A 288358-nucleotide genomic window follows, 5' to 3' on the forward strand; every position below is an offset into this window, starting at 1 on the left:
GACTGCACCCCTCCCCTCTCTCCCATCGTGCACTTACACATCTGTTCCCATGCACTAGGTGGCCTCAAGCCATCATGAGCCATATTTTCATAATGCAGCCAGAGGCCAGAGCTCCATTATCTTCAGTGAAAAGCTGCTACAGGCACTTAAGCTCATGGTTCCATGGTAAGGTGAATGGAGAGTGTGTTGTTCCCAGAATAAATATAGCCAGCTGCAGAAGTCTCTATTCTAGCCCTTCTGCTCCTTGCAGTTTGTCTTGCTGTGTGTATCCTCCTCTTTCTTATTGCAATGCTGCACACTGAGAGGAACATCTGCTTTAGTATCCAAATGGGTATCGGAGACCTTGAAGTCAATGCATACTCTTTCACTATTCCTTGAAGCTTTAAACATGACCACCATCTGATTTGCATGAAGTGTAAATCTGTTGAATTTGCACGTCATGTAAATCACTCCTGTAAGTAGCATGGATGGAAGTTCCTACAGGTGCTAGCCATGTGTCCCTCCGTGGATAATGAATACAGCAGTGTTTGCTGTGTCAAAGCAACATGGTCTGCCTTATCTGGGGAATACTGCTGAGAGCAAGAGGTGCACACTCAAATATCCTGCCAGAAGGGTAGGCAGCAGTGTTCATATTGTATAAATTGTATGCTTAATAGTATATAAATCAGCTTCTGAAGGTGAGTTTTGAAGCCAACCAACGCACACAAAATGCTGGAAGAATTTAGCAGGCCAGCAGCATCTATGGAAAAAAGTACGGTTGATGTTTCGGGCTGAGACTCTTCAGCAGGACTGGCTCTGTCCATATAATGTTGCCACTACTTCCATGTTTCCAAAATCCAGTGTTTTTAGCTTGTTACTGGTTTATCAGGCAACGAAAGATCAGTAAGCAAGGAAGTGAAACCAGAAGTTTTGCCTATTACTTTCTTCTTGCTACTTTAGCAATAAATAGTCAAAAATATTAAGATGATATTGGTACACTGATATGACCAATGGCAATGGCCTTTGGTATTAATTTTCATTAACCAATACAATATGCAGTGAAGTACATTTGAATTCCAGCAACACACGCAGCAGGCCTGGCAGCATCTCTAGGAAGAGGTATAGTCAACGTTTCGGGCCGAGATCCTTCGTCAGGACTTGTCCTTCTCGGCCCGAAACGTCGACTGAACCTCTTCCTAGAGATGCTGCCTGGCCTGCTGCGTTCACCAGCAACTTTGATGTGTGTTGCTTGAATTTCCAGCATCTGCAGAATTCCTCGTGTTTACATTTGAATTCCCAATGGATTACATGGCTAGTCACTAATATTATTATTAACACCATTCTACATGGCTCTAACTAGTTCTAATACCACGAGCAAGTAGAGAAGCAAGAATTGGTATGTTTCAATACATATTTTCTCAATTATGAAATCAGTGTAGACCTGGCCTTTAACATGGGCCATCTTTTAAGTGGATTGATTAAATTCAGTTTGTGATTAAGAATAGTAACATTCATTTCTTTTCACTCAGAGAGGAATTGAGAGCTCTAAAGAATGTTCTGGCATTTTGGATGAGAAATTAGAGTTGATAATCATTACTGGTATGGCACCTGCTGATTTGTTCACTCAAAAGTTACATTAATGCCCCAGAATCACTGATTTAAGAGTGGAATCTGATCTGATTTGGAACGTAGCCACTGTGAAGTTAAGCTCAAAGTTGTGTATGTGTGCGTGCATAAGGGGGAATTAAAATTATCCCACAGCTATCCAGCATCAAAGCAGACTAATTACTTCAGAGTTATGCAGTATTTACAAGTAATTTGCTAAAGAGCAAAACATAAAGGCTTGACTTACAAAGGTAGCTTTTTGATTGAATGATTCGGCCATAGTGGAGGCCAATAGAATGGCTAATTCCATAGGCTGTCCACCTGAATTATGAGAGTTTTCATCTGGCTTGTTAATATGCACAAAAGATGTATGACATTTGTTTAAATGGGAAATGTAATATCATTGTAAGGTAAATGACCTTTTTTGTGGTTATGTTCTAAATAGGAATATGCAATGTGCTAGAATAATCTAAAATAAGTAATTCTGCCATTTCAGGAAGCAAGTAATTTTAGCTTTCACAATCATCATTCTGAGGATAAGATACTGTGTGCCTGCCTTTGAACTTTTGGCAAATTAAGATGATAACATTAAAAAATAGGTTCAAATGTTTAAAGTGAAATTCAGCCATCCACGCCCTTTATTATGTATATAGACACGGTGTGCAAGCCCAAACACAACTTTGTGTGTGATCCTAAACATGAGAAAATCTGCAGATGCTGAAAATACAAAGCAACACACGCAAAATGCTGCAGTAACTCAACAGGTCAGGCAGCAACTGTGGAAATGAATAAACAATCGACATTTCAAGCCGAGGCCCTTCTTCAGGACTGTGTGAGATCTATTTTTGTTTATTACATCGACATTTTAAGGTTATAGTGGCTGGAATCTGAACTGCAGGTATTATATTATCAGCTCACCAGAGCGCTCAACTTTTATCCCTTCGGTCACTTTCTAACTACACCAAGCAGTTTTCCATGCATAGATAAACTGAGCAATTCATTGGTGAGTCAGTCACCAAGGTAAACAGCTCCATTGGTTTCCCTGCAGAAAACCAAATTGACAGCATTGCCATTTTCCCACAGACATAAATTCTTGGAAATGTTGCAAGAGCTTTCAAAATTTGGGCTATTATGGTGCTTATGATATTCTGGTTCAAATGTAAATACCATGACGTTCATGAATGTGAAGGATAAATTTTTCAGAGTGAAGATGCTCAGCCACCGTGAACTTTCATAAGCAGCCGTCAGCTTTGCTTTACTGTAATCTGTAAATCTGTGTTTGGGTTATTTTAATTGGAAGGCAAAGTATAAGGTTCTTGAGGCCCAATCAATCTACTCTGTAATTGTCGAGGTAATAAAAGTTCCATTCTATAAGACCATAAGATAAAGGAGCATAAGTGGGCCATTTGGCTCACGGACTCTGCTCCGCCATTCCATCATGGGCTGATCCAATTCTTCCAGTTATCCCCACTCCCCTGCCTTCTCCCCATATCCTTTGATGCCCTGGCTAATCAAGAATCTATCTATCTCTGCCTTAAGTACACCCAATGACTTGGCCTCCACAGCCACTCTTGGCCACAAATTCTACAGATTTACCACCTCTGACTAAAGTAATTTCTCCACATCTCTGTACTAAATGGATGTCCTTCAATCTGGAAGTCATGCCCTAAAGAGGTATCAGGCAGCACTTACTCACCAAAATCATCCTCACCAACCACTTAAGCACCAACCTCCTCAAAACCTTGGTCCAAACACTTCTAGAGGTGAAGTGAGAATGATTTCTTTTGACATATCAAAGCAGCATTTGACTGAAAATGGCATCAAAGAGCAAAATATCAAGTGATTAGAGTGATTGTTCACAGAAAGGAAGGTGGCTGTCATTGTTGGAGGTTTAATCATTCCCGGCTGCAAGACATCACCACAGCAGTTCCTCAGGGAAGTGTCCAGGGCCCAGGCATTTTCGACCATACAGAAAGACACGCGGTCAGAAATAGGAATGTACACTGATGCTTGCACTCCAGTTCCAACCCCTGAACAAATAAAACAGCTCCTTCAGGAAGACCTGGACAAACGCTTAGGCAATGGCTGATAAGTTACCAGTAATACTTGTGCCAAAAAGTTCACAACCATCTCCAACAGGAAGTGTCAGATATCCTACCCTTGAATTCAACAACCTTCCTGATGCCAAATGCCCTACCGTCGACATACAGAGAGTCGCCACTGGATGAGCCACTTAAATACTGTTACTGCAGGAACAGATCAGGATCTGGGTATCCTACAATGAGTAACTCATCTCGTGATATTTCAGGGTCCTTTCACCACGTACAAGGAACAAGTCAGGTGCATAATGGCCACCTCTCCATTTGCTTGACAAGCTTAACATCACCCAGGACAGGTGGTCCACCATTCTTAACATTCATTGCCGCCACTATTGTCACAAAGTAACTTCTGTATCATTGGTATCATTCACAAACTCCACTGTAGTTACTTGCCTGAACTATTCTGACATAACCTCTCAAGCCTGTGACCTCTATCACCAAGAAGGACAATTACAGTAGGTGCATAGAAACACCACTCCTGCAGATTCCGCTCCAAGTTGCATATCATCCTGATCAGGGAGAATGCCACCAGTTCTTTGTTGCCACTGGATCAAGATCCTGGAACTCCCTTCCCAACAGCATTCTGGAAGTACATTCATCAGAAGTTTAGGTCTACTCAGAAACTCACCTTCTCAAGGACAATTAAGTATGGGCAAGAACTTTTGGCCTTGCCAGCTATCCCCAAGATCCTGAAAATCAGTGGAAATGAAGAAGGCACCACAGTGGGCAGTGCTGCCCTTCAAGAAAGTGACACATAATTGTATCAGATGAATACAAATACATGAGGCAAACATTTGCTCCCTACCTGTTACTTCTACACTTACGCAACTGTAATGGAAGTCCATCCATAAAATAGCATAACAGATTCAACCATAACTTCTCACATGTAAAGTTCAAACAAGTTTCTACAGTTAATTCCTAGGTATGGAGCAATTTTAACTTTTGATGACAGAGCTAAAGGTAATATTTGAGTTAATGGCCTTCATTAAAATGCCATTAGCCAACTTCTTGAGTGGAATAGACAGGAAGTAGTTGGGAAGCAGCTGCCAGGTGATCGAATGTTGCCCTACCGTTAAGCATCCGCCTTTGTAAAGGGAGGTGTGGTATGGAATAGTCACAGAAGTTTGAGGCGTGGAGATAAACTAATGGCCCAAGCAGCCCATGATTTTGTAAGAACTGCTGAACCACTCCTAATTCTCCTTGAACTCAGGAAAGAGGAGAGACTTAACTGTTTGGTCTCTTACACTTTCTGGAAAATTTACAGCCTGTTGTGAAACCTGAGTTTTAAAAAAAAGTGTTGGTGTGCAATTAAGTCATTAGACTTCATCTGTGCATTTAATAAAGGACCCAAAATGATACTGAGCAAATCGTTTGGCATCCCTTCTAGAACTTTGAGTGATGATTACAATTAGTTGGTTCATCTGACCATTAGGCCAGTAATTTGTGCATTTTCCCCAATCATTTACTCAGCTATGCTGGAGAAGTGCAGTTAAAATTGACTCCAAGTGCTAATGCATCATGTTATGGTCCATTTCCTATTTTACTGTATATGGTGCATGCCTTTTCAGATTTAATATATGGTTTCTAATTAATTTACAATCAAAGTCTGAAAAAAGTGGATGGCTTGTCAAAAGTTCTTGGAATTCTCTGTGATGTTGACTTTTTTTTTCTTGTGCTAGGTCAGTAAGTTACCCTGCAGCTAGTTATGTCACATCTAATATTCTGTTCACTAGATGATTCTGCCCTCACTGTGAAATATTTCTGTATAATTTGAATCTCAAGCCAATAGATGGCTTGCTTATGGCTTAAACACAACAACTCCTCAGCGGTCACATTTGTCTGTGGGGTTCACTTCCATTACTAATCTCCATGGGAATAGATTTCAGTGCTACAATAAATTTTGTGAAATCTCACTTGATCTTATTTCGTAATATATTAAAAGCAGACAAGAATGCTTATTGTAAATTGGAGACAAAGCCCCAACTGCATCGATGTGAGCATTTGTTCAGGAAACTCACTGTGTGAAAGATCTTTGACACTGCTGAGCAACACTACAACGTCCCAGGAGTTCCTCTGCACTTCATGGAAGACCCCAGATCTGGAGAATAATTGTTCACCACTGAATAAATACAGTTTTCTGACTATTCTATTATAACCGCTCAGATTTTGCAGGTTCATGCACAATCTCAAATGGCCATTCAGTTGCAAAGGAAAATGTAGCTTATTGTACAGCTGCAGGTTAAAAGATATGACATTGTGGCCATCACCGAGTCATGGCTAAATGATGGATGTGATTGGGAGCTGTATGTCCAAGGATACACAGTGTATAGGAAAGATAGGAAGGTAGGTAAAGGGGGTGGTGTGGCCCTGATGGTAAGCAACTATATCAAACCACTAGAATCAAGGGTCATAAGATCAGAAAAGGTAGAATCCTTATGGGTTGAGTTAAGAAATGACAAGGGTAAAAAGACACTAATAGCAGTTATATACGGGCCTCCAAACAGCAGCTGGGATGTGGACTACAAGTTACAGCTGGAAATAGAAAAAGCGTGTCAGAAGGAAAATGTCAAGATAATTATGGGGGATTTTAATATGAAAGTGGATTAGGAAAGTCAGGAAGGTACTGGATCTTAGGAGAGGGAGTTTGTAGAATGCCTACGAGATGGCTTTTTGGAGCAGCTTGTCCATAAACCCACCAGGGGATCTGCTGTTTTGGATTGGGTGCTGTGTAATGAACCTGAGGTGATTAGGGAGCTGGAGGTAATGGAACCCCTAGGAAGTAGTGATCATAATATGATTGAGTTCAGTTTCAAATTTGAAAAGGAGAAGCTGGTATCAGGTGTATCGATATTTCAGTGGAACAAAGGAAATTACAGTGGTGTGCGAGAGGAACTGGCCCAAGTAGATTGGAAAAGTAAGCTAAATGGAGGGACGGCAGAGCAGAATTGGATGAAATTCCTACAAGAAATAAGGAAAGTGCAGGAAAAATATATTCCAAGAGAAAAGAAAGTCATGAATGGAAAAATGGCACAAATGTGACTAATGAGAGAGGTTAAGGCTAAAATAAAAGCAAAAGAGATGACGTACAAGGAAGCAAAAATTAGTGGGAAAACTGAGGACTTCACAACTTTTAAAAACTTACAGAAGGAAGCTAAGAAAGCCATTGGGAAAGAAAAGATGAATTACAAAAGGAAGTTGGCAAAAAGGATACTAAGGGTTTTTTAAAATATATGAAGAGTAAAAGAGTGACACGGGTAGATATAGGACCGATTGAAAATGATGCTGGAGAAATCATAATAGGTAACAAAGAGATGGCAGAGGAACTAAATGAGTATTTTGCATCAGTCTTCACAGTGGAAGACATTAGCAACATACCTGATAGCCAGAGGTCTCAGGAAATAGAATTAGGTACAGTCAAGATTACTAGAGAGAAAATGCTTGGGAAGCTACATGGAATAAGAATAGATAAGTCTCCCGGACCGGATGAGGTGCACCCACGGGTTCTGAAGGAGATGGCTTTGGAGATTGTGGAGGCATTGGAAAGGATCTTCCAGGAATCAATAGACTCTGGCATGGTTCCAGAGGACTGGGAGGTCGCAAATGTAGTTCCGCTGTTTAAGAAAGGAGGGAGGCAGCAAAAAGAAAATTACACACCTATTAGTCTGACATCGGTAGTTGGAAAGTTATTGGAGTCGATCCTCAAGGACGAGGTTATGAAATACCTCGAGGTGCATGACAAAATAGGCCCAAGCCAGCATGGTTTCATGAAGGGAAGATCCTGCCTCACCAACCTATTGGAATTTTTTGAGGTAATCTCAAATAAGATTGATAAGGGAGAGACTGTAGATGTTGTGTATTTGGATTTTCAAAAAGCCTTCGACAAGGTGCCGCATGAGAAGCTACTTAATAAAATGGGAGCCCATGGAATTACAGGAAAGATATTGGAATGGGTGGAGCACTGACTGAGGCAGAAAGCAAAGGGTGGGAATAAATGGATCCTATTCTGATTGGTTGCCGGTTACTCTTGGTGTTCTGCAGGGATTAGTGTTGGGGCAGCTATATCTATGTCTATATCGATGATCTATAATCTGTATCGATGACTTGGATTATGGATTAAATTGTTTTGTGGCTAAGTTTGCAGATGACACCAAGATAGATAGAGGAGCAGGAAGTGTTGAAGAAACGGAAAGGTTGCAGAGAGACTTGGTCAGTTTAGGAGAGTGGGCAAAGAAAAATCGTAAGTGCAAGGGGACTTGGTCCTCGTGCAGGATAGCCTAAAGGTTAACCACCAGGTTGGATTGGCAGTAAGGAAAGCGAATGCTATGTTGGCATTCATTTCAAGAGGAGTAGTGTATAAGAGTAAGGAGGTGTTGATGAGGCTCTATGGGGCACTGGTGAGACCTCATTTGGAATACTGTGTGCAGTTTTGGGTCCCCTATCTTAGAAGGAATGTTCTGATGTTGGAGAGAGTTCAGAGAAGATTTACGGGGATGATTCCTGGAATGCAGGGGCTAACATATGAGGAGTGTTTGTCAGCTCTTGGACTGTATTCATTACAGTATAGAAGAATGAGAGGGGATCTCATAGAAACATTTTGAATGTTGATAGGGTTGGACAGAGTAGATGTGGAAAGGTTGTTTCCCTTGGTGGGTGAGTCCAGGACAAGCAGCCACAGTCTTAGAATTAGAGGGTACCCAGTTAAAACAGAGATGAGGAGAAATTTTTTGAGCCAGATGGTCGTGGATTTATGGAATTCATTGCCACGTACAGCTGTGGAGGCCCGATCATTGAGGGTGTTTAAGGAGGAGATTGATAGGTATCTAATTAGTCAGGGTATCAAGGGATATGGGAAAAAGCCGGAAATTGGAACTAGGTGGGAGAATAGTTTAGCTCATGGTGGAGTGGCGGAGCAGACTCAATGGGCCAAATGGCCTACTTCTGCTCCTTTGCCTTGTGATCTTGTGATCTAGTACCTATCAAAGGCAATCTGGAGCACACATCAATGACAATCATAACAATATATTGCCAATTATCAAAACATATACTGTAATCTCATCTATTCATGGGAACTTCAGCAAATTAAGAATATATTTAATCAGTAAGAGAGCTGACAAAACAATTAAATATCAACACCTTCCTGACAAATTCATGATCAAGCTATGTGTCTAAGTTCCATTCATGTAGTTGAAATGCTTGGGTTCCATAATTGAGAAACAAGGACAAGTGTGTTGTATTCTGGCTGCACAGCTATAGTGCTCCTATCATTCAATATATGAGACCTGGGTTCAGTCATGGCTTTGGGTTTTGCCTATAAGGAGTTTTCCTCTTCTCCCTGTAACTTCATGGGATTACTCTTGGTGTTCTGGCTTTCTCCCACATTCCAAAGACATGTTTTGGTAGGTTAATTGGTGACTAAATAATTCTCCCTTGTCTGTAAATGCGGTATGAAAGTAGTTGATCGGTATGTGAGAAGAGTAGAAAATAGGTATTAACATGTACACTAGGATTAGTGTCAATGGGTGGCTGATAGTCAGCGTGAAATCTGTGGCTGAGGGGCATTTTTCTGTCCTGTATGTTTCTATGAAGTAAGGGGAAATTTTACCTTTGGATATGTGTGTAAACTAGATGTTATGTGGTCACCTATGCATTGCACATTGTAAATTAAAACTTGGAAGATGAAAAATGAAAAACGGATTATTGATATGATATTGCCTATTTTAGACGAATGTTAGTCAAAATGATGCTTGAGGTTTTAGAATGCATTCATTAACTTGGTTTAAAGTTCTGGGGTACACAGTCTTCCACTGAAGTATGTTATTATGCTGAAACATCCTCTGCAAATTTCTGTTTGCCTATGATGTTCTTTAATGACATTATTTAGAAATCATAGGTTTTTGTCCATGCCAATGAGCCTGATTCATGTTTTGAGTTTGTATCCAAACACCCACAAGTATTATCAGAGCTCCTGCCCTACCCTTAGTTAATGCTGAAACATCTAATGAAGCTGTTATAGTGTCACGCATGCCTGCTGGCATTAAAGGCCATTAAGACTTTCACAATAATTATCCTACTATGAATTATGCTATTGCTTTAATATGGTCTATTTAAAATAAAAATAATATTTTTTGCAATATTCTTTCTCTTTGTGCAAATAAAACTTTAAGGGCTATCCAATATGAACCTGGTTTTGGTAATTAAGCTAGTAAATTCCACTAATCTCTGATATTTTATAGAAAGTTCCGGTGTTTTAAACTTACTCGTGAACCTTTTAAAGTTTTTACCATTGCTTCTCATAAGAAATGCATAATATAAAGGAGTAAATACTCTAAAGATTGATCGAAAGGCAAAACAAATATAGAATTGAAAACTCAGACAGAATAATGACAGAGGTAATCTGTACATCATACTGATTTTTCCTTCATAATTCTTTAGTATCTTTTACAATTTTTGCCTTGCATATTTGTGGATCTTGGATGAAAACCATGTTTGTGGAAGCCACCATGTTTATGAAAATTGTTGAAATTATGAAAGCTGATAATGAATGATTGGAGAGGGAAAAAGATCAAGAAATGATATTCTCTGAATATGTTATTAAAATACTGAATGTGTGAAAAGTATGATACATGCTCCTGGGAACATTGAGCAGACATCAGCACTGCAGTAAATTTTACTGCACAAGGCTAGGCCTGTTGAAACAGTGTTAACAAGACTTCAGGATCTAGAGAAGCTCTAATTGTTATATTTCTGTAAAACTTAGCCAGATCTATTTTCTCATGAATATTTCTTCCTATAAAGAGCACCCAAAAATATAGGCAAGACTGAAATGGAGAAAAGAATAATAGTTAAGAAAAATCTGTTTAGACCTCAGTTGTTCCACTGTTGGCAGGTCACTAAAATTCTCAGAGCAATGGGTACAAAATACGGGAGGAACTCAGCACAGCATGCAGCATCTCCAGATGAAAATGAACGATCAACGTTCTAGGCCAAGACTCTTCATCAGGACTGGAATGAAAGTGGGCACAAGCCAGAGTGCATGGGGGAGGATCACAAGCTGGTGGGTGATAGGAAAATCAAAATTATACCGAGAGGTTAGAGGTGAAGTATGAAAGGGCTGATCCAGATAGAACCTGAAAAGAGGACAGTAGACCATGGAATAAAAGGGAGGAAATGGGGAACAAGAGACAAGAGGAAAGAAGGTGTGGGTGATAGACTGGTCATGAAGGCAAGAGAGGGGAAGAAAAAGGATTGTAGGGGCCAGAGGAATAAGGGAAAGAAAGATGGGGGTGGGCAGAAACGGAGAAGAGAGGTGACTTGAAGTGAGAGGAATCCATGTTGATTACATCAGGTTGGTGACTATCGAAACAGAATATGAGGTGCTGTTTGTTATGTTTGTCCTTTAACAAAGACAAACTTGTGTGGATAAAACACTAGAACTGTTTTATTTGCATATTTACAGAATGGCTTCAGCTTGACCACATTTTATATGGGACACCCAGCCTACCAAGAACGTGTGTGTGAGACCCGTTCACCAACGTCCTTTCCACTTCTGAGTGAACTGCTTGCATTGCACACTGGGAACTGAAGAATTTATTATGTACACACTTAATGACACATCTTCAGCCTTTAAAGAAATCAAACACAATAGTATGTCCATATAAACCTGCAAGACACAATAATGCTCTTCAACAAATGTATTTATGTTAACTTCAATTGTAATAATACAGTCCCTATTCACTTAACTACTTCCAATCCATCTCTGTCGTGGTTTAATAATTCCTTACAGTCTGCTGTTGTTTCCGCAGATGTATAGCTTTCAGTTGCTGTGTTCAGTCTCTGATCTTGTTCTTGTTGTGTGGCCATTATTTGTTCCACATACCTCATAAGGAGCCCTGATCTACAGCCATGTGATCATTGAGTCTTTGCACAAGTTCCCACTAATTCCACCTTAATTCCGAGTTCCTTCTGTTGGTTGTGATTCATAGATATCAACTCCCCTTGCTGGTCTGTGCTGACTTATTGCTGTCCTTTTGACCTTAGGGACAGTGTGTCCTCCCCATCTTCCTTTTTAAGATTGGTGACGTCTTCATCATGATCACTGTATTTAATACTGGCACCCTGACTGTCATGCAGGTACAGATGTCTATGGAAGGTGGGGTTTTTGTGCTTCTCTGGCATAACCTCTCTGGCGCTCTCATGGATGCTGTTACGAGGAAAACATCCAAGCCTCTCAAAGATATCCGTGTACTCTTCCATGGTCGTCTTTGATCTGTGAAGCTACAACAAAAACTCTTTTCACCAGGTTTAGCGTTTCACATGCACTGGAATGGAACTACTGTCTCAATTACAAACACTGAAACATTCTACTCTGTCTTACCAGCACCAGCAGTCTATAGAGACTCTACAAAGACTTCCTCCATTTCCTCAGCACCTTTCTCTTGGTAGCCCCAGCTTTGCCGCACCTTGCAATCTGATTCTTCCTCTTTCCACAATTATTGCACGACTACTTTGGGATGTGCCTACTTCCACATTTGCTGTTTGAGCCCAACTCTTTGGTTTGCAGTTGCTTTGTGAAATGCTTGTGCTCTGCTCCTCTGTTTTCACAGCATGCCCTGTCGTTTCTGCCCTATGCAGCTCTTTAGCTTGATATTGGGTGGTCTCTGCTGCCCTACACATATTCACAGCCTGTTCTAGCCTGAGATCTTTTTTGTAGAGCAAGCTTTCTATGAGTCCATTATCTGGAATTCCACATACTATTTTGTCTCTGACTAGAGAGTCCCTCAAATCTCCAAACTCTCAGGATTTACTCAGTGTGCGAAGCTCAGCTAAGTATTGGTCAAAGACAACTTCTTGTTTCTGTACATAGAAGAAGAACTTATACCCTTTAAGTATGTCACTTTTACATGGGATAAAATACCCCTCAAATTTCATCATCAGAATGTCCAATGTCAAGGTTGTCTCATCAGTGTGAAAGCTGTTAAAGACGTCCAAAGCATCTTGGCCAATTATGTATAGAAAGGTAGATGCTTTCAATATTTCCTCCATCCCACTGGCCCTACTCACCGCTGAATATACATTGATTAGCTGTTTAAAGCGTTTCCAATTATCAGTTAGGTTGCCAGTAAACTGCAGAGGTGCGGGTGGACTGGGTTACCCATTACAGAACTTTTTCAGCTTCTCTCACCTCAATTTCTTGGTGAACTTTGAAACAGCGTGCTCTCTTGCTGGCAGCTCCTCTCCATTAGAACTAGTGTCTCTTTCTTAGTCACTCTGGTATTCAGTTACACTTAATATTTAGACCTCACACCATGTTATGTTTGTTCTTTTCATGGGTAAAAATGTTAGAACTATTTTATTTACAGATTTACAGAATGGCTTCAGCTTGACCACATTTTACTCACCAAGAGTGAGTGAGTGTGTTTGTGTGTGTGTGTGTGTGTGTGTGTGTGTGTGTGTGACCCATTTAGCAATGTTATGTCCAGCCTATTGCACACTGGGAACTGAAGTTCTTTATTGTGTACACTCACATAGTAATATATTGTTTCTTCAATATGCAGTAGAGGAGGCCATGGACTTGTGTGAATGGGAAGTAGGATTAAAACTGCTGGCACCGGGCAATCGATGGTGGATGGGGCAAAGGTGCTTGATACACTAGTGAAGCCAGATCTGCGTTGGCTTTCAGGGATGTAGAGATGTAGAGGGGGCTGCCCAGGAGCACTGGATGAAAAAAATGACACCAACAGATTCATATTTGAAGTGCTGCCTTGTCTGGAAGGATGGCTTAGGGCCCCAAATGGTGGTGTGAGAGGAGGTGTAGGGACAGGTGTAGTACTTAGCATGGTTGTAGGTCTAAACACCCGAAGGGGTATCAGTGGGGAGGGGTGAATGGATAAGGGAGTCATGGAGGGAGTGATACCCCCGAAAGTGAAGAGGAGATGGGAAGGGAGGGAAAACGTGCCTCGTGCCAGGGTCTTTTAGAAGACGTGGAGAATGACACATGTTGGATGTGAAAGCTCATGGGGTGTAGGTGAGTAAATTCCAATCTCTGTATTTATGTTTGATCCTAATAATTGACTGGCTATCCCCATACCCATGCTATCCTGCTCAATCATCCTCCCTGCTTTGCTTCAGTTGGCTCTATTTTAATATAAAACAACTCAGAAGGGACATGGTGGATGAAACAGAATATGAATAAATATGAATACAAGAGCAGAGATGAGTTTCTCCACAAATAATGACTCTCGGTGCGCTTGTATCTGCACTATTGTGTACATTTGTTTTCTTACCCAAAGGAGGATTGATTTGGCATACTGTAGAGGGATTGCAGTGAAGATTTACCAAATTGATTTGGGTACAGAATTGTTATACAAGGAGAAATTAAGTATACTGAGGTAGTATCTCACATTTGGAAGAATTAAATATGATCACACTGAAAAGTACACAATTTTTAAGGGGCTTGATAGGGTAGATGCAGAGTTGATGTTTTCTCCTGCTGGGTTGTCTAGAACCTAAGATCAGTCTCAAAATATAGATTCAACAAATCAGATGCAAAAATTTTCTTCAACCAATGTGTAATGAAGTATTCGCTGCCCAAAAAAATACAATGGAGGCTCAACCGTGAGTATTGTCACAAAGAATTCGACTGAATTTTAAACATTGAGGGAATGAAAAGATGCAGAGAAGTGAAACTAGAGTGTAGCCCCCCTGGCCAGCCTCAGGGTCGCTCGGCTCACTGTCGTCTAGGGAGACAGCCCTCGGCCCCGCCAAACTGGGTAATCAGTTTGTGTGGATGCTGTGTGATGTACCCCACCCCGCCCAAATAACAGACAATACACCAGATACCATTAAATGACTTACAGTTTATAGATATTACTGGAACTATATAATTAATAGAGAATAAAATATAAAAGGAAAATAAAAGGCGCCACACTTATCAAAGTTCAATCTCTTCGTGCACAAACAGTTGGAGCTCATGACCCTTCTTCTTCACCCTGCGACCCCTCGGACCACCTCGACTGGCCGCCTGGGACTAACAACGGTGGTCGACCAGACGCTCCACACGAGTCCTTCTCCGTCTCCAACTCCTCTCCTCGCTGACCAGCCCCGCTCGGGGTCCGACCCTGTTAGCGGACTCACAGCACCTGGTCCATCCTCTGTCTCTCTCTCCTGCCTTCTCCCCCAAAACCCCGCGCATACAATATCCTACAGATACACCAAAAACATAACAATTATCGCAATTGGTTCATAACATCTTCTTATCGGTAACATGATTCAAACGCTCTGCTAGCGGGAAGGACTTTCTCAGCAGTTAACATAACAAAGAAGCCATTTTAATTAGTCTATGCAGTGACATAAAAAAAAGAAACCCCTTACAAGAGTAAAAGAACAATCATAATGTTATTGAATATCAGAACAAATGCAAGGTCAAAGGTCCTGGTCTTACTCCTATTCTCAAGGTTTTACAGAAGAAGTCATTATTTCTTCCACCGTTGGGGTTGAGGATGACTTGCTTCCATCAGTGGCTGATGAGGCTAACATTGGACCAACAGTTTCTGCCACAGGTGCATTAGAAGGTGCTAAGTAGGGCAGGCAGATGAGTAGTTTTGCAGGTAGAGATCTCTTTCTGCTATTTGCATTGAGCTTTTTTGTGCTCCGAATGAAGGGACCCTGTCTTAAGCCACCCTGAATGCTGCTCCTCTAAAGCATTTAATACACTGTATAACATTAGCAAAATAAATTGCTGGAGGAACTTAACAGGCCAGACAACAGTTGTGGAGGGAGATGGATAGTTGATGCTTTAGACTGAGGCCTTTCATCTGAACATCATCCAGTATCTGGCTCCTGATGTACATGGCGACTCTTGTCTCATCAGAGTTCTTCATTGTCAGCAGGTAGAATTGCAGAGTTGGAGACAAGTTGCTGGAGGACCTTCATTTTACAGATATTTAATGTAAGACCCACACCCTCTTGTGCTTCATTAACTGAGTAAATGACATTGTAGGTTGTCCTCACAATAAGTGTAGTTACTAATGCTGACTGCATGCTGAAGCTTAATGAAAGCAGTGGAAGTAACATTGGAACTGGCGTGGAGTGACATCGGTCTGATAATTGCCTTTGTTTGAGAGGAAGGATTGTTGGAGATGACATTCAGTTTTATTCAAAATTATTGCAGCAAAGTTTGAAAAATATTTTGGAGAAATGAGGCAGCCTTGTCTGATACTAGTCTGGTTGAGATGTAGTCCAACAGTGAATACTATGATGAACAAGCCATCATGAAACCAATCATAGTAACCTCAGTGCCTGATATTGTGACAGTATAAGGCAAAATTGTGTTGGCGCGTGGCCAAGTGGTTAAGGCGTTCGTCTAGTGATTTGAAGGTTGCTAGTTCGAGCCTTGGCTGAGACAGCGTGTGTGTCCTTGAGCAAGGCACTTAACCATACATTGCTGTGCGACAACACCGGTGCCAAGCTGTATGGGTCCTAATGCCCTTCCCTTGCACAACATTTGTGGCATGGAGAGGGGAGACTTGCAGCGTGGGCAACTGCCGGTTTTCCATACAACCTTGCCCAGGCCTGCGCCCTGGAAAAACCTTCCAAGACACAAAGCCATGGTCTCATGAGACTAACGGATGTCTATTGTGATAAGGCAAAATTATGCAGACCCTGTTTGTGGGAGAACATTAACAAAAGTGCAGCAAAACATTCTCAATAAAGCATTTCTCCATCCAGGCTAATATGCTGATGGATCCCTATTTTCTCTCTTTCTTTCTTAGATTGTAGTAAAGTATTTGCAAGCCTTCCAACTGCAAGAGCTATTGAATAATCTGTATGATTATGTAAGATTATAGCCAGAACATTTTTTTTCTTCTTCAGTATTTCCGCAGGACTGAGGTTGACTTCCAATCTGGTTTAGTGGGATTCTTTTTATCTCAAAACACTGGGGAGTAGATCATAAAGTCCTTGGAATGTCTTTGAATAACTTATATAAATGTATTTATTTACGAATGTTATTTACTTGTTTGTACTGGAGTTGTTTTATGTCATCTCTTCAGAACCAAGCTACTTCATTGCCTTTAACTCCATTATAAATGTTCTATCTTTGTAAGGAACATGCACTTGTTCCTGTTAATCTTTTCCTTTCCACTAACTGTGGAAGTTCTTAGAACCTGCATTTTATGTGTCCTGCTAGTTTTCATACTGGATGAATTATTGACATCATCTTATGGCTGGTTTCTAGATAATGAATGTTTGGAGAAAAGGAGAAGCAGCTGTTTGATCATAACTTTGAGTTTTTTCTATTTCACTGTCAATCTTTTCACTTCTGCACTATACTATTTCCTCAGCATACATATTCTCTTCTTACCACGTGTAGGGTTCTCCTATTAAATGAATAAAATAAATAAAAACCAAATTTTCTTGCATATAATATCATGTATCAGTATGAAACCCAAAGAAGCTGTGCTCATATTTGCATGTGCCATATCGGTTCAGCAAACTAGAAGCACTGTCAAAGAGAAGATCAGTTGTGGAGTCAAAGGATGTAGTGGAAAAAAAATACGCTTCAAAATGCAACATACTTCCGCCACCCCAACGGGATCCCACCACTAAGCATATCTTTCCCTCCCCCCCTCTCTCTGCATTCCGCAGGGATCGCTCCCTACACAACTCCCTTGTCCATTCGTCCCCCCCATCCCTCCCCACTGATCTCCCTCCTGGCACTTATCCGTGTAAGCGGAACAAGTGCTACACATGCCCTTACACTTCCTCCCTTACCACCATTCAGGGCCCCAAACAGTCCTTCCAGGTGAGGCATCACTTTACCTGTGAGTCGACTGGGGTGATATACTGCGTCCGGTGCTCCCGATGTGGCCTTTTATATATTGGTGAGACTCGACGCAGACTGGGAGACCGCTTTGCTGAACATCTACGCTCTGTCCGCCAGAGAAAGCAGGATCTCCCAGTGGCCACACATTTTAATTCCACATCCCATTCCCATTCTGACATGTCTATCCACGGCCTCCTCTACTGTAAAGATGAAGCCACACTCAGGTTGGAGGAACAACACCTTATATTCCGTCTGGGTAGCCTCCAACCTGATGGCATGACCATCGACTTCTCTCACTTCCGCTAGGCCCCACCTCCCCCTCGTACCCCATCTGTTACTCTTTTTAATGCACACATTCTTTCTCTCACTCTCCTTTTTCTCCCTCTGTCCCTCTGAATATACCTCTTGCCCATCCTCTGGGTCACCCCCCCCCCCGTCTTTCTTCCCGGACCTCCTGTCCCATGATCCTCTCGTATCCCCTTCTGCCTATCACCTGTCCAGCTCTCGGCTCCATCCCTCCCCCTCCTGTCTTCTCCTATCATTTTGCATCTCCCCCTCCCCCTCCAGCTTTCAAATCCCTTACTCACTCTTCCTTCAGTTAGTCCTGACGAAGGGTCTCGGCCTGAAACGTCGACTGCGCTTCTTCCTATAGATGCTGCCTGGCCTGCTGCGTTCACCAGCAACTTTGATATATGTTGCTTGAATTTCCAGCATCTGCAGAATTCCTGTTGTTTGTATAAAGAACATAATTGGGAGGAGTCAAACTTCTGCGCAGCTAGGAATGAATGTTATTGTGTAAACCATTGAAGTAAATTAGGTTGAAATACCAAAGGAATTTGTGTCCCGCAGTCAAGATGATTTAAACTGTCATTGCTATTGTGAATCAGAATCAGGTTTAATTTCAAAGTTCAAAGTAAATTGATTTTCAAAGTGCATATATGTCACCATATATAACCGGGAGATTCCTTTTCTTGCAGGCAATCACAGTAAATGCAAGAAACACGCTAGAATCAATGGAAGAACACGCCCCACAGGGCAGACAATAACCAATGTGCAAAAAAAAACAACAAACTATACAAATACAATAAGAGAGGAAAAAAGGAAGTAATAATAACAAATAAATAAGCAATAAATATCAAGAACATGAGATGAAGAGTCCTTGAAAGAGTGCCCAGTTCCGTGGGAAAGGTTCAGGGATGGGGTGAGTGATTACTGGCATACGCCGTGAAATTTTTTGTTTTGTGCTAGCAGTACAGAGAAATATATTTAAAAAACTGTAAATAACAACAAGAAATGTAGTGTAAAATGAGAGGAAAAAGAAACAGGTGTGTTCTTGAGTTAGTTCATTGTCCGTTCAGAAATCTGGTGGTGGAGGGGAATCTGAAACATTGAATGAGTGTCTTCAGGTTCCTGTACCTCCTCCCTCATGGTAGCAAAGAGAAAAGGGCATATCCTGGGTGACCGAATCCTTAATAAAGTATCCCCCATCTCTTGCAATGTAGCCTCAGGACGCAATGTTCCAATGTTCATATGTGATATGCATTAGATTGCAAATGAATTAGTATTCAAGATGACATATCTGCATTGCAATCAGGGTGTTCTTTCTTTCTATGGCAGCATAAACATTCAGTCTGCTGTTTAACATAAAGTTATTCATAGAATAGTCAAATTTGCATTTCACATGGAGCTTGTACCCTTGCAGGGTCAGAATACAGAGAGTATTTTCCTGCTAATCAAATATTTTCTAACCCATGTTGCCACTCAGCTGTTTTATTTCAGTAATTAGAAATCCTGTGAGATTTTTACTATTTTTAGGAATGTAAAAAGGTTAGAGTTATATAGATCAATGTCAGTTAAAAGCAAATGTACAGAAGAATGACTACAACTATTAGCCTCATTAACCTTTGGAGTTAATTCATTTTGTATATAACTCAATGAAAGTGTGTCTCCTGTATTAATCCATAATAATGGGAACAGAGGCCAAGCTAGTAAATTTAAAATGATGGACAAATGGCAGGTGGAAGTATGAAATATATTAATGTATCAGTTAATCATTTTGCCAAATGATTTTCATGATAGAATACTGTTTGCTGATTGAAATCTTCAAAACTTTACCATACTGTCAAAGCTGTACCATTACAATTAGCCAATAGGCTTGAAAGATGTTCAAAAATCATTGTTAGGTTCTACAATTAGAAATGTATACCTCCTCCAAGGCCCCACTGATTGCAACATAGAGCATCCCACCATAAGGCAATGTCTATGTTAATTGCCCCCTGCAATTGCAACATGAAATTCGCAATTTCCCCCTCCAGCTCTCTCGCCATTTTTGAAAAGATGAATTTCGTTCTGATCTGTGCAATACCAACTCATGATTGATCAGATGTGGCAGAGGTTCTACCTGCCACTTGATGCGAGGTTGCTGCTTGTGGTCCCCTCCACTCATGGGACAACTGTAGAAGCCATATACAAAGGGTAGCTGGACTTGCAGAGCCACAAAAGCTGTTAGAATAGTATAGAAGGCAAATATAGGTGATGAACCAGGTCAAGCATGACTCAGCACAACATGACACTGGGTTCCATGGTTAAAGTGTGAATATTATACTGAGTCAAACCATAGCAGTAACTTGCTAACTTCCATTTGATCTTCGGGTGTGAGAATCATCAAACACGTTGGCTTGAAATTTGCGTCACCAATGTCGTCATTGGTGTTATGATCCTGATGAAGAGTCTCGGCCTGAGACTGTATACTTTTTTCCATTAATGCTGCCTGGTCTGCTGAGTGCCTCCAGCATTTTGCGTGTGTTGTCTTGCAGTTGTTGATCTATCAGATAGCACAGACACTCATGTGTACATTTATGGAGTGAATCATACTGGATGCCATATTGGCGAGACAATTAGTACCTATATATTATACATCTGGCATAACGTGCATACTTAGTAGATAATGAAGTTGGTCATTGTGGAATGTTGATTTTGCTCTAGCACTGCCATTTTTGAGTTGTGTCTTCCCTTAACCACAGCTAAATGCTGAACAGACACAATGCACCTTACTCCCTCCAAACAAACTTGTTATTTAAAGGATTGATTGAATTTACGTTCTGGTTTATGTCTTCTGTTCAATTATGTGGTTTGGTGATTTCTATAGCTTTTTCAGATGTAATTTTCAGGTTCCTGCACTAAAAGAACTGAAGTAAGAGTAAGTACAGAGAGAGAGAGAGAGAGAGCATGCAGTTCTAATCAGGAGGCTACATACACACAGGCTGATCAGAGAATGATCTCTGGGTGCAGTGTGGCAAAGTTGTGGGATGTCTACAATTCACTGAGGATGTACCACTACTAAGCTGAGTAGCTGAGTAGCCGTCACTTGAATATTTGGAGGAATAGGATAATGACAACAGTGGAGAGAATCCCAACTGGTATAGAAACACCAGGGCCCATGAATGGTAAAACCTACAAAAAGTGTGGATACAGCCCAATCCAACACAGGCAAAGTGCTACCCACCGTTCATCACATCTACAAGGACTAGTGCCAAAAGAAATCAGCCTCCATCATTGGGAATGCCCATCATGTAGGACCCACTCTCTCTTGCTGCTGCCATTGGGAAGGAGGTATAGACAGGAGCCTAAGGTCCCATACCAACAGGTTCAGAAACACTTATTACCCTTCAGCCATCAGGTTCCTAAACCAGCGTGGATAACTTCATTTACCTTAACACTGAACTGATCACCGAACACAACCTGTGGCCTCACTTTCATGGAGTCTCTAACTCATGTTCTCTGTATTATTTATTTATTTATTATTTTGGAGTACATCTACATTTATTATCAAAGTACGTATTCAGTATAAACCCTGAGATTCGTCTTCCCCACAGACAGCCACGAAACAAAAGAAACCATGGAACAAGTTTAAAAAAAAAACAACCTCCTCCCACACGCAAAAAAATGACAAATTGTGCAAATGGCAAATAAAACAGGTGAAAAACACAGAGTATAAAACGCAAAATCGAAGGAGTACAGGCATATTCAGTTCAGCTCAGTTAATTATTATTATTATTATTATTTGTCTTTTTGTGTTTACACAGATTGTCTTCTTTTACACATTAGTTGCTTGTCTGTCTTTGTGTATCGTTTTTGTTGATTATATTGCATTTCTCTGTTCGACAGTGAATGCCTGCAAGAAATATGACATATGTGTACTTTGATAATATATTTACATGGAACTTTGAAAGGAGGCAAGAAGCAACTAGAAAGCCACTTCCTATTCCAGCTACCTAGGAACTTACCCAGTGCTGTGCATTAATATGAACCCAAGTTCCTCATTTACAAATTACTCTGTATCTAACCTTCCTTCAGTCACTGTCCTTCACAGAATAATATTCTTAAACGAAAAGCATAAATGAAGGCCTGCCTTACAACATAATTAAACATTGCTTAGTTCCTGTATTCAGGGTGTCCCAATGCATTACACCTTTGACGGCAGAAGAGCTGGAAAAATCTAATGATTGCCACTAAAAGAGGCTTCCAATGGCTTTAAACAGTGGCTACAAACACGGTACACTCAGAAGCATCATTTTTTCGACTGCAGCAGCTTGATATGTGCCGAGGTGGTCAAGATGGCTGTCTGAGAATCTGCAGAGATCTGGCAGAGTGGCAGTGTCAGTTAAAAAACACTGGCAGCCTGAGAGAAGATATTGGCCTAGATTTTGCAGGACAATGCCAGCAGTATGATGTATAACTGCCAGATTTTAACTAGATTAGGATAGCAAGTTGGGGATTTCTTTGCATAGAATTGTATACACAGGAGATCCAATTTTTATGATGGATCACTAGTTTTGCTTCAAATGCCCTCTGAATGTACAACATAAGTGCTAAACATTGCAAAGAATCCCTTCCAAGTGGGGAATCTACTTGAGACACTGTACCTGGTTTATCCTGCTACAATGAGTTTTCTTCTACTGATTTCATTAAAGGAAGTAGCCATGAGAGGCTGTATGTTTCTAAATATCAGAAATATTTAGAAACATTCATAATTAGAACAGCTTTAACAGCTGGCTAAGCTAGGATGCATCAACGTATAGTTTTGTCAATGCTCAAACTTTATATTAGCATTTGCCATTCATTGCCTCATCCCTGAGGTCTGGTTAGCTTCTATCTACAAGTTTCTGCTACAGAACTGTGTGCGTTGCATTCAAAGCCTTTTCAGTGGTGACTAGCAATTATAAACAACACACCTTCATCTCTGTCTTCTGGGTCACTGAATTCATGCTTCATCTGTCAATAACCTGGCAGACAGCCGTAACCCCTTGTGTGCCCCTTGGCAATCCCTAATCTACAACAGCAGTTGTCTCAGTTGATGGCAACAGGTTAAACTTAATGTGACAGCAGTTTGAGCATCGACTTCAGTGCTCAGATGTGGCATGAGTGCTGTTTGTGCTCCAATGGAAATTGCAATATCATCATCCAATACTGTGACAAGGTTGATCCTACAAAAGTCCGATGGAGATGATCACCTCTTCCTGACTCAAAGGATAGATCTGTGTTCTACACAAGGCCCTATGCTAAGATGATGCACAATCTGTCCTTGATAATGAGCACAAACTTGCTGTGATTCCTGATGCAGCTAGCTTTCGGTAAACTGCCCCGTACATTTGGATGCTGTAGATAAATTAATAGATTAATCGGCTGCTGTAAATTGTCCAATAGGCATATCAATGAGTAGTGGAGTCTTTGGGAGTAGACATAGTTGAGAAAGTTGGATGAGGGTAAGTGTGAGGATAATGGTTGGTACAGACTCAGTTGACCAAAGGGATGCTTCTGTGCTCTATCTCTCTCCGACTATCAGTCTTGGACTCTGAAAGCAAACTATTCATAGATCTCATGTTTATGCTATTTCTTGAGTGCACATATCTAATCTAGTGACTATAAGTAAGACTGGGTCTTCATTGTCATCGTTTTCTTTCCATTTTTGCTATGCTTTTCTATGACCAGCTCCTCAGTGGAGATTAGGATATGACAGTTGGGCTGCTGGTCTGTCATCTTCCAGTTGAAGACCACCGTGTGTGTATGTCTGTGTGTGTGTGAGAGAGAGAGTGTGTTATTTTGTCTTGCAATCTTGATAATGTAGCTAGATGTATTGCCAGCAGTGAGTGAAATGTGGTGTGTGGTTTCAGTGAAGCTAGATCTGCGATAATGTGGTGGAGTGGAAGAGATTCAAGTCTTGATGATAGATTAATAGATTTGAGAATGAAGGAGGGTGGTAAAAGTGAAGTGTTTGTGGTTCCATAGGGATTTTCAGTTCTTCCTTTTGTCCCCATTAGCCTTAGAGATCCTGTAATTGTCGCTACCATTTTCAGAATCCAGAATATTCCTTGCTTTATGATTTTAGTATTTAGGGATTTTTCCTCTCTGACTTTCTGATTCACTCTTCCTTTTTCAGCTACGCCCACTCGCTTTCTCAGTTCACCTTTCATGCCACTTTTGGAGATGAAGAACCTGCACATTTATCTCTCCCTACTATCCAGATGCCCAAACATTCCTTTTATCTACTGCAGATATTTGCTCACTGGTTTGGTGTAGTGCATTCCATCTTTACAATATGGTTTCTCCATGTCAGAAAATCAAACAGATTTGATGACAACTTTGCAGAACTTAAGAACATAAGAAATAGAAGCAGGAGTCGGCCATCTGGCCTGTCGAGTCTGCTCCACTATTCATTAAAATCATGGCTGATCAAGCCATGGACTCATCGCCACCTACCTGCCTTTTCCCCATAACCCTTAATTCCCCTACAATGCAAAAATCTATCCAACCTTGGCTTAAATATATTTATTGAGGTAGCCACCACTGCATCATTGGGCAGAGAATTCCACAGATTCACTGCTCTCTGGGAAAAGCAGTTTCTCCTCATCTCTGTCCTAGATCTACTCCCCAGAATCCCTTAGTTCTAGTCTTACCTACCAGTGGAAACAACTTTCCTCCCTCTACGTTATCTATCTTTTCTATAATTTTATATGTTTCTATAAGATCTCCTCTCATTCTTCTGAATTCCAGCAGGTGCAGTTGCTGAGGAACTCCTCCATATATTCTTAAAGTGTGACCCTGAACTTCTGATTGCCTGTCACTATAATTCACCATCTCAACCCCTTTCTGCTTTTGTGTTTCCAACAAAGCTAAAAGTAAGCTTGAGAACAGTACCTTCATTTCTGACTGTGTAGATGACTTCACTCAAAGTCTCAAAATTGAATTCAACACTTTCAGATCACTAACCTTTTCAGTTTGTAGCAGAACTGGACAGCTTGGTGGCTAAGCATTTCTAGGATTTCTGTTTTTGTATCTCACCACTCCAGTTTGTTTGTATTTTTTCTTGATTTTCATTCGTCTCCTTCTGTTTCTATCTCAACAGACATATCAGCTGCTTTCACTATGCTCTCTCAGGTGATACCACAACCATTTGTCTCATTCAATCTGTCTTGGTCCTCAGTTTATCTCAATCATTCCATTTTTATCTCCACTTCATCAGTTTCTTTAAAATATGTTTGATTGAGCTGAAACTTTGGCTCTATTTCCTTTTTACAGATGCTGCCAGACTTTGGTCATTTCTAGCATCTATGGTGTTTTGGCTTTCAAATGGAGTCTTCCCATTGCAAAAAGAAGTATTCTATTGTGTCTCATTTATTGGAAAATACAATTATACTACTTCCTGTCATTCAGAAAATGGCAATGTCATACTAGGTCACACACTGGAAAATGGAAATATCTGCCTTTTGTTGAAATATGTAAAAAGATCAGCTTGGGTCTGAAATAGGGCCTAAAATTGTGAAAATCATAATGATAGGAAGTCTTCATACATATTTTCTTTTTAATCAGGCCATAGATTGTTCCTCAGTGGTATGACATTCAGGGGAGATGTACACAATTTTCAGCTGTAGCAATAGTGAATTAATTAGGTGAAGGCTACCAATTGTGGTGCCTGTATCAAATGAAGTGAAATTTGAGAGCTATGATTTGAAGAGGAAGGAATTTTATAAGGATTGGGTATACCAGGATATACTGCACTACAGAGCAGATTAATGAAACAGAGCACAAACCCCTCATAATCTGAACTACATTAATTCTGGCAGGTGAAGTATTTGGAAAGAAAAGATACTGCTGTCCTATTGTACCTTAACTTTGTGACTTGAATCTGTGCTCCTGGAGTCGAGCAGTTTCCTTCTGACTTGATGCTGTACAGTCTTCTGGTGTAATCTACTGAAAAAGTATTAGAATCAGAACCAGGTTTAATATCACCAGCATATGTTGTGATATTTGTTAACTTTATGGTATCAGTACAATGAAATACATGATAAATAAATCTAGAGGAAAAAAAACCTGAATACACACACACACACACACACACACACACACACACACAAACACAAACATTTGGTATTCATTTCCAATTCTCTGGCTGCTGTCTCCATTATCATTTGTCTTTGTCTTCCTCTTGCTTTCTTCCCTTCAATCTTTCCCATAATTACCGTGCATCCTAACTCCTCTTTCCTAATCACAGGTCCAATGAAGTTACGTTGCCTTTTCATGATCTCATACATTATTTCACTTTTTGTGTTTGCTCTGTTCATGGCATCCTCGTTAGATATTTGTTTCATCCATGATATTCTTTACATCCTCCTCAAAAACCACATCTCTGCTGCTACAATTCGTTTCCTCATGTTACTAGATATTGTCCAACATTCTGAGCCATATAACATAACTGCATAAACGTAACATTTCAGCACTCTGAGGCGGGTTGTCATGTCTAGTTTAGTATGGTCAGTATACTCTTCATTCTCGTAAAGGTGTCTTTTGCCATCCCTATTCTTCTTTTGATGTCTAAGTCACACTTGCCATCTGATGTCACCCAGCTTCCTAAGTAGCAAAAGTTCTGCACTTGTTTTATGTCTTCCCCATTTATTCTCAGTCTGCAGATAGGATTCTCCCTTCTTTTTGGATATCACCATGCATTCTGTCTTTTTGCAATTGATAGATAGACCCGTTTTTGCACTTTCTTCAACAATTATATCAATTAAGTTTTGTAGTTCTTCCTCCGTACTTGCAATTAACACAGTGTCATCTGCATATCTGAAATTATTGATGTTTTCACCGCCAATTTTGATACCCAAGATGTCTCTTATTTTTTGTAATATTATTTCACTGTACACATTAAACAAATCGGGGAGAAAACACACCCTTGTCTAACGCCTCTCTTGATTTTTGTAAACTGACTCACTTCTCCATCTATTCTTACAGCGGCAGTTTGTTCCCAGTGCAGATTTCTGATTAGGCGGAGGTCTTTCGAATCTAGATCTAGAGTTTCCTGTAATATTTCGAATAACTTATTGTGTTTCACTTTATCAAATGCTTTTGTGTAGTCAATAAAACAAGCAAACAAATCTTTTTGCACTTGAATAGCTCGTTCTGATAGTATCCTTAACATCAATATTTGTTTCTTGTACCTTTGTCTTTCACAAAACCACATTGTTCTTTGCCTATTTCAGCTTGTATCTTACTTTTAGCTCTTGCCATCAAAATTCTTAAAAGTATCTTGGTGATATGACTCATTAAACTCATTATCTATTAAATAGCTAAGTTAAAATAAGTCGGGCAAAAAACAAACAAAAAGTAGTGAGGGAATGTTCATTGGTTCATTTCAAAATCGGATGGCAGAGGGGAAGAAGCTGTTTCTGAATCACTGAATGTGTGCCATCAGGCGCTGTGCCTCCTTCCCAACGGTAACAATGTGAAGAGGGCATGTCCTGGGTGGGTGGGAGGCCCTAATGATGCACGCCATCTTCCGAAGACACAACTCCTTGAAGATGCCTTGGATACTCCAGAGTCTAGTACCCATGATGGAGCTGACTAATTTAACTATCTTCTGCAACTTACTTCAATCTTGTGCAGTAGCCCCCCACCCCCCCCATACAAGACAGTGATGCAGCCACTCAGAATGCTGTCCATGGTACATCCGTAGAAGTTTTTGAGTGCTTTTTTAGCTAACAAACCAATTCTCCTAAAACTCTTAATGAAGAACAGCCACTGCCGTCCCTTCTGTATAGCTGCATCCATATGTTGCGTCCAGGTTAGGTCCTCAGAGATTTTGACACCCAAGAACTTGAAATTGCTCACTCTCTCCACTTCTGATCCCTCGTCTTACCCTTCCTGAAGTCCACAATCAGCTCTTTGGTCTTGCTAACATCGAGTGCAAGGTTATTGGTGATACATCACTCAACTAACTGGTATATCTCGCTCCTGTATGCCCGTCCGTCATGATCTGAAATTCTGCCAATGATGATCATATCATCAGCAAATTTATAGATGATATTTGAGCTGTGTCTAGCCACACAGTCATGGGTATAGAGAGAGTAGAGCAGTGGGCTAAGCACACATCCCTGAGGTGCACCAGTGTTGATTGTCAGCAAGGTGGAGATGGTATTTCCAGTTCCCACAGATTGTGGTCTTTCCGGTTAGGAAGATGAGGATCCAGTTGCAGATCGAGGTACAGAGGCCTAGGTTCTGCAGCTTTATGATCAAGACTGTAGGAATGATGGTGGTAAAGGAACCTGATCTTTGCTATTTAATTTCTTATGTTTTAACAAAATTTTAAATAATAAGTCTTCCAGTGGTTATGCAACCATACTGAACAAAGATGCACCATTTTAGATAATTATCAAAGATTGTGAAACAACGAGGAATATTTTCAATTGAACGGACATAAAAGTATGGATAGGAAAGTGGTTCCTGAATTATTTCAGCTGAGCTCATAGATCTGAATTATATATCATGAATGGGATAATTCAGGAACGATGCGAGAATGTGCAACACAAACCTTCAGATGATTCCATAAGGGAGAGTTTATAATCAAAATATTTTTATTTATTATTTATTTTTTTTTTACATAGATAGATAGAGAGATAGATATTGTAGATAGAAACTTTATTGATCCCAAAAGAAACTACAGTATCAGAGTGGCATCTCAAGTGCACAGATATCCAAACATACAAATATTAGAAGAGAAGTAAGAAAGAATAAAAAATAAGTTGCTTCAAACAGTTGGGGGTCATTACTTCCTAGCTATAGGTTGACTCATTGTAGAGCCTAATGGCCAAGGGTAAGAATATAGCGCTCTTTGGAGCAGTGCAATTGTCTTAGTCTATTACTAAAATTGCAACTCTGTTCAGCCAAAGTGGCATGCAGAGGGAAGAAACATTGTCCAGAATTGCCAAGGTTTTCCGTAGGGCCCTTTGTTCAGCCACAGTCTCCAGTGTGTCCAGTTTGACTCCTATAACAGAGCCAGCCTTTCTAATCTGTTTACTGAGCCTGTTGGCATCACCTGTGTTGATGCCATTGACCCAGCAACCACCACATAGAAGATTGTACTGGTGACAACAGACTGGTAGAACATGTGAAGGAGAGGCCTGTGTACTCCAAAGACCATAAGACTATAAGACAAAGAAGCAGATGTCGGTCATTCGGCACATTGGGTCTGCTCCGCCATTTTATCATGAGCTGATCCATTCTCCCATTTAGTCCCACTCCCCCACCTTCTCACCATAACCTATGATGCTCTGGCTACTGAGATAACTATCAATCTCTACCTTAAATACACTCAATGACTTGATCTCCACTGCCGCCCGTAGCAACAAATTCCACAGATTCACCACCCTCTGGCTAAAAAAATTTCTTCGCATCTCTGTTCTGAATGGGCGCCCTTCAATCTGTAATTCACGCCCCCTTGTACTAAACTCCCCCACCATGGGAAACAACTTTGCCACATCCACTCTGTCCATGCCTTTCAACATTCGAAATGTTTCTATGAGGTCCCCCCCTCATTCTTCTAAACTCCAAGGAGTACAGTCCAAGAGCGGACAAACGTTCCTCATATGTTAACCCTCAAATTCCCGGAATCATTCTAGTGAATCTTCTCTGTACCTTCTCCAACGTCAGCACATTCTTTCTTAAATAAGGAGCCCAAAACTGCCCACAGTACTCCAAGTGAGGTCTTACCAGCACCTTGTAGAGCCTCAACATCACAGCCCTGCTCCTATACTCTATTGCTGTAGAAATGAATGCCAACATTGCATTCGCCTTCTTCACCACCGACTCCACCTGGAGGTTAACCTTAACTCCCAAGTCCCGTTGCATCTCAGAACTTTGAATTCCCTCCCCATTTAAATAATAGTCTGCCCGTTTATTTCTTCTGCCAAAGTGCATAACCATACACTTTCCAATATTGTATTTCATTTGCCACTTCTCTGCCCATTCTCCCAGTCTATCCAAGTCTTTCTGCAGACTCTCTGTTTCCTCAGCACTACTGGCCCCTCCACCTATCTTTGTATCATCAGCAAACTTAGCCGCAAAGCCATCTATTCCATAATCCAAATCGTTGATGTACAATGTAAAAAGAAGTGGCCCCAACCTGGACCCCTATGGAACACCACTGCTAACCGGCAGCCAACCAGAATAAGATCCCTTTATTCCCACTCTCTGTTTCCTGCCAATCAGCCAACGCTCTATCCACGTATGTAACTTTCCCGTAATTCCATGGGCTCTTATCTTGTTTAGCAGCCTCATGTGTGGCACCTTGTCAAAGGCCTTCTGAAAATCCAAATACACAACATCTACTGCATCTCCCTTGTCTAGCCTACTTGTAATTTCCTCAAAAAATTGCAATAGGTTTGTCAGGCAGGATTTTCCTTTAAGGAAACCATGCTGAGTTCTGCCTATCTTGTCATATGCCTCCAGGTACTCCGCAACCTCATCCTTGACAATTGACTCCAACAACTTCCCAACCTCCAATGTCAAGCTAACAGGTCTATAATTTCCTTTTTGCTTCCTTGCTTGCCTCAGTCTTCTCAGGAAGTAGAGATGACTCTGGCTGTTCTTGTATACGGCCTCTCTGTTGGTGCTCCACCCAAGTCTGTCACCCAGTTGCATCCCCAGGTACTTGTAGATCCTCACCACATCCACGTCCTCATCATCAACAATAACGTCCTCCACCAAAGCCCTGTGTTCATCCTCCCATCCTTCCTTTATACACCCAACTATGGCTGAGTCATCAGAGAATTTGTATCTAGTGGGGTACACTCCATCCCAATGCATTGCCATGTCTGAGTTTCCCCAGAGAGTAAGAGTAAGTCATTTGACCATTAATCCTATCTCAACATTCAATATGATCAATGACCGATCACTCAAATTTCCTTTCCCGCCATTCCTCCATTTCACTTCCTCTCTTTAGTCATTATCACTAAATCTAATTTTGTTTTGAAAGAGTTCATCACTCTTTGGGTGAACAAATTTCTCACCATTTCAATTATAAGTGTCTTTCCCCGTATCTCTGAGTTGTGAACTCTGCTTCTTGACATCCCCGGCATCGGGAACATACTTCTTGAATCTACTTTGTACTGTGTGGATTTTGTAAGTTTCAGTAAGCTGCATTTACATCCTTCTAAACTCAGGCGAATGTAAAGTTGGGAGGGGACACACTGGAGGGCTCATCTCAATCTCTGCCCTCACAGGATTAGTCTGTGAACGGTTGCCACTCTCACTCCAAAGCAGGAACATTCTTCATCAGGTGAGGAGACCAAAGCAGTACATAATACTCAGGTGTAGTCTCATCAAGGCTCTTCAAATTGTAGTAAAGCATCTGTACTTGAATCTTCTCACTGAGAATGCTGACACATTATTGCTCTCTTAACTCCTTGCTTCACCTGCATGCTTACTTTAGTAAGCTGGTGTACAAGCCGAAGCATGCCCCAGTGCATCTCCCCCTTTCCTTAAACATTGACTCTGAGATGATGCTGATGCCATTGCTTCAATATTTCTCTCTGCAATTACTTTATTCTACTTGATCATTAATTATGAGTTATGAATGATCGTAGGAGTAACACAAGATTTCAAATTATTCTCCTGTTGGGTTAATGGTATCCTGTGAAAAAATTAACTGATTTGACTTGCTGGCTGAGAGATTAGAGATTAGACATGAGTTTTTATTTGTCTCATTTTAAATGAAACATTGAAATGAACAGGGAAATGAACATTGTTTTTGAGTCAAATCAAATCGTCGAGGATTGTGCTGAAGAGCCCACGAGTGTCAGCATGCTTCTGGCACCAGCATGGCATGCCCTCAACTCACTAACCCTAACTGGACATCTTTTTGGAATGCGGAGGAATGCCGAGCACTCAGAGGAAACCCATGTGGCAACAGGGAAATCTTCTCCCTATAGATTGCTGGTGGAAACTAAGAAATTTGTATACGAATTAGCAAAATCAACATAGGACTAAAATGTAGGGGACAGTGATTGGAGAGGGTTAACTTGTACTTCTGGTATCTTTGCAATGAAATTCCTGTCAGATCTGAAGATTTACGAAGGGTATTGTAGATAATTCTTTGCTCGATCCCAAAATTGGATTACTCGCTCAGGTATGTGGTGTAGGCCTCTCTGGAGATAAAGGGGAAAGGTTGATTTTTGTTTCATTGAGGCCCAGTTGCACACTTACGGATAATGTTTGTTTTGCTTGGATAGACTTGATGTTTATTTAAAAAATTATGAAAAATTAATCAATATGTTTGTTTTTAGCATGCCATAAACTAGCCTAAATTTGATGGAGGTTTACTGTGATTGGTTTGTGATGGAGGACAGACATTGCAATGTAGTTCATTGAGTGTCAAATGTAATCCATTTTATATTTCATTCAGCAATCCTAACAGGATTGAGCACAGCAGGCTGCAAATTGCATCAGCATCTGTGCAGGCAATTCAAATGCTGGTTTGGAAATCACCTTACAGACTATATAGCCAGAATACTTCACCTTTGATCAGTTTTGATAATGACATCAAATCCCAATAGATTGAAATGGAATTTCCAATTTTAAATTGGGTTGTGCTGTGCCTTTTCAAACTGAGCACAAAGGTGAAAACAAAATTTTATTTTTAAGCAGTTTGTAGTCTTCAAAAGCTCATTGTTCAATCTCCCCCTCACCTCTGCAATTATCATAACCATTCCATGGATGCTGTGCTAAAGAATCAAAAAACAGACACAGCCAGAACTCCCTTTAGTAACTCGATTACCAGTCAAGCTAGAAAGGCTGAAAGCCGTTGCTCCTTGGAGAAAAGTAACTTGAGTGAAGTGATTTCACATTGAGACAAATTTCAATAGGAAGGCAGCCAACACCTCAGCCTCCACGAGTGTAATGAGAAATAGCACATCATCACCCCTCCACCGCATCACATGTCAGACAGCTGGAGAAGACGGTTTTCTAGAGGTTACTTTTCCACATCAGCTGTCATGTCACTGAAGAATGCAGAAGGTAACACGTCAAAGTGCCAGTGCTTTCTCTTGTATATATGTATATGTGTGTGTTTGTGTGTGTGTGTGTGTGTATGCATACTTACTTGTGATTCTGATTTCCCTTTGAAAATCTTCTACATATAGCACCTGTGATGCAGGATGATCCCAAAGCACTGTAGTGGTGCATTGGAATGCAGAAAAATTATGCCAGGCCGCATTCAGAAATATCAGGGAGGCTGATCAAAGAGGTTGGATTGAAGGAACATATTATAGGAATAAGAGAAAACAAGGGGACTCCTGAGCTTAGGGTTTTGGCAGTAAGACACAGTTAAACTCAGGAATGATCAAGAGATCAGAACTGGAGATGTCAGTGGGCTGTAAAACTGGGGAAGCTTGTCAGAATATGAACAGGGCAGATTATTACAGGACTTGAAAGCAATCATGGGAACTTTAATATCAAAGCATCAACAACTGTGTAGGGCGAACAGAACTTGGTGCAACTTAGGGCAAAGTCGACATTTTGACTGATTTCAACATTGTAGAATAAGCAGGGCAGGCCAAGATGTCAATAGAATAGTTGTACCTAAAGATAATCAAGGCACAGATGAGGAAATAGATGAGCAAAGTTTCGAGTGGAGGCAGGCACTGGTTTAGGTATGAAAGTAGATATCTTGGCAATTTTTTTCTGTTTTCCTACTCAATCTGGAGTTGAAAGTGGCACCAAGTTTGCAAACAGACTATTCCAGTTTTAAATTGTAGATACAGTATCTTGGCAATTTTTTTGTGTTTTCATACTCAATCTGGAGTTGAAAATGGCGCCATGTTTGCAAACAAAACATTTTTTTGGAGGTGGAGTAGTTTGCTGGACAGTAACATTTGAGATGAAGACTGACAATGGCTTTGATCTTCTGAATGATTAGTTGGAGGAACTTTCTGTTGACTGTTTAATTTTTTTTAAAGCTGGTTTAAAGTTTGGATCTTGCAGGTCATCTTGGCTTCAGAAATATGAAATAGGAATCAGGAAAGTCAGGGGAGAGAAAACTGAGAATAAGAAGAAAATATGGTTGAGGATTTTATCTTATGCATCTTGATAAAGTAGAATCATGGAGGAGATAAATCCAGCCACCGTTAACGTGGCTTTTTGAACCTTCTAACATTTGAGCAATGGTTGCCAAAGCTCCTACAACAACTTAATTCCATTGTCAATGTTTGCTGAATGTTCTGAGTCTACATGTGACAAGGACAATTTTACTTGTGATCGAGTACACATCGTGCAATAAGTTTCATGAAACCTGAAATTCATCATCTTAAAGATATCATGCATTATGTGTGAAACCATAGTTTCAGGAACAATATCTTTCTGCCATATGGAACATGATGAAACAGCATGGCTTGCATCAATCATATTGATTTACCAATTTACTGTTTGGAGGTAAATAAATACAGCATGAAATAATATGCTTTGCATTTTAAAACATACTTTTGTCATTACCTATGATAGAAGAAAGCAATTTCTAAAGCTAAAGCATATAAGCCTTCCCCGGCATTGAGCACATCTACACGGAGCACTGGCACAAGAAAATAGTATCTATCAGCGAAGACCCGCACCTTCCAGGTTGTGTTCGCTTCTCGCTGCCATTGGGAAGAAGGTGCAGAAGCCGTACATCCCAAACCACCAGGTTCAGGAACAGTAGCAGCCTGTGACGATCAGGCTCCTGAACCATTGTGGATCACCTCACTCACCACAACTCTGAAGTGATTGCTGAATCCAGACTGTGGACTCACTTGTAATGACTCTGCAACTCATCTTCTTAGTACTGTTTATTTATTTATTTGTTTTTTGTTTATATTTGCACGGTTCATCTTCTCTTGCACGTTGGTTACTTGTTAGTCTTTGTGTGTAGGTTTTCATTGATTTTCTTGTATTTCTTTGTTCTGCTGTGAATGTCTGCAAGAAAATGAACCCCAAGGTGACATATAAATACTTGGGTGATAAATTTACTCTGAATTTTGAATCAGCATATCTTACCTTGATTACTTGACAATCTTGCACATCTTTGATGGAGGTCTTGAAGGGCAGATGGACAGTTTGGAATTATATGGAGTAAATCTTAGTTTTATGCATGAATGTGCTGTGATTTGCCTGTAGCTAAAAAAGAAAAGAACTATCTGGAGATTGAACATCCTGAAATGTCAGCAAGGATTTTAATTTCTTTTCTTGTCTATGATTTTATTTTTAAAAAGATCATCATTGAATGTTTTTTTGCCCCCAAATGAATAATGCTGATTTATTATCATAGCAGTTTTGTTTCACCATAGCAGGTACTGTGTATGAACAGCATCCTTGCATCCTTGTACATCGGAATGAAGGAACAGTGATTCTGAGCTTCTTGCAATGGCTGGGACTTACGACCTCACTGAATAACATCTAACAGCTCAGTTAATAAATGCACATATTTTATTACATGTGTTGGCTGCCAGTATGGTAGATGTACTTCTAAATGTCAGCATGTTCCTGCACATCATATCATCCCTCACACTGGAGTTATCAAAAGCATATCTTTAAAAAATTCTCACATGAAACTTTAAATTGAAGTAGCTGCATCTTTAGCCATGTAATACATTTAAAAAAAATCAAATAACACCTTGTGCAGAAGAGAAAAGCATGATGTTTTCAGAATCAGAGGAAAATTATCAGTTCAAACATGAGGAAATCTGCAGATGCCGGAAGTACAAAGCAACACACACGAAATGCTGGAGGAACTCAGCTGGACTGGGCAGCATCTATGGAAAAGAGTAAACAGTCAACGTTTCAAGTCTAGACCCTTCATCAGGACTGGAAAGGAAGAGGAGAAGTCAGAGTAAGAAGGTGGAGGGTGAGTAAAAGGTGGTAGGTAATAGGTGGAACCGGGAGAAGGGGAGGGGGGTAAAGTAAAGAGCTGGGAAGTTGATTGGTGAAAGAGATAAAGGGCTGGAGAAGGGAGAAATCTGATATGAAAGGACAGGAGACTATTGAAGAAAGGGAAGGGGAGGAGCACCAGAGGGAGGTGATGGACAGGTAGGGAGATAAGCTGAGAGCGGGAAACAGGGATGGGGAATGGTGAAGGAGAGGAGAGGGAGGGGAAATTACCAGATGTTCAAGAAATCGATGTTCATGTCATCAAGTTGGAGGCTACACAGAGGGAATATAAGGTGTTGCTCCTCCAACCTGAGTGTGGCCTCATCGTGCCAGTAGAGAAGGCTATGAATGATATGTGGAATTGGAATGGGAAGTAGAAATGAATTGGGTGGCCACCAAGGGATCCTGCTTTTTGTGGTGGATGGAGCGAAGGTACTCGGCGAAGCAGTCTCCTAGTCAATGTTGGGTCTCACCAATATATAGGGTATTGTCAGAGAACCACAGAGATCACAGAAGGGGGAGCAGTGAAAGTAAGTTTCACTGAACTTCCATTGAAGGGAAGATTTAAACATCTTCAGGGTAGGCATCCCTTGAAGAGAGTTCACAGTAGTAGTAGTAGTAGAAAATGATTATTTGATTTGTTGCCTTTTCAATAGAACATACCATATTATCAACATTACCCAGCAACTTATGGTGCGAAAGGGATCCAATGATATATGAGTAACCATTAATGTTCTTTAATTGCGTTTTCTTTAATATTAGACTTGCAAAATGTGTTTCCTGAAAATCTTATGCTTGCTTAATAATGCCAATGGACATTTTTCCCATCATTCTGATGAAGAAGTGAGGCTGGTGGTGAAATTTCCATGTTGTTATATTCAGAGTTAGGGCCAGAACCTTGTGAAAAGTTCAGTTGCTACTACTCAAACTTACACTGACTGTCTCATAATGCATGTTCCCGTGTGATCAGGAAGGAATCAATGACAATCAATGACACAAAGACTGAAAGCAATCAATGTGCAAAACTGTGCAAATATAAAAAACAAATAAATAATAAATAAATAAACAACACCAAGAACTTGAGTTGTAGAATCCTTGAAAGTGAGAATATAGGTTCTGTTCAGTGATCAGTTCCGTGTTGTGGTGATTGAGGATGTCCACACTGGTTCAGGAACTGGGTGAATGAAGGGTAATAACTGTTTCTGAACTTGTTGGCATGGGATCTAAAGGTCCAGTACCTCCTTCCTGATGGTAGCAGCGAAAAGATAGCATGGCCTTGATGACGGATGCTGCCTTCTGGAGGCAGCGCTCTTTGTAGAAGTGCTCAATGGTGGGGAGGGATTTTGATGCGATTAACTTGTCTGTAACCACCACCTTTTGTAGGCTTTTCCATTCTTGGATGCTGGTGCTTCCATACCAGGTTCTGATGTAACCAGTCTGGATACTATCCACTGTGCATCTGCAGAAGTTTATCAGAGTTTTAGGTGATATGCCACATCTGTGCAGATTTCTAAGAAAGTGTAAGCACTTCCTTTGAAATGACATTTACTTGTTGATCCCAGTGCAGATCCTGTGATGTGATAATATACAGGAATTTAAAGTTACTGGCCCTCTCACTCCTCTGATCTCCAAATGAGTACTGAATCATTGACCCCCAATTTCTTCCTCTGGTAGTCAATACTCAGATCTTTGATTTTGCTGATTTTGAGTGAGAGGTTGTGGTTGTGCTACCACTCAACCAGATTTTCAATCTCCTTTCTATATGTCGATTCATCCCCACCTTTGATTCAGCTAACATAGTCACTGATTCAAATCAATGACTGTATTCGCACTGATCCTAGACATATATAACTCAAAATTTTAATTAACTCTGCCAATTTCCCCTCTTCACATTCACACTGTCCATGTCTGACCCTTCCCTTTCTTGACTTTTGAGCTGCATCTCACAGAAGTTTGTAGCCAATATCCATTATAGGCACTTAGACACCAGGCTACACTTACCTCTCATTTCCTGTAAAGATTCCACTCTATTCTCTTAGCTTTGCCACCTCATATATTTCTGCTGATCCCTGCTCTTTTATCTCGTCCCTTCATACCATCCGGCAGCCCAGTCAGTCCTTCCAAGTGAGGTAGCAATTCACTTGCACTTTCTATAATATAGTGGTTTGGATTTCCTTACAACAGCTCAACAAGTAGGACGAAATAATTTCTCCTGGAACGCGTGGCCTGAGAAAATGGCCTATGGTATGTTTGAGGGCAAGAACTTTATTTGTGAATTTCTGAATTTCACCAATTATAGATTTTTTTTGTTTAGGGTTATGACTTGCATACCTAAACAAAGCAGGTGGGCTGGCAGACTGTCTTTCTAACCAAAATCGTAACAATACTGGTTAGCAGTAAGCTAAATCTATCATTTTTTGCTATTTTTTCCTATTATTAAGATGAAGTATACCCGCACAGAGTGATGTACAGCATATCAGTCTAATCCTCAATCTTCTCTCTCTACCCCCACCCTCACACATACCACTGTTGCACTCACTTGCAAACTCCTTACATTACCAGATCGAGGAAGGGCAGCAGCATTTCTAAGCAAAGCTGTTTTTACTTTAGTCTGTTCATGTGGCTTAACTGCAGAGACAGATAGAACTCCCTGCAGCTGCAGAATTATTTTTCTCTCAGTTCCCAGACTGGCCTCCTTTACTGCTCCTCTCAGACCATAAATTAAATTTCAGAATAAATATTTTGTAAATTATAAGGTATAATATTGATAAATATTTTGTCAATATATTTTTCTGTCTCTGACATCAGCTGATTGAATGAGAATGCCTGCTTGGTGTCAATTTGTGCAAATTTATGTGCTGTTGTGCTTTTCAGGACCAATATTACTGAAATTGGGATTGATAATGACCAGACGCATTTTACAAAGACCTTGATAGTAATATTGAGAAGAACGTTACAGGTGGGTCCAGCGTTCAATACTGACCATCCTAAACACACTGACTGGTTATGGGGATCAGCTTTGGACCTTTGCAAAACTGGTAGCCACAGTCTAGTGGTTGAGGAGGAGGCTGTAGCCCACTCCTCCTAACTCTGCATGAAGTTCCAAACCTGATCTACAGTGATTCTTCTGTCCCTTCAATAACCAGTAGCTAAAGTGCTGAATTATTTGTTCCACCAAATGTTTTCATCCAGGGGGTCAGTGTGGACATGGTGGAGGATTACAAATACCTGGGGATACGAATTGACAATAAACTGGACTGGTCTAAGAACACGGAGGCTGTCTACAAGAAGGGTCAGAGCCGTCTCTATTTCCTGAGGAGACTGAGGTCCTTTAACGTCTGCCAGACGATGCTGAGGATGTTCTATGAGTCTGTGGTGGCCAGTGTGATCATGTTTGCTGTTGTGTGCTGGGGCAGCAGACTGAGGGTAGCAGACACCAACAGAATCAACAAACTCATTCGTAAGGCTAGTGATGTTGTGGGGATGGAACTGGAGTCTCTCACGGTGGTGTCTGAAAAGAGGATGCTGTCTAAGTTGCATGCCATCTTGGTCAATGTCTCCCATCCACTACATAATGTCCTGGGTGGGCACAGGAGTACATTCAGCCAGAGACTCATTCCTCCGAGATGCAACACAGAGCATCATAGGAAGTCATTCCTGCCCTGTGGCCATCAAACTTTACAACTCCTCCCTTGGAGGGTCAGACACCCTGAGCCAATAGGCTGGTCCTGGACTTATTTCATAATTTCCTGGCATAATTTACAAGTACTGTTTAACTATTATGGTTCTATTACTATTTATTATTTATGGTGCAACTGTAACGAAAACTAATTTCCCCCGGGATCAATAAAGTATGACTATGACTAAATTCAGAAAGTGATTAGAATAGAATAGATCTTCTATTGAAATTCACCCTGACTTGCTGTCCTACAGTACTGTTATTTGGGAAATCCTAAGCAATATAAAGCAGTGCTAGTCAGACCGTTAACTCTGGTTTCATGAGTGAACTGGCACAACAGCCGACTTAGGTTGGTACTGGAGGAGGCCCTTCAGCCCATCAGACGCATGTTGGATCCCAGAAGTACAATCCCTTCAGTGCCAGTGGTCCCTGCAACTCATGCCTTCACCCCGCTCCTTGTAATAATTTATTATTTCCAACTAACTTATCAGTTTACCTTTGGGATGATAGAAGAAGCCTGGCAAATATCCACTCAGTTATGGGAGATTGATAAAGCTCCACAAGACACCACCTGAGGTGAGGATTGAACCCAGGCCCCTAATGTTGTGGAACAGCAGCACTAACTGGGAGAGTGACCAGCAACCTTTGGCAAGCAGAAGATGTTTCATGAAAATAATGTTGAGGGATCTTGACCAGAACAAAGCAGTGACTAATGGGACATAAGATTTCAATGTGTTTGCAATCTAACATGTGAGCTGCAGAGCTCTAGCCAAATTCTCTGAAATATTTCCTTGCTGCTTGGGTTGAAAGTATCTAGTTTCAATATGTTGCCTCCAATTAAACCATCTGAACTTAGGCCATTACTTTGCCTCTTGCTAATCTGTTTTCCGACTGTTTCACTGGGTAACTTAGCTTAAGCAATTAGGTTATAGAATTAACTTTGCTTATAGCCAAATCTACTACTGCGAGGAACAACTCTGAATCAATCTGCATTTCTCATCTATGTTAAATAGTCCACGACTTTGCAAACAGTCTGTGAAGGTTGTGTTTGAATTAGCAGAAGCAGTAGTCTTGCAATTCAGCAAATTAGCAGGGAAAAAATCCAAGAAACTCCATTATGACATTTTTTTCAAGTTCATTGGAAGTCTGTCATACACTGTATACAATATTTGAAAATAGTAACTAATAGTGTTACCCTACAGCTGTGAACACTTGGTTGACTCTTAACCATAATTTCTCAACTTCTTGTGAAGTTGACTTTAGGGTCTTTGTTGTGTTTTGTAGAAATAGATGCTCGAAGTAAGTTAGTGAAAGTGATGTATTGGTGCAAGTGTATGATTTTGAATATATATGCTTTCTAAGTTGTGCCAACATTTCTGGAGCCGAGCAGGGGAAAATCACAACTTGATTTATGACTGTTAAGTGGCTTTCTTGAAAGGTTTGATAAGTTGTTTCAAATTTTGTTGTGAACTTCTCAACAGCAGGTTAATAATGGTACAAGAAAATTGGTATACAATTCACAAGCTTTTAAGAAATGTTGGGCAATCAATATTATGTGGTCAGTCAACTAACAAAGGGTTCAATGTGTTGCAAGAGTGATAAAATGTAAAGGTTAATGGTGGTTGGTGGTTATAATTATATAAAGATGTATCTGCAGGACAGATCTACTATTGGAGATGCAGCTAATGCATTAGACCATGTCACAAGTAATGTAAAATATAGAAAAAGTGGTGTGATGTCTTCACTTCAAAGATCTCTCACTGAGAGTATTGCATTCAAGTTTATTTGTCAGGATAAAAACTTTGAACTGTTGCAGACTGTACAAATAGCTTAAGATTTACATTTCCCTTGCCCGAGACATTTGGGAATTTTCCATATAACCATAAGGATTACTGCATTCAAGGTGATAGCCTTCCAACACGTTTTTGAGGTCAATTAGGGATTTGCATGAAAGAAAGAAAAAATAGACCAAATCTTCTGCAGTTTCCTTGCATTGTTCTTTTGTAACATCACATAAAATCATAATTTCTTGAAAGTGTTGCTATTTTAAGTGCCATTATTGTTTTCCATAATAAAAATGTTACAGTTGAAATTATATATTTGATTACATTAAATCCATTAATTCCCCCCACCTTAATCATTTTCAAGTCTCTTTATGTATGTTGCACTTTTTCTTCCTTCTCTGCTGTAGAAGCATATCCATAATACTCATTTTACCATTTTGCTGTTGTCCGATCATTTATCATAATCTTCTGCATTCTGAAATAACCTTGGTAATTATCTACACTAAACATATTCCAATGTCACCATTGATTTGAGCTGGACTGGAACTCTATCATAGACCATGTCAATCAGTATACAGTGGGCCACACTCCTACTGGTTCAGTAATTACAGCTAATAATTACTGGACTAGCAGTTGTCTGCACCATTGATTCAGAGACATTAGGTTGGATTCCAACTCAGTTGCTGGCTAGTTTAAATAATGAAGAGAGTTACTCTTAGTATAGTAACCATGAACATATGACATTGCCATAAATGTTCACAAATGCCTTGACCTGCCTGACTGATAAGTGGTTTCACAGAGTCTTTAGCTTGGAAGTAGGCCCCTCAGCCTGGCTCATCTGTGCTGACTAGGGTTGCCAACTGTCCCGTATTAGCCGGGACATCCCGTATATTGGACTAAATTGGTTTGCCCCATACAGGACCGCCCTCGTTCCGTATTTTTCCCGCTAAGGTAGAGCGTTCCTATGAAACCTTTCGTGCCAAAATGTCATAAAGCGAAGAAGCAATTACCATTAATTTATATGGGAAAAATTTTTGAGCGTTCCCAGACCCAAAAAAATAACCTACCAAATCATACCAAACAACACATAAAACCTAAAATAACACTAACATGTAGTAAAAGCAGGAATGATATGGTAAATACACAGCCTATATAAAGTAGAAATAATGTATGTACAGTATAGCTTCACTGAATAGAATTGGGAAGAGTAAGCCAAAACCGATTTGTAGAAAAACAATCGGCACATACACGCATGCGCACACAGGTGCCCGCGCAAGGCTTCATGGTCATTGTAGTCTTTCTCAGGGTAAACACAAGTGTCCCGTATTTGACTGCTACTTTTGCCCTGTATTTGGGAGTGAGAAAGTTGGCAACCCTAATACTGACCAATGTGTTCAGCCAAGTTAGTCTCATTTGCTTGTATTTGGCCTACATCCCATGTTTGGTTGATTCACCTACCTCCTAAAGGCAAAGTCACTGAAAAAGTTACCTAAGCACACAGAGCAAAAGTAGCAAAGTGGTAGGAGATTTATTTTTAAAAAACCTGGCTATCTGACGGTTCAAGTTCAAGTTTATTGTCATTTAACTGTATCAGAAAACCTATGGCACAATACAGGCCCTTTGGCCCACAATGCTGTGCCAAATGAGTACTTACTTTAGAAATTACCTAGGCTATTTTTCTGGGCTCCATGTACCTATCCAGGAGTCTCTTAAAAGACCCTGTTGTATCCACCTCCACCACCGTCGCCGACAGCCCATTCCACGCACTCACCACTCTCTGCGTTAAAAAAAACTTACCCCTGACATCTCCTCTGTACCTACTTCCGAGCACCTTAAAACTGTGCCCTCTCATGCTAACCATATTCTCTCGTATTCTTGTACACCACCAAACAGAACAATGTTCCTAAGGACCAACATGCACATCACAGTACATATAACTCATACACAACATATAAAGTATTATTATCATAAATAGATTAACAAATACTGAGGTGCATTTATGTACAATTGGAAACCCTATAGCAGAATAACATGGTGGACGAGGATGTTGTTTTAATGAGGAAGGGAACTGATAGTGGAAAGACGGTTGCAGGGATATGCAGTAATGCGAAGGGGACTGTCAGTGCATGGAGATTGAGATTATGGAGGTAGGCGTGATTATTAGAAAGAGTCAGAGAGATAATTGGGAATAGAATGAAGTGGAAGCAGTCAAACAGATTATGGGGAGTTATAAGTAAAGTTATTGCCAAAAATGCTCCTGTTAATTTGGTACCTCAAGCAGTGTTGTAAATACAATTGCCTTATGGCCCAGTCTTTCTTGCCTGCTTTTATCTGCCAGGATCCCCTGAGGCCAGACAGACTTGGTTGACGTAAGTGAAAATTTGACAGCTTGTGAGGATGGAGGTGTGCAGCCTCCCTAAATCCTTTCCATCACTGATCTACCTCCTGGGAACCAGTGGTTGCGCGTCCCACCCTGTCTCTGATCAAAACCAAAGTGGAGAAGGGCATAGCACGGCTTCAGTTACCTTTGATAATTGTCTTAACTTCCTTTCTGACTCTCGGTTGTTATTTATTTGTAAGATTGCACTGCACTTCCCTGTTGCTGTAAAGTCCAGGAAGCTTAAGCTTGACGTAGAACTTACCAGCTAAGTACTGTGTTCTGAGGCCCTGAATTATCCACATACCCTAGCTGTTGATTTCTTGTTGCATATCCTCCCAGGAAGGTCCAGACCCCTTGCACCTTGGAGCTTTTGGCCTCATTGTGGTGGCAGGAATTCATTTCCCCAAGACTTGGCTATGATTTAATTTGCTGTGTAAACAGGCTTCATGACTATGACCTGTACTGTTGGCGTCTAAGACTAATTTGGTGACATAGCATTTGCTTCCCTTTAACTTTTTACATTTAACTTTAACTTCATCAACACCTTTTACTTTTCCCTACTTTCCCAATTTTACTTACCGCCCCCTTTATTTAGAAACTCTGCAGAAACTGAAAACAAAACATGTGAAGATATTCCTGCTACTCTCAGCCACTGATAATTTTGATAAATGGAGAGGTGTTGGTAATGACTCAGTCAGTGAAAGGTTATGAAGCCGAGTTATCCTGCTTGGATTTTATCCAGTGAGAACGTGAATGTGAGCTGCTTTATCTCCTGAGTATTGCTTGCCCTGCACGTTGTTTGGTTGTACCAATGTTAAAGTACACCCAGTATCACATAACCTTTTGGTGAGTCATTCTGATTTAATGTAAATTCTGAATAAGGAAACAACATATTCCTTGGATTTCATGTCATTGCATGCCTTACAAACTCAAATCTTCTGGTTTGCAGTTTTCCCACCAGCTGCCCTGCTGACTTGACTTTGCCGCACTAACCCCTACAGTACTCGCAAGTTCACAAACCCAGATCCTCCTCTGCCCTACCACAGGGCCTTCCGTGCAATTGTTTTGCCAGGTTCAAAGCTTTGGGTGCATACCTCTACATATCAGTACCCTATCCGCCCCCTCCTACATGTTCAGATGTGACTTGCTCACCAAGGCCACAACACAACATCCCCGGGCTATCACTCTCTAGCACAACAACCCCAGGCCATGATGCTGACTACGAGGCCCCACTCCTCATGATCTTCTTTACATACTCCTTCCTGCTTGTCGTAATTAAATAGCACACAGAGGGAAGATCTTAACCTTCTGTAAAGGACTCAGCCTTTCTCTATGCCTTCTTACATCCCTACAACAATGATCCGTCTGTATTCTTCTGTTGGAAATTTGAGATAAGAACTGAAAATGTTGGAAACAGTGAGCGTGTCAGACAGCCTTTGTGTGAGGAGAAACAGAGTTGATGTTTCATGTTGGAGAACCGTCATGATAAAGAGAGAAAACATGTTAGTTTTAATTTGCAGAGAGATTAGGGTTGTTAGGTAGGATAAAATGAATATCTCTGATTGGGTGAGGCTATGCTTGCCCAGTTTACAGAGCCATTTAGTTATTAGATTAATGAAGGCCATGAGTGAGGGAGAAAACAAGTTCAGTTTATATTACAGAAGGATAACCTTGCAGCTGAGCTGACCACTTCCAATACCAACAGATAGTTAGAAGCTCAGTTTCATCATTGTAGACTGCACAAATGGGAGCCAGAGCTTCTAATTGCCAATTAGTTTAATTTTTCATCCATTTCCTACTCTTACTTTTCTGTGAGTAGCCGCCTGCACTGACCCAACAAAGTCCAATATTGGCCTGGGGGCCAGCATCTCAACCTCTGTTTGAGTAGGTTGCGGCCTTGATATTGACATCAACAATTTCAGGTAACTTACATTTCCTGCTTATGTGAAAACTGGCCAGTTCATCTGAATTTTTACCTGTAATATTAATGCACATTTTCTTTCCAGACACTGACTGATCTGCCAGGATATATCCAGCATTCTCCATTAGGTTTCAAATTTCAGCAACATTTCTAACCTGTATTTACAGTCTTCTTTTCCCCTCTTCCTTCTCCACCCCCCATCATCACCCATCTCTAACCACCTCTAGAAGTCTCCCCCCGCCCCGTCCCACTAACGTGTCCTCCTGACCCCTCCTCCCTCTCTCACCTGTTTTGTAAACTGGGTAACTCTCTTCTCATTCTGTCACCAATTATCTCTCCCTCACTTTCTCAGCCACTGAAACCTAACTTCTTTTCCCCCTTCCTCAATTCTGATGAAGAATTTTTGACTAGCTTCTCTTTCTCTCTACAGATACTACTTGATCTGCTGAGTGTTTCCTATATTTCTATATTGATTTTAATGGTTCCACTAATAGTAATCATACCTTCAGCTGTGAAAGACATAAATACTTCAACCCCCTCCCTAAAATCTCCTTTCTGAACCTCCTAGAAACTGACACTTGTGATCAAGCTTTCCTGTGGAATTCTATTCCATATTGGACTTGTGGGGCTTTTTGCATTCAATATTTATTTCAAATGCAAGTTGTTGATGCTTTGGGTGCTACTTTGCCAGTTGTAATTATGCAAAGATGCACAGGAATTAAACTTTTCACTGGGTGTCCTCAATGTTATGACTGCATTGCACACAGGAAGCTCAGCTGGTCTCTGCTGCAGGTTTCCATAACACCAGTGCTCATTCGCTCACTCATCATTACAGAATGCTTCTCTATACATGAAATGTCTTTTGAGACAATGGCTTCACTTGTTTTCCTTTAAGAGCATACCATATTTGTCAGCTATGCTAGAGCATCAAGGATTTTCTGCATGCAATTTCTAAGCCAGGTACAGTTTCCATTGGAACAATTTGGTAATATTCTTGTTTTTACTGTGCAGAGAGCTCCCTAGTCACAGTGAGCACTAGGTCACACAGCTATTTGGTATTCCATTCATTTTGTTGGAATGTATAATGGAAATAAAGGCATCAAATAAGTTCCAATCAATGTAACATCTCAGATTTGCAATGATCATCAATGACATAGAGCAGATAATGGATGAAGTAGCCCACACTAGCTCTATCAGCAGTTCAGTATTCCAAAGTAGAATAAGGTTGATTATTTCACCAGTGGCTGAGAAGAGCAAGAAGGGGGCATGAGGAGGCCTTGGTGAGTAGAGTAAAGGAAAACCCCAAGGCATTCTTCAATTATGTGAACAACAAAAGGGTGACAGAAGTGAAGGTAAGACCGATTAGAGGTAAAGGTGGGAAGATGTGCCTGGAGGCTGTGGAAGTGAGCGAGGTCCTCAATGAATACTTCTCTTCGGTATACACCAATGAGAGGGAACTTGATGACGGTGAGGACAATATGAGTGAGGTTGATGTTCTGGAGCATGTTGATATTAAGGCAGAGGAGGTATTGGAGTTGTTAAAATACATTAGGATGGATAAGTCCCCGGGGCCTGATGGAATATTCCCCAGGCTGCTCCACGAGGAGAGGGAAGAGATTGCTGAGCCTCTGGCTAGGATCTTTATGTCCTCATTGTCCACGAGAATGGTACCGGAGGATTGGAGGGAGGCGAATGTTGTCCCCTTGTTCAAAAAAGTTAGTAGGGATAGTCTGGGTAATTATAGAACAGTGAGCCTTACGTCTGTGCTGGGAAAGCTGTTGGAAATGATTCTTAGAGATAGGATCTATAGGCATTTAGAGAATCATGGTCTGATCAGGGACAGTCAGCATGGCTTTGTGAAGGGAAGATCGTGTCTAACAAGCCTGATAGGGTTCTTTGAGGAGGTGACCAGGGATATAGATGAGGGTAGTGCAGTGGATGTGATATACATAGATTTTAGTAAGGCACTTGACAAGGTTCCACATGGTAGGCTTATTCAGAAAGTCGAAGGCATGGGATCCAGGGAAGTTTGGCCAGGTGGATTCAGAATTGGCTTGCCTGCAGAAAGCAGAGGGTGGTGGTGGAGGGAGTACACTCAGATTGGAGGATTGTGACTAGTGGTGTCCCAAAAGGATCAGTTATGGGACCTCTACTTTTCGTGATTTTTATTAACGACCTGGATGTGGGGGTAGAAGGGAGGATTGGCAAGTTTGCAGACGACACAAAGGTTGGTGGTGTTGTAGATAGTGTAGAGGATTGTCAAAGATTGCAGAGAGACATTGATCGGTTGCAGAAGTGGGCTGAGAATTGCAGATGGAGTTCAACCCAGAGAAGTGTGAGATGGTACACTTTGGAAGGGCAAACTCCAAGGCAGAGTACAAAGTAAATGGCAGGATACTTGGTAGTGTGGAGGAGCAGAGGGATCTAGGGGTATATGTCCACAGATCCCTGAAAGTTGCCTCACAGGTAGATAGGGTAGTTAAGAAAGCTTATGGGGTGTTAGCTTTCATAAGTCGAGGGATAGAAATTAAGGGTCACGAGGTAATGATGCAGCTCTATAAAACTCTGGTTAGGCCACACTTGGAGTACTGTGTCTAGTTCTGGTTGCCTCACTATAAGAAGGATGTGGAAGCATTAGAAAGGGTACAGAGGAGATTTACCAGGATGCTGCCTGGTTTAGAGAGTGTGCATTATGATCAGAGATTAGGGGAGCTAGGGCTTTACTCTTTGGAGAGAAGGAGGATGAGAGCAGACATGATAGAGGTGTGCAAGATAATAAGAGGAATAGATAGAGTGGATAGCCAGCACCTCTTCCCCAGGGTACCACTACTCAATACAAGTAAAGGGTGGGAAGTTCAAGGGGGATATTAGCGGAAGGTTTTTTACTCAGAGAGTGGTTGGTGCGTGGAATGCACTGCCTGAGTCAGCGGTGGAGGCAGATACACTAGTGAAATTTAAGAGACTACTAGACAGGTATATGGAGGAATTTAAGGTGGGGGGTTATATGGGAGGCAGGGTTTGAGGGTTGGCGCAACATTGTGGGCTGAAGGGCCTGTAATGTGCTGTACTATTCTATGTTCTATGTAAACAATCTTCCATTGTCTCAGCCCAAACTTTCCCAAGGAGGATTCTTTCTGATTCAAAGAAAGAATATGGGACAGATTCAGTAAAATACTAGTGGCAATCAAAAGAGACATGTAGAAAAGTAGCAGCAGATACTTACAACAAATTAAATTAAGTCATATCAAATGAAACAAAGAGCAAAGACAGAAGAAATAGAGAAAGTTAACAGTAAAATAAAATATCTGTTTCATTTGATACAACTTGCTTTAAATATCTTTTGGGAAAGTCTGAGTGATGATTCTGTGCTGAATCATCTTTATATTACTTTCAACCTGTGTCACAGATTATTTCTTGTTACCCATAAATTCTCTGCACAATGCTACAAAGCTGGACAAGAGGTCTCTATGCAATGTTCATTGAGGTGGGAAGATGGTTGAATAAACTGCTGTCATATCTGTGTAGCATACATTGTCCTCTCCCCCTCCTCTTTCTGGCCATCTGTGAGCCACTTGTGTCTCTGAACATTGTAATAGAACATATAAAGTTATGATCTCAGTTATAGAAACTCAGGACCTCTAGGGGGTGAAGCAGGAAAGCTCTTTGAACCCAGAAGAGTTGTAAGATTGGTTGTACATCTTGGCCTTGAGGCTATCACATTCTTAGTCATTTAAAATATAAATCAAATGACAGTTTGTAGAACTTATACATAAAAAATAATTACCAATAAAGGAATACATGATTAAATTCCCATACAAAGTCATTGAGTTGCAAAGTTAGTTATTTTTCTGTCTTCACAAATGCTGCCTGGCTAAGTGAACATTTCCACTTCTTTCTTCTTTTATTTCAGATTTCTAGCATCTGCAACTTCCTATTTTTCAACAAAATTAGATTAGTTTGACTGGAGGCAGATGACCAAATGGTATGATTAATCCTGCACCTACGAATGTCAGAAATGGAACTTTGGCCTCAGTAGGCAATGAAGTACACTTTAGCTCGGCCAATCTATTTATATGTTGGCAGAGAAATGAAGGGTACTGCTTGAATGGCCAATATGTCATAATTTATAATTCATTTCCTTTGATGTTTTATGAAACTTTTATATAATCACTTTGTTAGTTGCAAAGCATTGAAAATAAAATAAATCATGCAATTGGTACAACAAATATCTACATTAAAACTAGCCTTTTAGTTCTTTCCAACATTCCTGAGTATTCTTTTCAAATGATTACATGCAATGAGCTCAATCACCATGAACAAAGTATGACTGTTACTGGAACACTCAGTACAGATGTACTCCATGGCATCCATTTCAATTTTAACAGGCATTACCATTTCTGATGATACTTCACATAAAAATAATAAATTTATTGTTATTTTAGAAATAGATTTGAATGCTGTCTAAAGGATGTGTTAGTTTCCAGGAACTATTCTTAAAGTACTGTCCTTAAGAGATAAAATGGAAATATATACAGTATGGTCTACATATGTGGAGCCAACTATCATTTAGTATATAACCGCAAAGGGGAATCCAGTGCATTGTAAATGTTGTTCCGAGGCTTGTACTGCAAATAAATGTCCACGGATCTGGTTACACAAAACTGACTACAGTTTCACAGCCTCCGCAAAGCAAATGTCTGACAGTGCACTGGGAGTGATTCGTAAAAATGCAGAAAATGCTAGATTGCACAATATTTAAAGTAAAACAAATTTATTATCAAAGTGTGTGTGTATGTATATACACACACACGCGTATACATACATACATACATACACATTGAGATTTATTTTCTTGCAATCATTCACAATAGAAGAAAGAGATACAGTAGAATCAATGAAAATCCACACACAAACGACTCACAAGTGACCAATGAAGATAAAGTGTGCAAATACAAAAAATTCAATGGGAAATAAATAAAACTGACAACATGATTTCTAGAGTCCTACAAAATGAGTCCACGGGTTGGGAGTCACTTCACAATTGAGGTGAGTGAAGTTGGGTCAGGAGCATGATGGTTGTAATGTAGTAACTGTTCCTGAACCTAGTGGTGTGAGACCCAAGGCTCCTGCACATCCTTCCTAATGGTAGCAGTATGAAGTGGATGGTGGGGGTCCTTGATGATGGATGTTGCTTTCTTGTGGCAACACTCCTTATAAATGTGCTCAATAGTGGGAATATTTTATCAATGTTACATTAACCATTAACCTATTTTTAATATTGCCACATAATAGCCTTTTGGGATTAGAATATTGGCCACCATCTATGAATTATTGTTAACTCTTCTTAATATGAAATTGTAGCTTTCATTTTTTTCCATGAAGCGTAACCCCTGCATTTAATTTTGTTATTTTCAAGATGAAGTGAACAAGAGTTATCCCAAATTGTAAGAGCAAATCTTTAGTTAATAATTTTCAGACAATTGAATAAATGTAAGTGGACCTTGGAATTCAACTCTTGATCTGAAGAATGTAACTTTTCAGATTTTGGAAACATGAAGGTAATGGTAGTGTTGGTTAATTGGCCACAGTGGAATGTTGAATTAAGCAGCGATCCATTTACCTGTTGGCTCTGTTCCAAGGCATTTCCCCTTTGAAAACAAATTATGAAAGGCAGATATTCATCAGGGGGTTATAGAGTTAATGCAGGACATTATTCCACAGCTCCAGGTACAAATAGTCTAGTACCTATTTTAAACTTGTTTTTAACAGCTGTATGGAATTAAAAGTTGTTCTTGTTTAATTCTGTCAGCAGTTTGTAAACAACACGAGACAGTGAATTAACTATTCATGGCAAATTTATGGCAACTTGTGGATGTTTGAGCAATAAAGCAACTGTGGTTTTAATAACTTGCAAATTAAGAACAAATTACATATTTGAATGTTTACAAGGCTGTACAGTCCTGAAAAATAAAAGTGTTGGAACCAAAGGAAGCAAAACAGGGGGCCAACAGGGAACAGAATATCAGCTGAACAGTTGCTAACTTTTAGAGGGAATTGTCAAGATAGAACCGTACAATACAGGAACAGTTCTTTGGCCCACAATATCTGTGCTGATCATGACACCAATCCATACTAATCCGGTCTGCTTGCCCATGATCCATATTCCTGCATTTCCTGCCTGTTCATGTGCTGGTCTAAATACTGTTAAAGCATTGTTATCATAACTTCTTAAACCAATAACTTGCTGATGTTGTCATTTCTCTTCATCACTCTCTCTCTTCTTCACACCCATTTCCTCCCACTCAGCCTGATGTCTCTCATCTCCAGCTGTTCTTTCTCTCTCACCTTCCTCTGTACCTTTCTCCTCCTTACTCCCAACCCTACTTCCTTGCCTTCGTCAATACTCCCTCCCACACGTCCTGCATTCTTTCATCTCCACCCTTCATTTCGTTATCACATTTTCACTCATTTTTCCTTGTACTTTTCCCATTACATTCATCTCTCCCCCTCTTTGCCTGCCTGCCTCTCTTATTCCTTCCAATATCTTGCCACCTTTCCTTCTTCCTCTGTACTGCTGCGGCAACTTGCATTAACTGGAAGCACTTGACACCTGCTAAGGTTATGGTTGTGACTTACCCAGCTGGAAAAGTCTTGGAGGATGGGCTGCCTTCTTCCTTTCTCCACAATCTCCATCAGTACAGGTGAATCACAAGGCTGTGTGCTTAACCCCTGCTCTACTCACTTTATACTTATGACTGTGATGCTAAGCACAACTCCAAAGCCATATTTAAGTGCGCTGAAGACTCCACATCGAAAACTTTGACAAACTTCAATAGATGTGTGTTGGGATATATATTGACTGGTTGCATCACAGCCTGGTATGGAAACACCAATGCTCTTGAACAGAAAATCCACCAGGTAAACCCCTCCCCACCATTGAGCAGATCTACATGGAGCACTGTCGCAGGAAACTAGCATCTGTCATCAAGGACCCCCGCTACCCAGGCCTTGTTCTTTTCTCGCTACTGCCATTAGAAAGAAGTTACAGGAGTCTCAGGACCCACATAACCAGGTTTAGGAACAGTTATTACCCCTGAACAATCAGACTCTTGAACCAGAAGTAGAACTTCACTTGACTTCACTCACCCATCACTGAACTATTCCTACACCATCTCAAATTCTCGATGCTTATTGCTTATTTAACTTTTTTTCTCGGCTCAAGCTAATAAAACCTGAGGCACGGATATAGTCAAGGACACACATTTGCCAATTGCTAAGAGCTTTCAGACTATTCTAGAGGTGTGGCTTTCTGAAGATTTCCTTAAATCGTCAGTAAGACAGAAGAGCTGATTGTGGACTTCAGGAAGGGTAAGCGAAGGAACACATACCAATCCTCGTAGAGGGATCAGAAGTGGAGAGAGTGAGCAGCTTCATGTTCTTGGGTGTCAAGATCTCTGAGGATCTAACCTGGTCCCAACATATCGATGCTGTTATAAAGAAGGCAAGACAGTGGCTATACTTTATTTGGAGTTTGAAGAGGTTTGGCATGTCAACAAATACACCCAAAAACTTCTATAGTTGTATCGTGGAGAGCATTCTGACAGGCTGCATCACTGTCTGGTATGGAGGGGCTACTGCACAGGACCGAAAGAAGCGGCAGAGGATTGTAAATCTAGTCAGCTCCATCTTGAGCACTAGCCTACAAAGTACCCAGCACACCTTTAGGGTGCGGTGTCTCAGAAAGGCAACATCCATTAATAAGGACCTCCAACACCCAGGGCATGGCCTTTTCTCACTGTTACCATCAGGTAGGAGGTACAGAAGCCTGAAGGCACATACTCAGCGATTCAGGAAAAGCTTCCACCCCTCTGCCATTCAGTTACTAAGTAGACCTTGATTCGTTGGACACTGCCTCAGTTTTTAATATGCAGTATTTCTGTTTTTGCACGTTTTTTAATTTATTTGATATACGTAATTGATTTACTAGTTTATTGGTTATTATTTTTATTTATTTATTATTATTATTATTATTTTTCTCTCTGCTAGATTATGTATTGCATTGCACTGTTGCTGCTAAATTAACAAATTTCACATCACATGCCGGTGATAATAAACCTGATTCTGATTCTGAAATATTGCTGTGTAGGCCTAATTGCTTAATGCTATTTTGTAGTGACTTTGGGATGATACGAATTGTAGATATTACTATTGGGACATTGTATACCATGTTTGTGTTCCATAGTCTTTAAATTTCCTCTTTTAATTCAGCATATTTCTGGTGTTTTTCACTTAACAATTTCTGTATGTTGTGTATGTTTGGAATGGCTATATCTATTAAGTAAATTATTCTTTCTTGTTTATCCTGTAATATTATATCCGAGTGGATATTATGGATTGTCCTATCTGTAATAATAGATCAATTGTAATATAATTTGTAGGACTCTAACTCTGATACTGGATCAGGCTTGTGTTTATAGTAGTAAGATATGGTGTCTTTTATAAGTTTATATTTTAAGGCAAGATTTTGATGAGTGATGTTTGCCACTTGATTGTGTTTGTGTAAGTAATCAGATTGAGTTAAACAGCTGCAGGATCCTGTCATGTGTTGGATTGTTTCTGGTTTCTGTTGTCATTTTCTGCATCTATTGTCTTGAATTTGTCGATCTTTTATTATGTAGTTTTGATAATTTATTTTGTCTTACCACCTGGCCCTGTATTGCCCTCTGTTTCTGGGAAGAGGTCTCTAACTCTGAGCCAGGCGTTTGATGCTTCCTTGTCAACATCTAGTCTGCTCAGATCATGGAGATGTCTTCCATGTAGGGTCATGCTCTTCCATTGGTTAACTTTTTCTTCTGTAGTGATAAATTCTTCATTTTTCTGGGTTTTGCTTTCATTTAAGCTTAGTGGTGTGTACTTCTTATCAGAATTACATACGCTCACATGAAGTATATTATTATTGTTGTTATTATTTTTTTCATATTTGCACAGATTATTGTCTATTGCACATTGGTTGTTTGTCCGTCCTGTTGGATGCATTCTCTCTTTGATTCTGTTGTGTTTCTTGGATTTATAGTGTATGTCTGCAAGAAAACTAATTTCAGGGTTGTATATGCTGACATGTATGTACTTTGTTAATAAATTTGCTTTGAACTTCTGAGGACAATTCCATCCAGCAATTCCCAAAAGTTAGCATTATAAGGAACACTCCAGGATGTGTTTCCTTTAATTTCAGACCATTCTGACTGTCCAGTGACCCTAGAGCACATACTGTCCCAGGCTTCTTAAGCTCTTGGCTGACAGGACTTGATTTTGTTCTGGTGCCTGGGTCAGGAATATTAGACTAGAGAAAGGTATTCATGCATGGTACAGACACTTTTTCATTTAACTATAAGGTGTCCATGCAACCTGAAATGGCTGAAAAGTCTGTTGGTACAGGCAAGAAAGACAAATTAGAGTCAGTGGATGTTGTTTACTTGGATTTTCAGAAGGCTTTTGACAAGGTGCCACACGTGTCGCTGATAAACAAGATAAGAGCCCATGATATTACAGGAAAGATACTAGCATGGATAGAAGATTGGCTGACTGGCAGGAGGCAGAGTTGGAATAAAGGGGATCTATTCTGGTTGTCTGCTGGTGACTAGTGGTGTTCCGCAGGGTTTGGTGTTGGGATCAGTTCTTCTCACGCTATATGTCAATAATTTGGATAACTGACTGATTTGATGGCTTTGTGGCCAAGTTGGTGGGTGATATGAAAATCGGCGGAGGGGCAGCAGGGTTGAGGAAGCAGGATATCTGAAGAAGGATTCAGACAGATTAGGAGAATTGGCAAAGAAGTGACAGATGAAATATGATGTTGGGAAATGTATGGTCATGGACTTTGGTAGAAGAAATAAAGGCATAGACAATTTTCTAAACAGGGAGAAAATTCAGAGGTCAGACCTGCAAAGGGACTTGGGATTTCTCATGCAGGATCCCGCAAAGGTTAACTTGTAAATTGAATTGGAGGTGAAGGCGGCAAATGTAAAGCTAGCATTCATTTTGAGAGGACTAGTATATAAAAGCAAGGATGTAATGCTGAGGCTTTATAAGGCATGATCAGACCTCACTTTGAGTTCAAGTTTAATTGTCATTCAACTATACACATGAATATACCCAAACAAAATGCCACTTCTCTGGGGCCAAGTTGGAAAACACAGTATGAACAGTCACAAACAGCACAAGGCACATACAGGACATACAGTTACGGTAACTGTAAAATATACAGTCACAAGAAAGTGTAATTTAGCCTAAGTCCCTGAGTATCATACCCTGTAGATTGAAGGTGCGTGGGATGTCACCGGCAAGACCAAACAGGGAGCAGTCCTCAATACATGCTGGTGCAGCTACAGACAAGTGCAATCCAACTTGTCTTCCACCAAGCAAAAACAGGAGAGCAGCAGCGAAGGGAGGAAGCAATGTCCAACAGGGTCTTGTGATCAGAAGAAGAACGTCCAAGACAATTATTTGCACTGTTTGTTAGCCCGCAACTACCTCTGTGCACTGCCTCTGATGCCTTCCTCCTTGGGTGGCTGTGGCAAGCAGCAACGTGGTACACAAGCCCAACTGTTGGAGTACTGTGAGCAGTGCTGGGCTCCTTTTCTAAGAAAAGATGTGCTGGCATTAGAGATGGTCCAGAAGGTTCAAGAGTATGATTCCAGGAAAGAAAGGGTTACCGTATGGCTCTGGACCTAAACTCAGTGGAGTTTTGAAGAATGAGAGGGGGTTTCATTGAAACCTATCCACATTGAAAGACCTAGACAGAGTGGATGTAAAGAAGATGATTCCTATAGGGGTAGAGTCTGGGACAAGGGTGCACAGCCTCAGAATGGAAGGACGTCCCTTTAGAACAGAGATGAGGAGGAATTTCTTTAACCAGAGGGTGGTGAATCTCTGGAATTCATTGAACAGACAGCTGTGGAGGCTAAGTGACTGGGTATATTTAAAGCAGAATTTGATAGGTGCTTGATTAGTAAGGGCATCAAAGGTTATAGGGAGAAGGCAGGAGAGGGGGATTGAAAAGGATAATAAAGCAGCCATGATGGAATAGCAGAGCAGAGGCTCGTATGACATGCTCATATGGCTTATAATCTAATGTGATCTAGGTATTGAACTTACTTATTCTAAAACTCAATCCATTAATAACCTGAGTTATCAATTCTCCACTTCTGTCTCTAGTACTGACTGATTGAAAATTAAGTCAGCTTTATTTTCACGATCCAAAAGTGAAATACTGTGGCTGCTGGAAGTCTGAAGTGGTACAGAAATGGTACAAACACTCAGCAAATCAAGCAGCAGCATCTGCAGGGAAAGCAAACAACTTCATGACTTTAGTTCTTCATCCTGATACAAAGTCATTGACCTTAACTGTTCAGTCCATTTATCTTTTCACTGATGCAGCCAGATCTGCTGAACACTTACAATTTTTTATTGTTATTTACTTGCATGTTTAAAAATCTGTATATTTTGTGAAAATAACTTTGAACAATAACATTATCCACTGTATTCATTGAATGTATTTTTATCATGCAGTTCAGTTTGTTTTACTATTCAGGAACTGTTTAATTGAAGCCTTAAAAACACTGTAGGTGCTGGGATCATGAGACAAAGAGGGGAAAAAAATGCTACAGTCACTCAGTTCACCAGGCAGCATCTCGACTTGTTGACAGTTGCTAACATTTTTTCGTTTTGTTTCACTTTTTAGTATCACCAAGCATGTTTCTCGCACTCAGTGGAAGATTGCTCAGTTCTCGATTTTGTTCCGTGTTCACTCACTGCTCAGTTGTGGAAACATACTTACATGATTAGCCCTAAGCCCTATCTTAAATTTTTTTTTAAACAAGTATACACATACGTGCATGCGTAGATTGAGGAAGCCACCACTGCCTGTATAAATAATGAGGATCAGTTTCCATGCCACTTATGCTAAGTGGCTCCCTGTTGAGTAATGGGGAACTGACTTTCTTTATACAGCTGCATCTTTTGATTTCAAAGCTAATCTCTGTTGAAGCATCAAATCTTTCAATCAAAGTATTTTGTTCACAAAGCATTTCTTTCTTTTGGATATTTAAACCTTTGAAAGTGTTAATTTAATGTATTTGTGTATATTGCTGCTTTTTGAATATTATAGGGTTCATTTTTGTTACAACGTGTATTGAGTGCTAAGGAACAGGCCCCAATGGTGTGTTTTGTTATAGGCAGGAAGCACATGCCCCATACCTCATGGGTCACGAATCTAGGTGCCGTAAAATAACAAAGCACAGGAACAGGCCTTTCAGCCCATCATGTCTGCGCCAATCATGATGCCAATGTAAACAAATACAATCTACCTGTATACAGTCTATATCCCCTTATTAGCTGGTCATGTGTCTGTCTAAATGCCTTCAAACATTCCTTCACCAGCAACTTTGATGTGTGTTGCTTGAATTTCCAGCATCTGCAGAATTCCCGTTGTTTGCACCTTCAAACATTGCCTCACTCCTATATTTTCAACTTTCCCTCTTACGTTAAGGCTATGCCACTGATTTTTGGCATCTCGGCCTTGAGAAAAGGCCTGATTATATATTCTATCTATGCCACACATAATTAGATAGCCTTTTAGAAGGTCACCTGTCGTTCTCCATTGTTCCAGAGAAACCAATTCAGGTTTGTCCAAATGTCATACATTTAAAGTTCATAACTCAGTTTTTTTTTGTTTGCTGGCTGTGAAGTTCCATAAGTAGACAGAAAGCAGTTGGATAGTGAGCACGGATGCTTAATGCAGCCAAATTCTGTCTCTGAATTTTGATGAATTAATGCTGACTTTTGACGGGTCTACAGAAGAACACCATTTGGAAGGCTATATGGGCACAGGAGCCTAATTGGAATGCTGCTTTGGTACCAGATTGTAAACAAAGGTGGACTGGGCACCTAATCAGGAGAATATCAAAGAATAGCAATATTTCAGTATAAATATTACTTGTTAGAGCAACTTCTGAAGCCAAATAATTGTCTGAGAAAGGTGTGTGTTCTGTCCTTCTCAACATCTTCACAATTTAGTATTGCATCTAAAATCTGTCTGGTGATTTTGTGCCTTTTTATATTAGGAAGTTCCTGCTTCTGGACCCAATGCTAGCAAGTGAGCTTGAGCTATCTGATAACATTTTGGCAGAGCTATTTTTCATTGGCAGTTTATTCAGGACCTTGAATTAATTCTTGCCCCCGTCTCGAATGCTGTGCCTGCATCAGGAATCCTGTGGAATGGAATCTTATGTCCATGGTTTGAACATAGAAACATAGAAACATAGAAAATAGGTGCAGGAGTAGGCCATTCGGCCCTTCGAGCCTGCACCGCCATTTATTATGATCATGGCTGATCATCCAACTCAGAACCCTGCACCAGCCTTCCCTCCATACCCCCTGATCCCCGTAGCCACAAGGGCCATATCTAACTCCCTCTTAAATATGGCCAATGAACCGGCCTCAACTGTTTCCTGTGGCAGAGAATTCCACAGATTCACCACTCTCTGTGTGAAGAAGTTTTTCCTAATCTCAGTCCTAAAAGGCTTCCCCTTTATCCTCAAACTGTGACCCCTCGTTCTGGACTTCCCCAACATCGGGAACAATCTTCCTGCATCTAGCCTGTCCAATCCCTTTAGGATTTTATACGTTTCAATCAGATCCCCCCTCAATCTTCTAAATTCCAATGAGTACAAGCCTAGTTCATCCAGTCTTTCTTCATATGAAAGTCCTGCCATCCCAGGAATCAATCTGGTGAACCTTCTTGGTACTCCCTCTATGGCAAGGATGTCTTTCCTCAGATTAGGGGACCAAAACTGCACACAATACTCCAGGTGTGGTCTCACCAAGGCCTTGTACAACTGCAGTAGTACCTCCCTGCTCCTGTACTCGAATCCTCTTGCTATAAATGCCAGCATACCATTCGCCTTTTTCACCGCCTGCTGTACCTGCATGCCCACTTTCAATGACTGGTGTATAATGACACCCAGGTCTCTTTGCACAAACTCATCTTAAGGTTCTTCAAGTTTTAAAACATCCTGGGTTATGATTAGAGTTGAAAAATAAAACGAACAAATTGTAAAATTAATGAACAAATAAGATTAGCTCCATTTGTCACATGTATATCGAAATACACAGCGAACTGCATCAAATCATAGAGGACTGTGCTGGGCCACACCTTCAGCAACAGCATTACATGCCCAGTACATACTAACCCTAAAGCAAACACCTTTGAAAAGTTTGAGGCAACTCGCGTGGCCACCGGAGAACATACAAACTCCTCCAGACAGTGGCAGGAATCAAACCATAATCTTCCAGCTGGTGAGGTGTAAAGCATTGCCCTAACCACTACACTACTCTGCCGTCCCAAATAGTTGTGGCACATCCATTTTATTTTACAATATTAACTAAATTGTTAAATAGCTGGAAAACATTTAGTAGTTGTGATGTGCAGTAAAGTACACTTCATTGCCTTTTAAGGCATTTACAGTATACTTGTCTGAATACTGAAACTATCCAACTTTTCGAAAGAAAATTTTCCATCTGGACTGAAACTTGCTGAATTTCCAATTTAAAGATCACACATTTAAACTGAAATGTTAAACTCAGAGAGAGAACTAAAATAGCTCTTGAAAGTATGCAAATTACATGGGTGAACTCCATGAGATACTTGCATCTAAGATGAATGGAGTGCTACCACCTTGTAGGATAGCATTTGTGATATAATGGGAAGTAAAATAGAATTGGGTATAAAATAGGTGGCAGATCCCAACCCATTTCCTATCAACTGGATTTGGTTAAAATGGCAACTTTTATATTAATCGTATCTCAATATATCGGTACTATTTTGTGTAAATGAAGCTGCCAATGAGCGCCAGTGTTATAAGGAGTGCAAGAGACAATACTTTAATATGTATTAGAGTAAACGCTTCATTCACATAAAAATTGTTGAGAGTGAGGACCAGTTCTACCGGATGGAGGAGGGTGGTGATAGAGGGGAACTGATTTGTTCTTTTATTGAGAAAGAAGTGGAGAGGTGCAAGGCTTTCTTGATGGGGTATTGAAGTGTATAAGGACTGGATATCCCTGGTGAAAGTGAGATGATCAGCACCAGTGAATTGAAGATTAGTGAGGAGATTAAGAGCATCAGAAGTGTAGGTGGGAAGGGACTGAATCAAGTGCGATAGAATGGAGTCAAGGTATGAGGACACGAGTTCAGTGGGGCAGGAACAGGCAGAGACAATGGGCCTATTTACACAGTGAGGTCTGTGGATCTTGGGTAGGAGGTAGAAGCAAGCAGTATAGGGTAAGAGAACTATGAGTTTGGTGGCAGTGGATGGAAGTTCTCCGGAGTGATGGCGTCAGACACAGTTTTCTGCTGGTCCAGAGTAGGCTCCTCTTGGTGTGAGGTGTCTGAGTGTTGCTGCCTGGCCTCAGAAAGGTAGAGATCAGTGTGCAACACTACGACAGCACCCTCTTTGGCTGCGGGTTTGATGAGAAGGTTGGGATTGGTGCGGAGAAAGTGGAGGGTGGTGCATTCAGGGGGGTAAGGTTCGAGGAGGAGAAAGGAGTGCTGAAATCGAGCTGGCTGATGTCTCATCAGCAATATGAGATGAAAAGATTCAGCACTGGCAGAGAACCAGCGTGGGATGTCCGAGAAGAGGAGGAGCGTTTGAGACGGGAGAAGGGATCATCAGTGCGGGTTGTGGAACTCATGACAAAACTGCTGAAGACTCACATTGGCACGAATGCAGCATTGATCATTTGCTGAAATACAAAAGCACTGCAGCACAAATTCAGTGTAAGGATGACCTCACATTCCAACTTTTTCAGTGCAGCTCCAGCTTCAAGACACATTATCTCATCAGTGATGCAGTACACATGATAATAGTCCTGATAATTAAACAACACACATCAAAGTTCCTGGTGAACGCAGCAGGCCAGGCAGCATCTGTAGGAAGAGGTGCAGTCGATGTTTCAGGCCGAGACCCTTCGTCAGGACTAACTGAAGGAAGAGTGAGTAAGGAATTTCAAATCCCTTACCAGCAACTTTGATGGGTGTTGCTTGAATTTCCAGCATCTGCAGAATTCCTGTTGTTTGCTGATATTTAAACTATCATTTTGAACTCTGTACCTTTCACATCTTTAATTGTGAAGGACATACTGAGATTATAATCTCAGAATACAGTGGAAATTAATTCTGTATTTGTGCCATGAACCAATGTTTGAATTCCATAGATTTAATAAACCATGTTACCTTAGAGAACTATGTTTTATTTATTGAATTCGTAAATTATCATGATCAGTGCAAACTTGATATATGCATTAGACCAAATTAAAAAAAGTTGCTTTGAAGTTATCTTTCAGCTGTGTGATATCATATAACTGTCTATTAATTACCATGTTGAAACTACTTATAAAACAATCTGAATGACTTATTGTGGTGTGGTGTGGTTTCATTGTGGCTGATTAACCACTGAAACCAGATTCTCATCTTATGTTATGGCTTTGTAGTTGCTAGTTCCCCTTTCAGATATTAGAAAGAAAGTACAAGTGAATGTTGCCCAAACACTCTCCCTAAATTGCTCACAATATTCCATAATGCTGCAGAGACAACAGTAAAAAAGAAAAGCAGCTTCAAAACACCTCAAAATATTTTGCAGTCTGTGGAGTATTTTTGAATATTTGAATATAACTTCTTTAATGTAGGAAAAACGACAGTGAATTTGTGTGGAACAGGCTCCCAAATACAGCTACAGATAAAGAGCGGACCATCAATTTAGTTAAGTTGATTTACATGATGAATATTGGCCAGCTAACCAGGAATATCTTCCCCTTCATTGATAAGTGTAAAAGGTTTCTTCACATTAGAAAGCCAATAAAGTGTCTCAATTGCAACCAATATCTCCAAACTGTTGAACTCCCCCAGTAAAACACTGCAATGAAATCTAGGAACTGCTTTACTCAAGATGGGCTTTTGGTTTAAACATAAGAGCTTCTACCCAGAAGATGGAGTTTCACTTACAGAGGCGCAGGTGACGTAGTTTGGAAAAGCCCAGGTGTAGTGCTCTTAAAATTTTAATTCTGGGTGGCAAATGTACAAGGGTAACATGCAAGCATTATTCCACTTTGCTTCTTTGGCAAGCAACATTTGAGGTATATTCCCAATGGGTTTATAGTCCAATTATTTCTGATGTGCTAATACAGCTTTCCTTACTGGAAGAAAACCCCGTGGGTAAAAAGTTGTTAGACTGATTGCACTGTTTATAGCTCTGCAGATTGAATTGCAGTATGTTTTATTATATGGATTATATAACTAATCTCAATATAGTTTCAAGGAAATCTGAATCACAAAGTCTGAGCAAAACCCCGTGATTTGGCTACTTTGTGTTAAACATTTACAAAAAAATTCAGTAAAGATAATATAGAACAAAATGAGTTAGCTAATAAGTAAATTTGATTGAGATTGCAGCAATGATCTAGTCTTTAATTATAAGGAAATATTTGCACATTCCTGAAGAAGGGTCTTGGCCTAAAACGTTGGCTGTTTATTCATTTCCATAGACGCTGGCTGACCTGCTAAGTTCCTCCATAATTTTGTGTGTATTTGCACATTTATCTGATGTATGTTTAATCTGAAAAAAAACATTATTTTTGGAAGATTTTACACAGTACCAGAATTAGTGCAAACATTATTTTGACATGTTACATTGTGAAAACTTAGAATAAATATTCAGTATGGAGTTGGGAATGAGCATGACAAATCCAGAAGAATCAAACTTGAGATACTTAAGTACAAAAATATTTTTTATGATATCTATTTATTGTAGACATTTAATCAGATGACTTTATATCTTAAATTTCATTCAGTTGAGAGTAATATATTAATTAAATATGAAAAACACTTCTAGATTTAAATTTTGATTTTTTTTCTGAAATGCACAAGAAGTTTCAAACTTGGTTGTTTATTTGTGAACATAGAATTAGGATTTGTGCTATTCTAAATCATGGACATGAAATATACTGCTTATGAGGTTGTAGATGCTCAAGCTGAAAGGAGGATTTCTGTCTAGAAGATCTAGTGTATCAAAGGAGTTGACTAACATTGTAGTGATGACAGACACCCCTCCCACCTCCACAAAATTCACTGCATCAGTCCCACCTCCTCAATGTCCATTCTGACTTTAGGTAGGAACAGTAGACAACAGCACTGAATATATTGGCCCACAGTTCCTGCCAACCTACCACTGTCATGATGCATTAACATCTCAGGGACCCTTGGACAGGATAATAGACCAAATTATACATTAAATGACTTGCACCATGAATTACAACTAATTCTATTTTGCTAGAACCTTTCAAAAGCTCTGCCAAAGACTGTTAAAAACTAATTATAATATTACTTCATGGATTAAAATCAATGACCATTTTTAAGCTTTCATGTTGCTGCCATTTGGCGACAGAAATTATGGCACAAGTGACCTGATGCTGGAGTGATTCACTGCCCAAGACTGGGTTTAAGTTACCAGTTTTTCAAGAAGTATTTCTGTTATAAAGGTTGGATTACATGAATATGGGTGAGAGGAGCCTCCTGGTAGAGCATAATCACTGTGGTTAAACCAGTTGGGACAAATGACTTGCCTTTGTATTTTACACTGTATGTGATCTATGTAACTGTGACCTTTTGGTATTCATTCTCTATACCAGTGATTGATTTCTAGTTTTAAAACCTCTTCACCATATCTTTGAAGTCCATTCAGTTTATTGTTCCATTGTGTTCATCCTCTCTGAAACCACGAACACAGGAAACTCACTGATAAATTGCTCATTGATTACTATCTCGAAGAGTATTAACATAGATTAGGATTTACCTCTTGAAGTTCTCCACCTTGTTTTTGATTATTATTTTTATGAATCATAATGGAGAACTTGATGTACAGAAAGAGACAGAACATCTACTCAGAAGAAAATGTATTGTTTTGCAATTTTTTTCCAGAAAATTGGAAAATTAAAGTCAAGTTCATTTATGTCCTCATTGTCCATTTAAATCAATCATTGTTTTAAATTGGTTTATTATTGTCACATGTACTGTGTTTTGCATACCATCCATACAGGTTTTTTCTTCACATCAATATATAAAGAAAGTACAAGAAACAACAATATCAGCATGCAGAACAGTGTTAGAGAGGAAGTGCAGTGTGTAAGCTGACAATAAGATGCAAATCCATAATGAGGTAGATGATATCAAAAGTCCATCTAATTGTGTTAGGGGGCATTCAGTAATCTCATAACAGCAGGATAGAAGCCGTCCTTGAGCCTGGTGATACATCTAAGAAACGATGTGCTGCCATTGGAGAGGGTCCAGAGGAGGTTCGGAAGAATGAATCTGGGAATGAAAGGGTTAACATATGAGGAGCATTTGATAACTCTCGGCTTGTACTCATTGCAGTTTAGAAGAATGAGGGAGGATCTCAGTGAAACTTATTGGAAATTGAAAGGCCTAGATAGATTGGATGTGGAGAGAATGTTTCCTATAGCGGAGGAATCTTGGACCAGAGGTCACAGCCTCAGAATAGAGGGACATTCCATTAGAACAGAGATGATGAGGAATTTCTTTAGCCAGACAGCTATGGAGGCAAAGTCAATGGATATAATTAAAGTGGTATTTGACCAGTTCTTGATTAGTAAGGTGTCAAAGGTTACAGGGAGAAGGCAGGAGAATGAGATTGAAGGGATAATATATCGGCCATGATGGAATGGTGGAACAGACAACTGTATATGAGCCTAGTTTCTGCTGTTATGGTCTCTTCTGGTCTACATGCTTTCAGGCCATTATGTCTTGTGCTCAATGGGAGGGCAGAGAAAAGTAAGTAAGTGTGTGTGTGTGTGTGAAATGATGGTTGCTTTACCAATGCAGTGAAAAGTGTAGACAAAATCTTTGGAGGAGAGACTCATTTCCATTACATGATGAGGTACATCCACAATTTCTTTTCAGTTTTTTTGGGCAGAACAGTTGCCATGCCAAATCATGATGCATCCAAATAGACTGCTTTCTATAATGTATCAACTAAAGCTTGGTGAGGGTCAAAAGAGACATGGTAGGTGTCTTTGACATTCTGAGGAAGTAGAGGTATTAGTGCCTTTTCTTGGCCATGGCTGCTGGTAAGTTGGCAGCACGTTTGGATGCAGCAGCCTCTTAGGAGCCAACCAAAGGTATTTTTTCCTCTGTTAAGTGGATTTTTTTATTACCTCAAGACTATACTAAACTCCAAGAACTTTGGGCACCGTAGGTCTACCACATCAGTGAGCTGCTCGTTGATTAGAGTAGCGGATGGCATGTCAGAGCAGCCGGCGGGTGTGTCGGAGGAACTGGATTGGGTTCGGAGAAGCTGACCTGGGTGGAGACTATGTTGCTGCCTGCTACTGGAAGGCATCAGAGTGAAGGTGGCATGCAGCATAACCATGGGTGATTGTCTTGGATATTTCTCTTGCAATTGCAAGACCCTGTTGGATATTAAAAATGTAAGACGTTGCAGGCCTGTTTCCCTTATTTGGTAGCAAGCCAGGTGACGTAGGAGCTGCGTAGCCTTCATTGTAGCAAGGATAAGACATCAAGCCATGGGCTTGCCTGCTGCTTCAGTCCAGGTGAGAAGATGCCAGAGGCAGTGTCACATGGCATCCGTCCTCGGTTGGGGGATGGCTTCTCCTATTAGTGCTGCCCTCTAGTGTTCAATCGGTGGAATGATAGGTTGGATTGTTGGGAATTGTACCACTGATTTGCAGGACATGTTGCTCAGGCTTCTGGATATGTGTTTTTTTGTGTGATTATGGATTTTATTTTGCTTGCTATTTTGAATGTGCTGCATATGTTTTGCACTATGGCCCCAGAGGAACACTTTTGTTCAGCTGTATCCATGTATAGTTGAATGATAATTAAACTTGACTTGATTTGATGACATCCATGTAGTTGGACCAGGACAGCTATTGCTAATAATTTCTCCTAGGAGCATGAAACTCTCAAGTATTTCAACGTCAGTGCCATTTATCTAAACAGAAGTATGTGTACTGCCCCTTACTCTTGTAGTTAATGTCCAGCTCTTTCGTTTTACTCTGTTGCTAGGCTCTCTATCTCCTTCCCGTATTCTGGCTGATCATTTTTTAAGATGTCCCACTACTGCAGTGTCATCTGCAAACTTGTACCTGGAGTTAGAGCAAAATCTGGCCAGGCTGTTGTAAGTGTATAGGGAGTAAAGCAGGGAGCTGAGGATGTAGCTTTGGGAGGCACCAATATTGGGGATAATTATAGCAGAGGTTTCTAAAACACCAAGAGATTTTAATGTAGGCCAAAAAACTCAGTGCATAACAATGACTTCATTTTCATCAATGTCCGTTAATGACACTCTTGGATCTTCTCACTCTCTTGACCTCCATGCTTCCATTCCTACTTTCGCCTTCCTGAGCTCTTGCCAGCTCCATTTGCTTCACAGGCTTTGCAGCATGCAATAAGTCATCTGCTGTGCACAATGTCTTTGGGTGAGTACCACTCAATTTTGCTGTGATATGGTCCAAATCCATAGTAGTTATTACGATACCATGCACGTTATGGAGATTAGATTCCATGGCATAGCGTGGAATTCAGCATGGATTTCGAGGCTGTGAAAGTGAATTATGTTGAATATTGAAAAGTAAATCCAAGTATAAAATAATTGGAGATTAAAGATTAATTAGTTGCACATTCATTTACTGAAACCCTTAACTCTGGATGGTGAATGAGCTGTGATTTACGCTGTCGTAGTGGTACTTGTTTCTACAAACGATGCACTCTATTCTAATTAGAAAATGACAAAATTCATACAGTTGATACTGGTAACAAGCATGCTGAATCATGAGATATCAGAGTAAGCCACCTATCTCAACAACACAGAGTAAGTTGAATCAATGTTCTGGGCAGCATCTGTTGACTTCTTACAGCAGGTGACGAGATTTTTGACTGAAGTCTCCCAAGTTTGTACAATTTCTTCATTCATTCCAAAGCTATAATATTTATGCTAAATATTTAATCAAAACAGTGGTAAAACATTAAATGGAGGACAGGCTTTTGCATTTAAGACATGGAATGCTGCCTTGAACTTGATTTTTTTGTATCTGGCAGAGTAAAAGCATATCAAAATATACCACTACTTTTGATTGAAAATGAATCATGTTTGTACTGCATAATATGGCTCACAACATTCAGTTCCTGGACAGCAAATAAATCAGCCTTTGCTTCGTATTCATGTCCTGACAAAATGGTTCTGAAAATGTACCTGAAGATGTGAACACTGTACAGATAAGTGATATTTTTAAATCAGACCTTTCAATGGAGAAAATAACTTGCTCAGGGTAGAACATGAAGAACTAAAAATTTTCACAACATCAATATCAATCTGATGCTTTTGAAAAAAAAAATCACCTGGAAAATATAAACACAAGAGATTTTGCAAATGCTGGAAATCCAGAGCAAAACACACAAAATGCTAGGGGTACTCCGCCAGTCAGGCATCACCTATGGAAAAGAATAAACAGTCGAATTTTGAGCTGAGACCCTCCTTCGGGGCTGGAAAGGATAGGGGAAGATCCCAGAGTTAAAAGGTTGGGGGAAGGGAGCAAGGACTAGCTGAAAGGTGGGGTAGGTGAAGCCAGGTGGGTAGGAAAGGTAAAGACTGGCGATGAAGGAATCTGATAGGAGAAGATAGTCAACCAAGGCAGAAAGGGAAGAAGGAGGGGCAATGTGGGGAGGTGATAGGCAGGTGAGCAGAAAAGGTGAAAGGCCAGAGTAGGGAAGAGAAGAAGAGGGAAGGAGAGAGAAGAAAGTTATAGGAAGGCAAAATCAATGTTCATGCCATCAGACTGGGAGCGACCTAGACGGATTGTGAGGTGTTGCTTCTCCACATTGAGAGTGGCCTCATCATGGTAAAAGAGGAATAGATCAGAATGGGAATGGGGATAGGAATTAAAATGATTGGCCACCAGGAAATTCTGCTTTTGACGGATGGAGCAAAGCTGCTCGACAAAGTGGACCCCAGTTTCGGTCAGATCTCACCAACGTACAGGAGGCTGCATTAGGAGCACCGGATACAATAGATGATCACAACAGATACACAGGTGAAGTGTTGCCTCACCTGTAAGGACTGTTTGGGGTCCTGAATGGAGGTAAGGGAGAAGGTGAAGGGACAAGTGTAACATTATTGTCATTTGCAGGGATAAGTGCCAGGAGGGAGTTGAATTGGCAAGGGAATCATGGAGAAAGTGATATCTGAGGAAAGTGGGGAGGAGGTAGAGATATGTTCAGTGGTAGAATCGCGTTGAAGATGGCAGAAATTATGGAGAATGATGTGTGGGATCGATGGTTCATAGGGTGGTAGGTGACAATATAAGGAACTCTATCCCTGTTAAGGTGGCAGGAAGATGGAATGAATATGTTTACTTCTGTGCAGGGTAAAGAAGCTTTATTTCTTGAAGTTGTGTGGTACTTTCTTGTAGCAAAAAGTAATTCATTTTAATGGCGAGTCAAACATGGTCCAAGTTTTTTTTCTACCTTTGGATCACCACGTAAGTTTCTTTCCAATGTTTGTAAATAATGTTTCAGTTAAAAGTCACGTATTCACCATTATAGAAACTGCACTTTACAGAGCGTGAGAACGAAGCAGAAACCTATTATAAAGTTTTTGTTGCCACCTACACGGTGCGTAAATATCTGTACTCAGTTTAACTGAAGTTTGTTGTGATTGGGCAAAGTTTAGCAGTGGGAGAAGTTAATAAGCAGTTTCGAAGCACAAATGCATCCACACACATGTCCTTGCTTGCTTTTTAAGGGCGGAAGCATTTTTTTACGGAAGGGCAAGTTTTCGATTTTAGTTTACCAGTGGATGCAGTGTTATGAATACTAACAACACCTATACTGATAAAATATCGTCTAATTGATTTTAACCCTGCAATGAACAGCACAAATCAGATAATGTCCTTTTAACTCTTAGTAAGAACATCAAGGGTGTACTTAGTTGACTTTTATGTTTTAAAAAGAAAGTGATAATTTTGAATTCATTTTCTACTGCATGGTATTTTCCCATTTAAAGATTGTTATAACCAGTTTCGGCGTGAGTCTGGGCTGCTTCTAATCCTATAATAGGAAAAAGGTGTGTTATTTTGGGGTTTGCTCAGTCACGAAAGTATATACCAGCTCATTCATGACTTACAGTATATAAAAAAAACTTTACTTTTAATGCAATCATTCAGAGAAATTGCTAATGCTTGGCTCATTGACAAACAAAATACTGTATTATCTGCATAAAATCTTAGTAATTTCAGCAATCAAAGTTTTACTAACACATACTTGTATTAAAGGCATGAATGCTGGATGATACACAACAATTGAATGATTTATCTAGGTGCTCCATGAGAGGTGCACATACAAGTGGAAATAAATAAAAATATGTATTCAGATGATTACTTCATAGGTTGTTGGTCATTGGACTTTTAAGTGCACTTTGGCTTCAATGTGTTGTATTGAAAGGATTATGCATCTCAAGTTCAGTTTGTTGATGCGTTCAAGGAAAGGCAACAGCAAAATGGTTCTGCAGATCTTCTGCACCTGTGATTAGCAGACTGCACAGACATATAGATTCATGCATGCACCTATATTCTGTAAATGTTTATCCCCACAATGTTAATTTAATTAGTGTCGATTATTTGTATATCCTTAGAGAAGGTTACAGTGTCAACATTGGTGAGAAAAAATAAGTTTGGTACAAATATTATTTATATTCACCTTTGAATCAATTATTTTTGCATGAAGAAAACTGTTCGAAAGTGGATCACACAAAGGTCACCAGTATTTAGTCAACAAATCCTCCTAATCTACTTTGTTATCTATGTAGGAACGATCTCTGATTAGAAAATCTTTGTTGAATCATGCCTCATGTTTACTTATGTTTTTCCTTTGAAAACTTATGCACCTTGAAATTGGATCATGTGGTGCTATTTTTATTCTCTATTTGACTTGATTCCAATAAAAACTAAAGCATAATTAAAAATTAGAGACTTAATGTGATTGTAAAGTCTATGATTTTCCTTCCAAGTCCTCCATGTGTCCAATACATGAACACATTGGAAAACAGACACATACAGTAGCATCTAACAATATGCAAGGCGTTCCTAGATATTAGTTCTATAATTTTCGCTGATGCGTATTTGACCCATGTTGTCCATGGCACATTCATGCAGAAAGGCTTTCAATACATCTGGGATTACCTGCACTATGGCTTAGAAGGAATGAACTTGTACAAACCACAGTCTAGTGCTGGGAATTTGGTTTCATTACCTGGCTCCCTTGAACTTTCTTATCTTCACCCACACCCTCTACCTCCTTCCAACCTGCCCCCTCCACCTTCAGTTCCCCCATAGAGCACTTGATTCTCAACAGATCACCTTTTCGGCAATCTACCAGCCAAAGCTAACCCAATAGCCCTCACTCAACCTACTGCTCTGGCCATCTGCCCTGCCTCTTCCCAGCCCTGCTCAATCGTCACTATCTCTAGAATATAGTTGTTAAATACTTACATTGAGTGAATTTTCCCCGGAACCTATTCCAGATAACCTTTGGCATGAATTGAATGGAAAGGTCAATGAGCATTATTAATTTTGTGACTGATAACAGTTGTACATTACAGCAATGTTTCCTTTTCAATTTCAAAGACCTTGCGAACGTTCTGTAAGAAACGTTTGGTACTGTTCAGTATGTTTGCAAGGAGCAAAAACATGGACATTCTCACAGATTTATAAATTATTCTTTTAAGGGAATAGTTATTTAAATTTATATTTCAAAGTCTGTAGCAATCTACATTTATCTTAGTGTGGTTGTAATAATTCACTTTCTAATACCTTAAAGAATTCTAAAGAAATTCTTAAGGATTTATTGTTCCACAGATAGAATTCAATCATAGTTGAAGTTCCAGAAATGAGGCTACAGTATAGTATGGACACTGCTCAACAGGCATCCCACTTATGAATACTATTCCAAATTATCCTTTCAGTAGAATATTTGCTTCTTTGAATATCATTTTGCTTTTCAACCACCTCATCACATTGTCAGTTGAATTAAGGTAGAATTTATTTTAAATTAAGGAACAATAAGAATGGTTTTGATGCCAAAGTGATATGATACAGAAGAAAATGAAACTCTGATTTGTCAATGCCAGCCATTAAGATAAACCTTCTATGATCTTATATACCACTTGTTTCAGGGAGCTTCTTCTCCTGGTGCGGTCAGCCTCATGTTCCTTCCAGGGCTCTATGCTGATGTCCAGCGCCTTCATGTCCTGCTTGCAGACATCCTTGTAGCTCAGTTGTGAGCTACCAGTGGCTCCATTGCCTGAACCCAGCTCACCGCAGAGGGTGCCATTTGAGGATGTGGCCATCCTGCATGCCCCAGGCAGCCTAGTCTATGCTGCTTGAATAAGATGTACACACTAGGGAGGTCAGCATGAGAGAGAGCCTCAGCATTGCGTACTCTATCTCTCCAGGAGATGCCCAAGATGTGATAAAAGCACCTTGAATGGAAGCACCCTCTCTCCTGCTTAACATAAGTTGTCCAGGTCTTGCTGCTGTACGACAGTGGGCGGGTGACACAGGTGTGGTACGCTGCCATCTTTGCTTTGACTGAGTTTGGAGCTCTCCCAGACTGGTGGGGAGAGGCAGGCAAGATTTGCTGCAACCTTCCCAATGCGCTTGTAGATTTGCGTCGAAGGAGAGGTTGTGACTGATGATGGACCCCAGGAATGTGAACTGAGGAACCACATCCAGTTTGTTTTTATCAATTGCTTCCACATCTTATCCCAAGATGTTTATCTTTTTCAGGCTGATAGTCAGCCCAAGTTTCTTGCAGGCTTGAGAGAAGCAGCCCATCTCACTCCAGAGGTGCTGTGGAGTGTGGATTGCAGCTGCTGCATTATCAGCAGGCAGCATGTCTCTGATCGTAGCCTCATTTGCTTTAGTTTTGGCTCTTAGGTGGGCAATTAAATTGTTTGATATGACTAGCCACTTGCTGTAAATGCACTGGCTTCAAATTTAGTTAGTTACTTCATTAAGTAGTCAGGCGGAGGTAGTTCATGGTGTAAGAGGTCGGATGTAGTTCAGCAATCCATCAAAAGAATGATTCTCCAAGTTAATTAGGACCCAAAATGACTGAACTGGGTGTGTCAACCTGCTGAATGCAACTCCATGGGATTGGTTCGGATATTGCCAAATTAACATCAGTGGAAGTAGTGAAAGGGATTTCTGCTGAAGTCCAGGATCCTGGGAAGTTTCTCCAGTCTCAGTTTTGCCTTTTTTAAATTTTGTTAATCTTGCCAGAGAAAGTGTCAGTTCTAGGAAGAGAAACAACAGCAAAATGATCGAAGGTGGAACAGCAGGGGGCCTGTTAGAAAGCAGCAACCAAGGAACCATCCCGTAGAAGACCCTATTCAGCTTGCAGCGTCTAAAGGGCAAAAGCCATATTCCTGCAACTTGACCTGCTGCCTTTTAGTTTATGATACTGGATTTGATGTTAGATTGCTGGTAATTTATTTATATTAACAGGGGTCTTGGTACAGTCAAGTGAATTCCTAGTCACAATTGTCAGCATCAAGCACCCTTAGAGAGATGTCTTTTTGCAGCTGATCCTAGGGCTCCACGTGCTCCTAGCTGGGAGCCTGTGGGGCAAATGGCCTCTGGGTAAATGCTACAGTCTCCAGTAGTGGTATTCAGAAGGACAGATGTTGGCAATAATTCCCTTTTATCTTTAAGGCAGTGCATAAATCGATGAGTGTGTTTGTTCATATATTTTATTAAATTTTCAGGCTCTCAAATAGAGCCAGTGGAGGGAGCTTTCAGAAGCCCTTTGTTTTGCAGCTTCATGCTGATCATACATGCAGTGGCCACTTTATTAGGTACACCTATAATGCAGATATCTAATCAGCCAATCTTGTGGCAGCAACTCAGTGCATAAAAGCATCTAGACATGGTCAAGAGGTACAGTGGTTTTTCATGCCAAACACCAGAATGGGGAAGAAATGTGATCTAAGTGACCTTGGCCATAAAACAATTGTTGGTGCCAGATTGGGTGGTTTAGGTATCTCAGAAACTACTGACCTCCTGGGATTTTCATGCACACCTGTCTCTAGAGTTTACAGAGAATGGTGTGAGAAACAAAGTGCATCTAGTGAGCAGCAGTTCTGTGGGTGAACATGCCACATGTTAATGAGAGAGGTTAGAGGTGAATGGCCGAACTGGTTCAAGCTGACAGAAGGGTGACAGTATCTCAAATAATCACGCGTTACATGTGGTTCGATAGTTCCATTCAATATCAGAGAATGTATACAGTATACAACCTGAAATCCTTACTCTCTGCAGACATCCACAAAACAAAAGAAAAACCCCAAAGAATGAATGACAGGAAAAAATTAGAACCCCCAAAGACCCCCTCCCCCACCTCACACACACACACACACACACACACACACGGAGCAAAAGCATCAACCCTTCCCCCCTCCCCCATCTGCATTAGTGAAAAGCAACAGCCCTCACCACCCAACATTCAAGGAACAGCAAAGCTCCCCTCCCCCAAGAGACCATGATCTAAAACCCATCAAAAACCACTGTTTGTCCCAACAGTTTGAGATATCGCTCCTGCCACAGTGAGAGGGAGACCAACAGCTTGCTGTTTCGATGTTACAGCCTTGCTTATTTCGACAGCAGCGTACACTGCTGTCTCGATCTTCCACAACTCTTCAGTTGGTAGTATCGCCATGGAACTGATTAATCCACATGGCTGCTCTCCGAAGGTGTCTGTCTGCAGGCCACTCCTGGAGCTAGGATGCTCAGTGAGTTCCAAGAGTGAGAACCCGCTGCCGTGAAGAACCGGGGTTTGAGTGCAGCTGTAGGTCACAGTCTCCAACAGGACCCCAGCCACCTTCAAAAGGAAAGAAGGGACGTTGGAGAGAAGAATTTTAAACTGTTTTGCAGATGGATGCCCTCTAGCACCATCCTTAGCTCCTCTCCTTCAGTGGTGTGCAGAAGAGCACGTCTGAATGCACAACACATCAAACCTTGAAGTGGACGGCCTGCAGCAGCAGAAGACCACACAAGGTTCCACTCCTGTTGACACTCTATTAGGTGCACTTCTGTACCTAATAAAGCAGCCACTGAGTATATTTCTGCTGTAAATGGAAATGGTAATCTTTTGGAACTTCATATCTTTGACAAGGAACCCAAGAAGACATCGGAAAATCTGTCTCATTGCTGCAGAACATTTCCTTGTAGTAATTCCTGCCCAACAGCAAGGGGTTCTGTCCTTAAACAGAAAGTCCATCAGAAATGACATTTCATGCACTGAATGATATTTCATCTCTGCTCTGAAACCCTGCTCAAATGTCCTTGAGTATTTTGCCCATCCTGCATCCCCCCAGCTCTCTGAATTGTACTTAAAACTGACGTAGTGTAATTTTGATACTTTGCAATGATTGTAGAAATGTTTTCAATCGATTTCCCAACATGGCCTTTAGTTAGCTATTCCACTAGGATTCTTTCTGTAACCTTACTGGATAATCATTGGAGATAACTCAATGTTACATTGGTGGGACTTCGTTAATAGTTTCTCATGAGAAAGTAATAAAGTAGTTGAAACACCTTCAAAAATCCATTGCCTGGAAATCCAATTACTTTACATTATTCATTTCAGCATTATAGGAAATTGGCTTTTCCGCCAGGGCACAATAATGACCAGGTTGTTTTGTATTGCTCTGGAAAATCATTCATAAGCTTCCGGAATGTTTCAGCTTCATGTGCCTGATGCAGTTGCACATGGATTGTCACCATTCTTTGTGCAATGGCTCTTCTAGAGCACAGTCGGGGGACTTAAACCAAGCTGTCTCAAGAGCAACCATTACTGGGCATTTATGGAACAACTTGGCATTGATGTCACCACACTCTTCAAAGTTTAAGCCCATAGTAATGTTTGATCATTTGAACAATACTCTTCCCGTAACTGTATGGTGTCAAAGCACCTCATTCTCCACCCTGGTGCCAAGGACCAGTCTTGTAACGCCACGTGCCCTCACCAACTCTTCCCTCACTACCTCACTCCCGACCCTCCAATGGAGCCAACTCTCCAATCCCACTGTGTACCCAGGCACCACTCCTCTCAAACCAATGTTTCAGACCTCTTAATCTGCACAGTTTCTTGACACCACCCTCCTCACCGAACCTGATCCCTGGCCATTTAAGTGTTTGGTCAACAGCTGCAGGCTCTTCCTACACATCCCATAGCCTATGACTCTCTAAAGTAAAAGCCAACTTTGATTATGGATAGCATACTTTTTTCTTGCACCAATGTGTAATGTGCAGCACAACAGAAATGGCTATTGTATTGCCCCAGTGCTTATCCAGCATGTGCATTTAGGCAGTCTGGATTCTCTGAGCCACACATCGTAAGCATGAATGTGCTTGTTCTGCTTTGCTTACTTAGCTTATCATGTTTAAAGAAAACATAAAAAATAATTTGTGTTAAAACAAGTGTAAAAAATGTGTCCATTGGGTTTCGGTTTTTAGCAGTTATTCAAAATTGCCTCTATGCTACTCTAAGCAAAATAATTAAAATATTCAGTCCTAAGTCCCTAGCAATGGTTGGATGGGGGTGGAGGTTGGAGAAGATTGTTTAGTGAATGGTTGCTGCGTGGGAAACCCCCATCCAGACAGCCTCTAACAGACGTCATCAGTAGTAGGAGGTGCAACACTGGGTGTTGAATAAACATAAGGGACAAGGAAGTTAAACTAGTCTTCATACAGGATAGTCTGTTGCGTCTCTGCTAGGATTAGTTTCCAACTACACAGCATGTCTGAGAACAAGAAAAAGAACAGAGGGAAAAAGAAGGGTGAAAGACGTGGTAAAGGAAAGGGACGTAAACAAAAAGGTAATTAATTTGAAACATGTCACTTTAATGTCAGTGAAGGAACTAATATATTGCAATTCCTCTCACTGCTTTTTAAGGTTTTTGCAAAAATGGACATGTTACTGCATATCAAGATATTTGATTCTATGAAAAGTTGATGTGGTTTAGCATGTAGAACATGCCTGTTATACTTGTCTTATTTTGACAGCCTTGAAAGTTAAAACTTGTACGATATAAAATGACAAATGTTACTGAAGGTCGTAGTAGAATATTTAAGAAGTAACTGTTTATACAAAATACATTCTGAAAACTACTTGCTAGAAATGGAAGAAAAGTAAATCAGTGCAGCACAAGTTATTCAGTTCTTAAAGATGTTTGTTAAAACGTGGGCAGAATTCCTTCTTTAGGAGTAATCTGACACACTGTAAAGTCCATGTTCCATTGTAGTATCTGAAACCAGCTTGACTCAAGTGCATTGATTTACTTGTGTGATGTTTGAAATTATAGTGTTTCTTCTGGTACTAAATGTGTTCCTTTATTTAATGAAAGTTAAGCATGAAAATGCCACATTGGATTTGAATTAACCTCTCCCACCGTTATATTGACAAAACATAATAGTAGTTTATAATCAGTGAGAATGTGACTTGAAGCTAGTTTCCTCGGAAGAGTGTTCAGTATGCTTGAAGGAGGGCAGACCCTCTGTGCATGTTTAGCTGTACCATGCCTGCAGAGCGTCAAGTTAAAGATCTTGCTTTATGTGTTCTTAGCTTCTGTGCTGCTGCTGATGATGTAAATATTTACTTTCAGATGTTTAAGATAAAGTTTATCAAAAGAACTTTACATTATGTGGTTGAATTTGAGCAACGCGATTTTTAGTGATGTGTGATTTTCAAGCAGAATATGTTTTCAGACACAATGTAATCACTTCATAGCGAATGCATCTTAGTGTTGATAACTGAATGAGTAACCCTTTCCTGCATCTAAACTTTTAGAGTGCTTTCCTGACTGTTTCACTGTAAGTTAGCAAGGCATTAGTTAATATGAATGGATTACATTCTTGTTAAGCAGTCACCCAGGATTGAGGATAGCTTCCTTTCATTCAAGTTTATGGGTTTTGTGATGACTGATGTAAAACTTGCAAACTCTTCCACATATAGGGCAGGAGATGAGGATAGATTGTTCTCTTTCTACTGATGGGCTTGTGTATCTCAGTGCCATTCCAAACATACTTTGCACAGACCAGGGATCTCTAGTGGTTAACATATCCATAGGACATACCCTAAGGAATATCGAGAGAGTAGACTGCTTTCAGCCTGGGTACCAACACAGATATGTGGCTGGTTGCGGGTGGTAAGTGAAGCCACTCAGCAACCAGCCACATGTGGATGCACCAGTCTCCAGGGAGAAGTACTTGAATTTGGCTGAGATTGACAACTCAGTTAACAGGCTGCCTTTGACTCTCAATAATCCTGCCTATTGGGCTTTAGTGTACTGACACACTCTCTGGTCCTTTCTATGGCTGTGTGCCATGACTTCAAAAGACTTTATATTATTGAAAATCCAGTCACATTCAGATTTATTAATCTAACTGCACCATCTAGTAATAAAATAAGTAAAATGAAGACTCAAAAGTGGATTTGTTGAAAGCAAAGAATTGTGGTTTCAGTGCCAGGAGATTTTAAAGGAGATCTCAGCCTGCTGTAGTTTCTTACTTTTGAATCAGCATCTGGCCCTCCTGCTCATATCAGCATTTTCCCTTTTAATTCCCTCACTGCCAAGCTTGTAGGCCAATTCCATCCCCTGATTCCATGCATACTATTGAATGCTTGCTAATGTATCCCTAGATGGAGGTAAGCAATAAAATCTGAAACTCATTTTGTCTGGTTTATGTCCAAATGCATGACACAAGGCAGTGAGCTTTGTAACAGCTGATATTATCTGCTAAGGTATATGTACTGAAATAAGAGTGTGTGATAACTCTTAAATGTCAAAAGGCTTGCTCACAATGATATTTCTGCTGCCAAAAGTGCCATTGAGAGCAAAGCTTCAAAATGCAAGTTGCTTGCCTATACCCACAGACAGAATCAAAATATAGTGCATTAAGGTAACAACAAGGCACCATTCCTGGGTTGTATTCAGAGAAGATGCATTTTGTGCAGTTATTGCTTATGATAATAGGCATTCATACAATCTGAGCAGCATTTTGAAATCAGAGGTTTTCTCTGATTTTATATAGCTGTTTACCTGAAATAGCAGAACTCAATGTGTTCATATTAATATTGGAACAATTTACTGGTTGAAACTATTGAGACTAAGTTTTCTTGTTGAGTAGTGTCTGGCAATTGAAATCATTTACACCTGTGTTTTATGCATAAAGCGTCTAAAAGCAAAATCCTTCTGTTTTGAAATGTTTGCATCCATTTGTAGCAAACATCACACACTCTGAACATTTAGATTGGGGAACTTTTGGGTAACCTTGATCCTAACATAGGTTTCACTTGCCTATTATATTTCCCCACACCTGATGAAGTCATCAAGGAACTCAGCTTAGTTTAACTATTTCATGGAAAATGGCAAAAGGTTATGAGCCTCAGTCCATTGTAATTAACTCACAATAAGACTGGGAGTGTATCAAACCAACAGCTCAGAATTAAGTATGAATAAAGGTACCGGAAAAAAAAGCAAAGTTTCTGTGAATTAGGCAATATAACTAGTGAAGTTAATGGATCCCATGTTTTGTAGACTTGACGACTGTTGTTATCTGCGGATGTTTGGGATGACCTTTGAATGTTGGGTATCATTGAACTGACCAGCTGATCGGGGGTGGGGAGGTGCTGGTTACCCCGGAAAACACAGAAAAATGTTTTAAATATTGTAATATTAGGTAATTACGCTTATGTTTAACTAGTCTAAAGTAAAAAAAAAGAGCCAGAACAAAAATAACATGCTGCTGCCCTCAACCTGGATACCAAAAGCTCAATTTTGTACTTCGCTGTTCGTTACAAGGTAGCTGGCACAATACGACTGAAGAAGAACCTAAGATCAGGCAGAACGGTGACTAACCGTATTGGGAAGAGGACGAGAGGCATAATCAAAGGTCTGCCTGAGGTGGGATTGTGAGTGGAGGTTCATTTCCTTACAGTCCAGCATAGTCCGTTGGTACATATTGAAGTAGGCATGTTTGCTGTTTAGATTTAACTGACTACTGCTGACACTGCTCTATGTTGCCTTTGGGGAGTCATTCTGAGTGAACTTAATTAAACGTTATGTTCCCATTTCCGTATACAGTATCAATAATAACTGTTTTGGATGTGGGTGTTGGATAACAATTTTTCTTTCTTTCCCAGTAAAAAGGGGAATACATAACATCGTAATGCTGTGTAATTGCGATGTTGTTTCTGTCAAAGACTGCACCAATAGGGTCATATTAATAGAATGAAACAAGAGGCTGCAGGTAGTCGTTGTGCAAGGTTTTGACCTGAAACACTGACAAGCCCTTCCTCCTCCCACCCATCCACACCCGCCACTCATACGCACATTCCCACCCACAGATGCTGCTCACCCTACTGAGTTTCTTTGGCAGATTATTCATTGCTTCATATTTTTAGACACCTTGCTGAATATTCTAGGTCAGTATTACAAAGATGAAGATGGGAGACATCACTCTGCTGATTAAATGTGGATTATGCATTGCTGGAAACCAAAATTGAAACTTAAAATTTTGTAGAATTGTGGCAGCTTTCAAAGTTTAAAATCTAAAATACAGATATATTACATGCTGAACTATTTGCTTAGCCTTTGAAAAACTTCCCAATTTGTTCAAAATGTCTCCATTAACTACATGACCATAACTGAGGTCGACTGCTTGTTGGAATGTTGTGTAACATGAGGCACCCTCAAGACCAAAACTTTAATGGATTTAAAAGATATTCAAGAAGGAAACCACATTGTATATTTTTTTATTTTGAAACAGCAGCCAAAGCTTACATATAATGTAAATATATTTGCCTAATAAGAAAATCTACATCAGAATCATATGCATTTTTCCACGAGTAGTTAAAGAACAATTAAGAACCAATATTTACAGAAGGCTTTCCTTAATTAAATACTGCATCAAAGTGTTACAAAGGCAATGCCATATGTGTTGCTTTTAACACAACTAACTATTTGTGTATAGCAAAGTATCTGCTGTTAGTGGGACTAATCACTTGGTGGTGGACTTTGAAAGCTGATTGGTGCCCAAGGCTCCAAGAGAACCCAGTACATTGTGGAAAACGCAAACACGAGGAAATCTGCAGATGCTGGAAATTCAAGCAACACGTACAAAAGATGCTGGTGAACGCAGCAGGCCAGGCAGCATCTATAGGAAGAGGTACAGTTGACGTTTCGGGCCGAGACCCTTCGTCAGGACTAACTGAAAGAAGAGATAGTAAGAGATTTGAAAGTGGGAGGGGGAAGGGGAGATCCAAAATGATAGAAGACAGGAGGGGGAGGAATGGAGCTAAGAGCTGGAAAGTTGATTGGCAAAAGGGATACGAGGCTGGAGAAGGGAGATGGTCATGGGGCGGGAGGCCTAGGGAGAAAGGAAGGGGGAGGGGAGCCCAGAGAATGGGCAAGGAGTTATAGTGAGAGGGACAGAGGGAGAAAAAAGAGAGAGGAAAATAAATAAATAAATAAATAAATAAGGGATGGGGTACGAAGGGGAGGTGGGGCATTAACGAAAGTTAGAGAAGTCAATGTTCATGCCATCAGGTTGGAGGCTACCCAGACGGAATGTAAGGGTCTCGGCCCGAAAAGTCGACTGTACCTCTTCCTATAGATGCTGCTTGGCCTGCTGCGTTCATTTACATTGTGGAAAAAGTGCTATGGATCTTTTGCATCCATGCAAAGTGTAAGACTCGGCCTCGTTTTAATCATTCTTGACTAGATGCATGGACTTGAAGCTGCAGGTCATTTGTTTGTTGTCTAAAAAGTGAACAGCCTCAAGTGATAGTGCGAATTTGAATTTGAATTTATTTAAATCTTACATCCATCCCACAACGTGAGGGAGTAAAAATCTTTGTATTATGACTCCATTGCACTGTGCAGAACTGTGAAATTATAGGTCTAATGGCTCGTAGAAAGAAGCTGTGCTGTAGCCTGTTGGCCCTGGCTTTAATGCTGCGGTACCATTTGCCAGACAGAAGCAGCTGAAGCAGTTTATGGTTGCGGTGACTGCTGTTCCCGATGATCTTCCAGGCCTTCATTAAGCACCTGCTGCTGTAAATGTCCTCAGTGGAGGGAAGTTCACATCCATGGATGCGCTGGCCTGTCCGTACCACACTCTGTAGTGCCCAGTGATAAAGGTTGGTACAGTTCCCATACAGCCAGCCAGGATGCTCTCAATGGTGCCCCTGTAGAAAGTCTTGGGGATTTGGCAAACTCATAATGTCCAATGTGAATGTGATGCAATTTTTACCTAATCCTGTAGATTTATGAGAGCCATGCAGAAGACTGCCTGCATATGTAAATCATGCTCCTGCTCCATCTCATACCATTTGTTCCTTACCCGAAGATGTGACCTGATGGACAGATCTGCTTGTGAGTGAGGCGTTTTTGTGCTCTTTTGGGAATATAGTTGCTTTTTTGATGCCTGCAGCTCCGTAATGTTAATAACACCAAGGCCTCAAAATGCTTTGGACGTCCGCTGACACAACCTTTCGCATGGTCAATATTAACATTTTTTTTCAGAATTCCCTGCATATCTCATGAAATGGCTGCCTTTTCAGAAAATGTTAACGTTTCAGGCAAATAGCGGTCTAGATTCATGAGTGTTCTTTGAACCCATGACATAGTGACATTGGTGAGAGTGCTCTCACTGAGTGAAATTGACATTCAAGAAGGAGGTAACACCTACAGCAATCACTGGAATAAAAATCTACAAAGCTTTAAATTGCTTGAACAACAGAAGATTTCACGACTTGAGACACTGATCTTTTTAGATGAACCTCTATCATGTTATGGAATTTTTGTCTGTTTGTTGAAGGAAGGAATTGAATAAAAGTGCATTTATTCAGATTGTTTTGGACAATGGAGGATCATTCAAAACAGCTCAGTAAACATTTACAAGTGAGAGCAACACACATCAAAGTTGCTGGTGAACGCAGCAGGCCAGGCAGCATCTATAGGAAGAGGCGCAGTCGACGTTTCAGGCCGAGACCCTTCGTCAGGACTAACTGAAGGAAGAGTGAGTAAGGGATTTGAAAGCTGGAGGGGGAGGGGGAGATGCAAAATGATAGGAGAAGACAGGAGGGGGAGGGATGGAGCCGAGAGCTGGACAGGTGATAGGCAGAAGGGGATACGAGGGGATGTTTATCTCCCAGCTCAGTGTGCCTGGAGATCACAAGCAGTGCTTCCAATTAAATAGAACTACCACCCTCCAGGTGAGAACTCCTGCCTATGAACCCCAGCTGACGTCAATTGAACAGAGCAATTCCAACATCTCACTCCGTATGGGTAGCCTCCAACCTGATGGCATGAACATTGACTTCTCTAACTTCCGCTAGGCCCCACCTCCCCCTCGTACCCCATCTGTTACTCTTTTTTATGCACACATTCTTTCTCTCACTCTCCTTTTTCTCCCTCTGTCCCTCTGAATATACCTCTTGCCCATCCTCTGGGTCACCCCCCCCCCGTCTTTCTTCCCGGACCTCCTGTCCCATGATCCTCTCGTATCCCCTTCTGCCTATCACCTGTCCAGCTCTCGGCTCCATCCCTCCCCCTCCTGTCTTCTCCTATCATTTTGCATCTCCCCCTCCCCCTCCAGCTTTCAAATCCCTTACTCACTCTTCCTTCAGTTAGTCCTGACGAAGGGTCTCGGCCTGAAACGTCGACTGCGCCTCTTCCTATAGATGCTGCCTGGCCTGCTGCGTTCACCAGCAACTTTGATGTGTGTTGCTTGAATTTCCAGCATCTGCAGAATTCCTGTTGTTTGCATTTACAAGTGAGATGTTGGAATTGCTCTGTTCAATTGACGTCAGCTGGGGTTCATAGGCAGGAGTTCTCACCTGGAGGGTGGTAGTTCTATTTAATTGGAAGCACTGCTTGTGATCTCCAGGCACACTGAGCTGGGAGATAAACATCCCTCAAAGTTCAACAGATTAGATAGCAACTGTGAGAAAAGGATCAAATTAACATTTCAGCAACACAAACATCTTTTCTTTCAGAGTGCCTTCACATTGCTGAAAGGAAACTCTTCTTTCTGATTTTCCATTAGCACAACAAAATCTGTTCCTTTCAGTGCTTTAGTAGCTTTTATTTCAGATTAACAATATGCAAAGTATTACATGTTTTATTTTGGGAGATTTGGAAATGGTTAGAGAGGTTTAACTCGTGACTTCATACCTGCTCCGAACTAATAACACAAGGTTCATTAAAAATAAGTTAAAGTAAACTGAGCTCTACTATGAAATGTTGCTCATTTTGTAGAATGGATCAGCCTGTTGATCCATTATTATGTCAATAAATTATCAGCCTGCGTTTCAGAGGATTGGAGAAACTTATATAATAGACCAGATGGAATTAAATATCTTGTTCATACAACAGTGGTTTTTATTGTTACAATTCTGGGTGAATAACAGGTAACTAGATATTGGACTGTAATGTTGATCTCCCCATTGTAAGGGGTTCCAGGATTCACTTACCAGAAACATTAAACCCAGGAGAGCATCTCGTGCTGACTAGAAATTTCTTATTGGCACTTAAGTGTGGTTATTTTATTTCTTGATTCAGTTGTTTCTTTCATCCTTTCTCTTTAGGCTCTGTATTTTAAAATAAATCTTTATATGCATCTTTCTAAAGCCAAAGGGAACCATTTACAGCCATGCTTAAATGGATGCTGATTGACCAACAGACTGTTTCCAGCATTTCCTGCTTTCCATTTAAATTTCCATCAATTATTGCTCAACCTTGCTCAAAATTGTGCAGCAACCTGTTTACGAATAGAAGATACAAGAAATAGGAAAAGGAGCAGGTAATTTAATCCACTGAGCCTGTTCTGCCATTTAACTAAAATCATCCTCCAACCCTTCATTCATTTGCTGATTAAAACATGAATCAGATTAATTTTTTATTTATTAAAGGATTCTATACCTTTCTGGAGCATGGAATTTCAAAGATTTGTTGCCTTTTGCAAGAGGAAATTATTCAACATACTTTCTTAAATTTCTGCCTCCTTACTTTTGAGTCCATGTCCTCTGATCTTCGACTTTCCTATGAGGTTTTTCCTTGTGTTTGCCCTGTCCAGTCTCCTAATGAATTGCATGTTTCAAAAAATAGCATGTCGTTATCCTGAAGCCTTTATGCAGATTGTAGAGTGGGAAGAGGAAAGATTACAATACTAAACAGACCCCTTTACTTTTTGCTGATGTGTTTGATGACTTTCTTGAAATGGAATTACTCATTGAGCTCCACTTACATTTTGCACAATTAAATTACACATAATTTGAAAGCAATCCAGTACCCTACAACTAATTATTGAGAAAGGCTTGCAGATAGGAATAACTTATAAATTCCTGGATCCAAATTGGAAAAAAATAAGCATTAACTAATTGCTTTTATTGTTATTTTTCATTATGCTTCTGATACTTCAAATTGTGCCTAGTAGCTCAATATTGACATTTTACATATGACTGAAATTTATTTACATTCAGCCTTCAAACATTATTGCATGTTTTAAAATTTGTTGTTTTGCAGTAACAGTACATTGCAGTACATAACAAAAAAACTATAAATTACATGAAGAAATGTGTATATTATATATATACAATTTATATAAAATTAAATTGAATAAACAGTGCAAAGAGAGCAAAAAGAAACAGCGAGGTAGTGAACAGTGGGGGCTCATTGTTGTGGTGGCACCTCTAAGATCTCTGTGTTTTAATCAAACCTGTAGCCCAGCACATCTTTCCCACTTACTTTTTCTCAAACGTGAACTGCACTTGCAGCCTGAGTCTGCTGTCCAGTTTTGAGGATCGATTTTTTTTTAGGTGTGTCTTCAGGTTCATGTACCTCCTCACTGATGGTAGCAATGATAAAAGAGCATGTCCTTGGTGATGGGGGACCTTAAAGATGGATGCCACCTGTTTGAGGCATTTCCTTTTGAAGATGCCCATGATTCTGGGGAGGTTAGTTCCTATGATAGAGCTTGATGAGTTTGCAACCCTCTGCAGCTTCTCTGATCCTGTGCAGTGGCCCCTCCATACGAGATGGTGTTGCAACCAGTTAGAATGATCTCCATGGTATATCTGTAAAAATTTGTAAGAGTCTTTGGTACATACTAAGTCGTCTCAAACTCCTAATGAAATATATCCACTGTTGTGCTTTCTTTGTGATTATATCAATATGTTGGTCCCAGGATAGATCTTTAGAGAAGTTGACACAGAGGGTCTTGAAACTGATGTGTGTTCACTCAACTTTCCCTTCTTTCCTGCAGTCCACAATCAATCCTTTGATCTTACTGATTTTGAGTGCAAGGTTGTCTTTGTGACACCACTCAACCAGCTGATCTATCTTGCTCCTGCATGCCTCCAGGTCACCACATGAATGATACAGCAATAGATGTATCATTGGCAAATGTACAGATGGCGTGCTGTGCCACATTTGTGGGTGCAGAGAAAATAAAGCAGTGAGCTAAGCACACGTCTTTGAGGTGTGCCAGTGGGGATTATCAGCATGGATGAGGTGTGATTTCCAATCGGCACTGACTATGGTCACCTGATGAGGAAGCCAAGGTTCCATTTGCTGAGGTCCAGGTTGATGATTAGTACTGACTGTGTTGAACGCTGAGCTATAATCAATAAACAGTAGCCTATTGTCCAGGTGATCCAAAGCTGAGCGAAGAGCCAGTGAGATTGCATCCCACTGTAGGTCAATTGTGGCAATTTGCAAATTGCAGAGGGTCCAGCTCTTTGCTTAGACAGATGCTGATTCTGGCCATGACCAACCTCTCAAAGCACCTCATCACAGTAGATATACAGGGATGTACATACACCCAAGGAGAAGGACACAGATAACTTGTTGATTGTTAGAAGGGGGAATGGGATAGCTAGCCAGTTCGAAGTATGCCTGTGGCCATTCCCTACAGCTACAGGTATACCGCTTTGGATGTTGTTGTGGAAGAGGGTGATGACCACAGCAGTTAGGCCTCTGGCACTGAGTCTGGCTCTGTGCCTTTGTAGGGAAAGGGGGAGGGGAAGCAAGCTGTGGTGATGGCAGATTCAGTGGTCAGGGGAGCAGAAAGGAGTTTCTGTGGATGAGAATGAGATTCCTAGATGGTAGGTTGCCTCCTGGGTGCCAGGGTCAGGGACATCTCAGATTGTGTCCACAGCATTCTTAAGTGGGAGGTTGAACAGCCAGAGGTCATGACCTACAGGTAGAAGGAGTGACCAGGATCTGCAAGTGAGTTTAGGGAGTTAGGTGCCACATTGAAGAACAGGTCCTCCAGGGTTGTGATCTCAGGATTGCTACCTGTGCCATGTGTTAGTAAGGCCAGAAATGGGAAGATCATACAGGTAAACACGTGGCTAAGGAGATGGTGCAGGAGGGAGGGCTTCAGATTTTTGGATCATTGTGCTCTCTTCCAGGGAAGATGAGACCTGTATAGAAGGTACAGTTTGCACCTTAATTGTAGGGGGACTAGTATCCCAGCAGGAAGGTTTGCCAGTGCTGCATGGGGGAGGGTTTTAAACTAGGGTTGCAGAGAGAAGAGAACCAGAGCAGAAGAACAGATAGTGGAGTGGTTGTGGAGAAAGATGTTGTTAAGTCTACATACAAAGTCAGGACTCAAAAGGTTGAGAATGATGGAACTAATGTTCTGAACAGCATATATTTCATTGTAGGAGTATTGTAGGAAAGGCAGATGAGTTTAGGGTATGGATCGGTACATGGAATTAGCCATTAGTAAGACTTGGTTGCAAGAGGGGCAGGACTGGCAGCTCAATGTTCCAGAGTTCTGTGGTTTTACACGTGATAGACTGGGAGATATTAAAAGGGGAGGGGAGGCATTACTAGTGAAGAAAAATGTCACAGCAGTGCTTGGACAGGACAGACTGGAGAACTTGGCCAGAGAGGCTTTATGGGTAGAACAGAGGAATAAGAAATGTCTGACCATGTTATTGGGATTATATTATAGACCACCCAACACTCCAGGGGATTTAGAGGAGCAGATTTGTAGAGAGATTGCAGACTGTTGCAAGAAACATAAGGTTGTGATAGTAGGTGATTTTAAATTTCCACATATTGATTGAGTTTCCTGGATGAAAAAGAATTTGTCAAATGTGTTTAACCAAGTTTCCTGAACCAGATGACACCAAGATTGGGGGTTTAGTGAATAGTGAGGAAGGCTATCAAAACTTGCTGCGGGACCTGGGCCAGCTGGAAAAATTGGCTGTAAAATGGCAGATTAACTTAATGCAGACAAGTGTGAGGTGTTGCACTTTGGTAGGACCAACCAGAGTAGGTCTTAGACAGTCAGCAGTAGGGCACTGAAAAGTGCAATAGAACGGAGGGATCTGGAATACAGATCACAATTCCTTGAAAGTGGTGTAACAGATAGATGGGGTTGAAAAGAAAGCTTTTGGAACATTGGCCTTCATGAATCAATGTATTAAGGGATGTTATAATAAAATTGTTTAAGACTTTGATGAGGCCTAATATAAACCATTGTGTGCAGTTTTCATCACCTACCTTCAAGGAAGTTCTAAATAAGATTGAAAAGTGCAGAGAAAATCTGCAAGGATGTTACTGGGACTTGAGGACCTGAGTTATAGGGAAAGATTAAATCAGTTAAGACTTTATTCCCTGGAACACAGATGAGAGAGGGGAGATTTGATGGAGGTATACAAAATGATGAGAGTATGGGTCGGGTAAATGCAAGCAGTTTTTTCTCCAGTAAGGTTGGGTGTGACCACAACTAGAGGTGGGTTAAGGGTGAAAGGCGAAATGTTTAAGGAAAGGTACCTAAATGTATTCAATTTGAAATATGGACATTTCTGATGATGTAGAATGGGAAGTTCAGGCAACAATTTTTTAAAACTCCAACGTGTGATTAGGATAGCTTAGCACAAGCACATCACTGAGATTCATCTACCAGAGACCATATACAAACATTGATGCCTACGCTGTACTCATCCCTTCCCGGACACTGTCTGTCCAATCTCCTGCCATCAGGTAGGAGATACAGAAACATTTTAGCCAAGACAGTTAGACTGAAAAACGGCTTTCCGAAGGCTGTTGTGCAGCTGTGCAATGCCACACCCCTGCTGGCCAACGGCCTTGAGTGTTATGGACTATTGAAGTCACTTGTTGCATGTAAATATGGGAATTTTGTTTATATTAAGCCATACATGCAATCTAAATAACTTTTGTACGGACAGGAGTAGCAGCGCAATCTCATTATCTTGAGCAATGACGAAGTTCTGTTCCTTTCTGTCCTATTCTATTTGCCCTTCTGCATTCATCAATGTGAAGGCCAGCACTCTGTGAATACTTAAGATCCTTAGGAGCCTTTGGATCCTCCTGGAAAATGGGTTGCCCTGAGCAAAATCGACAATCTTACTTTTCCTTGGTGAGGTTGTGGTTAAGTATTGATTGCCACTTCATAGGCACTTTGTTTATTGAATATAGTAGCAGGAATCACTGCTGCCAAAGTTTGCTACAGAAGGTGAAGACTGATATGACCCATCTACCTGGGTGCAATTGATGTGCAGTCTGCTACACCCAGCTTATCATTTTAAAGCTGTTATATATTCTGTCTGTTCTTTCTGCCAGTATTTCTTTTCTGTTTTGTTTAGATGCACTTTATGTATTGCCTGTAGACTTCGTTACTTCAACAACAATGTGAGCGCCATGATAGTGTAGCAGTTAGTGTAACACTTTAACAGTGCCAGTGACCCAGGTTCAGTACTATCTCTGTCTATCAGGAGTTTGTACATTCTCCATGTGATAGATTATGTTTCCTCCGGGGTGCTGCTGTTTCCTCCCACATTCCAAATGTGTACAGGTTAGGTTAATTGGCCACATGGGTTGAATTAGTTAGCATGTGCTCATTCAGTCATAAAGGCCTGTTACCATACTGTATCTCTAAATATTTTTTTTAAATCTGAGGTTTGAAGAACCAGAATTTTGATTCTATTTTGTGAGATGTCCATCATCTACCAGTTTGCTTATTATTTTCTACTTCTCACGGCTAGGTAATTGCAACTGATGTATTTCAGGAAATATTGCACTTCAGATTCTTAAATGTCAGGGCTAATCTGCTATGTTTAGCATGAATAATCTCCATAGTGCTTGCATCAATGTTATTTTAATCCAGTGTGGCTGATAACAGTTCTTTATTCACCTCCTTCTGCTAGAATTCTTTCATCTGGGGTTATTGATCCTCAACCATTAAATCCTTCAGAAAATGAATGTATCCTCGCTGGATTCTGTTTGCACAAACCCCCTAATCAAATTCCTTAATATTATACCTTCTTCCTACCGTTACCGTCCTGATTTGATTGGCTCAGTGACAGATTTGGTCCTGCCTTTTGCAATCTCTTGCCATTGTCTCTTAAAAGAGAAGGCAGCAATCTCCCAGTGGTTATCCATTACAATTTGACTTCTCATTCGCATTCTGACATGACTGTTCATTGCCTCCTTTACTGCCACGATGAGGCCAAACTCAGGTTTGTGATGCAACACCTCATATTCCATCTGTGTAAATCCCAACTTGATGGCATGAACATTGATTTCTCTAACTTCTGGTTATTTCTCTCCCTTCCTTCTGCTCTCTTTTTTTTCTATTTTCCATTCTAATTACTCTCTCACCCTCTCTCTTCTGTTCACCTGCCCTTCACCTCCCTTTGGTTCTCCTCTTCCTTCCCCTTCTTCCATGGTACAACATCCTCTCCGAAGAGATTCCCTCTTCGTCAGCCTTTTACCTCTTTCACCTATCCCCTCCAAGATTCTTACTTAATTCATCCTCTCCCACCCACCCGCCTTCCCTCTCACCTGATCTCATCTGTCACCTTGTAATCTTTTCCCTCAACCTAATTCCTTATTCTGGTTTCTGTCCCTCCCCTCGTTCTTTCCAGTCCTGAAGAAGGGTCTTGGCCTAAAAAATCAACTCTTTATTCCCCACCATAGATGTGGCCTGACTTGCTGAGTTCCTCTAGTACTTGCTTTTTGTGTTGCTCAGATCTGTGTGCTGCAGGATATCTCTGTTTAACAAACAAAGCTTCTCACCACACAATTGTGACTTCTGGCCCTTACTCTAGATACAGTGTTTGGGTGTCTCACTCTGATCCAGAGTTTGGTCATCTCAAATGCTAGAATATAAATGCAAACATCTCAACTTCTACAAGACACAAATTCTTCCATCCTCAGACAACACTAAAGTCTGTGCACTGTTCCCATGTTTAATAACACTATCCTACATCGAAGGTTTATTTGGAATATGTTTAGCTGTTTTCTCTTCCATGGTCCCACTCCAACCCTCCAATAACACTGGAGAATCCACTGTTTTGCTTTCCAGTACCTTTAATTTGGGAGATCCCTGTGCAGTCATTCTTAGCTCATCTCTTTCCACTTCTGCATGTTGTCTCTCATCAATATCATCTGGATACATGACATTGGAGTCTACAGCTCTTCTGCCAATGCACAACTCTACCTCATTGATCCTTCGCTGTCTTAGTGCTATAAAAACATAATCTTGTTTGAATTTTCTTTGGAAAAAAAAAACTTGAGCACTAAAGGAAAGCAAATCCTTTTCATTTAAATGTACTTTGTCATTCCTTAATCAATTTCCTTTTTTGTTATGACCCCTAATAAATTTTTAAAAGTTATGAAACTGTAGGGACAGGAAATCCAGCTACTATGTTTAATGGGCACAGTATACTGTATATTACACAATTACTAGAATTATCAGTATTGAATTAACTGAATTAGTTGCCCATATATCTAATTGCCATTTGTGTAGTGTTGCTGTGTACAAACTGACCATTACAGCACTTAAAAGGTATCTAATTTTTAAAAATATTGCCCAGGATTTAGCTGTTGGTGGTGAAAAAAGTGGGATTCACCACTTCAGGGGAAACTATCCACAAAGATCATATAAATGACATATCCAAAAGTTGAAAAGTCTTAATACCCATTGGATTTTGAAATATTTATTTGGTGAATTACAAGGTCCTATATTAAACTACTGTTTTAAGGGATTTAAAGCCTAACATGACATCAAAAAGAACAAAGAGTAATATTTCAAGGGTAAACACAAAATACTCTGCAGATGCTGGGGTCAAAGCAACACTCACAACACGCTGGAGGAACTCAGCAGGTCGGGCAGCATCCGTGGAAAAGATCAGTCAACGTTTCGGACCAGAACCCTTCAGTCTTGACGAAGGGTTCCGGCCCGAAACGTTGACTGATTGGTTCCACGGATGCTGCCTGACCTGCTGAGTTCCCCCAGCGTGTTGTGAGTGTTGCAATATTTCAAGGGTATTTTGTTGTGAAAATAGTTGGTGGTAGGAGAGGTGTATTAAGTGTGTGATAAGATGGTTTAATGTATGTTTTGTGCAGGCCTGAGTTGTGGAAACACCATAGGCTGGTAGAAGCACCATAGGTGGATCAAAGGATTGGTCAGAAGGATATCAGGAACTGAAGGTCATGCTAGATGGAGGATCAGGTTTGTAGTTTGCTCATAGTGATGGGCTGATTGGAGTCACAGCATTAGAGGGCTTGAGGGCCAGCTGCAATGAGGGGTGATCTTTCTTTCAAATAGTACACTCTATTCATAACATTTGCAGATGCATGATAGAGCACATCCTCATCTTGACTTTTACAGGACCAACATTATTTCATTTGCCGACCAGATTTACTTTATAGACACAACAGGTATTACAGATGCTGGAAACCTAGAGCAATGCACACAGTGTTCTGGAGGAGCTCAACAGGTCAGGCAGCATCAATGGATTTTTAAAAAATATACATACAAGGAAACATTTTAGACTTCAATCACTTAGTATGCAGAGGTGAAGTGGCCCTTAAAATGTGGCCTTTACTCATAAAATATTTGTGGGAGTTGGTTCGAAGGTTGTCAAGCCGAGGAGTGGTAGTGGGGGCAAGCTCCCACCACCTAAAAGTGCTCCTCACAGCATGCGCCTCAAATAGCCTCTGACAACCAAGTCCAACTCTTGGCCTTCTTATGTGGCTTAGCCTCTAAGCCCAGCAGAACTATTTCTACTGACAGGAGAAGGGGCGAAGGCAGGTCCTGGTGCCTTAAAACCAGTGCTTCGGCTAGATGGAGCTCATCAGTCTGGGAAGGCATTCTATCCAAGAGTGGGAAAACTCTGACTTCGAGCCTCCTATGCCTTGCGGCCATACCCACTCATGGGAAAGGCTTCGGGAGTAAACCCTGAGGACAAATCCGGAGTTGGAGTCCCTAAGGCAGTCTGAACGTTGCCTTCAACCTCGTTCTGGCAACTCCTGTGAGGACACTGGTGCCAAGCTGTATCGGCCCTTGCCCTTCCCTTAGACAACATCGGTGTTGTGGAGAGAGGAGACTTGCTGCATTGGCAACTGCCAGTCTTCTATACAACCTTGCCCAGGCCTGCGCCCTGGAACTTTCCAGGCGCAGATCCATAGTCTCGCGAGACTAACGGATGCCACCATTTGTTGGAGCCCCACCAGGCCGTCAAAATGTGCTACTCTGCAACATTCATTGTGGAATGTGCTTTGCATTGTAAGAAAGCAAGCCTCAGCCAGGCTGGAGGGTATTTTCCACTAAATTGATAATCTTCCAGCCGTGGTTAGCATGTGTCTAACTGAGCAATGGCCATGGCACATAAAACTCAACATCTTGTGTCCTGTGGCTGCATCTATTTTCCAGACCACATAGTGAGCATACTTTCAGGAAGATGATGAATAGCAGTCTCATCTACCACAGCTGCCTTAAGAGCAATAAGTGATATCAATGGCATTTTGGCTTTGCCTGAAAGATTTAATGGAGGACACCATGTACGAGAGAAGAGATGTAGCAGAAACTGGGATCGTGGAAAGCTCAGTGATGTCATACATGAATGTGGTTCATAAGTGTTGGTGATTAGCGAGCTTAAGGTAAAAGAACCCAAAGAGGAAGTGATCATAATATGATCAAATTCACCCTAAGATTTGAGAAGAAGCTAAAGACAGATGTATCAATATTACAGTGGAGGAAAGGAAATTACAGAGGCACGAGAGAGGAGTTGGCCGGAATTGACTGGAAAAGGACACTGGCAGGGATGACAGTGGAGCAACAATGACAGGAATTTCTGGAAGTAATTCAGAAGGTACAGGATATATACATCCCAAAGAGGAAGAAGTATTCTAAAGGAAAAATGACACAACCCTGGCTAACAAGAGAAATCAAAGCCAAAAAGAGGGCAAATAATAGAACAAAAAAAAGTGGGAAGTTAGAGGATTGGGATACTTTTAAAAATCAACAGAAGGCAACTAAAAAAGTCATTAAGAAGGTAAAGACAGAATATAGAAGTAAGCTAGCCAATAATATTAAAGAGAATACCAAAAGTTTCTTCAGATGCATAAAGAGTAAAAGGGAGTCGAGAGTGGATATCAGACTGCTGGAAAACGATGCTGGAGAGGTAGTAATGGGGGACAAGGAAATGGTGCATGAACTGATAAAGTATTTTGCATCCGTCTTCATGGGGGAAGTTCCAGGTGTCAGGGATCATGAAGTGTGTGAAGTTAGCATTACTAGAGAGAAGGTTCGTGGGAAACTGAAAGGTCTGAAGATAAATAAGTCACCTGGACCAGATCGTGTACACCCCAGAGCTCTGAAAGAGGTGGCTGAAGACATTGCAGAGACATTAGAAATGATCTTTCAAGAGTCACTAGATTCTGGAATGGTTCCAGAAGACTGCAAAATTTCCAATATCATTCCATTCTTCAAGAAAGGAGAGAGACTGAAGAAAGGAAACTAAAGGCCTATTAGTCTGACTTCAGTGGTTGGGAAGATGCTGCAGTGAATTGTTAAGTATGTGGCTTTGGGCTACTTGGAAGCACTTGATAAAAAAGGCCATAGTCAGCATGGTTTCCTCACAGGAAAATCAAGCCTAATAGATCTGTTGGAATTCTTTGAAGAAATAACAAGCAGGATAGACAAATGAGAATCAGTTGATGTTGTGTACTTGGATTTTCATAAGGCCTTTGACAAGGTGCTGCTGAACAAGCTATGAACCCATGGTATTTCAGGAAAGATTCTAGCATGTATAAAGCAGTGCCTAATTGGCAAGTGGCAAAAAGTGGGAATAAAGGGAGCCTTATCTGGTTGGTGGTCGGTGACTTGTAGAACAGTTACTACCCCTCAACCATCAGGGTCCTGCACAAAAAGGGATAACTACATTCATTTAAGATTTTTATCTTGTTATTTCATGCTCATTATTTCTTGCTATTTATTTATATCTGCATTTGCATAGTTTGTTGCCCATTGATCCTGTTTACAGCTACTGTTCAATAGATTTGCTAATTATGCCGTAAAAAAAGAATCTCGGGGTTGTATGTAGTGACATGTATATACTCTGATAATACATTTTACTTTGACTTTGACTTTGACCCAAGAAATTTGGAGAATCTTGCTATCTATGATGTGCTTTCTACTTTTTTAAGGGCATCAGAGTTCAGGAGGAGGAAGGTTAAAGAATATAATTTGGAATGAGAGGTGGTGGGGCACTGAACAAAGGACTTATTCTATGGAGGAGCAAAGGTAGCAAACTAATGTGTGGAGGGTGCAAGGAAGGAAAATGGGAACCAGTATCCAGTCCTCTGAATTATTTACCAAATATTTTTGGAACAGTTATTCAAATTACCTGCAGTGGCAACACCTAAGCCACCTTTGGGCAGTCCTTCATCAGGAATATGCAGAGGATTTCAAGAGCTGCATTCCACTTGGGTAATCTTTCAAGGTTATCCATTAACACTGGGGGCGGGAAGACAGTCAAAGCATAAAGCAGCTTGACATCAGAGGTGTAGGACACAGTCTGCTGAAGTTCAAGTGCTCTGCATTAAGATACTGTAATTACTTGGACTGGTTACATGATCAAGGCCAGTTATCTGATCTGGTATATAATCCCAGTATCACCTACCATCATCCTGTAATTAAAAGAGGGTACTTGGCAAACCTTCAGTTAATAATACAGAGCATGTGATTTAAAAAAAAGCGCAATTGCTTTGCTGAATAGAAAACAAAAAATAAAGCATCAGGGAATGTTTAATAAGAGCTTCAGAACGTGAACCAGATGTTCACCATTCAGTAAGACTATTTCTGTACCTAGATGCCCTGAAAATGTGTATTATTTATAGATTACATTATGCTAGGATATGGAGCACGGGTTGATTAATGAGATTAAAGTGCCGATAATTGTAAGTGGCATAGTTGTGGCAAGTGGGAAGGTTGCTTCACAACTCTGTTAATTTTGGTTCGGTTTATTATTATTGTCACATGTACCGAGATACAGTGAAAAACTTGCCCTGCATACGGTTCGTTCAGATTAAACTGTTATACATGCACTGAGGTAGAACAAGGGGAAACAATAACAGAATGTAGAATAAACTGTAACAGCTACAGAGAAAGTTCACGTAGGTAAAACAATATTTAGATGCAAGATCATAATGAGATAGGTCGTGAGCTCAAGAGTCTTATCGTACCAGGGAACCATTTAATAATTTTATAACAGTAGGGTAGAAGCCTCTCCTGAACATGGCACGCCATGCTTTCAGGCTTTTGTATCTTGGCTGGTGGGCTAGCTGCTACAAATTCCCCCCTCGTGTGCCGGTGAATGATAGATTCTGAAGGGAATTGACAGGAGTGTGGGGAGAAAAGGTTACAGACAAGTTAGGAAATGGGATTGCTAAGTGAGCTGGTATCAACTTGAGGAGCCAAAGGGCCTTCACCTATATTGTAAGAATCACTTACAGTTAAACTAATTTGCTTGCTAATAAGTAATTTGTATTCATCATGCCATTATATGTAAACAATTATAGACTTTTAAAATGATTTAAGCTAACATAATAGACTGAATGGTGTATACACATAATTTTTGTTAGCTTACAACATGATTAATAACAAATATACATACGGGGAGGAAATTCTACTTAAAAGCTGAGCAACCAGAGGGGTACATGTCCTGCTCAATATTAAATCCATTTTCCTTGCAAAAGGGAAATCAGTGGCAAGAAGCAAATCCATTTTTCTTCATGTAGCACATATGCCAAAATCAAATTTCACCAAAGCAGAATTTCAATTTCAAACTGTAACTTCACTTTTCAGCTGTTTTATGGTGAAGATTGTTTTATAGATGCAATGGTCAAAACAGAACAGAATGAAAGAACACAATTGTGTTTAACATAGCTTCTATGATTGCACACACTTCAAAATGATCTGTTGAAATCTACAGGAGAAATTTTGCAGTGTAAGAAATAATACTGATGTATAAATCTGTTAAATTACTGAAAAGAAATCTAAGAATTAAGTCACAAGATTCTTGTAGAATATTTACCCCTGCAATCCAGTTATTGAAATAGTAATTCTCTTTCAATCTCTTCAGAGATTAAGTGAAAAATTTTAAATAAAACTGTAAAAATTAGGAAACATTCTATAGGTAGTCCCATTCAGGCCTAAAGATTTAATCACTGTGGAGAACTTCACTGTGGGATAACTCCTTTCCTGACAAGGAGGGAGTCTACTTGGCAGGTGAGACTTGTAGCTGTGAAACAATCTCAGGTTCTGAGGTTTCCTCCATGTTGGTTGTAGGAGTTGACTCTGGGACTGCAGGAAGTGGCTCTGACAGCTCAGGACACCTATTTTCTCTAGCAATTGTCTTTGCTCTCCACCACTGATCGATGTGTCACCTCCAGATGACATTAGATGCAATCTTCACCTGTAGGAGAATGGACCAATTCTGTGCTGTATCTTTCCATTACCTCTATAATCGCTCATCAGGACTGCTGTCCATAAGAGCAACATCAAACCTGCTTGTTTGTAGAGCCCTCAGTTTGTCTCAGCTGCTTGTCCTACATACTCCTGCTGAGACTGGATTTGAGGAGATCCAAGTGTGAGCACAGGAGACGACCAGGAACAGCATAACTGGTGAGTTGTTTGTTGTGGAGTGTGCTGCATTGTGATATGCAAGGAGGAAATTAGCGAGTTTCTGATTCTGTGTTGGTGTAGTATGTTCTGCTGGCATTACACAGAGTGTTTTATTTAGACTCTGGAGAAACCCTTCCACCAAGCCATTGGTAGCTGGGCGGTACGGTGCAGATGTAATATATCTTATTCCATTCATTTTCAGAAATGACTGAAACTGTTCCACAGCAAACTGTGGTCCATTGTCATTGATCTAGTATTCTGGAACGCCAGCCCTTGAGAAGAGGCTTTATCAACACATCAACAGCGTGCGAGGCTGTAGTGGAGACTATTGGGAACACTCTTCTCTAGTTTGTAGCTGCATCCACTACTACCAAGAAATTTGTGCCCATTAATGGTCCAGCAAAATCCACATAAATCTTCTGCTAGGGCAATGAAGGACATTCCCAGGGATGGAAAGTCATACGCTGCCTGAGTTGCTGAGTTCCTCCAGCATTTTGTGTGCATTGATTTGGATTTCCAGCATCTGCAGACTTTCTTGTGTTTATGGAGCGTTGCTGCTCTTGGCTTCTTCCAGACATGTTGGCATCCCAAACAGTGCATGGCAAGCTGCTCAATCTGCTGACCTATCCTCGCCACGAGGCAATGCTTTCATTTGGACTGCACGTAGATGACTGACATGTAGCTTCTCCAGCACTTGAGCTTTCAGCTTGGATGGTACAACAACTCTCCATCCCCACATAAGACAATCTCCATCAAGGGCAATGTCATCCTGGTGCGGGTAAAAATGGGTGAACTGGAGTCTCTGTTGCACATTCAGCCATTTTGAGTTCACATATAGACCTGTGATAGTGTGGGGCATTTTCTGGTTTCCTTTTGCATCATTTCTGCCGTAATAGGGAGATTTTCAATTTTCAATAGCAGGAATACATCAAGAAAAGTGTCCTCTTTTGTAAGTTTTTCAGGTGTTTCTTTTTCCAAGGTTATCAAGACAATCTGTAGCATTTCCATGATTTGCTGTCATCTTGAATTTGATTTTGCAATTGTGTCCTCCTCTGCATTGTCCATTGCCATTTCTTCCCAACCTGTAATGAGTTCTAAGGGTGGAACCCAGTAGCAAGGTTCGACAGGAACCTGTTATAGTAATTGACAAATCCTAAAAAGGTGCAAATGTAACACATCCTTTGCCCTTGGGGCATCCACCACTGCTTGAATTTTCTCAGCACACTTGTGTAAATCTTGTGCGTCAATGGTGTGACCACAGTAAGTTGGTTTAAAGTATTCACAGTTTTTGTGTCATGATCAGAGCCCATAATCTTCTAACCTTTTAAATACTGTCCTGAGATTTTGGAGATGTTCCTTGTCAAACTTACTGATAACAATGATGTCATCCATTTAACACTGAGTGCCTGAGCAACCTTGCAACACCTAGTCTGTAGTTTTTTGCCAAAGTGCAGGTGCATATACTGCTCTAAAGATAAGCATATTATACTGATAAAGACTTGTGTGAGGGTTTATGGTGAGATACATTTTGGATTCTTCCAGCTCCATCTGAGGGTAGACCTCAGTTAAGTCCATTTTGATGAAGTGTTTTCCTCTATAAAGATTTGCAAAGATATCTTCTACCCTGGGTAAAGGGTATTGATCTACTTTCATAAATGGGTTAATAGTAACCTTAAAATCACCACAGGTCCTATCAGACCCATTTTGTCTTGGCTTCTGGGACAACTGGCATTGCCCATGTGCTCTTCTCAAACTTAGAAAGAACTCCTCCAGCCTCCTTGTGATTTAGCTCACTGGCTACTTTGTCATGGATTGTGTTTGTAAAAGAAACTGAACAGGGTTTGCAAAACTTGTATGTGGCATTTTCACTTAATGCTATTTCACACTTGATGTGTTTGAGTTTTCCAGTGCCATCCTTGAACACTGCTGTGGCATCATCCAGTATCTTTCTTAATTTATGTTCAGTTGACTCTTTTGTAGAAAGCATGGCAGGCAGATGCTGGATGAATCTCCAATCAAGTTGCATTGACTCAGCCCCACAATGTTTTTACCACATACAAGCCCAATGTGACTTGTTGATTGTTACATTTCAATGTTATGCATGTCATTCTAGTAGGAGTTATCTTTTTCCAGTGTAAGTTTTTAGACGGATATCTGTAGCCTTCTGTGCAGTATCTTTGAAATGCCGCTCAAATGCATTTTGTGGAATGACTGAAACAGTTGAGACAATGTCTTTTAATTAATTTGCCATTCACTTTGGGTGTAAGCCAGATTGCTTCTCTATTTTTTGTTTGTACATTGTAAATCTCAATGCTACCCAGTCCTCTGTCACTCTTATCAGATTTTTCAACGACAGCATGTAGATTAGTGCTCTTTTGGAAACTAAAATTTCACTTTTTATCTTTTTTCTTCCCTGTGCAATCCATTTATTTTTGTCTGTCTGACATGTTCTTTCTAGGAGTCCTACTATATTGCTTTTTCTGCAAGTTTTGCCCTTGAGCCTCATTGGTCTGGTGTATATGAATCCCTGCCACAACGGTAACGCAATTTGTTCTGCCAAGCAGGTTTCTGTTTAGATGTTGCAATCTTTTCCACATTTGCTTTCATTCCTGACTGCAATTCTTTTGCGCCCCTATCCGATGTTTCAATTGATACGGCAATTCCAACTGTTATTTCAGCTGTGACTTGTGCCTCAACTAGGAGGTTTTTTGAATGTTTTCTTGTAAGATTGCACATACTAAGTGATCTCTCAGTGCATCATTAAACCCGTCCCTAAAATGAGCAATGCTCAGACAACTTAATCAATTCAGACACATATGGTGAAATGGACTCCCCTTCCTTTTGATTCCACTTATGAAACCTAAATGCATGCATTTCTAAATGACAATAAACGAGGACTGAGTATCCTCATAATCTAAAGCATCCTACAATCAACAATGGTCTCGGTTCTATATGTTCCTCCATTAATTTCACAATATCAGCAAAGCTTATTTCAGCTGGTTTGGTTGGAGCAGTGAAACTTCTAAGCAAATTGTATGCTCTTCCACTTATTACACTCAGCAAAACTGGCACTTGTTACTTATTGGCCCTTCCATTTCCTTTAAAATACTGCTCAATTTATTCAGTATACATTATTCAGTTTAGTTTTGTACAATTGAACCTTTCTACCTTTCCGATGTAACCAGCCATTTCTGCTAGTTTTGAAAGTTATTATTATCATCCAGTGCTCATTGTTTATGAACCCATGAATTTTGTCTATTTTCTGCCTTTTTTTTAACTTGAATGTCAAACTGCATTTTTAAAAAATTGAACGTCTTGTTGAGCTTCAACATGTAGGTAGTTGTCCTGGGATCGTTTAAAACTTCCTTTTTGTCTCTGGTATGTTTTTTAATTCCAAAACATGAAACTAATCAAAAGAAAAACATGGAGTTGGGAATAATATGTGTACCGTAGTTTCGTTTTTACTTTAGTGAGGCGCGCACGTAAGGTGTGGCATAATGACAGATACTATTGACATACTTTTACATATAACCCGTAATTAATTATGTAAACAGCAAAGAATGGTCAATTAAACAATATATTTACAATATTGCTCAAATGTTATTGGAATATTAAATACACGATGGTAGGCATGCCAGCAGGTGAGACTGTACTCACAAAGAAAGAGAGACTGGACCAAAATCACAGATGCATCACATATATCAACAATGCCAGTTCTGATACAAACAAATATAGCAAATTAACTGACATTGCAGAATTCTGGACTCAACATTGAACTCTACAATGTGCCCAGATGATCAATAAGATGTTTCATTTCAAACTTACAGTGAGCCTTTCAGTAACAGTCCGGGAGGTCACAGACACACAGACCATGGCAGGAAGGAGAATTAAAGTGGCAGGCAACAGGCAGCTTTGAGTCACTCCCTGTGGAATGAATACTGGTGATCTGCAAAGCTGTTACGCTGTCACGCACTCTCCATCTGGAGTCTGCGGTGGTGAAGGGGAACCGAAGAGCAGAACAGGGAGTTGCAAAGGGAACAGTGCTTTGAAAAATAGAAAGGGGATGAAAGTGAAAGATGTGTCTGGATGTGGAGTTTTGCTGAAGCTGGCAAAAGTTACTATGTCTGGATGACTGCAGTGTCTTCTAATGAAAGATGCATTCTCTGTTTCTATAAGCATTGGCCATTTTTGCTACATCTATCTGTGATAGTGAATTGGATTTTCCCTACCTATCCCTACTCCTCTGCGTTTTGCAAGTTTTACTTTCCTTTTTTGTGTTCTTGCTCTCTAACTGTTCGTATTCCATCATCTTTGTTCATATTTTTTCTCTCTAACTGCTCCCGTAAACTTATCAACCAGATGTCCTCGGCAATTATCCACATGGCAACTCCATCCTACCCATCCTTCACCACTCTGTCAGCTACAAAACTAATATGATTTCTCTTTTTTCCAATCATCACAGATGATTTTCCACCAGAAAGATAGCTCTATTTCTTTTTCCCACTGATGATGCTTGATCTGCTGAGTGTTACCAGCATTTTGGTTTTTACATTAACTATGGCAGAGGATTGGCAGAAACTCTAGCTTACCTGATTTATGCTGGGTTTTGCCAAAGTTAAGGCAGTTCTTCAGGAGAAGCCCCCACCAGATATTTCCGAATACTATTTTTTACAATAATGATTGTGTTTGTATTTAAGAATAATTGGTCCATTGACTCAGTGGTTGATTTGTATCTTCACAGATGGTCCTCCAAAGTTGAAGAAACTGAAGAACCAAACCCTTCTTGAAGGACAAAAGCTTTCACTGAAGTGTGAAGCAGTGGGGAATTCCCAACCCACATATAAATGGTTCAAAGATGGAACAGAGATAAAAAGAAACACAGCAATCAGGATAAAAATGGGAAAGTAAGTTAACAAGAATTTTTGATTTTTTTTTTGTTTTAAAATCAGATAATCCTTTCATTTATTCATACTTCATTTGTAGTCTTGCTTTTAGAATGAACTATCAAATAGCACAAACTCACTAAAAGAGACTGGGAACTACAAAATCATGGTATCTTTTTAATAACAAGGTTGGTAATGAGTACAGCCCTTAAAATACTGATTATACGATTGAGTCATTTCCTTCTAGTAAATACATTTTCCTGTCCTGAAAATGTGGTCACTTTAGCTTTAGATGCTGTGTGATTTCTCTGATGTGATTTGTGATTTAGATGTATTTATTTATCACATGTACATCAAAACATACAGTGAAATGCAACATTTGATTTAATAACAACAGCACAACCTAATGTTCTCATAATGTTTTTAACCAAACATCCACTCTCACACATACACGCCTTGGCCTCTAAACATTGGACAGGCTGCGTCTGGGCCTCTGACCTCCAATCTTTGGCCCTGGACTCAGACTCTGAGACATTGGGCCTTCGACCTCCAGTCTCTGGCCCGAACTCGCAGACATCAAGCCTCTTACTTCCAGATGTGCTAACCCAGGGGCATTGGCCTTCAGGCCTTGACCTCCAGACTTTCAGATCATTTCAGTGTTCTTCAGAAATTCTGTTAAATGTTCCCTCTGTGAGTCGAGATTAAGCATCTGAAGTGATGCACAGAAATGCATTAAGACAGATCATTCCCTATGTGATGTCAGAGAAATTAGACATGCTGTCTTGGGTGCACATGTTGTGGAGCATTTCTAAAGCAACCACACTTTCATAGCTATAATTCTGATTGTGTGGAGGTGGAGGATAAATGTGTGGCTGAGGGATTGGAGCAGGGGGCACAGATTTAGATTTCTGGATCATTGGGACCCCTTTTGGGGCATGCACAACCTATACAAAAAGGATGGGTTGCACGTGAATCCGAGGGGGACCAATATCCTGGCAGGGAGGTTTGCTAAGGCTATTGGGAGGAGTTTAAACTAGAATTGGTGGGGGTGGGAACTGAACTGAAGCGACGGAGGAAGGGGCAGTTGGCTGACATATAGAGAAAACTTGGAGATAGTGCGAGAGGGAGGATAGACAGATGATAGGGAAGGGATATGCTCAGACTGATGGTTTGAGATGAGTCTATTTTAATGCAAGAAGCATCATGAGCAAAGCGGATGAGCTTAGAGTGTGGATCCGTACTTGGAGCTATAATGTTGTGGACGTTACAGAGACTTGGATGGCCCAGGGGCGGGAATGGTTACTTAGAGTGCCAGGCTATAGAAGTTTGAGAAAGGACAGGGAGGGAGGCAAAAGAGGTGGGGGCGTGGCACTGCTGATCAGAGATAGTGTCGTGGCTGCAGAAAAGGAGGAAGTCATGGAAGGATTGTCTGCTGAGTCGCCATGGGTGGAAGTTAGAAACAGGAAGGGGTCATTAACTCTACTGGGTGTTTTTTATAGACCACTCAGTAGTAACAGAGACATTGAGGAGCAGATAGGGAGACAGGTTCTGAAAAGGTGTAATAATAACAGGGTTGTCATGGTGGGAGATTTTAACTTCCCAAATATCGATTGGATGTCCCAAGAGCAAGGGGTTTAGATGGGGTGGAGTTTGTTAGGTGTATTCAGGAAGGTTTCCTGATACAGTATGTAGATAAGCTAACAAGAGGAGAGGCTATACTTGATCTGGTATTGGGAAATGAACCTGGTCAGGTGTCAGATCTCACAGTGGGAGAGCGTTTTGGAGAGAGTGATCACAATTCTTTCTCCTTTACCATAGCATTGGAGAGGGACAGGAACAGACAAGTTAGGAAAGCGTTTTATTGGAGTAAGGGGAAATATGAAGCTATCAGGCAGGAACTTGGAAGCATAAATTGGGAACAGATGTTCTCAGGGAAATGTACGGCAGAAATGTGGCAAATGTTCAGGGGATATTTGAGTGGCATTCTGCATAGTTACGTTCCAATAAGACAGGGAAAGGATGATAGGTTACAGGAACCGTGCTGTACAAAGGCTGTGGTAAATCTAGTCAAGAAGAAAAGAAAAGCTTACGAAAGGTTCAAAAAACTAGGTAATGATAGAGACTTAGAAGATTATAAGGCCAGCAGAAAGGAGCTTAAGAATGAAATTAGGAGAGCCAGAAGGGTCTATGAGAAGGAGATAGCAGAGGTACTTAATGAATACTTTGCTTCAGTATTCACTATGGAAAAGGATCTTGGTGATTGTAGGGATAACTTACAGTGTATTGAAAAGCTTGAGCATATAGACATTAAGAAAGAGGATGCACTGGAGCTTTTGGAAAGCATCAAGATTGATAAGTCTCCGGGATCAGAGGAGGTGTACCCCAGGCTACTGTGGGAGGTGACGGAGGAGATTGCTGAGCCTCTGGCAAAGATCTCTGCATTATCAATGGGGACGGAGAGGTTCTGGAGGATTGGAGGGTTGCAGATATTGTTCCCTTATTCAAGAAAGGGAGTAGAGATAGCCCAGGAAATTATGGACCAGTGAGTCTTACTTCAGTGGTTGGTAAGTTGATGGAAAAGATCTTGAGAAGCGGGATCTATGAACATTTGGAGAAGTATAATATGATTAGGAGTAGTCAGCATGGCTTTGTCAAGGGCAGGTTGTGCCTTATGAGCCTGATTGAATTTTTTGAGGATGTGACTGAACACATTGATGAAGGAAGAGCTGTAGATATAGTGTATATGGATTTCAGCAAGGCATTTGATAAGGTACCCCATGCAAGGCTTATTGAGAAAGTAAGGAGGCACGGGATCCAAGGGGACATTGCTTTGTGGATCTAGAACTGGCTTGCCCACAGAAGGCAAAGAGTGGTTGTAGATGGGTCATATTCTGCATGGAGGTCAGTGACCAATGGTGTGCCTCAGGGATCTGTTCTGGGACCCCTTCTCTTTGTGATTTTTATAAATGACCTGGATGGGGAATTGGTTAGTAAATTTGCTACGTTGGGGGTGTTGTGGATAGTGTGGAGGGCTGTCAGATGTTACTGCGGGACATTGATAGGATGCAAAACTGGGCTGAGAAGTGGCAGATGGAGTTCAACCCAAAGAAGTGTGAGGTGGTTCATTTTGGTAGGTCAGATATGATGGCAGAATATAGCATTAATGGTAAGACCCTTGGCAGTGTGGAGGATCAGAGGGATCTTGGGGTTGGAGTCCATAGGACACTCAAAGCTGCTGCGCAGGTTGACTGTGTGGTTAAGAAGGCATACGGTGTACTGGCCTTCATCAACCGTGGGATTGAGTTTAAGAGCCACGAGGTAATGTTACCACTATATGGGATCCTGGTCAGACCGCACTTGGAGTACCGTGCTCAGTTCTGGTCACCTCACTACAGGAAGGATGTGGAAACTATAGAAAGGGTGCAGAAGAGATGCCTGAATTGAGGACCATGCCAAATGAGAATAGGTTTTGTGAACTCGGCCTTTTCTCCTTGGAGCAGAGGAGGATGAGAGGGGACCTGATAGAGGTGTATAAGATGATGAGAGGCATTAGTTGTGTGGCTAGTCAGAGGCTTTCTCCCAAGGCTGAAATGGCTAACATGAGAAGGCACAGTTTTAAGGTGCTTGGAAGTAGGTACAGAGGAGATGTCAGGGCTAAGTTTTTTGTGCAGAGAGTGATGAGTGCGTGGAATGGGTTGCCAGCAACTGTGATGGAGGCAGATGCAGTAGGTTCATTTAAGAGACTCCTGGTTAGGTACATGGAGCTTAGAGAAATAGAGGGCTATGGATATCCCTAGGTAATTTCTAAAGTAAGTACATGTTTAGCACAGCATTATGGGCTGAAGGGCCTTTATTGTGTGGTAGGTTTTCTATGTTTCTATAATCTGCAGTCTAGCCTGGTATCTTATTAATATAAGCCCCACTACTTGTTTTGTGTTCTTTGACTCTTCATTCCATTCCTAATGGTATATGTTCTCCAATCTACATCACTATTCTCACCGTCGTGGCTCTGACTCTTCTTGTTTGAACTCCACATCCGAGACCTCAAGTTCCATTTTTCACCACAAAGTGTCAATTTCCAATGTTTTTCAAGTCTCAGTCAAACCCCTGACTCTAACTTGCTCTGAACATGGCCCTTGGTCCAGGACACTGTAGCAGAAGTTCACTTGTGCTGAGTCTTTGCCGTCCAACACTTCTAAAGCTTGCAGTGCTGAGCTCAGAATCTAATCAGACTTTTTTTACAATGAGGCTTGCCAGAAACTACGTGCAAGAGATGCACCCAGTCAGTTTTCCCTTGAGGTTGGTTTAACTGCTTTCAATATAGGTATTGATTTAGTAAGGCCCAGAGGACTGGCTGGGAGAGAAGTGATAAATGCAGATTGAAGAAGCCTGGATATTGTAATGGAGGATGCATTGATAATACCTGGGTGGCCTTACTGTAAAGATTACCATCACACAGGTGTTGGCCTATCCAAGGCTCATATTGTATGGGGAAATGTGAAAGTTTCTTGATGCTCACTTCAAATCCAATTGGTTAAACAGGAAGAGATTCAAATCTCCAACTTCTGGAGCTCTGCTGGCTTTGAAGATTGTTTATATCTTTGTCATGTTGAGGGATATAAATGCATGATTTCACTTCTACAGTCTTACATATAAAAGTATGGCACTTATCAAAGAGTAATGACCTAAAAAATCTTTTGGACCTGGAAGGAAGGCAATGTGTTAAGCAAATGAGTATCACTTTCAGGGGCCCTGAGCCACAAGTTCCATTGTGCATTGAATTGGGGTTTGTGGGTTGAAGACTGGTTCTTACCTGGTTTCGCCACATTAATTATGTGTCAGAAAGGGGATCGGAATCGGGTTTATTGTCACTGACGTACAGTATTTCATCATTTTTTTTGGTTTTGTGACAATGGTACAATGCGATACATAAAATATACTAAAAATTGTAACAAGAAATGTGCAAAAAATGAGCAAAATTAGTGAGGTTGTGTTTATGGGTTCATGGGCCATTCAGAAATGCGAGGGCAGAGGAAAGGAAGCTGTTCCTAAAATGTTGAGTGTCTTCAGAATCAGAACCGAGTTTATTATCACTGGCATGTGAGGTAAAATTTGGTAACAGTAGCAGCAATTCAATGCAATACATAATATAGAAGAAAAAAAATAATGATAATAAATAAATAAGTAAATCTTATTCAGTATACTTTATACAGTATATGTATATTTAATAGATTTAAAATAGTGCAAAAGACAGAAATACCATATAGAAACTTAGAAACATAGAAAACCTACAGCAGAATACAGGCCCTTCAGCCCACAATGCTGTGCTGAATATGTACTTACCTTAGAAATTACGAGGGTTACCCATGGCCCTCTATTTTTCTAAGCTCCATGTACCTATCCAGGAGCCTCTTAAAAAACCCAATTGTATCCGCCTCCACCACAATCGCTGGTAGCCCATTCCACGCACTCACCACTCTCTGCGTAAAAAAACTTACCCCGACCCTCCTCTGTACCTACTTCCAAACACCTTAAAACTGTGCCCTCTCGTGTTAGGCTTTTCAGCCCTGGTAAAAAGCCTTTGACTATGCACATGATCAATACCTCTCATTAATATTAAAAAAAGGGAGGCTCCCATCCCTCATTCTTGATGATAGTAATAAGAAGAGGGCATGTCCTGGGTGCTGGGTGTCATTAATGATGGATGGCTCCTTTTCGAGACATTGTCTTTTGGAGATGCAGGGAAGGCTAGTCCCCATGATGGAGCTAGCTGAGATGACAATCCTCTTGCAGTTTTTTCCCAATCTTGTGCATTGGTGCCTCCATACCAGATGATAATGATGCAACAAGTTAGAACGCTCTCCACAGTACATTGCTAGAATCTTTGGTCACACCATTGTCAGGCCATTTTCTGCAGAGACTGAGGGTGTGCAGTATTTGCAATCAATTGGGGGGGGATACAGTTGTATTCGTGATTAGGTTGCAACATTTGTATTTGTGATTAGGTTGCAACAAGACTGGCTAGACAGTGTGAGGCAAATCCCATTTAAGTAATGGCGAGAGTCCCTACACCAGATGAATGTAATTCACCACAGCTTTATGTCACTGTTTTTGATCATCGTTTTGCCTCTGAAAGCAAGATCAAATTCAGTTGCAAATTTTCATTTGGTGTAAGTAGATGGTGTTGGAGGAGTTTCTCCTGAAGTTGAATGCAGTTAACCAGAGCCCTTCATGTAGCATAAACACTTGAAGGAGGATTGCACAAGCAGTCAGTTCAGCAAATGCACTTTCAGTTGATTACAGATAGAATTTTATGCTGTATACAAAGCAGGCTGATCTATTGCTATGTAGCCTGAGTAAACAACCAGCTGGCTTTTTTCCTGGTTGCTATTAAAACTTACCATTAAAGCCAGAAGTAATAATATCTGGCATGCTAATAGATTTACTCTCTCCTTCCCTATGCCTAGATATTGGATTTTGGGTGTCGTCCAGTCCAACTTTCACGAAGATTGAAAGTTTCCTGAAACTGACTTAATTGGAGTTGTTATGGTATCTTCTGTTTTATTTGATATTTATTGAGCATCAGGACATGTGCAGTAGCATCTGAGAATTCGTAGTGTCAGGCTGTCCCAACCCTGATGTTCAGTAGAATTTGAATGCTTGTAAAATGTAGGATTGGGACGGGCGAGAACTGGTATCAACTAAACTTTGTTGGAGCCAGTGAAGTCAGCTTCTGTGGCCACGTCATAGATCATAGAGAAGTACAGCACAGAAATACGCTCTTCAGCCCATCTAGTCCATGCCTAAAACCATTTAAACTGCTTACTCCCATCAACTTGCACCAAACCATAGCCCTCCATATCCCTACTTTTCATGTACCTATCCAAACTTCTCTTAAATGTTGAAATCAAACTCATATGGACCACTTGTGCTGGGTGCTCATCCCACACTCTCACGACCCGCTGAGTGAAGAGGTTTCCCCTCATGTTCCACTTAAATCTCACCTTTCACCCTTAACCCATGACCTGTGGTTGTAGTCCCATCCAAGTGCTGTGGAAAAAGCCTGCTTGTGTTTACCCTATCTATCTATGCCCCTCACAATTTTGTGTAGCTTTATAAACTCTCCTCTCAATCTTCTACATTCTAAAGAATGCAGTCCTAACCTATTCAATCTTTCCTTATAACTCAGGACCTCCAGACCCAGCAACATTCGTGTAAATTTTCTCTGCACTCTTTCAACCTTGTTTACGTCTTTCCTGTAGTCGGATGACCAAAACAGCACACAATACCCCAAATTAGGCCTCACCAATGTCTTATACAACTTCAACATAGCATCTCATCTTCTGTACTCAGTACATTGATTTATGAAGGCCAATATGCCAAAAGCTTTCTTTATTCTAACTGTGACACCACTTTCAAAGAATTATGTACCTGTATTCCCAGATCCCTTTGTTCTACCACACTCCTCAGTGCCCTACCGTTCACTGCATAAGACCTACTCAAGTTGGTCCTACCGAAATGTAAATCCTTGCACTTGTCTGCATTAAATTCTATATGCTCATGTGAGTTAAAGGGAACCCCTTGAAATGGTTCCAGGCCAGAAATGAGAAACCAACATGTAGGCAATTTTATGTGTGTTGTAGGTCCCTTAAGTAATTTACATAACTGACCTCCCTTGCATTTATCCCAGCCCTCTCCCAACATCCATCTGTCCAAATCTCTACATACTTATTGATTCTTGATCCTTTCACTCTTCCTCCACACTCCTCCCACTCCAAACTCTGCATTTAGCCCCTCTCCTCAGGAGATTTCCCGTCCTTGAACACACTCATGCATACCCCAAATCACTTGTCCAGCTAAATCTATGGAAGCGAAATTGAATAAGGAATTAAGCAAATGAATGCTTGGTGGTTGATGGTGACTTGGGTGGACAGATTTCAACTGACTTCAGTTACCCACATCACTTCTGTAAGTCCACACCAATTTCTAAATGTAACAGTCATCTGTGCAATGGGACACATTTCACTCTGTTCACCAAATGGAAGCCTCATCAATCATGAATGTATTAGTTTTTGCTGACCAGAGCAAGTCTCAAGGTCCTTAGCACCAAGTTAGCAATGCCGAACAAAAGAGTTACTTTGAACAATCATAGCATCATGTGCTCTTGAAGCAGCCAGGAGAAAAGCCAGTGAAGGCAGCTTCTGTGGATGTGTGAGTTGAGCTGTGTAGGGGGATGCTCTCTCCCGCTTATCTCAACTAAAAGGCAAAACAATATAAAGCTATATTTCACATTTTTACAATGGTTGTACAGCCTAAGATGTGCACAATAGTGTTATTAATTGTATTAAATGATATCAAAGTGAGTAATTTAAGAAAAATCGATGAGAATTCAACTATCAGTTGCTCAGTCTACTCACCCCATCACTGAACTGTTCCCAAAACCAATATCAAATTGTTCTTTGTTTTCTGCAGAAAAAACTCAAGGCTTCAGATAAGTAAGCTGAAGGTGGAAGATGCTGGGGAATATGCATGTGAGGCTGAGAATTCATTAGGCAAGGATGTCTCAAAAACTACAGTCAGTGTGCAGGCTGGTGAGTGTCTATACATCCTATCGTTTCGTTAACATTCCTAATGTATGAAGCAGAAAATACTTTCATGATATTCTCCAGAATGTAAATACAATTGTCGTAATTTTTGTGGTAAGTGCTTTTTGCAGTCAATGGCATTTTACACAGAACAGCGTTGAATAACTAGGAGTGAGAGCTTCAATAAATTCTAGGAGACACAGGGAAAGCAAGTACTGAAGGAACAACTGTTTTATAGTGTCTTAGTTTTTGTGATGATGCATATGATTTTGAATAGGCTATCGATTTCACTGCATCCTTTAATAAATCATCTGACAATTTTGTTGATGAAGAGTAAAGATGTTCAGGGATTCTGTTCAAATTTTAAATATGACTATCCAGATTCTGAAGAATTGTATTATTTCTGAAGCCATTTATACACTTTTTCTTAGCGCTGCTTTGGTGAACCACAACTTCTTTAATTAGTAAAAGCAGAGTGATTGTTAATTATGTATTCAACAACTCTTCTCTCCATTTCAGAACAATGTTCAAAGGTTCAAATGTTAATTTTATTATCAAAGTACGTATTGCAGAATACAACTCTGAGATCCGTCTTCTCCAGATAGCCATTAAATACAGAAAAACCATGGCAGTCGTTGAAAGAAGAGACATGACTCCCCCCACCGCACAAAAAGAAACCAAACCCTACAACCCCTCCCTTGCACAAAAACTAATGGATCACCCACCTAGAAAACGGCAGCTAGAACATTAAACTTTTAACCCCAACCCCCTCCCATGCAAAGAAAAACAGTGACAAGGTCTCATACTGACCAGACTACTCAGAGGCAATTGGAGTAGGAGTGTAAAGATCCTGTTGTTATGGCGCACGTAGGTCCCAGTGATGTAGGAAGAACAGGTAAAGAGGTTCTGCTGAGGGAATTTGAGCAGCTAAATTAAAACTCAGAAATGAAAAAGTAATTATCTCTGGATTGCTACCTGAGCCACGTGCAAATTGGCATGGGATTAAGAAGGTCAAACAGCTAAATGTGTGGCTCAGGACTGGTGTGGGAGAAATGGGTTTGAATTTGTGGGACATAGACACCACTATTAGGGAAGGAGGAAGCTGTTCTGATCGGGTGGACTCCACTTCAACCATGCCAGGATTAGGGTCCTGGGAAACCTCATAACTAGGGCTGTGGATAGGGTTTTAACTAAACAGCAGGGGATGGACTCAATAGCTTGGAAAAGTATGGATAAAGTAAAAGGGAAGGCAAGAGCAGGAGAGGTCATTGAAGTCTCAAGAATAAAGAACAAGATAGAAAGATTTGAAAGTGATAGAAGTTTATCTTCAGGTAACATGGAGGAACAAGTTGAAAAGAATGGTGATGAATGCAGGACTGCAGGTTTTATACTTGAATGCATGCAGAATATGAAATAAAATAGATGATTTTGTAGTGCAGGTATGAGTGAGTATCACTGAATCATAGTTGAAAGGATCAAAGTTGGAAGGTTAACATCAAAGAACGCACATTGTTCTAAAAGGACAGAAAGGTGGGCAGATGGGGTGGGGAGGCTTTTAGGTATAAAATGTAATCAAATCCTTGGAAAGAAGAGACATAGGATCAGAAGATGTAGAATCCTTTTGTGTAGAGTTAAGAAACTGCAGGGAATAAAAAGACTGTGATGGGAGTGATGTACAGGCCTCTGAACTATAGCCAGGATGTGGGATACTAACTATAGTCAGTTCATTATTTTGTAGCTATTCATCTTGTTCAAGATTCCTCCATTTCTATGATATTCCAGTTACTCTTCAGCTTGTTTGCTGTTGAAACCTACATTCTTTCTTTCTTTACCTGTAGATTCAACAACAGTGATACTCTCCTGGCCAAGCTCATTTGTTTTACCCTCTGTTAACTTAAGTTTATTCAGAGTAACAGTACGTCTGTCCAGAGCCAAGCCTGACCTCACTCATTACCCCAGTGCTCATTGGGCTGCATTGTACATAATACACCATCACGTCAAATTTAAAATTCTGACCCACATTTACAAGTTGATAATTTTTTTCCCTGTCACTGTAATCTCCTCCAACGTACATCTTTCAGGAAAACACCATTTCAGAGGAACCACAGCACTCTGTGGCAGAGTAGAACCATATATTCCTCCATCTCCCCATTCATTTTATTTATTTATTTTTTATTAATGATACAGCACGGAACAGGCCCTTCTGATCCATTAAGTCGCATTGCTTGGCAACTCACCTATTTTAACCCTAGCCGAATCACAGGACAATTTAAAATGACCAATTAACCTACTAGCTGGTATGGATTTGGACTGTGGGAGGAAACCGGAGCACCCAGAGGAAACCACGGATTCATGGGAAAGATGTGCAGACTCCTTACAGAGAATGTTAAAATTGAGCTCTGAACTCCGATGCCCTGTGGTGTAATAGTGTGTAATAGTGTTGCACTAACTGCTGCACTACTGTGACAATCCTTCATGCCTATAATCAACATTGAAGGATTCTGTCCCTCAATGACTACAACCTCATCCATCCCTCTTTCCCGGTTTTAAATCTAAAATGTTTTTTATTCATCTTCCCTTCTATTACCTGTGGCTTGCTTTAAGTTTGGGTGTGACCACATTGCTGAGATGGAATTGCTCAAAACGTTTCATCCAAATAGAAAGTTGCTTCAGTCCCTTTGAGAGAACCTAGTGTTTGTGCATTATCATTTATGAGCATTATGTGAAAGAGCAATGTGTAGAGAGAGGGTATGTGTGAACTGTTGTTCGATTAGTGTAATGGCACACCCAAATGATTCCTCAACACACCATGAGGAATTGATCAAGCCTGAGATTCATTGGGTTTATGCAAAAGTTCTTCTGTTCCTGTGAGAGATCAGGCTTGGAGGAGTCATGACACAGAATGCTCTTTCAACAGCAATTCTTTGTGCTGTCTGCCAGTGAAATTATGGTCACTCTCATGGGGACTTATAATTCAGCAGCACGGTTCTTACCTTGTGATGCTTAGTTTTGTTTAAATACCGGTTTGAATATATTAAAACATGTTGGAAAAAATAGCTTGCATGGTGGAGATCAACACTCATCATATTATAGGGGTTGAACTTACTCTGTCTGGGATCTGCTTGCATGTTCTTCTGGAGTAGAGCTGTTACATTCACCACCTTCTCACAACTTGACATTAATTATTAAACTAATGAGCCTTGGGCTTCTGTCTCTATAGAAACCTGACCAAAAAAATATATATGTTGCAGCTCTTTGGCTTTCTTTCCCTTCTCTTTCTGTTTGGTGGATTGTTGGTAACAATTCGTTTACGTTGATAAATCATTCTCAGCAATCCCTGAGGGCCTATCAGATCTAACCTTTGCTTCTACCAGAACAACATCTTTTAGCTGGTAAATTCGGATGTGATCTACCTTTGCATTTTGAAACATCTATTCAACTTGCAGGTGATTTCACTTTTAGTTGTTTTTTAGAGGAATCCTAGAAAAACATAAAATTTCAGTGAAGTGAATGTTTGGCCAAAGGTAATAAATCACCTCCACTGAAGAACCAATGTGATGAACAATGAGTCTGTTTCCCTTTAGTGTACTGCTTTGAAACTCAGAAACAGGGATTATTATAGGCAGAGTTAAAATGCTTAAATAGCTATATGTTTGACTTATTGTTTGCAGCGGTACTAAGTGAATATAATTAGTGTGATAAATATAAATTAATCTGTTCATAATTACAAATCCATGTTGCCTTTGTTAAAAGAGATTACTGAACTGTCCTGTTCAACATCCGTAGGCTTAGTGAAAGGAAACTATATTAAGTTATATAGAAATCCAAGGTGATAACTGCTCTAAATCATTTTAACCACACCAGATCTTACTTCTACTTCACACGTGGTCACATGGTTCACAGAGAACGGGATCAAACCATAAGGAAATGTAATCTTGAACGTTCCATTTATCAGCACTCAGTTTCAAAAACAGTAACACAATTTTTCCCAAAATGTGTTTCTTTGAAATATTAGACTGAAGTTTTTCAGAACTGAAATTAACACAGTGATTTTTAATTTCCGCACTGATTAAGCACACATCTGTTATTTATAATAACTTTGGCTTCAAATCAGTGATCAGAGCCAAAATCCATGTTCTGATATTATGGTAAAGTGTGCATATTAGACCTTTCCTGATTTTTTTTCTCCTGGCAGGTCATGGCATGACAGAAAGCATTTTGTTAGAGAGGAAACAAGTATTATGGCAAATAGCCATTTTGTGAAATTACTTTTTGATTGATTTATAATTCTTAAATTTAGAAGTAGTATCGCTATACAATTCTACTCAACAAAACTTTATGGTAACTTCAAATGACATGAAACGTAGACATGTTGTAACATATAGTTCTTGAGATAAAAGATCTGAATGCCCAAACCACTGTACCATCCTTTAGAGGGCGGTATAGGCTATTACCAGTGCATGCTATGAGAGTGCTACATTTATATTTTTTAATATAATATTTTCTTGGCCCAAATATATTTTATTCATAAAGATGCAATTATATAAATCGAACATTCATTTGTCACCATTTACTGTTCTTAGCACAACATGACATTTGTTTACAAATTTTACATTATGCAAGCAATAAATGAATTTTTCATTCTCAAATACTCTCATCAGTGGTTCAGGGCCCAGACTCTGTGTCCAGGAGCACAAGGACCCTAAGCTGTGTCCTTTCTCCAAGAAACTTCATTGTCAGCTGCACCATGCCTCATCGTCTCTCTGGCACATAGTCCTGCACGTTGGAATATGCCAGTTTACAGCGTTCGGTTGCAGATAAGTCTTTGCACCGGAAGAGCAGTAAATTTTGGAGAAGTTAGAGCAGGTCATCTTCCAGCAACAGTCTGAATTCTGAGCAGAATCCGTTGTTCCATGGCTGTCGCTGCCGAAGATGAGCCTTGACCAAGACCACTCCATATTTCTTTGCAGACCTATTTGGCATAAATGCTCTCTGGAAGGAGATGGATGATGGATTAATTTGCATTGCGGTTGCCTTGAGGATAGAGTGCAGTGGCATCGAGATTCTAGCTGCGCATGAAGGATCTGACAGGTTAGGGCCCTCCTTACCACCAGCCAAGAAAGGCCTTGATGCTGTTTGAAAGTTCTGGTGATGAGGCATTCTGCCAAATGACTTTGACAGTCTGCTCAGGGAACTGTCGGACAATATCCACTGTATTCTTTTCCCACAGGGCTTCCCAGACGTTCCATGCAGACCACTGTATGATTAATGTGTGGTTAGACGTGTTTTTTTTCTCCAACTTACCACTACCCTTGGCCAAAAGGTGCTGAGGCAAAAAGAAGCTGGTGTTGGAAGTGAGATCTGCTGTCAGTAACAATTCTCTTCAAAAAAAAGCATGCGGGTGACTGGCCTTTCCATACTGTCACACTGGATTGCATTACAATGCTCCTGCAAGATACTGTCTGAGACAGGTTGGTGCAAATGTTCAAGTTGATAAAATTTTAAATCAATAACAATATTTGTTGTGTCCAAGTGATTCACTATAAGTGCTGCTGGTAACTGAAGGAATACACTCTTTCAATAGGCAGAAAGAACTTATTGTATGGAATTCACAAGGCAAGATGAAAAAGATTATATTAAAAATCAATAAATTTGATTGAAAAAATAGTATGTGCTTGATTCTTCCATTGTTACTCTTACGGCACAACTTAAAAGCAAAATCTGGAAGCATTTATGTTCAGTGATTTGTGATCAAACTACAATTACTGGTGGTCTTTTTTTCCTCTTTCTTGTCCTTCTCTGTTCATCATATACAGCCTTCTATTTACATTAGTAGTGCAATAATGTAAAGTCTCCACTCTGTGATGACAAAACTGCACTCTCAGGTAATGGAGGCTATGCAGTTTTTTTGAGAAATACCAATAATTTGAGGAAGATGCCTAGAATAAAAATAATTTTAAACATATAATAGCATGATTACCCAGCACAAGTGTACTCCTGCTGAGGTACAGTGACAAATAGCCTCCAATTTTCTCTGATACTAAGTCTAATACCGCTGTGCCTTTAGGTGTGAACTGAATTATTCAGCCGATATTTTGCTCAGTCAAACTTAACCAAGATTGAAGTCTTCAACCTTAGCAGATGAGGCAGTTTGACTAACATCAATTCGTAATTATATTTGGTCCCTTGAATATAATAAAAGTGTTGATTTTTTGGGGACAGTTCTACACCATTGCTGATAGGCAACTCAGAGCATATGAATGAAATAGTAACCAATGAAACAATGAAAATCTCTGACCAGTCTCTTATTATATTTATTAATAGTATTAAAGAGTTACATTCGAAAATAGGTATGTGTACCACTTGTCAGTACATACTGTAAAACAATTCTAGATACTTAGTTATTTATTGATGTAGTGCAGAGTAGGCCTTCCAGCTCTTGGAAACACGCTGCCCCAGCAACCCCCGACAACGTCAACTATCCTGTGATTGGGCTCAGGTTAATTTACAGTGACTAATTAAACTACCAGTACAACCTTAGACTGTCGGAGAAAACTGGGATGACCAGGGAAAACCCACACATTCCACGGGGAGGAGAACAGAGACTCCTTACAGATGATGCTGGAATTGAACTCCTAACTCCGATGGCACAAGCTGTAATAGGTTCACACTGACCGCTACGCTACCAGAGCTATCTTTAAAACTCTCTGTTATCTATTTCAAATTTAATCATACAGTTCTAAACTGGGGATAAAATTGTGCCACTAAACTTTTATGCAGTATTGTAAGTCACAATTGTTAAGTAACATCTTAGATGGATAGGTTAGATATATTCTGAAGCTTATTGGAAATGAGGTTTTGAATAGGCTGCAATTGCTTTCTATTCCATCATACATTAAAGCCAGCAGTTTCTTTCCATTAATGTCAGTTACTGGCTTGCAAGTAGAAAAACCTCAGAAAATTTAAAGAAAATAAATTGCTCATTCAGATGGAGCAATGACTAAATATCTAAAGTGCTTTCATTGAAAACGTATGGCTGAATATTTAATTTTACTGAAATCCATAAGTGTCAGAACTCTAATTTGTAAGAAGAGATAACTTAGTAGTCTTACTCCTTTGTACTGCTCCAATATGTTCGCTGGAAGTAATAGGATAGTCCAAGTGAAAAATTGCATTAGTAACCTTTAGACAGAATCTGTGACCAAATGACTGAAGTTTATAAGCCAAAGTTTGTGAAATATGTGGATCTCTCCCTTGATGATCATCCTTCAAGGTGTAAAAATCAGAGTATTTGTTTTCAAAAACATGAATTGAGCCTAGTACGCCATTGTGGGAAACTAAAAGCTAATAACAGATTGGCAGCCTCTACCTGAGCACACCAAATTGTGAAGATAATGGAAAATAAAATAAGACACAATGCACATTGGTTGCATTACTTTCTGAGCTGTGTTTATCTACAATTAAGCTTAATTTCACCCCTAACTGACACTGAGGTATAGACGTGATGCAGAGTACAACATTAATTAAGTTTTGAAGAAAACAATTAATATCAGAAATAAGCCCATTGATGCATCAGAGAATCATTGTTCTTGAATAGGCATCTAAATGAATAGACTTCTGGGACTAAGCTATAAGATATAGGAGCAGAATTAGGCCATTTGGCCCATCAGGTCGGCTCTTCCATTTCATCATGGCTGATACAATTTTCCTCTCAGTTCCAATCTCCTGCCTTCTCTCCGTATCCCTTCATGCCCTGACCAATCAAGAATCTAAACCTCTGCCTTAAGTATATATAAAGACCTGGCTTCCACAGCTGCTTGTGGCAAAGAATTACACAGATACACCATTCTCTGCCTGAAGAAAATCCTTCTTATCTCTGTTCGAAAAGGACACTCTTCCATTCTGAGGCTATGTCCTCTGGTCTTAGACTTTCCCAGTATAGGAAACATCCTCTTCACGCCCACTCTATCAAGGCCTTTCACCATTTGATAGGTTTCAATGAGATCTCCCATCATTCTTCTGAATTCTAGTGAATACCGGCCCAAAGCCATCACATACTCTTCATATGACAAGCCATTCAATCCTAGAATCATTTTTGTGCATCTCCATTGAACCCTCTCCAGTTTCCTTTCCAATATAAGGGGCCCAAAACTACTCACAATATTTCAAATGAGACCTCTCCAGTGCTTTATAAAGTTCCAGCATTACACCCCTGCTTTTATATTCTACTCCTCTTGAAATGAATGCTAACATTGCATGGGGCTTCCTCACCACAGACTCAACCTGCACATTAACCTTTAGGGAATCCTACAGAAGGACTCCAAAGTCCATTTGCACCTCAGTTTTTTTTTGTATTTCCTCTCAATAGTCAACCCTTTCATTTCTTCCACCAAAGTGCACGACCATACACTTCTCGACACTGTATTCCTTTTGCCATTTATTTGTCCATTCTCCTAATCTGTCTAGGTCCTTCTGTAGCCTCTCTACTACCTGCCCTTCCACCTATCCTCATCATCTGCAAACATTTCAACAAAGCTGTTAATTCTATCATCCAAATTATAGACATATAACATAAAAATAATTAGTCCCAATACAGACCCCTGTGGCACATCACTAGTCTCTGGCAGCAGCCAGAAAAGGTCCCTTTATTCCCTTTTTTTGCCTCCTGCCAATCAGTCACTACTTTATCCATACTGGAAACTTTCCTGTAATACCATGGGCCTGTAGCTTGTTAAGCAGCCTCATGTGTGGCGCCTTGTCAAATGCCTTCAGAAAATCCAAGTACTGTACACAACATCAACCAGTTCTCCTTTGTCTATCCTGCTTGTTATTTCCTGAAAGAGTTCCAACAGATTTGTCAGGCAAGGTTTTCCCTTGAGGAAACCATGCTGACTATGGCCTATTTTATCATGTGTCTCCGAGTACCCTTCGTAATCAACTCCAAACTCTTCCCAACTACCGAGGTCAGACTAACTGGCCTATAGTTTCCTTTCTTGTGTCATTTTCCCTTCTTGAAGAGTGGAGTGACATTTGCAATTTTCAGTCTTCCAGAGCCATTCCAGAATCTTATGATTTTTGAAAGATCACTACTAATGCATTCACCATCTCTTCAGCTACCTCTTTCAGAACTCTGGGATGTACACTATCTGCAGAGTCCAAGTGACCTATCTACATTCAGACCTTTCAGTTTCCCAAGAACCTTCTCTCTAGTTATGGTAACTTCACACACTTCATGTCCCCTGACACCTGGAACTTCCACCATACTGCTAGTGTCTTCCACAGTGAAGGCTGATGCAAAATATTTATTCAATTCATCCGCCATTTCATATCCCCCCATTACTATCTTTCCCACTCAATTTTTCAGTGGTTCAATATCCACTCTCACCTCTCTTTTACACTTTGTGTATCTGAACAAAATATTGGTATCCTCTTTAATATTATTGGCTAGCTTACTTTCGTATTCTATCTTTACCTTCTTCATGACTTCTTTTAGTTGCCTTCTACTGGTTTTTAAAAGCTCCCAAATCCTCTAACTTGCCACTAATTTTTGTTTGATCATATGCCCTCTCTTTGGCTTTTATGCATGCGAAGTAGATATTTGAACTTGCAAAGTCTAGGCTGGATAACTGAAATAATATTATTTTGTGCGGAGGGGAGGTGTTGTACATTTTCTTTTCACTAAGCAAAATATTGCCATTAATATGAATCTGATTTTGCTAATGCTAATATTTGGGGGAAATGTGGTCTGGATTATCCTTAATATTGGTGATCATGGATTTAATTTCATTAGTCTTTGCTTGTGTATAAGCTTACCTGTTCTTGATATCTTTATTTTAACAGAATGAATAAATTATTTAGTCTCCAGTGGAACAGACTGAATAATTCTTGTCCTGTTCTTTAAATAACTTTATCATTTGGGATGTAAGAGATACTCATTGTTATTTATTTTTGCTTAGGTCTGGAACTTATCAGGTTTTCATTTTGATATTGCACCTGAACAAACTGTTCAAGATTCATGATAATGTTTTACACAGATAACGTATTCTGTCTTGACTGCCATGACATTTAATTCTATAGATCTGCCCATCATCCACATGGAACTACATAATCGTGCCACAAAAACATAAGATGCTTGGAAACGAATGCCTGCCTGTAATATTCCCCTTCCAACTGAACTCAATAGAAAGACAATATACATAGTCTCTATATCTATTAGTACATAGATTGATTTCACCAGATTTGAATTGGATCTCCATTATTTACCAAATACAAAAGCAAATCTTGAGGGAAATTGGACTTATAAATTCAAAGAGTCAAAAACATACAGAGTTGTCACTGGATCCAATATTTTTTGAACAATTGCACCTCACATTAAATTACAGACTCCATTTCTGTTTCCAACCCAGCCTCACTTTCCTGTACAGTCACTTCAATGGAAAGAAAAATCTGACAAGGTGTTTAATGAAGGGTTGATTTGATACCATGCATATTGCACATGCACTGAAATTGAATTCAATCTTTTCATTACTGGAGTGTTGTATTTTGCAAGGAACTTGTTACAAAATTCTGTATCTAGTGAGATTATGGTATGCACCAAAGAATTTTTAATAATTTCTCCAGGTTTTGGGTAATTATTGAAGGACCTGGTGAACCAACCCTTGTATTTATTAATTAATTTTAATAGGGTTCTGTGTGGTAAATTGCAGGCTTTATTGTTTGTGCCCTTTAACTGAATTTTTTTTTGCACTAATGACATTCCAGAGAATATTAATGCAAATAAACTTCAGCTATTGGCAAATAAGAGATATAAAATCCCATCTAGATGCTTTACACCTTTTTGCACGTTCAGGATTGATGTTAGGTAGTTCTGGAGCATGATGGATAGACTACGGCCTGCGAGTATCAGTTCAAACAGAAACCACACATGGAAGCTCACAGCTGCAACACATCTCCATATCCGATAAAACCCCCACAGCATCGGTGATTAGGTGACCATGGACTTTTCCATAACTCAGGAGAAGCGTCACTTTTTATTCCTTGATTCTTATTGTTCTTTGTTTACACTAGTTGCCTGAAATTTAATCAGTATGTGCACTAGCTGTGCTTTATATTCCCACAGGAAGGACAAACTGTGATTGCTATTCCCCACAGTATAATCACGTGCCATTCATGTTAGTTTACCAGCAGCTCTCCATATGTTTCTTTGTATTAGCATAATCGATTACTCACCCTTTCTAGCCTAAATGATATATTAAGTGCCTTTTCTTTGCATTCCTAATTTGATAATATGTTGGTTGAAGAATGCATAGCCAGTGATTACCATTGAGTGGAATACTTTGATCTCAAATAGCTTTTGATAGGAAAACATACTTGCCGGTGTTGCTGGTTACGTTTTAATGGAACTGACAGCTAAGGTGTTCAGAGACTTTGTTCATCTGTTAGATGTTAAAAATTTCATCAGTTGTGCATACTTGTGAAAAAAACTGTTCTTAGCAAAAGGAACTACGATGCTAAGAAATGTTGCAGATTACAAAATATTAATTCTTGTTTTCAGCGTATCCTTACTCCATTATGTCAGAAAAATGAACCAGAGACCTACTATTAAGTTATGTATTTTTCCATTATTCTGTTTATTTCCCTGGAGGAAGCACAAACTATAGAGATTGACATAAATTGTGCAATTTCTCCCAGTATTTATGATACCTGTGCTTTTTGACTTTACAAATGTAATATTGCATTTCAACACCTTGCTGATGGCTTAAGAAAGGCCTCCTCATACATTGGCACATCCTGTGCACCACTTCCCTGTGTTCATTCCAATCAATGCCTCTGGTGAGAAGAAAGCCAACTTGGACAAATGAGCCAACCCCATCTGAACCTGCTACCAAGTCTTTTTTTTGTTGTGCCATTGCATACAAGAGCCGAAAGTATTCAAGTTTGGAAAAGATTTGTACCATCCTTGTCCTAGTGTTTTTGACTTTCTTGTTGGTGTTCATTACTGGCACAAAATGGTTTATTGTGACTAGAACGTATGATAATGAAATGTCAAGTTTATTTGATCTAAGAAGGAAGAGCCCCATTGGCTTCCACATTCCTAGACCTTTAAATAATGTGGCCTCTGAAAGACTGGCTCTTGGGACTCAGGAAGAAGCTACAATATTTATACATGTGCTCACAACCATTTTGTTCCAAAAGCTCCTCCATTTTCAAACTTCACCATCTCCTCTTCTGCCTTTTCCTCAGCCATGATGTCACATTTAAAATAGTCTATGACAGAGAATTCAACACAGTCCTTTATCTACTGCAGATCTGAAGTTGATATCAATGAAGGAACTCTAAAGTAATCTCCTATGCACTTCAATTGATTAACATTCAGCATTGTTTATTGTAAGAACAAGGCAAAGAAAAATATCCAGCGGAGTTCTATCGCACTCTAATATATTTTAATGATTCACACATGTTAGGTCATATTTGAATTCAATTTGGCCTCTCTACTCTTCATTGTTGTTACTTCTGTCCTAATTAAACAAAAATTGTTATATTTCTGTGGTCTACTGACCATAATATTATCATTCACTGGCTTATTGCCCAGTCTATGATTTAAAGAGCATAATATTTTCATGAATTCTTCAAAATGTCAAAAATACCAGATGTGTTTTACTTTGTTAACTTTTAAAAGTACAATGAATTTGTAGATATCTAAACATTTAGACTAGAGAAAATGTCAAAATTAATAGATTGCAAAAACCAATCACTGAAACTGAATTCAAGAAATAACTAAAAGGAATCTGTGTTTCATCAGAATGCAGACAAAAGGTTATGTCTGTCACTTAGAGGGGAAGAGATTGTGCAGTTCATACTAATACACTGAGGATAAGAATGACATTTGACATCCAGATTTTAAATTGTCTTGTACTAAAATGCATTAGTATTTAAAAGACTTTCAAAAAGGTTATATTTTCCAAAAACAATCACTGAATTGGTATTGTTTTCTGATCTGGGTTTAATCTTTCTGAAACACACATCAAGGTAAAATGCAGAATTTTTAGTGAAGGAACAGATTTTTCTTGAACTGTTACCTGACAGCTGTAGTAGGAAAGTGTAAGCAGAAATAGCGATCAACTTTTCTGCTGAAAATTGTAAAGCCAAAGGGCCGGATTTAGCAGATCACCAAAACCGAAAATAAAAGTTGAGATATATGGGTTGAGTGACTTCAATTTTGAATTTCAGGTGTATACACTAGAGATGCTTGAAGAGTAATGAGATTAAAAGCAACACACACAAAATGCTGGAAGGACTCAGCAGGTCAGGCAGCATCTATGGAAACGAATAGATAGTCGATGTTTCGGGCCGAGACCCTTCTTCAGACTGAGAAAGAAGGGAGAAAATACCAGAATAAAGAGGTGGGGGAGGGGAAGGAGGCTAGCTGGAAGGTCATAGGTGGAGCAAAGTGGGTGGGAAAGGTCAAGGGCTGGAGAAGAAGGAATCTGATAGGAGAGAAGTGTGGACTATGGGAGAAAATGAAGGAGGAGGGGACCTGGGGAAAGTGCTAGGCAGGTGAGAAAAGGTAAAAGGTCAGAGTGGGGAATTGAGGGGGGGGGTGGGGGAATTTTTTTACCGGAAGGAGAAATTGATATTCATGCTTTCAGGATAGAGGATACCCAGTCAGAATATAAGGTGTTGCTCCTCCACGCTGAGGGTGGCCTTATCTTTGCACAAGAGGAGGCCAGAGACTGACTTAAGGAAATGGGAATCGGAATTAAAATGTTTCAACTAGTCAGAATAGGAGTCGACACGTTGGAAAGGGAATGGGAAATCTACACCTTCATGAGTTTTTATTCTTGGCAGAGAACTTGCACCTGTTGGGTGGTGTTGATCACATTCCGTAATTCTGGCTGTGTGTTCTTCCTCAATATTCAAAAATCCATTCATCCATTGATGATTGTTTCTTCAGCTGCATAAGCCATTACTCCTGGATCATCTCTACTTCTGTCTCAATTATCTGCTTAACTTCTATCTGTTTGGCCCAGATTTTGCTGCTTTTCGTCATATTTCCCCATGTTGCTTGTGAGAAGATTTTCATTGATAAAGCTCCTGTGAACTTCCAACTGCCTATGCAGTTTGTGGGAATAAACAGAACATTGAATAAGATCACTGAGTTGCCCTGATCGTGTAGATACCTGCTTTCTGCATATTGAGCATTCTCAACATTTTTTTCTCTAATTAGATATATGTGGAAATATCTAATTCTCCACAATTAGACCATGCTAGCCTTTATGAGAGGAAATGGCCATAAGAACTAAATAGTTAGTTCTACTGTAAAAGCCCTTTACCTACATCTACTTATATATTCAGCCTGAACACTGAAATAACATTTGATTTGATCAGGTACTTGGGAGGCCAGTTCAATCAGTGGAAATGTGTAATAAAAAGCCTGGAGGACTGAAATAAAAACAGAAAATTCTATAAATATTCAGCAGGGTATATTAAGTATTCCAGGTTATCATTATCAATGTTTCTCTTTCCACAGCTGCCTAACCTGTTAAGTATTTCCTGTAACATAATAATACAACAGAAATATAGTAATATCTGCCAGTGTGCTCCATTTCTGCAATTTACACCTGGCAGTGAATTTCCAAAGCAGAATTTAAAATGTAGTTGCAACCTAATATGTGAGTTTAGTGCAAAACGATGAAGATAAACTACTTCCATGCAGGTTTTAGGTGATTCTTCGTATATCCTATATTTGTTTTGGTTCCCTCTAAACAAAGTCGTCTTTCTGTTCCTCAAAATTCACTAATATTTTGTTATTTAGAGGCAATCAGAAGTTGCAGGAGAACCTAGACCAGCTGGAAAAATGGGCTGAAAAATGGCAGATGGAATGTAATGCTGACAAGTGTGAGATGTTGCACTTTGGTAGGACCAGCCAGGGTTGGTCTTACTCAGTGAACAGCAGGTCACTGAGGAGTGCTGTAGAACAAAGGGAGCAAGGAATGCAGGTTCATAATTCATTGAAGACAGTGTCACAGGTAGATCGGGTTGTAAAGAAAACATTTGGCACCTTGGCTTTCATAAGTCAAAGTATTGAGTATTGAATCGATGTTAATTGGAAGTTGAAAACGATGTCAATGAGGCCTAATTTGGAGTATTGTGTGCAGTTTTGGTCACCTACCAACAGGAAAAATGTAAATAAGGTTCATAGAGTACAGAGAAAATTTACAAGAATGTTGCCAGGACTTGAGGACCTGAGTTATAAGGAAAGATTGAGTAGGTTAGGACTTTATTCCTTGGAACATAGAAGACTGAGGGGAGATTTGAGAAAGGCATACAAACTATGAGGGGTATAGATAGGGTAATTGTGAGCAGACTTTTTCCGCTGAGGGACTATAACTAGAGGTCATAGCTTAAGGATGAAAGGTGAAAAGTTTAAGGGGAACATGAGGGGAAACTTCTTCACTCAGAGGGACTTGAGTGTGTGGAACGAGCTGCCAGCGCAAGTTGATGCATGCGAGCTCAATTTCAATGTTAAAGAGAGGTTGAATAGTACATTGATGATAGGGATATGGAGGACAATCGTGCTGTGGCAGTTCAATGGGAGTAGGCAGATTACATATTTTGGTACAGATTAGATGGGCCAAAGGGCCTGTTTCTATGCTGTACTTTTCCATGACTCTAGAAACAATCTACTGCTTTCTGCCATATCTTTATGTCATTGTATTAAACACAGAATCCTGTAAATTATATTATCATATGGTGGAATTATGTTCTTGGACACTAGCATTAAGCAGTAATACAGTAATATCTGCCAGTTGTGCTCCATTTCTGCAATTTACTTCTGGCAATGAATTTCCAAAGCAGAATTTAAAATGTAGCTGCGACTTAATATGTGAGTGTAGTGCAAAAGGTTGATGGGGAACTTCTTCCCCGCAGGTTTTAGCTGAGTCTTCCTATTTATCAGTTAGTATCTTGGTGTGTATGTGTGGTATTCTCAATAATTTATCAAAATAATTCCTATATTGTGAAACTTAACTTGCACGTGGTAATTGAAGGTCTTACTAGGGTTAGTTAGAGGGATATTATGTCCTTTTGGCCTTTGTGTTCTGAAACTTTTGAGATCAAACCTTAGAATTTAAAAAGTACTTCTAGTGTGTCATTCTCTGCAGTCAGGTTATTGAAAAAATGCTCAAGAAAAGCATAAAAGGATGAGTTGAGATAGTACTGAATGAGCAATTTTACTCCGTGCTACTTCCTGGCAAACAACTGAGCTGTATATTTCCCCTACTAACATTCTGGCAAGCTGGTTAACTCCACAATATCATGAGCTGATTAATTGTACAAGATCTCCAGCAAACTGAATAATAGCATTAAAAAATAGAAAAGCAAAATTTTACTGGGTAATTTTTTTTGTATTCGAAGTCTTTCTGACTAGATATCAAGCTTGTACCTTCTGTCTTGATATTTGCACGTAATTTTTTTAGCATTGTACTGCTATTTCCAGAGTTATTTAGATATGAAGCTGACAGATTTTATATGTTTAAATGGTGATAAATTATTTAGTTTGAATTATATTCACTCTGATCAGGTTGCATTTGAAATCTGCTTTAAATCTGATCTGGTATCTGCGTTTAGACTTCTAAAGGGATGTGTGGGACACTTGCAATCTGTTTGAACTTGTCCATTCCTATGAAGTTACATATTTTTAATGGTATGTAAGTTGGAGGCTGCTCCCACCTAATTCAATGCCCCTAAACTACGCCCTTGAAATATTTTCAAGTGTGGCAAAACTTTAGTGTAGATAAGGTGAAGTAGGTGCTATGCTTAATCTATGAAGTGTATAAATGTATACAGATTTTTCCATGATTTCCTTTACAATCTTAAATGATCCTTAGTTCACTTCAGATGAAATATTGTTGAAAGTGAAGTTATTAACAACACAAAGAGAAAATAAAGGGCAAGGCAACCTCCTGACTATTTCAAAGACCTTGCACATTTCTGGGAAATCTGTGGAGATACAAAACTATAATGGCACTTTATTTGAGTATCAACATAAATGTAACATTACTTCTCTCAACAGAAATGGTCAAATTACCCATTTCTTCCCACTGTGTAACATGATCTGCTATACCATGAAATTGCACATACTCCTGAATAAAGCAGTAAGTGGGGAAAATAATCTTTCATTCCAATCATCTCTTGCAGTGATATGACCTGATGCCCGTGCTGTATGTGATTGTTGATAATATCAGCTGATAGCAGAAAACTGTGTGGAAATAACCGTGAACTTAAGAGAGCATGTAACAAAATAAACACACCAAAAATTTGCATTCCTCTATAGATATTCTCTAATGAATGCTGGTAACATTGTTAATTTTTCCACATATTTGTGAATTATAAATGCTTCATCATCTTGTTTCATAGCAACCTACTTACTTTGATAAGTAGAATTTTATTAATCATTGCAGCAATCACCCATCCCAATTAAACCAATTAATTCATAGGGCAAGAGCCCATGTAAACCATTGTTCTCTTTCGGGTGTACCAAAGCCAAGTGTAGACTATAAATTGGTTCTTTTCAGAAGAAACCCTCACTGACTTGTTTAATCATCACATCAATTTCACATTTCCTGACTAAAATTGAATCCACCATTGTCCTGCAAGTAATATTATTCTTTTTTCTTCCATGAATAATGTTAGATAAGCCATAGGGTCTTGTTTGGACAGGAATGCAATGTTGTAATACTGTTTTATTAGACCACACTGTTAACTATTAATCACCATGTACATCTAAATAATATCAATTCCCATAGATATGAATTATCCCCATCAATTAATCATGATCATTGTACTATTTATGTTCTTATCCAATAATCTGCTGGAAGAACTCAGCAGGTGGTACAGCATCTGTGGGAGGAAAGAAACTGTGGATGTTTTGGGTCAAAACACTGTCTCCTACGCATCTAATTTGTGTACCTAAATGAAAATGTAAAACAATGTAGTTAGAGAAGAAAGTTCGATAGGTCTACCTCTTTTGCTATGTTGCCTTAAACCTTGCTGTAGTACCCATTGTTTTCATGAGTAAGGATATTGTTTAAGGTCAGCTGTGTCCAAACTCTGCTGGTGTTCTCTAAAACTGACCCACGGATTGTAAATTTATTGCCAGTTCCTGCAAGAAGACATTTAATTCGTCTGTTCTGATCGCATGCTGACACAAGTAATATGTAAAAAAAAGAGCAAAAAAAAACTGCTGGTGACCTGAAGTAAAAACAGAAAATGCTGCAAGTATTCAAAGAAGAGTTATGCTTTCTGGTCAGTGACGTTTTATAGTATGACCTGAAATAATGACAATATATGCCCCTCTCCATGGATGCTACCTAACTAGTTGAGTATTTCTAGCATTTTCTGCTTGGGAAACTCAAATGTATAACTGTACTAAAGGGACTACTGCTTTATGAATGGATATTAATACACAAAACACATGGAATACAAGCTGATATTTTTAAACCATCACAGAAATACAGAAAAAGGTGAAATGTGTTAATAAAAAGTCTGAAGAATCGTGGATATTTGGGGAGGGGAGAATTGCATATGGTGCATGTGGAGAACTAACTCCCCCCCCTATCATCAGTATAGCAAGAGGAGGGAATAAAAAATAAACTTAGGGGGCAAAGTGTTGAAACAGAATGGCAATGGTGGACAAGCTTAAGGAAAATCCCAAAACATTTTATTAATATATTAAAGGCAAGAGAAAAGAAAGAATAGGACCCATTGAGGGCCAGAAAGCAAAACTGTTCAAGGAGCCAGAGAATGAAAGAGAGATCTTTAACAAATATGTTTCATCTGTAGTCACTGAGGAGAAGGACGTTGTACTTTAAGAATTCAGGGTGTGAAACAGTGAAATTCTCGAAATGCTAACTTGAGAACAGAGGAAATACTATACTCTTTTTGGGTGTAAAGTTTGATAAATCTGCAGGGTCTGATGAGTTCTATTCCAGACTACTTTGTGGATGAAATTGCTGGAGCCCTGATGGAGATATAGTCATAGTCATACTTTATTGATCCTGGGGGAAATTGGTTTTCATTACAGTTGCACCATAAATATTTAAATAGTAATAAAACCATAGATAGTTAAATAGTAATATGTAAATTATGCCAGGAAATAGGTCCAGGACCAGCCTATTGGCTCAGGGCATCTGATCCTCCAAGGGAGGAGTTGTAAAGTTTGATGGCCACAGGCAGGAATGACTTCCTGTGACGCTCTGTGTTGCATCTCGGTGGAATGAGTCTCTGGCTGAATGTACTCCTGTGCCCAACCAGTACATTATGTAGTGGATGGGAGACGTTGTCCAAGATGGCATGCAACTTAGACAGCATCCTCTTTTCAGACACCACCATCAGAGAGTCCAGTTCCATCCCCACAACATCACTGGCCTTACGAATGAGTTTGTTGATTCTGTTGGCAATATATGGCAATATAGGATATATCAGACCATATATCTGGTTGCAGAAGAAATCCCAGGTTTCTAAAGAACAGAACCATTGTACCTTTATTCAAGAAAGGCAGCAGGAATAAACAAGGTAAAGGCCAATGAGTAAGTATTAGTAGAAGGGCAGTTATTTGAAAAAGTTTTGATGAACAGTTCAGCTGTACATTTGAAAAGGCTGGAATTAATCAAAGGTAATCAAACGAAAATTGTTGAGGGAGACATGAGGAAATCTGCAGATGCTGGAATTTCAAGCAACACACATAAAAGTTGCTGGTGAACGCAGCAGGCCAGGCAGCATCTATAGGAAGATGTGTGTTGTTAAGGGAGATCCTGTTTGACCAGTTTGGCTGAATACTTTGCAAAGATAATAAAGTGTATTGATAAGAGCAATCCCATTGACCTTGGCGTGCAAGGGTTGCAGAACAGGTAGATTGGGTGGTGAATAAAGCATCTGAGAGACTGTCTTCATTTGTCAGAGCATAACATATAAATTTCATAAATCATTAGTTCGACCAGCTCTAGTACTGTTTGCAATTCTGATTACTAGTACAACAGATGCAGAAGAGGTCTTCCAGGATATTGCCTAAATTGAGCATCTTAGTAACAAGGAGAGACTAAATAGGCTGAGTTTGTTTATCTTGGAGTGAAGGAGTTTGAGGGAGGACCTAACAGAGAAACCCAAAATTATAAACGGTTTAGATAGGCTAGGTAGTTGGAAACCTTGTCCATTATGGAAGGCACCTAAGACCAAAGGATCTAAGTCTAAGGTTTAGAGGGGCCCTGAGGGAAAAAAATTCCATCTATGATGTAGTTGGAAACTGGAGTGCACTGAAAGAAGAGACTCATGACATTTAATAAGCATCTTCTAGTGGACTCTTAACTGCACTGATGTACAGAGAGATCTTGAGGTGCAAATTCTGACCTCCCTGAAAATGGCGAGGGGCATAGAGTAAAAGAGTTAGGGAGTCATGATGCTGTTGTATAAAACTTCGGAGTTTTACTCACAGTTCTGGCGCCCCCGTTCCAGGAAAGATGTAAAGGTTTTGGAGAAGGCACAGAGCTATCTACTAGGAATCTGCTTGGCTTAGAGGGTATAGGCTACAAAGAGGGTTTGGCATGCTTTGATTGTTTTCTCCAGAGAATGAAGGGAGACCTGATAGAAGCTCATAAAATTTTGAGAGGCATAGATAGGGTAGATAGCTAGAATCTTTCTCCTTGGTATGAAGTGTTGAATTTTAGAGAACTTAAGGAGAGAGCGGAAAGTTTAAAGGGAATGTGTGGGGTGAGTATTTTCTTTACACAGAGAGCAGTAAGTGCTTGGAACATGCTGCCAAGGGTGGTAATGGAAGCAGATGTGATAGGGGCAATCAAGAGGCTGTTAGATAGGCACATGAGTATGTGGGGAAGTGAGGAATATGGATCTTGTGCAGGTAGAAGTGATTAGTTTAATTTGGCATTATACTGTTCCATGTTCACTGAATCACCAAAGCATAGAAGGCTACAGACCAAGTGTATACTTGATGATTAGCATGAATAAATGGGCAAAGGGCCTGTTTCTTTTCTGTATAGCTCTCTATATAGTTGAAATTCAGGTGAACAAACACACTCTAAGACATTGTTGGGATGAGGAGCGCAATAGTTTGTATTTTAACATTAGTTATAGTAATAGTATTTTAATATAACAAAATGTCCCAAGATATTTTAGAACATTAAGAATCAAAATTTGAAATCTTGTCACTTATGTATGTGGATATTAGGGGAGAATACCAGAAGCTTAGTCAAAGAAGTGGATTTCCAGGAATATCTTAGAAGAATAACAGTATAAGCCAGAAAGAACTCAGAAATACCTTTCAGACTTTGGGGCTTATAGACATGGACACTCAGGGACATATTTAAAACCAGTGATTCTCAAAATACTATTCATTGGCAAATCACCAAAAATGTTGAAGGTTATAATGCAGGTGATTATGTGTTTGGAGAGGGATAAGATTCAGAATAATTTATTTATTACATGGACATCGAAACATGCAGTGAAATAGTCATTCATATTAACAAAAACACACCCAAAGGTGTGCTTTGGGCAGCCTCTATGTGTTGCCACACATCTGGCACCAGCATAGCACACCCACCATGCTGGGGAGAATGACACAGAACACAACTAAGATCTAGATCGATTTGAAAATAGAATAAAAAAGCAGATTCTGGAAAACAAGGAAAATGCTAGAATCATCCACAATTCAGGCAGAAAAGAAAAAGGTCAGAAAGGAAAAAAAAAACAAAATTCCAGGTTGAAGACCCTTCTTTAGAATTGAAGAAAAAGGTAAAACTTTAGGTTTTGAAAACCAGTTTAATATTTCTTTTCCCAGTTCTTTCAAAAGGCTTTCAACCTGAAATTTTGCTTTTGTATTTCTTTTCACAGACCTGCTGAGGAATTTCTAAAACAGTGAGAACTTTAAAAATGGCACCTTCCTTAAATGGGTGCAGATGAAAGGTATCAGGTGGGTTACTGGGATCTCCTATGAATTAGGAAGGAATTGAGCTGGATTTAATAGCTTTTTACTTCGCAGTATCAATTAGGAGTATCTTTATTGAATGTCAGGCAAGTAGCCTACAAATTTAAGGATTTTCAAGGAGATAGTGGTTCAGAGAGGTGGCGGTGAGGTAGAACCAGGTATCGTGAATATGCGAAGAGAATTAATCATATATTTTTGCAAATCAGAAATGGAGGCATCCTAGAATGGATAGATTGTGGATGGAGGTCATAGGTAAGAGTGCAGCTTATCTCCTTTCATTGTCTGCAATTAGAGTACTGGTGCATTGGTAGAAAGAGGTAATGAAGGAATTTTCTATGGTCAACCATGGAAGTGGCAGCATTTAAGATGCTTTGGGATATATTGTCTGAGACATTATCACATAGAATTTCATCAATGACTTTGATAAGAAGCACTTTTGAAAAGTGCGGAAACCCTGCAACTGTTGTTGGAGAGATCTATCAACTCCTGGGGCAGTAGGTTTACTCCATGAAACACCTAATGCAGTCAGCATTTGCATAGTAGGAGGTCCTCCTAAATCGGCTGTTGTAGTAAATTTATATACTGCATTAATAGTTGACTAATGAGGTCAGGTAATATGCTTGAAAGCCCAAAACCAGCTTTTGATGGTCTTTTCCATGTAATCAACAGGTTCTTGAAATCTTCCGCATAATAGTTCTTGGCATCTGTAGAATCTAACCAGTATAATCAGGTCCATGCCTGCTGAATGGTACTGTGGCTAGAGTCCACTTTATTGATATTTCTTCTCTCTTCACCACTGATGACTGACCTTTCTAGCCAGCTCCCGGAGGTGCCTGCAGATGTCAGGTTTTAGAAACAGGTTGCCCCGTCACTTGCAGCTGCAATAGAATCTGTTGAAGATTTCTTTCAGGTAGCATAATGCCTGCCAAACAAAGTCGTTACACAGCTTCACTTTTTGTACTAGAATGGCTTGGCTTTAATTGATTTGCATGAAATGCTAACGAAGAAGTATGTAGTTATTAATAATCTTTATTAAATATTTATTATCAATTTAAAATAATAAAACAAAGACAGCTTTAAACTGTAGGTTTTCTTTTTAGTAGATCATAAATTATGTACTCCACTAGTTATGGATGAAATCAAAATAATTTGGTCCTTAACAAATTTTCTTGCAGTATAATATTAAATTGAAAGAAATGATAACCACTGCAAGTTATCTCAAAGTTTATACCAATATATGACGAGATAATTAAGAGCAAGAGATGGATTTGTGTTTGAACTGACGATCTGTATCTGAATAAAGCAACTTCATCTGAATAACAAATAACCCAGGCTCTGAATGAGATGAACTTTGCCCATTAACAATTGGAGCAGTTTGTAATATGACTAATTGGCATATTGTGTCTTTTAAAGGAAAAAAACTTGCCTTTTGTAGATTGGAATAGATATGTATTGTTATAAGGCTTTATTTTGCATCTCCAGACTAGCAGTTATGTCAGCAATAGAAAGATTAGCAAGATATATCCTGCAGAGCCACTCTCACCATTGTTATCTTCCTCCACATTCCTCCGCATTTCTAATTAGCATAGGGCACTGGGAATAAATCCAATTCAAAGCCAAGTCCAAAGCCAGTGGGCTTCCACATGCCAAGACACTGGCCCCTTCTGAAACATACCATCTGCCAAACTGAAGTTTAGATAACGCAACAAAATATTGTCATAAATCTTAAACTCTTCTCTAGAAGGAACACCCTTAACTATTAAATCACTGCTGTCTCTTCTTCACTTTGACAGCAGTCACTAGTCACTGAGCTTAAGTTGATGACCTTGACTTCAGGAACTTGATAAACTTGCTCAGCATGAAGTGCTTGGCCTCCAACAGTCTTTCGTTCTCTGCAAAGTATATCGAGTGAACCAGAGTCTGTTGTTGTAACTGAAAGAAGAGGAATCCTTCCCTGCCTATAAGATGACAGTACCTATTATTGTGGGGCGGGCATTAACATTCCTGAAGGGTATATTCACCAGGAAGCTACTGTAGCCATTAAATGTGTAATTTGATTGCACTGATGCTTTAGACACTTCTATCAACAATTTTAGGATAAATTATGAATGAAATTGCGAGGTGATGTTAATACTCCCACAGATTAGGAATCCATCCCTGAAAGCTCAACTGTTTAAAAGTAACTTGTGTTGGGGTTGGGATATTAATCTCAGCATCTACCTGGTCACCACGCGATGCCATGAAAGCTGGCGTTAAACCAGTAAAATTGTAATCACCGTTAATTTTAATAAGTGCAGATCTATGATAATTAACTTCTCTTTATTATAGTGAGTGTAACCTGGTAAGGCAAAAGTATCCTTGGAAAGTTTGGAATGGCATCATTAAAGATGCAAGACAATGATTACGTAGTATTATTACTTTAGAGCCATTGCCAGCACCCTGCTCCATAAAATACAGCAGTGGGAAAATTATAAGGCAAATCTGAACCAATTATTTTGAAAAGGAGAAAAATATACTTTAAAATGTTTTAATGTGAGCATTTTCTTAAATATCACACTGCTGGTTGATGAACCCTTTTAAAAATAATCTTGTATTAATAAAGCAGACCAGGTGCCTGGAAAATTATCTGAAGGTTGTTCACTAAGATGCAGATTCCCCAAAGACATTACATCAAATAGAAAATGAGCAGGAGCTGAACAAAAATGGTGGAATGAGGGATGATTTTAAAAGAGAAGAAGGGGATAGATGAATTTTGGAGAAGAAATCTCAAGTAATTCCAAGTTGTTTTGAATTTTGGTGCTACTGCTGAAACAATAAGCAAGGGTTGCACATGAGCAGATTTCCATTTGAGGGGTAGATGCTGAATTTCTTAATAAAAAGGAATCGGGGCATGAATGAATTTGCAGGCGCGGAAGAGAAATATTAATGAGCCATTGGAAAACTGGAGCTAATGTAAAGCAGAAAGCATATAGTTAAATTCTGGAATAGAGCACAAATATTTGTATTTAGCTAATAGGGTACAAACAGCCAACAACTTGCAGGCAGCAGAAAGTTCTTTGAAACAACATTTGCAGATGTTATGAGTTCAGGTCTGATAATCGTTACCTTGTCAAATCCAGTACAGATAAAACACCCTGATTATTAGTACAAGAACATTAATTTTTTAAGAGTTCACTTGCGTTGCTGTACATCTTTTTTTTGTGAGAATCTGATGTAGAAATGTAACATTAAAAGGGGTAGTGAACTTCCTTTTGAGCCATGACAATCCTTAGGAAAGTAGTCTCACAATATCATTAAGAAGGCAGTTTCAGGATGAATAAACAGTGATAAAATTCAAAGCCAAGATAGTTTTAGAATAGCTAGTAAATTGAAGATGAAGTTGCTGATAGTGATGTTCTGGTTTGTTGTTCTTCTCTTTCTTGGTGGCAGAGGTTGCGAATTTCCAGGTGATGTTGGAGAAATCTAGGTAAACAACTTCAGTGAACATTTTAGACTGTATGCATTTCAGTCATGGGTGAATGGCTGATTGCAGAAATGAATGCTTAGACTGGTGGATGGGATGCCAATCAATGATCTCAATGCTGGATAATGTTTAGGTATTAATGTTGTTTCCCTAAGGAGTCTAAAATTAAAGTTCTAGATGAGTTAGATGTTTGTGCCGAGTGGTTACTCTAGGAGAGAGAAAATAAATTTGGCAGGTCAAGTTGTCAGATGAGCAAAACGTGGATAATTTTAGCAGCATGTGAGTTGAAGTAGGCAACTCCCATTTAGTAGAAAGCTGGCATTGCCTACTTGAGGGTTCTGTTTAAGTGAGGAGGAAGATAGCAAAAGTATTGTATTTAAGAGCTAACCGAAGTCATTTTCATTGCTGCCTAGCTTCAAGTAACTTAAAGAATTTATTACTTTAATTAATCACATAGAGTTTATAATATTCAAAAATATTCACCTTTATGTGAAGAGTGATTACACTACTTAAGTCTGAGTGGTGAAACTAACAACTAATGCATTGCATTTCTAAGGAGTGTCTGGTAAAGATGTCACCAGTGTGTGAGCATTTGTACTATAATAAATTGACAATTGATTTAAGTGATAATTGGAATTGGAAATTAAGAAGTAAAATGTTTTATTTATTGAAAATAAACCAGTGCTGGAAACTAACTGTACAATTTGTGATGGAATTATAATCATTAAAAACCTGCGTGATTTATTTTTGCTGAAGCTGCTATCTATGCCTGAGATAGATTCAATTTACTTGGCACATATTTAGGAAGCAAGGATCAGACAAGGTAGTCAGGGAGGAGTTTAAGAATGGACTAAGGAAAGCTAGAATAGGTTTGAGAAGGTTGAGCAGGAAAACCCCAAGGGATTCTGTGCAGAAATGAAAAAACAGAAGGATGACGAGTGGGAGTAGGACTGAAGAGGAAACATTTTCCCGGAGTTAGAGGGAGTAGGGGAGGTCTTTACTGAACACCTTGCTTTGGTATTCACCTATGAGTTAGACCTTTATGAATATGAGGACAGCATAAAACAGGCTCAAATGCTGGAACATGTCAATGTTAAGAAAATGAATGCACTGAAATGTTTGAAAACCATTAGGATAGGTAAGTCCCCAGAGCCAGACAGGGTATAACATGGGTTACATGGAGAGATTGCTGCATCTTTGGTGATGATCTTTGCTCCCTCACTGGCCACAGGATTGGTATCAGATGATTGGAAAGTGGCAAATCGGAGGCAGCAAGCAGTGTTATGGTTAGTGTGATGTTATTACAGCAGAAGCTGTAAGATTGGGGTTCAATTCCCACCGCTATCTGTAAAGAGTTTATATGTTATCTCTGTGTCTGTGGGATTTCTGCATGTGCTCTGGCTTCCAACCATATTCCAAAGACATATGTCTAGTGTTTGTGAGCTGTGGGAATGTTGTGTTAGTGTCAGAAGTGTGGCAACACTTGTAGGCAGCCCAGCACAATCCTCACTGATTTGATTTGCTGGACGTTTTGATGTACACGTGACAAATGAAGTTAATCTTTTAAAAAAAAAATTCTAATCTTTAAATGGTATTCCTGTGTTCAAGAAAGGTAATAGGTATAACACTGGGAATTGTAGATCAATCAGTCTTATTTTAGTGGAGGGAAAACGATTGGAGAGGATACTGAGAGACAGGATATGTGATCATTTGAGAGAAATGTCATCTGATTAAGGATAGTCAGCATGGCTTTGTGAGGGGCAAGTCATGCCTATTGAGCCTGATTGAATTCTTTGAGGATGTGACAAAACAAGTTGATGAAGGTGGGGCAGTGGATGTTGTGTATATGGATTTTAGCAAGGCATTTGATAAAGTTCCATGCAGGCACAGCATCAGGAAAACTGGGTGGGTGGATTCAGAATTGGCTTCGCCATAGAAGGCAGAGGGTGGTGACTAATGTGTTCCTCAGAGATCTGGGACCACTGCTTTCTGTGAGTTTTATTAATGACTTGGATGAGGAAGTAGAAGGGTGGGTTAGTTAGTTTGCAGATGACCCAAAGGTAGTTTTGTGGATAGTGTAGAAAGTTATCGAACATTACAATGGGACATTAATAGGATGCAGAGCTGGGCTGAGAAGTGGCAGATGGAGTTCAGTCTGGAAAAGTGTGAGGTGATATTCTTTGGAAGATTGAAATTGATACAGGGTTAATGGCAGGATTAGCATTGAGGAACAGAGGGATCTTGGGATCCATTCCCATCAATCCCTCAAAGTTGCTGCACAAGTTGACAGGGTAGATAAGAAGGTGTAGAATCTGTAGGCTTTCATTAGTCAGCGGATTGAGTTCAAGAGCCATGATTTAAAGTTGCACCTCTATAAAACTTTGGTTAGACTACACCTGTACTCAGTTTTGGTTGCCTTATGATAGGAAGGATGTAAAAGTTTTAGAGAGGGTGCAGAAGAGATCTATCAGGATGCTGCCTGGATTGGAGAGCATGACTTATAAGGTGAGAGGCATAAATCAAGTGGACAGCCAGGGATCTCTTTTTTTCCAGGGTGGAAATGGCTAATGTAATTTTGCATCATTTTAAGGTGATTGGAGGAAAGTATAGGGGATATATCAGAGGCAAATTTTTTTTTACACAGAGAGTGATAGGCGAATGGAATGCACTGTGAGGGCTGGTGGTAGAGGTATTTACATTAATGACATTTAAGGGGTTGTAGATAGTCACGTCAATGAAAGAAAAAATTAGGGCTATGTGGGAGGGAAGGGTTAGGCCGAAGGGGCTGTACTGTGCTATGTTATGGTTCTTTCTCCCAAGAAGAATGTATATACTTTTTTATTTAGGTCGTCCTGACTTTTAAACATCTTTATCTTTTGACTTTCGAGTCACAATTCCATCTATTTTTAAGATTTGTAAGGAGAGGTAAAAAACTTTCCCCTCCTGTAGCTGTGTCTCGGCTTTTACCCACCATGTATATTGTTAAACAAACTGTGAGCAGTTAGAATCACGAAATTATCATCAATCTGCTGACTGTTACTTAAATGCTGGAGCTGACAGATCAGAGACCTGAGGCAGGAAACAGATTGGTGCCTTATAAATAAATTCACACTTACTTACATTGTTTTGAACCTGATGTGATTTTAATTGGACAGGTCAAATGTTCTGCCTGTCACAATCACATATTAAAACCTGGCAGTGTTGGCTTCATAAATAACTGGTATTACTGGAGGGTGAAATTAAAGGGGCATTCACTAGCATGGCACTTGGGTCATTAAGAGCTTCATAATCACTGTAAATGATGCACTTCCAATCAGCTTTGAACTCCTATACATACAATTTCAGCTTTTATATATACTCCATGAGCACTGACTGTTTGTAGGTTGTGCATTAATATGCTTGTTGGATGACAATTTAGAAAAGCAGCCTGAAGACCCAAAGCAATCAACAGATGGAGATGTTTGAAATAAATTGTTGAAGCAACCTGCTTCAATCTTACGTCATTCTCTCTATTCCTGAATGGTATCACCTCTCCATAATTTTTTCCTTTCCTGCTCAGTGGAGCTACATAGACACAAAGTCGCAACGCACAGCCTACAACACCCTATTTGCACTCGAAAGCAAATGTTTCGGCTCTCTGAATCACCTTTCATTGTGGCCTAGACAAATTATTGTGTCCAGTCCGTGCACGCTGTGGTGCAAAATGGAAGATTAACATGAGGACATAGCCAGAGGTTGAAAGTGAGAGAAAAAAGCAAGACAAATATTTTGACATGCTGTCCTTAGAGGATCTGTAAGCCACCAATAAAGCAACAATTTAGTGATCTTGAAGTCAGAGAAAAGCATAACTTTAACCTCTTCAAGCTATTTTTTGTCGTACATGACTTTGCTATCATTCAACCACTATCTAATTGTTTCATTGTCTGATAATGCAGACTAAGATTTCAGTATCAATATGACCAGATTGTTGAGCTTACTTCTAAATAAAATTTGACATAGAATTAATTTTTCATCAACTGATCATCTATTATAAGTTACATGGAAGTTTGACTGATGCTTCTTTTCCCATGTGATGCTGGACGGGTGAGTTGGTGGAACGCCACTGTGGCTTCTGTTGAGGTACTTGTGCTTCTTGTTGGCAGCAACATCTGGCAGCTCAGCCCAGTTACTGCAAGACTCTGGCAGCTGGCAAAACCACCCAGCCCCACTAATGTTCTGGCATTGTGGTTCACACTGATGTGACGTGTGGGGCGGGAAGCAGATGGTTGATAACCTGAGCAAAGATAAAATGCACTTTGCCTCTGCCACTTCCTCTGAGCTACAGGAAAACAAATGACAGAGCAGAAGTCAAGGCTTAAAAGTCACTCTGCCTAGATCTGGCCCATTAAGCAAGGGGTCCTTGGACCCTAGGTTGGGAAGCCTAGATGGAGATTGGTCTCTCTGGGGGAAAGCACACAGCAAACCAATTAATTGAGCTATCTCCAAACATTCAGGAACCATAAATCTCGGCTCCTGAAAGTGCCTGCAGCGTTTCTGAGCTTGTGCTATTCTGAGAGTGCAGGATCTGCTTGCAGCTTCAGTCACTCCTTGATATGCACATAAGAACCATACACAGAATGATGCTTTATCTATTGTGCTTTAGTATTAGAAAACTAGCCCTACTGCATCAGCATGACATTCTCATTTTGGAGTGTTGCTGTATGCTTGAGATTAAAAACCAATGCAAATCTTCAAGTGTTGTCTGCCCATTGTGCCTTTATTCTGACAATCCAATGATTAAAATGGAACTTCAACAGAGACAAATACAATGGTAGCCATCACTTTAGCACCTATTTAATCCCTAGTGTATCCTTGATTTTACCCACCAGGAATTAGATTGGTGTTTTTTAAAACACAGCTTCTTGCAACCAGTGCACTGTAAAGAGTTTAATCCCTTTGTCTGATTTTGTCCCATTGTTAGAGGTTTTTGGCACCTGCCATGGATAAATGATGAGACTTTGATCTTTGCCTGCTGATTCATTGTGGAAAGGCACAGGCTGGAAGTGACAATGGTTGACAAGGCAAAAGTTTGTTGAATAATTACTTCATTGCTGATAGGTTCAATAATCAACTTTTATTGATTTCATTCCATTGCAGTAAAGTGGGATGCTCACACACACAAATACGTAACTGGAGGGATTTCAGGTGCCAAAATGCTGCTAAATGTGAGGTGCTACATTTTGGTAGGACTAATCAAAACAGGACATACATGGCAAATGGTAGGGCATTGAAGAATGCAGTAGAACAGAGGGATCTAGGAATAATGGTGCATAATTCCCTGAAAGTGGAATCTCATGTGGATAGGGTGGTGAAGAAAGCTTTTGGTATGCTGGCCTTTATAAATCAGAGCACTGAATATAGGAGTTGGGATGTAATGTTGAAATTGTACAAGGCATTGGTGAGGCCAAATTTGGCGTATTGTGTACAGTTCTGGTCACTGAATTATAGGAAAGATATCAACAAGATAGAGAGAATACAGAGAAGATTTACTAGAATGTTACCTGGGTTTCATCACCTAAGTTACAGAGAAAGGTTGAACAAGTTGGGTCTTTATTCTTTGGAACGTAGAAGGTTAAGGGGGGACTTGATAGAGGTATTTAAAATTATGAGGGGGATAGATAGAGTTGACGTGGATAGGCTTTTTCCAATGGAGTGGGGGAGATTCAAACAAGAGGACATGAGCTGAGAGTTAAAGGGCAAAAGTTTAGGGGTAACATGAGGGGGAACTTCTTTACTCAGAGAGTGGTAGCTGTGTGGAACAAGCTTCAAGCAGAAGTGGTTGAGGCAGGTTCAATGTTGTCGTTTAAAGTTAAATTGGATAGATATATAGACAGGAAAGGAATGGAGGGTTATGGGCTGAGTGCAGGTCGGTGGGACTAGGTGAGAGTAAGAGTTCAGCACTGACTAGAAGGGCGGAGATGGTCTGTTTCCATGCTGTAATTGTTATATGGTTATATGGTTAAAATTTCCTTGCATCCTACAGACAACCCACCCTGCAAAAACTCATTTCAGGGAGGTAGCACCTCTGCCCTGATTTCCCAAAGCTCTATCATTGCCAATAGATTCAAAGCTTTCACAGAAAAATAATTCCATTGAACAATTCCATTGAGAGAACTGCCAATACTGGAGTCATAGAAACATAGAAAATAGGTGCAGGAGTAGGCCATTCGGCCCTTCGAGCCTGCACCGCCATTCAGTATGATCATGGCTGATCATCCAACTCAGAACCCTGTACCAGCCTTCCCTCCATACCCTCTGATCCCTTTAGCCACAAGGGCCATATCTAACTCCCTCTTAAATATAACCAATGAACTGGCCTCAACTGTTTCCTGTGGCATAGAATTCCACAGATTCACCACTCTCTGTGTGAAGAAGTTTTTCTTAATCTCAGTCCTAAAAGGCTTCCCCTTTATCCTCAAACTGTGACCCCTCGTTCTGGACTTCCCCAACATCAGGAACAATCTTCCTGCATCTAGCCTGTCCAATCCCTTTAGGATTTTATACGTTTCAATCAGGATCCCCCCTCAATCTTCTAAATTCCAATGAGTATAAGCCTAGTTCATCCAGTCTTTCATCATATGAAAGTCCTGCCATCCCAGGAATCAATCTGGTGAACCTCCTTTGTACTCCCTCTATGGCAAGGATGCATTTCCTCAGATTAGGGGACCAAAACTGCACACAATGCTCCAGGTGTGGTCTCACCAAGGCCTTGTACAACTGCAGTAGCACCTCCCTGCTCCTGTACTCGAATCCTCTTGCTATGAATGCCAGCATACCGTTCGCCTTTTTCACCGCCTGCTGTACCTGCATGCCCACTTTCAATGACTGGTGTATAATGACACCCAGGTCTCGTTGCACCTCCCCCTTTCCTAATCGGCTACCATTCAGATAATAATCTGTTTTCCTGTTTTTGCCACCAAAGTGGATAACTTCACATTTAACCACATTAAATTGCATCTTCCATGAATTTGCCCACTCACCTAACCTATCCAAGTCACCCTGCATCCTCTTAGCATCCTCCTCACAGCTAACACTGCCGCCCAGCTTCGTGTCATCCGCAAACTTGGAGATGCTGCATTTAATTCCTTCATCCAAGTCATTAATATATATTGTAAACAACTGGGGTCCCAGCACTGAGCCTTTCGGTACCCCACTAGTCACTGCCTGCCATTCTGAAAAGGTCCCGTTTATTCCCACTCTTTGCTTCCTGTCTGCCAACCAATTCTCTATCCACATCAAACCTTACCCCCAATACCGTGTGCTTTAAGTTTGCACACTAATCTCCTGTGTGGGACCTTGTCAAAAGCTTTTTGAAAATCCAAATATACCACATCCACTGGTTCTCTCCTATCCACTCTACTAGTTACATCCTCAAAAAATTCTATGAGATTTGTCAGACATGATTTTCCTTTCATAAATCCATGCTGACTTTGTCCGATGATTTCACCGCTTTCCAAATGTGCTGCTTCACATCTTTGATAACTGACTCTAGCAGTTTCCCCACCAGCGATGTAAGGCTAACCGGTCTATAATTCCCTGATTTCTCTCTCCCTCCTTTTTTAAAAAGTGGGGTTACATTAGCCACCCTCCAATCCTCAGGAACTAGTCCAAAATCTAAAGAGTTTTGAAAAATTATCACTAATGCATCCACTATTTCTTGGGCTACTTCCTTGAGCACTCTGGGATGCAGACCATCTGGCCCTGGGGATTTATCTGCCTTTAATCCCTTCAATTTACCTAACACCACTTCCCTACTAACATGTATTTCCCTCAGTTCCTCCATCTCACTGGATCCTCTGTCCCCTACTATTTCCGGAAGATTACTTATGTCCTCCTTAGTGAAGACAGAACCAAAGTAATTATTCAATTGGTCTGCCATGTCCTTGCTCCCCATAATCAATTCACCTGTTTCTGTCTGTAGGGGACCTAGATTTGTCTTAACCAATCTTTTTCTTTTCACATATCTATAAAAGCTTTTACAGTCAGTTTTTATGTTCCCTGCCAGCTTTCTCTCATAATCTTTTTTCCCCTTCCTAATTAAGCACTTTGTCCTCCTCTGCTGAACTCTGAATTTCTCCCAGTCCTCAGGTGAGCCACTTTTTCTGGCTAATTTGTATGCTTCTTCTTTGGAATTGATACTATCCCTAATTTCCCTTGTCAGCCACGGGTGCACTACCTTCCTTGATTTATTCTTTTGCCAAACTGGGATGAACAATTGTCGTAGTTCATCCATGCGATCTTTAAATGCTTGCCATTGCATATCCACCGTCAACCCTTTAAGTGTCATTTGCCAGTCTATCTTAGCTAATTCACGTCTCAGACCTTCAAAGTTACCCTTCTTTAAGTTCAGAACCTTAGTTTCTGAATTAACTATGCCACTCTCCATCTTAATGAAGAATTCCACCATATTATGCTCACTCTTACACAAGGGGCCTCTCACAACAAGATTGCTAATTAACCCTTCCTCATTGCTCAATACCCAGTCTAGAATAGCCTGCTGTCTAGTTGGTTCCTCGACATATTGGTTCAAAAAACCATCCCGCATACATTCCAAGAAATCCTCTTCCTCAGCACCCTTACCAATTTGGTTCACCCAATCTACATGTAGATTGAAGTCACCCATTATAACTGCTGTTCCTTTATTGCACACATTTCTAATTTCCTGTTTAATACCATCCCCAACCTCACTACTACTGTTAGGTGGCCAGTACACAACTTCCACTAGCGTTTTCTGCCCCTTAGTGTTATGCAGCTCTACCCATATCGATTCCACATCCTCCCGGCTTTTGTCCTTCCTTTCTATTGCGTTAATCTCCTCTCTAACCAGCAACGCCACCCCACCTCCTTTTCTTTCATGTCTATCCCTCCTGAATATTGAATATCCCTGAATGTTGAGCTCCCATCCTTGGTCACCCTGGAGCCATGTCTCTGTGATCCCAACTATATCATATTCATTAATAACAATCTGTACTTTTAATTCATCCACCTTGTTACGAATGCTCCTTGCATTGACACACAAAGCCTTCAGTTGCGCTTTTACAACTCTCTTAGCCCTTATACAATTATGTTGAAAAGTGGCCCTTTTTGATGCTTGCCCTGGATTTGTCGGCCTGCCACTTTTACTTTTCACCTTACTACTTTTTGCTTCTACCCTCATTTTACACCCCTCTGTCTCTCTGCACTGGTTCCCATCCCCCTGTTGTGAACTAACCTCCTCTCACCTAGCCTCCTTAATTTGATTCCCACCCCTCAACCATTCTAGTTTAAAGTCACCTCAGTAGCCCTCGCTAATCTCCCTGCCAGGATATTGGTCCCCCTAGGAGTCAAAGCTTATATATCATGATCGAGGAATAATTTAAATATATTGCTCAAGCAACTCTTACCTTCCTCTTTTCAGGAACTTTACTTTCTGATTCTCTAATGTTCATTTTTCTTAGTAAACAATTACATTAAGTGGTGTGTAAATTCATCTGGCAATACTGAAACAACACCAAAGAGCTCCAAGCCACCGTGATTGCAGCAATCCCATCACGTCAGTATGATTCGTTGTGAAGTAAACATTTACTGACCTTGAAATTTCTTGTAGGTTTTGCTGGACTTCTGCCACAACTCAAGTGAGACTGTGCCAGGAGCTGAGAACATTGGTTCTCAGCTAACACGGGAAATCCTGGCCAATATCGTGAGGGACTAAATTTACTTTTCAACTTGTAGGAACTTTAGGTTAAATATTAATGGCCACAATGCTTCTGATGTGTACAGTGTACATGTGTACACTGTGGAGAGAAAGGAGGAGGAGCAGATTCCTGGAATTCCTTTATTAAGATCTTACAGATTGGTTCTTTTCCACAGCACACCTCTATCTTATTTCATGATTTCTCTGTGAAAATAAAAACAATCTGCTATCTTCTATGACATAAACATATACTGAATTCCTTCAAGACATGGCAACAGGAAGATGCCTTCAAAGTTCTCATCTGGTAATTTGGTGCCAACTACTGATAGTGGTGAATGCAGCTTATGTCAACAGAGGCAATGAGGCTCATGAGCTCATCTGTCAGCACTTGATGAGAGTTTCATTTAAAAATGCCAAATATTATACAGTTACTTAGGTGGCATTGTAGTTTTTCCTTTAGAATTTGCACACCATTACTTTCATTATTTTTCACAGTGCATAGATGATATTTTAGGTGAATATGCTATTGGTAAAAAGTTGCAGTTAGCCGATGTACAAAATTAGTAATGTGCAACTTGGATGGGTCCCTACAGGTAGCCGTCCCAAGTATTTGTAGCCTAAATGGTTGGACAAGCTAGGATTGATTTTCTCTGTAGCAGCAAATGCTGAGCGGAGACTAATAAATTTATAAAATCATGACAGGCAGCGATAGAATAGGCAGTTGGTATCTTTTTCCCAGGTTAAAATGTCTGCTACTTATAGGCTGCATGTGAGAATTAAATTACTAGTGACAAGGCATGCATTACATTTCATTGACGTCGACCGTACATGTTGGATACCTCCATGTATTAGTGCTGCAGGCATAGGAAGGACCCAGAAGGAAGATCATAGAATCATGGAACTCACAGTAAGTCTCTTATTTCCTTTACCATTGATCATTTTTGAAATTAAAACTGTTAGAATATAAACCTTGCCTTGCACGATCCATCTAACAGGCCGGTGTGTGCAGCCTCATGCATTTCTGACTGTGAAGTGAGGCCACACAATGCTGAATATTTTGATCCATTTTGCTTGCTGTGTTTAATGTTTTAAAAATATTTCAACAATTTCTAATATTCAAATATACCAGATAGTTACTCATGGATAGTCACTGTTATATCATTTATTATGTTTGATTATGCCAGAAGGAAAGAGGGGAATATTTGAAGTCTAAGACCATACTGGAGTCCTTTAATCTTGGATTCAGTGCCAGACACCTATTTATGCATGCAAAAATTTCATGAGGAATTATCATAATGCAATGCTTAATATGTCATTATATATTTTCCATTTTGTACATATTAAATTACAGAACAGCTTCAAGGCATTATTATATTACATTAACTCTTTAAAGCGTAAAGTACGAACTAAGATCAATAAGTAAACAGCAGGGAAGAGTAAAAGAATTGCTATATGCTGGAATAATGGAACTCAAATACTACTGTTTCAAGAATGGTAATAACCTGTACGTATCTCATGCAGTACTTTACTAGAGCATTCTGAAACAAAATTTGGCACTGCCACATTATTGTATTAGGACAGATTATCAAAAAAAGTCATAGAAGATACAGGTTTTAAGAGTAATTAAAGGAGCTCACAGAGGTAGACAAAGAGTTACATGTAGAAAGAGTTCTGAAGGTTATGGTTAGGTCAGCTAGTCTCCAATAGTGGAGCAACTAGAATTGGACATGTAACAGAAGTCACTGGTTTCCCCCCCTCCTTTCTAGTCCTAACGAAAGGTCTCGACCCAAACTGTCGACTCTTTATTCCTTGCCATAGATCCTGCCTGACCTGCCGACTTCCTCAAGGATTTTGTATGTGTTGCACTGGATTTCCAGCGTCTGCACAATTTCTTTGCATAGTATTATTGTGTGTTTTCTTTGGTAAATTATGTTTTTTAAAAATAGGGTAATGATTTAATTACAGCAGAATTAATAGTCAAATGGATTTTCCTCAGATTGGGGAAATGAATAAATTGAAGTGCAGTGACATATCATCTCAATCTCTTGTCCAACATAGAAAGAGTCATTTAAAATGATGCAACCATTATTTGTTATGCAACTGTTGCAAGAGACTCAGTCAGCAGAAGAACATCTTCTATTATGGCAGAAGTGCTGCTTTCTCAGTTTCCTTTCCCAGATTAGGCTGTCATCAATAATGTTTGAGCATGCAAAGGAATGCTATGATTCGAATCATTTCACTGCCTTTTGGGCAGCTCACAATTTTTACCGTCTATGTTATATAATGGATAATTGATGTCATTTATTAATTAACATTAAGTGCTTGAAGGGAGGGTTTGGTGTATTTGAATTTATCATGTTAAAGCTGAAGGAGCTGTGTCAGGAGTTTGTGTTCCCACAGAATAAATTCAACACCCAGCTGTTGCTGATCTTTGGGCAAAAGAACTGCAGAAGACCATTATAGTTTACTTGTGTCTGCATGTAATACTAAAGATTTCTTACAGTCAAACAGGCGCTGTCTGTGCTCCAGGGTTATAGCTTACATTTGAAAACATGAAATCCCATATTATGAAGGAATTATACGGATGAACTGCACTATCCTGAGACGTAGTAGATCAACCCGCAATTTATACACTGATTTCTTACAGAACTCTACAATTTGCTTGTGGCCTTTGTGGGAAACATTTGAAATTGGGGAGGTGGAGATTGAGAAGGCAAACTGAAGTTTAAAGCAACACACACAAAATGCTGGAGGAACTCAGGAGATCAGGCAGCATCTATGGAAATGAATAAACATTCAGTGTTTCAGGTCAAGACCCTTCATCGGGACTTGGAAGGAAAAGAGAAGAAGTCAGAATAAGAAGATGGGGGAGGGGGAAGGAGGACAATCTACAAGGTGATAGGTGAAACCAGGTGGGTGAGAGAGGGGGTGGTAAAGTAAGAAGCTGGGAAGAGGAGTGGAAAAGACAAAGGGAGAGGAGAGTGGATCGTGGGAGAAAGTGAAGGAGAAGGGACACTGGGGCGGGGGGGAGTGAAAGGCAAGTGAGAAGAAGTATGAGGCCAAAGTGGAGAAATGAAGAAGAGGAAAGGGAGATGGGATAAATACCAGAAGTTAGAGAAATCAATATTCATGTCATCAACTTATAGGCTTCCTAGAGAGAATGAGGTATTACTCCTCCAACTTGAGAGTGGCCTCATTGTGGCAGAAGGGAAGGCTATGGACCAACGTGTTGGCCACTGGGAAAATCTGTTTTTTGTGCATGACAAAGTAGTCCCCCAATCTATGTCAGGTCTCACCAATATAGAAGAGGCTGCACCAGATACAGTAGATGACCCAACAGATTCACATGTGAAGTGTTGCCCCACCCAGAAGGACTGTTTGGGACCCTAAATGGAGGTGAGGGAGGAGATGAATTGGCAGGTGTTGCATTCCTGCCACCTGCAATGTTATGTACCAGGAGGAAGATTATTAAGGAGGGATGAATGGACAAGGGAATCACAGGGGATCCCTATGAAAAGCGGAGGATAGAGGGGAGGTATAAATGTGTTTGGAGGTAGGGTCCCCTTGACGATGGTGGAAGTTGTGAAGAATGATCTGTTGGATACAGAGGCTTGCGAGGTGGTATGAGGGGACAAGAGGAACTCTCTCCTTGTTAAGGTGGCATGAAGATGGGGTGAGTGTGGATGTCCAGGAAATGGAGGAGATGAGGGTGAGGTGGTGGAGGAAGGGAAACCCCGTTCTTTGAAGAAGGGTATTTCTAATGACGTGTCAGTCCACGTCCTGCCCTTCAGCCATGATGATGGCACTCTCAGGTTGGTAGAGCAATGCCTCATATTCCATCTAGGTAGCCTCCAAAATGATGGCATAAACATTAATTTCTCCAACTTACAGTAATTTTCTGCTCCCCCCTTCCTTCATTTCCTCACTTTGGCCTCTTACCTCTTCTCCTCATCTGTCTATCACTTCCCCCCTGGTACCCCTCCTCTTGCCTTTTCTCACATGATTCACTCTCCTCTCCTAATCTAATAGATTCCTTTTGCCTCAGCCTTGGTCTTTTCCATTTATCAGCTCCCAGTTTCTTACTTCATCTTCCTTTCCCCACTCACCTGGCTTCACCTATCACCTTCTGGCTTGTCCTACTCCCCTTTCTCCCACCTTCTTGTTCTGGCATCTTCCTGCTTCCTTTCCAGTCCTGATGAAGGGTTTCAGCCTGAAACATCGACCGTTTATTCATTTCCATAGAAACCGCCTCGCTCACTGAGTTTGGCCAGCAATTTGTCAGCGTTGCTCTGGATTTCCAGTATCTGCATGATCTCTTGTGTTTCTGATACAATCTTTCTCTGATTCCATCAGCAAAAGTGAGGAATAGGTACATTGAGAAAAGTCAGTAATGAATTATTATTGTTGTCGTCACCTATCCAGCCTATCAAAAGGTAGCACAAGAATCTTTGGACTCAGTGGAAGTCTTTTTAAATGGGCAAAAGATATCATGATATACAGGATAAAGGATACGTGTTTAAGGACACAGAGACATAAAGGACCAAATGAACTTTGATAATGTTGTGCATGGTAAGTGAGCAGATCTGTTACACTGAATTGGCAAGATAAGGCTAGTCATGACGTTCAAGAGATTAAATGACCGAAGAGATACCAAGTTCTGTCAAACAATGACTGAACAATAATAGCTTCAAAATCAACACCTCTGAATAGGTATCTCAAATATGAAAACAATATTCCAGGTTAGTATTGGGTTAAAGTCAGTGTAGGAAGAAGAAAATTTGCCTATCATTGATGTAATGTGGAGATAGCAAGAACAGGATGTTCTGTTGGGTGGCCTGCCAAATGCCAAAACTGATTGTTATTTTTGGAGCAAGAACTGAAAGTACTCAGCAGGTTATCTTCAACGCTGCTTGAGCATGAAGTAGTTATTTCTGGGTCTGTAGAAATGTTCCTGAATCCCTAGAGCTCAAGTTGAGGCAAAAAATGTTTTCTGCTAACCTGGCATCTTAGTTGGGATTCTGAACCAATAGGGCTTGAAAACTTTGCGGAAGAAGGATACAAATTACAGAATGATTTGGAAGGAATAATTGCATGGGTCATAAATTTAATAAAATTTAATGCTGAGAAATGTGAAGTATTAGGAAAACTCATATGTGTACACTTTAAATTTCTAAAGCAATGTGAGATGAGATGAATCAAATCACACTATCTTGATCTGATGATCAACAAGCCCAGTAAAGCTGTACTTGATGGAGCCATGAAACTAGATGAACAAAACAGTAAAGTGTAAAGCAGATGTAGCTTTGGTGAAATATATATTGTTCCAGTCAAAGCATATCTTGACATGTATTCATGTATGAGGGTGATTTTCAAGCATAAGAGATGCAAATATGGCAGAGAATCAGCACAGGACAGATTGCTGGTGCTGGGATCTGAGTTATTCAAAAAAAGATTGTATAAATACTTTTAAGCAATAGGCACTTCTGGCAAGACCAGTATTTACTGTGCATATCAAACAGCCCTTCAGAGCATGGGATTTAATTCCACTGCCAGCTCCGAGAGTAAGTTCCAATCTAATTGTTACAGGAAAAAATGCCTCTCCCCTCAAAAACCCTAGAAACTCTTCACTTTCAATGTATGTTATGTTGATTTTGATACTGCTGTTACTGAGGAAAAAATTCTGACTACCATCTTTATCTATGCTCCTTATACAGTAATCTTGTATACCTCTGTCGTTCACCATTCATTCTCCTTCACTCCAGGAAAAAACCAGACCAAGCCTATCAAATCTTTCCCTATAATTAATCAAAGAAATGGCTCGGTGAATCTTCTCTGCATTCTCTCCAGGTAACCACATCCTTACGATAGAACCATGACCAGAATTGCATGTAAAACTCCAAGAGCAGTTCATTTTGTGTTTTGTAATGCGACCCTCTCACCAGGCTCGTGTACAAACTCGGCTCATTAGTTAACTCTCAAGTGTCTCAGTGGTGAGAAGGCCACCTTTCTTAAACAATATACGACGACGGTCGGTCTGATTTGGGGCTCAACCAAACAAGAATGTTGTGATGCTCTGATTAAAGAAAACCTCGATTTGAGCGAATGCTGTGCAAACACTGCCCATACACAATTATTAGTCAGCAAGAAATAACAGATTGTACACCACATAGAATTATAAAGAAAGCTTATTTACTAGTCTCAGCTTTATCAAACAGTTATTAAAAGAAAGAAAAGAAAGAAGAAAAAAAATAAAAGGGCCTATTACAGTTAGACTAGTCTAAATGTGCACATGACCATTGGAGCTTGTCTTAATCAGGGCTGGATATAAGCATTACTTATGGTGCTGAAACCACGGTATGCGTGAAAGCACCCACGACAGTCTGAAATTCCCTTGAAGTCCATCTCAAAACAACTAGATCACTCAGGAATATTGGCCCTCCTCCTTGAAGCCATTCATCTGTACAAAGCACTTCTTACACTGGGGAATTTCCTTCCCACAGCATTCTGTGGCATCTTCCCTTCTGTCCCGCTCTGAAGCTCCCTCCAGAAGACCCCAAACCAGACTACTGTCCTTCAGAAAACTCTCTCCACCTCGCTCTCTCTAGAACTTTCTCCTGATCCCACCATCCTGATTGGCTGACACAACATTCCTAAGTTGAACAGCAGCATTTCTCACCTTTGTTCAAAACCATAACATTCTACCAGTATGGCATACTACTTTTGCAGTAAACTGCTAAAATGAAATACCTACAGCATAGTAGTAGGAATCTTAACCAGGGCATTACACAATAAACCAATTTTTTAATGTTCTATAACCTGGCCTATGAAAACAAGCATGTCATCTGTCCCCTTCGCCTTTTTCTTTTAACCTGCATTGTCACTTTCAGGAAACTATGGACTCAAACTCCCAAGATCTCTCTATTCATCAATATTGCTTCACATTCTATCATATAATGTACATGTTCATCCTCTCCTTAATCTCCCAAAACGTATCCATTCATTGTCATTGCTGTTCAAGGATATCGCCAATCTGTCACTGCTGCAGTTGGAGGTTCCCACTTGCTTCAAAAGGGCGACAATCATACTAGTGCCAAAAAAGAGTAGAGTGAGCTCTCTCAATGACTATTGCCCAATTGCACTCAACTACTGTGATGAAGTGCTTTGAGAGGTTGGTCATGGCAAGAATTAACTCTTGCCTAAGCAAGATCTCACCGGCCTTGGATCACCTGGACAGTAGCAAAACCAATGTCGGGCTCTTGTTTATTGATTACAGCTCAGCGTTCAACACCATTATATTTTCAGTACTAGTCAACAAGCTCCAAAACCTGGGCCTCTGTCCCTCCCTCTGCATTTGGATCCTTGACTTCCTCACTGGGAGAGCACAGTCAGTACAGATTGGAAATAACATCTCATCCTCTCTGATAATCAACGTTGGTGCACCTCAAGATGTATGGTCAGCCCACTGCTCTAAACTCTCCACACACATGACTATGTAGCTAGCCACAGCTCAACTGTGGTCTATAAATTTACTGATGACACAATTATTCATGACAGAACTTCAGATTATGATGAGGAGGCTTACAGGAGTGAGATAGATCAGCTGGTTGAGTGGTGTTGCTTCAACAATCTTGTACTCAACATCAGTAAGACCAAGAAATTGATGGTGTACTTCAGGAAGTGTACTGCAAGGGAACACGCACCAGTCCTTATTGAGGAATTATCAGTGGAAAGGATGAACAGTTCAAGTGTCAATAACTCTGAACATCTATCCTGAGCCCAACATACTGATGCAATTACAAAGAAGGCTCGACAGCAGCTAGTTCATTGGGGCTTTGAGGAGAATTGGTATGTCACTAAAGAGTCTCGCAGATTTCCATAGACATACCATGGAGAATATTCTTACTGGCTGCATCTCTATCTGGTATGGAGGGGCTACTACACAGAATGAGAAAAAGCTCCAAGTTCAGCCAGCTCCATCATGAGCACTAGCTTCCCCAGCATCAAGGACACCATGAAAAGGTGACGTGTCAAAAAGTCGGCATCCGTCATTAAGGACTCCTTTCACCCAAGACATGCCCTCTTCTGATTGCTACCATCAAGGAGGTGGTAGAAGAGCCTGAAGACACAGACTCCACATTTTAGGAAGGCTTCTTTCCCTCCACAATCAGATTACCCATGTACACTGCCCCACTAGTTTTTGCTCTACTTATTTAATTCACTTTTTAATATATATATATTTCATCTTGTAATTTATAGCTATTTTATTATGTACTACTGCTGCAAAACAATATATTTCATGACATTTGCCAGTGATATTAAACCTGATTCTGATTAAATTCCATCTGCCATCATTCCAGCCAATTTTCTGTCTGATCTATTACCTGTGCTGTAATCTTTCTTGCTATCTACAAACTTATTAATCATACTTCCTACAATTAGATCCAAATTATTAACATAGGGCACTAACAGCAAGGGTCCTAGCACTGGTCACAGGTGGTCCTGGATGGTCTCAATCTTTTTTTAATATCACTGGAGCTGCACTCATCCAGGCAAATGAAGTATATTCCATCTTGTTATTATTATTTCTACATGGAGAAAAGGCTTTAGGATGTCAGTAGTTGAATCACTCATCACAAGGTTTTCAGAGTCTTACTAGCTGGTTCCATTGAGTCAATGGTGAAAGATTGGCATTGATAGCGCAATGGAATATTATGGATAGGCACATAGATTCCCTTTTCTGGAGATGCTTATTGCCTAGTACTTGTGTGGCATCAATGATGATTGTTACTTACAAGACCATGCCTGACTGTTGCTTAGGTCATGTTGCAACGTGTGGGCTGCTTTATTTATTGAAGAGCTTTCAAAGGAATTGAGCATTCTGCAAACATCGGTGAACATTTCCTTTATTTGACTTAATACAGATGGGTAGTCATTGATGAATAAGCTGCTGCAGTTACGTCCTGGGCTCGTGTAATTGACCTCCAACCATCACAATAATGCTTTGTGTGAAGCATGACTTCTGCCAATGCAGTAGTTGTTTGATCCCCATAGATTTCAGTCTTACCAGAACTCCTTGATGCTCCCTTGATCACACCAAGGTTGAGAAAATTAGAGAGTATATATGTCGTTGGTGAATCATAAACTTTTCTACATTTATACATCTTAAATCTATCAGGAAAGTTTTATTTTTCTTTAAAGTTCAAGGTGAAACCCCTTTTTACTGGGTGTCTCCAGAGATGCAGCTCATTAGCCCCTAGCTAACAGCCATTGGCGTCAGAAGTGAGGCGGCCACTTTTATCAATCTCTGTATGTCTAGGGTAGATATGACCTGGGTCCCACCAAACCCGTGAGGTTGGGATGTCTCTCCCACCCAAACCCTGATTCGTGTGAATACTGTGTAACTTACTTCTCCCATGCAATCGCCCAGCGACAAGATATAACAGACCGTACACTGCATATAATTATAAAGAAAGTGTATTTATGAATGTTAGCTTAATCAAACAGTCATTAAAGAAAATAGAGGGGGAAAAAACAAAAGGGGCCATCATAGTTAAACAGTGAAATGTGCACAGGTTGAAGCTCAAATCTTCCCAAGGCCATTGTGTTCAATGTACTCACAATGCCAACTTTATTCACTGATCCTCAGTAGAATTCCTCCTCTTGGGCTCAATCAGGTCGCGCATTCCCACTGGATCAAATCCTACGGCTGGTTGTCTCAAGCTTCTTCTCCCCATCTCCCAACCAAAAAGACCATGACCCACCTCAGTGTCTGTCAGAAAACCTCTCCCCCAGCACTTTCTAGAACAGTCTCCCAGTTCCACCACCATTCCTAAGCATCCCTTACCTTTAATGGTAACCCAAACACTACCAGCAGAACACACTGTTTCTACAGAAAACCATTACATAAAATACCCTACAATGTTAGTAGTAAAATCTTTACCAGGGTGTTACATAAGATTTGAAGCCTAGCACAAATGTTTCACCTGCTCTAACCTTGCTAGAGCTTGGCTATTTTCTAATGGATTGAAGGGAATCTCCTCAAGTTTCCAAACTCATAAAGGATTCTAGGTTCTGAGCTACTCCTGAATGATAGATAACCTTTGGATGTTGCAACTTATCTAAACAAAGAATCCTTATAGGCCAGCAAGTCTAGTGCAGCTCAGTGATGGCAGCACTTCAAAACCAACTCTTTTATAAGCCTTTATGATTAAAATTATGTAAGATGAAAGGTAGGTGTGATCATCAGGCCAATCTGATTATACTGTCATGCATACCTCCAGGTTCTGGCACACTGCTTTCAGAGTGATGGCGAGGGAGCAGCTACATCTAGGTCTGTTTGGAATTGGTTGCATATCTATGTTATGTTTGCATGTGGCACTAAAATCAATTTATCCTGCAAGAATAACACCAGCAGTGACAGTGAAGAATACCTTCCTCTTTCACCTTTTCACCGCTGCAATCTGTCAAGCAGGCTGGATTGCTGTCCTTGTGAAAGGTTGCAAACGACACAAGCCATTTCACACCTGTTCAACCTTTTTTTAGTAACAGACAGCAAATGTGGATGGTAAGTGAATTTGCAAAGAGAGCTAGAAATTGTTATCTATTATCTGTGTTAAGTGTTCCATTTGACGAAACTATCAGGAACAGGGTTCAAAGTGCTGATATTACTACACTCAAAAATCTGTGAAAAAGCCAGAGGATAAAGTTATACCCCTTAATGTTTTGCAAAAAAAACAAAAATTGGAATAATTAGGCAATTTGCAACCCATTTTCCCACTTTTGTGTCTTTTACACTTTACTAATGTAAGCAAGTATGGAGTCAAATGATTGATCCATTCCACAACCATTCTTATTCTGAGGTGTTACTTGGAAAAGATGAAATAACAACAACACTATTGTAGCGGCTAAAAACTGACCCAAAATCTAAACAATTGCCACTAGCCTGTGATTGACATGGAGTTGTTATACTTGCATGATGCATCCTCAGCTCCAATGAAATGATTGTTCCAAAGACGCAAATTCCTTAATTCGATCCTTTATTAGGAATCTGCCAACATACAATCTTGAAGCGATATTGAGTGGTCAGCAGAAATATGACCTCCACCAGTTCCAAGCTACAAACTGCCACAAAATAAGCAAGAATACATAATTTATTCCCTTCACATTTACCACGCCACACTCATGTGACTAATTAACATAATAAACACACAACACAGAATACAAAGTAAATAGAGAACAGATGCATGGCTCCTATACCTACGTTCCCACATGTAAGAACAATGTTTCTTAACTCCTTCCTTTAGTTTTCTGAATCTTTTATCAAAATCCCAAAATGCAAACAAATTTTAGGCTAGCAGTTTGACAGCATAATTGGTCAGGCAAAATAAAACACATGGAAAGCAACTTGTGTAAAGGTTGGCTCTCTGCTGCTTATGTCAATTTTAAAGTAAAAGCTCATAGCAAAGGTGGAAAGACAAATAAAACTTTTGAAAAAATACTTCAAGGATACGGTAAATGCAGTCTACACACCACCTGCAGATGATGTAATTTGGATTCATCATACATTCTTTACGTAAAAGAACATAAATGTAAACTTCCATAATAATTGCGTAGGAGTAAACACTCTGCTTCAGTTTGTGATAGGGTGGTTTGGTTTTGAAAGCAAAAATTGTTTACTCCAGTTGACATCACACATCCTCTAATAAGGCCCTGTAAATATTTACCTTTATTTCAGGATTCTCATAATACTAATAAATAAAGTTAGAAAACCACCAAGCAATATGACGATGTCCACTTTTCAGGAAATGTTCGGACTACAGAAGAGGAATGAGAAACTACTTCCTAGAATAGATAAGTTAGGATACAAAAATTGAAAGCATGTACTTCTGAATTCACCTTGTTTTAGAGAAAAAATAAATGATGCTGGATTTTTCAGTTGTAATGATCACTATAAGTAGTGGTAACCTCAGGAATTCTGTTACATTGTAGTATGGTTTTATATCATCATAAAAGGTGGGAAAAATAAAGGCTTTAACAAAGAAGTCAAGGAGGCAAGAGGAGAGGAAATATGAAGTTAAATTATCAAAGAATATAAACAAAATACTGAAGTAATTACGCACCGTCAATAAAAAGTGGTGGAATGTAAACAGGGCTATTGCTGAACAGACAGGGCAATAACACAGAGGACAGAGGTAACAGAAATAGTAACTCATTATTTTGCTTTGTTATTTACTATGGAGATGTTGGCTAATGAGAGAAATAATGCCATTAGTGTAATTAAGATTGAAATAAGTGTTCTGTTAAATAAGCTAATGAAACACGAAGAGAATAAGACTCTGAATTGAGATTTATTGCACTGACATATTTTAAAAGAATCTAAGTAAGGAATAGCAGAGATATTACTAAATATGCTTCATAATTTGTTTAAAAATAAGTAAACTGACAGACTGTTGCTGTGATATTGTTAAACAACGAGCACGGAACATGTCCAGGGAATTATAGACCAGTCAACTTCACATCGGTGGAGGTAAAATAATATCATCTCCACTAAGGGAGAGAACAGAAGAACATACAGAAATGGAAAGTATAATAACGAGTTATGTACATGGATTTCAGGAAGAGTGGCCATATTTATTGATTTTTGATGAGTTATCAAAGAGGGTAGACAATCATAATTCAGTTTTTGTTTTTAAAAAAAACCTTCAGTAGCATACCTCATAATTAATGAATGAGGATCTGAAGGCACTACGGCTGTTCACAATTTTCATTCTTTGTTCAGACTCCAGAGATGCAGCTCGTTAGCCCCTGGCTAACAGCCACCGGACTGAGAGGTGAGAAAACCACCTTGATCAGTCTCCATTGTGGATAATACCATACAGGGAGTGGGGGAGATAATACTGAGATGAATACAATCAGAATCACTGAATTATATGACGTGAAATTTGTTGTTTTGTGGCAGCAGTGCAGTGCAAAGACAAAAATCTATAAATTACAAAAATAAATAAATATCGAAAAAAAAGGAATAATAATGTTCATGGGTTTATGGACCATACAGAAATCTGATGGTGGAGGGGAACAAACTGTTCCTAAATCATTAAGAATGAGTCTTTAGTCTCTTGTACCTTCCTGGTGGTAGCAATAAGAAGAGTGTATGCCCCAGACGATGAGGGTTTTAAATGATGGTATCTACATTGCTGCCTCTTGATGGTGGGAAGGGTTGTGCCCGTGATGGAACTAACTGAGATATAACTCTCTTACAATTCTGTATATTGGAGGCTCCATACCAGACTCTGATACATTAACAAATGGATAAATGATTAGCAAACAAAGTTCAGTGGTGACATGTATGAGCAAATGCATATTGGCAAGAATCAAGGCCACTTTTTATCTGGAAGGCACATGTCTAGGTAGGCGTAGAATCAAAGGGAACTTAATATGAATACACTAGTCACTAAAAGTTGTACACTGATTAGCAAGTTACTAGACAGTGTAATAAACACCAGAGGTTTATTTCTAAAGGGACAGAATTTAAATGGGAACTTATGCTAAACATATTGAACAGTTGATTTAGATTTGAAATACTCCCCATACAATATAATTAAAAAAATGGAAACAATGGAGGGGGTTCAGAGAAATCTTACAAGGATAATTTGAAAATAGGAGGTATGAACATCAGGAAAGAATGAAGTCTCTGATTCTTAGGTAGTGGACCCAAAGAGAATGGTTCACTTGTGGGGAAGAGCACGAATAGTTGCTAGCTTTATAAGATAATCACCAGTGAGTCCTATAGATCATTCAAAAGAAACGTCTTTACATAAAGTGTGGTGAGAACGTGGAATTCAATAGTCAAGTCAAGTCAAGTCAAATTTATTTATAAAGCACATTTAAAAACAACCCATGTTGACCAAAGTGCTGTACAAACCATAACAGGTAGCTAAAAATCACAAATACAAGAAACAGATATAAACAACAAGGCACACACAGCTTATACGCACAAAATAAACAACACATGAGCCTAGGCACAAGCCAAAAATCAGCCACATCAGGAAAATTCAAACACTAGTGAATAAAGGTAAGTTTTGAGCATGGACTTAAAAGAATCAATGGAGGGGGCAGATCTGATAGGGAGGGGAATGCTGTTCCACAGTCTAGGGGCTACAACAGCAAAGGCGCGGTCACCCCTGAACTTAAATTTAGATCACGGAACAGCCAGGAGCCCCAAGTCAGCCGACCTAACAGACCTGGAAGTTGAATAAGGGGTTAGAAGGTCTGTGATATAGGAGAGGGTCAGCCCATTTAGGGCTTTATAAACAAACAAGAGAACCTTAAAATCAATTCTAAACCATACTGGCAGCCAGTGAAGAGAGGCCAGGATAGAAGTAATATGGTCCCTCTTCCGGGCACCTGTCAGGAGCCTGGCTGCGGCATTCTGGACCAGTTGCAGATGGGACAGGGACGACTGACTAATCCCAGTATACAGGGAGTTGGAGTAGTCAAAGCGGGAAGATAGAAAGGCGTGGATGACTTTCTCGAGATCTTTGAAAGAGAGAAACAACTTGATTTTGGCAATAGTACAAAGCTGGAAAAAACTGGCCTTTACTACTGCATTGACTTGCTTGTCAAAGTTAAAGGCGGAATCAAATATCACACCAAGGTTTTTGACATGGGGTTTGACAAGGGTGGCCAGGTTACCAAGACTGTTGGTAATCACTTTGATGGCGTCAAGGGGGCCAAATAGGACAACTTCAGGCTTGCTTTCATTCAGTTGTAGGAAGTTTTGTACCATCCAACACTACCATAGCAATTGGTTGAAACATATCACAGGTTAATTCAAGGGGAGATTATGCAAGCACATGAAGGACAAGAGACTATGTTAGATTAGATGAGAAGAAATGAAAGAAAGTGTGTGCAACAAACACCACCCTGGACCAGTTGGATAGAATGACTCATTTCTGTTCTGTATACCTTAAAGTTCTATGCAATATTCAGGCTTTTAATTTGAAACTCCTGAAGAAGGGACACTTGAAGAAAGGTCTTGCCTGAAACATCGACTGTTCACTCATTTCCATAGAAGCTGCCTGAACTACTGAGTTCCTCCAGCATTTTTTGTGTCTTGCTTTGGATTTCCAGCATCTGCAGAATCTCTTGTTTATAACCGTAACCTTAAGGTCTCCTTCAACAGAATTAACCTGTGATTGTTCTTAGTACATTTCTAATGCAGTGAATGGCTGACTGCTTTGTGATAGACCATATGCGTACAATTTTAAAACCGAATAATGTTGGATATTATGCAGCATCATGATTTCTTTCCTCATGAAGTAACACTTTAATGGCACATTGTAGGCAATGTTATCTTGGGTTCACATATGTAGAAGGGGAAATATATATTTCTTTCCTTTCAAAGGACAGAATAAATTCATAAGACTGTTAGGAACTTGTTACATACTTGCCCTGTTAACACCTATTCTTCTGATTGTGTAGGTTTTGAATTTTATTGCTTTTGTATTGCATGATAATCAATCCTTGTTACATTACAGATTTTTTTTTAGCTGAGACACTTAAGATACAATTGCAAAACTTTGGATATGATTTCCAATATTTAATAGCTTATACTATTTTATATTTTACTTTACATAAAACTATTTGCTGCTTGGATAATTTTTTGCAGGTATCTCAGTAGTCTAAATTCAGCACATAAATTGCTGTTAATCATTGTATATAATTCTTGCTACCTACTACTGTTTGCTGTGGAATTCCATCTTGACTCGAATCTTGGGCCTAACATTTTAGCTGTTTTTAATATTTTCCCCATATTATTTGGGCAGCACATTGGCGCATCCGGTAGATCTGCGACCACACTATTCCAGTGACCCAGTTTCAGTCCTGATAGAGTTTGCATGTTCTTCCTGTGACTGTATGTGACTACTGTGGTTTCTCCAGTTTCTTCTTGCATCCCAAAAATGTGTAGGAGGGTCAGCTAATCAATGACAGTAAAATTATCTTGAGTGTGTAGGTAAGTGTAGAGTTTAGGGGCAACTTGATCTGATTGTGGGGAGGACAAAATAGGTTAGGGTTGGATTAGTATAAAAATGGGTGGTTGGTGCAGACAGTGGACAGTAGATCAATGTACTGCTCTATGTCTGTAACTCTTAAGAAATCCAGCAATATAGGATTAATGCATAAAAGTGATGCTGAGGTAGAAGATCAATCATGCCAGAACAGGCATAATTGCTCTAAGGCATATTAGGAGTGTTGGTAAATTCCCTAATTCAAAGTTCAAAGTAAAATTATTATCAAAATATGTATATGTTTCATACACTACCATGAGATATGACCCATCAAGCGGTGCCACCCAGCAACCCCAATTTAACCCTAGCCTAGCCACGGGACAATGTACAATGACCAATTAACCTACTAACCAGTATGTCTTTGGACTGTGGGAGGAAACCAGAGCACCCAGAGAAAACCCACACATTCCATGGGGAGGATGTTGGAACTGAGGAACTCTGATGACCCAAACTGTAAAGGGTCATGCAGTCTGCTACAGTACCAATGTACCCTAAGAACGAGGGCAGTGGTTGTGGTAGGCAGGACACCATTTGGTTATGTCTCCATCCCCGTGGATAGATCTTCCATTGGACAACTTGTTTTATCCTGTGAGGCTGAAAATACTGACAGGCATTTCTATCAAACGTTGCTTGAAAACCTGCAGATGCTCACATGTGTCCATTTGTCAATCTCCAGATATGGCCTTTGCCATTCAGCAGAGAATCTGACTGCACTGCTGACATCCTTGACGAGCTGAGCAGACCAGTGCCAAGGGCTATTAGCTGCAAATAGCCCTTCCCACGAGTCCAGGCATCACCGACAGTGAGTGAATGCAGCAAGTCCGCTGAATGCATGAGGCAATCAGTTTCTCGTAAGATAAGAGTACAGGCCCAACACTGGGTGAGGCTCAGCCCCACTATGCACACTGACCATTTAATAGGTTGGTTGGGGTGGTGGTGGGAGGGTGGGGAAGTCCAGGAGTAATGTTGGTCTTGTGAATAATGAGAGCCATCAAGCAGAGGTTAAGAAAGTACTACAGCATGATATGTCTCCTATGTCACAATATTATTAAAGAAACCAGAGGCCTCCTGTTATTTGTCTCAGCCAGTCACACTCCAAACTTGTAATCCTGGTCACCATGTGGTGTGGAGCATCTCTGCTTGGTGTGAACTGTATTATTAAATGATCAGTTGCTACAAGCTCTTTTGTTGCTTACTTTAGAATGAGTTTAAAGGTTCAAAGTACATTTTTATCTGGAAAAGTACATATATGTCACTATATACTACCCTGGGATTCATTTTCTTGCAGACATTCACAGTATAACAAAGAACTACAACAGAATCAATGAAAAACTACACAGAAAGTCTGACAATGAAGTGCAAAAGACAAACCATACAAATACAAAATAGTAATAAATAAATAGATAAATAATACTAGGAACATGAATTATAGAGTCCACGGGTTGCAGAATCAGTTCAGTGTTGGTTCAGGAGCCTGATGGTTGAAGGATTATAACTGTTCCTGAATTTGGTGATGTAACACCTAAAGCTCATGTACCTCCTTCATGACAGCAGCAGTGAGGAGAGAGCATGGCCTGGGTGGTGGAGGTCTTTGAAAATAGATGCTGCTTTCTTGTAGATGTGCTTTTCCGGTGGTGGGCTGGCCTGTTTCTCTCTCCTATTTGTCGGCTTTTATATTCTTGGGAATTCCAATCTAAATCATACAGACAACCAGTTTTAAATTGGACACTGGATATTCTATTTTGCCATAGTTACACACTCTCTTGACTTGGAAATCCATTGTCATTTCTTCATCATACCAGGAACTAAATCCTGGAATTTTATCTTGAACTCCACTGTGGCGACACCTACCGTGGAAGGAATCCAACAGAAGGTGGTTCGCCACCCACCTACTGAGGAAAAATAGGCAGGGCCAATAAATACTGGTGTTGGCAGCCCCACCCACCATAAAATAAACCAAAAGGAATCCATGGGTGGATTAATCTTAAAAGTGTGTTCATTGATCATGTGGGGATTCATGAATAAGGGAAGTTGCATATTTTTAAATTAATTTCCATTAATGTTCTAATTGCTTAAAAGTAATTTTAAATATTTAAAACAAATATTGTTTATTTTTGAAAAGCTCTTTTTTCCCCACATTCCTAGCTGTCATAAGCTTTTGGAAGATGGGAAAGCAAAGGCATTGGCTTTTCCATGAATTAAAGATGTCCAAGGAAAGTACTTTTCCATCATGTGAGAGTGGATTCCTGCCTGACCTTCTGTTGCTGATCTGCACTTGCCTCTCAGCAAGTGTAGCTTTCTAGTTATGAATCAGCTAACTGTGAGACAGAATATTTAGGGACCTTGTAATTTGTTTCTCTTAGTTATCATAATAAATCTTTATTACCTTACATGCTTAATCATTTTAAATTAAGTATGTCTGTCTTTTACATTTGAAAGTAATATATTTTTGGTTTTTTTTTTCCAGCCACTGAAGCAAGATAAGAGTTTGAGTGAATAATCTATAATTATGCATGAGGTATGATTATCCCTGCCATGCATATTAAAGAAAACCTTATGATTATGCAGAGCTCTGACTTCTGTATGATTTAAAGCTCTTGTAAGCTCTGTAAGATATTAGCCTAGAAACTCCAGTGCATTAAAGAGGCTAAGCCAGATGATATTTTGATTGTTCCTCCCTCTACTCCATCCACTATAAACTTCAGTTATGCTTTCAGGCCTGCAAATGATTGTGCATTATGCATTTTTGTGATTGACACTCCCTTCATTGCCTGTGCCCGACACTCCCGGGTCAATAGATAGATAAATAGTTATGAGCAATTTGGAACCCAGGGCATGGTTGGAGGTGCCATTGGCCTAGACCAGGGGTTCCCAACAAGGGCTCAATAGACCCTTGGTTAGTGGCAGGAGTCCATGGCATAAAAACGAGTGGGAAGTCCTGGCTTAGACAATTGAATGTTTTGCTGTGTGGGGGAGAGGAAATTGAGGTCCAGTCCTTTGGCTATTGGGTCAGTGATGTGATAAATCAGAAGCAGAGGTAAGGGTGTTAATGCAATATTTGAGTGTGGGTATAGTGGGGAGGGAAAATGGAGGTATGAAAGATGGACTTAACCTGCAGATGTGGAATCAATTGTCATGCTCGGGTGACATTATTCCCAGGCCAACAATAGCCAGTACCAGAGGACTGAATCAATAGGTGCATGATAGCAAAAACATTGACAAATTTCTAAGACCAGAAGATATAGGAGCAGAAGTAGGCCATTCGGCCCATCGATATGTAGTAGAGAGTATATTACTGGCTGCATCATTGCTTCTGTTATGGTTATTATTCTGTGAATTTATTGAGTATGCCTAGAAGAAAATGAATCTCAGGGTTGTATATAGGGATATACACACCATGTACTTTGGTAATAAAGTTACTTTGAACTTTGAACATACATTTAATGTGAGTGAAGGGAAGTCCAGGGGAGACGGTGGTCCTGGTGTGGATGCTGCGCAGCCTCTTCTTCCCTGAAGGGAGTGCGGCAGACAGTCCGTGAGTAAGGTGGATGGGATGTTCATGATGTTATTGGCCTTTTTCTGGTGCATTTCTTCATTTCGTCTTATATGATAGATCAGCAAAGTAAAAAGAAAACAACTAAAGTAGCTGCATAAATGGGATGAGAAGGAGAAAGAAATAAAATATGGGAAGAGTGTTTCATAAACTTCACAGTGCCAACTTCATGCTCATCTCCTTGGAAGTAAATAATACTTACCCCATTCCTTCATATGTGCAGATTTGATGTTGTGATTCTTTCCATTTTGATATGCATAATATCAAATTTTGAATTAAAACTTTTAACTGATTCTGTTTATTTCTAGAAAATTGTTCTTGTGAGCATTTAACTACTTCTAAACGTATTTGAAAGTGAAAGAAAATTGCTTAATCTGGGTTCTTGTTATACTAATATGGTAGGTTAATTTGGAACTTAAAATGCCTAGAAGAGGTCTGAAGTAGCTTAGATTAGTATTACAGAAGAACTCGACTTGACCTGCTTGCTGAAGAGTTAAGAGTATAAGTATGGAAATATAAAAGTGAGGCAGTCCATAATATAATTAGATGTGAATGGCAGTAAGTTTATTTGGTACCAGAGAAGGTGGCAGATGAGTAAAATGGAGGAAGATCAGATCTCTTAGTTTGAAAACATTAGTTCACTTGGAGACAAAGAATATCCACTACAAGAAATTACGGGGTGATGGAGTATATTTTGATATTAATGGCTATCTCCTCAGAGGTTACAAAGGGGGAAACGTTGCTTTTCGAAACTGGCACCATGTTCAGAATAAGATTAATTAATTGTCATTGGTTGAAACAAAGCAAAAATCTGACATGTTAAGTTTCTTAATGATAATTGAAATGAAGATATCACAATAAGCAAAGGTAGATACAACAGAACTTTCTGGTGAATTTCTGTGACATTGGAAAATAACTTGAATTCATTCCAGTCATATCAAACTTTACTGTGACATCGCTAGTTCCACTGTTAATTCTTGGTAATTTGTTATCCAATGGCTTGTAAATCTGCTTGTTAAACTGTAGGTTGAGGCATGATGATTACCTTCCGCATCAAATCAATTCTCTGTTTATAATCTAATAAAATATTATTATTTGGTAACCCAGGTATAAAACTCTAATCCACTAACTATTCTTAAATGTCAGATAGTGGTTCATTTATTGTGGCTCAGCTGCTTGCACTTAGTTAGAGTGTGAGTGTGAGTGTGTGTGTGTTTTTTTATATGGCCTCCTCTATGAGTCAGAGGAGTGGATTTGTAATATTATTATCTCACACCCTCAATTACATATGTTGATTTTCGCAAAGAGGTGGTGATCCAGGCTAACAATCTGTCATACTCAAAGAATCTCTGCATAGAAGCAATGGGTTGCTATTTTGCTGTTAGTCACGGAAGAGAAGGAGAAGGTGATGAAATTGCAGATAGCTCTGACTTAATTGCACATAGCAGTGCACCATTAGTATCAATAGTAGAAAATAAGGCCGCTTACTTCACAGATGTTACATTCCAATTAGCCTGCTGTTTATTACTTTTCTGCACTGCGGCTGGATGGAATTTCCCTGCCCACTTCTTTAAATGTTATCAGGATTATAACTGCGTAATGTTTACAAGGGTTTAATTAAAAGGGTCTTGTTATTGATTTAATAATTGTCAAGTCTTCGAAAGTAAGTTTTCTGTTAAATTGCAGGTATTTTTCACATTCTCATGCAACTATTACAAATTGTTACAAACTAGGCGAATTAGTGAACTGAAATATTTCCCTCAATAGGTTTGCACATCAATTGAATTAAAGCAATCAAATTTTAATTAAATTGCTACTTTACTAGCTGATGATTTGAAAACAGTAACAACCCATTGCAGCACTGCTCCTGCCCTGGTTATTAGCAGGCAAATGAAGGAATGAGGAAACAGGAGCAGGTCATTCAGCCTTTCCAACTTGCTCCACGATTTAATAAGAATGTGACTGATTTATCTGTAACCTCAGTTCTGTTTTAATATTTGTTCACATTGAGCTTTTATCCACTTCTTTATCAAGTGTTTATTTACCTTTACCTTTAAGAAGCCCAAAGACTCTGATTCTGCTGTGCTTTGAGGAAGAGAATTTAAAAGGCTTAGAACCTCAGAACAAAGTTTGTCTTCCCTTGATCTTAAGTGAATGAGATCTAAGACCAAGGCAAGGCAAAAATTGTTCCAGCGGCTGAATCTTACTTTTAATCAATTACACCTACATTCTTCAACAAGAAGGACATCTCTATCCACCCTGTCAAAAACTTTCAGGATTTTTATGTTTGAGTTGTTACCTCTCACTCTAAACTCCAGTGGTTACAAGCCCAGCTTGTCTAACGTATGTTCATAAGACAAGCTCTTTACATTAGTCTGGTATTCTTCTCTAAGCAGTCTTCAGTGAACTAACACCAGTCCTTGAATAAGGAGAACAATACTGTGGAAGTTCTACCAGCTGTATTCTCAACAACACCATATATAACTGAAGTATCAGCATACTGTGTTTTTATTCAATTCCCTAATGATGAATAGGAAAATTGGCAAGCTTATTTATTTGTTGTAGCTGCATATTAGCATTTTGCAAGTCAAGCATTAGAAAACCTAAATCCCTCCGCATCTTAAAGTTCTGCAGTTTCTTACCACCTACATAATATATTTTTTTCATTCTTCCAACCAAGATAGACAATTTCAGTTTTTCCGGATTAAATTCCATTTGCTAGATTTTTTTTCCAGATTTTTTTCTAGACTATCTAAATCCCATAATGGCATCCTTATATTTTTTCATAACTTAACTTCCTTCCCATCTTTGAATCACCAGCAAATTTACCAACTAAGCCTTAATGTCTTTACCCAATTTATCTGTGAAATGGTTGTGCAATGTTGAAGTCTGTGCACTGACTGTGTGGCACAGCACTCACTAAATCGTGCCAAGGAGAAGAAGACCCATTTACAACCACTCTTGTTTTCCCGATAACCAGCTAATTTTCCAACTAGACCAATGACATCTCCGGCAGTATGATTTTTTTATTTTATATAATAATCTGTATTGCACTACCTTAGCAAATTCTTCTGGAAATGTAAGCACATGCATTCACTGGTTCCTTTTTGTCCACAGCCAATATTATTATTTCAAAGAACTGCAACAAGTTGGGCAAACATGATCTCCCTTTCACAAAGACCATGTTGACTTTGCCTAATTACTTGATTTTGTTTCTAAAAGACCTTGTATGACGCCATTGATAATAGCTTCCAAATTTTTGCCTCAGACAAATTTAAGCCAACTGGCCTCCAGTTCTGTGCTCTGCGCCACCCTCCCTTTCTAAGTGAAGTACTTCCAGTTGCCATTTTCAATTTAAATGGAATATTTTCTGAACCTAGCGAAGTTTGGATATTCAAACCGACGAGTCATTTCTCCAAGTAACCATTTTTAGGACCTTAAGATGAATTCCATCAGAACTTGGATGAGTTAAAATGCAAGTGGTGTGCATGTTAAAACAAACAATTTGCTGGAGAAACTCAGCAGGTTGAACAGCGTCCCTTGGAGGAAAGAGATTGTCAACGTTCTACATCAAAACCCTGCAACAGGATTCTTGTCAGGTTTTGACTAATCACTTCTTCCCACAAATGCTGCTTGTGTCATTGAGTTCACCCAGCAGGTTATTTGTTGCTCCATATTCCAGCATCTGTAGTATCTTGTGTCTCCATGTTAAATAAATATTGATTATAAGATTAATAAAATCTTTATCAAAGCTCAAGTGGCCAAGAGCTTTAAAAATAAGCTTATGGCCCTTGGAGTTGAAGGGTTTGGCTAGATCAATTCAAACCAGCTGCAAGACCCTCCATTTCCAGTTTGCTTAAACAATCCAACAATTTGATCAGTGTTGGTGCCCTGGTGAACGTAATTTTCCCTTTAATTCCTGATTAACAGATATTTTGGAGCAGTTAACAGATAAATTATTTATAGTTTGTATCCTCTACGATAAGACTGATGTTATGTACTTGTTTAATTCATGGATCATTACCAGCAGGAAGTTAGCGTCCATTTAAGGATGTTTTGAGGTAGTTGGAGGCATGCAATAAAATAGGCTGAAGTCAGCACAGCTTCCTTAAGGGAAAATCTTGCCTGGCAAATGTGTTGGGGTGTTTTGATGCAATAGCTGGTAGAGTTGACAAAGGAGAGTCACTGCATGTTGTTCACTCGAATGGGTTAACACAATGTGATCGAAATCACACTGTCTGATAGGTTGGAAGACCCTGGAGAGGTAGACCACGTGCAGTACATATTTTTAGAGAAGAGGAGCATGTACCTGAGGATGAAGACTTTAAGGACAAGCTGTTCATATTTCTGCAAAGTGAGGAAAATGAGTTATCTGGTGTGAAAGGTCTAATGGGTCCTTCAGTGGTTGATTTAAATTCTGAGCTGGTTTTGGCTATTACTTCACTAGTTGATAAAGGCAGCTGTGTATCTGTGGAGAACCTAAGTTATTTTAGGCTGGGAATGTTCTCTGGGGTCAAGCTCACACCCATTGGTGAAGAAGAATATGAGGGTTGGGCTCAGCAGACATCCCTGTAACTGGATGAATGGCAGTGCTCAGATAATATAGGAAAACAGAGGCTGGTAGAGAGCTTAAAGGGTCTGGCGGCTGATATAGTGACGGTCCTAAAGGCAGAAAATCCGTTAGCCATGTCAGCTAATTACCTTCAAGCTCTGGAAGATGCTTTTGGCATTGCTGAAAGTTTAGCCGATTTTAGGATGATGTTTAGGCACACGTTCCAGGAGGAAGGAGAGAAGTTGTCTGCCTGCATTTTCAGATTGGAGAAGCTGCTGCACTGTTTCCGCCTCAAAGGGGGCATTCAATTGTCTGAGAGAAATTGCTTGAGAATGGAGCAAGTTGTGAAGGGCACACCATCACATGACATGATTGCGCTATGTATTTGAATGACCTGCAAGATGCGCCCTCCTCCATCTTTTACCAAGTTACTCAGATAAGTTAGAGAGAAGGACAACGTGATTGAGAAGCACAACATTTCCAAAACCCAAGTAGTCTCCAGTAGTAGCCTGTGTTGCAAAGGTGACCCCTGATGACACAGAGATAGATCTTATGAGGAATGAGGTGGAAAACCTTCAAGCTGAGCTGATTTGATGACTGCTAATGTTTCAGCTAAACATGATACGTCCATTGAGAAGCCCGACCAACCTGTAGGACTTATGACACAGAGGACTGCTGCTGAAAAAGGTCTCCTGACTAGAGAGGCGATGGGTATTGTCTGTTACAACTGTGGAGAAGACGGACATTTCAAGTGAGACTGCAAGGGACAGGAAAATCTTTGAAAAGTAAGTCGCTGGTTAATCAAACAGAGAAGAAAACAGGCAAAACTACAGAGGGACCCAGTAAAGGAATGGGCTGGCATTTTGGAGAGGATACGTTCCAATCGGTGTATCAAGGGAAATGCTAAAGTGCAGAACACTAATCCTGAGGCTTTAGTGGGACCAAGCTCTGATGTATCCATATGGATGGAAGCTGTTTATGCTAGAGCCATACTTGACACAGGTTCTCAAGTTATTTTGCTTTATAGATCCTTTTACAACCGGTATTTGATGCATTTACAATTAACGCCACTCAGTGCCCTTGAGATTCGGGGGCTTAATACTGATGAGTACCTGTCATTGAAACTAGAATTTTCAGAAGCAGACGTTAGAGTAACTGAGACTATTGACACACCAGTTGAAAAGGGTAGACCTTCCATTCTTGTGGAAACAAATACTTTCATTGCAGGAAGGCAGGTGGGAGCATGCAAGGAGAGAAATGAAAAGAACTTTTTGAAAGCCTTGTACATTCTCCCTGTGTTCAGAGTTGCTTTTTAAAAGGTGCAAGTTCCTCCTAAGCAGGACGAGTATAAACGAGGAACTGTGTGGTACACCCAGTCTAAACCTGTCATGTAATATCCTAGAGGAGTAGCTAGAGTGACAGGAACCCCCAAATTTACCAGAATGCCAACGCCTCGGTCATCCAGATGGATGCTCCTGCTGAAATTGTGAGTAGAGTAACGCTTACCTACAGGAGTGCTGGTGAGACCTGAACTACAGAAATCTTCAGGTGTCTACACAAACAGGTTGACAGTGATTACCAGGAACACCTCAGGGAGAGATGGCACCAACTGCCCCTCTTTTTCCTATGCTGGTAATCTCTAGCTTTCCTAGGGAAACAGAAGAGAAACAGTCTTCTTGATCGAGGAAGCCAACATCAAAGTCATACAATTTTGGTGACTTACCAATGCCTGAGGAATGGAGATGGAGATTAACTGAGAAGATGTTGGAACGCAAGGATGTCTTTTCTACGGACGAGTCTGATGTTGGTTTCTCCATTAGTACTTGCCACACTATTAGAGTGATCGAGGACACCCCTTTCCAAGAGAGGTCTCACCAGTTAGCACCAGCGGAGATTGAAGATGTTCAGCAGCACCTGCTTAAACTGAAGGAAGTTAAGTTCAGTCATGGGGCAGGGGGACCTGAACTGCAGGAAGATCTGAACCACAGGAAGATATGAGTAATAGAGAGGGAGAGACACCCTCTAGTAGACAGGAAGGGTCACAAGGAGTGGTTGAAGCTGGGGAAGCTGAGGATGAGATAAGGAGGTCTCAGAGAGTCAGGTAACCCCTAGCTTGGCTGGAAGAGTGTGCACCTGGGAAACAGGTTGATATTCATTCCCATGGTGAGATATGCCACTTCTATTTATAAATGGATTGGGGGCCCTGAAATCACAACATTTATTTGAATACTGTTTTACTAATAATGGTTTAATAAGTTCCAAAATCATGAGGACATGACTATTTTTGGTGGGGGGAGAGTGTAATGCTGGTTAAGATTTTTACTGCTATGCTGAAGGTATTTCATTATTAGCAGTTTTCTGTAAAAGCAGTGTGCCATGCTGGAAGGTGTGTTTTGGCTTCAGCTAAGATAAGTTCACATATTGTTCAACTTGGGAATGTGAGTCCACCAATCAGGATTGTGGGGAAGAGTTTTCTGAAGGACAGTTGTCTGGTTCAGGGGTCTTTTTGGCGGGAGCTGTGGAGAGGATCGGAGGGAAGATGACTGAGGATGCCGTCCCTGTTTCACAAGCTGCTTTGTGCAGATGAATGACTTCAAGGAAGAAGGGCCAATACTCCCGAGAGAGCACCCATTTGTTCGAGATGGATTTCGAGCCAAGTCTGGAATGTCGTGTGTGCTTTCATGCAGTCCATGGGTCCAGTGCTTGAGTTAAATTCTCTAGTATGAGCTCCAATTTAATGGGCACAATTGGACTGGGTTAACTGTAACTGGCCCTTTTATTTACTTTTTCCTTTTTTTCCCTGCTCACTGTTCAATAAAGTTGAACTTTGTAAATATACTTTCTTTATAATTTTATATGTGTACGATTTGATATTTCTTCTCGACTGACAATTGTATATGGGCAGTATTTACACAGTATTAGCTTAAATTGAGGTTTCTTTAATCAGAACATCACAACATTCCTGTTTGGTTGAACCCCAAACCATATCGACTCTAGACGCCTATTGTTCATGAAGGGTGCCTTCTGACCACTGACTTCCATTGCTGTTAGCTGGGTGAGCCAGGTTTCTATATGAGCCCAATGAGGGAGCTTCTCTATCAAATATTGAAAGGCCTAGAAACTGGGAGAGTATAAGAACAGAAGGCACAGCCTCTGATAGAAGGACATTTCTTAAGATCAGAGCTAAGGAGGTCTTTCTTTAGCCAGTGGGTTGATGAATGTGTGAAATACATTGCCACAGATGGCTGTGAAGATCAAGTCACTGGGTACAGTTAAAGCGGAGGTTGATAGGTTCTTGAAGGTTGTCAAAGGTTACAAGAAAGCAGAAGAATGAAATTAGGAGAGAAAGTAAATTAGCCATGATTTAATCGTGGAACAGATTGGATGAACCAAATTCTGCTCCTGTGGTCTTATTTCCATTAGTAATTTCATAGACTCATTGACTTCTGGATAAGTGCTTAGCTTATTAGCTCTTTTTAAAATTTACATGGATCCTTTTATTATCTGTTTTCCTATTTTTGGCTAGCTTAATTTTTAAAAATTCAATCTTCTGGCAATCATTTTTGTAGTTACATACTTTGTCTTTTGATTAGGTACGTTTTTTTAATAACTAATCATGATGGTGAATCCTTTCTCTCTCAAATGTTATTTTGGTTTCCAAGCATCTGCATTTGTTTACTCCATTCAAAATCTTTCAATTTATCTTTCCCTTGATGTTGTTAGTTCAGTTATTGACCATTATCTACTGTTGCCCAGAACATATAGATGAAGTTGTATACTGGACAGTAGTACACTACCATACTACCTGATTAAATAAATGTAAAGAAGGGCCATTACACTCACTCATAGCAAATGAGAATTAGTAAACTAATTTCTAGGACAGCCTCGTTGCTTGTAAATATTTAAAATGCCATTGAGATGTTTTCAGTATCAGCTTACATCAATTTCTCAAGGGTAATTAGTTTTGGCCATGATTAATGGTTTTGCCTCTATTTTCTATCACGTGTGTTGAAAAAACAAATCTGATTTTGATAATTAATCACAAGTTAACAGAACGTAGGCCCTGCAGAGGAACCTATGTAAGGAATTGTTTACACTTAATATTTGGTAAATCAACAAAATATCTGCTCCTGACAAACTGAATATTCCTTCTTTGTCTTGTGTCCATTTTTTGGTCTTCTGTAATGCAAGCTTGAAAATGCTGCAGGAGCAAGTTAAGGCTGAAAGACCTTTGTCCTTTCCTGATGGATTAATCTATATCTTTAAATTTGCCTCACTTTATCAATGTATGTTTCTAAGCAATGTGCTTGTGCACTGAATACCAGATGATACTTGACTGGGTCCACTGACAGTGGACCAACACATGCACTGGGATAGAACTTACTCAGGCAACAAATCTAGCAATCCAGTTCACTCACTGCTAACTTCAAGGAAGACAGAGCCTTTTATAGGCCAGATCTCTCTCACACAATTTCCACAGTTCAGGTGCAAAATGGTAATCCAAATCTGCTGTTAGTTCCAAGGAACAGAGGCGCGTTTACAGGTTGGAGGGAAACTGGTGTAGCAGCAGTTAATATTATCCTTGTAGAGTCAACTACCAAAATATATTTAGACATCAGCAATCTTGCTGATGCAACAGAAAAGCTAATTTGTACCACAGACTCCTTGCTTGTAAATATTTAAAATGCTATTGAGATGTTATCAATATCAGCTTACAGCGATTTCTCAAGGTTAATAATGTAGTGGATGCCAGCTCATCCTAAAATCGGCAATAAGTGTGCTACCTCCATTTTAGCTCCTTTTCCCTACCTTGATTTTGCAGGTGGAAGGAGTTAAACTACTCCTATTGACATGTTTGCTGTCTAATTTGAGTTATTATAATCATCATTAGGAGAGTATATCCTGCTCTCAAAGGTTGTAACTTGACCTGGCATGCATTAGGGATTATCCTCCAGCCATGATTGAATATACAACTATACGTGGCATCAACAAAGTGGTAGTTTAAGCAGTTTTGATCCTCTATTTATGGAAAGATTATTATTCCATTAAAGGTGAAATGATCCTGGATATGAAAAATGGGAATTTACTCACTTTAGAAAAAAGCGATGCAGTTTTATGGAAACATGCATGCCAAGTAGGGAGAAAACGGAGAAAATTCTAAAACAATACTTTCTCTGTTGGAAGAATTGGAGACTAGAGGAAAGAATCTCAGAAGAAATGAGGTGTCCATTTGAAACTTAGAGGAAGAAGAATTTCTTCCCTTCGAGAGTTGAGAGCTTCGGAGATACTGTTGTCATAAAATTAGGGCAGTGCTTGTTGGTGCCATGGCTAGAAAAATTGGATTGCTTAGATATTGGATTAGATCCAATTGGGTGCTCTGAAACAGCAGTGCATGTAACGATATAACACTTTTATGAAAAAATGCTAAAATTAAATGAAATGTGTCTATAAAAACACTGACAGAGAGTCAAGTTTTGTACATTACAACAAGAAGCTTACAACTGCCACAGCTTCACTGAGCTGATCACAGGGCGTGCGGTCAAACATAAAAGAGTTTACCTTAAAATTGAGGGGAAATGTTGGGTAGAGAAGCAGTGTTGTGCAGTAGGGTGGGGTACACAATTCTTCAATCTTGATGGCAGGACATTGATGACGTTGCTGGCTGGCATGGGTTTCATGTCATGTATGGATAACACATTAATGCACACTGATCACTGAGGCATAGACCAAACTCAGTGCACCTGGCTACATAAAATAAAAGAAGTTTGCAATGTTGTATGGAGCAAGCTGTGAAGAGTTTTTCCAATGCATAACAGTTATTTGAAGTGAGCCTGGAAGATGCTCAGTGAAACGAATTGATAGCAAGATTCTCATCTTAGTGGATATCTCAACATGGAAGATATAATTTTTGTCTTTAGCATGTGAAAGGTGTGGTGCTAAACTTGCTACCTAATGGTGCTGTCTGACACTATATACAAATTGACCATGCCAGCTTTAATCTCAATAAAACGTGGCCAATACAAGCTTCATATCTTGTCCGGATACATCACAACAATATGCTCTGCCCAAGACCAGGAGAAACCGCAGAGCATTATGGACACAGTTCAATACATTATGGAAGTCAGGGAGTTTATGTACATCTTTCGCTGCCTCAGGACAAGTACAGATAGGCTGAATGGTCTTCTCGTGTTCAATTTATAATTCTATGAAATATGACCAACTTATTTTATGAGCCAGGAATTCTGAACTTGTCCATTTTATGTTGCAGCTGCTGCTACTACTACGCTCTCACCTGAATCTGGTCACGCTCGAAGATGCAATGAGTCAGACAAATCCTATTGTGTTAATGGCGGAGTGTGTTATTACATTGATGGTATTAATGAACTTTCTTGCAAGTAAGTGAGTGCATTTTTCTATGCTATAATAGGAGGATATTGCTCAGTATTTCTATTGAGATTAAGTGTGTTTTATTTGACAATGCTGAAATTGATTTGCCTTTTGAGTACTGAAGGTGATGAACAAAGGTGTCATTTTAATAATCGGATTGTACAAGCATAATGCAGTTTCACAGTTGATCTTAGAGAAATATAATGACACAGATGAAATTATAGTGTTAACTTTGTCATTGTTCGATAATTTTGTTTGAAAATTGGCAAGCTGAAATACAACTGAAACTGGACACAGTGCTTCAGCTGAAGGTAGTGAATATCTTCATGGTACCCATGTCCAGGCAGTTTTGGATGCAGTAAAATTGATCTATCCTTTAAAATGTTACAAAATAATCATCTTCAGGACTCCTGGCATAATATCCGTATGCACATATTGTGTAAATAAAACACTTGATTCCATATTATGCAGAGGGTACTTAGGTTTTACAGTATTCAATGTGGCATTTTGGCTAATTCCTTGAGAAATTTTCAATAAAGAGAATATAAATTTTAACAAGCAATAACTCACTCCAAATGGCTTATTCACTATGAAGACAGCATGAGTCCAAAAAGTCAGATAATGTAGATGATGCCGGTAGGGACTGGAAGCTTTGAACTGCCATATCCAGGCACTACATTCCTGCTATATGAACCTTCACCCTCTTTACAAGAAAAAGACAAGCTGTTCCTTATCTACAGTTACATCTTTGACTTTGAAATATAATGTTTCCCAGGAAAATAGTTAATGAATCATTTTGTCCAAACTGCTGAGGATTTATTTTTATCTGACATAAAAATGATTCCAAATTGCTTATTTATTATTATTCAAGAACAAGGGGAAAATTCTCAAACAAGTTCATTCATGGGGATGTCTTAACATTTCCCACTCCGATAGCCTTTAACTCACATTAATATAGTATTTTCGAAGCTAAATTCCCTGCAGGACATTTTACCAATCTGAAACATTATAACTGCGTAGTCCTGGCATTTACACAAGGATGAAAGATCATTTCTTTGTAATCCCTAGGTTGTAAAGCTTCCTCAATACAAATGAATTAACTACAGATGTGGTTCATAATAATAGCATTTTCTACAAATAGTTGATCGCAATGAGCATTTATAGAACCTTTACTGACCAGCTCATTGTATTTTGTACATGAAAATAATTTTGGAATGTCTTAACTAATCTGTTTTGGAAACATACCATCAGATCAAAGAATAGAGTATAGATTTTGTCTGATCTGCAGCAATTTATGAAGATAGTGACGGAAGCAAAGAATAGATTAGGATTCAGTCTCCTATGTTTGGATGTTGGGAGAAGCCAACATTGGGTGGGTTAATGGTGGACCTGTCCTACTGACCAAATTTTTCCATGCCCTGCTACAGAAGCTAGAACAACACCTATTATAGATTAAATATTTTTAATCCTTCATTTCAAATTTAAACAGTTTTAAAAACAAAACTATTTGGAAATATTAATCTAATCTATATATTTTTTAGAAGGAAGTGTTACTTTTCCCTTTGCTTCATAATCTGCAGGCCTAGAATCCCCATTGAAATCAATGGTGGCCTCAGGTGTTTTTGCAAGGTTTGACAAGAGATTTTCCCAATATGAGCCTAATCCCAGCTACCTGGACTCTGGCATTGGATTTTACTGGAAGTCTAGCGATGTAGCAGGTATTTCACTATATGTCACTTGGAAATTCTGGACTTGCTTGTACCTTAGAGCTAGTGCAGAAGAGTGAGATTTATTGACCTTTCTTCACTAAGAGAATTGGAACTACTCTGGAAACAAATTCTATGCCATTATGTTTGGATAAGATCTACCTCATAATTTTAAGAAAAACTGTTCAAGTCTTTACCAGAATAATGTATAATAAATGGGCATTAGATTCTGTGAGAAGAAAAAATAAGCCCTTGAAGTGTACTGGTAAAAACAGACTGGACAGTGCAATCAATATAAATGTGCTAAATTGGCAATCGGATATTGTTGGTTGATCATAACAGTAGGAAAGTTAAAGTACTTTCTCCCTTGGATAGCATGCAGTAGGTGTGATACCCTAGCTTCAAATCATTAAATGTGAGGAAAAATTAAGGCAGCGAAAGAGGGTTGATGAATAACCATTTGACATTTAGGTTGAGGTAGTTAATTGGATTCAGCACTGGCTTTATGGGAGAAGCCAGAGAGTGGTAGTAGATGGTTGTCTTGCTGATAGGAGGGCTGTGACTAATGGTGTGCCGCAGGAATCAGTGCTGGGTTCATTGTTGTTATCAACGATCTGGCTGATAATGTGGTAAACTGGATCAGCAAATTTGACGGGGAGCGTAGTGGACAGTGAGCAAGGCTATCAAAGGTTGCAGCTGCATTTGGACCAGCTGGAAAAATAGGTGGAAAATGCAGATGGAAGTTAATGCAGACAAGTGTGAGGTGTTGCAGATTGAAAGGACGAACCAGGGTAGGATTTCCACAGTGGGCAGTAGGCACTGAAAAGTATGGTAAAACAGTGAGATCTGGGAATTCCTTTAAAGTGGGGTGACAGGAAGATAGGGTCGTAAAGAGAGCTTTTGGCACATTATCATTCTTAAATTGAAGTACTGAGTATAGGAGCTGGAATGTTATGTTGAATTGTGTAAGATATTGGTGAGGCCTATTTTGGTGTACTGTGCATTTGTGACCACCTATCTACAGGAAAGATATCAATAAGATTGATAGAGTACAGAGAAGATTTACAAGGATATTGCTGGGACATGAGGCCCGGACTTACAGGGACAGGTTGAGTAGGTTAGAACTTTATTCCTTAGAGTACAGGAGAATGAGAGGAGATTTGATAGAGGTGTATGAAATTTTGAGTGGTACATATAAAATAAATGCAAGGCTTTTTCCACTAAAGTAGGGTGAGACTAGAACTTGAGGTCATTGGTTAAGGGTGAAGGGAGAACTGTTTAAGGGGAACATGAGTGGGAATTTATTCACTCAGAGGGTGTTTCCAGTGTGGATTGAGCTGAGAGTGCAACTGGTGGATGTAGGTTTAATTTCAAAATGTAAGAGAAGTTTGAATAAGTACAGTTCATGGATGGGTGGGGTATGGTCCAATTGCATTATTTGATAGGACAAGGCAAAATAATAATAATTTGTGTTAATTATGATATTTAAAAATCCAATAAAATTACTTTAGGTTCTGGAATAAAAAGAGAAAATACAGCAGATGAGGCAACATTGTGAACAGTGGCTTAATGTATCAGTCCACTGACCTTCAATCAGCTTCTCAAAAGACCCAGAGAGAATAAATACTGAATTACGTGCAGGGCAATGGAAGAGAAAATACAAGAAACGCTGGTGTGATAGAGAAAGATTTGGAATGTAAAGGATGATTAAATTGATACAGCAAAATAGAAGTGAGAAACAAGTCTGAAAGATGAGGCAATTGTGATAAAGCTCTGACAGTTTGATGGAGAAGGCAAGCAGCAGGCTACCTTGTGGGCCATGTCCTGTCAGAGAATCCTCACCTCAAGCAGCAACTACAATCTACTTCATTCACAAAAAAATGGGGATAAACGAATCTAGTTTAAAAAGAAATCAAGGAATGTTTTCATTTATGATTGTAACTGGCTTTTATTATCTTTCCATTATTGGCACACTGTTAGGTGGGTATCTAACATCAGCTCCCTTTTCTACACACACAGTTATCTGGCTTTCCGCTTTTTGAAGTATACTGAGCTATAAATTCTTCCTCCTTCTGCATAGCAATAAAATGTCTACCTGCTCTACAGTCACTGAACAATGGTTTATAAAATCCCGGAATGTTCACTATAATTGATTTTTTTATGAAACTGATTTGATGATTTCAGAAATAATGTGCTAAATAGCTGCTATTTAGAGATGCGATGTTTAAACAAACATCAGCATAATGCTCCCTTTCTAACTAAAGAAAATACATGGATAGACAAAAACAGGCAAGGAAACTTTGAGTTCAATTTCAGTTTCAAAAAGATTTGCCATTTCCACCAATGAGTATAGCCATGGAAATAAATGCTGCTTTTTTAAAATGGTTACTCAGTAGCCCCCACTTCCCCCCAGTACTAATCCCAATGAAGGTGCCATTGATTATACACAGAACTACCTCAGCCTGTCGATATTCGACACTACTTCCCAATGATACCAACAAATAGAGGCACTCCAGTGACGTGGTTTGGCATCATTTCCCTGTCTCTCTTGCAAATATGATCTTCTTCAAATACACAAGAAGTTCTGCAGATGCTGGAAATCCGGAGTAACACACTCAACCCACTGGAGGAACTCAGCAGGCCAAACAGCAACTATGGAAATGAATAAATAGGCAACGTTTCAGGCTGAGACCCTTCTTCAGGACTGGAAAGAAAGGGGTGGGGTGGGGACACCAAAATAAAAAGGTGGAGGATGGGAAGGAGGACTAGCTAGAAGGTGATAGGGGAAGCCAGGTGAGTAGCAAAGATAAAGCTCTGGAGAAGGTTTCTGGTAGGAGAGGAGAGTGGACCATGGGAGAAACAGAAGAAGGAGAGGCCACCAGGGAAGGTGATAGGCAGACAGATGAGGAGAAGAGGCAAGAGGCCAGAGTGGGTAAGAGAAGAAGAGGGAACAGAGAGGGGAAAAGAATTACTGGAAGGAGAAATCGATGTTCATGCCATCAGGTTGGAGTCTACCTAGAACGAATATGAGGTGTTGCTCCTTCACCCTCAGAGGGTCCTCATCATGGCAGAAGAGGAGGCCATGGACCAACATGTTGGAATAGGAAAGAAAATTGTTGGCCACTGGAAAATGTGGCAGATAGAGTGGAAGTGGTCAACAAAGAGGTCCCCAAAGTGGGTCCTCCTTTCTGTCCCCCACCTTTTTATTCTGCTGTTTTCCCCCTTCCTTTGTAGTCCTGAAGAAGGATCTCGACCTGAAACATTGACTGTTTATGCATTTCCATAGATAGTGTCTGACCTGCTAAGTTCTTGCAGCATTTTGTGCGTGCTACATCTTCTTCAAATGGTAGCTTCCACAGGAAAGCACTAACTCATTCCAAAATAAAACAACCAAGCACTCATTTTCATTGACTCTACAAAACTATGTCCTGTAGCAATTACTTCTATACTGTATTTTCATTTTTCTAGAGCGACATAAAACAAAATACAGGCATGTATTTTTAGATCATACTGTGGAACAGCTCAGCACAGTACAGCTACTTCAGCCCATGACCTTGTGTTCAACTAATTAAGATGATGCCAAGTTGAACAAATAACTTGTGCCTGCTCATGGTCCATATCACTCTATACTTTGCATATTTATGTGTCTATCTAAGAGCTCCTTTTCAATCTACCTCCAGCACTCTGTGTTATATATAAAAAAATACTTGCCCCGCACAACTACAAACTTTTTGCCCTCACCTTCAACGCATGCATTAGATGATACGAATATGGATAGGAAATGTTTGAGAGATATTGGTCAAACACAGGCAGGTAAGATTAGCATAGATGTTCATCTTGGTTGTCATGGACAACCAAGGGCTTGTTTCTGTCCTGCGTAACGTATGGATTCCAGTACCTACTGTATGCTGTTATTGCTGACAGCTTCCATCGCTCGAGAAAGCAGGAGTACTTGTGCTTGAGGCTTATGCAGCAAATCTGTGAAAGGGGCTGGTGATCTGGCATCAGTGAGGAGAAGACTGATCACCGTGGCCTTTTTTTCATCCCATAAGTGATGTGCAAACTTTCCACAGCCTCCCCGTCTATTGTTCTGATAAAGAGCAGAAAAATTAAAAGATTCAGATTTAAACTGAGATCCAACTAGCCAAGAATCCAACAATTTAATAGCATGTGTGCCTCACTCAGCTAACAGTGATCAGAAAATACCTTTGATGGATCACTTTACGACTAAGGAAAAAGGAAATGATTGGTTTTAAAACATGGTTCTATAACTGCCACATCTTCTGGGGATCCTCTTTTGGTATATAGCTAGCAGTAACAACACAAGCAACATAACCTGATGCATTGTGTTGCCATGAGATGGTACAACTTACTTTTCACTACAAAGCTGGCTTTTTTCTCCCCCACAAAAGCCAATAACATACGTAACAAGTGCCAGTCTTACCTTGTTGAGAGGAAACTTAGCTCTATTGTAGAGATGTAAATGGTGGAATATCAAGCTCATTCTGCTGAGGTCATACCTGCAATATAAAAGTAAGATTTGTCAAACAAAACAATAACATGTTTCAATATGAAATATTGAAAACATTTACATGATAAATCAGTGGTATACCGATCAGTGCAGATTTTGCAAGATCCCATGAAGTTATAATAGACTTAACCTTATTTATGATTCATTTTACTGTACATGAAACTGAAAGTGAAAAAAAACTGTAGAAATATTCATGTTATTCTATGTTGGGAGTGAGAGCAGATAAATGTGCTTAACTGCATAAAATCCACAAATAAGCCATCCAGAAATTGCTGTGTGATGCAAAAATTGAAGATATAAATTGTAATTATTTCTAAAGAAATAATGTTACTGTACAAGTGTATGTCTTGGTTAAAAGCATTTAATACTAACTTGCGAGCTAATAGGGCTGAAGTGTTCTCTGTGCTGCCCAACTAATGTGTGTTTTTCAAAGGTTATTGCTCTGACTACTGAGTTACCAAGCATGTGTGTCTGGGTCTGATCTGGGGATAATGACAGAACAAGTATAAACTGATCACATCATGACTAACATAACCAATCATGATATCATTCTGTGTGTTGCTTTCACGTTACTGACCTGCCAAGATACTGGACACATGCTCTACTGTACTAAGTTTTGTATCTTTAAATAATGTGTCTTAGTAATTAATCAGTTTCAAAAGATAAATCAAATGAAATATTGGCAACCGTGAACATGGATGAATCAGATATACTAAATGCCTCCTGTTCTTTCCCGTTTGCCTATGTAAATATCAATCAGATTAGGTTTGTCTAGCCAGTCTGACAATCAGTTTGATTGATTAATCAGGCTGTTCAATTAATCCACCTGAAGTGCTGGATTGGGAAGACATGCTCTGTCTGAAGGAATAAAGCTTTAAGATAAAATTCATGCCAAGTCTTGCAAAGATGAGCAATGGAACCGTCTGCCTCACAGAGATAAATTCTCATCAATAATGTGATTGATGAACAAGTCTTTGTGTCACTTCCAATTGTTTTAGCTCTTGTCCTGCCCTGCCCTCAACAGCATCAGAGTTGAAAATAGAACCAGATCACTGAGTTGCAATAATTTCACTAGCCATTAATCACAGTATGAGCTAATAAACAATCAGGTTGTGACATAAATCTAGTCACCAGTCAATATGAAGAACTGGCTTATTAGATTGTTGGAGCATAGTGTTTTAAAATTCAAGATTCAAAATTATTTTAGTTATCTCCAGTCCTCAAATATGAAAGGGAACTATATAATATTTACTCTGGATATGATACAGCACAAAAACACAATAAGGAACATAATAAAAAAAAATCCAAAATAAATATAAATACATAAGACACCTTCTATTTATAGAGTGATTGTATGTCCATTAAGTGATGTTAGGCCACAGGAGTGTCTGTACATCAGTTGACTGACAGGAAATGATAAATTAGTGGTGGTGAAGGGTGTAGAGGGCTGGGTTAGTGGGTGGAGGTGTTGATCAGCCTCACTGCTTGGAGAAAGTAACAGTTTTGAGTCCAGTGGTCCTGTTGTGGATGCTACGTAACCTCCTCCCTGATGGGAGTGGGACAAACAGTCCATGAGCAGGGTCGGTGGGATCCTTTAAGATGTCACGGTTTCCAACACTTTTCTGTATATATATGTCCTTGATAGTGGGTATACAGGGGCTACGGATGTGTTGGGCAGTTTTGACTACCTGTTGTAGAGCCTTCCTGTCCACTGCAGTGCAATTTCCGTGTCATGCAGTGATGCAGCAGGTTAGGATGCTGTCTACTACGTATCTGTAGAAGAACTTTAAGTATAGATGTGCATAGTCCAGCTCTCTTCATCCTCCTCAGAAAGTAAAGGTGTTGATGAGCTTTCCTGATTTGGTGAAACCAACTCATTCTTCAAAAATTAAACAATCTTATAAAGGGAGCTAAAAATTTCCTTTGATAAAGAATGCATTCTGAAACTCAAATTTACATTTCTTAAATCTCTCTTTGTTTTATTTCATCACCACTTCTTTCCTTTTGGACTTTCCTCCTTTGCTGGTGCTGAGTTCTGCTAAAAGTGCCAATACAGTGCCGAGTGAAAGCTTCCATAATGAGATCCTCCTGCTATCTCACTGAGCTCTACTGTGAAGAAACTGCCCAAATCTCCGTCCAACTGTATCTGCAACAGCTTTTCCAAAGTCGTTTGCAGCCCTGGTCCTGTGGGTTGATACACAGTATTATCGTTTATCCCTCATCTCAGATGGGTTTAGTTAGTCAATCAAGCCACATCACTTTTCACTCATTTAAAACAAATCAGGGCATATCCTAATAATTTGAATTTCTTTTGGATCAGTCATCAAATGACCATCACAAGCATAGATTCCATTAATATCCTTCCATAATTTGAACAGGAACATCAGAGAAGTAATTTTTCAAATTTTAAAGGGTTTGTTTCAAAGTTACAGCAGATGATTCAGGGATAAAACCCACATACATCCTCTCATAGAAAGCCACTTTCCTGCCAAGATGTGGATATTTTCCACTAGATTCTTCTGAACATGTGCTAGTCAACTGTTCACAGAATATACTTTTATATTTTACACTCTCCAGAGCATAACTCTTTCACTGGATGTGACTGGCCCATTCTCTAAGTCACTCTGCTGAATTATCACTCTACTACTTGTCACCTTACATAATACTGAGATTGGGAATTTAAGTAGTAAATCAGAGAGAAAGGCACATATCACACTCAGTGACAGAATAATTTAATAATTGTCCACAAGCTCCAACAATCTGCGTTAAATATTTTTTTAAGTTAGAGCTTCTGCATTAATAGGAAATTGCAAAGGGCTATTTTAATAACTCAATCCATGTTCATCTTCAATTTAGAAATAAATATTTTCCTGCAAACTTTGCAGAGAACAGCATATAACACATTAAACAGTGTCCAGTTATCTCAGCAAACTTTGGGATTAGCATTGATCATAAATTACAATAGAAGCAGAAAGAGCTGGAAATATATAGCTGCCCAGGCAGCATCAGGTGAAAGGTTAGTGACTGAAACATTAACTTCTGTCAATTCTGGCTCTCTCTCCACAGATGCTGCCTGACCTGCTGTGTATTTCCAGCACTCTGATTTTATTTCAGATTTCCAGTTTTTGGTTTTTCAGCTTTCATAAATTGTACTTTTATTTTGGCTTTCCAGACTCTTTAATGCTCCTTCAAAAGCTCCACATTCTTCAATTCATGTATATATTATGTATCATACTTTCTTTCTCTGATGATCAAATAACCTTTGTCCTGGCTGCCACACTTCTTCATCTGCAACTTTGCTGCAATTAACAATTTTGTAATGTGCTTCACTACTGACATCAGGAACAGGTAGGACCAGCTTCTTTTAGGTGGTTTTACCTCTGATCCTTTCCATTCTGACTAGATACAGCTGTATTTATGATAATTTGGCCACTGTGGTTCTTTTTTCAGCAGTTTTAATTGTGACTATATACTTCCTAATTCCACTGTTTATTGGTAACATTGCTCTTCCGTATATAAAAGGGCATACAGGTAAACTTTATTTTTGTGTGCCACATCAACTCATTTTATGAGAGTATTTAAATAATTCAACATAATACGGATCATGTCTCATTTTGATTGTTTTTAGAAGATGCATTTGGAGAATTTTAACCATACTACCATCAGAATATTAAAAAAAAATTTTGTTACAGCTATTTTTAATCGTTTAGATGATAAATGTCTTACTTGGAAATGTGAAAGAAGCAGACACTAAATTTCATGCTCAAAGATGTGTGTGTGATAAAAATGAATATTTAAGATAAATTTGAAACAAATGAAAGAGCTGCACAACTTGGACTGAAGCAGTCTTTTGAATTGTACTCCACTTAACGAGCCCTGTAACTGCTAAAGTTGCTGTGTCGACTTATATAGTTACATCTAATCACACTTAAATTTGTAGTTACAGGTGTATGGAAATGATAGTCTTAAAAGATTCAAAGATGTTTCTCATTAATTGTAACAATGTTTTCAATTACCTGCTGACATGAAATTCCCTCTTGAATAACCTTCAATTATCCTTTCAGAAAATTCCTTCCAATTCTAACCCCTAAAAACAGTTTTTCCCATGTCAACTTTAATTCTTCAGCTTAAATTACTGGCTTCCTATGATCAACTATTCAGCCTTCTAAATTTTAAGTTAATCATCTCTATTGTATCCTTTTAAACAACAACAATTTAATAGTCTGATCACACAACAGTTATCCCTCATAACTGGATCTAAGAAAATCTATTTTTTCTCTCCAACATTTTAAAGCTTTCTTAAATTAGATAAGAATGAACATAATCCAACTGGTGCTCACCTGACAGATTATATATATTTAACACAATTTTCTGCTTTTTCTGCTTCTGAATATAAAACACAAAACCACATTGTTTTATGAACTGCTTTCTTAGCCTATTTGTACGGTGGAAGATTCGCATACAAGTATTAAGGCTTCTTGTCCTTAAGTACCCTTTAAAGTTGTACCATTTTGCCTGCCTCACTTCCTCCTTTCTAACAAAATGTACAATCATGGGCTTTTCTGCTAGAATTTCTTCTGTCAAATTTATCGGTTTATACCTAAGTCTATCACTCTCAGTTTTCTTTATTATTTCACTTCAATGTTCTCTATCATTTGCAGTCATCAAAATTCTCTGAGCTTTGTTAGTTGGAAGCTTGGAGGAAAACGTCTGTACACTTCTTTTCTAATCCAAGTAAAAATCAGTTGCAAAATTTTATAATTTATCCCCGAGTCGATGCTCTATCCTTATTCCCAATATATTCCAGGAATTAGAATTTTGTTAAATATCTTAAAATGTTCTCCCTTATCAAGCTTTTGAAAACTTATATCTGACCTCACGAACACTGTCAGCTACTTTATCAAATTCCCTCTAATTATTAAAATAATAATTTTCTCAAAAGTAATTATTTCTGAAAGCTTCCCCATCATCAATGTTAAGGTAGTAATCTGTAAATTCACAAACGCATCCTCGCTTTTACTGAGTAATTATATTAATTAACTAATCCCATGTGAAATCTTTATAATGATACAGAAGTATGTCCCCAGAATAAAATTCTCTAAAACACCACTCAAGTGGATTTGGTGCCAGCCATATAACCTTGGAGGATGAGTGACAGTTAATGCACTAGAAACATGCAAAGGCACAGACAGCTAAAACAAACAGTACTCTTTTTCATGTCACCATCTCTTCAGATTTAATTGATAGTTTTATTGCATTGTGGTGCAATATTTTGTGTTTGTAAAGTTTCCTTCCAATCAAATGAAAAGAAGGATTAATAAGTTTTTCAAAACAGAACTGCACTCTATACACAGATTATTGCCCTGAATATACAGGAAGGGAAAATAGTATTGTGAAATCTCAGGTCCCACATCCTAATTTAATTTTTCCTTAATATAGCTAAAGAAGTAACTCAGAGTCATTTTCCAAGAAGCTTTTAAACGAGAGCATGTTCCTTTTGAATTCATTGCATGTAGTTGTTTATTATGAAATGACTATCATTACAAAAAATCTGCAGCCACTGACTAATTACCTTGTACATTACATTATTACAGTTGTACCTTAATTTTATACAAACATTCGGCGTACCAGACAATTTATATTTTCAGCATCTGTTGACATGACAATTTCATTTAAGAATTTATCATTTTGTGAATCAACATCACTTTCATGGTAACCTGTCTTTGCAATTTGAATTATTTCAGGTTTTATAGTTTTGACTATACTACAATCCTCAGAAGTATATAGTGCAGTTTTAAATTGTACTGAACCACTAAACAAAACTATTTATTCCAAATTACTCAAACTAATTTTACTGAATTTTAATAAATATAATGTCTTGTACTTATTATTGGATTTCTAATTTTTCCTCAGAGTTCCTGCCTTCACTGGAACTATTAAAAGGAATAGTGATAACATGCTATTTGCAGCTTCTTTGCATTCTCATTGATGGCATGAATGATTCACAGGGGAATGAAGTTATTTTGCAACTTCAACCTAGCATTTGCCTACATTTGTTTTGTGATTTGTCCCCTTTTCCTCCCCCAGATGCCAACCTGGATTCTTCGGACAAAGATGTTTGGAGTCTGAGCCCTTGAGAACATATAAACCCGATCTAAGTATGTTATGTAAGGAAGTGTTGCACTACTTCTAGGTATCCTTGGTGACACCACTGGAGTTATGAATTTTTATGGAGGTATCATATGAAAGCAACTAGGTTAAATAGGCTAGATTCTGTTGAAAGCTTTACATATGCTGTTGATTGATCCAGTGGTCTCACCAATGTTTATCGGATGTGTGTCCTTGATTATCCTAATGTTAAATCCTTTCTCTCTTCTTTCTTTCTCTATGGTTTTTGTTTTTCTTGTCAGGTGTCCAAATGAATTTACAGGTGATCGCTGCCAACACTACGTAATGGCCAGTTTCTACAGTACGTCTATTTCTTCTCTTCTTTAACTAAAGCATGCTATTGCTAAATCATAGCATGCTTTTCTGCTGCTGCTCTCTATTAACAATGCTGTTACCTGTCCTTTCCTGTATCGCAATCTTTAAAAACTGTTCAAAAACTATTGACCTTATACTTCCTAAGAGTAGAAGAAGCAAATGAAATTGGGATGCTAGGACCACACAACCTAAAAGAAAATTCAGTCAAATATAAATTGAGATATCATATTTGACAAATTACTTTTAGTTTGTTTATTTTTAAATGACACAAATGATTATATATAGCAAGAATAGCATTTCAATAGATACTACTCTGGGATGTAAGTAAATCTGAAATTCTCAAATGCTAATTAATCAGGTCAAAGAGTACATGATTTTCGTTGACTGGATTATTTGGTCAGGTTAACCATAGTTATTGTGCATAACTCATGTGAATACAGTAAGGCTCAATTTGCACACTTAACTATTTATGTAATTAAACAGAAGTGCAAGTGATACAAATTGTCACGGCCAATACATAAAATGGCTAGTTTTACCTATTCCTATAGTAGCACACTAGTTTTGACAAAAGAGTAGTACTATCTATGAGGCACAGCTTTATGAAGTGACTAGTATATTTATTGAAAAATCTTTGGAAAACTATTAAGGCAAGGTTAGCGTACATTAAAAAATAGATCATTAATGATGATAAATCATGACAAAGCACTGTCATGCTTTTCAATCAATTGTATGATCACATCAAGTTGTTTCGAAGAAAAAGTAATCTTTGCCAAATCCTTTACAGTTTTACTTGCACCTTAGCAGGCATCTAAAACTTATTAGGTCCAGACGGCTGCAAAATATAGGTAAATGTCTATTCTGTACATGATCAATAAAATCAAAACATCACTAATAAATTGTTAGTTCAAAATTGAAAGAAGTATTTTTTTCTATGACATTTGCATGCAGTTCTGCTTCAGTTATTTATTTTATGCAAAAACAAGTTTGCAAATGGTTTATGGTGTGTTTATGTTTATCTGAATTTGTTTGTGAAACCAGCTTCCTATCGTCATTCAGTAAACCAAGCAGAAATATTGTGGGTGTACTTGCCCAATATGACAGAGGTTTCATTCAAGGCAGAGGAAAAGAAAAGCCATTATTGATTGTACAATACTTAAAGGTCCATTTTCCTGATGCTATAAATTCTTATATGAATAATCCATTCACTTCTGCTAAAAGATGTCTTCACAAGAACAGAAATATGATCTCTGTAAAACTAAGTTGTGATTGTAATTTAATGTTTAGATGTTGATAAAGTGAAATTCTATGAAGATATATTTAAAGACAACTATATTGTATGAAGTATGAAAATGCACATTCTAATGAAGGCAGAATGAAGCGGAGTACTTTAAAATAAATAAGGAAGAGCTAATAAATTACCATTCTAGTTGAATATTTGGTCATTTATATTTGATTCTTCCTGAGTTTAGTTCCAAATGCAGTATCACATCTAATTTATTGCTTCAGTTACAATGGGGAAAAAAGTCTTTGATTAAAGCAAATAATTTTAATTTGAAAAATAAAAATCTAATTCCTATTTTAATCCAAAGACTTACCAATGCTCACTTAAAAACTTAAAGCTTTCATCATTCAGAGCTAAGCACACCTTCAAACAAATGTCTGGCAGCACAATGGCATGGCTAGGAAATCTGCAGCCTCGTGAATGCAGTAGCCCAGGTTCACTTCTAACCTCTAGTGCATTCTGTGTGAAGTTGCACGTTCTCCTCGTAACTCTCCAGGTGCTCCATCTTCCTCACATATCCTAAGGATATGTAGATTAATTGGCCAATATAAATTGCTCAGAGGATAGCTGAGTATTGCTGGAGGGTGGAGGAGTTGTTGGTAATGTGAGGAGGATAAAATGTGATGATTGTAAATGGGTGCTGGATAGTTGGTTGCCATGGAGATGGTGGGCGGAAAGGCCTGTTTTCGTCCTGCATGACACCATGACTTGATAATGCTGTCAGAGGTCACCACTCATTCGCGTTGCCTTTTATCTTCATCATTCTTCCTTTTAACTCCTAGCCTGCTCTTACACTAACATCATTACTTTGGTTACCTGTCTTTCTAGAACACTACCCTTGCCTCAATCAATACTACTGACCTTTCTTCTACTATTACTGAGACTGAGAAGAGACTATAAGTTCCTCTTCACTATGCATAATTACTTTCTCTTACCCTGAGTGTTAACTTGATGTGCCCACAATGACACACATTCTCATTTCATATACCATCACTAGCTGACCAATTGTATGTAGACAGCATCCCTTCCAACTCTTGCGATTAAATGATGGAAACCACATGACAATGTAAACATGCATTTAGTTAAATATAGTTTACTGGAAGGAAATGCAATCAAAATTTGTATTTAAATTAGTTTTGGCATGCTAAGTGATATTTTAAAATTGGGTTATGTGAATTGAATTTCATATATTTGAAACTTAGAGAATTTTTCTATGACATTTCAATTCAAATTGAGTGTTTTAGTCACATCGGCAAGTTCTGTAACCTGTTTAACATAACTAAATTCCATCAGTTGGTATGAATGAGACACAGTCAGGAACTAGAGTCAAGCTTTGAGAGTGTGAAGGCCCCAGAAAGTTTCCAAACATTAACAATAACCAAGACAGAAGCTGGTTCAGGAATTAATCCTGCATATATCAATAAACTCTTTATACAAGATCTTGCTGGCCTGGCTCCCTAGCATTGTTCACGGTCGTTCCATGCCCTTACTTACCCAGTCCAGACAGGGAGGTCACTCACAGTGCCCTGCCCCATAAACCTGACTTAGCAGAACTGGCCTCAGAATGTGATGAGGCTCTGTTTCTCCAAAACATCACAGACAGCTAGCTATAAAAATTATAAATGACCTCCATAATTTTAAATGTTTCAATCAATTAGAGGCATTAAAAATGAACATTGAAGTAAAGAATTCTTAAAAATTAAACTTTTTAGGACAGTTAACTAAGGCACTTAAATATATAACTAAGCAAGAAGCAAAATAATTAAGGAAGTAATTTGCCTTCTCATTTGTCTCTGAATCGTTTTTACTATCCCCATCAATGGGATGTGAACACCTGTCAGCCTTTCAAATCCATCAGCAAATTCTGACTTTTTGATTGCATATGCAGACACATCTCAGCACCGTAGTCTAAGAAGATATACACCCATATTTCCACTCCAAACCAGCTGAAATATCCAGCAAGCCTTTAAAATAAATGAAAATACAAAAAGGTATAGTGATATAACAACAAGCTGCTTGGATGTTTCCATTATCCTCTGAAAATTGTCATCTTAAGTGAAAGATCAGTTGAATACACTGGCACAGGATAGCATTAAGAAGTACCCTGGCTGGGAGACTTCAGTACCCTGAACGAAGAGTGGATTAATAACACTATGGCTGGCTGAGTTGGTCAAATTCTGAACAGATTTACTCAATAAACATTTTCAGGATAGGGTGTAAATCACACATAAGATGCCCTTTTGATCTTATCTGGAGTCAATTAACCCCATTGCAAGGCGACAATACAAATAATAGTCTAACAACTCATGTTTCGCTGCATCATTAAAACCAGCCTACGCAGAATGTTCAGAATGTTATCAGAAAAACATCAAGAAAGACCAACTCATCTGCTTATTTGTTTCGTTATGTATATTACATAGATGCTAATTTTATGTTGTGAAAACCTTAACCAACATTGAATATGCATATGTTGGTCTAAAAGTTATCCTTCTGATCCGATTTCCTGTCAAGCTTTTTTAAAAATTATTCACTAGAATCAAACTGCAGTCATCCTGTAATTTAACAAGCTTTGCTTAAAAAAATACAACTAGACACAACCATTCTACATGAAAACCAATTAATCTTATACTTATTTTGTGATTTACTACTTCATATCTCCAAGCGTGGTAAAAACAGTGCTTTAACTCTTACAAGCCTCAAACTATTAATTTACAGCCAACAGGTATGATTTTTGTTAAAATCTGCTCTGGGAAATTTATATCTGCATTCAAATACTAAGTTTTCATTCATCATACCTATTAATGGACCTAATGGATTAATCTACACACCATTCTTCAAACCTATCTGCCTTCATTAAATAATAATCATTCATCTTGTAAATCAAATTAATGGCTTTGCCACTTGGACAGTAATTTGAAGAAGCACATTGCCTGTCCATTTGGAATATGACTGCATTTTATTTCATGGCAATATACGTAACTTTAATGTTGATGCACAAAATTTGGTGCTCTATGTGGGTTAGCAGTTAAGCAAGCATCCTTTAACAAAGTCAGTGAAAACTGCTTGGCAAAAGGCAGAATTCATCCAAGTAGTAGAAATTTTTCAGTGCAAGAACAATGTGGATGCTTCTCCCGTGTCTCAAAATAAAACTTTCTTCATCTGATCAGCTGTCCCTCATCCATTAAATTGTCTTCAGATTGCCTGTGCCCCTGGAACAGCAGGCTGTCTGTCAGCAGTTGTATAGCACTGACAGCTTGTCATTTTTACTCTTTTGAAGGCTGGACACGAAAATTGTTTGTTTCATCATCAGGTGGTAGTCTTGTTTTGCCCACCATCTGCCGGGTGAGCAGACTCATTTCAAAAATAACCTGCAAGTTTCAATTCTTCTTTGGGAAGGATAATTGAGGTGAATTTCCCCTGGATACTTGATTTTCAGACCAAGCCTAGATTTATTTTGAAAGCTTTGTTTTTGATAACAAACATAATTATCATCAACTATAAGTTACAATTGGATCACATATGGCTCAAATCTAATTATCCTAAAGAAATAGTATCAAGATAGCTTTATATGAAATTGATATAAGAAAGTTGAGCTCTTTAAAGTTATTGTAGTCAATTGAGAGAACTCTTATAATTTCCTGCCATTTCTTATATATTGTTGGTATTTTTAATATTTATTAACTGATACCAACATAGCTCTTTACATCCCTATGCCAAGGTTCTTAGTTTACTGTTCAGTAGCAGTGAAGAGGTGTGATTTTCAAGATGTGGCTCATAGTTTGCATGGAGACTGAGCATCAGGTAATCTAACTGCATCCTCAAGGTGGAGGCTATAATACATCTGTATTTCCCATTGGAAATACAGATAGATATTAATAATTAAGAACACAATTGCTTGCAAATATAAAATGCATATATAAAATCCCATGGTTTGGAGGATACATGATAATTAGAACAAACTACATAGAGTTAATTCATTTTGCCATTTTTAAGGTCTTGACCTAGAAGTGAACTTGCACTGAAACAGTGCACCATCTTTGTTGTATCACCAGTAATGTACTATTTTCATGTGTGAATATTGCACAAGAATTTCAAATTTTAGAAGATGCCACTTGCACATGATAACACATTGAGCCCAAGAGATTCTATGAATCCTGTGCACTGACTGAAACTAACCTGCATGCCCACAAGCTGTAAAGAAGAAATGAGGACCAAGTTCCGCCACTACCAGAAGTTGCCAGGCACCTTGGCAAGCATTGACAAAGACAAAATCAGTGAAGCCCAGAAGTGGATACTGCACTTCATTGAAGATGATTGAGTACCCAAAATGCTCAGGAACCCAACAGCTGAATTGAAATATCATCAAAGTTGCTGGCCTGAGGGATAAATATTGATGTTACACGTCTGGTCACGATGACTAAGAGAAATTTATATACATTACGGAGGAACTCAGAAAGCCAAGCAGCATCTATGGGAAAAAGCATAGTCGACATTTCGGACCAAAACTCTTCGGCAGGACTGACTCTACAGATTTTCTCTTTTTGTGTTTACATTACATACCTATGGTCATTCGTGAAATCAGCAACAATTTGAACCACCACACTTTCCACCAATACTGGGCAAGCTGTTGTCTTTCTTTGAGGAAGGACTGCACAGAATTTCTTTCACCTCTTAGGATGAAAGAATTTGTGCTCCCCCCACTTTAATTCTGTATTCAAGTCAATGAGCTAACCCAAGCTGAAGCTCTACTAGTTGTGGTCATCTGTCTCAGCCATCAGTAACCTCTTACACAAACATCTTCACCTTGGTTAGAGCTGCTAGGTTGGCTTTGGAGAGCTGGAGGGCAGGTTGGTGGTGGAGAAACACTGTATTAAAAAGTAGGACAAACAAGGGTATCTGGAAGGCTGATATTAAAGGGTTAAAGTAATACACAATAGCTTGCAATAGCCTTTGCAATTTCATATGTGGATGCAAGAAAGCTACATAAGTGCAACTTATCAAGTCTTAACACTTACCATTCCTTAATTCTTGCAATTTGGGAAAAATAGAAAGCTTACAATCTTTGCAGAAGAGGTTATTTCAAGGAAAACAAAATATCCATATCCTTTAATCATTTTGATAGGAATGCTTCTTTCAATTACTCTGTGCTAAGCCCTACTTCTGTTTGGCCACAATTAATGAGGCTTTGGACCATTCCATTGGTTCAGACTTCCTTGGAGAGAGACTTTTGAACACTGACTTAAAAATGAAGTCATGGAGGAAGATCCTAACCATAGGCTTTTGCCAAGATTTAGCATGGAGGATTATCAGCTATGTTGAAATAATAATACTGGACATAAGAACTCTCATTATGGACTGCTACTGATGAAGTGTGTAATCAGTAGTACATTCAAATGTGGTAACCTTGGATGTCAACGTGGGACTTTCATTTACATATTATTAAAACAGTGGTTGTATTTCCTCTATTAAGGTAGAGTTGCCCTTCAAAGGATGTACTCAAGGGTATTACAGCTGGTTCCTTCAGTTACTATAGTGGTTAGGATACCAGGCTTAGTGAGACAGGGACAGACTGATTTAGTAATCATGTAATTTGGAGTCCCTATCACCAGCACTAAATTGGACAAGCATCTAGGTTACTTTCCTATAATTCCACTCCAGATAGACAACACAATGTTTGCTGATGGACAAATTAATACTTGGAACAAACACTCATTTAATGGAATTAATCCAATATGTATTTGCAAATATCACAGGTTTGTCCCAGCTGTTCTCATTTGTACTTTTTCTGGATGTGGCCCACGCAGAGTGAAAGCACATGGACACGGATCAATTTCACTTGGAAGATGCTTATCGTTGATTGTGTCATGGCTCTGCAGAGGGCCATGCTAGTTACATACACAAATATTTCAAGCAAAAGCTGTATTATGAAACATGCATAAAATGGGACTTTTTTTTTTACACAAAATTTAACTGAAATGTGCCTTAAAATGCAACACAATTGAATCTCTCAGAAGCAGAAATTCCTTTGCCCAGATATAAAACTGCCAATATTAACTGTGCAACTAAGTAACTACACCCTAACTGTAGTCTATCAAGATTATATTTTTATGTATAGGAACACATACAGTACATCTATATAACCTTAATCAAAAACTTAAGTTCCAAAAAAACCCATGGTGATTTACTAGCTAGTGAATCAGACTGATGTCTTCTTGTAAATCAGAAGTGTCTTTCCTCAAACTTATTCTCTCCATATGTATTATTTGGAGAATGTATTGAGTTTTGTAACCATCCACACATCAACCTAGTCCCACCGACCTGCACCCAGATCATAGCCTGTTCCCCATCCATATACCTACCACTTAAATGTTGAAATCAAACCCATATCCACCATTTGTGCTGGCAACTCATTCCATGCTGTCACCCAACATTAGCAGAAAAATCCTGCTTACATTTACCTTATCTGTACCCCTCATTATTTTGTATATCTCTATCAAATCTCCCCTTATCTTCTACATTCAAGGATAAAAGTCCTGACCTATTCAAACTTCCCTTATAACTCAAGTCCTCCAGACCCAGCAACGTCCTTGTAAATTTTCTCTACGTTCTTTCAGTTTTATTTACATCATCCCTGTAGGTAGGGGACCAGAACTTCACACAAAACTCCAAATTAAGCCTCACCAACATCTTACTCAATTTCAACATGTCATCCCATCTCCTGTACTGAACACATTGACTTATGAAGGCCAAAGTGCCAGAAACTTTCTATAAAACCCTGTCTAACTGTGATGATACACTCAAGGAATTACTATGGATCTGTATTCCCAAATCCTTCTGTTCTACTAGATTCCTCAGTGCCCTGCCACTTACTGTGCAAGTCCTACCTTGGTTTGTCATCCCAAAGTGCAACACCTCAGACCTGCCTGCATTAAATTCCTTCTGCCACTTTTCAGCCTATTTTTCCAGCTGGTCCAGATCCCACCGCAAGCTTTGATAGCCTTCCTCACTGTCCACTACCCCCCCCCCCAATGTTGGTGTCATCTGCAAATTTTCAGATCCAGTTTACCATATTGTCATCCAGATTGTTGATATAGATGACAAACACCAGTGGACCCAGCTCCGATTCCTGTGATACACCAGGAGTCGCTGGCCTCCAGTCAGAGAGGCAACCATCTCCTACCACACTCTGGCATCTCCTGCGAAGCCAATGTCCATTTCAATTCACCTCTCATCTTGAATACCAATTGACTGAATCTTCTTGACCAGCCTCCCATGCAGGACCTTGTCAAAGGTCCTTGCTAAAGAACATGTAGACAACATCCATTACCTCGCCTTCATCAATTCTGCTGGTAATTTCCTTGTAAAACTCAATTTGTTTGGTTAGATATGACCTACCACGCACAAAGCCATGTTGCCTATCCCTAATCAGTCCTTGTCTATCCAAATACTTATATATCCAGTCCCTTAGAATGCCTTCCAATAACTTTGCCACTACTGATGTCCGGCTCACTGGCCAATAAATTCCTAGCTTATTTTTCGAGCCTTTCAAAAACAGCAGAATAACATTAGCTATTCTCTGACCCACCAGCTCCACACCCACAGCTAAGGATGTTTTAAATATCTCTGCTAGGGCCCCTGTAATTTCTGCACTTGCCTCCCATGGGGTCTGAGGGAACACCTTGTCAGGCCCATGGGATTTATCAACCCTAATGTACCTCATGACAGCAAGCATTTCTTTCTCTGTAGTTTGAATAGGGTCCATGATCTTGCTGCTGCTTTGCCTACAGACTCTGTGTACTAGATCCTTTCTCTCCCAAATAAATAGAGATGCTAAAATTCCATTTCAGAACTTCCCATCGCTTTCAGCTCCATGGATAGATTACCATTCTGATCTTCCAATTTTCTCACTTGCTATTCTTTGCTCTTAGCGTATCTGTAGAAGCCGTTTGGATTCTCCTTCACCTTGCCTGCTAGAGCAACCTCATGCTTTCTTTTAGCCCTTCTGAATTCCTTCTTAAGCGTTCTCTTGAATTTTTTATATACCTCAAGTACATTTGTTCCTATATGCCTCTACCTGCTAGGCACCTCCTTTTTCTTAAGCAGGGCCTCAATATCTCTCGAAAACCACTGTTCCATAAACCAGTTACTTTGTCTTTTATTCTGACCGGAACATACGAACTTTGTACTCTCAAAATGTCATTTTTGAGTGCCTCCTACTTATCAAGTGCACCTTTGTCAGCAAACAACCTTTCACAGTCCACACTTGCCAGACCTTTTCTGATGCCATCAAAATTGGCCTTTTTCCAATTTCTAATATCAGGTCAAGGGCTAGACCTATCCTTTTCCATAATTACATTGAATCTAATGGCATTATGATCATCAGATACAGTGTTTCCTGACACAAACTTCTGACACCTGCCCTGTCTCATTTTCTAATAGGAGATTAGGAACAACATTTGCCATTCTTTAGTTCTCTGGGACCTCACCTGTGGACATAAAGATCTTTGTCAAGTCCCTAGCAGCCTCCACCTTTGCCTTCCTCAATAAGCTAATGCAGATCCCATCAAGCCCTGGAGATTTACCCACCTTAACGGTTCTAAAAACCCCAAACCTCCTCAATCCTGATATCAAGATGCCCTAGACTATTAGCATACCCTTAACCTAACTATGCTCCATGCCCTTCTCCTGGTGAATACTGATTTAAGATACTCCCGACTTCTCCAGCTCCAGGGATAAATTATCTCCTTTGCCCTTGAATGGTCTTTCCCATTTCCTATCTCCACTTTTCTTATGAATTTATGTATAAATTGCCTTGGGGTTTTCCATAATCCTACACACAAAGTGCATTTCAACGTGCCTTTTAGCCCTCTTGATTCCCTGTTTCAGTTATTTAGGGGTGCTTGAATCACTGTTATTGAAGGGCAAGGGATATTTTGACATTCATCCCAAGTAAGATTATTCAAAACATAAATTATAGACATTTTGTAGGTACATAATGGAATGATAATCCAAATATTACAATATTAAATGTGTTCTGTTCATTTGTTTGTACAATAATTATATAACTAACAATTAGAAGCAGGAGGGGTGGCAGAATGGCAGAAATTATGTGTGGGTTCTTCAGATTACATGATAAGGTTTCAGAGATTTCACAACAATTCCATTGATGCAACAGCTGACGCATGTGAGAAAGGGATTTTAACAAACATTTTCATAGCTATCAAAGTAACTATTATTACATAAACCTGCATGTTCTTAGTGATTTTGGTGTGCATGTCATAATATAATATTTTATAATCTAGAGTACATCTCAGAGGAAATTATTTACTCTAAACGACAACATAACTTGAAACAATCCAGATTTCCCAGATAGAATTTAACCATCAAGAAACATAGCGCTCAGAAAGTTCCACCGATCAGTCCTCAGCTTCAGCTGAAATATTGATGCCAGCAAAGCATGGTTGAAAAGCAACTGACTTCAGTAGTTCTCACCTAATAATAGCAAAGGTGGACATGCTTTCTGTTCTTTGCTGGTGGCCAGAAAAATGAATATTAAGGGCTAGCAATGATAGTATCAGCAGTGATACTTTAATAGTAGCTTGACCACAGTCAGATTTGAGGTTTAGGTATCAATAATAGGCAGGATATATTATTGGGCAGTTGGGATTTACAGAATTCAATACTAACCAGACAATAGCCCCTTTAGAAAGAGAGGACAGGTGAGATAATTGACAAAGGAAAACTATAAAAAGTGCAAGTGTAATTACATAATAAAATTTATTTTGTTTTCTTTTACATATCAACACTGCCTGCAATAATAAGGATTAATTTTTATTTTTGTGAAATAAATATATAAAACTAAATACATTTGAAATTAAGTGTTTTCAATCCCTTTTAATATAGTATAGTTAACATTAGTCCATTTGCAAACAATCTTTTTACAGGTTAGGTAAATTTATCTGAAGTCATAACCATCTGTTAAATAGTCACCTTAGGTCGTTCACAGCATTGATCCTTAGAATTGTACAGGAGGGAGCAATTATTTGCAGCTAACTGTATTCCACCCATTTCTGTCTTGTTCTGCATGTGTAAAACTTTGGCCTGTAACAGTAGTGCCCTGTATCCAAGATGGAAACATATTCCTGAACACCATTTAATTGTTACACCTGCCATATTTCTGTACCAAAGTTCAAGCTAACCACATGACATGTATACTTTTTGGTATGTTTTAAATATTCTTCTCTGAAACTGTTCTCCTTTTTTCTTTCTTTTTTGTGAACTTTCTGTATTGGCAGAGCATCTTGGATTTGAATTTATGGGTATGGAAAAACCATTCATTTTAATCTGCAAATTTAAAAGGCTGCCTTGGATTTCTAGCAACTTCTTTTGCTTTGAAGGGATGATCTGACTGCAGCTGGCTAGTGGTACTAATCCATCCATTACCAAAATAAAGGAGTCCAGTATCTAATGATGACATTGAGCTACAGATAAGCAAAGCTTTTCTATAGCAGCACTCTTTTTGACTAGAGATGAGCTGCAGCTGGCCCAGCAAAACTCATGCCAGATTTATAACTGCTGCAACTAGACAGCATAAAACTTCTGCTTAATTGTTTGACGTATAAATTTCATGTTAGCTCCAGATGTGTGTAAACTTGTGTCTTCTGTTAGCTTCTCAATATGTGAAGCTGGTATTTAGACTGGAAGACCTGTTCTTTGAACTCCAATCTTGGTTTATAGCAAAGTTGATTTAACAGTAAATCAAGCAAGGCTGCAGGCCTTTATGTTTCTGCTGAAGTTGCCTAATATAAACAACTTGATGTCACAAAGTTTAAAAATTAGAAATGGGCCCAGCGAAAAAAAAAATCCAAGATAAAGTAAATTAAGCTTATTTATTGAGAGAAACTAAACAGTATCCTAAATTTGTTCCAAATGTTACTTTGTTAACGTTCGTTTTTATCCAAGGTGAAATTGTGCAATTATTCTCGGATTTTAAGATCCATTTGTGTACTTTGGTTAGTCCTTAGTTATGGAAGAGTATGTCATTGCTGTCATTTAATGTTTGCTAATTTTAAATACAAATGGATTATAGCAAAAGGTTAATAACAATGTCTCTCACCCTCAGCAAAATGAGTGCTGCTGGAACTCTAATTACTAATCGCAAAAATGAACTCCAACTCCCAAGCATTGACAGGACACCACTTATTTTTTAGTCTGAAGCATCCCTTCACAGTTTGCTTTAATCTTTCTTCCCTCAGTGTCGCCATTCTCTTCTTCAGTAACAAGCATGCTATGCCAGGCTGTTGACTTCCTCATTTCTCTCTCTCCCCGCTCCCCCCATTACTAGATATTTGTACTAAAATGCTTTTCCTGTCTCCCATTTTTTGTTGTCTTTTTTACTTTTATACTTTCATTGCTGAAATTGGCAGTCAAGTCTGCCTAATGTCAGTTTTCAGCCTCTCTAATTGCTAGGTCACAGAAAATATGTTTCATTTAATGACTGCAATTCTGAAAATAAGAAAGTTCAAACCAATGTAACTATCATTCAGAATAACTTTTCCTCCTTTAATAGTTGAAGAGTATTAACTTCATATGGTGTCATTTTAATTTTACCACATATTTTGGGCACTTTGTTTTGGGTTTAATATGAGGCCTGCAGACTGTCCTTGGTGTGTTCAAGAATGTTAATTGTGACTCTGCTGGGAATTTACTTCAGCTTATTGCTAGCTATTTTGTACAATACACGTTATTGTATTTGCAAATGTATTTCTGCATTTGGAATTAAGATGAGAATTGCTCCAGAGAAGGCTATTCAAATGCATCTGATGACGAAATAAATTGCTGATTTATTTAGAATAAGATGTTTAACCCTCTTGTACCCTGTGTTTCTGTCAACAGAAGCTGAGGAATTATATCAAAAGAGAGTCTTGACTATTACTGGCATTTGTGTTGCACTTCTTGTAGTTGGAATTGTGTGTGTAGTGGCATATTGCAAAACCAAGTAAGTCTTTCCACCTTGCATTAACTGTACTTTGCAATTGCTAAAAGACATTTAAAGTTATTTTTTCCATTATTGTAAAATGTGATACTTTGTATTTTTTTCCCAAAGAAACAAAGTTCATAAAAATACTTTCATTGTAATGTTGAATTTATTGTAAATTAATGTTGCCTATCACTGTGTAAAACTTACTGTATTTATTGTTCTTCCCATAGAAAACAAAGAAAAAAAATGCACAGCCACTTGAGGCAAAATCTTTGTGTAGATCATCAAAATCGAAACCTTGCTAATGGTCCGAACCATCCTGGCCCTCTCCCGGAAGACATTCAAATGGTCGATGTATGTTCTTCTATTTATAGACTGATTTGAGAAATAAAAATGTATTTGTAATATATTATTTAGTGATAATCTTATTTAGCATTAGGCTTAAAAGTCTTTTCCAGGGTAACAGTTCATCTATTGACTTGGCTGCCAGTTCTGGTACTAAACAACATGAGCCAAGAATCCACTGCTATTGAATGAAATGGAATCAGGCTGTGAGGTTGTTTGGTCCCCAGAAACTAGTTCACAAAAAACTCAGAATTTGCCTCACTAGGTCTCCCCCATTAGGAGAGGTGGTTGGGGGGGGGGGGGGTAGGGATCAATGGAAAATTAGGAATTACTTTCAGTTTTTAAATTTTGCAGAACTCTTCATCTTCTTTTTCCTCACAGCTGAGCTGAGTTTCTAATGAAAGCTCTAGGAGGAGTATTGTTATTTACCTGAGATCCACGTCAAAATTCAATTTTAGAAGCAGTGTTGGAAAAAGCCAACCAAAAAAACAGTTTCCTGTGTTTTTTGGATTATCCTTTACTCCACAATTATCACCGTGTGATTTTTAAATAATATTTGCATTTTCATATGGCTTTCCTTTGGCCAATCTGGTCCATAATATTAGAATTCAGATGGCAATGATGTTACAATGCCCAGATGGAAATTGTTTCAAGAAGTTTCCCATTCTGACTGCATCATAGACACGTCAACATTCCTTCTCATCACTTTAAGTGGCATAATGTTTGTGAAGTTATTAATTCAGCAAACTGAGTCTTCCACCCTGATTGTAATGGGGAGAGAGATAAGCTGTTCAGCCTGTACCGTCTCAAAAATTTGGAGTAGAATAAATATTGGACTTAATTACTTATACCAGAGCTACCGGCAAATTCTCTAAGTTAATGTCTAGACCACCAAAAGTAGACCAGTAAAGATAAAGGATCAGCCAGAATTCCTGTTTGAGACTGCCATACAGAATTTTCCAAGGTATTAATGTGCTGAAGTGAGCATAATTCAATAATTAAAACACCATTTATTGCCCGAATTCACACAGAAAATGTTGGTATAAGAAGGAAAACACTAAAACACTTTTCCTGAAAAAGGAATTAAAGTACTTCTTGATATTTGAAACAGGATATGTAATTATAAAACAGTGTAAATTGCGGTACTATGAAAATTATGTACACACTCATTACATAGCCAATTGCCTATGTATACCTGTTTATTGTTAACAGAATCTTATGGCTTGGTGAAAAAATATCAAGCAGTTGTGCCTTTATATTTGTTTGTGAGAAACTAGTGGACAATCACAGTAACAGATTTAGATATGAAGTCAATAATATGGAACATTAAGTGGAAATTATAGCGATAGTTGTTATTATTGGTATCTTGTTTTTGTTTAAATCACGAGTTCAGCCGTATGACTTTCTCAGGGCCCAGTGGCATGTTGTAGTAAAGAGGGACCTTAAGAGTTCAAGTATATGGAAGTAGTATCAGAGATAGACAGGGTGGCAAAGAAGGTCTTTGGCAGACTGGCCTTCATCAGTCAGGGTTGAGAGATCATAATGCATTTGTACAAAGTACTGGTAAGGCCACATTTGGAGTACCATGTTCAATTTTGGTCACTCTATTATAGGAAAGATATAATTAAATTGGAAGGCATTCAGAAAAGTTTGACAAAGTCATTGCCAGGACTTGAGGGACTGAGTCTATAAGGTTGTTCAGGTGACAACTTTATTTCTTGGTGTAGGAGACTGAGAGGTGATCATACAGAGGTGTATAAAGCACTAGGGGCATAGATGAGCTAAATGCACTCAGTTTTCCCTGGGGTTTGGGTCCAATGCATTTAGTGAATCATTAAAACGTTACTTAAATGTTGGAACAAAAGAGGACACCTAAATCTTACTTGCAGTATTAAAAATTAGCATCAGTATTTTGTTTAAGGGATGATAATCAAGAGGTTCTATCATTCTCCTGTTTGGTGTATTGGTCAGATTGTATTCATGCTGCAGTTTTATGAGAGTCTCTCATATCTGATTTGTAGCTGCTCCGAACAATAATAGTAATCAAGGATTACCTGGAAAGATTAAGGATAAATGCATTTTAATCACATCATCTAAAAAAAATTTTTTTTAACAAAGCTGAAAGCCACAGAGTCATACAGGATAGAAATGGTCTCTTCCATGTCCGTAAATACTGTTTTACACATCCACACACCCACATTAGAACCGTATTCTTCTATACCATCCTATGCAAGTGCCTAACAAAATGCCACCTAAACACAGGGAATGTGTCTGCTTCCACCATCTCCTCTGGCAGCATATTACAGAGATCAAGCACTGGGTGGAAAAATAACCCCCTCTGATCCTCTTCAAAGCTCCTTCCCTTCACCCTCTTGCTTTTGATATCCCTATATGGAAAAAAAGGATTTTGATGATCTATCTTATCTGTAGCTCTCATAATTACTTTCACATTCCTGCAAAGTCACCCTTCAGCCTCTTTTGCATCAGAGAAAACAAGATCAGCCTATCCATTCTCTTCTTATAACGAAAATCTTGCCATCCAAGCATAACCTTGGTGAATCTCTTCTTCAGCCCTTCCGGTGCATGTAGGAAAGCTTATAGAGTTGCACGTATTAGAATTATTAATCCTTTCTAATCAATGCATTTACAACTTAGTTACATCTGGACCAAATATAAACTTTCCTCCCTCCCTTGACACATTTCCTTTTCCGAATTGTACCAGTTCAAGAGCGTGCAAAAGCGTTCAGACTTGTGGTGAAAAGTGCACAGTGAAATTCCCCCAAAGGAAACCTGTAAAACATTCAAAGCCTATTATCAAATATGTTTTTGAATGATAGCAATCATTTTATTCTGATTATTTAGTGTGTGAGTAACAGGCAATGGTTTTGTTAACCAGGTGTAAAAATATGGGATGAATAATGTAATTCTTGGTATCTGAAGATGTTTATTTCTTTGATCATGCAGTACATTTCGAAAAATGTTCCAGTCGCTGAACATGTGAGACGACATGAAACGGAAACTTCATTCTCTGCAAGCCAGCCATCGTCTACGTCTCAACACTCTTCCACAGCTACTCACACGTCCAGTCATAGGTAATTAACTAACGAACAAGTCCTGGCCAGTACATATTTTAGCTTGTATATTTGTGCTGAGACCATCATCCTTTACCATAATTTCACTGATTAGCCAGCGTTAATGCTGTTTATTAACCCAGTACATTTCCAACCAGACCCAATTATACAAGTGTTTGCAATTAGTATTTAAAGTAGCCGGTGACACGTTGAGACTTTGTGACTAGAAATGGAATGGCAAGTCATTCTAGGAGATTTGACACCTTGCTGGAAACGGAACAACACAAGAGAGAACATTCTGGCTCGGGTGATGGTTCTGGTTCTGGTTATGGAGGCCTTGTTAGATTAGTTGAGAGGAGAAGTGAGACCTTTCCTTCACAGTGTGCCAGGAAGCTGTCCAATGCATTGATTGAAGCTCTCCAATGCATTGATTGCTGCAGATACCTATCCCTTCTCCTGCAAGAATGGAGTTTCAACATGTTTAGCTTGACCTACTGAGCAGCCTTAATGATAACATCCGGAACTGGAGAACAGAGTTCGACTTACAATGAATGGCCATCATTTGTGTAGGGAGCAATCAATAGTGTAATCCATGGCTCACCCATACTCCATCTTCCTCAGCCTCTCTGCACCTTTTCTCTATAATCTCTCGAATTTACAGATTATGTAAGCATTGCCTCTCTTACTTGCTATAATCCTACCCTAACATCTTGTTCCTTTCAGCTGGCCAGTCAGCTTGGCAGCTTCCATGCAGTGATGGAAAATGGAGAAGGCAGGCAGACACTCTGTCTTATATTTGCAATCCCTTCCTCAGATACTGACACCATGTTCTTTACAGGTTGATCAGCAGCAGGATGTGCATGTAGTGAGTTACCAGATTCAGGTGACTTAGAACCATGACAAACCTATGCCAGCTCCCTAGTGAGCAAGATCACCCACAAATTCCTCTCGAGAGGACTCAGACAGGATTTTGGTAGTGTAGGCTAATGATGGCACCACAATTGCATCACTTGGTGAATTAGATGACCTGCCTTCTACTGTGTAGTGTTCTTGCTGTTGCTTACCTACCACATTTGGAAAGACAAGAAGCCCAGGTTTCTAGGCCTAGAACGGCTCAAGATGACCCACAAGCTACACAGCAGCACAAGAAAGGCAACAGACATGTGGAAGACAGACATCCTTTGATAAAGCATGTTGGCTTGTAAATAAAGAGCACAATGGATGGCTGGAGGCATTTCGTCTATCTTTCTCACTTGTTGACAAATTGAAACCATCCATTCGTCTTCCCTCCTGCTATGTCTGGAGCCCTACAAATTTCTCGTTTTAAATTTAACCATTTCCTCTTTGGAGTTCTCATTGAATGTGTTTCAATCACCCTTTAAGACAATGCATCCCAGATCATGTTTTTGAGCTGAAACCACCATCATTTTACCATGAGTTAATTGATTAGCCAGCATTAATGCTGTTATTTATTGCATTTGCACATTTCCAGCAGGACCCAATTATGCTGCAATCAATGGAACTTTGACAGAGCTTTAAAGGAAAATTCCTCTTGATACCCGGGGATCCCTTATTAATCACTTTATATTTGTCCTCCAGCTACTGTCTTTGAGTCAGAGTAATACAGCACAGAAACCGTGCTTTGGTTCAGCTTCCCATGTCGACCAAGTTGCCTATCTAAGCTAGTTCCATTTGCCCATATCTCTCTAAATCCAGGGTTCCCAGCCTTTTTTATTCCATGGACGCCACTTTGGGGGAAACGCTACTCCAAATCTTTCCAATTGAATTATCTTTTAAAAACTGCAGTTGTATCTACCTCTACTAATCCCTCTAGCAGCTCGTCCCACATGCCCACTATCCTCTATGTGATAAACCTTTCCCTCAGAACCTCTAAATCTTTCCCCCTCTCCTTAACTTCATAGTTTTAGACTCCCTTGCCCTGGGAAAAAGACTGATTTATTCACCTTATCTGTTCCCCTTATGGTTTTATATAATGGTAATACACCATCCCTCAGCCTCCTATGCTCAGGGGGGGGGGGGAACAGCTTATCTGGTCTCTCATAACTCAAGCCTCCAGTCCGAGTAACATCCTTGTGAATTATTTTCTGTATACTTTGCAGCTTAATAACACCTTTTATATAAACAGAAGACCAGAAGTGCACACAATACTCCAAGTGAGATCTTACTGACATCTTGTGCATTTGCAACATGATAAATGCCTTTTTCATTTGTCTGCCCCTAAAACTGTTTCTGTCTGCTTCATCCAAAAAATCCCTTCTTGCAAAACATGACTGAATCTCCAGCTAACTTCTTCCTCATTAAGGAGAATAATAGCTCTAAATTTTCCAAATAAATCAAGCTGTCATTCCGGGTAGCATTCCAGTAAATTTCAGCTGTATCTTCCTAAGTCTTTGAAGTCCTCTCTGGTTTCAGATTTAGACATATTGATCCTTTCTTTGGTCCCACATGTCTTCTTAATTAGGATTACCTATCCATTGTCCCTTCTACTTAAAATAATTAGCTATAGTCCTAGCTTTCTGTTTCTGAACCTGCTTGAAAATTGCATCTTTTAGTTTGTTCTGCCTTTGCAAACGCTTCCATCTAAAACAGACGACTTGACATTTCATTAGTCGTGTTCCTGTTCCCTTGGTTTTAGGCATTGACCATCAATCTGTTATGAATAGGCACAGACCTGCTGGAAGTTAGAAAGTGAAATCCTTTGCTGTCCATGACATCTCAGGAATTCTGGATCTTGTGGCCAAAGCAGTCGAGGTATATTTAATCGGCTCCCTGTACCACCAGCAAGATAAGAGTCCTGTGTATCCACACATGCTCCCTGATGCTCTCTTCTCAGATCGGGATTAACCTGTTCCCCAGCCCCCTTGTTGCCTACATAATACGGCAATATACTACAAAATTTTAATGACAGCTGAAGCTCCAGCCCGGTAACCTCTAGAAATGAAGGAATTTGTGCTTACATTCACTATCCTAGTTGTTGGAAACATGGTTCTGGCCCTGCAATATGGTAGCTGTTTCCCTGCAGGTTGCTATTACATTGAGCAACTCTTTAGAGCAGGGGTCCCCAATCTTTTTTGCACCGCGGACCGGTTTTATATTGTCAATATTCTTGCGGACCGGCTGACCGGGGGGGGGGGGGTGGCTGGGGGGGGTGGTTGGTGTTCCAGTAGGGTTAAACTCACCTCAACATGCCTTTTACAGTTCGGGTTGCCAACTTTCTCACTCCCAAATAAGGGACAAAAGTAGCAGTCAAATCCCGGGACACTTTACCCCAGGAAAGACTACCATGACCATGAAGCCTTGCGCGGGCACCTGTGTGCACATGCGCGTACGTGCCGATTTTTTCCCCCACCAATCGGTTTTGCCTTCATCTTCCTGCCTATACTGTACATACATTATTTCTACTTTATATAGGCTGTGTATTTATCATATCATTCCTGCTTTTACTATATGTTACTGTTATTTATTTTCAGTTTTATGTGTTATTTGGTATGATTTGTTAGGTTATTTTTTGGGTCTGAGAACGCTCAAAAATTTTTCCCATATAAATTACTGGTAATTGTTTCTTTGCTTTACACCATTTCGGCTTACGAATGGTTGCATAGGAACGCTGTACCTTAGCGGGGGAAATACGGGACAAACCAATTTAGCCCAATATACGGGATGTCCCGGCTAATATGGGACAGTTGGCAACCCTATGTTCAAGTTCAACAGTGCGTGACAGGGAACGAGGAAAGGTGCAGCTGACTCATATCGTTTCCTCACGGCCCGGTAGCTCATGCTTGGCGGCCCGGTACCGGTCCGCGGCCGGGTGCTTGGGGAAGGCTGCTTTAGAGAAGTGGAGTCTTCTGAAACAGGAGCTGTGAGGTTGATGCTCTTTGTGAACAGGCCCTCCTGCTGAGTGCTCTCCACGCCTTTCAACAGTTATACATTCCAAGCCCTTCCCTCCTCTTCCCAGTGTCAAAGATTAACAGCCACCGCAACCTTCATTCAAGAACTCCCACCTGAAACGGGATTAAACCAAAGTATAGCTCTAACTTTAGCCACACCCCTGACTCCATGGTCATGAACTTCCAATATCTTCAAGACTGGCTCTTGAGTCTGCCAGTAATTCCTGATCTTGTCAAGGTGTGCAGCATAACGGATACTGGGGTCAGAATTCTTTTTGCTGCTGAACACTGAATTCCCCAAACAAGCTAATGTTATTGCAAAATGGATGGGGAAGGTCTATTTTGACAGTGTTACCTTCAGATCAGCATCAAACAAGTATTTACTAAATGATTTGGCTGCTTCAGTAATTCTTAATGCACCTGGGTGCCACCACCTACCTATATATGATGAATGGTCAGCAGTGAGTTGAAACTTACAGCCAAATTGACACCCACAGAGCTCAAATAACATGAGCTAATTCTTACAGCTGTACTGAAATTCTATTTAGGACTAAGATGAGGAGATTCTGTCCTCTGGAATACTGCTGTGCTGCAAATGCTTACTTAGTGAAAATACTTACTGAACCAAATAGATTTGTTCACAGGTGAAGAATCAGTGGATATCCGGAAGAGGTAGCAGTGTGGAAATGTTTTGATGATATCTTTTCAAATGGCAAAATAGGCTGTAAGATCAGCCCCCTTTTCTTTTGCCACCATGTTCTTATGTAATTCGTGACAATAAGGGTTGCTTTTGTAAATGCTATCCTATTGATTTATGGCAGCATTTGCATGTTACCTTAATGTGTTTAACATAGAAACATAGAAAATAGGTGCAGGAGTAGGCCACTCGGCCCTTCGAGCCTGCACCGCCATTCAGTATGATCATGGCTGATCATCCAACTCAGAACCTTGTACCAGCCTTCCCCGCATACCCCCTGATCCCGTTAGCCACAAGGGCCATATCTAACTCCCTCTTAAATATAGCCAATGAACAGGCCTCAACAGTTTCCTGTGGCAGAGAATTCCACAGATTCACCACTCTCTGTGTGAAGAAGTTTTTCCTAATCTCGGTCCTAAAAGGCTTCCCCTTTATCCTCAAACTGTGACCCCTCGTTCTGGATTTCCCCAACATCGGGAACAATCTTCCTGCATCTAGCCTGTCCAATCCCTTTAGGATTTTATATGTTTCAATAAGATCCCCCCTCAATCTTCTAAATTCCAACGAGTATAATCCTAGTCGATCCAGTCTTTAATCATATGAAAGTCCTGCCATCCCTGGAATCAATCTGGTGAACCTTCTTTGTACTCCCTCTATGGCAAGGATGTCTTTCCTCAGATTAGGGGACCAAAACTGCACACAATACTCCAGGTGTGATTTCACCAAGGCCTTGTACAACTGCAGTAGTACCTCCCTGCTCCTGTACTCGAATCCTCTTGCTATGAATGCCAGCATACCATTCGCCTTTTTCACCGCCTGCTGTACCTGCATGCCCACTTTCAATGACTGGTGTATAATGACACCCAGGTCTCGTTGCACCTCCCCTTTTCCTAATCGGCCACCATTCAGATAATAATCTGTTTTCCTGTTTTTGCCACCAAAGTGGATAACCTCACATTTATAGTGATTTATAGTTTCTTTAAATCATTCAACCTATTTTGAATCCTAAACCAGTTAACCACAGAAATAATGTAATTAACCACTGACGTGCAAACTGAAGACCATTTTTCTTACTAAAAGATGTGTTCTTGAATGTTTCCCGTCGTTGCACTTGTAAAGCATAATTGGTACATTTTCTATTTAATGTTTAATCTTTGCCAACAGAAAATTGCCCTCCATGGCTGAATTCAACATTTATTCCAGTGATCATTAGCTGTTTATGAGGGTTAAATGAAAGTACATTGTGATTAATAGCATCTTTCCTAATGTCACTCCAAAATTGCACATTTTAAAGCAATGCATTTTAGTCAATTTTAGTAGTTCATTAATAATGCTAAAAATGGCAATACTAATATTAATCAAAAAAAAATCTGTCCAATCCATTGTTGTAAAACAATTCAGATAGCACAGGAGATTACAAATGACTTTCATGCAATGGTGACACTGCAACAAATCATATTTGATGCTCATAGCTCTCTTCAGTTTAAAATTATGACACTAGATAGAATCAGTATGTATTTCTTGTTGATTGTAAATCAGAATTATCAATACCTACAATAAATTAAAGCCTTTTCATTTGAACTAGTTGTTATTGTCCAAGTAAGTCCCCATAAATACATTAAAGCAAATATGTTTTGCAGTTCAGAACTACATTATTAGGACATTATAATTCATTGGATCTATAATGTGTAACTTAATATGCTCCTACACATTTTACACCAAGGCCAAAAAGTTTACGTTTTTACAACACAATATATTAAAATAAGCTTGACTAGAGATGTAGGTGATTCAACACTATGTAAATCATTGCTGAAATCTGGGAAGTTCTCAAAATGGAGGATAATGATTGGGACAGAAAAAGAGAGTTATTCAAGGCAATGGAACCAAATTTTGGAAGTGGAGTTCAACATATCTGTTGCATTGCAGATCTAGTGCATATGATTGAGAGCCAATTTCAGCCTTGCTGCAATTAGATATGACTTAAGAATTTTGCAATCTATTTTGATTGTGATTGCTGGCATTTTTGTAACATAGGGACCAGTGGAAGGCAATTCCTGAAAACACCATGAGGTCAATAATAAGATCATTTTGTTCATTAGTGATCTTTATTGGTTCTGCTGCTGTCTTTGAGTAGAGTGACCAAACCTGTACCCACGATGGAGGAATTGGTCTCTCATCATACCGGCGTGCTTCAAGGCTGTGTGCTGAGCCCTTTTCTGTACTCCCTTTTCACCTATGACTGCGTTCCTGTACACGGTTCTAACTCCATAATCAAGTTCGCAGACGACACCATGGTGGTTGGCCTGATGAGAGGGGATGATGAGACGGCCTACAGGGATGAGGTCCAGCACCTAGCCACATGGTGTGCCGACAACAACCTGGCCCTTAACACCCAGAAGACCAAGGAGATCATTGTGGACTTCAGACATGCTAGGAGCCACACTCACGTCCCCATCTTCATCAACAGAGCTGTAGTGGAGCCTGTATCAAGCTTCAAATTCCTTGGTGTTCACATTTCTGATGATCTCACCTGGTCCCTGAACTCCTCCATTCTGATCAAAAAGGCGCAACAGTGCCTTTATTTCCTGTGGAGCATCAAGAAAGCTCACCTCTGTCCCAGGATACTGACAGACTTTTACCGCTGTACCATTGAGAGCATGCTCACCAACTGCATCTCAGTGGTATGACAATTGTCCCGTATTGGACCGCAAAGAACTCCAGCGGGTGGTGAAAACTGCCCAGCAGATTATCGGCACCCAATTGCCCACCATTGAGAACATCTATCATAAACGCTGCCTGGGCAGGGCGAAAAGCATTATCAAGGATGCATCTCACCCTAACCATGGACTTTTTACTCTCCTCCTATCCGGTAGGCACTATAGGAGCCTCCGCTTCCTCACCAGCTTCTTCCCTGAGGCTGTGACCCTGCTGAACCTCACATCACAGCACTAAGCAGTATTGTACCTATATTGTACTGTCTTGGTACTTTTATATTTGTGTGCTGTAGCACTTAATTTTTATTCGCAGTTTTTGTAAATAATACTATTCTTTTGCACTTCTGGTCAGATGCTAATTGCATTTCATTGGCTTTGTATCTGTACTCAGCACAATGACAATAAAGTTGAATCTAATCTAATCTAATCAAATCTAAAAGTCAACACCTCCATCCATATAACACTCCCCTCCTTACTGCATTAGGCACACAGGTTAGATTGTGAAATGATTTCCAATACTGTTATGTAAATGATTTAACTCATTTCAGACCACTATTTGTTGTTTTTAAAGAAAGGTACTTTCCCATTCCTTAGACGTATTGGAGATTTGTGACTGTACATAACAAGAGTAGCTCATACAGTCTCTTGAGCCGTTCAACAAGATCATAGCTGACCTGATCAGAGCCTCATCTCCACTTATTTGTTTGCTTCCCATAATCTTCATTCCCCCCCCGCCCCCCCGCAAGGACTGACTATCCTCTGTCTCAGCTTTAAATATATTCAGTGACTTAGCATTCACAGTCTTAAGGGGTAGTGATTGGAAACTCTCAGAGATGAAATTCTTAAGTCGGTGATCCCCTATTCTAAAGCCGTCACAATGATGAAACATCCTGTCATCATTCTCCCTTTGAAGCTCCTCAGAATCTTACATTTCACCTCTCATTCTTCTGACCACTACTAAGTAATGGCCCAACCTGTCTGGCCTTTCTCATAGTTTAACCTCTCCTTTATCACAGGAGTCATTCTAGCCTCCAATGCAGGTATGGTCCGTCCTCAAAAGAAAAGCAATTGTTGTATGATTTCCCCTGAATAAAGTAATGCTAATTATCGTAATTGTATTATGATTGTGTAAATTGTCCTGCTGCTACTTTCGTGACAATTGATTCCAGCACTTTCCACAATAGTTAAGATACAAGGTCTGCAGTTTCCTTCTTTCTGCTTCCCTTATATTTTCGGTTTTTCAATCTGTTAGGATAATTGTAGAATCTAGTGACTTTTAGAAGATTGCAATGCACATTTTCTGCAACCATTTTTTAAAAATAAAACTTTAGGATTCTGGCAGCCAGATCTGTGGGACTTGTCATATTTATAGTAGTTACATTCTAATTTAAGTTTTTTCTTCATTATGATAATTTAGTTTCTTCTTTTACTCCTATTTTTGGATCATTGTTGGGGTACATTCAGGGTCTTGAAGACAGATATAAAATATTTGATCAAGATCTCTGCTATTTCCTTTTTTCCCCATTATCATCTCCATATTGTTATGGCAATGATGGTTGATATCTTCCTTTGTATGTACTTTTAGAAGCATTTGTTGTCTATTTCTGCATTTCTTACTAATTTACTCTCAGTCTATTTTCTCCCTCATTATTTTCTTTCTAGTCATCCTACTAGTTTCTACGCTATGAAATTTTTTCAATTTCCTGGCTCACACAGCAATTGATTTTTCAGCAAAGCATGCCTTCCCTATAATGTGATACCATCGCTAACCTAGCCAGATGGATTGTCATTATTATGGTGTCTGTTTATCAATGGAATACATCTTGAATGAGAATTACAAAATATCTTGGTTGAAGAATTATGAATTATGAAATATGAAATATCTACCTGTACTTTTCAATTGTCTTTAATGTGACTCTTTTCCGTAGACATGGAAACAATACATGGAGTATAGAGCAATCCGACAGTGTTACTTCAGAAATGCATTCTGGAATTATGACTTCATCTTTGGAAACTAGCAAGTGTAACAGTCCCATGGAACCACGAGGCAGATTAAGTGCAGTCTGCAGTTATCAGGACACTAGACACCCGATCTTCCATTGCAGAGACTCAGTGGATTCTCTCAGAGACTCACCTCATAGTGACAGGTATAAAATCAATCATTTTGCAAATTAAATTGCGTTTTATGGATATGTTTATTTGTGGAATGAACCATAAACTATTAGGCATTAATATGGCAGATTCTAGCTTTAATTCTTGTGGAAATTTATTGAAGTGGCCATAAATTTAGTGGTGCCAAGACATGCTTTCTCCTTGGCCCAAAATATATTACCGTGGACAATCAATCACGGAAAGGGAAGGCAGAATATATTTGGAGGCTGTACACATTAGCAAATGAAATCCAGTCTCCCTAGGTGCATGTGAACAGTAGCAGGAGTCACTCTCACGTGATGATTCAAGCAAGTTGTGTCCTTGACCCCAAAACGTCCACTAGCTACTGATGACATATTCAAATAACATCCAAACAGAGAGCTTCAATGGTAGACAACTATTTCTACTCAATGGCAAATGTAGGATTCCAGATCTCACACCCTCTAAAGAAAAGTTACTTCCTAAAAGCTATTAAAACCTAACCCCTCCCCTCACTGGATTGCTACAGACTGAGAAGCAACGTCAGGCGTCAAACAAATCCCAGATCAACTGCTGAAATCACAGCTTTGTATATTACTGTATCTAAGTGTTTTTTTTTCCAAAACGTGTCTATGGAACTAAAATACACCTATATATTTGATACCACATTATCCAGTGCACCCATTTGATTCCAATCTGTTCCATTCTGTTGTTAAATCTTTGAACATGGAAGTTCTATTATTGAAATCAATCAGATATCTTGCAAAATTTGCTGTTTTTCATTTGAGAAACGGGCAGAGAAATATATTTCAGTAGCTCATCAATGAGCCTGCAGGTTGAATGGTTATCAAGTAGAAACAAGATACAGTATTTTTTGAATTGAATTGACTTTATTTCTTACATCCTTCAAATACATGAGGAGTAAAAATCTTTATGTTACATCTCTGTCTAAATGTGCAATGTGCAATCATAGTGATTTATAATAAATAGAACAATCAATGTAATATAAAGTACACTCAAATCAGTGTGATTTCATCAGTCTGATGGCCTGGTGGAAGAAGCTGTCCCGGAGCCTGTTGGCCCTGGCTTTTATGCTGCGGTACCGTTCCCTGGATGGTAGCAGCTGGAATAGATGGTTGATGACTTGGTTCCCCAATGTTCCTACCGGCCCTTTTTACACACCTGTCCTTGTAAATGTCCTGAATCATAGGAAGTTCACAACTACAGATGTGCTGGGCTGTCCACACCACTCTCTGCAGGGTCCTGCGATTTAGGGAGGTACAGTTCCCATAACAGACAGTGATGCAGCCAGTCAGGATGCTCTGAATTGTGCCCCTGTAGAAAGTTCCAAGGACTTGGGGGCCCATACCAAACTTCCTCAACCATCTGAGGTGAAAGAGGCGCTGTTGTGCCTTTTTCGCCACAGAGCTGGTGTGCACAGACCACATGAGGTCCTCGGTGATGTGGATGCCGAGGAACTTGAAGCTGTTTACCCTCTCAACCCCAAATCCATTGCTATCAATAGGGGTTAGCCCGTCTCCATTCCTCCTGTAATCCACAACCAGCTCCTTTGTTTTTGCGACATTGAGGGAGAGGTTGTTTTCTTGACACCACTGTATCAGAGAGATGACTTCTTCCCTGTAGGCCACCTCGTTATTGTTTGAGATTAGGCCAATCAATGTAGTGTCGTCGGCAAATTTAATTAGCAGATTGGAGCTGTGAGTTGCGAAAAAGTCATGGGTATATGGGGAGTAAAGGAGGGGACTCAGTACGTAGCCCTGAGGGGCTCCTGTATTGAGAGTCATAGGGTTGGAGGTGAGGGAGCCCACTCTTACAACCTGCTGATGATCTGACAGGAAGGCCAGGATCCAGCTGCACAACGCAGGGTCAAGGCCGAGGTCTCAGAGCTCCTTCTTGAGTCTGGATGGAACTATGGTGTTGAATGCTGAACTGTAGTCCAAGAACAGCATTCTCACATTGGATTGTCTTTGCATTCTTTGTTACCACTATAGGTTTTCATCCAGACCTCAAATATTAAAAAATTATACTATCGGTACACAGTGACTATAGTACACACACTCAATTATCTGTAATTAATTGCCTAGGCTACTCTGACAGTCCCTCGCAAATATGCATCCTTTACCAGCTCAGAAATTAAGATCAGTAGTCTTGTGGCAACACCACTACCAGCAGGATTCCCTCCAGGCATTTCTGATTTGGAAATATATCATCCTTCAAAGATCAGTCCTTCATTGCCTTGAAGTCTAGATCTTGAAATCTCTATTCAACAACGACTTTGTACGTTCTCTGCCCTTACCCCTTTTCCATCTGTACTTCTTATCTGTTGTTATCTCTGGCATCTGCAGTTTTGTTTTCTTTTCGCTGGCAGTCACTCGCAGACAATGAAGCCTCGTTCCCCACATGGTGGCATATTGTTGCCTTTTCTTAATCCCATGAAATCTTATCCTGTCTGGTCAAAATGTTTATCTTCAACAAAACTAATTTATGCCTGTTTCTCAATTTATAATGCTCTTACTCATTTATTTACAACATTCCACATAAATTACCCTTCATTTTGGGTAAAGTAATTAGTTTCCATCTCTGCGTAATTGTCTCTGAATGTGAGATTTTTCTCTTAATCTTCTGCAGTTCTTTTTAACATAGTTTTATTATGATGATTCCAAATTCCTACTGCATCTCAAGATTACACCTAAATCTCCTCATTTTGCCATTTCCAATACTGTCAAATATATTGCCTTAATTCACTTTTAAAGTCAATGAGCTGTTAAATTGAATATTCACTGAAAATTGTTTCTCAATTGATCAGCAGGTTTACGAAAAGATGGTAGGTTCTGCTGGAAGTCATCTTTGCGTGAATTTATTTAGAGCTCTGCTTATTAACTTTGTAAAATTTGAGGCTTTGTCAGGGCATACAATTCATAAACCTGACATCTAAGCATAATCTCAGCTGAAAGCTTGTCGAATCCCAGTTAACAATAAGTTTGTAATGGAAAGTGTATAGGTTCACTGTCCATGTTCAATGCAGAGATCATCTGTTGAGTTCCAGAGAGAGTATTATCGCTAGTGATACAATAATACTAAAAGTTTCAAAGCAAAAAGACCTTGCAATATAATTGCTCACGATGAATTAAAATAGAACTGCAATTTAATTGTACTAGTTGAAAACATATTAAATAATGTAAATATTAATACTATATATTCTCCTTAGGTATGTGTCTGCCCTCACCACGCCAGCCCGGTTATCACCCGTTGATTTACATTACTCTCTCCCTTCCTATGCACCTGGTTTTGAATTGTCTCCACATGGATCTGCCCATGCAACGTCATTGCCTCCTGCAGTGGTGGGTTATTTTGTGGAAGATGAACAGCCTTTGTTGAGAAGATACCACAAGCACCACCCAGACAACCTGAAGTACGACCTCTACAAACAGCGCCGCAGCTATCTTCATGACAGCTTTGGAAGTCTTCCCCCGAGTCCAGCAAGAATGGTAGAAGATGATGAATATGAGACAACACAGGAGTACATCCCAGCACTTGATCAACCAAAGAAAATGGCAAACAGCAGTAGAAGGTGGAGGAAAACAAAACCAAATGGTCACATTTCACACAGAGCTGAATGCGACTGTGATTCAAACTCAGAAAGCTGCTGTTCTGACACGGATTCTGACAGTGAGAAAATAGGAGAGCGTACACCTTTCTTAAACACTCAGAACCCACCAGTAGCAAACACAGAAACAGCTTCAGTATTCTGGTCTTCTGATAGCAGGACTTACTCATCCAATAGACACAATGTGCGGGAGGACTTACACACCCGTGCAACGCGTGTAAAATCAAATCAAGACTCACTCCCTGTGTAAATGCCATAGATCTGCAACTGTAAAAATATTTTATTTTATATAATTATCAAATATTCTAAAATTAAATTAAACATTTTATTTTCATTTTAGCAAAGTTGTCTTACAGCTAACAGGAAAGTCTTTTATAGGGAAACATGTATTTATATGTAAAATATGATTTACAGTTAAAACAATGATGGTGTGCCAATTTTTCACATCATAAATAGAATAATATTGTGGTGCCTTTTGCTGTATGCTGATACCAGATTTCCTGCTGATGTTTCAGTTTTGTAGTATTTCTATTTTGGACTCATTATAATTGTACACTTTTCATATTTTTTTTATGTTTACCACAGACTCTTCTACATTTGGACAGTTATATTTTTTTTAGTTCTGGGCACAGGCATCTGTGTACCATCTATATACTGATTCCTGAAACATCAAGTAATGTTCTGGCTGAACTCAATTCTTGATCAGGAGGACAGAATATAATATTTTTTTTCTGACTCCTGTCAGATTATAATTTTTTTTATTTTTTAGAAGAAATTGATGAAAATTAGATTAATGTTTTTAGTCTTTCTCAGCATATTAATTTTTGTGGGGTAAGGTCCCTTATCATCATAACAAGCATTTTCTCTGCATCCATTTTACTGAATTTTTATGTTGGTGAAACACTCAAAAGTCATTACATGGCATGACTTTCAGACATCACTAAAGAGTCTGCAACATTTGCAGTTATTTGAGTTTACTTTGGGAGTTTTCTCCAGATAAAATAGAAATGCACCATGAAAAAAGACCACTTTCATTTTAATGTTATTTTCAAGTATACAGTATTTAGAAAATGGTCAGATTGGAAACTGGAAATTAATAAGCAGCAACTTTGTGGTATTTGTTTTCGATGGAATTTTTGCAACATGTTTTTGCATGTCTTTACCACTCCAAATGGACTGATGCATGGGAAGCTAGGAATGAAAGATTTAACATGTTTTTAAATGAACTGCATAACTTTTCATTTATTGTCCCTTTTAGTGCAGGTTTATTATGGGTTCTGCAAATCTTTTATTGGTACATTTCAACTGTTTGCCATGCAGGGCTGTGAAATATGGAATTAGCATTGTCCATTTTGAAATAAAACCTATATTCTTTACTTTCAATGAACCCCAATGCTTGTGTCAAAACACTGCATGCCAAACATCATATTGCCAAAATCAGGGACTAGGAAGTACAGTGTTAACAACACAGTGTTAACTATTTTCCCAAATTCCCACAATGTATTCATCTTCTGCAACATCGTGGTAGATCCAATCAACCAACTAACAATTCTAGCAATGTCACTCTCTTGCAATTGATTTTCTCCTTGATAGTTAAAACATTAGCCATAAACTCAAATAAAGAATTTGCATAGAGAATAATACATGACTTACAAATACCTATATTTAATTGTTATCAAAGTATTTTAACAGACTGTTATTAGATGTGTTAAAAATAAGTTTTTTTTGGAGTTCAATGACTTAGCAGTGAGGTTTCTCTAGCAAAAAATGCATATTTCTTCAGGATCAGGAATAATTCTATAGGCTGGTTATTTTTATTGAACATGCTGGACACCATTTAATAGAACACAAAGCGTGAAAGACCTTGGGGAAAAATCTTGCTCGTACGTTCATTTTTAAAGAGAATTCATTATTTATTTTACAGGCAGTCTATTTGTAATTATTAGCAATGATATCTTGTTCCTTTTTAACTTACACTTTTGCCCTTTTAAAAAAAGTTTTGAAGAGTGTTTTACATCTGAAGTTGTTTTTTTGCCAAAGATACGAGAAATTTGCCCTATCTTGACAGTAAGTTGTCATGTTCACTGGAGATTCATCAATGAAACTAACCTTCCTTCCATGATGCATATTAGAGCTTTTTGTGCATTCAGTTTCTTTCATTATATAAAAGAACTTGATCAAGCTAAACGAACTGTTATTTATACAACGGTTATGTTAATAACAATAGGCACTGATTTTGGCTTCCATTTTGTAAAACAAATAAGGTAGATCAGCTTTGAGTTTAAAATTACAAAGGTATCCACTGACAACTTCCGCACTGAAGTGTGCCTGCAGTGATTTTCAAACGGACTATTTAGGCATCAGCTACTTCTCCTGCTGGAGGCAGGCAGATGCCTCATTAAGATCCCTAAATCAAGGCCCCCTGTTTCATTTAGAATAGAAATATCAATTTGGTAGCTTCAGTCATGACTTCTGCCGAAAGGTAGTATCACCACTTTGCACAAAATCCAGGAAACCATTTAAATTGCAATCTTTGAAAGCAGGTCTGCTAGAAAAAACATAGTTTAGAAGATTTTTAGATTCACAGCAGTCTTCATTGCACTTCCTGCTTTGTACTGACAAACGACAACATAAACACCAACAATTCTGGGTTTGCCAATGACTGGAATCATTCAAAGACTCCAAAATGATCCAAAGATCAAAATCCGCTATAGATTAAATGATAGAATATTTGAGTACATCTTTAAGTGCAGCTATGTTGCCTTGAAATTCATTCTCAGTTAGTAGGGCTAAAAATTTGACACCACAGCATTGTACATACTATTGCACTTCCAAAATTTAATTCAGCTGCAATCAGTGGGGCTAAATTTCAACAGCAGAATAGCACATGTAAGACTACGACAGAAAAAGAAAGTCCAGACAAATATATATTTAAATGATGGCTAATTTGTATTTAAGTTCAATTACTCTGATCTCCAGAATCATACCCTTACTTGCTCACTGGAAGTTTTAATGCAATTATTTACCGAGCATTTTTACTGGATGCATACCAAACTTATGTAGACGGTAGAAGTAATATGGCAAAGAAAGCTACCTCTGTAACCACAGTGAGGACATTACTTCAACATGAAATACGCACAACTCAGCATCTTCTGTAATTTGGCATTTAGCATACACCAATTACAGATGTGCAAAATTATTCACATTTTACAATTGCTTTTGATAAAAATGTATACTATTTATTGTGTAAATGTCAACCTACCAAATCTTTATTTGCTGAAACAAAAATCTATTGTAATTCCAGTGGACTTATTCACAATATTTATTTACCTCTAGTAAAATAGATTGTTTCCTTCCTATTAAACTTTGTTAGTTGGTTGTATAGTGCCACAGCCATCTTGGTATGGTTATAGAGCACAAGAGTTATACAGCACAGCAAAGGACCTTCAACTCACCACATCCATGCCAAACTTTTTTTCCTTTCGACAGAAATCCCAGTTGCCCATAATGTCATGTGCACGTTACCATATGATACACAGCAAGTTTACATTTTGTATTCAATTCCTACATTATAGTTCTTGCTTATAATTGGTTTCCTTTATAGTATACACTCACCCCTGCGATGCTCAAGAAGTGCTTCTCCAAATCCAGTAACAAGGATGTATGAGTAAGCAGCCTGTTTATTTCGCAAATGGGAATATTTTAATCCAAAATGCTTTTCAGCTCAGTGGCTCAAGAATTTTCATTATTTCTTGTGGAAATGATCAAGAATTTATATTTGCTTTGAATGGGAGAAAACAAAATGCTCCTTTTATTTATTACAGGATTCTATTTCATTCATTATAACACTGGTTGTATAAATTAGTGCTTTAAACTTCAAGGCTTCATTTGCTGCTTACTATTTGATGTTTCAGATAAGACTCAAGTGCATCTAATAATTTTTACCATAATTCTTTATCTTCTTCACAATTTTTACTTATGTTATAAAAATTACTCATTATTCTCCAGTAGTTTTCTTGTAATAAGACAATTTTGTCAGAAGTGGGTTAACTATTAGTAGAAATATTTTTATTGCTAAACATCAGCTAGTACAAGATATAAGAAAGAAATGAGTTGCAGAAGGTTTGCAAACATTTTTCACTAATAATCACAACTTTGAAGTGGAAGTTTAACAACCACCACTGGCTGACGTTTTGAGATTGAAATTAGCTTACTATCACACGGACTGAGGTACAGTGAAAAGCTTGCCTTTCAATATTGTTCATACAGATCAATTCATTACTCAGGTAAACAAGAGCAGAATGCAGAATAAAGTGCTATAGTGCAATGTGAGTACACAATAAGGCTCAAGATGATAATGAGGTAGATTGTGAGGTCAAGAGTCCATCTTATTGCACTCAGGAACTTGTCTTATAACAACAGGGTAGAAGCTGTCCTTGAGCCTGGCTTTTGTATCTTTTGCCCGATGGGAAAGGGAGTAAGGGAGAATGTCTGACGTGGGTGGGGTCTTCGCTGTGCTGACTACTGAGACAGCGATAAGTGGATATTAGCTTCTCTAAAAGTACCTAGATGTATGTTCAGAATGGGGCAATCAGGGACACAGCCACTTCCCCCTCTCCTTTCCTCCCCCAACGCAACCAACCATTAAGAATACTCTATGTACTGTATATGTAAAGTATGCATTTATTTAAAGTGATCCTACAAAAGCAATCAAATTTGAATTTCGGAGTGGTTGTCCTTGATACTGCCTTCATGCAGCAGGGTGGTGAATCTGTGGAATTCCTTGCCACAGGTCACTATGGCAGCCAAGTCATTGTAGGAGGTTGATAGATACCTGATTAGTCAGAGAGTCGAGGTTATGTGGAGAAGGCAGGAGAATGGGGTTGAGCAGGATAAAAAAAGATCAGCCATAATGGAATAGGGGAGCAGACTCTGTGGGCCAACTGGACTAATTCTGCTCCTATGTTTTATGCTCATGGTCTCTCCTCGCAGATCTGCTCAATGATGGGGAGGGCTTTTCCTGTGATGGAGTGAGCTGTATCCACCAATTTTTATGGACTTTTCCATTCTTGAGGATTGGTGACTTCATACCAGGCCATAATACTACCAGTCAGGATGCTCTCCACTGTGCATCCACAGAATTTTTTCAATGTTTTAGATGACATGCCATATCTGTGCAACTTTTTAAGTAAAAGTGTTGCTGTGCCTTCTTTGAAATGGTACTCTGATAGGATAACATCAAGGTATTTAAAGTTACTGACCAACCAACCCACACTGACTGGAGTTTGCAAATGAAGAAATTAAGGATCCAGTTGCTCAAGGAGCTATTGAGGCCGAGATTTTGGAGCTTATTGATTAGTTTCAAGGGGATGGGATTGTTGAATGTTTGAGTGTAGTCAATGAAGAGCATCCTGATGTATGCATTTTCATTTTATAGATCTTGCAGAGCTGAGTGAAGAGCCAATGAAAAGGCATCTGCTGTTGATCTGTAATGATGGTCAGCAAATTGGAGTTGTTCCAAGTAATTCCTCAGGCAGAAGTTTATATGCTTCATGACTAACCTCTCAAAGCACTTCATCGCCGTAGATATGAATGCTACTGGATGATAGTCATGGAGGCAGGTTACCATGCTCTTCTTCGGTACTGGAATGATTGAAGCCTGCTTGAAGCAGGTGGGTACATCAGACTGCCGAAGCGAGAGGTTAGAGATATCGGAGGGCACTCCAGCCAATTGTTTAGCACAGGTCTTCAGTACTTGGCCAGATGCTTTTCATGCATTCGCCCTCCTGAAGGATGGCTCTCACGTTAGCCTCAGAGACTGAAATCAAATGATCATCAGGCGCTGTGGGAGTTTATGAAGGGGCCTCTATGTTTTGCTGGTCGAAGCGATGCAATTTATCCTAGGCGTAGTTAGCTGTAACCTGAGTGATACTCTGTAGTTTAGTTTCTGATGATAGGTTGGTGTAGACATTAAACTTCCTGTTGTACTGTGTTAGATCTGTGCATGAAGAGGACATAGGGACTATAACCCTTCATCATTGAGAACATTTCCATTGCAGCCCAACATCATTCTCTTCATGGTAGTTCATGGATGACCTGGTAACCAGATTTAGTTTGGTCCTCTGCAAAACTCACTGATGTGAATATTTTTATGTTGATAGAATACTCCACCTTGTGTTGAAAGCAGAGGAAGTTTCGGAGGATAGTATATTGAGTGTTAGAAGAACGGGGTTTAATTAAGTATTGGATGAAGATTGTTAGCAGAAAGTAGAAGTCTGTTGAACCCAAATGTCCTGGGCAACTTCTGTTCATGAATGCATCTGCTTTAAAATGGCAGACCTAGGCTGCATTTTTTGTTTCTGTGCCCTCAGTTGCCACTGCCATATAAAATCTGCATATCAGGTCATCTGATCTTCCACAGCCATCTGGTTCATGTCTCTGTCAGCAGCAAAGATTCAGTCTACATCCCATGAGGATACAAACTAAACATCTGGATGTTGTGAAGTTCCATAGCTTTCTCCTGATGATTATTGTAACTGCAGAAGGTCAGTAGAACCCCAGAGAGAAAAAAATTACATGGCTATTTTTAGCCACTTGTCAGATGTTTCCTAAATGTCCAATATGCAAAAGAAATTTTGTGGTGGTGGTATTAGTCTTTCTCAGTCTTTACTGCAGCCACTTCAACACAACTCATCTGTCTTTCCTGAACAATTAGCTCACAGGAATTTACTCTTGTGACTAAGTAGCATATCTGGACTCAAACCAAAGCACGCATGGAGGCCTCGTCATGATAAATGATGAGAACTCTTACCACCAGCAAATACCTCAAAATAAGAATGCTGCAAAGTAAGAATGCTGAAGACATCACATTTCACTGCTGTTGAAATTAAACTAATGTGACTGGATAGTAGGTCACCATTCAGTGGTGGTTGAGTAGCTGAGAGTTCCAAGTCTCTCAGTCTTCAAGAGCCAAGTAAAATGAAAGCCTGCTTATCCCTAGTGCTCCTTTCTCCACACACTTACTGCGTCACTAGGTTTTATATATTTATTTAATTATTACTCACGAGCATCACCAGTACATGAAGGGACTTCAAGATTATGGTAGTAACACTCACGAGCCCTTGCAGCTTTCATTTCTCTTTTGTTTTTCCCTCCATTTCATTATATCGTGAAACATGTTATATCTTTAACTTTTCCCGTTCTGATGGACGCATGAAAATAAAACACTGTAAATATTGTAAATTTAAAATGTTGGAAACTCTCCACAGGTTAGCTCGCCTTTGCAGAAAGTGTAACAGACATTTCAGGTCCTAGACCCTTCATCAATAGAGTGACAAGTGGCTCTGCTAAAGGGTTCCAGATCTGAAAAGTTAAAGTTTCTCTTTCTACAGAGGCTGCCTGACCTGCTGAATGCTTCCAACATTTTTTGTTCTCATCAAATGTTGTGTACGTGGCCTGGTTACACAACAATGCTATTAATAAAAATGCTGGAGACGGGAGCTAAGTTTCATGGTTCTTTACTGGCAGAGTTCGAACTCGGCACACACGTACAGATCAATACGCACCTAATAGCACATGCAACGACGTGATACTAAAACATAAAGTAGTCCGTTATAATAATGTAGGCTATACGGTACACTCCTCCCCTTTTATTTTAATGGCATATCAACTGTTTTTTTAACTGGGGCACTGTGCTGAATAAATATGTTTATACTTAACATACAAATGCCTACCATTTGTTTACTGTACTTAGTAACTTTATAATATCAAATTATAACAAGCCTTTTTTAAAACATTTGGTTTAAGACCCATTTATAACTCAAGTCTCGGAGGGGGGGGGGTGGTCTTCTCTGCCTCACCGGGTAATGTCTGTCCTGAAACGTTTGCTTTGGGGAATGAGTCTCCACAGGTACATCAGGTGGGTCCTCAGCACTGATGATGGGCTTATCTGTAGATGAGGCTGATGTGGTCACATCAGGAGTGTTTGCTTCTATGTCCGGGGAGTCCAGGCAAGGTGTTGTTGTGATATTCACCTGAGCATCCAGAATTTGGTCCACATGACGTCTCCATAAGTTCTCTCCCACCTGTACTCTATACATCAGTGGCCCGTCTATGGCGGAAATTGTACCTGGCTGCCACTTTTCAGTAATCACGTGCAAGAACTGACTGTCCCACGCTGAAGCTCCGTGTTGACTTAGCATTTGAGTGTTTGAACTCTCTGTTCTCCACATCACGCTGTACATCTGGTTTAAGAAGATCCATGCAGGACCTCAGGTTCCTGTTCAGAAACATCATTGCTGGAGTCCGATTAGTGGCTGCATTACGACAGGCAAGGAAGAAGTTGTCTATCTTGTGTTGCAGTGGTGGATTTTCACTGTCCATTGCCTTGATGGCTTTCTTGAATGTCTGCACAAATCTTTCTGCCAAGCCATTTGTGGATGGTTGGTAAGGGACAGATTAAGTGCTTGATTCCACTGTTCTTCACAAAACTTTGGAATTCTTCAGGGACAAATTGTCATCCATTGTCTGTGCAGATTTGTTCTGGTATGCCATTCCTGGTGAACATGGCCCTCAGAACTGTAAAGGTCTTTTCCGATGTGGCTGTCTTCATTTTGATGACCTCTGGCCATTTAGAATGTGTATCGACGGTGATTAAAAAGATAGAGTCCATGAATGGTCCAGCAAAGTTGATGTGCACTCGTTGCCATAATGATGAGGGCCACTCCCATGGATGGAGAAGGGCTTGAGGTGGTGTGTTCTGGATCTTTTGACATCCAGAGCAGTTCTTGATCAAGTCCTCAATCTGTTTATCGATTCCTGGCCACCACAAAGAGGCACGGGCAAGACTTTTTATCTTCACGGTACCCAGGTGCCCCTCGTGTGGTTCCTCCAGCACTCTGGTGCGTAGCTTGGGAGGAATCACAACTCGTGAACCACACATTAGTGTTTCCCAACACACTGACAACTGCTCCTTCCTCGCTGAGAAGGCTGGAAACAATGTGTTACCCTGCGCTGGCCATCCCTTTACTGTGATGTCATACACTTTTGACAACATAGGGTCATTGTGTGTTCCCCTCTCATTGAAGCTGTTTGTCACTGGTAACTGTTCAACTATTGTTGTGTGAAAGACCTATTCCGAATCCATTCGTGTAGTTATCTCTGAAGTTGGCAGTGGTAAACGTGACAAACCATCTGCATTGCCATGTTGTTTGGTCCCCTTGTGTTCAATGTCATACCTGTGACCTCCTAAGAAAAGAGACCATCCTGACGAAGGGTCTCGGCCTGAAACGTCAACTGTACCTCTTCCTAGAGATGCTGCCTGGCCTGCTGCGTTCACCAGCAACTTTGATGTGTGTTGCTTGAATTTCCAGCAATTGCAGAAATCCTCGTGTTTCCACTGTGTCCCTATCTGTAATAATGCATTTAGTGGGTGTAGGACTGTGGATAGGTTAGGCAAGAACTTGTGGTAATAGTTCACTAGTCCAAGATGTGCTCTCAGCTGAGACTCACTTTCAGCCTTAAGCACCGCCTCTATCTTGTCTTGAGACATGTGTTAGCCATCCTTGTTGATCACATGCCCACAGTATGAGATTTCCTTTTTGAAAAACTCACATTTCTGTCAATTAGCTCTGAGCCCATATTCTCATAACCTGGTGAGCACTTGGTCAAGGTTAGAAAGATGTTCATCGTCATCTTTGCCGGTGACAATGATGTCATCCAGGTAACACTGCGTCCCTGGAATCCCCTGCAGGACCTGGTCCATTGCCCTTTGCCAGATTGCAGGTGCTGATGCTATCCCAAACACCAACCTGTTGTACTGGTAAAGTCCTTTGTGTGCATTTATTGTCAGTTATTTCTTGGATGCTTCATCGATTTCCATTTGAATATAAGCCTGGGCCAAATCGATTTTTGTGAAATGTTCCCCTCCTGACAGGGAAGAAAAGATGTCCTCAATACGAGGTAGGGGATACTGTACTGTGTAGAGAACTGGGTTAGCAGTCATTTTAAAGTCACCACATATGCGCACCTTGCTTGGTTTTCCTGGTTTTGTGCTGGAGGTTTTCTTCATCACTGGAACAATAGGCATGGCCCATTCACTCCAATCCACCTTTGACAGGACCCCAGTCTGCTCCAGATTTTTCAGCTCGGCCTCTACTGTAGGACTGATTGCATACGGCACTGGTCTGGCTTTGCGAAATTTTGGACATGCATTTTCCTCAATCTCAATCTTTGCCTTCATGCCCTGAAGTGTTCCTATTCCTTTTATGAACACTTCCTCAGAGTCAGCAAGTATTTGTGACAGTCTCTCAGATGTAGCCTTGCTGCCCTCCTTTGCTGACACAACTAGTGCCTTGATGGTGTGCCAATCCAACTGGATTTTCCTGAGCCATTCACGTCCCAGCAACGGTGGTCTTCCATTTTTCAGTACATAGAAGGTCAGCTGCTGTGTTTTGTATCCGTAGGTCACTGTCACTTTAATTTTACCTTTGGGATGCACTTTCTGTCCTGTGTAAGTCTTCAGCAGAAGCTTAGTTTGTTTCAGAGGTATGTGAGAAAACAGTCATCCATAGTTGTGTATAGAGATTACTGTTAAAGCTGAGCCTGTGTCCAACTCCATTTTCAACCTCACGCCTGCCACTTGTGGAGTGATCTGTATTACTCTTCGATCATCTGTCTCTTCACCTTTGTCTGAGTCATTTTCATCAGAACTGCTTTCTTTCATTTTGTGTACATTGTTGTATTTTCCTTTCTGGGGTTTCTTGTTTCTCTGTATTTTCTCCTTTTTCTGCTGTTTACTAGCTTTGCATACCCTGTCAATGTGGCCCTGTTTGCCACAGTTTCTGCATTCTTTGTCTTTAAACCAACGGTCATCAGGGTCATGTAACATGTTCCCACAATGGTAACATTTCTTTCCATCATTGACATGATGTTCAGTGACATTTTATTTGTAGCATATTCCAGAGAATTTTGTTGTACGTCTGAAGCACCACATGCTACTATTTCTGTTGATATTGCAATGTTCAGCACCTTCTCTAATGTAAGGTCTCTTTCAGACAGAAGCTTCTTCTGTGTGGTTTTACACTGCATGTGACACACTAACCTGTCCCTCAATGCGTCCAATAGACCAGCTCCAAATTGACAATGTTCCAATACTTTGCACAATTCAGCATAATATTCAGAAATGCTTTAATTTTTGCTCTGATTCCATATGTGAAATTTAAATCTTTCAGCAATGACTAGTGGTTTGGGGTTTAAATGCTGTTGGAGAGTGTCTACTATTTGCTTGAATGTTTTGTCAGCTGGCTTTTCAGAGGTTACCAGGCTCTGCAGCAGCCCATATGTTTTTGCTCCCATAATACCGAGTAAGACGCTGGCTTTCTTTTCATCATTAGCACCGATAACCTCACAATATAACTCCACTCTCTCAATGTAAATTGCCCAGTCTTCAATGCCACTATCAAATGCTGTAATGGTTGCAATCATCACCATCTTTGTTATGTTAATTTAGCCCCGTTTTTGCCTTGTTTTCTTTTTGACTCACGTGTCCTTTTTGCTAGCGCAACAAGCGCACTCCGCCTAGATGTGTCTAGATTCTCTCTCTTCTCCTCCCGGTGTCGTTACCAACTAAAACACGGCATTCCGATATGATGTAGGTTCATAATTCTCGTCGCCAATTTGTTGTGTATGTGGCCTGGGTACACAACAATGCTATTAATAAAAATGCTGGAGATGGGAGCTAAGTTTCATGGTTCTTTACTGGCAGAATCAAACTCAGCACACACGTACAGATCAATATGCGCCTAATAGCGCATGCTCAGTACACCCCTAATAGCACACGCAACAACGTGTTACTAAAATATAAAGTAGTCCCTTATTATAATGTAGGCTATACGGTACATCAAACATTGTTGATTTGAAGGATTGATTTTTCTGACTCCATTCAACTCCCTGATAATTTCTAGAATTTTAGAATTTTCTGATAAGACTCAAGAGATCTTGTTGTTCTCAGGTTTCTAATACACAATTATATTTTGAGAATCACATTGAATAAATAGATCCATTTTGGAGGCGATTTATGAAAATGTTCATCATTTGATGGTCATTTATAGAGAATATTTTACCAGGAAAAAGTAGCCTTCTACAGCAAATTCCAAGAAGTACAGAAGAATACCAGTAAAACTAAGTGTAAATAAAGCAGCAACTCATTCATTCTCTACACTAAAAGGGAAGAGGGACAAATGCAGAGAGAGGAATTTGCATGTTTATTCATGCAACTGTGATACAGGGAAAACTGGATTTCCAGGAATCAATGACAAAATAATTAGTTAAAAGTTAACCAAATTCTATCTAGAAATATATAAATCAATGCAGCCAGACTTCAGAACTTGACTCCATCAGTTCTATCAGACCTGGCCTCTTTCTCTTTCTTGCTACTGCTAGTATCCATGGATCAATCAGTTCATTGAAACCCAGATCTCTTCCAACAGTGTTAGAGAACCACAAAACACAGAAGCTGCAACCAGTCATTCACCATTTTACGATTAGCTCAACATCTGATTAAATGTCATTATCACTTACTGTAGGAACACCAGAAATCTGCACATTTTCTAGCTGGTTTTATAGTAATGGATAAAAATTAAATATTTTAATTGAAGAATATTACTCTATAGCATCTGGGTGCTGCCAGATAAATACATTTCTTTTCAAAATGTAGTGACTCTTCCGTGGACCGCTGTGCAAGATTACAACTCAGCTTACTTAACTGGTTGTTTTAATTAAGAGATGAATATTGCCGTGCATGCTGAAAGAACAGCCTTCTCTTAAACGGTGCCAAATATGACATTTTATCATTTGACGAGATAGATGCGATCTCAACCTGGGCCAGATCCTGGATGAACTGGTTCTCTCCACCTACACTTGCTAGTCTGAAGTGTCCTGAAGTTGGCATTGTGATCTCTACCATTGCAGAACCTCTGGTAGCAGAAAGGGTCATCCCTAAATCATCCTCACAGGTGACAAAAATTTGCCACCTATTAATTTTGTAAGTGGTTTTTTATAGTTTCTAAAAATATATCTGACATCCAAACTTCTGTCATATGCTAAAAACTCGCTCATATTAGACTATTCCAGTTTAAGAATAACCTATGAAATACAGTAGCCAGGTTTGATGGCATGACACTTGCTGCAGAGAAACTTGTAGAAAAATACAGAATAAGCTACATCAATATCATTGAACAATTGCACCTATATAGGTGACGATGTTAAAATACAAGCAACTAAAGGAAAAGTTAAACTTCAATAAAAATAACAATCCAACATTCTCAACTAGGTCTTCTGCATGTGCACATATGGAATCCAGACCCCAAGACATCAACAACTTACTCACCAAAACATAGAAGAGAATGCACTTTCCATTTCACACCTGTCAATCAGGTTTCCAACACCAACCTCCATGCACCTACCACACCCTGCCATTCCCCCCTCCCCCCACAATAATACACCTAGTCACCACCCCTCCACCCCCCCCCAACCCTGTCCACAATGACAATATGGCATCATCCTTCCAGGATAGAGGTACAGGGCAAGTACTCGGAAAATGCAGAATCCATCCTATTTCACAGCAGTCTCCCGCCAGCAAAGGCCAACACTGATAATGAAATTCATTATTGGTTCACTGTGCCAGAGCAACATCTCGCCTTAGGAAAAGAATGTTTGAAGATAAAGTGTTTGTACCAAGAATTTATACTAAAATCCCATGGAGCCCAACGGCCTGTTACCATGCCATATCTCTAATTAACTAACTAAAATGTTTTGGAGTTCCCTTCTCAGCTGAACTGATTAGTTCCATATCTTCTTCCCCACCCTCTAGAAGTACGCACAAGCCTAATCAGACACATAGTTGTTGCCCTCCTACTATTTTCCAAGTAACCCCTACACTTTCTAAACTTCTATTGGAGCTTTTTCAGTTCTTTAAGCCTGCTAAATGCCACCCATTTTCTTCTTTATCTAACCCTCAGATCCTTTTGATATCCAGAATTCCTTAGATCCGTTGGCCTTTCTTTTAACCGTAATGGGCCCTGAATTCTCACTGTTTAACTTTTGAATGATTCCCACTGCTACATGTAAACTCAGTTTTCAGTAAATTATTTTTGCTTTAATCGCTTAAACAGCCTTCCCCCAATTCTGAGTATAAATTACCAGTCTCTACTTGTCCTTGTGTTCATTCTCTTCAAATTGTTGGCCTACTGACATTTTCTCCACCTCTCATTGCCAAAGATTGGGCCCAGCGCTGCTCGTTCATTCATTATACTATGTATTGACTCAAAAAGCTTTCCTGGATGTACTTCAAAAATTGGACCAATACAAGTCTTTCACATTCAGGATATTGCAACTAATATTGGCCAAGCTGAAATTGCCTGTTAATATCTTATTTTTTAAAACTCTTTTCGTTATTTGCCATAAAATCTACTTTTCTATCTCCTGTTGACTCTTTGGAGGCCCAGCATACTTCCTCAGCAGATAAACGATTACCCTCTCCTTTTGTTTCTCACCTTCATTGAAATTACCCCTTCTGAGGATCCTACCTAGGATATACTCTATCTTTGCGATGTTAATGGATTCCTTTATTCATATTTCAATGACACCATCCCTGAAGAAGATGGCTAGAGTTTGTCATCGAAATGCCAGTTGTAATCAATACCTGTACCCAGTAGGAAGCCCAAGAAGAGTTTAGTCATCAACTCCTCTTATTTTAACCCAAGTCCACATCATGCCTGAAGATTCTTTACCCAACTTTAAGTTTCAATATTGGTGAGTGATTACCATCAACACTCAATATACAGCTGTGGCTAATGGAATAATCCGGTCACTCCCCACAGTAGACAATATTATTCAAAGAAAAGCACAAGCAAACTCACATGCACCCACACACACACATGGCTTTTCCTAAATATGTATCAAACCAGTGACAGCAATAGCTACACTTATATTCAATTACTACTTGTTTCCATACAACCAATTATAAATTAAGCAAATCATAAATCTGCTTATCTAATTCTCTCAAGTGCACCTCCACAATATAAACTAGACGTAATAATTCAACAGTATGTTCCCTTGACAGCAATAAACCTGACATCCATAATTCACTTCACATAAAACAAATCTCATGGCTTCCACCAAAGACTTACTTTAACTGAACATATGCATAACTACTGTCTCTCACATCCTTCTCTGAACATCAGTTGCAACTCCCAAAAATACAAACCAACTATTTCTGTAGATTATACATCCTTTCCAAAACATTTCTAAATAACAATATCCTCAATTAGCAGTTTTTTAATTAGCTTTTCTTAAAGCTTCCAGGTTAGGGCTTTCACACACTTTGCAGTTCTCACTTTGGGCCTTGTGAACATTTTCCTTTCTTCTGTTGACCCTTAGAAGATTATCATCTCAGACCTTCCTTGTCTAGATAATTTTCAATGTATACAAACTAACCATCATTGTTCTTGGCTCCACTTGCCACATTAAGACTACGGTGTACTAATGCTGAAGTCAACATCAGTACTGTACATTCATTCACAGGTAACATTGCATGGGGTCAAATTGTCTCCAGATAGAAACAGAAGCCTCCTTCGTGACATCCAGTTGATGTGTTTTATTCAAAGCATTGAGCATTTCCTTCAACAGAAGCCTTGTTAAAATGCTGTCCTGTTCCCAGACGTTTGCAATCACTTCCACCACAGCAGCACTGTCCACTGCACTACAAACATAATCTATTGAGCTTCACATCTTCCATCATTCCAGTAGATTTCACCCCAAGGTCAGCAGCTGGCCCAACAATCAAGTGGGATTAGACTGTAACTCCTAAACAGACTGTGTTAGTTGGAATGAATTCATAGTGTGAATATGGGGTAGCTTCTGAGAATAATAATTTATGGAGCCACTTTGGATTTAGTGACATGTACTGAGATAGATTTAACAAATAATCCCAGAGTCAAAGATCCACTGGGAAGTAATGATCACAGCATAGTAGTATTCAGCATTCTGTCTGAGAGTGACAGAAGTGTGCCTGAAACAGCTATGTTAAGACTGAAATAGAGTATAGGAAATTTCAGAAGAATAGCTGAAGCAGATTGGACAAATAGACCAACAGGTAAGACCATGGACTAGCTATAGCAGACACTGAATGAAATTATTCATGACTCCAAGTGAAAATATACCAGCATGAGGAAGAAAGATTCCACCTATGGCTAACAAATGAAGTTGAGAAAAATATACGGTGGCAGAAGTTAGTGGCGGGTCCAAAGAATAGGATAAATTTAGACTTGGGCAAAGAACAAGCAGTTCTTTTTTTTTTTCTCAGCATCTGCATTCTCTTGTGTCTCCCACAAATTTTGCATCTTAATTATCCATAGGCAAGATATCAATGAGAGCCAATGTTATTCCTTCATTTAAGAAGGTTAGTAAGGACATACCAGTAACGAAAAGCTAGTGAACCTTATGTCAGTGGGGGTTGGGGGTAGGAAGAACATTCAGAGAAACTTTTACATTCAAGATTCAAGATTGTTTAATGTTATTTCCAATACACAAGTGTAAAAGAGAAGAAAGTTATCGTGACATACTTGGAAAGGCAAGGGTTGATCAGGGAAAGTCAGCATTGTTTTGTGTGGAGAAATCCAGACACTCTCATTTGCCTTTTTCTTAAGAAAATTGATGAAAGCAGGTGGTAGATGTTGTCTGTATGGACTTTTGACATTGATGATGTCCTTTATGGCAGGCTAGTCCAGGTACACTGCTGCACTTCTACAGAGATGGAGGATTACAGCACCAAAGGTGGTGACCACGAGGGTATGGTCAATGGAAACAGAGTGCTTACAGGACTGCTTTGAATTGGGAGAGTGGACCATATTCAAGGATTCACCTTCAGATCTAAATGAATTTGCCACATTTGTCACCAACTTTATCAAAACCTGTGTGGTTTCATGTGTGTCTTCAAGAACATACCAGACATAACCAAATAAGAAGCTGTCAATGAGCCAATAGATTTGTAGTCTGTTAAGGGCTAGACTCATAGTGTTCAAGACCTGGGAGAATAAAACTACACCAATGCTAATCTTGAGCATCTGACGATCTTCTGTTACCTGTCTCAGAGGCCAATGTCAGAACACCCTTCAGAAGGGTAAACCCTCACAAGGTGTGAGGTTCCAAAGGTGTATCTGGCAGGGCACTGAAAACTTGTGCCAATCAACTAGCCAGAGCGTTCACGAGCATCTTCAATCTCTCACTGCTACAGTTGGAAGATACCACCTGCTTTAAAAAGGGCATTATTGCTGGAGTTCAGGAAGAGCAAGGTGAGCTACCTCAATGACTATTGCCCAGTAGTACTCACAACTAGTTTGAGATATTGGGCATGGCAAGCATTATTTGTTACCTGGACTCGCTGCAGTTTGCCTACCGCCGCAATAGGTCTACAGCGGATGCTCTCCACTTGGCCTTGGACCATCTGGACAACAGCAATATTTTCATCAGGCTTCTGTTTATTGATTGCAGTTCAATGTTCAGCACAATCATCCCATCAGTACAGATCAACTAGCTTCAAAACCTGGGTCCTGGTACCTCCCTCTGCAACTGGATTCTTGACTTCATCAGGAGATTGGAAACAAAAATACATCTCTTCCTTGCTGACAATCATAGGCCCACCGCAAGGATGCATGCTTAGCTACTTAGAACCATAGAACCATAGAAACTACAGCACAGAAACAGGCCTTTTGGCCCTTCTTGGCTGTGCCGAACCATTTTCTGCCTAGTCCCACTGACCTGCACACGGATCATATCCCTCCATACACCTCCCATCCATGTATCTGTCCAATTTATTCTTAAATGTTAAAAAAGAACCCGTATTTACCACCTCGTCTGGCAGCTCATTCCATACTCCCACCATTCTGTGTGAAGAAGCCCCCCCTAATGTTCCCTTTAAACTTTTCCCCCCTCACCCTTAACCCATGTCCTCTGGTTTTTTTTCTCCCCTTGCCTCAGTGGAAAAAGCCTGCTTGCATTCATTCTATCTATACCCATCATAATTTTATATACCTCTATCAAATCTCCCCTCATTCTTCTACGCTCCAGGGAATAAAGTCCTAACCTATTCAACCTTTCTCTGTAACCGAGTTTCTCAAGTCCCGGCAACATCCTTGTAAACCTTCTCTGCACTCTTTCAACCTTATTTATATCCTTCCTGTAATTCGGTGACCAAAACTGAACACAATACTCCAGATTTGGCCTCACCAATGCCTTATGCAACCTCATCATAACATTCCAGCTCTTATACTCAATACTTGTCCGATCTCTCTTCACTCATGACTGTGTAGCTATGCACAGATCAAACACCATCTATGATTTCGCTGATGACACGACTGTCGTTGGCAGAATCTCAGATGGTGATGAGGAAACCTAAATGACTGAAAGAGATCAGCAGGCTCAGTGGTATTGCAATAACTATCTTGCACTCAACACCAGTAAAATGAAAGAATCGATTGTGGACTTCAGGAAGGGGAAGGCGAGAGAACACATACCGGTCCTCATTGAAGTGTTGACAATGGAAGAGTAAAACAGTTTCAACTTCTTAGGTGTCAATGTCCCTCTGAAGGTCTATACTGGGCCCAATATATTGATGCAATTCTGAAGAGAATACACCAGCAGCTATATTTCATCAGAAGTTTGAGGAGATCCGGTATATCAGCAAAGACTTTATGAAATTTCTGCAGATGTAATGTGGGGAACGTGTGGGCACATGGCCAAGTGGTTAAGGCATTTGAGTAGCGATCTGAAGGTCATGAGTTCAAGCCCCAGCCAAGGCAGCGTGTTGTGTCCTTGAACAAGGCGCTTAATCACACAGTGCTCTGCGACGACACTGGTGCCAAGCTGTATCGGCCCTTGCCCTTCCCTTGGACAACATCGGTGTTGTGGAGAGGGGAGACTTGCAGTATGGGAAACTGCCGGTCTTCCACACAACCTTGCCCAGGCCTGTGCCCTGGAGAGTGAAGACTTTTCAGACGTAAATCCATGGTTTCTCAAGACTAATGGATGCCTTAAAATGTGGAGAGCATTCTGAGTGGTAGCATTACTGTCTGGTATGGGCATTGCCAATGCACATAAAAAAAGCTGCTGAGGGTTGTGCATTCAGCCTTCCCACAATCAGGGACGTTTTCAAAGGCACTGCCTCAGGAAGGCAGCATCCATCACTAAAGACCCTCACCACCCTCTATCTTCTGATTATTACCATCAGGAAAGAGGTACTGGTGTCAGGAGGCACGCACTTAACGGTTGAGAAACAGCTTCTTCTCCTCCTCCAGCAGATTTCTGAATGGCTCGTGAACACGACCTCACTATTTGGCTTTCTTTTCGCACAAACTTATTTATTTAGAGATAATGGACGAAAGCAGACAGGCCAACGAGCCAACACAGCCCAATTGCACCATGTCATCAATTAACCCACTAACCCGTACATCTTTGGAATAGGGGAGGAAACCTGAATGCCTGAAGGAAACCTAGTCATGGGGAGAACATAAAACTCCTTCCAGACTGTGGCAGAATTGAATCCAGGTCACTGCTGTAATAAGGTTACAGTAAATGCTACACTACCATGTCACTCTTTATTTCTTCTATACCCATTATTGAAAATTACAGAAATTTCTTACATATTGAATTGTCCTGCTGCTTCAAAATAACACATTTCATGATATATCAGCGATAAGCTGGATTCTGATCTAAGGTGAGCTGGCTAATAGGATCTGAAATTGGTGAAGTGGACGGCAGTGCTGGAAGGTTGCTTTTCCAAAAGGATGTCTTCAATCCATTTTACACCACAGGAATTGGTGCTGGAACCTTTGCTGTTTGTGATGTATATTAATGATTGCATGTGGGTGTAGAAGGTATGATTAGCGAGTCTGCAGTTGTGGATAATGAGTAAAGTTTTCTAAGGCTACAGCAGGATATAGAGCTGAAAAGAAAAAGTTGGTTTGCATATGGAACTTATTCCTGACAAATGCAAGATAATGCATTTTGGGAAGGTAAAACAGGATAGGACATTCACAATAAATCACAGTGCACTTTGAACCGTTGTTGAACAAAGACACCTTGAGTTCAAGACAGTAGTTCCCTAGAAGTGGCAACACCAGCAGATAATGCGGTGAAGACAGGATATGAGATGTTTGCCTTCATTGGTCAGGGCACAGAAGGATACAAACATTGAGTGGGCAAATGTGATTAGTGTAGATGGAATGATACTCTGTCCGCCAGAGAAAGCAGGATCTCCCAGTGGCCACACATTTTAATTCCACGTCCCATTCCCATTCTGATATGTCTATCCACGGCCTCCTCTACCGTAAAGACAAAGCCACACTCAGGTTGGAGGAACAACACCTTATATTCCGTCTGGATAGCCTCCAACCTGATGGCATGAACAAACCTGCTAATGACCCACCTCCCCCTTGTACCCTATCCATTATTTATTTATTTATATACACACATTCTTTTTCTCTCTCTCCTTTTTCTCCCTCTGTCCCTCTCACTATACACCTTGCCCATCCTCTGGTCTTCCCCCGCTTCCCCTTTTCTTTCTCCCTAGGCCTCCGGTCCCATGATCCTCTCATATCCCTTTTGCCAATCAACTGTCCAGGTCTTGGCTCCTTCCCTCCCCCTCCTGTCTTCTTCTATCATTTCGGATCTCCCCCTCACCCTCCCACTTTCAAATCTCTTACTATCTCTTCTTTCAGTTAGTCCTGATGAAGGGTCTCGGCCTGAAACGTTGACTGTACCTCTTCCTAGAGATGCTGCCTGGCCTGCTGCATTCACCAGCAATTTTTATGTGTGTTGATGGGATGAAAGGCTTGTTTCTGTGTGGTATGATTATGACACCAGATAGCAATTGGGGAGTCTAATAGGATGCTGGCTTTCATTTCAAGAGAATTGGAGTAGAAATACAGGGAAATCTTTAACTTTAGAAGGCACCTGCGAGGCCAGGTATAGAGAAGAGCGAACAGATTTGTTCCCTTTAAACAAAGAAGGATATAATACAGAGGCAGAAAGAAGGAAATTATAGATCAATTAGTCTGACCTCAGAGGTTGGGAAGATGTTGGAATCTATTGTAAAGGATGTGGTTTCAGGGTACTTGAAGGTACATGATAAAATAGGCCAAAGTCAGTATGGTTTCCTGAAGGGAAGATCTTGTCTGTTGGAATTCTTTGAAGAAATGATAGGCAGGAGATAATTGGTTGATGTTGTGGACTTGGATTTTCAGAAGGCCTTTGGCAAGGTGACACATGAGGCTGCTTAACAAGTTAAGAGCCTTTAGTTTTACAGGAAAGACACTAACATGGATAAAGCTGTGGCTGATTGTCAGGAGGCAAAAAAAGGAAGGGAGCCTTTTCTAGTTGGCTGCCGGTGACTAGTGGTTTTCCACCTGGGTCTGGGTCTGGGTTGAGCACACTTCTTTTTATGTTTTATGTTAATGACCTGAATGATGGACTTGATGGCTTTATTGTAAAATTTATGGACAATATGAAGGTAGGTTGAGGGGGAGGTAGTCTTGAGGAAGTAGAAAGGTTACAGAAAGATAAAGACAGATTAAGAGAATAGGCAAAGAAGTGGCAGATGGAATACAGTGTTGGTGGTGTGTGGTCATGCACTTTAGTAGAAGGAATAAAAAGGTAGATTATTTTCAAAATGGAAAGAAAATTAAAAAAATATGTAGTGCAAAGGGACTTGGGAGTCCTAGTATAGGATTCCCTAAAGGATGATTTGCAGGTTGAGTCTGTGGTGAGGAAGGCAAATGCGATATTAGCATTCATTTTGAGAACTAGAATACAGAAGCAAGGATGTAATGTTGAGACTTTATAAAGCACTGATAAGGCCTCACTTGAAGTATTGTGAGCAGTTTAGAGCCCCTTATCTTAGAAAGGATGTACTGAAACTGGCGAGGATTCAAAGGAGGTTCACGAAAATGATTCTAGGATTGAAAGGCTTGTCATATGAAGAGTGTTTGATGGCTCTGGGCCTGTATTCACTAGAATGCAGAAGAATGAGGGATGACTTCATTGAAACCTATTGAATGGTTAAAGGCCTTGATAGAGAGTGGAGAGGATGTTTCCTATGGTGGGAGTGTCTAAGATCAGAGGACACAGCTTCATAATAGAGGGGTGTCCTTTTAGAATGGAGATGAGGAGGAATTTCTTTAGCTAGAGAGTGGTGAATCTATGGAATTCTTTGCCACAGGCAGCTTTGGAGGCCAAGTGTTTGTGTATATTTAAGGCAGCAGTTGATAAATTCTTAATTGGTCAGGACATGAAGGGATACTGGGAGAAGGCAGGAAACTGGGGCTGAGAGGAAAAATGGATCAGCCATGTTGAAATGGCAGAGAACAGTCGATGGGCCAAATGGCCTAATTCTGCTCCTATATCTTACGGTCTTATAATCTTGAAAGCAACCTGGAAAATTGTAGGTATCAAACAATTAGTTTATGAGAAAAGGATGAAAAGGTTAGGACATTACTCACTGGAATGTAGAAGTATGAGAGGCAATCTAGTCAAATGTGTAAGTGTTATTACAGGGCCTGATGGGCTAAATGCTGAGAGGATGTCTTTGTTGCACGTAGTCACCTTCAACAACAATAGTTGATTTGGCACAGAAGGAACCTGTATTAACTGACTACCTTTATTGGTTCAATTAAAACATGCATGGCATGTGAAACTAAGTATGTATATGCATTTTTTTTGACCCTCCATGAACAGTTAAAGAATAGAGAAGCTGATACCCAGGAATAAGAGTTCATACTGCTTGGCATTCCTCTTGATCCTAATGTTTCCAACAAGGAGTTATCTGCTTTTGTAATGGTTGATCTTCAGTATTTTCACTTCTACACTCAAAATTCTTTCTTATCAGATTGAACTTTTTTGTTTTCATTTCAGGCTTATCTGGCTGGATCTGACACAAGCTAAAAGCAGTATTACTTTATTGTTGTCCAACCAGATAAGTGCCTCATGTCACATTCTTTGTTCTCTCTGAATTAGGTCAGTTCCAACCAGTTTAAACAGGTCAGCCAAACAGTCAGTTTAGGCTACTTCAGATCACAGGTTGGTCTTTCTACCTGCTTGCCATTTCTACATAACCTACCAACTGCTTCTTATTTGGATATAGTCTTAGGGTTGTCAGATCATCAACAGGTGGTTGTGTCCACTTTCAATTGCTTAGGGATGGTTTAATCAGAGCAAGAAGGATGATGACCATGAGGACAGTTTCACAAAGTCGCAGCCTTCATTCCTTTGACCACACGCAAGAATAAGAAGACATTTGGTTTGTCTGCTTCCACACGTGAGCTCATTCCGGCTGGCTGTTTTGCAGATTCTAATTATTTATGGTCAGCATTTCTTCTTGTGGAGGTACAGAACACATTGTTTCAAAGGCCCACCCATTTGAAAGGGAGATGAAGAAGAATTTCTTCTCAATAGACTGAGTCTGAATTCATTGACTCAGAAACCTGGAAGCTGAAATCTTGAACGTTTTCAAAGTTCAAAGTAAATCTATTATCAAAGTAATATACAACCTTCAGGTTTATTTTCATCAGGTGCCCGTGGGAAAACAAAGAAGTACAATAGAATCCACACATACACATAAAAGACTGACTAACATCCAATGTGCAGAAGAGGACAAATTGTGCAAATAATTTATAAAAGTAAAGGAATAACACATGAACATGAGCTTCAGAATCCCAGAAAGCGAGTCCATAGACTGCAGAGTCAGATCAGTGCAGAGGCGAGTGAAGATAGTCCAAGAGATGGTTCAAAGCTGAGGTAGATAGATTTTTGAAATTTATCTGCAGAGGGCAGAGAGAGAATACCTCAGGAAAGTTGTATTATTATCTTATTGAACAACAAAGTGTCTGATGCTATCTGACCTGTTGAGAGGTCAAAGCATTCTCGCTTATTTCAGATTTTTAGACACAGTGGTGTCTGAAAAGAGGATGCTGTCTAAGTTGCATGCCATCTTTGACAATGTCTACCATCCACTACATAATGTACTGGGTGGGCACAGGAGTACATTCAGCCAGAGACTCATTCCACCGAGATGCAACACAGAGCGTCATAGGAAGTCATTCCTGCCTGTGGCCATCAAACTTTACAACTCCTCCCTTGGAGGATCAGACACCCTGAGCCAATAGACTGGTCCTGGACTTATTTCCTGGCATCATTTACATATTACTATTTAACTATTTATGGTTTTATTACTATTTAATTATTTATGGTGCAACTGTAATGAAAACCATTTTCCCCCGGGATCAATAAAGTATGACTATGACTATGACTTTAGCGACTGTAGTGTTCTACATCTCATTTCTAAAACACTTCTGCTCTCCTTATTTATTGTATGTTTATATTTCAGACATATATCAGCTCTTATTAATAAGCTTTCAACATCCTCACTCATCTGACACAATCACTGTCTCATTAATCCCACTGTATCACAAATGTTTCCCTTGCTTTCTTCAAAACTATCTCTGCAACTTAAAACATGTTGGCTCACCTTTCAAACTCCTGTTGAAGTGATCATCAGTTCAACCTATCAGCATTATCTCTCTCTACTGATGCTGCCTGGCCTGTTGATTATTTTTAGTATTTTCTATTTTAGATTTCCAACATATGCAGCTTCTTGCTTTCAAAAACCCATAACAGACTTCTCAAACAGAATATTTCTTTCCATTGCTCGATATTGATCCTGCCCAACACTTCTATCTTCTACGTGCTCCAGTGACATTTTCTTGTCCAATAACGCACCCATGAGAAGTGAATGGTTGCTGCTGCGGAGAGTCTCTGCAACCTTCTGAAGATGCTGTTCTTGGCCTGGGAGAGATCTCCTATCCTTCCTTCATCATTGATGCATCAATTCTTGAAAGGGGCAAGTGGAAGACAGACATGCTGCTTCGATAAGCTTGACGAGTACACTTTCCTTCAGGAATAGGCTGCCAAAGTCACAGCTATGCCGCCAAGTGCCAGGAGCTGCAAGATTTTGTGATGTAGCACATACTAAAACTGACACAGTAAGTTGTTTTATAGGGAAGCTTGACAATATTATTCAGCAAACCTTACAATTAAAGATAATGATTCTTATGGCACGTATAAAATAGTGTTAAGATGACACACAACTTTCTTTTAACCCCATTAAATGAAACAGAAAAGTGACTTATAGACCAATTTCTAAGTTGCAAGATATAAATAAATGGGAAACAAAGTTTTACTTTTTAAAATCTTATAATTTAGAAACATACAGACAACTTAAAAATTGAAACGTAGGTGCAAAGTCAAAATTGCTGACAATGCAAGCAAAGATACATCAGTCCTCGCCAAAGCCAATTAAATTTATGTATTTCTAGAAAATGATTGTGCACAGTTGGAGAAGTCCTAAAGTTATTATGGACAAATCAGTCCGAATTTTACAATAGGGATAATAGCAAAGCAATCAATACACATCTTTGGAACACATTGGACAACTGACCAACACACACAAAATTTAAGAGGAATCTGAAGCAATCCACTTCATAAAAATACTTAAATAAGTTATGTCCATCTCAGGAGCAGGTTGGTTGCTCCTCCCAATTCAGCCTCTAAAGCAGTGAGATTAGTTCAATTTGAGACATGTTGGATTCAGATTTGAGATGCTTTGAATTTTAAACATTTTGGATGCTTCAACCCACCCATTTTATGAATTTAAAATTACCTCTGCAAGCTTCCATAAGGTTTGTGTGGCCTCTTGAAGAGATACACTCTTGATTTTATGCATCATAGATTTCATTGTGTCTTTCTCAGTGTAGAACCATCGCGAAATATTATGCGATAACATTCCAATAATCCCTCTGCCACTGCAGGCATGGAAAATAACTATTTTAATCTTTTGTGATACTTAGCTCAACTGTGAGCGCATAGAATTTTGAATCTCAGTACAGCGAGTGTGCATTTGTATAAAAAATAACTGCAATAAGTGTTACAGGATGACGTTATTTATTATTAGAACATTAATGCTTTACTCCACCTAAAGTAGTAACAAGGAATTTTAGAAACATCCAGGTGATACATCTGCTTGCTTAATGAATACCTACGGTACATTGAAAGATTAATTTATGGATACTTCATTGATCTCAAACAAGATAAAGAGATTTGTCAAAATATTTTGAACATTACCAGTTGAAATACAATATTAAAAACTGGAACAAACCTAATGATTATAGAAGAGCTGAATAAACTTGTTTAAAATACATTCTGCACAGGGGTTTTTAAACTGGAGTTGCAGCGGTGGTGGTGGTGGTGGGGGGGGGGGGCGGGGAGAGATCTGAATGCCAGAACAGATAGCAGAGTGATAAAGGAGACAGATGTTGTTGAGACCTCAGACAAAGTCAGGAAGTAAAAAGTTTATAATAGACTAATGTTCTGAGTTGCACATATACTTGTTGAAGAAGTATTGCAGGAAAGGAATATGAACACACGGCATGGATTATCCCACAGAATTAGGATATTGTAGCCCTTAGTGAGACTTGGTTTCGGGAGCGGCAGGCCTGGCAGCTGAATATTCCGGGCTCTGTTGCTTTAGACGTGATAGAGTGGGAGGGATTAAAGAGGGAGGGGTGGGGTTAATATAATAATCAGTGAAAATGCCATGGGAGTGCTCAGACAGGAAAGGCTGAAGAACGCAAACACAAGAACTTGTCTAGTGAGGCTTTACGGGTGGAACTGAGGAATAAGAAAGGTATGACCACGTTATTGGGGCTAAACTATAGGCCACCCAACAGTCCGCGGGATTTAAAGGATCAAATTTGTAGAGAGATTGACGACTGTTGCAAGAAACATAAGACTGTGAAAGTAGGTCATTTTAACTTTCCACATATTGACTGGGATTCCCGTATTGTAAAAGGAATAGATGGGATAGAAGTTTTTGAATGTGTCCAGAAAAGATTCCGTAAACTTTACATACGCGTTCCAATGAGAGACAGTGCAATATTCGATCTCCTATCAGGGAATGAGACAGGGTGGAAACATAGAAACATAGAAAATAGGTGCAGGAGTAGGCCATTCGGCCCTTCGAGCCTGCACCGCCATTCAGTATGATCATGGCTGATCATCCAACTCAGAACCCTGTACCAGCCTTCCCTCCATAACCCCTGATCCTTTAGCTTAGCCACAAGGGCCATATCTAACTCCCTCTTAAATATAGCCAATGAACTGGCCTCAACTGTTTCCTGTGGCAGAGAATTCCACAGATTCACCACTCTCTGTGTGAAGAAGTTTTTCCTAATCTCGGTCCTAAAAGGCTTCCCCTTTATCCTCAAACTGTGACCCCTCGTTCTGGTATGTGATAGAGATGTGTGTAAAGGAACACATTGTAACTAGTGATCATAATGCCATTAGTTTCAAGGTAATTATAGAAAAAAGATATGTCCGGTCCTTGGGTTAAGGTTCTAAATTGGAGCAAGGTCAATTCTGATGGTATCAAAAAGAACCTGGCAAGTGTGGAATGGGGTAGACTGTTTTCTGGTAAAGGTGTACTTGGAAAGTGGGAAGCCTTCAAAAGTGAAGTTTTGAGAGTACAAAGCTTGCATATCAGAATAAATATGGAAGCTGCTTTTTGAGAGATACTGAGGGCCTGGTTAAGAAAAAAAAGGAGGTACATAGTAGGTGTAGACTGGTGCGAGCAAAATGAGATGTTTCAGGAGTATAAGAAACGCAAGAGAAAAGAAGGCACAAAGTTGCACTAGCAGACAAAGTGAAGGAAAGTCCTAAGGGCTTCTACAGATAGGTTAAGAGCAAAAGGATTGCAAGGTTCAAAATTGGTCCTCTGGAAGATTAGCAGGATAATCTATGGTGGTGCCCAAAAGAGATGGGGGAGATCGTAAATGGATGTTTTGCATTTGTATCTGAAGTGAAGCAAATCAGCAGCAACATCAAGAACCCTATACAGATTACAGAGGAGGAGGTGTTTGTTGTCTTCGGGCAAAAGGGGTGGACAGATACCCAGAGCCTGACAAGGTGCTCTCCAAGACCCTGTGAGAGTCAGGTGCGGAAATTGCAGGGGCCTTAGCAGAGATATTTAAATCATCCTTAGTGATAGGTGGGGTACCAGAGGACTGGAGGTTAGCTAATATTGTTCCATTGTTTAAGAAAGGCTCTAAGAATAAACCAGGAAATTATAGGCCTGACATCAGTCGCGGGAAAATTATTGGAAAGTATTCTTAGACACCAGATATATGAGTACTAGATAGAGATTTATTACGGATAGTCAGCATGACTTTGTGTGTGGTAGGTTGTTTCTAACCAATCTTACAACATTTTTCGAGGATGTTACCAGAAAAGTTGATAAAGGCAAGGCTATGGATGTTGTCTACATGGACTTCAGAAAGGCATTTGACAAGGTCACACATGGAAGGTTCAGTTGCTTGGCATTCAAGACGATACAATAAACTCGATTAGACATTGCCTTTGCAGGAAAAGCCAGAGAGTGATAGTAAATGGATGCCTCTCTGACTGGAGGCCTGTGATGAGTAGAGTGCCTCAGGGGTTGGTGCTGGGTCTCATGTTGCTTGTCATCTATATCAACAATCTGGTCACCTATCTACTGGAAATAAATACAGTAAAAAGGTTGAAAGAGTACAGAGAAAATTTAGGATGTTGCCGGGACTGGAGGACCTAAGTTATAAGGAAAGATTGAATAGGTTAGAACTTTATTCCTTAGAACATAGGAGATTGAGAGGAGATTTGATAGATGTATACAAAATTATGAATGGTATAGATAGAGTAAACGCAAGTAGGCTTTTTTTTCCACTGAGCTTGGGCGAGACTACAACTGAATGTCATGGATTATGGGTGAAAGGTGAAATGTTTAAGGGGAACATGAGGAGTAACATCTTCACTTTGAGAATGGCGTGACTATGGAACAAGCTACAGCAGAAGTGATTTTGATTTGAATGTTCAAGAGAAGTTTGGACAGGTATCTGGATTGGATGGATATGGAGGTCTATGGGTTGGGTGCAGGTCGATGGGACTAGGCAGTTTAAATGGTTCCACACTGACTAAATGGGCTGAGGGACCTGTTCCTGTGCTGTAGTTTTCGATGACTATTCTAAAAAGTTGTGAAACTGATAATTCTGTTGACTATATTTCATATTTTAAAGGCAATCCTATCAGGTGCACTTTGGCAGTTCAGAATGATACACAACAAGGTTTCAGCAATTCCTGAAAGCTCCCAACAGCTGTGAAGTTTGTAGATTACAGTTATGCTTAACATCTGTGTAAAAGCATAAAGCTGAGCTATGAGAAATGGAAAAAGAGATGCAAGAGATTGCAGATGCTGAAATCTGGAGTAAAGATAAACAAACTCAGCAGGTCAGGCAGCATCTGTGGAGACAGAGGAATGTGAACATTTTAGGTTGAGACCTGATATCAGGACTGAGAATGTAGAGGGAAGATGACCAGTATAAAGAGGTGAACGCAAGTGATGAGACTGGGTCTGTAGGGTAACCAGTGTGGGTGGTGAGCAGTTGAAGCAAGGTAGGGAGAGAGAGAGAGAGAGAGTGTGTGAAGAAAAATAGGGCTGGTGGAGCCATTTTGGAGTTGGAGGTGTACATTGAGACTGGATGGTAATAAGTTGAATCAAATAAGAGAGGATTGGTGGGCACATAGAACCAGATAGGGCAGGGGATATGAAGTGTAGGCCAAGCAAGATGAAACACAGATGGATAGGAGTGTGGGTGATGAGCAAACAGTCTAGATGGTGAAAGGTAATAAATATAGGTAACTAGGTGGAGGTGGGATAGGAGTGGAAATATGGAAAGTATGAAAAAAGTGAGAACCCTGGCGGACTGATAGGAAAGGGAAATAACCAACACATCTATCAATTTGGTTTTCTTCTCCCATAGCCTATCTTTCCTATTCCCCCACCCCATCAGATTCCATCTGCCTTTCATCCCTCCCATATGTGGTTCTACTTATCATCCTTCAGTGCTACCTTCTTCTGTCCAGCATTATTTTCCTTATCCATTCTCTCTTGTCACGCACCAACCCGTGTCAATACTCCCCATTTTGCCAGCTGCTGCATCCACTCATCTTCTCCTTCCTCAAATCAGTCTCACACTTCCTTCTCAGTTTTATTTTGGTTATCTACCCACTACCTGAAATATTGACTACCTTTTTGCCTCTACAGGTGCTACTTCATGGTAATAACAGTGGTATGAAAATATTTATAAATAAACAAATAGTTTTGATTATAGAAATTAATGCTAACAGCATTTTATTCACTGAATATTTCACTTTTGAAGGTTCAACATACGTAGATGTTTTTGCAGCCTAGCTGCATTTCTTCGTTTTTGACTCCTGAAAATGGAAAACAATTTGAATGTCTTCTAGCTACATTAAATGCATCGTCTTTTTCAATGTCATTATTTCCTTAAACAATTGAGTGAAGTTATTCAGACATCTGTTAAGTGTGTGCCTTTGTAAACGAACTGTCCTTTGGAGAAGAGTCCAACAAACTGTCCATCATTGTAGTTTAACTAAGAACTTGTAGCCAGGATGTGATTTCACGTTCCCCCTTTGATCAATGGCTTGATAATTTCCTTGAAATTTTTCCATTTTTCCCAGTCAAAGATTTTAACCTAGATTATTTTCAAAATTGGAGTTACACTAGCCATATTAGGTAAGAACGGCAAGTTCTCTTCTCTGCAGGATATTAGTGCTGCTTTTAAAGTTTGAATTCATTTTAGAACTTTCTAAAAGTTGAATCCAGATTTTCTAAATGTTATTGTGATCTTAAAATAACACTTTCTGGATTAATATTTCAAATAATAACTATTACTACACTATACCTTGTAGATTCATAGAATTGTAGAAACAGGTCCACTGGCCCATCTATTCCGTGCCAAAACACGTACCTACCAACTTCTCTTAACCGTTGAAATCAAAATAACATCCATCATTTGTGCTGGCAGCTTGTTCCACACTCTTACCACCTTCTGAGTGAATGTTTCCCCCCATGTTCCCCTTAAACATTTCACCTTTCACCCTTAACCCATGACCACTAGTTGTAGTCTCACCCGCCTCTGTGGAAAAAGCCCGCTTGCATTTACCCTATCTATACCCCTGATAGTTTTGTATATTCATACACTTCCTGACACTGTATTCCATTTGCCACCTCATTGTCCATTCTCCTAATCTGTCTAAATTTCTCTGCAGCCTCCCTGCTTCCTCTAAACTACCTGCCCCTCCACCTATCTTTGTATCATCTGCAAACTTGGTCATATAACATAAAAAGAAGAGATCCCAAGTCTGACCCCAGTGGAACACTACTAGTCACTGTTAACCGACCAGAAAAGGGCTCTCTTTATTCTCACTCTGCCTCTTGCCAATAAGCTAATACTCTATAAATGTTAGTATCTTTCTGGTAACACTATGGGCTCTTATCATGTCATGTGTTCAATCAGGCCTAACTGGAGAACTTGTCTATGAGATTCTTTAAGTGGAACTGAGGAATAAGAAAGGAACGACAATGTTAATGGAGTTATATTACAGACCACCAAACACTCCATGCGACTTAGAGGAAAAAGATTGTAGAGAGATCACAGATGCACAACCCATTGACACACAAGACTCAGGAAACTCAAGAAACAAAAGACTATAAGACATAGGAGAAGAATTAGGCCATTTGGCCCATCGAGTCTGCTCTGCCATTTCATCATGGCAGAGCCAATTTTCCTCTAAGCCCCCATCTCCTGCCTTCTCCCTGTATCCCTTCATGCCCTGACCATTCAATGATCTATCAACCTCAGCCTTAAATATACAGACAGACTTGGATTCCACAGCTGCCTGTGACAATGAATTCTACAGATTCACCATTCTCTGGCGAAAGAAATTCCTCGATGTCCATTCTAAAAGGACACCCCTCTATTCTGAAACTGTGTCCTCTGGTCTTAATCTCTCCCACCATAGGAAACATCGTCTCCACATCCACTCTATCAAGGCTTTTTACCATTCAATATGTTTCAATGAGGTCACCCCTCATTCTTCTGAATTTTGGTGAGCAAAGGCCCAGAGCCATCAAATGATCTTCATATGACAAGCCATTCAAACCGGGAATCATTTTTGTGAACCTCCTTTGAAACTTCTCCAGTTTCAGCACGTCCTTTCTAAGATAATGGGCCCAAAACTGCACACATTATTTCAAGTGAGGCCTCACCAGTGCTTTATAAATTCCTAATGTTACATACTTGCTTTAGTATTCTAGTCTTTTAGGGAATCCTGCACAAGGATACCCAAGACCCTTTGCACCTCAGAATTTTGAAGTTTCTCTCCATTTAGAAAATATTCTATGCTTTTATTTCTTATACTAAAACGCATGACCTTACACTTCCCAACACTGTATTCCATCTGCCACTTCTTTGCATTCTTCTAATCTGTCTCAGTTCTTTGCTAGCCTCTCTACTTGCCATTTCCTTGTCTCCCATTACTGCTTCTCTAGCATTGTTTTCCAGTGGTCTGATATCCACACTTGCCTCTCTTTTACACTTTACGTATATGAAGAAACTTTTGGTATCCTCCTTAATATCATTGGCTAGCTTACTTTAATATTCCATCTTTACCTTCTTGATACCCTTTTAATTGTCTTCTGTTGGTATTTGAAAGTTCTAACTTCCCACTAATTTTTGCTGTACTATATGCCCGATCTTTGGCTTTTATGTTGGCTTTGATTTCTCTTGTTAGCCATTGTTGTGTCATCTTACCATTAGAATACTTCTTCCTCTTTGGGATGTATATCATGTGCCTTCCAAATTGCTTCCAGATATTCCAGCTATTGTTGCTCTGCCATCATCCTTGCCAGTGTTCTTTTCCAATCAGTTCTGGCCAGCAGCTCTCTCATGCCTCTGTAATTCTCTTTACTCCACTGCAATACTGATACATCTGACTTTAGCTTCTCCTTCTCAAAATTCTGGGTGAATTCGATCACATTATGATCACTTTCCCCTAAGTGTTCTTTTATCTTAAGCTCTCTAATCAACTCCGGTTCACTTCACATCATCAAGTCCAGAATAACCGATCCCCAAGTCGGCTCAACCACGAGCTGCTCTAGAAAGCCATCTCATAGGCATTCTAGAAAATCGCCCTCTTGAAATCCAGCACCAACCTGATTTTTCCAATCTGCCTGCATATTGAAATCCCCCATGACTACAGGTATCCCCCGCTTTTCGAACGTTCACTTTACGACACCTTACTGTAACGAAAGACCTACATTAGTTACCTGTTTTTGCTAACGGAAGGTGTTTTCACTGTTACAAAAAAAGGCAGCGCGCGCCCCGAGCAACCAAGCTCCTCTCCCGGAACTGCATTCTGGCCGGCATTGCTTAAACACATGCCTGTGAGCATCTGTGCTTTATGTTGATATATTTTGAGCATCCTTTAACAAGGTGAGTTCTAAAGTATCGGAAAAGCCTAAAAGAGTTCGTAAGGGTGTTACACTTAGCGTAAAACTAGACATAATTATGTGTTTCAATCGTGGTGAACGAAGTAAGGACAAAATGAGTTTGGCTTGTGGAAGTTGACGAAGGTGATGTTGAAGAGGTTTTGGCATCCCATGACCAAGAACTGATAGATGAAGAGCTGATGCAATTGGAAGAGGAAAGGATAACAATCGAAACCGAATGCAGTAGCGAATGGACCGAAAGTGTAGTCGTCTGGGAACTAAATGTGAACAACAGCGTGAAATTTTCACTGCAATGATTGCAGAAAAGTACGACTTTAATTTTGAAAGGGTGTGTAGGTTTAGGGCATATTTGCAGAATGGTTTGAGTGCTTACAAAGAACTGTATGATAGGAAAATGCACGAGGCTAGCAGTCAAGCATACTGTCGCGTTTCAAGCCTTCCACATCAGCCACAGCAGACAATGGACCTCGACCTTCAACATCGAGGCAGGCAGAGATAGAAGAAAATGACCTGCCTGCCCTGATGGAAACAGATGACACAAGATGACACCCCAGTGTCCCACCACCCCAACCTCTGGGCCGTGGACCAATACATTTCCGTGAAGAATGCAGCGGTAGCCGGGACGCACCCAGCACATCTTTAAGAAAAAAAGCCGAAATAAACAAGCTAATTAATTAGGTGCTACTCGGCATGCAATTAATTAGCTTGTTTATTTCAGCTTTTTTCTTAACGATGTGCTGGGTGTGTCCCGGCAACCGCTGCACTGCTGCATTCTTCGCGGATCGGTATCGGTCAGCAGCCTGGAGGTTGCAGACCACTGCACCACCCCAGCCTCCGATGACTCAGCCTAACAAACCATCATCAGTGTGCTCGGTGCTGTCTTCCCAATTCCGGTAAGTGATACTACATTGTACATACATTATTTCTACTTTATATAGGCTGTATATTATTATGTGTTATTTGGTATGATTTGGCAGCTTCATAGCTTAAAGGTTACTGGAGATAGTGTTTCTGCCGAGAGCGCTTGCGTGAGATTTTCGCTACGGTGGACAGTGCGGCAATGATTGGAGAAAAGTATTTCTGCTTTATATAGGCTGTTTATTTATCATATCAATCCTGCCTTTACTATATGTTACAGTACTGTTATTTTAGGTTTTATGTGTTATTTGGCATGATTTGGTAGGTTATTTTTGGGTCTGCGAATGCTCACAAATATTTCCCATATAAATAAATGGTAATTGCTTCTTCACTTTACGACATTCTGGCTTACGAACCATTGCATAGGAATGCTCTACCTTCGGATGGGCAGGGGAAACCTGTATTGTATCATTGCTCTTTTGGCATGCATTTTTAATCTCCCAATTGTAATTTGTAGACCACATCCTTTCTAAGGTTTTTGGGTCTGTATATAACTCCACTCGGGGTCTTTTTACCCTTGTAGTTCCTTAGTTCTATCTACAATGATTCAACACCTTTGATCCTTTATCAGCTCTTTCTGATGATTTGGTTGGTATTGCAGGTGATTTTAAATTTCCATATATTGACTGGGATTCCAATACTGTACAAGGACTAGATGGTATAGAGTTTGTCAAATGCATTCAGAGAAGGTCTTTATTCAGTATGTAGAAGTCCTAATGAGAGAATGTGTGATACTTGATCTGTAATTAAGGAATGAGACAGGGCTGGCGAAAGAAGTTTGTCTAGGAGAACACTTTGCATCTAGTGATCATAATGCTATTAGTTTCAAAGTAAATATGGAAAAAAGATAGGCCTGGCCTTGAGATTCAAAATTTCAGTAAGGCCAATTTTCATGGTGTCAGAAAAGGATCTGGCAAATGTGGAATGAGACAGGCTGGTTTCTGGCAAAGGTGTACTTAGTAAGTGGGAGGCCTTCAGAAGTGAAATTTTGAGAGTACAAAGCTTGTATATGCCCGTTAGAATAAAAGGTAAAGATAACAGGTTTAGGGAACCTTGGTTTTCAAGAGATATTGAGGCGCTGGTTAAGGAAAAAAAAAGTAGGTGCATTCCAGGTCGGAACAAATGAGGTGGTTATGGAGCACAAGGAACACCTAAGAAAGAAATCTGAGAGCTAAAAGAAGACACAAGGTTGTGCTAACAGACAAGATGGAGGAGAATCTATAGGGATTTTGCAGATATGTTAAGAGCAAAAGGATTGCGAGGGACCTGCCTCTCTGTTTTTTTGCACTACCCTACTTCCCATTTTTCTATTTTCTATTTAAGATTTATAATTTAAATTTTTAATGTTTACTAATTTTAACTATTTTTTAATATTTTTAATATTTAATATTTGTAATCCAGGGAGTGTGAAGCGCAGAATCAAATATCGCTGTGATGATTGTAAGTTCTAGTACCAATTGTTTGGCGACAATAAAGTATAAAGTATAAAATCTGTCCTTTGGAAGATCAGAATGATAATCCATGTGTGGACCCAAAAAGGTTAGGGGAGACTTCAAGTATTTGTATTTACTCAGGAGAAAGACACAGAGTCTATAGAAGTGAGGAAAATCTGCAGGAAGGTACTGAATCCTGTACAGATTACAAAGGAGGAGATGTTTGTTGTCTTGAGTCAAATTAAGGTGGATAAATCCCCAGGCCAGACAAAGTATTCCCTTGGACCTGTGGGAGACAAGTGCAGAAAGTGCAGGGGTCCTAGCAGAGATATTTAGGTAAGGATAGCTGATGCTGCTCTGCTGTTTAAGAAGGGCGCTAAAAATAAGCAAGGAAACTATAGGCCAGTGAGCCTCACATCAGTAGTGGGAAAGTTATTGGCAGGTATTCTAAGATACCATATATATGAGTATTTGGATAAACATGGACTGTCAAGAGATCTCAACATGGCCTCAGGCATGGTAGATCATGTCTAACCAACCTTACAGAGTTTTTCAGAGAAGATACCAGGAAACTTGATAAAGGCAAGGGTGGTGAATGTTGTCAACATGGACTTCAGCAAGGCACTTGACAGGTTCCTGATGGGAGTTCGGTCAAAAAGGTTCAGTTGCTCAGCATTCAAGATGAAGTAGTAAATTGGATTAGACGTTGGCTTTGTGTGAGAAGCCAGAGAGTGATAGTAGGTGGATTCCTCTCTGACTGGAGGCTTGCGGCTAGTGGTGTGCAGCTGGGTCTGTTGTTGTTCGTCACCTACATGAATGATCTGGATGATAATGTGGTTAACTGGATCAGCATATTTGCATGATACCAAGATTGGGGGTGTAGTGGACAGCAAGAAAGATTATCAGAGCTTTCAACAGGATCTGGACAAGCTTGAAAAATGTGCTGAAAAATGGCAGATGATTTAATGCAGACAGGTGAGACGCATTGTACTTTGGTAGGACCAACAATGTAGGTCTAACACAGTGAGTGGTAGGGCACTGAAGAGTGCTGTAGCACAAAGGGATCTGGGAATACAGGCCCATTGAAAGTGGAATCACAGGTAGATAGTGTCATAAAGAAAGATTTTAACACATTAGGCTTCATAAATCAAAATATTGAGTACAGGAGTTGAGATGCTATTTTGAAGTTGTATAAGACTTTGGTGAGACCTAAATTGGAGTATTGTGTGATGTTTTGGTCACCAACCTACAGGAAAGATGTAAATAAGGTTGGAAGAGTGCAGAGAAAATTTACAAGGAATTTGCTGGGGCTGGATTATATGGAAAGATTGAATAAGTTAGGACTTTATTCCATGGAATGTAGAACATTGACGGGAACTTTGAAAGAGGTATACAAAATTATGAGAGGTATAGATAGGATAAACGCAAGCAGGCTTTTTCCACTATGGTTGAGTGGGACTACAACTAGAAATCATGGGTTAAGGGCAAAAGGTGAAAATTTTAAGGGAAACATAAGGGGAAACTTCTTCACTCAGAGGGTCGTGAGAGTGTGGAACAAGCTGCCAGTGCAAATGGAGCATGCGAGCTTGATTCCAACATTTAAGAGAAGTTTGGATAGGTACATGGATGGTAAGGGTATGGAAGGCTATAGTCCTGGTGCAGGTCGACAGGAGTAGGCAGTTCAAATGGCTTGGCACAGACTGGATTGGCCGAGGGGCTTGTTCCTCTGCTGTATGATTGTATTTCTAATGAGCCAGAGCAACTTCTCAGTAAGGTGAATGACTAATGCACAGTGTTATATTCCAACCCCCCCCCCCCACACACACACACACATACACACACTGCATGTGTCCTTGTTTGAGAGCCAGAAATACAAGGCTTTTAGTCTCCAACCAATCCCATAGGTTTTAGAATGGAGACATGTGGAATAGGCTCATTCGGTCAAGCGGTCTGGAGGTACAAATAGATTTAAAAGTCATCACAGAATTCTCTGCATATGAAGTTACAAACAGGATAAAGTTTTCCTACTTAAATCAGCAAGAGATTCTGAGCATCTGTAATCATATCAAGACACATTTGCTAATCCCATAAACAAGCATAAATCTATCTCTTTAAACTCAAGCTGCTAATCTCATTACAAATGAATTTACCTACAAAATTGTAAATACCCATAGTATGTTTGCATACAGCAGCACAGTGACCAGAGTACTGATTTCACTGGTAACCAAAGTTGACTTCCTGAATAATCAAACTCCAATATTAGTTAACAGTGACTTTTATACTCAAATCCAAATAGTTCCAGAGTAACTATTTTCTATTTTGTAAGAGGTACAACAACAAAAATTTTATTCTCAATACAAACCCCATTCTGTATCAGGCACTACAAGCATAATGTATCTGAAAATGTTCTTGTATTTTAAAAATAATCCATAGTGACCCTCACTATCCTTTTCGCACAGAACAATTAACAAAGTAGACAGCAAATTTTAAAATATCATTGGTTCTTCAAACACGATGGTTGAAAAAAAAAGGCCAATTTTAACAAGTCATCAAACTTCAGGTGTTTTGTTGGGCTTCATCACACTAGCCAATAATGCAATTTGATTCCTAGGAAACAGCAACTTAATGGTTCTGGTACTGGTCTAGTAAGACAGGACGCTAGTGCAGACACCATCATCATAAATTACAACACACACAAAATGCTGGAGGAACTCAGCAGGCCAGGCAGCATCCATGGAAAAGAGTAAACAGTTGATGGTTTGAGCCAAGACCCTTAATCAGGATTAGAAAGGAAGAAGAGAAGTCAGGATTTCCAGCACCTACAGATGTTCTCATGTTTGTACTCATAAATTGCAAAACATTATTGTATTCTAGATTTAAACGCAGAGCTGAAATCTAGCATATAAAGTAAACTGATGTATTTCGTGGTGGTTCTGGGAATTCTGATGAAGTGTGATGTTAGTACAACTTTTTGCATTTTGTTTGTTCATTTGATCTAGCATGGTGTTTTTTCAAGCATCATAAACTTTTCAATTACAATTACGTTAAATGTAATGATATACTTCCATGCCACAAATTAGCTTTAAATACAGTCAAGAAGACTGCAACAAAGTTAAGGGTAGATACTTCCATGCAAGTTTCCACACACTCTAAATCTCTTGTCACAGAAGTTTTGCAATGGCTTCTGAAATTCTGTTGACAATGAAATACCATTTTATAATGGATAACTTCCCCACCATTGTCTTTTGCTGTCATCTTCAGCCAAACATTCCATCACAGTTTTGGCTTTCTTCCAAGATCCCCACCATCACAAGAGCCACTTTTCCCACAGTCCATTTCACGCTACATGACACGAACGTCCTTTGTTCCACAAACTAATTATCTCATTTGGTTAAACGTTAATTGAAAGCTCTTTTCTTTCTCCGGGAACAACCAGATACCTAAAATAATCAAAGATATAGCAATATGCTTAATATTCAACTGAAACATAAATCATAAAGGATAATGAAGTGTACATAGTGGTAATTCAACTAAGGTTATTCATAAAATGCAATATTCTGGTGCAGCTGATAGGAAATACCTACTGATTTTACACTGTTACTATCATACATTATATGTTCCTATTCCTTTCTGCACCTGTGGCACAGTAGGCAGCAACCTTGTTGATTCTTCAGCATTTGTCTGTTTTTGATGAGGCCAAGTTGCTAGCACCATGATCAACCCAGCATGAATGGAAAGTGTGCAAGGGGCTGGCCGGATTTGAACCTAGGACCACTTGACTCAAAGTCCAGTCCAGTTGCCTCACAGGTGGATAGGGTAGTTAAGAAAGCTTATGGGGTGTTAGCTTTCATAAGTTGAGGGATAGAGTTTAAGAGTCACCATGTAATGATGCAGCTCTGTAAAACTCTGGTTAGGCCACACTTGGAGTACTGTGTCCAGTTCTGGTCACCTCACTATAGGAAGGATGTGGAAGCATTGGAAAGGGTACAGAGGAGATTTACCAGGATGCTGCCTGGTTTAGAAAGTATGCATTATGATCAGAGATTAAGGGAGCTAGGGCTTTACTCTTTGGAGAGAAGGAGGATGAGAGGAGACATGATAGAGATGTACAAGATAATAAGAGGAATAGATAGAGTGGATAGCCAGCGCCTCTTCCCCAGGGCACCACTGCTCAATACAAGAGGACATGGCTTTAAGGTAAGGGGTGGGAAGTTCAAGGGGGAAATTAGAGGAAGGTTTTTTACTCAGAGAGTGGTTGGTGCGTGGAATGCACTGCCTGAGTCAGTGGTGGAGGCAGATACACTAGTGAAGTTTAAGAGACTACTAGACAGGTATATGGAGGAATCTAAGGTGAGGGCTTATATGGGAGGCAGGGTTTGAGGGTCGGCACAACATTGTGGGCCGAAGGGCCTGTACTGTGCTGTACTATTCTATGTTCTATGTTCTATGATGCCACCACTGGCCAGTTAACTGTATTACATGTACATCACTTATTTTTTTTGAAAAAGAAGTCGGTTGTTCACATACCATTCTGCTTATCAAATATTATTGAGGAATATACATGCCAAAAATATCCATTAATTATTTAAATATTAAAAGTTAATAAAGAATATGAATATGCCAAAGGAACTCAATTGCAAAGTAAACAACTGATTGCTGCTGAACCACACAATGTGCAAAATGAAATAACAAGCTGTGCCTACCGTTTTAATATCAACAGTGCAATTTATTTTTCATTGGGCCACTGATTGCAAAAGGTTTGTCATGGGTTTGCATGCATTTATGAAAATATAAATTACTTTTTGACCTTGTAATATATTGAATCGCCTTGAGTTGTTGCCAGCTTAATTATTATCTCAGTCAATGTAAGACACCTTTATCAAACGTGATTGTGCTCCTTGCATGAGGTATGAGTTTACCACAGTAGATACGCCAAATGATAAGTCAAATATTGGGTTTGGGTGATACGCAATTCCTCATAGTACATCTGATAAAACTATGCCGAAATTTTAAGTGGGCAGAAATTATTTTATTCCGCATAAAGTAATCATTCAAGTTACATTTCTGTATGCAAAACAATTTATACTGCATGTTAGTGATTGAATCAATATACTAAATCTCTGGTTCTGCCAAGTAACACAGTTATAAAATGATACTATTTCAAGATAACAAGTGAAGGTTTTCCTTATCAGTCAGAGTATTGATTTGGACATGACATTACAGCTGTACAAGACTTAAGTGAGACAGCACTTGGAATATTGTGTGCCATTCTGGTTACTGTTCTGTAAAGATGTGAATAAGATGGAGAGGGTGCGGTAAAAATTCATCAGGATGTTGCCAGGACTAGATGACGCCAGAATCGGAGGGCTTGAATTACGAGGAGAGGCTAGATATGCTGGCACCATATGACGTAGGCTGAGCCATGATGTTGGAGAGATTTATAAAACTATGAAGGACAACTTATAAAACTGTGGGTGTCACAGTCTTTCCCCGCTAGGGTAGGTAGTCTAAAACAAGGGAGCAAAAAGTTCAATATGAGAAAGAATAGATTTAAAGGAAAACTGAAAGGAACCTCAGAGAGTGGTGGTCATACAGAACGAGCTGCCAGAGGTAATGGTAGAGGCACATACAATTACAATATTTAAAAGACATTTGTTCATGCTCATGGATAGGAAGGGCCTAGACACAGAGTTCCCAACCTATGGAAAATACCATTAAGCAAAAGATCCATAAACCCCAGGCTGAGAATCCCTGGGGGAACAGAGGCCAAACTGAAGGAAATGGGACTAACTGAGATGGGCATCTTGGTTGGTATGGACAGGTTAGTCTGAAGGATTTGTTTCAGATTTGTATATCATTAGGAGTTATAATGAAATCTGAAACAAATACTTTGTTAAACATTCAACAAATGAAACTATTCCAAATATGTTACTGTAGCAACAAAAGGTCAACCATAGCTGGAAACAATCAACAATAATTGTTCCTGATACTGCAGTGACCTTTGCTCAGATTCTCTCCATTTTCATCATTGTCAGACTAGATAGTTTTTAAATAGTTACTAAATTTCAGTTTATAAGCTGAGTCATTTACAAAATTTGTAGGTTAATTAAAATGGAAAATTTATAGTTTATGCACCAATCAAGCAGTCCCATGTTCTGTAGCTGAAAGGAGCCAATCTGTAAAGTATCACCTGCCTTCCTTCAACCTTAAAAGTGTCACAATGTAACCTGCTTGGTTCAACATTTTTCTAAAAGTTTTGAACTATTAACTGAAAAGACCTTCAACTGAAGATCCCTCTAAATTCTACCAGCGAGAACCACTTGCTGACTTCTCTCACTATGATTTTTTAAAAATCATTTGGCACGATTACTTCTAAACAAACTAGGAGATGCCATTACAACTATGCATCTGCAGGAAAATTACAATATTACTCAATATGCTGGTACAAATCCCGACTATACCTTTTAAAATGAGTGTTCAATGTCTGATTCTATTCCTCAGACATGACATAATTACTCTGAATGTTACCTGGGTCAAAGTAGAAGAACAGTCTCCCACTCTGGTTCTGACGGCCCTGAACACTTTCAGACTGTGGATCCAATTGTCGCCACCAAATACATCTTTACTTCCCTACCACGCTTCGCTACCCACAGGGATCGCTCCCTCTGTGATTCCCTTGTCCATTTGTCCCTCCCCACTAATCTTCCTTCTGGCACTTATCCCTGCAGGTGGCCAACGTGCTACACCTACAAGCGAAGATCTGCAGATGCTAGAAATTCAAGCAAGACACACAAAATGCTGGAGGAACTCAGTAGGCCAGGCAGCATCTATAGAAAAAAGTACAGCTGGTGTTTCGGCTGAAACCCTTCAGCAGGACTACACCTACCCATTCACCTCTTCACTCACCTCCATTCAGGGCTCCAAACAGTCTTCCCAGGTGAGGCAACACTTCACATGTGAATCGATTGGGGTACTCTAGTGTGTCCAGTGCTACAGGTGTGGCTTCTGTTACATTGAAGAGGACCAATATAGATTGCCAAACACCTTGCACCATCCATTAAAAGTAGGATTTATGGGTGGCCAACCACTTTAACTCCAAGCCACATTCCCTTTCTGATATACCAGTACATGGTCCCATCTACTGCTACAATGAGGCAACTCTTAAGCTGGAGGAGCAGGACCTCATATTCCATTTGGGTAGCTGCCAACCAGATGGCATGAATATCAATTTCTCCAACTTCCAGTAATATTCCCCTTCACCTTTCCTCCTCTTTCATTTCCCAATGTGGTCCCCATCTTAGCTCTTCTCATCTCTTCTCCTCACCTCACCCTGCTGCTCCTCCTCCTTCTTCCCTTTCTCCCATGATACACTCCTCTCTCCTACCAGATTCCTTCTTCTCCAGCCCTTTACCTTTTCTACCTATCACTTCCAAGCTTCATCCCCACCCAAGAATCCCCCACCTGGCTTCACCTATCACCTTCTTGCTTGTATTCTTTCGCCTCCCCCCCACGTTCTTATTCTGGTTTCTTCCTCCTTCCTTCCTTCCCTGCCCAGATGAAAAATCTTGGCCTGAAGTGTCAACCATCCATTTCCATGGAGGCTGAGTGAATTGCTGAGCTCCTCTGGCATTTTGTGTGTGTGTATAGAGCAAGTTACTCACTCACTGCCAGAAAAGAAACATGACAACTTGTGGCTAAAGAGCAATTCCACTGGGTACCTAGCAGTCAGGTTGACAATTCCCTTGAATGTGTTTCCCCCCGGATCCTTGGTGTTCCTGGCCTTTCACAGAGAAGTCAGACAGCTCTCACTACTACATTCAGCAAAACGCTTGTATTTTTGGGCACTTTTCACCGCCTTTTAATTGTTTTAAATATGATAATAGTGTTTTTTGCCTTGAATTGCCATCATTTTCTAAATGGAAATAGAATGATCTCAAAGAGCCTTAAAGTCAATGAGATAATTAGGACACTTGTTGTAATTTAGGAAATTTAGCTGCCAATTTATTTACAGCACAAGGTTGTTTGATAATAGCCAGGTGATTTGTTTAAGTGACATTGATTGAAGAATAATTATTGGACAGGATACTGGAGAGAACATTCCCTTCTCTAATGATGTTGGGATCTAGCACTGAGAACAAACGGTACCTTACCTTAAACAGCAAAGACAGGGTGCAGGAAGTCTTAAAAAAAAGAATTCTTTGAATGCATCTATCACCCAGAAAAAGTGCTTTCGAATTATCAATGCACATGAGCTCATCTTTTTTTTTGTTCATGTTTGGTGAACTGAAAGCTGCCATGTTCGTCACGTAGAAGGCCAGCTCTAGTAAATAAGAACTACGTAACAGGATAGCTGACTAATTGTTGGAGTAATCCTATGGTTAGTAACATGGTAGTAGGCAAAAAAAAGTGCAGATACAGTATAATGACATCCATAACAGCAAAGTACCTTACCCTGCACATTTTGGTAAGATTGAGCTGGAATCTCAAGGACTGCACTCTTCACGGCCACCCAAGGAAGAGGAGAGCAAGCTCCCTGGTTTCAGAAGGCTTTGACAAGGAACACAAAGACTTCCCCCGTGGCAGTTGACCACTCAATACAAGGTAACAGAACTAGTGCCTTCAATAAACAATGCTTTATTCACCAACATAAGTTATACTTCAACAAGTTAACACTTGGAGATTCCAGTCCAATTTCTTTACTGGTTGACAAGAGTGGTTACTGAGGGGGGAGGGGAACAGCTACTTCCTGTCCAGCTCTAATTAGTGGGCTTATTAAGTCTAGTGTACACACCTGCAATCCTCAAGAGTATTTTTTTTTAGATTTAATTGATGCACAAGGTTAGTTCTAAAGCAGGGGTTCCCTAATTAGGAGTCCATGGACTCTTTGTAAGAGTCCAGGGCATAAATAAGGTTGAGAACCCCTGGTAGAAAGGGTAAATTTTGATTTTGACCAATTAACTGTCAAAAAGTCTATAATGTATATATCCAAATAGCTTCATCAATTCTTCTCCCAAGAGTAAACTCCAGACTTTGACCTGTCTCTCAATCAGGGCCAGGAATTCAAAGAACCGGACAGTACAATTTCATAAGGTTGAGTGGAGAAATAAAACATGTTTAGCCCAAGTGACCAGCAGCTCAGGGGTCTGGACTTCAATGAGTTACTGTTAAAAAGCAAAGATCTTACAGACACCATTTCTATCCAATGAACAAATATCTACAATAAAGAAGAAATGAATGAGTGGCTGAGGATTTGGTGCAGGGAGCAATGTTTCAGATTTCTGGATCATTGGGATCTTTCCTGGGGAAGGTATAGCCTGTAGAAAAAGAACAGATTAAACCTGAGCTTGAGCGAGACTATTATCCTTGGGGGTGGGAATCAGAGTGATAGGGCTAAAAATGGGGCAGTTGGTATACAAGTGGGCAGTGTGTAGTGAAACTGTGAAGGACAGGTAGACGATTAGAGCAAAATTGCAATCAATGGAATAAGTTGAGGTGTAACATACAAGAAAAATCAAAAGGGATGATGAACACAGGGTTGAAAGTATTATTTTTGAATGCATGCAGTATACAAAAAAGGTAGATGATATTGCAGTGCACTTAAAGATGAACAGGTATGACATTATGGGCATCACTGAGTCATGGATGAAAGAAGACTACAACTGAGAACATAACATCCAAGCATACACAAAAGGACAGGCAGGTAGGCAGAAGACATGGGGTGACTGTTGGTAAAAAATGAAATCAAATCCTTAGGAAGAGGTAACATAAGAATGAAAGATGGAGAATCCTTGTAGGTGGAGTTAAGAAACTGCAGAAGTAAAAGGACCCCGTTGGGAATAATATACAGGCCTCCAAAGAGTGGCCAGAATGTGGGATATGAATTACAACAAGAGATAGAAAAAGCATGTAAAAAGTGTAATGTTACACTAGTCATGGGAGACCTCAATATGCAGGTAGATTGGGAAAATCTGGTTGGCATTGCTTCCCAAGAGAGGGAATTTGTAGACTGCCTATGAGATGGCTTTTTAGTACAGGGTATGGTTGAGCCCACTAGGGGAAAGTTAACTCTGGACTGGATACTGTTAATGAACCGGATTAGATTAGGAAGTTTAAGCTAAAGGAACCTTTAGGAGGCAGTATCATAATATGATAGAATTTATCCCGAACTTTGAGAAGGAGAATATTAAGTTTGATGTTTCAGTATTACAGCAGACTAAAGGGAATTACAGAGGCATGAGGAAGGAACTGGCCAAAGTTGATTGAAAGGGGACACTAGCAGGGATGACAGCAGAAGAGCAATGGCTGGGGTTCAATTTGGAAAGTGCAAGATAGGTACATCCAAAGAGCAATAAGTATTCTAAAGGGACGATGAGACAACTGTGGCTGACAAAGGAAGTCAAAGACAGCATAAAAACGAAAGAGAGGGTCTATAATATTGCAAAAATTAGTGCAAGTTAGAGGATTGTGAAGCTTTTAAAAGCTAACAGGCGGCAACTAAAAAGCCATAAGGACAGAAAAGATATAATATGAAGATAAGCTAGCCAATAATATGAAAGAGGATTCAAAAAGTTTTTTTTTCAGATACTTTAGCAGTAAAAGAGAGATGAGCATGGATTTCAGACTGTTGGAAAATGACGCTGGAGGGGTGAAAATGCAGGACAAAGAAATGGCAGATGAATTTTGTGTCAGTCATCACTATGGAAGACATTAACATTAAGTCAGAAATTCGAGAGTCTCAGGGGGTGGAAGTGTGTATCGTTGCTATTACTAAGGAAAAGGTGCTTGGGAAGCTGAATGTTCCGAAGGTAGGTAAGTCACCTGAACTTATCAAGGTCCTCTGACAAGATGGTGCCAGCAACCAACTTTGACATCCTGCAGATAACTCATGAAACCACTACGCACGCTTCTTCTTTGAACTATACATCTCCTGAACTGTGATCAATTGCATTCTGTAATTTCCACATTAAGGATGTATTTTTGTGCCAACTAGATAATCTGGTGCTTTTGTAATCTCCAGGGGGATTTGGCGAGATTGAGAGTAAAATGTGCAGGGGCAGCCATTGATTCCTAATGGAAGAACATGAACCTGTGCACATCTCTATTACTCTGTGTCAATGAAAGCATCGAGCAAGATTAAAATCTATGAGGATGAGAGCAGAAAATAAGCGGGTGTTCAGCGGTGTCTGCTGTGTTTGAATGGTCTCCCTCTAATTGTTGCTTACTGAAGGTCTGGGAGACTTGGGTCAATCGCCTCGGCAGCTTGTGGCTGTGGACGCACTTTCAGAGAAATCTGCAATTTGATATTCCTGCGCTCAGCAGCTGTGGAATCACTTTTGGGAACTCTGCAATTCATGTTTCATGTGCTTTTGTTTACTCTATTTTTATAATTTGTGTAATTTGATTGAGGTGCTTCAGCACGGACCTGGCTCTGCAGCTGTGGCCAGCAGCCACCGTCACACCGCTGAACTGACTGACTTGGTGGCTGAATCCACGGCCATCAGCTTCTGGAACAGCTTCACTCACCTCAGTATCTCACGGCTGAGGACTCATTTTCAGGGACTTTGCGGTTTGATGTTTAATGTTCTGTATGTTATTTGTTTGCTTTTTGTTGTCAGCACGATTTGTTCTTTTTATCGCCTGCTGGGTGTTTGATGGCCTTTGCTATGTGTGCTTTCTCCTTTAAACATCTTCTGTGGTGTTTCTTTGCTTCAAGGTTGGAAAATGAATCTTAGGGTTGTATACTGTACTTTACGTACTTTTAAACCTTGAAACGTTGGACCACATGGACTACATCCCAGGGTTCCAAAAGAGATAGCTGAAGAGGTTGTGGAAGTATTAGGAATGATCTTTCAAGAAAGGGAGTTAGGAAGGAAGTTGAGAAGCAGGACCTCAAAGGTAGTAATCTCAGGGTTACTGTCTGTGCCACGTGACAGTGAATATAAGAATAGAATGAGGTGGAGGATAAATACGTGGCAGAGGGATTGGAGCAGGGGGTAGGGATTCAGATTTCTAGATCACTGGGACATGTTTTGGGGCAGGTGTGACCTGTACAAAAAGGACGGATTGCACTTGAATCCGAGGGGGACCAATATCCTGGCGGGGAGGTTTGCTGCAGTTATTGGAGAGAGTTTAATCTAGAGTTGCTGAGGGGTAGGAACTGAACTGAAGAGATGGAGAAAGAGGTGGTTGGCTCATAAATAAAGAAAGCTTGTAGACAGTGCGAGAGGGAGGATAGGTAGGTGATAGAGAAGGGACGCGCTCAGACCAATGGTTTGAGATGTGTCTATTTTAATGTAAGGAGTATTATGAACAAAGGGGATGAGCTTAGAGCGTAGGTCAGTACTTGGAGCTACGATGTTGCAGTCATTACAGAGACTTGGATAGATCATGGGCAGGAATGGTTACTTAGAGTGCCAAACTTTAGATGTTTCAGAAAGGACAGGGAGGGAGGCAAAAGAGGTGAGGGCGTGGCACTGCTGATCAGAAATAATGTCATGGTTGCAGAAAAGGAGGAAGTCTGGAGGGTTTGTCTACGGAATCTCTGTGGGTAGAGGTTGGGAACAGGAAAGGGTCAATAACTCTACTGGGTGTTTTTTATAGACCACCCAATAGTAACATGGACATCGAGGACCAGATAGGGAGACAGATTCTGGAAAGGTGTAATAATAACAGGGTTGTCGTGGTGGGAGATTTTAATTTCCCAAATATTAATTGGCATCTCCCTAGAGCAAGGTGTTTAGATGAGGTAGAGTTTGTTAGGTGTGTTCAGGAAGGTTTCCTGACACAATATGTAGAAAAGCCTACAAGAGGAGAGGCTGTACTTGATCTGGTATTGGGAAATGAACCTGGACAGATGTCAGATCTCTCAGTGGAAGAGCATTTTAGAGATAGTGATCACAATTCTATCTCCTTTATCATAGCATTGGAGAGAGATAGGAACAGATAAGTTAGTTATCTCACCAAGATATCCTTCATGTATCTTCTGGAGCAATTCTTTGAGTGGTGGTACTGGAATTGCAAACCTGTTCCCTTTGAAGACCATATCTTCCACTACTGACAGTTCAGTTCTACATGCCCATTAATCCCAAGTACACATTGGGTAGTCATTCCTAGTTGCTGGCCATCGTTTCTGTATTATCTCTTTGAATACTTTTATTGTTTCATCTGTCCCTGCTGCTGTCCTAATCTTCTCTGTTCCATCAGGAGATATTGGAATGGAGGTTACAATCATGTCAACATAGGCCAGTATATCAGCATTAATCTCTTGGTCACTCTGTTCTTTCTTGTCGACTGCTCGAGACAGAGGATCAGCAGCAAACGTATATTTTCCTGGTGTGTAGATCAGCCTAACATCATATTTCTGCAGCCTGATCAACGTGCACTGTCCTTGTGGGACAGTCATTCAGTGGTGTGGACATCATTGTGACCAGTGGTTTATGGTCAGTCTCCAGTTCAAAAGCTTGTCCATAGATATATTCATGGAACCCTTCATATGCTGTTGAGAAGTTCTTTCTCCATTTGTGCATAATTGGCTTCCGCACTTGTTAAAGCCCTTGCTGCAAAGGCTACAGGTTGCCAAGTGTCATCGTGCTGCTCTGCTGCTGTAGTTCTGCTCCAAGGCCGTACTGGGGCTCATCAGCCAGGATCCCAGTACACCTTTCCGGATCATAGGACTTTAGCGTGGGATGTTTTTCAGCCTCTGGGAACACGCTTCTTGCTCGTAAGACCAAATCCACTCATTTTGCTGCTCGAGTGAACTAAGTAGTACTGACACAGTAGACAGTCAAGGGATGAACTTAGCCAGGCAAGTCACCATACCCAGGAAATGTCTCACTTCCTCTTTGTTTTGAGCCCTCTCCATATTCTCAATGGCTGACATTTTTCTTGGACCAGGCTTCACTCCCTCTTCCGATATGACATCTCTTATGAAAGTCAGTGTCTTAACACCAAACTCACATTATTTAATTTCAAATTGGCATTCCATGTCATCTCTAGCTCCTGTCTCAATTGTCCATTTTTTCCTTGGTGGACCCCCAGATGATGATGTCATCCATTATGGTCTCGACACCTGGTATGCCCTCAAACACCATGTGGATGGTTTTCTGATAGACTTCTAGTCTGGACAGAATCCCATATTGTAACTGAAGAAAGTGGTATCTTCCCTGTGTCATGTTAAAAGTACACAGTCTTGAACTTTCCTCATCAAGCTACTTCTGCCAAAACGCAGAAGCCGCATCAAGTTTGCTAAACCACTTGACACCTGCAAAATGTGACATGATCTCCTCCTGTGTTGGCAATTTAAAATGCTCTCTCTTGACAGCTTTATAGAGATCTCTTGGGTCTAAACATATCTACAATGCTCCATTTCCCTTTTGCACAATGACCAGTTAGTACACCCAGTCTGTTGGTTCTTCAATTTTCTGTATGACATTTATGACATTTATCCTTTCCATGTGTGTTAGTTCTTGTTTGAGTTTGGCTCTAAGTGCAAATGGAACTTTCCTATATGAATTTTGTGTACACTAGGCCAAGCCCCTCAAGGACATCTTCCAAAAGTGAAGTGTGCTTACCTTTGGTCTGTGAAGCCACTATGAAAACTCCTTTCATCAGGTTGAGCTTTTCACATGCACTCAGACCTAATATTGGCTGTACTCTGTTTTCAACAATCAGTGGCTGTGCCCCATGTGCTTGAAGTTCACTATATTTATACTGGAACATTCTCTGCAGTATAGCTGGTCTTTTTTAACTTCAGTGGGTAAATCTTGCTCTTTACCTTGAGAGTCTTGTAATCTTCCATGGACAACAGATTCAATTGAGCTCCGGCGTCCAGCTTGAATGGAATTACTGTCTTATTCACAGTCAATAGAACAATCCATTCTGTACTATCAGCACTTGCAGTCTGCAGAGAATCCACAAAGACTTCCTCCATTTCCTTAGCAACAGTGTGCACCTTTCTCATAGTAGCCCTAGCACTGCAGCATCTTATGAAACAGTTCCTCCTCCCACACATATTGCAGGATTTTCCTGAGCAGGATGTGTCTTTAGGATTTTCCAACTTCTACATTTGCTGTTTGAGCCTACGTCTTTGATGTTGCCTTGGGAAACACAGCATACACTGTTGTATCTGCCTTCTGCAGATCCTTAGCTTGATATTGTGTGGTCTCTGCTGCCCTATACATCTCCACAACCTTTTCCAACATTAAATCTTTTTCATGGAGTAATTTTTCCTTGAGCCCATTATTTGAAGTTCCACAAATAATCTTTCCTCTAACTAGTGAACTCCAAACTCACAGGACTTACTCAGTGTGTGAAGTTCAGGTAAGTATTGGTCAAAGCTAACAGCTTGTTTCTGGTCACAGGAAAAGGACTTAATATATCTTTCAAATGTGATGTTTTTACTTGGGACAAAATACTCATTCAGTTTTGTTATCAGTGTCCAATGGCAAAGGTGTCTCATCAATTTGAAAGCTGTTGTAGATGTCCTAAACATCTTCACCAATTACATGTAGAAAGATTGATGCTTTCAATTTTTGATCATTCCCTACCACTCTGCTTACTGCCAAATGTATATTGAATTGCTATTTGAAGCATTTCCAGTTATCAGTTAGATTGCTGGTAAACTGTATAGGTGCAGGAAGACTTAACATATGAATTCTTGGGCTCTCACCTGAATCTCTCTCAGTGAACAACGGCAGCTTCAGGACATAATGTACTCTCTGGCTGGCAGCTTCTCTCTGTTCGAACCTAGTGTCTCTTTCTTAATTGCTTGTGGTAAATTTATCGTCCATGTTTAGTCCTCATGCTGATGTCTGACACCATGTTATGCTTGCTCTTAATAAAGGCAAACAGCTTGGGTAAAAACGCTGGCACATTTATTAACAGTGATGGCTTCAGGTCGACCTGAGCGTATGTGTCCAGCTCTCCAACATCACTTCCGGTTCCGGGTGAACTGCCTGCATTGCACATGGGGAATTGCAGTTCTGTATCATGTACATACATAATAACATATCCACCTCTGATCCCCTGATGAGGACTGACTCACTGACCTCCGATTTCCTCCTCTTGAATCAATAGTCATCTCCTTGGTCTTGCTGACAGTGAGTGAGAGGTTGTTGTGGCACCACTCAGACAGATTTTCAACCTCCCTCCTATATGCTGATTCACACCACCTTGGGGTTCTGCAAGGGTGGGTATTTGAATTGCTCCTTTCCATGCTATCTGTCAGTGACTTGGAAGACAGAATTCATGGATCTGTGGCCAAGTTTGTGGATATTATGAAGATGGGTAGAGGGCAGGTAGTGTTGAGGAAGCAGGGAGTCTGTAGAAGAACTTAGACAGATTGGGAGAATGGGCAAAGAAGAGAAGTTGGAGTAAAATCCGCAGGCGTTACCAGCACAAGAATGTTTTTAGTTTAATAAACTGCAAGCAGATTCAAAGTTAAGAACTAATAGCAGAGGACTCAACAGCTTACTTTTGCAAGGATAAAGAAAAACATAAGATCAATCTTAAATCTCTAGAAGGATTAGTTACCGACTTTCTTTTATTTCTTCCCTGTCTTGATGGTGCTTCAACTTGGGTTAAGATAGAGGATGGAGAAGTGTTAGGGTGGTGGTAGTTGAATCTTCCAGGACAATATCTCAACTATTCATATAGCGATGTGAAGGAATTGGCTCATTTCAAAATTCTGTCTTCTTTTAAACAAATGATTCCCTTTGTGATCAATCTCAATTGTGCCATTGGCACTTTGATATTGATTGGTCCTTGGAAAATTTTTGCACTCAAAAATAGGTTCCATAAAGTCTGATTGCATCTTCTGGTGTTTGCTTGATAAACAGTTGACTGGATCCAAGTTTTCAAGGGGATGTGAAATTGTGTATGTGGATAAATATTTCTGATCGGTTGCTAATTTGTAACCAAGGGCACAGAGTAACAAGTAAAGCCAGGACCTTGAGAACCTCTTTTACAGGCAGAGGATAGTTTGTTTTGGAACTCCTTTCAAAAGAAATTGATACCAGGTCGATTCTTAAACTTAATAAGATTTTAAGATTTAAAAAAAATATTTTTGTTATTCAAAACTTTAAGATATGTACAATTAGATCATAGATCATTGATGATATAATTAAATGATAGACCAGGCCATGAGGCTGCCACTCCCCATATTCTTTTCCAGGGTAAGTGATAGAAATTGAATGATCATCAGCTCTGATAGAAACTTTGACAGACAAATAGCAGAGTCTTACGGTAAGAATGCTGTATTATCCATACCAAATCAACTTTGCAAACTCAGCTGAGTGAATAAGAAGTGGAAATGCATTAATATTAGTTAAAAGAAAATTAGCAATGGATCTAGTAAATCGGGTAGCGATTCAAGAGAACTTTACAGGGCTGCATTAGAAATTCTCTCTGTTACTCCGTTGCTGCTACAATACAAGATAATTGAATTACTGGTACAGGCTGTCCCTGGGTAATGAATGGGTTCTGTTTTTACAAACATCGATTTTGTCCATGAGACAGAAATTACACAAAAGTCACCTTTTATGGTAACTGTGCCTCCACAGTATTGTAATGAATGACATCAAAGCACTTAAGACTGATAAGAAAAACAATTACTAAAAGTGGAAAGAGGAAACTAGTTCAGCTGTTCACAGAAAAGAGCACATGCATAAACATTAGACTTTTGAATTGAAGAATATTACGGGAGTTCATTTCAATGCAGGGCATTCATCAGTTGGAAATTCTCCTGGGATGGCCTGTAGATTCAACATTTGTGGCAATCCAAAATTCAATGAAAACCTGGCCAAAAACTGAACAAATTTGGCACAGGTTCAAATACATGGCAACTCAAGAGCTGCCTAATTTGTGAGCCACAGAATTTGAAGAAAAGTAGTTACATGGGCTCTGTTGTTCAACATTTCACCATTGAAAGTAAAATGCTAGATGAAAATATTGCAAGAATTAACTTTAAAATGATGCATTTTGGTTGTTAATAAGTATTTTCATATTTTACAATTAATAGATTATTATCTTTAAAAGTGGAACACAAAATAACATTTAACTTCTCAAAAGGCAAACTAGGCATTGATTCATTAAGCATTTGCTGGCTTTGTTCACAGACATCAAACCCCATTGAATTCCCTGCCTTTTATAAAGATATTGGTCCCAACATTAGAAGGGAGGTAGGGAGAGTAGGGGTATAATTGCCATTGGAAAAAGGGAGCTTTGAGAACAGTGGGAATGGGGGAAAGGTCTGAATATGATTGACTGAAAGCTGTGAGGACTTCGTTGACGAAAGGCATTATAGGAGGCAATGCAGTGCAGTACATCCACAGAGGTGACATTGAAAATCTTTGTGTCTCTGATGAGATTATCAAGCATTGAGAGATACAACATGGAACAGGGCCAGCTGCCCCAATGAGCCACTCCACCCAGCATCCCACCTATTAGCCCTAGTCTAATCAGAGGACAATTTACAATGACCAATTAACCTACTAACCGATACATCATTGGACTGCGGGAGGAAACCAGAGCACCCATAAGAAATCCATGCAGTCACGGGAGAACATATAAATGGCACAGGATTTGAACTTCAAAGTCTGACACTCCAAGCTATAATAGAGTTACACTAACCATGTGACTCTGTCTCTGAACTGAACTTTTCAAATCTGAACTGATTCCACAACCTATGGACTCACTTCTAATGACTTTACAACTGATACTCTCAGTATTATTGATTTACTTAGTTATTATTATATTTTTTATTTTTCCTCAGCTCAAGCTGGTAAAACCTGAGGTACGGGTATAGACAAGCACACTCATTTCTCAGTTGCTAGGAACTTTCGGACTATTCCATTGGTGTTTATTATTGTGGCTTTCTGAAGATTTACATAAATATTGCTGTGTAGGCCTAGTTGTCTAATGTTATTGTGTAGTGACTTTGAGATGATACCAGTTGTCAATATTACTTTTGGGACAATGTATATCCTGTTCGTATTCCATAGTCTTTCAATTTCCTCTTTTAATTCAGCATATTTCTGGTGTTTCACTTATTGATCTCTGTTTGGTGCATGTGCTTGGAATGGCTGTATCTATTAACTAAGTTGTTCCTGCTTGTTTATCCTGTAATATTATATCCAGAGAGTAATTATAGATTGACCTATCTGCAGTAACCAAATGGTCATAATGTAATTTGTAGGACTCTGACTCTAATACTGGATCAGACTTGTATTTAGAGTAAGGTATAGTTTCTTTTATGAGTTTGTATTTTAAAGCAAGATTTTGGTGAATGATGGTTGCTATTTGATTGTCCCTGTGTAAGTAATTAGACTGAGTTAAACTGCTGCAGGATCCTGTAACGTGTTGGATTGTTTCTGGTTTCTTTTGGCATTTTCTGCATTTATTGTCTTGAATTTGTTGGTCTTTTATTTTTGTATTTCTTATTTTTTTTGTGTTAACCGATTAGTCCTGGAACCCCTTGGTTTCTAAGAAGAGGTCTCCAAATCAGAATCAGGCATTCGACATTCCTTGTCAACATCTAGGCTGGTCAGATCGTAGGGCTATCTTCCATGGAGGGTCATCCTCTTCTATTGGTTAACTTTTTCTTCTATAGTGATAATTTATTCATTTTTTCTGGGTTGTGCTTTCATTTAAGTTCAGTGATATGTACTTCTTATCAGAATTGCATATCCTTACATGGAGTGCTGAATCCTGTTTTTGTTGATGAAAGTACATTATATCCTTAGAAGTTATATCTGATTTTATGGTAATTTTTTATGTCTGTTATTCCTTTTCTCCTTCTGATCTAGGTAGTGTTAATCTAACTGTATTTTCTAAAATTTGTCATTTCAGTTCTTATTTTTCTTTGTAAATTTTCCAGATCAATTTCAGACTAAGATAATATGCCAAAAGAATACTTTTAATATGAGCATAGCGAAAGTGTTTATTGCCCTTGTTATATTTTTACTATTGAGCTCTGTTTGGCAGATTTTCTTCAGCCTTGAAGTAAATTCTGTTGAAAATTTTCCCTTTATCACACTATGATCTATTTTCTTTGTTTGTTGATATCCCAGATATTTATGTTTCATATTCTTCCACTGGTTGTATCCTATCCTGCTGCTCTGTTTTATATTCTACTAGCTATATGGCACCTTTCTTTTAATGTTCTGCACTTATCTAGTCCAAAGTTCAAGCTTAAATCTTTCAAAAATAATTCTACTGTTTGAATTAATTGCTTTAGCTTTACTGATGTAGTAGCATATAATTTCAAGTCATCTCTGTATAGAAGGTGTGTCAAGGTATAATTTATTTGGTTGTTTCTGATTTGATATCCTATTTTTGTCCAATTCAGTAAATTAGAGCGCAGGTTTAAAGCTAGACAAACCATAGTGAGGCTTAGAGAGTCATCCTGATAAATACCTCGGTTTATATTGATAACTGTTTTTTTGTGGTTGTTAATAGATAGTACTCCAATGCTTCATCAGATGTTATAGAAATTTCACAAGTATTGGGTGTAGTTTATATATATTATGAATTTCTATTAACCATGAATGTGGGACAGAATTAAATGCCTTTTGGTAGTCAATGTAACAACATAAAAGATTTCAGCTTTTTCTCATGGCTTGCTTTAAAATTACAGAATCTATCATCAGTTGTTCTTTACATCCTTTCATACTCTTACAGCACCCGTTCTACTCTCCTGTAAGTATGGTTTGGTTATCCAAGTGAGTGGTGATTAGTTGTGAGATCCATGATGTTACAGTTTTATGTACAGTTTGTAAAAAAAAGTAATAGGTCGATATTTTGATGGGTCATTTCTGATTTCTCCTTTAGGTAAGAGGTATGTTTTACTTTCTGTCAAATACTTGGGCACATTTTCAGGATGTTTAAGAAAAATGTTGATGTGTATTAATAGGTAAGATTGAAGGCAATTACATTTTTATACCAATAATTATGAATATTATCACTGCCAGTAGGGTTTTTTAGTTGTGGGTACTTTTTATAACCACTTTTAGCATATCCATTTGTTATTGTGTGTAGTTCTTCAAATCTTTCAAGTTTTCCTAAATATTGTTGTAAGATATTATTGATGAGAGTGTTACCATTTTTTGCAAATTTTGATGACGTATTTTGTTTTGGCATATAGGATCTATTTCTAGGGTCAGTGCCCATATATTCTGCTAGTGTGATGTTAAATGTTAGGAAAACTTTGTCTGTAAACTCAGCTTTGTAACCAGCGGTCTGTGGAGACTCTACATCTGTGTTTTTGCTATTACCATCAGGTTGTGGAGCAATTGTAGAAGTAATTCTATTTTCATTAGTGCTTTGGTGGTGGGGAAATGGCATCTTCAATATTTTCCTGTATGGCATTGTTGTGGTTTTTAGGTTGGTTTCCTTCTAGCTCTTGTGCAATGTCATGTTTTATATGGTTTAACATGTCCATAGGTATTAAGTTATTCTTTTATTATCATTCTACTCTGCCATTTGCTGTGCATGAACGGTTATTGTGCTATAAACTGTTGATAAAGTTTGTCCCTGTATGCTGTCATGTCAGTCTCACATTCTGTTACTCGATAATATACACACATTATGAATGTGTTCGCTTCTAATGACTATTTCATGTGTGTCTTTCTTCTCGTAGCTGTTTGAGTGCTTTCAGTTGTAAGCAGACAGCTCCCCTGAGACCACCTGCTGCAGTCGCAGCCTCCGGTGTTGGTGGGCTACCTTGAAGCTGCTTGTATCTTTTTTGAGATTTCCCAGTGCCTGTCCGCTTACTCAGCAGAGCCCCTTTTACGGTTCACTTACTGTCACGCTCAGCGCTAGCTCCAGGCACGCCCTGGCAATCCCCAGGCAGCAACCATGTCACTCTATACCGGAGACCTCTCTTTACTTCTAAAGTGAAAGTGTATTGCTTTTTATACCACCAGCCGGGTTTTGGTTTCAGCTGCCCTAACATGCAGAACAGACGCTGACCAGAGCACTGCCCAATCTGTGTACAGGTGTGCCTGGATTTGTTTCTGGTTTGGTCCTTTGGTGATATTTTATTTCCCACCTGCCCTGCATATCTGCAGAGATTTCCCCAGTCAGCCACCTGGGGGCACACACAATGGGGGACATAAAAGACCTTACAGATCATCATTATTATTTGTATTTGCAAAGTTTGTCTTTTTTTGCACATTGGCTGTTTGTCAGTCCTTGTAAAGAAATGTTAAATAACTGGCAATATTTTTAAGTTTGTGATTATGCCATTAAACCTAATTGGGGATTGCATCACTACACTTTCACCTCACTGATGTTACTAATGGCTTCAATCATCGTGTTCATCCCCTTCTTTTATGAACTTCTAACACAAGTATCCCTGCCACTCAGTATGTATCTGTACAGCAGCTCAGTGGCCCAAAAGTTTCAGATTATGGTAGTGAGGGAGGAATTGGCAACGCCTAAACAGTGGGTGTCATTACGTGCAAAACTGTCTCCAGAAAATGCCAAGAGCGCTTACATGAATTGTGCACCAATGTCCAATTTTCTAATGGGTGCAGTTTCATGCAGAACTGCTCACCAGCATGATCTAATCTGGATAAATTACATTCATGTGTGCAAGTAAAACAACACTAATGGATCCATTTTTTGGTCCACAAGAAATTTTAAACTCGTTCTTAAATTTGTCATCATGCTCACTATTAATCATATAGGAATGAGCATTATTTAGATTTTGCCTGTCAGCATCTAGATTGATGTATTGCATACAGATCAAGCAAGGAAACCACTCACTAACTCATCTTTTCATGCAATCAACTTTTTTTCATTTTCTGAACTTTCATGTCAGCATTTGTGACAGATGCGTTTAAAGGAAAGAGAGGCCCCATGCAGTGTTCCAACATTGAAGAAATGCTTAATGGTGACATGAAGTAAGGAACTGTGGCTAAAATATTAATATTGATTGTAGAAAAGAAATGCACTGTTACACTTTTGACAGAGATTTCTCATGCAGAAGTTTTCGCTGCAGGATATGTTTTTAATTCAAGCTTTCTTGTTCTAAATTGTGATATCAATGATCATATTTTACTTTCTCCTCTCTGTAAGGATTTTTATGCTGGATAATATAAATTGTGGGAGCTTCACAGGATGTTGGCCTGAATTTTATCTTCTGTGGGTGGCTGGGTTTGAGAGTGTATGGGCGAAGGGTTTATATTAGCTGAAAGCTAGAGCAAATTGCAAAGTGATCTCCAGCCCATTAGCTGAACTATGGCTGAATAACATTTGTATATTTTTATGTTATTATGATTATGCTCTGTTATATTTCTCTTTTTAAGGTGATTGTGTGCATTTCTCTATGAATTCAGAGCATGTCCATTATCTCAGTGTAGTAACAAGGAAAACAAGTATTGTTTATACCATGCTTTGCAGAATCTGTATAATAAATCACAAATATAAGGGCTAAAATGGTTTAAGTTTACAATTTAATTTTATTACCAGGAGATGTGAGGCTACATTCTTTGTTTATTTTCTTCTTATCTCATTTTGAGTTTTTCTTATTAAATAGGTTGAGCAGGAATGTTGTCAATTTGGTCCCTACTTTATGAATGGATATGGCACACATTACCCGATTATCTTCTATCATGTTAACTCTCTCCAGAATGACTGCCCTATAGTGCTAATATTTAACAGCTGGAGGATACTAGTTTTCAGCACTCCATGGTGTTCTTTCTTCTCCAGCATTGGAGGAGAGAAGAGAAGTGTAAATGAGATTAGTATCTTGCACTGAAAGGAATGAAAACACATTTTTTGTTATGAATCACTGCATGGGAAAGGATTGACATTGTACAAAGATGAGTAATTACAGACTGGGTGGTAATATGAACAAGTGCACAGACAGGGAATCATTGCTGTACCTATGAGGTGAGTGATTAGAGGAAGGACCTGTTGGAATAAATTAAGAAGGAATGTAGAGGGGGCTGGAGTAACCTTCCTGTGAGAACATAGCTTCAAATTTAACTTTCGGAAGTTGTAGAACTGCTTTCACTTCTGAGTGCAGGAAATGGAAAATATGCTTCAATTGACTTCTTTCGTGGCAACCTCAAGTTGTGCTGAGTTTGTATCATTGGCAGGCATCTTACTATGTCTGTTGGTTATGGCAGTGCCGATCATGGTTTAATCTGATAAGATATTAAATGTCAGTGTAATTTTGTGCCATTTGTGCCCTGTTTTTTGCACTTGGATTGACAAGCGACAGCTTCAAAATCAATTATGCCGCAAGTCCAAGCCCCTTTATAGAAAGGAGTTGAAAATTGAGCATGTACCAGGATGATCATTGGCATGTATGGGCAACTTAGCTGATCAAATAAATTAGAAATAATATGTTAAAATTGTTTATGGGTTACAAGTCACATAAACATTTTGTTTCATAAACTTTTGGGATACCCGTGCACAACCAGGCAGCTCTCACAAACTCCCTTACACCATCTCCATAAGTTCTAGTTAAAAGTTAGTCCACTATTTTAAATTGGAAATTGTAGAGTGAGACCTTGGGAAGACATTTATCTCCTCATTTTTCTGAATTTCATGTGCTTGCATAGATAAAATTTGATTTCATTTTTAGGCATCCATAAGTCTCATGAGACCATGGATTTGCGCCTTGGAAGGTTTCCAGGGCACAGGCCTGGGCAAGGTTGTATGGAAGACTGGCAGTTGCCCCTCTCCACGCTACCGATGTTGTCCAAGGGAAGGGCACTAGGACCCATATAGGTTGGCATCAGTGTCATCGCAGAGCAATGTGTGGTTAAGTGCCTTGCTCAAGGACACACACGCTGCCTCAGCCAAGGCTCGAACTAGCAACCTTCAAGTCACTAGACGAACGCCTTAACCACTTGGCCACGCGCCAACACAATTAATCCATTAATTTCAATGAATTAATACAAAGAATGGCTGTAAATCTCCAACTCCTGCAGACAGCAGGCAGTTATGAGAAGAAATACTTGAATCAATCTTTGTGATATTTACACATGCCTGTTTGTTTCTCCATATTAATTATCATTGAGGGTTAAATATCAGGTAGGGGACTGGAAATGTTCATCTGGGAAATTTCAAGCATAAAGCATTCATTCCTCCGACCCTCAAGAGATTTTTATTTCCATAGTCGGCAACATAATAATTGGTAACAAATGTATCTGTGATCGAACACAAGACCTTTGTATTGATTAGTCATGGGAGTGTAATGATGAAAAGACACTGTACTGAATCTTCTTTCACTTTGTATGTCTTCAGTATTGAATGTGGAACAGCTGCGAATGTGAGCTTGTGGAAAGTGCTCAGAATCTGCAAAGGGATATTAAAAAGGTTCAGTGGATGAGTAAGAAAGGGCTACAAGGCTTTTCACCTTAGTTTAAAAAAACTGAATGTTTTTAAAAACTTTTGAGAAAATTATTAAGGGTTCTTCAGGAGGTTCTTGATGTCCTGGTCTATGAAAGAGTTATGTTAACATGTAGGTACAACAAATAATTAAGAAGGGAAATGATTTGTTGAATTTATTGCATAGGGTTGAAGTACAAGGAAGTTTTCCTGTACTTGTACAGAGTTTCGATCATACTCTCGAGAATCACTTTGCAGTTTTGGTTTTGTGATTGTTCTGCAATATATGTTCACTAGATTGATTTTTGGCTTGCAGTGTTCACCCTTAAGGTGTGTTTGAAAACTGAGAAGGGATCCTTGAACAATGCACCAATCAGAGAGAAAATCCTTGGGGCATATTGTCAGAACGTGTGGCTGACCATTACAGACCAAGATGCAGGAAATACCTGTCAATTTGCCAGTGCTCAGGTGTGACCCTGTGTGAGAGGACTTGCTGAAATTACAATGTTGTATTGAGAAAAGATACAGTTGAAGTCAGAAGTTTATGTACACTTAGGTTGAAGTCATTAAACCTCATTGTTTGACCACTCCACAGATTTCATATTAGCAAACTATAGTTTTGGCAAGACGTTTTGGACATCTACTTTGTGAATGACACATGTAATTTTTCCAACAATTGTGTACAGACAGATTATTTCACTTTTAATTGACTATATCACAATTCTAGCGGGTCAGAAGTTTACAAACAAAATCAAAAGAAATCAGCCAAGACCTCAGAAAAAAAAATGGGGACCTCCACAAGCCTGGTTCATCCTTGGGAGCAATTTCTAAACGCCTGAAGGTACCACGTTCATCTGTACAAACAATAGTAAGCAAGTATAAACACCATGGGACCACGTAGCCATCATACTGCTCAGGAAAGAGACTCATTCTGTCTCCTGGAGATGAACGTACTTTGGCGTGTAAACTGCAAATCAATCCCAGAACAACAGCAAAGGACCTTGTGAAGATGCTGGAGGAAACGGGTAGACAAGTATCTATATCCACAGTAAAACGAGTCCTATATCGACATAACCTGAAAGGCTGCTCAGCAAGGAAGGAGCCACTGCTCCAAAACCACCATAAAAAAGCCAGACTACAGTTTGCAAGTGTACATGGGGACAAAGATCTTACCTTTTGGAGAAATATCCTCTGGTCTGATAAAATAAAACTTGAACTGTTTGGCCATAATGACTATCGTTATGTTTGGAGGAAAAAGGGTGAGGCTTCCAAGCTGAAGAACACCATCCCAACCGTGAAGCATGGGGGTGGCAGCATCATGTTGTGTGGGTGCTTTGCTGCAGGAGGGACTGGTGCACTTCACAAAATAGACGGCATCATGAGGAAGGAAAATTATGTGGATATATTGAAGCAACATCTCAAGACATCAGCCAGGAAGTTAAAGCTCGGCGCAAATGGGTCTTCCAAATGGACAATGACCCCAAGCATACCTCCAAAGTTGTGGCAAAATTGCTTAAGGACAACAAAGTCAAGATATTGGAGTGGCCATCACAAAGCCCTGACCTCAATTTGATAGAAAATTTGAGCAGAACTGAAAAAGCGTGTGCGAGCAAGGAGGTCTACAAACCTGACTCAGTTACACTAGTTCTGTCTGGAGGAATGGAAAAAAATTCCAGCAACTTATTGTGAGAAGCTTCTGGAAGGCTACCCAAAATGTTTGACTCAAGTTAAACAATTTAAATGCAATGCTACCAAATACTAAGAAGGTGTATGTTAACCTCTACCCCACTGGGAATGTGATGAAAGAAATAAAAGCTGAAATAAGTCATTCTCTCTACTATTATTCTGACATTTCACATTCTTAAAATAGTGATCCTAACTGACCTAAAACAGGGAATGTTTTCTAGGATTAAATGTCAGGAATTGTGAAAAACTGAGCTTAAATGTATTTGGCTAAGGTGTATGTAAACTTCTGACTTCAACCATAATTGTTCTGGAAGTGACTGATGACAGTTACTCCTTAATACTATATGATCCAGCCCCTCAGGCATATCACGAGATCATGAGATGTTATGTTGAAGGTGTATAAGACATTGCTGAGCCCTAATTTGGAATATTGTGTGGAGTTTTGGTCACCTACTTACTGGAAAGGTGTTAAGAAGGTTGAAAGAGTACAGAGAAAATTTACAAGGATGTTGCTGGGTCTGGGGGACCTGAGTTATAAGGAAGATTGAATAGTTTAGGACTTTATTCCTTGGAATATAGAAGATTAAGATGAGATTTAAAAGAGGTATACAAATTTGTGAGGGGTATAGATAGGGTAAATACAAACAGACTTTTCCACTGAGGTTGGGTGATACTACAACCAGAGGCCATGGGTTAAGGGTGAAAGGTGAAAAGTTTAAGGGGAACATGAGGGGAAACTGCTTCACTCAGAGGGTTGTGAAAGTGTGGAACAAGCTGCCAGAATAACTGGTGCATGTGAGCTTGATTCCGACATTTAAGAGAAGTTTGGATAGGTACGTGGATGGCTATATACAAAATTCACTTGGACAGGTACTTAGAAAGTAAGGGTGTAAGGCAGAGTATCCCAATATTGGGTCCACGGACTGCTTGATTAATACTATTGGTCTATGACATAAGAAAAGGTTGGAAACCCCTGGTGTAAAGGCAAGCAGCTCTAACACAGGCAAATAGGATTACAGTACTGTAGAAGGGCATCAAAGTCAGTGTGGATGAGATGTCCCAAAGAGGTCTTTCCTGTGCCGTACGATTCCTGTATGATTCAATGATGTACCTGGAAGTGTCAGTTCCCAAGGTATTAAAAGATTCACATTGCTTGGATAACACTATTAAATGATTAATGACAAACTCGGTTATCGATCAAGTGATATAGAATATACAAAAACAAGATGTGATGCTACATCTGCAAAAAAGTTATTTATGACAATCAAGTTTAAAGGTTACAAAATAACTGCGAGATATATCAGGTTAGATTTCCAGTTTGCTCCTGAGCTTAAAAATTAGACGATGAATCCATTGCAAAGAAAAAAATGCTAGAGGAGCTCAGGAGGTCAGAATCTGTGGAAGGAAATAGGTGTTTTGGGTTAAGACTATTCACCTGGACTGAAAAACAGAGTGGAGATAGCCAGTGTAAAAAAAATGAAGGGAAGAGGTAGAGAAAGGACTGGTAAACTGTAGTTGGATCCAAGTGAGGAAAAGTGATAGGCAGGTAGAGGAGGGGAGAGTGAAAATAGTGACAGAATCTGGGAAGAGATGGGTGGAGATAACAAAGATTACCGAATCAGCTGGGAGAGAAAGGTGGAACATGAAAAATGATGCCTGACTCTTTGAGTTTCTCCAGCATCTTGTGTGTTGCTCCAGATTCCAACCAATATCTGCAATCTCATTTGCCACTGTGAATCTCCTGTCTATATTGGAAGTGGGTGGGGGGGTGGTAGTGGGGGAAGAATATGAATATACGGGGAAGGTAAATGGAAATAGGGTTACTACTTGTGTGAAAGTTAAATATTATAATGGATATGTACTATATGTACATAGTGAGGACTCAATCAGACTCAATTGTGATGCACTGTTTTTCAATAGTCTACCAACAACTGCACGCAGAGAATGGGCACAAATTTATTTGCTGGTATGCAAGGAAGCTCTTAGCAACATATGCTGGTGATGAGTCAATGAGCTCGATTTTCTGCCTTGCATTATTTTGGTGTTGAGTTTAACCCGTGAATGTTCAGAAGGCTTTGTGCACATCACAACAAAACAAATAGGATTAAAAAATAAGCCATTATCTCCCATGAAAGAAGAGACAAAGGGTTTGGCCTATGAGATTATTATAAACATTGTTAGGGGAAAAAACTAGATCTGCTGCCACCAGGAGAGAACAATAAAAATGCAGAAATCAGCATTAAAACTTTTAAAAAAGCCCTTTTTACTAAAAAAAATGCTTGCAGCAGATGGAATGTGAATATTCTCTTGTGTCCCATATGGAGGCATTGCAATGCAAGGAATGACATTGCTAAGGTGATAATAGCCTCTTTTTAATGCAGACAGTAGGAGCAGCCTATTCTCTCAAACAAATAGAAGTCAGTGATTAATCACCTCTAATAAATCTATAAAGTGCATGTAAATCCTGGAGAGGTTGTGATTTTTACAGCTGGTGAAATATCAGTGTTTGGGTCCTTAGTGCTCCAAGTTGAAATTAATAAATTCCTTCTTTCACCCTATGACCCCCCTGTACAATATAAATGATAATTTTATATCAACCATTTTTCTGCAATTTAGGAGCAATGCGTGCTCTCCTCAGTAAAGTGCAAGAGAATTCAAGAATTTGACATGTGATTCATGTCTGTGAGTTAGCCTCTTCTGCTGGTGCTGTTTTCTTTCAGAACTTGGACTTAAAAATTCCAGATGTTCTTTTCTTTAAAAGTCACAGATGTTTATTTTTAAGTAGGTTCTTATTCAACAGATTTGTAGACTCAGCACATTTTAGAGAGGATTAAATCTAAGATGGTCAGACAAGTAGGAGCATTATTTCTTTTTCAGTACTGAATCTATCCAATGTTTTGGGTCAGGAGAATTACTGTAAACTCCATGTTCTCCACTTATGACCTACATATTCAGATTACACATACTAAACTGGAGACAAATCACTGTTGTTATTCAGCAGAGGATAGGAGAGTATCATTTCATTGTCGGATTTTTACAAGCTAAAGTAGCATACTGCAAATCAAGGAGTTTAAAAACTCTGAGATTTGTTAGACCATTGTATTTAAACACTTTCATTGCATACTTTGTTACTTAAAAGTGTGAGATCTTATATGTTGGTTAGAATGTGTCTTGGTTATTTCTTTTGATTCAAATTAACTTTAAAATTATTTTTCCCTTTTTCATTTGGACTTTCAACGAAACATTCATCATTCACCAGGCTGAAAAGGTAGGCAGGCATCGGCTTCCCTGTAACCACATTGATTCCTAGTCAGCAATTTTCTCAGGACAGTACCTTCACTGGAGTACACAATTTCAAACTCCATTTTATACACACATCTCTGGTTAATTGGGCCATCGATTTATCGTGGCAGCTGTTTATTTGGGACAATGCTTAAAGAACAAAAACTGAATGAAGAAAATAACTGTGATTCCCTTCACTCATTTGGGACACTATGCTGCTTAATTTGGACAAAGGACTGTTGCCGAACAGTTTCTAACTTACATCAGTCCCATGCTCCTGTGTGGCTGTTAGACATTGCACCATGCTTAGAGAGATCAATTTTTGAGTAACGTGAATTGCATTTGTTTGCATTCAATAAGCAGTGGTTTTTGTCATTGATAGTTCGCGAGACATAAGCAGTAAAACAACTCAGAACTGTTTTGCTCACTGCAGTTTCAAGCATTCAGGCTTGGAAATGCTAGAAACAGCTGGGAGTGAAAATGAATGAATTTCACTTCAACAAGTTAGGAATTATGAAGAATTTGACGATATCGACAATCCTGAAGGTTACAATGAAAATGAAGATTTGGAGGATGCAATCACCTAAAGCATTGCGTGAAGGCAGTCGATTATCTGTACTCGATGTCTGCACTGATTTTGTTCATTTAGAGTCAATCAAAAGAACATGACGGATCAAATCCTTCATCAGTAACTATTAAGAACTAATATACAGTTTACAGTACTGTAGAGGTATTAGTAGTGTTCTAATTTATTCTGTATTTCATTTAAATACATAAATTGTTACTCAGTTAAATGCTAGTTTGTCTTTTTTATACCTATAAATTATCTTCATGCTAATTGGGAGATGATAGTCAGGAAATGATAAAGTAGTGGTGGTGTGGGGGGAGTGTGGAGGGGTGGGTTAGTGGGGGGGAAATGTTAATCCCAGCCTTACTGTTTGGGGAAAGTAACTGTTTTTCTATCTGGTGGTGCTGGTGTGGATGTTACATAGCTTCCTCGCTGATGGGAGTTGGACAAACAGTCCATGAGCAGAGTGAGTGAAATCCTTTATGGTGTTACTGGCCCTTTTCCAGCACCTTTCTGTATTTACTTAATGTCCTTGATGTTGCATGTGATGTGTTGGGGAGTTTTGACTACCCGCTGTAGAGCCTTCCTGTCCGCCACAGTGCAGTTTCCGTACCATGCCATGATGCAGCTTGTTAGGATGTTCTCTACCTCACAGCTGTAGAATGGCATGAGTATAGATGTGCAGAATCCAGCTAGTTTCAGGTTCCTCAGAACTAGAGGCATTGGTGAGCTACACACATCAAATTTGCTGGTGAACACAGCAGGCCAGGCAGCATCCGTAGGAAGAGGTGCAGTCGACGTTTCAGGCCGAGACCCTTCGTCAGGACTAACTGAAAGAAGAGTGAGTAAGGGATTTGAAAGCTGGAGGGGGAGGGGGAGATGCAAAATGATAGGAGAAGACAGGAGGGGGAGGGATAGAGCCAAGAGCTGGACAGGTGATAGGCAAAAGGGGATACGAGACGATCATGGGACAGGAGGTCCGGGAAGAAAGACAAAGCTTGCTCCTGCCCCAACGAACTTGTTTCTGCATACCTCGACACGGTTTTATCACCCCTTGTTCAATCCCTTCCGACCTATGTTCGTGACACTTCTCACGCTCTTAAACTTTTCGATGATTTTAAGTTCCCTGGCCCCCACCGCTTTATTTTCACCATGGATGTCCAGTCCTTATATACTTCCATCCCCCATCAGGAAGGTCTCAAAGTTCTACGCTTCTTTTTGGATTCCAGACCTAATCAGTTCCCCTCTACCACCACTCTGCTCCGTCTAGCGGAATTAGTCCTTACTCTTAATAATTTCTCCTTTGGCTCCTCCCACTTCCTCCAAACTAAAGGTGTAGCTATGGGCACCCGTATGGGTTCTAGCTATGCTTGCCTTTTTGTTGGGTTTGTGGAACAATCTATGTTCCGTGCCTATTCTGGTATCTGTCCCCCACTTTTCCTTCGCTACATCGACGACTGCATTGGCACTGCTTCCTGCACGCATGCAGAACTCGTTGACTTTATTAACTTTGCCTCCAACTTTCACCCTGCCCTCAAATTTACCTGGTCCATTTCCGACACCTCCCTCCCCATTCTAGATCTTTCTGTCTCTGTCTCTGGAGACAGCTTATCCACTGATGTCTACTATAAGCCTACTGACTCTCACAGCTATCTGGACTATTCCTCTTCTCACCCTGTCTCTTGCAAAAACGCCATCCCCTTCTCGCAATTCCTCCGTCTCCGCCGCATCTGCTCTCAGGATGAGGATTTTCATTCTAGGACGAGGGAGATGTCTTCCTTTTTTAAAGAAAGGGGCTTCCCTTCCTCCACTATCAACTCTGCTCTTAAACGCATCTCCCCCATTTCACGTACATCTGCTCTCACTCCATCCTCCCGCCACCCCATTAGGAATAGGGTTCCCCTGGTCCTCACCTACCACCCCACCAGCCTCCGGGTCCAACATATTATTCTCTGTAACTTCCGCCACCTCCAACAGGATCCCACCACTAAGCACATCTTTCCCTCCCCCCCTCTCTCTGCATTCTGCAGGGATCGCTCCCTACGCAACTCCCTAGTCCATTCGTCCCCCCCATCCCTCTCCACTGATCTCCCTCCTGGCACTTATCCATGTAAGCGGAACAAGTGCTACACATGCCCTTACACTTCCTCCCTTACCACCATTCAGGGCCCCAAACAGTCCTTCCAGGTGAGGCAACACTTCACCTGTGAGTCGACTGGGGTGATATACTGCGTCTGGTGCTCCCGATATGGCCTTTTATATATTGGCGAGACCCGATGCAGACTGGAAGACCGCATCT

The 288358-nt window shown here is 39.7% G+C and overlaps 1 protein-coding gene across 3 annotated transcripts; it reads left to right on the top strand.

Moving 5' to 3' along the window:
- The first annotated feature begins 76395 nt into the window (after positions 1–76395).
- On the top strand, positions 76396–220681 carry LOC134349309 (pro-neuregulin-2, membrane-bound isoform-like). 3 transcript variants are annotated; one of them, XM_063053413.1, is made up of 11 exons: positions 76396–76513; positions 102391–102553; positions 111005–111123; positions 176730–176856; positions 189173–189243; positions 201146–201169; positions 202746–202848; positions 203061–203184; positions 206140–206267; positions 215494–215712; positions 218925–220681. In XM_063053413.1, the coding sequence occupies exons 1-11, from the start codon at positions 76435–76437 to the stop codon at positions 219571–219573; spliced, it is 1806 nt and encodes a 601-aa protein (XP_062909483.1). In that variant the 5' UTR covers positions 76396–76434; the 3' UTR covers positions 219574–220681. The 3 variants fall into 3 exon arrangements, with proteins under 3 accessions (XP_062909483.1, XP_062909484.1, XP_062909485.1); XM_063053414.1 differs by lacking the exon at positions 189173–189243 and adding an exon at positions 189496–189554; XM_063053415.1 differs by lacking the exon at positions 201146–201169.
- Positions 220682–288358: the final 67677 nt, after the last annotated feature.

The sequence above is a fragment of the Mobula hypostoma genome, chromosome 7, assembly GCF_963921235.1.
Source record: "Mobula hypostoma chromosome 7, sMobHyp1.1, whole genome shotgun sequence".
Classification (NCBI taxonomy): domain Eukaryota; kingdom Metazoa; phylum Chordata; class Chondrichthyes; order Myliobatiformes; family Myliobatidae; genus Mobula; species Mobula hypostoma.

Excerpts from the sequence above, each read along its gene's own strand:
- LOC134349309 (XM_063053413.1), top strand. The coding sequence starts at position 76,435 with ATGTCTGAGAACAAGAAAAAGAACAGAGGGAAAAAGAAGGGTGAAAGA. Across the intron at positions 102,554-111,004 it reads ATCAGGATAAAAATGGGAAA|AAAAAACTCAAGGCTTCAGA; the intron begins GTAAGTTAACAA and ends TGTTTTCTGCAG. Across the intron at positions 203,185-206,139 it reads AAGACATTCAAATGGTCGAT|TACATTTCGAAAAATGTTCC; the intron begins GTATGTTCTTCT and ends TTGATCATGCAG.